At 46.0% G+C, this 285,857-nt stretch overlaps 8 protein-coding genes and 2 non-coding genes across 18 annotated transcripts in view; 7 read left to right on the top strand and 3 right to left on the bottom strand.

Annotated features, from left to right (window-relative positions):
* LOC122925570 (beta-1,3-galactosyltransferase 2-like) overlaps positions 1-3,034 on the top strand; it is a 4,177-nt gene extending 1,143 nt beyond the window's left edge. Inside the window, exon 3 of the mRNA XM_044276929.1 lies at positions 2,213-3,034. Coding sequence (XP_044132864.1) covers positions 2,213-3,034 — 822 coding nt within the window. The remainder of the gene's footprint in view (positions 1-2,212) is intronic.
* A 27,875-nt stretch (positions 3,035-30,909) lies between these two features.
* LOC122929300 lies at positions 30,910-33,522 on the bottom strand. Its single transcript, XM_044282821.1, has 7 exons — positions 33,404-33,522; positions 33,266-33,327; positions 33,111-33,188; positions 32,937-33,017; positions 32,240-32,459; positions 31,870-32,029; positions 30,910-31,726 (listed from the first exon to the last, which is right to left on the bottom strand). Exons 1-7 carry the CDS (start codon positions 33,408-33,410, stop codon positions 31,072-31,074), a joined length of 1,263 nt encoding a protein of 420 aa, XP_044138756.1. The 5' UTR covers positions 33,411-33,522; the 3' UTR covers positions 30,910-31,071.
* Positions 33,523-56,168: 22,646 nt separating this feature from the next.
* ILF3 (interleukin enhancer binding factor 3) lies at positions 56,169-76,651 on the bottom strand. Of its 3 annotated transcripts, none has more exons than XM_044278812.1 (20): positions 76,524-76,651; positions 71,104-71,167; positions 70,788-71,017; positions 70,519-70,705; positions 69,621-69,768; positions 68,328-68,419; positions 67,819-67,914; positions 66,429-66,540; positions 66,250-66,347; positions 65,970-66,081; positions 65,670-65,780; positions 64,941-65,140; positions 64,722-64,862; positions 64,505-64,642; positions 63,196-63,369; positions 62,979-63,117; positions 62,356-62,415; positions 57,076-57,483; positions 56,655-56,768; positions 56,169-56,543 (listed from the first exon to the last, which is right to left on the bottom strand). In XM_044278812.1, the coding sequence occupies exons 2-20, from the start codon at positions 71,104-71,106 to the stop codon at positions 56,410-56,412; spliced, it is 2,697 nt and encodes an 898-aa protein (XP_044134747.1). In that variant the 5' UTR covers positions 71,107-71,167; positions 76,524-76,651; the 3' UTR covers positions 56,169-56,409. The 3 variants fall into 3 exon arrangements, with proteins under 3 accessions (XP_044134747.1, XP_044134748.1, XP_044134749.1); XM_044278813.1 differs by having other exon boundaries at positions 64,505-64,630; XM_044278814.1 differs by lacking the exons at positions 56,169-56,543; positions 56,655-56,768; positions 57,076-57,483 and adding an exon at positions 60,172-60,637.
* Positions 76,652-130,965: 54,314 nt separating this feature from the next.
* Positions 130,966-172,971, top strand: SLC44A2 (solute carrier family 44 member 2). Of its 3 annotated transcripts, none has more exons than XM_044278811.1 (22): positions 130,966-131,154; positions 152,959-153,007; positions 155,438-155,511; positions 155,913-155,997; positions 156,650-156,734; positions 157,575-157,691; positions 158,406-158,466; positions 158,661-158,787; positions 158,876-158,959; positions 159,164-159,276; positions 159,365-159,496; positions 163,066-163,165; positions 163,638-163,730; positions 163,979-164,063; positions 167,018-167,280; positions 168,034-168,128; positions 168,595-168,698; positions 168,977-169,050; positions 169,257-169,327; positions 169,817-169,905; positions 169,997-170,081; positions 171,719-172,971. In XM_044278811.1, exons 1-22 carry the CDS (start codon positions 131,112-131,114, stop codon positions 171,823-171,825), a joined length of 2,136 nt encoding a protein of 711 aa, XP_044134746.1. In that variant the 5' UTR covers positions 130,966-131,111; the 3' UTR covers positions 171,826-172,971. The 3 variants fall into 3 exon arrangements, with proteins under 3 accessions (XP_044134746.1, XP_044134744.1, XP_044134745.1); XM_044278809.1 differs by lacking the exon at positions 171,719-172,971 and adding an exon at positions 171,251-171,710; XM_044278810.1 differs by lacking the exons at positions 130,966-131,154; positions 171,719-172,971 and adding exons at positions 140,168-140,297; positions 171,251-171,710.
* Positions 172,972-175,458: 2,487 nt separating this feature from the next.
* Positions 175,459-188,431, top strand: AP1M2 (adaptor related protein complex 1 subunit mu 2). 3 transcript variants are annotated; one of them, XM_044282819.1, is made up of 12 exons: positions 175,459-175,574; positions 176,651-176,807; positions 178,104-178,171; positions 178,546-178,676; positions 181,424-181,571; positions 181,749-181,875; positions 182,876-183,018; positions 184,057-184,128; positions 184,313-184,471; positions 184,757-184,882; positions 186,195-186,270; positions 187,831-188,431. In XM_044282819.1, exons 2-12 carry the CDS (start codon positions 176,687-176,689, stop codon positions 187,851-187,853), a joined length of 1,194 nt encoding a protein of 397 aa, XP_044138754.1. In that variant the 5' UTR covers positions 175,459-175,574; positions 176,651-176,686; the 3' UTR covers positions 187,854-188,431. The 3 variants fall into 3 exon arrangements, with proteins under 3 accessions (XP_044138754.1, XP_044138753.1, XP_044138755.1); XM_044282818.1 differs by lacking the exon at positions 175,459-175,574 and adding an exon at positions 175,593-176,143; XM_044282820.1 differs by lacking the exon at positions 175,459-175,574 and adding an exon at positions 176,349-176,475.
* Positions 188,432-197,841: 9,410 nt separating this feature from the next.
* Positions 197,842-203,368, top strand: CDKN2D (cyclin dependent kinase inhibitor 2D). The gene is made up of 3 exons (XM_044282816.1): positions 197,842-197,965; positions 201,316-201,487; positions 202,324-203,368. Exons 2-3 carry the CDS (start codon positions 201,347-201,349, stop codon positions 202,666-202,668), a joined length of 486 nt encoding a protein of 161 aa, XP_044138751.1. The 5' UTR covers positions 197,842-197,965; positions 201,316-201,346; the 3' UTR covers positions 202,669-203,368.
* Positions 203,369-209,169: 5,801 nt separating this feature from the next.
* On the top strand, positions 209,170-237,692 carry KRI1 (KRI1 homolog). The gene is made up of 19 exons (XM_044278805.1): positions 209,170-209,298; positions 209,865-209,941; positions 210,974-211,079; positions 211,507-211,597; positions 211,685-211,739; positions 212,004-212,053; positions 213,456-213,552; positions 213,816-213,893; positions 215,951-216,066; positions 216,857-216,983; positions 217,120-217,215; positions 222,571-222,741; positions 222,929-223,004; positions 225,588-225,697; positions 226,817-226,967; positions 227,414-227,544; positions 228,204-228,268; positions 236,654-236,749; positions 237,043-237,692. The coding sequence occupies exons 1-19, from the start codon at positions 209,223-209,225 to the stop codon at positions 237,581-237,583; spliced, it is 2,310 nt and encodes a 769-aa protein (XP_044134740.1). The 5' UTR covers positions 209,170-209,222; the 3' UTR covers positions 237,584-237,692.
* A 4-nt stretch (positions 237,693-237,696) lies between these two features.
* ATG4D (autophagy related 4D cysteine peptidase) lies at positions 237,697-256,042 on the bottom strand. Of its 3 annotated transcripts, none has more exons than XM_044278806.1 (11): positions 255,923-256,042; positions 253,242-253,462; positions 252,982-253,065; positions 250,315-250,488; positions 243,400-243,718; positions 242,224-242,288; positions 242,009-242,151; positions 241,752-241,830; positions 241,387-241,463; positions 240,403-240,522; positions 237,697-240,267 (listed from the first exon to the last, which is right to left on the bottom strand). In XM_044278806.1, exons 2-11 carry the CDS (start codon positions 253,423-253,425, stop codon positions 240,094-240,096), a joined length of 1,419 nt encoding a protein of 472 aa, XP_044134741.1. In that variant the 5' UTR covers positions 253,426-253,462; positions 255,923-256,042; the 3' UTR covers positions 237,697-240,093. The 3 variants fall into 3 exon arrangements, with proteins under 3 accessions (XP_044134741.1, XP_044134742.1, XP_044134743.1); XM_044278807.1 differs by having other exon boundaries at positions 255,835-255,964; XM_044278808.1 differs by having other exon boundaries at positions 255,840-255,944.
* Positions 256,043-256,393: 351 nt separating this feature from the next.
* LOC122929770 lies at positions 256,394-256,534 on the top strand. Its single transcript, XR_006387999.1, has one exon. It is a non-coding gene; the product is annotated as a U4 spliceosomal RNA (small nuclear RNA).
* An 11,324-nt stretch (positions 256,535-267,858) lies between these two features.
* Positions 267,859-267,999, top strand: LOC122929773. The gene has a single exon (XR_006388001.1). It is a non-coding gene; the product is annotated as a U4 spliceosomal RNA (small nuclear RNA).
* The last annotated feature ends 17,858 nt before the right edge of the window (positions 268,000-285,857 follow it).

Here is a 285,857-nt window from a genome sequence, read left to right as displayed (position 1 = left end):
CCTTCAATATGTAAATACCTCCATGCAAGATAAGTATAAGGGACTCACTCCATGACTCCAGTAAATATAAAGTTGGGGGAGATTTATCAAAACTGGTGCTAAGGAAAACTGACTTAGTTTAATGTAAATGTGGTCCTGGTCTACACATTCTATATACAGTTAATTGTTGGGGTGGTCTCGGTCTACACACTCTTTACACTGTTCAAGAGAAAGGCGTTCCCGGCGTGCACACTCCCTATCCAGTTCAATGACAGGGTCACACTCTATCCAGTTCAATGTTAAGGTGGTCCTGACCCACACACACTCTATACAGTTCCACGTAAAGATTGTCTTGACGACCGCAAGCTCCATACAGTTCAGTGTAAAGTTGGTCATGGCTGCCGCAACCTCCATACAGTTCCATATACAGGTGGTCCTGAATGGTGTAACCGCCATACATTTCAAGGTAGAGTTGGTCATGACCAGGACAATCTCCATACAGTTCAATTTTAACTTTGGTCAAGTTTGTGTATGAGCCGCTCCATTGAAGTCTATTGGAATTTCGAAAAAAGGTTCTTCCTTAAATCTCATAGACTTGAATGGAGAGGGCCAAGAGCATCCACCTCTTCATCAAACTTTATGAAGGATGTGGAGGTCAGTGATGTGGTGAATGAAGTTAAGGGCCCCCAGTTTTTCAAATAAGAGAAAGCTCAAAAGGTCAGACCTGCACCCAAATGGAATTTGTGGCATATCATGTGGATGTTCCTTTAATTACCTATCTACAAGACTGCTCTTTAGGATTAGCCATATATTGCAGTGTGAGTCATGATACAAGCATAGTTCAGTAAATGGTTCTTGGTCAACAATCCGAACACAGCCAGATAACACAATACAAAATAAGTCCTAAGACTCTGGATTTGGCCTTTGACTCCAATCGAGGGGCATGTATGACAACACAGCCCCATGCCCCCTCCTCAGATGTATAACATTCAGAATACACCTCGTTTCTCCTACTGAGCAGTCAAACAAGTATCACTACATGATGCTGCCACCTGCTGGCCACATAACTTATAGAAGCTTTCCAAGGACAGGGAGTCATAGTGTGGGCATCGGTAGGCTACCAGTTGTCCACCACTTGACCCCCTATGGTTCTCTATAGTCAGACAGCATACTGTGCACTAGATGGTTTCTGACCAATCAGTGCTGATTTTCCCAGGCAGGCTGCATGAGGCAGTAGCATTGATCTGGTACATCTCATTGTTTTAGAAATCAGTGGAGGCTCGAGTTTCTTTACACCTATCAATGCCCTTTTCGAACTGTCCCTCTGCATTATATGACCTGCACTCAGCTGTCAGGAGTGTGTTTTTCTCAAAAAGGTGGCTGTTTTCAGAATTGTGAATGCAGCTCTGAAGTAAAATATCATCTAATAGTATAAGTACAGGAAAAGTAAATTGGGCTTCCTCCTTTGGTGTATTAACGACATCAGTCTTTCGGGGATGATTTTATATTAGATGCTATATGTAGCTATGAGGAGTGACAAGAAGATTGACATCATCGATCACTAATGATGAGCGATTAGGTGTGACTTATAAGTACTTCAAGGGGGTTAAGGTCAATGTTCTGGGCATCCATGTCCAGTTCTTCTACAAGGAACTCAGAAAACCACTTTTTTACAACAGTATGTCATGCTGAAACAAGGAAAGGGCCATGACCAACTTTACTGGTGTGTAACATAAGTGGTCACTACTGAAGGGAACACCACTGCAGCCAAAGCTTGTGCTACAACCTGGAACTTTAGGAAAAGCATCTACATTCTCTAGTTTATTAATTCAGCAGTCTTATTTGTGCACTATATCGCACAATACAGCTGGTTGCCCTGGTCTACTCTAATGGGTGGTAATAACCTGTAGAAGACTTCCCTCTCCACAGCCACCAAACCATTATCCATCAAAAGAGTAGGGGGAGGGGGGGTCAACCAAGGAATCACAGAAAGGGAGTCAGAATTCTGATAGCAATTGTACACTGTCAATTTCTTGAAAGGAACTTGGAAGTGCAGCTAACCGATCTATTCATTATTCTCCACAGGAAGCCATCAAGTCATCCCTTTCTCATGAATTGTGGTGTCTGCTTGAATAAGACATTCATCTTATCTGTAATATTGGTTATAATCGTTCTTGGATATACTCATGACTGGTGGACTCAAGATGAACACATTTACTCCCGGGTTCCTCAGAGGACTATAACCCCCTTGTATCCGTACCTCCTAGAAGAAGATAGTAAATGTACAGGTGGTGCACCATTTATGCTGCTGCTCATCCCTTCAGCTCCTCAAGACTTACACATCAGAAATGTCTTGAGGAACACTTGGGCCAATGAGTCTTTGGTCAATGATGTCCATATTATTAGACTTTTCCTCTTGGGAAGGTCAAATAGTAATATAGAGAAGGTTATACAAGAAAGTGACCTGTTCCATGACATCATAATGCAAGATTTCATGGACTCTTACTATAACCTGACAATCAAGACTTTGATGGGGATGGAGTGGGTGAGTCGTTTGTGTCCAAATGTTAAGTACGTCATGAAAATCGACTCGGATATGTTCTTCAACCCTTGGTTTTTAGTAGAGGAAATCTTACAGCCTCAAAATCCAGCCCCAAAAAACTTTTTTACAGGGCTGACTGTGCACAACGCTTTACCACACAGAGACAAGGGAAGTAAATGGTACATGTCTATCAAAGCCTATTCTAAAAAGTTCTATCCACTCTACTGCTCCGGGACAGGTTACATTTTCTCTGGAGACTTGGCAAAAAAGATCTACCTGGCAGCAGCAGGTTTGCAGATATTCCCTTTTGAAGACGTTTTTGTAGGAATGTGCCTACAAAAGTTAGGAGTCAAAATCTTCGAACCTTCAGAAAAATGGTTTATTGGGGAAAAGGTTCCTTATGACAGGTGTAAGTTTACGAAGCTTGTCACTGTCCACCACTTTACCCCAAATGAACTGTCGAAGATATGGCCAGATTTTCTGGAGGCTATGGAAACCTGTAATAAGAACTAACTGAACCTCATGCACATGGCAAAGTCACATACATAGACCCGGTACAGTGCCACATGGAGTCCCTATTGTCCTGTAGGCATGCTGTGTGCAACTGAATGGTGCCTCCATACTATGATTCTAAAAAAGATTGCCACTTGTATGCCTCCCTGTAAAATATAAAGGGTCAGAACTTTCGCATGCCTGGAGAAGAACCTCTGCAGTCAAGAAGGAACCTTAAAAATCATGTTATGTTGCGACACATTTACTGCCAAATTTTCAAATTACTTGTATGTCTCAACAAAAAAGGGATCCAAAAGTAACCAATCTAAAGATGAAACTAATAAAAGCCCAAAAGTTTCCCCAGGTATATACATTTATTGGCAGTGCCATGCAATTTTGGGCGGATTTGCCAGGTATTGAATATGTCTATGGCCACTGTTAGGCCCTGATCCTCATTTTTGGTTAGACACCAATCACTTTAAAGGGGGTGCACTGCAATAACACAGACAACCCATGGACAGCAGCACTTCTGGAATAAAACAAGACCCTTTTTAACCCTAGACACCCCCTTTAAAGTTTTTGGTATATTTAAAAGTTTGTAGTTATTTCCCCAATTTTAGTATATGCTGGCTTACAGAGGTAGGAGCAGACTTACAAGGAATGAGTAATACGTATGCCCACCACTGCTGTGACCCCTTCAACCAATCATATGCGCTAGAAAGGGAGATCACTGCAAGTGATATATAGTGGCTGAGCTTGATATTGAATTCTCTAGCATGTGACCAATGAGGCCAGGAATTGTCCGCAGAGGTCATGGTAACTTGCCACCTCTGCTCCAGCAAGAGGAGTAGGCTAAGTTGCTCCTAGGCCGGACAACCCCGTTAAGACATAATGTAACTAGTGTTAGTCAAGCACCAGAGTGCTCGGGTGCTCGAGTAGAACACTTTGGGATGCTTGGGTGCTCTGCCGAGCACCAGAGCACAATAGAAGTCATTGGGAGAACCCGAGCATTAAACCAGGCACCCCCTGCTCTGAAGAGGGGAGGGTGTCTGGTTCATAGGAAAAGGTCAGAAATTTATGGAAACACCACCGAAATGGTTCGGGAACAGCATGGGGACAATGTCTCGATGCATCTTGGACTCCCAGGTCGCTGCTGGGAACGATGTTGACTGAGTAGTACGCCACTTTTACAGACTGACAATAATACGCACAAAACCAAAGATAAAAACAATTTTAGAGGAAAAATTGTTAGGAAACATTCTTTCCTGTATATTTACTTGTATATAAAGTGCAAGTGCTGCCAAAAATTACAGGGAAGAGACACTCCGATTCAACCTGTATATCACATAAAGGAGGACCTTATTCACATTGTAGTACAATTGTTCAGGCAGTGGGACTCCTACACTCATAAAGCCTATGCACTAAGGGAAAGGGCTGCTAAAAATGACAAGGAACCGGCACTCCAATATACCCTTTATTACACATAACGGAGGGCATCATACACACCCTTGAAAAATTATGATTGCTCTCCTGCTGGTGACCCTCTAAAACATTATGGGCGAGGGTTTGCTGCTGATCTGACCATCTAAAACATTAGGGTTAAGGGTCTGCTGCAGAGCTGACCATCTAAAAAAAATTGTGGGCAAGGGCCTGCTGCCGAGCTGACCATCTAAAAAAAATTGTGGGCAAGGGCCTGCTGCCGAGCTGACCATCTAAAAATTTAGGAGTGAGGGTCTGCTGCTGAGCTGACCCTCAAAACATTATTGGTGAGGGCCTGCTGGTGACCCTCTAAAACATTATGGGTGAAGGCCTGCTGGTGACCCTCTAAAACATTATGGGTGAGGGCCCGCTGCTGAGCTGACCCTCTAAAACATTAGGAGCCAGGGAGGCCAAATAAGCATGTTGGAGGAGGACGAGAAAAGGGAGATTGAACCATATACCCTTTTTAGTGGTGGAAGGGGTGCATGGGAATACAGTGTATTCAATACACCATAAGAGACACATTTAGAGTGCCTTTATGTTCAGCCGCTTTCCTCTGGTGGAGTAAAGAAGCTAGGGGCAATCCAGGCCTTGTTCATTTTTATAAGAGTCAACCGGTCAGCATTTTCAGTTGACAGGCGTATGTGCTTATCAGTTATTATGCCTCCAGCAGCACTAAATACATGCTCTGACAAAACACTGGCAGTGGGGCAGGCAAGCACCTCCAAGGCGTAGAGTGCAGTTCGTGCCACATGTCCAGCTTGGACACCCAATAGTTGTAAGGCACACAGGGATCAAACTGACATGGTCTGCTACATACTCCTTCACCATCTTCCAAAAATTTTCCCTCCTTGTGACACTAGGCCACACATCAGGTTGAGGGTGCTGGCTGGGTGTCATAAAACTGTCCCAGGCCTTAGAGAATGTTTCCCTGCCTCTGTTGGAACTGCTGTGTGTTCCCCTCATCTCCCCTCCTCGGTTGGCCAAGGAACTACGTACTATGCAGCCAGCGTTGTCAGCTGAAAATTTTGGGAAATGTATCCACAAGGACCTTCTTGTATTGCACCATTTTGCTCGTCCTCTCCACCACTGTAATGAGAAGTTTTCTTTGTAGCGGGGGGTCGAGAAGGGTGAACAACCAGTAATCGTGTTGGCCAAAAGGCGTACAATGCGAGGGTCACGGGAAAGGCAGCCTAACAATGATGATGTCTGACTGGTGCTGCAAGATGATAATTCAGAGGTGGAAGTGGAGGAGGAGGAGAAGGGGGGTTGCAGCCACTAACGTACAGTACAGACTAAAAGTTTGGACACACCTTCTCATTCAAAGAGTTTTCTTTATTTTCATGACTATGAAAATTGTAGATTCACACTGAAGGCATCAAAACTATGAATTAACACATGTGGAATTATATACATAACAAAAATGTGTGAAACAACTGAAAATATGTCATATTTTAGGTTCTTCAAAGTAGCCACCTTTTGCTTTAATAACTGCTTTGCACACTCTTGGCATTCTCTTGATGAGCTTCAAGAAGTAGTCACCTGAATGGTTTTCACTTCACCGTTACTTTAAGAAATTAAGGTCAGTCAGTCCGAAAAATTGGGAAAACTTTGAAAGTGTCCCCAACTGCAGTCACAAAAGCCATCAAGCGCTACAAAGAAACTGGCTCACATGCGGACCGCCCCAGGAAAGGAAGACCAAGAGTCACCTCTGCTGCGGAGGATAAGTTCATCCGAGTCACCAGCCTCAGAAATCGCAGGTTAACAGCAGCTCAGATTAAAGACCAGGTCAATGCCACACAGAGTTCTAGCAGCAGACACATCTCTAGAACAACTGTTAAGAGGAGACTGTGTGAATCAGGCCTTCATGGTAGAATATCTGCTAGGAAACCACTGCTAAGGACAGGCAACAAGCAGAAGAGACTTGTTTGGGCTAAAGAACACAAGGAATAGACATTAGACCAGTGGAAATCTGTGCTTTGGTGTGATGAGTCAAAATTTGAGATCTTTGGTTCCAACCACCGTGTCTTTGTGCAACGCAGAAAAGGTGAACGGATGGACTCTACATGCCTGGTTCCCACCGTGAAGCATGGAGGATGAGGTGTGATGGTGTGGGGGTGCTTTGCTGGTGACACTGTTGGGGATTTATTCAAAATTGAAGGCATACTGAACCAGCATGGCTACCACTGCATCTTGCAGCGGCATGCTATTCCATCCGGTTTGCGTTTAGATGGACCATCATTTATTTTTCAACAGGACAATGACCCCAAACACACCTCCAGGCTGTGTAAGGGCTAATTGACCATGAAGGAGAGTGATGGGGTGCTGCGCCAGATGATCTGGCCTCCACAGTCACCGGACCTGAACCCAATCGAGATGGTTTGGGGTGAGCTGGACCGCAGAGTGAAGGCAAAGGGGCCAACAAGTGCTAAGCATCTCTGGGAACTCCTTCAAGACTGTTGGAAGACCATTTCAGGTGACTACCTCTTGAAACTCATCAAGAGAATGCCAAGAGTGAGCAAAGCAGTAATCAAAGCAAAAGGTGGCTACTTTGAAGAACCTAGAATATGACATATTTTCAGTTGTTTCACACTTTTTTGTTATGGATATAATTCCACATGTGTTAATTCATAGTTTTGATGCCTTCAGTGTGAATCTACAATTTTCATAGTCATGAAAATAAAGAAAACTCTTTGAATGAGAAGGTGTGTCCAAACTTTTGGTAAGTACTGTATGTGGTGGCAGAAACACTGATGGAAGTAGGGCCCGTAATCCGTCGGTAGCACCTGTGCCATCCCAGGGAACGACTCGCTCCCGGCCTCCACAACGTTCACCCAGTGTGCTGTCAGGAAATTGTAGCTTCTCTGGCCAAAAGCACTTGTCCATGTGTCAGTCGTTAAGTGGACCTTCCCTGATGGTGCTTGCGAAGGTCCAGCTGCATGGTGGGAGCCATCTGGGCCTGTGTCTTGGACAGGGGATTGGCCAGCACATAACACAGGGGAAGAGGAGGCAGTGGTGTTACCCACAGACACTGATTGTGGACCCAGGCATTAAGCCTATTAGGGTGCTTTGATGTCATGTGGCGGATCATGCTGGTGGTGAGGATGCTAGTGTTCACGCCCCTGCTCATTTTGGTACAGCACAGGTTGCAAATGACAATTCTTTTATCGTCCGCACTTTCCTCAAAAAAGCGCCAGACTGCAGAATACCTGCCCCTTAGCAAGGGAGATTGCCGCAAAGGGGTGCTCCGGGGAACAGTTGCGGGCCTGTTTGGTGTGGCCCACCTTCTCCCTTTTGCCACCCCACTGCCTCTTCCAGCCTGTTGTGGTGCTACAGATCCCTCCCCTTCTGTACTGCTGTCCTCGCTCGGCTTGCCACCCTCCCAGGTTGGGTCAGTGACTTCATCGTCCAGCACCTCCTCTTCCACTTCCTTACTCTGGTCATCCTCCTGACTTGTTGACCTAACAACAACCTCAGTTATTGACAACTGTGTCTCATCCTCATCATGAACCTCTTGAGACACTAATTGCGGTTGACTTATTGGCAACTGTGTCTCATCAGCATCCACCTTGTGAAACACTAATTGCTATTCCCCACAGTCATCTTCTTCTGACAGTTGATTCTCCAGAGTTTGGGAATCAGGGCACAAGATCTCCTCATGTCCCTCTTCAAGCGGGCTTGACGAGATGCCCAAATTAAGGAATGGCGATAAAAACAGCTCCTCAGAAGATCTGAGTGTGGGATCACTTGTTTGTCAAAACTCTCCATGGTGGGTGGAAGGAGTATCAGGGTGAGGATTCTACTGACCAGACTCTTGGCTACTGAGACTGGACTTTGTGGAAGACAGGGTGGTGCTTAACCTACTGGAAGCATTATCCGATGCAATCCAAGCCACCACCCGCACTGGTCTGACTTCGAGAGTGGTGACCTGGACCGCCCTGCAAACTGGGACATGAAGCTAGGTATCATGGATGAGTGTGTTTCTTGTGCTCTGGCAGCCCATCAGCACGGCCACTTCCCCGTCCCTTACTGCTCGCCTTGTGCATATTAAATGTCACATGAATGTCACATGAATGTCAAATGCAGGAATGTCACATGTACAGTAGCGCAGGTTTTGTAAGTGCATGTGCAAATAAAGTACACAGAATGTCACAGGTATTTTTAGGATGCGCACACAGTAAACAGGAGGTATAGCGCAAGTAATGTCGCTGTCACCACCGCCTAATAAAAAATTACACTGAATGAATGTCACTGATATTTAGGGTGAGCAAATGTTATACAGGAGATGTAGCGCAGATAATGTCGCTGTCACCAGCAGTAATAAAATTTGACTGAATGCCACTGATATTTCGGATACGCAAATGTTATACAGGATATATAACGCACGTAACGTAACTGTCCGCAGCGGACACCGTCTACGGAAAAAGTACACTGGATGTCAAGGATATTTTTCGGCTGCGCACACGTTAGACAGGAGATGTAGCGAAGATAATGTCGCTGTCTGTAGCAGCCATACAATTGCAAGCTATTTAGCGCAGGTTGCACAAAAAATATATATTGCTGCCAGATACAACATAAGTCCTTAAAAGTACAAGTATAAAAACGAACATATTGCTATTTCAATCGCTCTACTATCTCTCCCTTCTGCTCTCAATGACTAATACTGAGCTGAACACGTGTCATCGGGTGCTATATAGCACCCGATGACGTGTTCCGGACCAGCCTATCATTGTAATGCCAGCAGCCAACATGGCTAAGGCATTACCGTGAATGGCAGTACTTACATGCACGTTTATTGGCTGCTACGCAGCCAACAAACATGTGGGGACGAGACTCGAGCATCGCGCCGAACACCGCGATGTGCCGATGCTCGAGCCGAAACTAGTGTTCAGCCGAGCATGCTTGCCCAACACTAAATGCAACCCACTTGTCAGAAAAGTTACGTTCAGTATCATAGGTATCACCACGACCATAAATGCCCGTAATTGCTAATTTGCAATTTTTTCATCTCTTCTCTTCCATCCAAAAAATGTAATAAAATGTGTTCAAAAAGTCACACGCACTCTAAAATGGCATCAATAAAAACAAATACAGGTTGTTCTGCAAAAAATAAGCCTCCACATGTGAGAGATTGCATTTATTTCTCTATATATATTGTGAACATTCAGTCGTACACATTTTTGTCCACTAGATGGCCGAAACCAGATGTATGAGCCATGTGTGCATTCTTTTTGTCTTATGGTCAATGGGGGAGGGGGAAGGGGGGGTTAGGTTGCAGTTTTCAAATCTACCTACGAACTCAGAGTTGAAGTTACTGAAACCGCTCCTATCAGGTTAAGGAGCCAATAGTCTCTTCTTAAGGAACACCCTTTTGTGATGTCATGTCTGCTATTTAAGTCAATGTAATTTGAATAAAGCTCTCTTCTACCATGGCTCAGGGGGGATGAGAAGTGGTTCTTATGAAACCAACTGTGTGTCTGGTCTCATTATGAAAGCAGTATGGTATACACATACTTATACTTTTAATTGATTTGGCACCACACAAAGTAGATGAGAATCGCATGAATTGCGATGACAATTTTGGCGTCTCTGGGTGGGCAGACAACTTGCATAATTTCCGATTCAAACGCACAAGAGGACTTGCGTAAAACCATCAGACGAGGTCACAAGCTGCAGCAAAAGGTAAGAAGTTTTATTCTTACAAAAACTTCTCTGAGTCTTTTGCCCAAGTCGATTCTCAAGAGTTAAATTGGTGTTATCGCGATAGAAAGAACCTGTTTAAATATTCCTTCTTTGTGTGATAGGACGTACTGAAACAAAGCGGAAACTGGTAGATAGCTGAGTCAGATATCCATGACATATAATTGGATCCCAGCCAAGCTCTGACAAGCGTTTGATGACTCATGAGTAGTGACCAGGGGTGTGTAGGATTAACACCAATTCGATTGTAAGTTATTAAGATTGGGTATCCCCACAGATACGAGTAGGATTAACACCAATTCGATTTTGAAGTTATTAAGATTGTGTATCCCCACGAAGGTGGATTGGACCAGGGGTCTTCACCAAAGGAATTGTGGGCTCGGTGGTAATTAGATATAGTGTGATCTTCGTGCAACTAACTGCTCTTAGCTAGCGGGTTCGATGGTGATTATATATAGTAATCAGACATTGTTTGATCTTTGTGCAACTGCTCTAAGCTAGCGAGTTCGGTAGTAATCAGATACCGTTTGATCTGTGTGTAACCAAAAAAAGGGGGCAATTCTAATGTTATAGGATATAGTGAGGAGATGTTAACAGCGGCTCAGCAAAGTTTCCGTTTCAGTTAAGAAAAAAAAAGTTGAAAGCATTTTGTCATACTGTGTAGCAGAGATATCCGGTATTATCCGGAAATACGTAGTATTGTGCAAGAGTTCCCCCTAGAGGCTGAATATTGAAACGAAAGTTTTAGTTATTAAGTTAAAATCGTTCATGTGAGCAATTGGTAGGCCAGAAACTAGTAGACTAAATAAAGGACTGTGGAAAGTGTATTGAAGGAAAAGAGAAGTTAGTTGAAGGATAATAATAGGCTGGTGAAAGCTGAGTCATGGTGGAAATTGTCTATGGAAGTGATTGAGAGAAGTTGAAGTAAGTTGGAGAAATGAAATGAGCAGCATTTCTGTTTGCAAGATGGAGGATTTGAATCCCATAGTGAACAAAGAAAAAAACCATGGCATTCCCATGGTGACTGGGACTCTTGTCGGGGAGGAGTACGCCAAAGTGGAACAACTGCACAGATTTTTTTTTTTTAAAAGATGAATATTCTAAAAAAAAACTAATATATAAGTTTTTTTTGAATATTCGTAATATTCAAAAACAAGAATATATAGCAATATAGCGAATATTCGGAAAAAACCAAATACAGGGCAATTTAGCTAATATACAGTCATGTGAAAAAATTAGGACACCCTTTGAAAGCATGTGGTTTTTTGTAACATTTTTAATAAAAGGTTATTTCATCTCCGTTTCAACAATACAGAGAGATTAAAGTAATCCAACTAAACAAAGAAAACTGAAGAAAAGTCTTTTCAAGATCTTCTGTAAATGTCATTCTACAAAAATGCCTATTCTAACTGAGGAAAAAGATAGGACACCCTCACATGTATTCCCTCTTAAATTGGCTCAGATCTCACACAGGTATATCACACCAGGTGCACATAATTAGTAGATCGTTACTCTGCATGTTGAATGAGGCTTGCCCTATTTAAACCTCAGACATTTAGTTTGGTGTGCTCCTGACTGTTGAAGTGAGAGTGAGCACCATGGTGAGAGCAAAAGAGCTGTCAGAGGACTTCAGAAAAAAGATTGTAGCAGCCTATGAGTCTGGGAAGGGATTTAAAAAGATCTCAAAAGATTTTGAAATCAGCCATTCCACTGTCCGGAAGATAGTCTACAAGTGGAGGGCTTTCAAAACAACTGCCAACATGCCCAGGACTGGTCGCCCCAGCAAGTTCACCCCAAGAGCAGACCGCAAGATGCTAAAAGAGGTCTCCAAAAACCCTAAAGTGTCATCTCGAGAACTACAGCAGGCTCTGGCTACTGTTGATGTAGAAGTACATGCCTCTACAATCAGAAAGAGACTGTACAAGTTTAACTTGCATGGGAGGTGTGCAAGGAGGAAACCTTTGCTTTCCAAGAGAAACATCGAGGCCAGACTGACATTTGCCAGAGATAAAGTTGACAAAGACCAGGACTTCTGGAATAATGTTCTTTGGACAGATGAGTCCAAAATTGAATTATTTGGACACAACAGCAGAGGACATGTTTGGCGTAAACCAAACACAGCATTCCAAGAAAAGAACCTCATACCAACTGTGAAGCATGGAGGTGGAAGTGTCATGGTTTGGGGCTGCTTTGCTGCAGCAGGACCTGGTCAGCTCACCATCATAGAATCCACGATGAATTCTACTGTGTATCAGAAGGTGCTTGAAGAACATGTGAGACCATCAGTTAGAAAATTAAAGCTGAAGCGGAACTGGACCATGCAACATGACAATGACCCAAAACATACTAGTAAATCAACCAAAGATTGGCTGAAAAAGAAGAAATGGAGAGTCCTGGAATGGCCAAGTCAAAGTCCAGATTTGAATCCCATTGAGATGCTGTGGGGTGACTTGAAAAGGGCTGTACGTGCAAGAAACCCCTCAAACATCTCACAGCTGAAAAAGTTCTGCATTGAGGAGTGGGGTAAAATTTCCTCAGACCGATGTCGAAGACTGGTAGATGGCTACAAGAACCGTCTCACTGCAGTTATTTCAGCCAAAGGAGGTAACACTCGCTATTAGGGGCAAGGGTGTCCTATCTTTTTCCTCAGTTAGAATAGGCATTTTTGTAGAATGACATTTACAGAAGATCTTGAAAAGACTTTTCTTCAGTTTTCTTTGTTTAGTTGGATTACTTTAATCTCTCTGTATTGTTGAAACGGAGATGAAATAACCTTTTATTAAAAATGTTACAAAAAACCACATGCTTTCAAAGGGTGTCCTAATTTTTTCACATGACTGTATGCTATAATCTTCTTTGTCTAATAGTTGTAATTTTTTTCTCATCTGAAGTTCAGATGGGAAAAAAATGACAACTATAAAAAAAAAAATAGCTGAAGTCATGATTCCTCCCTGCTTAACCACTTCAACCCCGCTAGCTGAAACCCCCTTAATGACCAGGCCACTTTTTACACTTCTGCACTACACTATTTTCACCGTTTATTGCTCGGTCATGCAACTTACCACCCAAATGAATTTTACCTCCTTTTCTTCTCACTAATAGAGCTTTCATTTGGTGGTATTTCATTGCTGCTGACATTTTTACTTTTTTGGTTATTAATCGAAATTTAACGATTTTTTTGCAAAAAAATGACATTTTTCACTTTCAGTTGTAAAATTTAGCAAAAAAAATGACATCCATATATAAATTTTTCGCAAAATTTATTGTTCTACATGTCTTTGATAAAAAAAAATGTTTGGGTCAAAAAAAAATGGTTTCGGTAAAAGTTATAGCGTTTACAAACTATGGTACAAAAATTTGAATTTCCGCTTTTTGAAGCAGCTCTGACTTTCTGAGCACCTGTCATGTTTCCTGAGGTTCTACAATGCCCAGACAGTAGAAAAACCCCACAAATGACCCCATTTCGGAAAGTAGACACCCTAAGGTATTCACTGATGGGCATAGTGAGTTCATAGAACTTTTTATTTTTTGTCACAAGTTAGCGGAAAATGATGGGTTTTTTTATTTTTATTTTTTTCTTACAAAGTCTCATATTCCACTAACTTGTGACAAAAAATAAAAACTTCCATGAACTCACTATGCCCATCACAAAATACCTTGGGGTATCTTATTTCCAAAATGGGGTCACTTGTGGGGTAGTTATACTGCCCTGGCATTCTAGGGGCCCAAATGCGTGAGAAGAAGTTTGCAATCAAAATCTGTAAAAAATGACCGGTGAAATCCGAAAGGTGCACTTTGGAATGTGTGCCCCTTTGCCCACCTAGGCTGCAAAAAAGTGTCACATATGTGGTATCGCCGTACTCAGGAGAAGTTGGGGAATGTGTTTTGGGGTGTCATTTTACATATACCCATGCTGGGTGAGAGAAATATCTTGGCAAAAGACAACTTTTCCCATTTTTTTATACAAAGTTGGCATTTGACCAAGATATTTATCTCACCCAGCATGGGTATATGTAAAATGACACCCCAAAACACATTCCCCAACTTCTCCTGAGTACGGCGATACCACATGTGTGACACTTTTTTGCAGCCTAGATGCGCAAAGGGGCCCAAATTCCTTTTAGGAGGGCATTTTTAGACATTTGGATCCCAGACTTCTTCTCACGCTTTAGGGCCCCTAAAATGCCAGGGCAGTATAAATACCCCACATGTGACCCCATTTTGGAAAGAAGACACCCCAAGGTATTCAATGAGGGGCATGGCGAGTTCATAGAAATTTTTTTTTGGGCACAAGTTAGCGGAAATTGATTTTATTTTATTTTTTCTCACAAAGTCTCCCTTTCCGCTAACTTGGGACAAAAATTTAAATCTTTCATGGACTCAATATGCCCCTCACGGAATACCTTGGGGTGTCTTCTTTCCGAAATGGGGTCACATGTGGGGTATTTATACTGCCCTGGCATTTTAGGGGCCCTAAAGCGTGAGAAGTCTGGAATATAAATGTCTAAAAAATGTTACGCATTTGGAGTCCGTGAGGGGTATGGTGAGTTCATGTGAGATTTTATTTTTTGACACACGTTAGTGGAATATGAGACTTTGTAATAAAAAAATAAAAAAAAAACAATTTCCGCAAACTTGGGCCCAAAAAATGTCTGAATGGAGCCTTACAGGGGGGGTGATCAATGACAGGGGGGTGATCACCCATACAGACTCCCTGATCACCCCCCTGTCATTGATCACCCCCCCTGTCATTGATCACCCCCTGTAAGGCTCCATTCAGACGTCCGTATGATTTTTACGGATCCACGGATACATGGATCGGATCCGCAAAACACATACGGACGTCTGAATGGAGCCTTACAGGGGGGTGATCAATGACAGGGGGGTGATCAATGACAGGGAAGTGATCAGGAAGTCTATATGCGTGATCACCCCCTTGTCATTGATCACCCCCCTGTCATTGATCACCCCCCTGTAAGGCTCCATTCAGACGTCCGCATGTGTTTTGCGGATCCGATCCATGTATCCATGGATCCGTAAAAATCATACGGACGGCTGAATGGAGCCTTACAGGGGGGTGATCAATGACAGGGGGGTGATCAATGACAGGGAAGGGATCAGGAAGTCTATATGCGTGATCACCCCCTTGTCATTGATCACCCCCCTGTAAGGCTCCATTCAGACGTCCGTATGTGTTTTGCGGATCCGATCCATGTATCAGTGGATCCGTAAAAATCATACGGACGTCTGAATGGAGCCTTACAGGGGGGTGATCAATGACAGGGAAGTGATCAGGAAGTCTATATGCATGATCACCCCCCTGTCATTGATCACCCCCCTGTAAGGCTCCATTCAGACATCCGTATGTGTTTTGTGGATCCAATCCATGTATCCGTGGATCCGTAAAAATCATACGGACCTCTGAATGGAGCCTTACAGGGGGGTGATCAATGACAGGGGGGTGATCAGGGAGTCTATATGGGGTGATCAGGGGTGATCAGTGGTTCATAAAGGGTTAATAAGTGACAGGGGGGGTGTAGTGTAGTGGTGTTTGGTGCTACTTTACAGAGCTGCCTGTGTCCTCTGGTGGTCGATCCAAACAAAAGAGACCACCAGAGGACCAGGTAGCAGGTATATCAGACGCTGTTATCAAAACAGCGTCTAATATACCTGTTAGGAGTTAAAAAAATGACAAATAACTTACGGAGGCACAGAGGTTGATTACTCGGGTTTGGTGGAATATTCGCAGTTTGGAGGAATATTTGAAATGCTCCATTGCCCCTAGGGGACTCAGAGTCCAGAAGTTTCCAGCATGGGAGGTTACTCCCGAATTTAAGTCCGATTGGGAGTTGGGCCTTTTACAATGCTCCAAAATTATGATGGGTCTAATTATTGACCATGATAAGGCCCTATTGAGTGAGGTCAGAAATAAAATCAGGAACTTAGAGGACAATCTTTCCAATATGGACGAGGATAAAGTCACAGCATTCAAGGCTAAATTACAGGTTAATTTAGAGAGTTATGAGAAGGAGGTCATGACTGGGAAGAAAAACAAATTCCAGAGAGACAAATCTGACTTTGAATGCAAACAGGCGTATAAATGGAAACATGCTGGCAACCCACGTAATATAAGTAGGGGTCGTGCGAATTACAACATCCCTAATTACCGTAGTGACAATATGGCATCTAGTTCTATTGGTATTAACAGCAATTCCAGAGATGGTTTTTTATCCGAGACAAGCGACGAAGGCGTACTAGGCGAGGATTACGTAAATCCAAGAAAGAGGACATTTGCACAGCAGAGGGGCAGCAACCATCACTATGCGACCCGCAAACGACGACCTCAGTATTAACGGATGCCTCCACTCCAAACACCCCGATGGAGGAGGACACTTTAAGGATCATCAATCTCTCAACATATTCACTTACACCAATGGAAAGATCAGTGCTGGTAAGAGGCCTCTCCTTCTCCCCTATGAATACGCTGGATAAATTTGAATTTATTAAGGATATCTATTTATTCTGTAGACAGTTGTGCTTTAGAGCGTTATATGCTCAACCTTCCCTTGTACAACAGCTACCGGAGGACAAAAGAGGTGTCTTCATGGATCTGATGGATCTATTGAAGGAAAGTGAGTGTGAGACAGGAAGGCGGCAATTCACACCACACAAACCTTCCATTATTACTCCCACACTCAACCTCTTTCCTAACATTCAGTTGTTTTTCCAGGTCATGATAGTGGAAATTAGGAAATTACAAGCGAACAAAATCCAGGACAAAAATCTGTCTAAAGCAGAATTACTGGCGATTAGGAACCTACAGAATAATGCGGCTTTTGTCATCAAGGAGGCGGACAAAGGAGGTAATGTAGTGTTGTGGGAGACAGGGTTATATACTGCAGAGGCAAGAAGACAACTGAGTAACCGTCATTTCTATACCCCATTACCCACAGATCCCACTGTAACGTTTATGAAGAAATTGGATAGACTCCTTACCTCTGCATGCCAATTTAACATCATCACCAAAAAAGAGAAGGGATTCTTGGAAGTCAATTGTCCTATAATCCCTACTTTCTACATGCTACCCAAGGTACATAAGGATTTGGCTGTGCCTCCGGGCCGCCCTATTGTGGCGGGGATAGGGGGTTTATGTGAACAAGCCTGTATTTACCTCGACTTTTATTTACAGCCTTTTGTCTTGGGTCTTCAATCGCACCTCAGGGACTCCATGCAGTTGGTACAACACCTACAGGAGATGCAATTTCCACCGGGGACATTGATACTCACGTGTGACGTTGATTCCCTTTATTCAAACATCTCGCACAGTGATGGTCTACAAGCCACCCAGTACTTCTTCCAAAAATCATCCTCTGGAGATCCGGCACACCACACATTTCTGGTGAGCCTCTTGGAGTTTGTTCTCCACCATAATTACTTTGTGTTTGATCGTGTTTTTTACAGACAAGTATCGGGGACTGCGATGGGGGCACGATGTGCGCCCTCCTATGCCAACCTATTTTTAGGTTGGTTGGTGGGAGGAGACACACGTGTACCCCACTGCAATGTATGGTGAACATGTACTTGCATGGTATCGCTATATTGATGATCTTTTGATTTTTTGGCAGGGCACAGTTGAACAGTGTACTGAGTTTGTTAACTTGTTGAATACCAACTCACTCAACATCTCACTCACCTATAAGATATCGGACACTACCGCTGACTTTCTGGACTTGCGACTGAAACTTGACGAACAGGGCATTCGCACATCACTTTTCCGCAAGGAAACTGCAACAAATAGTCTGTTACGTTTCGACAGCTTCCACCCGGCCTATCTGCGGAGAGGGATCCCCAAGGGCCAGTTTCTAAGACTACCCCGCAACTGCACCACCACCCCTGACTTCAGTGAGGCCTCTATTGATTTGACGAACAGATTCAGAGCACATGGCTACCCGAAGAAAGTAATATCAGGGGCCTTTGAAAGGGCGAAGACAACTGATCGCCTGGAATTATTGAAATCTAAACCTAAACTCCGGAGCACCCAGGTCCATCTTATCACCAAATACAATAACCAATGGCGTGATTTATACACAATACTAAATGCACATTGGCATCTCCTATTGGCGGATCCCAAGCTGATTGACCATGTAAATCCAACTCCGAAGATCATTGCACGGAGAGCCCCAAATCTACGGGACAAATTGGTACATAGCCATTTCCAGAGGCCCACACAGGGGTTGGGGAGGGGTGTCAGATTACGCGGGACATATCCATGCGGAAATTGTAATATCTGCCAATACATGATCTGTGCTGATTCCTTCTCCACCTGCAGGCTTCCGGCGGTGATATCCTTGGATAATTACATCAACTGTCGCACAAGAAATGTTATCTACGCACTCATTTGTGAATGTAGGAAGCTATATGTGGGTCAGACCGGCCAAGAAGTACGGAAACGTATTCAACAACATCTATCAAATATTGCTTTGGCCCGACGGGACAGGACCCAAGCAAAGAAACCGTTAACTTCAGTTGCTGCACATTTTCTGGATTGTCACCAGTGTATAACCTCCGGACTTAGGATTGCGGGACTTGACTCGGTACGCATGAATTTGAGGGGAGGATCGGCTACCTCTCAATTATTGCGTCTCGAGTCCAAATGGGTTTTCAATCTGGATACAGTTGCCCCGCATGGACTAAATGAGGAACTTACGTTCACTGGCTTCTACCATACCTGATATGGGGGGTGGCCTTTAAACCCCCATGGTTGGGGCCGTCTACTATTCCCTCATCTAGGTAGTCGGGGTTTATTAAACCAACCATGGTGGGAACACAGGAATAGCAGCGTTTATTCCTTGTGTCATTTGAGCACTAATAGTGGGGGTATATTAAGGGGTTCGTGCTTTATGTGGAGATAATGGTGCGCTATCCAGCCATTGCATTGAGGCGGGCAATAGCCATAAATTATGACATAGATTGGGCACTCAGCAACCATTGCCTCTACGAGGGCTTAATTTGGGGGCTTCCGTTAGGACAGAGATTATAGAAGGCTGGTGTTTACTATTATCAGTACCTTATCTAATTACTAAAGCTTTCATTTGCACTAACCCCTTTATGTCATTCTTTACAGGTTGTTTAACTTCCTCACTTTTATTCACTATTTCACACGCACGGTTCGGGCACTTTTGTATCCACCATTCTTTTCACTTCCCCATTCGTGGTCTTCTCACGCAGGTGTCACTATATCACATTTTTTTTTCCCTTCTTTTGCAGGTCCTTCCTGGATCTTGGATCTTATATTAGGGTCATCTATTATGCATGCACATTGCATAATATACATGTGTAGTATTCACTTTTATTAACGTTTATGTTTCTTGTAGAGATGTATATTGGCATCACTGACAGCACCATGAGTATAGGTGTTTGGTCAGGTATACTTGATATTTATATATGCCTCCATATGCACCATATCATATATAATTCTTGTCTATGTCCTCTTCATGCATTGTTTACATGAATTATGCATGTTTTTATATGTCCAATTTCCCATTAGTGTGCCCATTGCCATGTATTTGCTATATTATTATTTATTATTACTATTATTCATGCATATATTAGTGGCTGGGTATGTACTCACTATATCATTGGGGCACATTATGTTCTTATCTGATCATGTACAATATTGTCTGCCCCACATGAATGCAGAGACAGTGACATAGATCGAGCTCTGTCCTGCTTACTATCGTCACATCCCCCCCATCCCCCGTGTTTCTGCTCCCTCTGTCCCCTCCAGTATGATGCTGTGCCTCTGGGCGTGTGCTGGACGCATCGTGCGCTCCACTATTCACAGTGGAGCGCACTATGCGTTCCACCATGTGTTCCACAGCGGCACCTCACTTCCGGTCATGTGACTATTCACATCCGGTTTGGAAATTCCGTCTCAATTGCTCACCAGCTTGCCTGGCATTGTCTCTGTGGCTTCTAACAGCTGCATTCAATAATGTTTAGTACATACATTTGTCCCTTTCTTGTCCTTTCCTGTTTTGTGGCTGTGTTTTGGCTGGTGGAGCGCATATGCGTTCCACCAGCCGATCATGTGACTCACACTTCCGGTTTCCTGATTTGACTGGAGTTTGATATGCTCACACACTGGCCACAGTTCCTGCTGCACAGGTGAACATAATTATACTTTATCTAACACCCTATATTAATTGACGCCCCAGCACACAGTTCTTTACCCCTGAGGAAGCCGGATTGCTCCGGCGACACGCGTTGGGCGCTTGCTATGCTTCCAGGTCCACTGCACCAGCTGGCTATGTAGGTTTGGCTCTTGATATTTGACCCCATGTCGGTCTGTTTGTACCTTTAATTCTAGTGGTCTCACCTTACTGTACATTTGCTATATGTGATTTATTGTATTGCTTTATATGCTGGTTGATAATGTATACATTCATATGTGAGAATTCAGTGGACCTGTGTGTGTCGGTTACATATATTTTATTGCATACCGCACTTTGTTCTATATTGTATACAATTTTTTAATGCGTGTGTGTTGTTGTGTCTAATAAACTTTATATATATTTTTATATCCTTTCATGGTCGGATGTGCATTTATGGGGTGGCTCTTTTGACTCTCTCTTGGGTCAGATTATTTGTCATATGTAGTTACACCACCCTTTGCACTCCTTTGAGTATTTGGTGTGCCCCCTGTCTCTTTAAATTAATATAGGGGTTAAAAAAATCACATCTCCAGCCTGCCAGCGAGCGATCGCCGCTGGCAGGCTGGAGATCCACTCGCTTACCTTCCGTTCCTGTGCGCGCGTTCACAGGAAATCTCGGCTATCGCGAGATGGCGCACGGATGTGTCCAGGAGGAATGAATCAACCACCTTCCGGACGCATCCGTGCGTTAGGCAGTCGGGAGGTGGTTAAAGGGACACTGGGCGGCTTTTTTTTCTCCCGACAAGGTAAAATCCCACGCATGCCCAGTACTATCTTCTACTGGCGCTGGAGGGTGCAGGGGACCTTATCCGGCGCAGGCACGGAGCGACAAAATGAGTCTGATGCCAGGAAGATAGTACTGGGCATGCGCAGGATTTTACCGCGTCGGGAGAAAAAAAAGCCGCCCAGTGCAGTGAATACTAATGAGCTGGGCAGCACTAGGAGATGGCAGTTGGGGCGCGGCTGGGCAAGATAATTTGCATATTGATAAAAAACACTTTTTATAAGGAAAGGCAGCGAGGGGTGATAATGGTATAGTTTAATTAAGCATATTAAGACCAATAGAAGAATATATGTCACTTGATATGCTCTACCGGCCTGTCAGTGTCCCTTTAAGTAACTTAAGCAGAGAGGAATCAGGACTTCAGATGGAAATAAAAGACCAATATTCAAAAAAACTAATATATTCGATATAGTGCTATATATTAGTTTTTCGAATATTCGTAATATTTGAAAAAAACGAATGTAGAACAATTTAGCTTATATAGTGCTAGAATTTTTTTTATAGTTGTGATTTTTTTCCAATCTGCACTTCAGATAAGAAAAAAAATACAACTATTAGATGAAGATTATAGCACTATATTAGCTGAATTGCTCTCTATTCGTTTTTTTTTTTTTCGGATATTCGCTATATATTCTTGTTTTTGAATATTACGAATATATTCGTTTTCTAGAATATAAGTTTTTTTTTTTTTTTTTTTTTATCTGTACAGTTGTTCCACTTTGGCATACTCCTCCCCAACAAGCGCCACAGTCACTATGGGAACGCCTGGGGCTTAGAATATACCATTGGATCTGAGTTTTCACGATCTCATTGCTTCTTATCACAAAAATTCTCATTACGAAAATTCGCAATCAACATTACTCCTAACGGATATTCTACAAAATATTTGCGACATATCGCGAATTCGAATATGACCCCTGCCGCTCATCACTAATGATGAGTAGAATTCCTATTCCAGATAATTTACTTATGTTACTTTTTAAGAACATTAGTTAAAATATGGAGAGTTTTCTCATGTTATTGGTGAGATTCGGAAAATCTCTGTACAAATTATTTCCAATATTTTTCTCTGTACGGGTGATACAGCTATTTGGAGTAGAGCACCTGTTCCCTGTCACATAAGAGTGAGCTATTCCTATTACTTTTTTCTCAACAAGAGATTTGGAAAATGTAGTCCAATGTAGAGCTGGGGATTTAATGCATAGTCATTGAGTCTGGGAGGAAGCATTTAGGTGATTAGCCTGTCACATTGTCTGAATATGCATCAGGACAGAACAAAGAGTGTGGAGAAAGTTTTCACTAGAAAAGTTGGGTGGATTTGGGGTTTTGAGCTCACCTTAGATATGCATGAGAAAGGAACACTTTGTATGTACTTGCCCACTTCCTCGCCCATGGGAGGATCTACAAATGTTCAGCCCTTCAGGTGCAATGCCCATAGGGAATTAGAAATCCAGAATCAAATGCTGGATCCCTATTATCTATACAATCCTTAGGATCTAATTCCATTGCCTTATAGCAAACATGTTCCATGATCTCTCATGGCTAAGGGTTGCATCACATGTGTAGGAGTAGATAGTAATGCAATTGCTACTCCTCTCACCAATCAATCAAAATTAGATCTGACTACTCTGCTGCGTCTGCAGGGGGGAGGGAGTAGTAGTAGTAGTGCCTTCTGGGAGTAGTAGTGCTTTCCCACCTCTATAAATAAAAATTCTAATTCAAATAACTGCCTCCAATTATTAACCACATTTTTGAGTTTCTTGTAGATAATTTCAGGTTCTTGGAAGATGGATCATCTCGGACAGGATGTGCTGTTCCTACTTTATCTGATGTTGGCAAGAAAGAACCACTCCCTCCAGCAATGTTAGTGCAGGAGACAGAGCTGAAGACACTCGCTGAGGTTTGTAAGATGGCTGAGGGTAGGACTGCTACATCAATATTAATCCAGGTATGCCTTCGGTATCACTCATTATTATGGTCTAATCTGGTGAAGCAGAGATTTTGTTAGATCCATGGGTAAGGCCATCAATAATGAATGCTGAGTGTATGAAAGATGTTTGATGTCCTGATGCTGCCTGAGGAGGTAAAGGCTAAACTATTACCTGAAGTCTTCCTTAGGTCCCTTTCACACGAGCGCGATTTCCGTGCGGGTGCCATGCGTGGCGTGAACGCATAGCACCCGCACTGAATCCGGCACCATTCATTTCAATGGGGCTGTGTACATGAGCGTTTTTTTTCACGCATCACTTCTGCAATGCTTTGAAATCGCAGCATGTTCTATATTCTGCGTTTGTAACGCAGGACAGGCCCCATAGAAGTGAATGGGGCTTTAAGTGGAAGTCTGTGTGATACAGGATGGCTTAGGGCCAGTGGACTTCCAAAAAGTTTGTATTTTTCAGATACAGACTACAGAGGCTGAAAGGAAACATCAAAGGATAAAGTTAGAAGTGATGATTGAGAAAGGACTCTGGAGAGTTGGGGGAAAAAACTCTTCCTTCAGAAGGCACTCTACCTAAAGAGGATGGATTTAGAACATGGGCAAATCAAGAGAGAGAAGGTGTGATTGGGTTCTGTGGTGGATGGCTCCTGGGTTCAACAATGCGGCCACTAGGTTAGTTGAAGGTAAACGCTATAATGATGGGAGAACTATGGGAGTTCCAGCAAGGCATATGCCAAGGTCATCTTACCCATTTTAGAGACTGTGGATTGACTACATTTAGAACAAAGGTGGAACAGTGTGAATATGTCTGTGTCTGTATTGATCTCTTTCCAGGATATTCGGAGATTTGGCTTGTAGCAAAGGCTACAGCTAAAAGATGCCTGAGGTTGTTGTGCTTTTCCATAAGTGTAAACTGTTATATCTACTTATTCAAATTTTAATGGATATTCATTGCCTTTAAGAGCAATGTTGATTTATATTCACTATTTTGTATGGATTTTCATACAGGCCAAAGTAAGTCCATAGGAAAATTACTGCATCGTTCAAAGAGCTAGTGTTATTGTAAAAATCTATTATACATTTAGACATTTAGAAGATACAGAACACCTGCAGAAGTAGAGGCTTCATTATATTTCTTATCTGAACATGAATTCCAGTGTGAGAATTGTCTAGATGTTCCTCAAAGTATATATTCATGTATCAAAGTTTTTCCCTCAGCTCTGAGACAAGGCCTTCAGGTGTCAGAGGGGTGTAGTATGGAAAATGTCAGGCATGTACAAGTTAACCCTTAATGGTATGATTATTATAGCTTATACAACAGTGCCACCTAGGTATGAGTAGTTCATATTACACCAGTAGCATTCTGGGTAGTGTTATGATGTCACATTCCTTATCAATGCACACGCCTATCTAAAAACGATTGGAAAGTTCCAAACTAGGAAAGTGTGCTGATCTGATAAGTTTTGGGTTAAGAAACCAGATACACAAAGAGAGGGGGGGGAACAAAGAAAGAAGGGGAGATCCCGGGAGAAAGATTTGGATTATCAGAAAAACCTCTGGAGAGCTGACTTCCCCTAGACTCTGCCTATCACCTACATCCTTGGGTAATGTATACTTTTATTTATATGTAGTATTGATCTAGATCAGTGGTCGGCAAGCCGCAGCTCGCGAGCCACATGCGGCTCTTTACACACTTTAATGCGGCTCTTCTGTGTGCCGGGCGCCCGCTCCCCTCCCCTAGCCTCTGTCAGTGCGCGCCCTGTGTGCAGCCCCGGCGGCCGGCTGCACACAGCTCCAGTCAGGTCATGTGGTATAGGGGGGGCGTGACTTTCTGTGTAGCGCCGTGGCGGCGAGGCAGCATCCTCTCTCTGTCTGCCGCCCTAAGAAGAAGACTGTGCCTCCCAAATCAGCAGCGTGTCATCCGGTAGGTGTAGCAATGGCCTGGCCTGCCTGCCTCTGGGGACTCAATTTCTGTAACAGAAAAAGGAAGGGTTGGGGGGGAATGGAGGGGGGGAGGGGATGAATATGAACTATATGCCTCTGGAACTTGAAAATGAGAGATGTGGGCAGGGCCAGGGAGAGACAAATGAAAGGGGTGACTGATGGCCATCATGGAGGGGGGATGATTATGAATTATGTACTCATATGAGAGATGTGAACTGTGAACAGGGCAAAAAGAAAGGGGTGACTGATGGCCATCATGGGAGGGGGGGGTGGTGATTATGAATTAAGTGTGCCTAACTATGGAAATGAGAGATGTGAACAGGGCAGGGTAAAAAGAAAGGCGTGATGGCCATCATGGAGGGGGGGGAAATGTGACATGAGGGGGGAGAAATGTGACATGAGGGGGGAGAAATGTGACATGAGGGGGAGAAATGTGACATGAGGGGGAGAAATGTGACACGAGGGGGGAGAAATGCGACACGAGGGGGGAGAAATGCGACACGAGGGGGTGAAATGTGACACGAGGGGGTGAAATGTGACACGAGGGGGTGAAATGTGACATGATGGGCAGAAATGTGACACGATGGGCAGAAATGTGACATGAGGGGGTGAAATGTGACACGAGGGGCAGAAATGTGACACAAGGGGGTAAAATGTGACACGAGGGGCAGAAATGTGACACGAGGGGGTGAAATGTGACACGAGGGGGTGAAATGTGACACGAGGGGGTGAAATGTGACACGAGTGGGTGAAATGTGACACGAGGGGGTGAAATGTGACACGAGGGGCAGAAATGTGACATGGAGGGGCAGAAATGTGACATGAGGGGAGAAATGTGACATTGTGGGATTGACATAAAAAGGGTTGATGTGAAAAGGGGGGTGTGGACATAAAATTGCGGAATATCGTAATCTAGGAGCCAGCAAAATAAGTTAGTGGCCAGGTTCTGAGGTCAATATATAACAGTACCAGTGAGGACTATTTGAGTGTGTTTTCACATACTTTTATATGTACTTTTTTAGTTGTATCTTGATTTTTATTTCATTTTATGTTGTCATTTTTTACTTTTATTCAACTTGACTGCAGAGCCAGTGCAATGTGTGCATGCCTGTTTTATTACTTTTACTTCTTGCCTACTGCTTGGGTGTATCCATCAAGGTGGAGAACCCTGCTTAAAATATCCATGATGAGCCCCACTAATTTTATAATACTATTTACACACACATAAAATGCCATATATGCGTCATCCACAGATCCCCCATAACAGTGCGTCATCCACAGATAAATACCAGTGCGTCTTCCACAGATCCCCCATAACAGTGCGTCATCCACAGATAAATAACAGTGCGTCATCCAATATTGCTTCTTTTATGTGATTAAGGATGCCGGTTTGGTGTTGGTGGCTTTATTTTAAAATGAAACATTTTTATAGGTGCCCTGTTTGACATGGCTACAAAGAAAAAACAACGAAAAACGGAAGACGAAAACCGTGAATTTAAAGTGGAATGGACCGAGACTTTCGCGTTTCAGAACGTAAATGGCTTTCCGACCTGTCTTATTTGTAAAGAAAAATTGGCGCATAACAAAAAATCTAATTTGGAGAGACACTTTACAACAAAACACTTGTCCTTTAGTAATAAATATCCTGTTGGTGATGCAAGGAAGAAAGCAGTTGAGGAACTTCTGAAGAGTCAAGAAAAATCAAGTTCTGCGTTTAATCAGTGGGTGCAGTCTTCCAACTATGTTAATTTTGCAAGTTTTGCGGTTAGTCAAGAAATTGCTAAGAGAGGCAAACCATATACAGATGGCGAATACATAAAACGTTGTTTTATAAGTGCATTAGAAGAGTTATTCAAGGATTTTAAGAACAAAGAAGAAATTCTAAAAAAATTAAGAGTTGCCATTGTCTGCTAAAACAGTGAAGGATAGAACAGCCAAAATGTCTTCCAATATAACCAACCAACAAGTTGATGATCTTAAAGTGGTTTCAGCTTTATCAATAGCAGTTGACGAGTCTTGTGACTTAAATGATACAGCGCAAGTTTCACTTTTTGTAAGATTTATGTCAGCTACAGGTCCTAAAGAAGAACTTTTAGGATTATTGCCACTGAAAGGTCAAACACGTGGAGAGGATATAGCAAATGCTGTAATTGGTTGCATTGAAAAACATCATATTCCAATTGATAAAATCGTCTCAATTGCAACAGACGGGGCAAAAAGTATGACCGGCGTAAGAAATGGTTTTGTTGCTATTATGAAAGAAAAAATTAGTCACAAGATACTTACATACCATTGCATCATACATCAAGAAGCACTTTGTGCGCAGACATTTCCAGAAGAAATGTGCAAAGTTATGGAATTGGTGAATAAGATGATCAACTCCATTGTAGCTAAAGCTCTTCATCATCGCCAGTTTAAAGAATTTTTAGTTGAAATGGAGAGTGAGTACGCAGATCTTCTGCTGCATAACAAGGTACGTTGGTTATGAAGAGGAAACGTTTTGAAACGTTTTGCTTCCTTATTATCAGAAATCAAAGCATTTTTCCTCGAGAAGGGTGTTCACTATCCAGAATTAACAAACGATCAGTGGATCCAAAAACTGTATTTCATGGTGGATGTTACTTCCCATCTAAATCAGCTTAATCATAAACTACAGGGGAAAGGAAACACAATTTTCTCAATGTTAGAAGAAGTTATTTAGTTTAAGGCTACTTTCACACTTGCGGCAGAGTGATCCGGCAAGCAGTTCCGTATTTACCTGCTGGATCCGTCAAAATCAACATTAACGGATATTTTTCATGCAACGGATCCGTCGTTCCGGCAATAGTATTTTATGCCGGATCCGTCATTCCGTTGCATCCGACATACACTTTTCGACGGATCCGTCTGCCGGATCCGTCGTAATAGCGGATCCGTCTGTTCCGTTTCCTTCCGTTTGTAAACGGAAGGACGGATCCGTTATTCAAATTTCAGAGATAAAAAGATGCAATCTGTTAAGCAAATACTACAAGTGGCTATAAAAGAAAACCGAAGGTCACTTACCACTCAGAAGTTCCTTCTGCAGAGTGTAAAGATGATGCCAGACCATATTAGTTTTGGATTTCAGGCTCTAATTCTGGTTTCGCGCTGGAGAAGACGTCTTCGAGACAGACAGCGTAGAAAGCGTCGCTATTGGGTGCATCCAATAACATCTGCAAGAATAAGAAGGGGAGTTTTTGAAACTTTGTTTCCCGAATTGAGGAATTATCCAGACAAATTTGTTAATTACTTACGGATGACGGTAGAAAGTTTTGACGATCTCTTACAACGGGTGTCACCTCACATTCAAAGGCAAGACACCACTTTCCGCCGCTGTGTTTCCCCAGCAGAACGCCTGTTGTTGACCATAAGGTAAAGTAGATAAATATTATATATAGTACGAAGTCTAATTTTTTAAAGCTGCTCATTGGTAGTGTAAAAGTAAAATAATTTAAATTTTTATTTCCTGTGATCATTGTAGAAAGTGGATAGGCCACAAGTGATGATCAGCATTATTATTTTTAATTATGCTTAAATCAAAATAATGGTCAAACGATGTCAAATGAACTGTGATCAATATCGGTCACCATGGAGAAGAAACCTTTCTCCTTTTTTTTTACATTATTATTGTCTACATAAAAAATCTTGATTAAAAAAACGTCCCATAGAATTGTATCTTGAATGATATATATTATAATTTTTTCTAAAATAAAAATGTTTATTTTTTCATAGGTTTCTTGCAAGTGGAGAAAGTTTTAGCTCGCTCCATTTCCAATTTCGCCTTGGCATATTGACTGTTTCCATTATTGTGAAGGAGACATGCCGTGTTTTGTGGGATCAACTTCATGAGGAATTTATTCCACATCCAACTAGACAGCATTGGACCGAAATTGCTGAAAAATATTGGGATATTTGTCCGTTTCCCAACTGCATAGGTGCAGTAGACGGGAAACATATAAGAATAATCAAGCCCCAAGGATCCGGATCTGAGTTTTACAACTATAAGAAATATTTTTCAATAATTCTAATGGCTATCGCTGATGCAGAATACCGATTTGTTGCCGTCGACGTGGGGGCCTATGGACGCGCCAACGATTCCATGGTTTTTAAAAATTCTTATATGGGCAGGAGTCTATATAATAGAGAATTTGATTTCCCGCAGCCTCAACCACTGCCAGGTACTGATGCCCCACCCATGCCGTTTGTATTGGTTGGTGATGAGGCCTTCCAAATGTGTGGAAATCTTCTGAAACCTTATTCAAGCCGCGGATTAAATTTAACAAAACAGACATACAACTACCGCTTGACCAGGGCTCGAAGAATGGTTGAATGTACATTTGGAATTTTGGTTGCAAAATGGCGGATTTTTAACAAACCAATTCATATGAAGGTGGAATCGGTGGATGAGGTTGTAAAGTGTGCTGTTGTGTTACACAACTACCTCCTTAAAAAGGAACCACTGAATTTGGAACAGATACAGGAGGACAGCGAGATGCCAAGCATTGAAAGTTTTGGACCACGGTCAAGTGTTGCAGTATCACGGATGAGAGACTGTTTTGCAGATTATTTTTGCTCGGAGGCAGGAAGGGTGGACTGGCAGGACCGATTTGTTTAAACATTTTCAGTTTTTTTGAGATTTACAGTTAATTTCTGTTTATTTTAGTGGTTTACAGTTTTTTGTATTAGTTTTCAATTGGATTTGTGTTTCAATAAATATAGTTTTTCAAAGTATTTGAAGTTTTAATTATATATTATTTTTAGCACGATATAAGAGAAATACATTCGTGATTTGCTACACTGCAGATATATTATTGTGTTGATACTCAATTTCAATCTTCTATATCACTAGAGGAGCGACACATCTTTGTGTAGCTTCGCTGGCGCAGGTAGATTTCATCATTAATTAGTGTGTAGTAATCTGACCGATGCCAGAGGAGCGACACATACTTGTGTCGCTCCACTGGCGAAGGTAGATTTTATCAGGCCTGTTATGGTGTAGTATCTGACCGACGCCAGCGGAGCTACACATACTTGTGTCGCTCCACTGGCGAAGGTAGATTTTATCAGGCCTGTTATGGTGTAGTAATCTGACCGACGCCAGAGGAGCGACACATACTTGTGTCGCTCCACTGGCGAAGGTAGATTTTATCAGGCCTGTTATGGTGTAGTATCTGACCGACGCCAGAGGAGCGACACATACTTGTGTCGCTCCACTGGCGAAGGTAGATTTTATCAGGCCTGTTATGGTGTAGTAATCTGACCAACGCCAGCGGAGCGACACATACTTGTGTTGCTCCACTGGCGAAGGTAGATTTCATCAGTCCTGTTATGGTGTAGTATCTGACCGACGCCAGAGGAGCGACACATACTTGTGTCGCTCCACTGGCGAAGGTAGATTTTATCAGGCCTGTTATGGTGTAGTAATCTGACAGACGCCAGAGGAGCGACACATACTTGTGTCGCTCCACTGGCGAAGGTAGATTTTATCAGGCCTGTTATGGTGTAGTAATCTGACCAACGCCAGCGGAGCGACACATACTTGTGTCGCTTCGCTGGCGATCGTACAATTTTAAAGACCTTTCCTACATACACTAAAGTAATCTCCCATCGCTGTCGGAGCAAACCAAGTATAGTTCACTTCAAAAGCGATGTGAGATGTTCGCTTTTATTTACCAAAAAATTAAATAAATACAAAACAAATAAAATTTATAAACAATATCTATTTTATTTTAAAAATATAAATAACTTTTTAGAATAATAAAAAAATAAAAAAAAAGGCTACAAATGCCTGTAAGTAGGACCGGTGGGAGTGGAAGGTTGGGTGGTGGAGGTTTCAACACTGGTTGGTCCCCCTCGTTCCTGTGCCCCTGTGGACATAAAAGTGTGTGTTGTGGCAAGCACAACAGAGGGAGTATTCAATCTGGATGGGGGAGCGGGAGAAGGAGTTGACCGAGCCAGAGTAGAAGGAGTGTTGAAACTGCTAGTTGGAAAATATTGAGGAGGAGAAGGAGAAGGAGAAAAGTGGTGAGAAAAGTGCTCGGTGGAATGTGGAGGCTGGGATGGGGGGATGAGGAGGTAGGAAAGGTGGGTAGGTAGTTTGGGTAGGGGGTTGTTGAGGTTGTGATGGGGGATAGGGCATGGATGGGGGATAGGATGTGGGGCGGTGCTGAACTTGCCACAAGACACTATCCACCTGTCTTCGGGACTCAAACAACTGGTCGGGCGTAAATCGTTCCATCACGGGGAGCAACGAATACCAATAGTGATGCACAGGACCCAATTGCGACGTATGCACCGCCCCCTCCTGCAGACGTCGCACTTGTTCCTCCAAAGCGGCAATCCTATTGGTATATCCCATCAAGGACTCGTAAACGAGCCTTGTGAGATCCTCGTAGTCCGCCTGACGGCTCCTACCGGTCCTCTGGCGACGCATCAATGCCTCAAAAAGTGGTGCCATTGTGGCCATTGTTGCGCCGCCAGAGGGCACAGGTAGGGGAACATTGAGGTCCCGACCAGCTGTTGGAGTAGGATGTGAGGGACCCGCGGTGGGCGGCTCTTCGGGGACCGCCTCTTGAGCTCCGGACTCTGGAAGGACTTCACGAGGAGCTTGTGGCGCCCGAGTACTGCTAGATGTGCTGTAAAAGGAAAAAAAAAATTAATGGACAAATAGGGAACTATGTGTGAATGTCCCAGACAGAGTGTCAAATGACAGTCTGTCTAGGCCACACACATAGATTGGAGATTAGTATTCATAATTATTATAAACATTACAGCTTACCTTCGCAGCTGTAGGGTTCTCCTAAGAAAACCTAATGCGGCCGCATAACGGTACGGCCACTTTTGGCTTCCTCCTGAACCACTCGGGCACTTGACCTCCTCGTTGTAGTCCTTCTTATAGCGGTCCCTCATTGACCGCCACCGCACCAGGATTGTAGTCCCTGTCCGCAAGAAAAAATAAATAAAATAAATATTATAATAATTTATTTCAGACATCAGAAATGGTTTAGTATTTGTTTGAACCTGCTACAACAACAATAAAAAAATTATTGATGTTCACTATAGGTAGCATTGAGTGACCAACTTCAACCAGACACAAAACCAATTTATAATGAAAAGTACACATGTGCATTATACTACAGTATACTTACGGCACTCCTCCCGTTGACTCTCATTGAGGTCGTCCCAATTAGGCACTAAGACTTCGCATATCTCAAGCCAGAGGAGCCGGGTACCATGATGGTCAGCATGGCGGCGGTCCGTGTGGTCCCAGAGTGGTGGTCTATCCTCCACCATCTGGATGAGGAGTTCATTGTCAATTATACAACTACCAAATTCCTCCTCATCCGTTCTGGTGGAGCGTCGTGGACCCTAAAAAAAATAAAAATAAAAATAAAATTATAATCTCATGTTTAAAGCAGGTTTGGGTCTATAGAGATAGGACCTGCACGGCTAGATCGCCGCTAGCATGTTTTCAATATATGTGTCCAATAAAAGGCTGTGTGGTTTTAATTAAATAAGAGAAAGGATTTTATAGATATGTAAATGAGTGTTGAATGTGTCGCTCATGCGCTGTTCTCGGCATGAAGCTGATGTCAGGACAGGGAAGGAACAATATAAAGGCACTGCTCACAAGGAAGGTTAGTGCAGCCCTTGAACACTCATTTACATATCTATAAAAAAAAAATGAAATAAATTAAAACCACACAGCCCTATAGGACACATATGTTGCGAACATGCTAGCGGCGATCTAGCCGTGCAGGTCCGTATCTCTATAGGCCCAAACCTGTTGACAGAAATCCTTTTAACAGTTTTAAAATTAAAAATATTCCTCTAGGAAATACTCACACGAACACGACCGCCGCGGGCTCCCCGACTTCCTCTGGCTTTCGATTGACGACCTCTGTTGGATCCAACGGGAGGAGCGACCTGTAATAGAAATACCAATAACAAAAAAAAATTAAATATACAAATCATAATATTGTCTTTAAAAAAATAAAAAAATTAAAAATAAATATTTACCGCTTCATGTCCTCCACCACCAGCTTCCTCCTCTCCAGCGGTCTCTGGGCCGCGAGGCCTCTCCTCCGCAGATGATGACTGTGACTTATAAACAATAAAAAAATTAAGAAATGCGTTCATAATGTAAATGCAGAATGCTTTAAAAAAAAAATTACCGTATCATGTCTCCGCCTACGTCTTGGAGGAGAGGTCCCGGCATCAGTTGAAGATGTTGAGCCTGTAGAAAAAAAAATATTACTCTGATTATTATTATTAATAAATATTAACAACAAACCAAGACTAATAATACTTACTTGACATTCTCTAAAGTTCTATTCAAATTTCTTCTTTCTTTTTCCCAAAAAAATCGATTTCGGACTACATGGGAAAAAAATAAAATAATTTAACATTTTTTCGGACTACTACCCCTAGCATCCACTATGTACTTGCACCACATGCATTGCCTATGCAAAACTACATAGGCACTGCATGTGCTGGAAGTACATAGTGGATGCTAGGGGTGGTAGTCAACAGGACTACTACCCCTAGCATGATCTATTTACTACAGCTCCCATGTATAATTACATAGGACCTGCTTATATTGATTTTATACCCAAAAAATCGGAGACGAAAGAAAAAAAAAAAAGTTTCTACTCACCTACAATGGCGTCCTCCCTTCTCCCTCGCAGGCAGGATCGAAGAGTGACAGGAAGTTGACGGCGCCCACAGCTCCTCCTATTCGTTTGCGCAGGCGCAGAAAGAAGAACCGGATCCGTCGATCAGGCAAACAACTGAAACCTTTGTGACGGATCCGTCAAACAAACCTGACTTACTCAAACTATCCAAGGAAATGCAAGGCCAATGTTCACATTAGTGTTTGTGACTTTGTCACTCATTGTCAGGATGTAATTTTCTCTACATTGTAAGGCAAATTTTACGGAATTTAACGTTATCGATAAATAATATCGTTCTAAAGTTTTTGTTTTATTAGTTGTGTTATTTGTATCCTCCCGACCTATGTGGATACTTGCAAGCAGAATATTCTCAATAAAAACTAAAAACAGTGTATCATCCTATGTATTTTCGGTTTAAAAAATGTGGCTCTCAAAATAAATTTCAATCGTGGTTTTGGCGAGATTTGGCTCAGTTGAAAAAAAAGGTTGCCCACCACTGATCTAATACTAGATTAATTGGCTTGATATTTAGCCGGATACCCACTTATTTGCGGATGTATAGTGTTAGTACTACATCAGTATCAACGGCGTTCAGTGAAAATGCATATTACTGAATACAAGATCTGATATTGATAACATGAGAGCATCTCTGTTGGGAATCTTTATATTCCCTAGTTTGATATAAAGCCGATAATTTATAAGCTTTTTAAAATACTACCATTATCCAAGATTGGGCATAAGATTTGGCAGGGCAAGGGTTCGTATCTGTCATTTTCTTGATTGAATTTCTGTTAATAATCAATTGATTGATATATCTCTCCTAATTGAAAGCAGTATTGCATAATATTCTTGTGTTGGTTGAATAGTGTTTTGTTGGCACCATCTAGTGGCGAATTCTGGGTACTGCATATCATTGTATATTATTGAGATTTACGTTGATTACTTTTTGATTGTATTCTAAATTATTGTATAATAAATAATTTATATTTTGCATAGACGAATGTATCGTTTTTTTTTTACTGATTGCACAAAATAATTAGGTTCTCGATCGAACTTTTGGAGATGTTTATGTCCATCTCACGGATCAATATCATTTGAATAATTTATCTTTTGATCAATTAGTTTTTTTTTATATATATATATAAAGCATTTGGTCTTTATATAACCCGACAAGGTGAGAGTACCTACCCCTGGGGTTTTTCTCCACCCGGTACACATCTAACCGGAAGATAGGCCTAAGTCCCTATGAAGTACTCTTTGGGAATGCCCCTAGCTAAGGTCTCTATTTCCTCAACATCTCCAGGTGCAGCATAGTAGTTTTTCAAATTATGTTGTCTGTTGCACAAATTGATTGTCTAATGTGTATGTCACGGAATGTGTACAGGTAACAAGGCAAAACAACATGCATAAATGACTCGCTGGATCCAAAAGCTAAGGAACAAAAGGGAGACCCCTGTAGAAGACCTGGCACTTTCCCTGGCTGCTCAGCCTATGCATAGATCCGAATGGTGGAGGTATGCATATCCACGTACCTTGACTATATAACCCCTGAGCACCCTACAATAGTGAGGGGACACGACCACCGGCTCCCTACACCAGACACGGAGGGAGTCAGGGTCACCTGGGATCCAGCAAACAGAAAATAACAGATAACAGTTTAACACTTAACTTTGTAGAGGAGAGGAGAACCAGATGGGCATGCACACATACTCCAGGAAGAAATATAAGCCGCCCAGAAAAGCCTTCTGGGGAAGAATTTAAAGGGAAGCAATTAGTCCAACACATGACAGCTGAGAGAGACTAACGAGAGGAGGAGCTGAATACCACAACACAGAAACTCAAGGAGGAGGTTCTGAAAGGCCTCTGTCAGAGCTTCTCAGCTGTCTGGTTGTGACAGTGTATTTCCAAGTTTTAGTCGTTTTCTAGAATCCAGACTGTATAGAAGCAATTCATTCTTTACAATCAGGAGATTGGGTAGTGGTGAAACGAGAGAAGTGCGTAAAGTCCTAGCTACGGTTTGAAGATCTACATCAAGTCCTGATATCCGCCGCCACTGCTGTCGAATTGAAAGAAGAGCCTGATTGGATCTACGTGTCATATTGCAATCAAGTGCCAGGACTATAAGAGCCATAATGTTTGGTTTTATGTCATATTGTTTGTTTCATATTGTACAAGGGGGAAATCACAGTCAAATCAAATTCCAACAGTGTTTTATTATCAAGATGAGTCAGGAACAACAAAGTTGACTTTTGCAGTATACTGGACTGTAAGACAGATGACAGATAGGACTCTTGGTTTTGGTCTGATAAGTACATCTATGTGACTGGAACTGACCCAGTCTATGGCAATTGTGTTTAGATATGACCATAACAACTGTGAATATTGGAGAACACTAGTCTGAAGTGTTGGGAATATAAACCAGTAGAAACTACCTCTAGAGTCAGTAAAGTTGAAGGTTTGTCACAAAAGGATGACTGTCCTGAAGGGAACACCATCAAACAGTTGTAAACATATTGAGTGCAAACCTGTGTTCCTGTACATTAGAAATCCTATTCAACAGGATTTGGGAATATATGTTTTAGGGGCATGTGTAAGTGACAAAAATCCCCTAGGCAAATTTAGAATGTTAGTGAGGCAAAAACCTCAAAGTTCAGTTGCATTCTGTGGCTCCTACACCTATAATTGGCATTAAATATTTGACCAATTTAAAACAATATATAGATATATATTAAGACAAACTGGCCTTAGAGACAGGATTTTATGCAGGAAAGCCCTTTGGTGTTTTCCCTCCAGGATATTGTTCTTACTTAATTCAGCTGAATCAACCAAAATCTGGTCATTGTGTGGAGATTTAAAACTCTGACCCAGGATGCAGGTAGAATGAAGTGGGCAATGTACTCTGATTAAGTCCTGATCAAGTACTGATGCCATTTGTTCTATTCTCACCTCCTGAGTGGGATCAAATCAGAAAACAATGTCCGGTCACGACTAAGGAGGTCACTCCTACATCCTTTGACTCACATGTATGTCATAGGAGTCTGTAGAAGAGTTTCTGACTAATTAAAAACTAAAAGTCAGATAGCTGCAGGATTTGAGTACATTAGATTAACATCTCTATTGTCATCAACAGAGATTTGGGAATTACACCCGTGATGTTGCAAAGGGAATGGTGGAACTGAGCTCTTTTTCCGTGATGACTCTACAGAACCAACTGGTCTTTGACACCAGAAAATCGTTGGAAGTTCCCGCTGTATCTCCATTCTGGAAAACACTGCCCCTGATGGAAGGATCACCAAGGATCTGAAGAAACTGATGGACTTCATCAAATGAACTGACGGGCAAATTTATGAAATTAATCACATCATGGCCAGAATAATGTTTTAAGAACTGGTTCAGCGACTACAATGTTTTTAGCATTTGGTTTTAACAGGGTGTTATAAAAGTTCTCAGTTTTAGAAAAATTGTTTTTAGGAATGTTTAATACATCCATGCCCATACTATATACACTCACCTAAAGAATTATTAGGATCACCTGTTCTATTTCTCATTAATGCGATTATCTAGTCAACCAATCACATGGCAGTTGCTTCAATGCATGTAGGGTTGTGGTCCTGGTCAGGACAATCTCCTGAACTCCAAACTGAATGTCAGAATGGGAATGAAAGGTGGGCTACAACAGCAGAAGACCCCACCGGGTACCACTCATCTCCACTACAAATACGACAAAGAGGCTACAATTTGCACAAGCTCACCAAAATTGGACTGTTGAAGACTGGAAAAATGTTGCCTGGTCTGATGAGTCTCGATTTCTGTTAAATGGTAGAGTCCGAATTTGGCGTAAACAGAATGAGAACATGTATCCATCATGCCTTGTTACCACTGTGCAGGCTGGTGGTGGTGGTGTAATGGTGTAGGGGATGTTTTCTGGGCACACTTTAGGCCCCTTAGTGCCAATTGGCCATTGTTTAAATGCCACGGGCTACCTGAACATTGTTTCTGACCATGTCCATCCCTTCATGACCACCATGTACCCATCCTCTGATGGCTACTTCCAGCAGGATAATGCACCATGTCACAAAGCTTGGATCATTTCAAATTGGTTTCTTGAACATGACAATGAGTTCACTTTACTAAAATGGCCCCCACAGTCACCAGATCTCAACCCAATAGAGCATCTTTGGGATGTGGTGGAACGGGAGCTTCATGCCCTGGATGTGCATCCCTCAAATCTCCATCAACTGCAAGATGCTATCCTATCAATATGGGCCAACATTTCTAAAGAATGCTATCAGCACCTTGTTGAATCAATGCCACGTAGAATTAAGGCAGTTCTGAAGGCAAAAGGGGGTCCAACACCGTATTAGTATGGTGTTCCTAATAATTCTTTAGGTGAGTGTATATATGTACTGTGCCCCTGTCAAAGAAAAATTATTCCATCCTGAAGTAAATAAAACCTTGTTGATGGTTGCAGGGTAAATAGGACAAAGTGAAGGCAAACCCGAAAGGGAGTTGAGGGGACCTGGTGAAGCAATAAGGAAAGTCCAGCTCTTCACTGCTTAGGGCACTGGGAGAGTACCTCACTTTGCCTGTTGACCTTTGGTCTATTTCCCGCAAAAGGAGGGATTCGTGAGATAGGATTTTTCTATATATATTGTGAACATTCTGTCGTACACATTTTTGTCCACTAGATGGCCGAAACCAGATGTATGAGCCACGTGTGCATTCTTTTTGTCTTATGGTCAATAGGGGAGGGGGGAGGGGGAAGGGGGGGATTAGGTTGCAGTTTTCAAATCTACCTATGAACTCAGAGTTGAAGTTGCTGAAACCACTCCTATCAGGTTAAGGAGCCAATAGTCTCTTCTTAAGTAACACCCCTTTTGTGAAGTCATCTCTGCTATTTAAGTCAATATAACTTCAATATAGCTCTCTTCTACCATGGCTCAGGGGGGATGAGAAGATGCATTCATGAAACCAACTGTGTGTCTGGTCTCATTATGAAAGCAGTATGGTGTACACATACTTATACTTCTAATTGATTTGGCACCACACAAAGATGAGATTCGCATGAATTGCGATGACACACACAGCTCAGTAGACATATCTATAAAAAAAATTAAGGGGGTCAGAATATGGTGATATAAAAAAATAAAAAATTTCTCAACATTTACATTTATTTTTACACTATTTAGACATAAAAAACTATACATGTGGTATTGTTGTAATCATACTGATCCAGAGAATAAAGGGCACAGGTCAGTTTTGCCGCAAATGGAATGCCGTAAAAAAAGGTGGAGGATGTGCGTTTTTTTTCCAATTCCACCTTATTAGGAATTTTCCCCGCTTCCCACTACATTGTATGCCATATTAAATGGTAGCACTAAAAAGTGCAACTTGTCGTACAAAAAAAAAAGCCTTCTTTTTCCGTGAAAGAAAAAATTTAAAAGTTTTGGCTCAAGGAAGATAGGAAAGAAAAATGAAAATGCAAAAACTACAAAACTGCCAGTATCCTAAGGATTAAAATCTCTTTTGATTATTTTTTTATTTTTTACATGACTGCATATAGTGTTGACAATAATACAGCTATCAAACATTGAAGAATCTTAAAGGGGTTGTCCAAGAATACATAATTTTTAACAGGTTGAGCAGACTGCCTGCTTGACTGAAAGGACTTACCTCCTCCCCGCCACTATGTGGTCCTCCGCGCCTCCATCTTCCAGTTCTGGTCTTCATTTTCTTCCTCACTGGCAATGGGCACTGTCACCTGATTACCACTGGCTTCAGCATTGACCAATTTCTTGTGGACACATCACCGTTAAGGCAAGCGGTTGGCTGAAGAGGATCAGGTGACCATGCCGGGGAGGTGGAAAGGCCCCATACCAGAAGATGGGGACGTGGAATCCAGGGTGGAGGACAGGATCAGATAAGTATGATCCTTTTACTAAGGAAGGCAGACCACTAGCACATGTTAGAAATTATGTATTCCGGAAGATAAACATAGGCAAATTTCCCATCTCTCCCAAACCTTCACCATCCCTTGTGAATGTACTACTGATGGTTATCAGCAAAAGATGTAGTGTCTAGGTCGGGGATCTGCAACCTTTGGCATTCCAGCTGCTGTGAGACTACAACTCCCAGCATAAAAAAAACTCTTGGCTGTTCTTGTAACTCACATGGAAGTGAAAGGAAGATTCTAGGAGTTGTAGTTTCAAAACAGCTGGCATGCTGGAGGTTGCTGATACCTGGTCTAGGTAATAGAACATGTGTATACCCATGGAGAGTTTCTGAAAGATACCAAGTTCAAAGTTTTAGATAAAAGGAGTTTTCCCGACACTTTAACTGATAACCTATCCTTCCGCGAGGCTTCAGCGCTCACAGGAGCCTTCTCAAAAAGCTGATTGGCTAGAGTCCTGGGTGTTGGACCCCAACAGATCACATTCTGCTGACCTATACATGGTCATCGGTTAAAAAGTGTTGAAAAACCCCCTTCATCTCATCTTAACATCTTGCAAAAGAGTATCAATAAAAATAGGCCCCGTTTCAAAAACAAAAGTTTTGTTAAGTCTTTCTTTGTCTGTAAGAGGGTTCAGCTAGTTTGTTTAAAATAGAAACATTATCTTAGTTAAGATTAAGGAAAGATGTGGTAAAACCAGGTTAATTCAAAGATGTAAAACATTTTCCTCCAAGTTGCAGCTCAAATAAATAACATAGGGAAAACTGGGAGTTAGATAATATCTTAAAACCCACTTAGGGGGTTAACAGGAAAGAACAAAATTTTAAAATGGTTTACAAGTTAAAAAATAAAATCCCCAAGTTATTTACCGAAGTCCCTCGAGACTTCGGTGATAATGAATTTGCCTTGCCGGAGCCCATACATTCGAATCTCCATACAACATTAAAACAAAGTTTTGAGCAAAGCAACTTCGAATCTAGGATCCTACTACGGAGGAGAGTGTAAATTAAGGTGGACGTTACCTCCATAATGTTGTTTTCACCCCCTGATCCTCCTCTTCGCAGTCTATATTATCATGATGAAGGGCCTCATGATGTCACGCAGTCATGTGACCCCTTTTTTTCAGACTTCCAAAAACCAAAACAATTATTTGATTAAACTGAGGTTTAAACTCCTAATATAAAGGGACTTACAGAATAGTTAACATAGATCTAAACATTTTTTGTTTGTTTTATTTATCTGCTAAGTGTAACTCGTGACAATCTGGTCACATGACCATTTGATGTCGAAAGGTCCTTCCTTGAAGCTTCGTGATTTTAAGTGTTCTATGCTGAAGGTGTCGGCCCTATGCTGTTAAATATTTTTTTTCTCGAATGTATTCACTGAGGAAAATAAACTGTCAGATGAAGTGCTGAATGTAAAAATAAATTCCCCATTAAAAGTGTCCTGTCTGACCCAGGAAGAAGTACAACAGCGACTTAAAAAGATTAAAATAGACAAATCGCCAGGACCGGATGGCATACACCCCCGTATCCTAAGGAAATTAAGTAATGTCATATTCAGACCCTTATTTCTGATATTTGCAGACCCTATACTGACAGGGAATGTCCCACAGGTTTGGCGCATGGCAAATGTGGTGCCAATATTTAAAAAGGGTCCAAAAACAGAGCCTGGAAACTATAGGCCGCTAAGTTTAAAGAGGACCTTTCACTAGAATAAAAAATCTGAGCGAAAAAAAAGCCAGCGCTACAGCATGGGAGAAGGAGACACCGGCAGGTTCCACTGGGTGGAGCCTAACATATGAAGATACCGGAGCGGCGCCCAGGTATAACAGTTAGTGCAGGGAGATCCCTGGGCGCCGCTCTCCATGTCTGTATAGTTCGTTTAGATTTTTTATTCTAGTGAAAGGTCCTCTTTAACATCTGTTGTGGGTAAACTGTTTGAAGGTTTTCTGAGAGATGCTATCTTAGAGCATCTCAACGGAAATAAGCAAATAACGCCATATCAGCATGGCTTCATGAGGGATCGGTCATGCAAAACTAATTTAACCAGTTTCTATGAGGAGGTAAGTTCTAGACTTGACAGCGGAAAATCAATGGATGTCGTGTATCTGGACTTCTCCAAAAAGCAGCTAAAAATGCTAAAACTTAATATTATTAAGTTTTAGCATTTTTAGCTGCTTTTTAATCAATTTTACTATTTATTCACAATTTCTTATGGTATTAGTAATTGTATACATTTTTTAAAAGTTTTAATGGGGTATATCAATTGATTACAACTATTAGAATAAAAAACAAGCAAAAACGCACCTATAAGAAAAAAAACGCAACATAACCGCAAAATGGCGGAAAATTGCAGAGAACACTCCAATTCTGGACTATGGTAACCGGGATTTACAGAGGACCCTATGAACGTTTAAAAAGGAGGAGGTTAGGAGTGCAGGATATACCACTGAGGAAGGAATTGGAATATCCCGAAACGCGTCTAGGTTATCAGACACTCCGATCATACCTCCATAAAAAGGACTTATCGCATGGCCATGCTTTAAAGAGAAACTATTGAATTAAGAACTGTTGCTTTGTGACAATTAAATCGCCCTGACCACCTGAGCGAGTACAGAGACCGAACGGAAGTCCCACTTGTATCATCGCGAGATTGGGCTGTATTGTCAGAGCCTGCAAGCCGTGAAGACGGAGCGACGTCTCCAGCAGACTTCTTATAACGTTCCAAGGAAGTGATCTTTCAACATAGTACCTCAGGAGGTAAGACCGCTGACCGCTTCCTCCAGATAGAGGTAAGACTTCAGCTGCTACCATAAACTAAACTGTTTATATGAATGAAACATTAAACAGCGGAATACAGACAACGGACAAAGCGTTTGTTGCGGTCAAGTGCATACATTGACTCGGACGTTTTCATTTGCTACAGGAAGGAATACAAGCATATTAGTGTGCTTAATTGCGCAGGGCTCCAACAGGTGTCCTTTCTTGATTTGAATTTCTTTTCACAGGCATTCACTCTTCTTATCACGTTTTTGCATATTATGGACATGATTATCAATTTATTATCCTGATTTCAGGAATATTTATCATTACTTTTCATCACTGTTGTGTTTTCACTTATTTGTTGTATCACTTTTTCACCAGGACACCACTGGAGAACCTTTTATGCTTGAATAAGCCCCCCATATTCTATTGTGCCAATCTTATCAGTGCTATACATACGGTCGACCGTCTAATTATATTCACAGTGTTTTAACCATTGTATTTTATATTTTATTTGAAGTGTAATAATTGCCATTTTAATGATTAAATCTGAGTGTTGCCATAGAGTGAGTGCTCGCTTCCTTACTCTTTTCTCATACTCATCACATTGAGGTGGGGCGTCCTCAATTATCAGTTTGTAGCACCATACCACCCACTAACAGCAGTGAGCCACTCCATTTAATTATTCATTAGCCAATACAAGCCTGCCAGCCTTTCACTTATATCCTAACTGCCATACACGGTCACATGTCCCTTATCAGCCAATAGAAGCTCGCAGGTCCTATTCCAGGTTGCCATAACTGATCAGTTTTTAACAGTTCGCAGGTCCTGAAATATTCAGTCATATGACGGCCCAACTACACTGCTACATGCATGGGGGGCAGGGGTCACTGGCAAAGGGGCAGCCACTGTTAGTCACTGTTATTTAATATAAAATTGCAATAAATACCCGAGCAATGCCAGGTCATCAGCTAGCTTCTGTATAAAACTAAGCATCTAAAAATGTAAGTATATTAGTAAAGGAGGTTTAATATCTATTTGAAATGCAAGTCTGAAAATACCCATGGGAGTGGTTGTTTAATATTTCTCAGAGGTAATGACATCAAGAAGATCTTGAAAATTATGAATCTGAGAAAATAATCTATTTTAAACTGATGGTTAGGCAGTGCAGCTAACCGTATAGACAACCACAAAAAGCTGCAGTCAATGAAATGCTGGACTGATATTCTTTAAGGCTGTGAGCCAAAAACCTGACAAGATGGTGGTTAGAAACTTTGAGGGTGAAGTGCACCACAAGTGATTTTTCTTCAATACATTCTATAAAAATATCATGGGCCTTCAGGCAGCTGAGTTAATCTCAGTAGAAATCCTATAAATAACAGGTTGCCCTTGCCAGTTTCCACACCATGAGATGTAAGAAGGTCCAAAATGTATGGCAGACTTCAATAACTGCCCTTCAAGAGTGACTACAGAAATGTGAACCAAGGGAGAAAGCCTGACTTCTGTCTGCTTCTCCAGGACCTTCCGGAGGAGACTCTGCTACAATCTATTGGAATATAGATAAACCAGCTTCTTCTTTCCATAAATCGTCTGATGCTAGAACATGGCGAGAGCAATAGAAAGAGCAAAGTTTGATATCTTAGTTCTTCCTCTTTTTCCTCACTTTTTCGCTATCGGAGAGAAGATTGTAGAGTTGAGGCTCTACTCCTCTGAATAAAGCTCAGTGTAGCCTTGAAATAAACCATTTTATAGACTCGCTTGACTGTACAAGCATTTGATAGTTGTGAGGGAAAGGTTAGAAGCGAGCCAAGGCCAGTCTGACATCCCAGGATCTTTCAGGTCGGATGACAACCTACTCTTAGTCCACATTTTATGTACCGATAATCTGTCTACATGTGCAGCTGATTCGCAGGAGGAAGTCATTTGACTTCTGAGGCTGGGGAATCAGAAGTTTCCCATGTAGACGCTTGGATTTTAGCCACCACTTCAGCTCTTGGTGAGTTGACGGGTAGATCCGAAAAGCATCTAATCTAGGCTCTTGAGATGTTCCCAAGAGGATTTTTTATTTTTATTTTTGGAGCAGACATGGGATATGGCACTTCCAATACCTCTTTTTCACAACAAAACGCTGGAGGGGCTGAAGAACTAGATTCTTAATTGTGTTGGGATAAAGGCATTTGGAAGGATTTCTGTGAACCTGGGTGCAAGAAGCAGGTTACATAAATGAGTCTTGGATGGTACTGTACATCAGCAGTCAAGACCCTTACTGGGGGTACTTGTCTCCACAACCTAGAGGAAAAATAACTGGCTTCTTTCTGCTCAGCATTATTTTTTCCCCTTCAACATATTGTAGACCCAATGAACATCTGGCATTGGAGTAAAGGGTACTAACTTCCATAGTAATAAGTATTCGACATTCCAGTGGATGTTCTGCAGGTAGTGAAGATTACTCGTGTTTGAGCTGGTGTTAGCCACCATGCAACATCCAGTGGGGTTCTTTATATCCATGAGGACCTTCGGGAAGATTGTAAATATAGGAAATGGCTGGAAGAGGAACAAGCAAATAGTTTTGCTTCATTTATAATCTTTCAAAAATGCTTTGCGCCTCCAATCTTATTGATGGCGGGAAAACAGGTCATATCCACGAGAATGTTGATGAAAAAAAGTCATGTAAATCTTTCTCCATAATCGAAATAGGCTGGCAGACCCCAGATGCCCACTTCACCAATTCTCCACATCTTCCCATCTCTCTCAGGGACCCCCAGCCCTTAAGGTGTTGCAACTGAGCTGCTAAGAAATATATAAAGGAGTTAGGTAACGCCAGTAATGTCGTATCAGATTCTATTTTTATTTTTCCATAACAAGGATCAAAATATTCTCTGTAACTTATAATAATAATGCATGGGAATCCATACTGGTGAGTTATGCAGTATGTAGAGCAATTGCGGCATCCATATCTTAAGAAGATTACCTCTACCTATCATTGACAATGTAAGCTTATGCCAGGTGACCGCTTTCTGTTTAAATCTATCCATTATTGGTATTCGGTTATTCGCTATATAAGATCGGGGCTGTACTGAAATAGTGACTCCAAGATATTTAAAGGAGGAGACCACTTTCAGGTTAACATGATCAAAGCAAAGAGATTCCGGAAGAGGGGACAGCGGAAGAATAACTGACTTATTCCAATTGATTAATAAACCAGACTGTTTTCCAAAGTCTGAGATTAACGATATAATGGGATCTATTGAGGATGTCAGATCACCCACATATGATAACAAATGGTCCTCATATAGCAAGACTCTTTCCTCTACCGTCCCCCTCTCCAGACCTCGAATCAGTGGCGTAGAACGCAAAATACAAGCCAGGGGCTCAATAGCAATGGCAAACAGGAGGGGTGACAAAGGGCACCCCTGCCTGGTGCCTCTCTCCAGTGTCATCATTGGGGATAGCTTACCATTTATTCGCAGCCTAGCTCTCTGTTGACTATAGAGCAATTTTACCCAATTAATGTATCCAGGGCCAAATCCTAGTTTTGCCATAACCGCCCATAAGTATTCCCATTCAACACTATGAAAGACCTTTGCAGTGTCTAAAGAGACCACTGCAGGGCATCCCACATCCCATTCTGTTCCCCTCATCTGAATATTGAGGAACAGATGCACCTAAGGTTTAGTGACATGGATTTTCCTGGCATAAACCCGCACTGATCTTCATGTATAATGTGGGAGATAACATTCAGGAGCCTATTAGCAAGTACCTTGGCCAACACTTTTATATCTACTGTCAAGCGTGAAATGGGTCTATATGAATCTACCATTTAGGGAACACCACCAATGCTTCTCTCATAGAGCTAGGTAAAATACCTGTCCTATAAGATTCATTAAACACCTGTAGGAGATGCAGGAGCAAAACTTGATGGTTTTGTAGAATTCCCCAGGCAAACCATCTGCCCCAGGTGCTCTTCCGCTATGAAGCAACTGCACCGCCAATACCATCTCTTCCAATTGAATGTCCCCATCAAGTAATAACTTCTGGTCATCAGACAGGCTGGGCATCTGGATATTATGCAGGTATTGCTCTGTCACTACAGTCAATCCCTAGTCTGGACTTCTGCATAGTGCTCATGCAATATGTTCATTATGTTATCATCTCCCGATACCTGTACGCCCATTTTATTAGTGATTCCCAATATACAAGAGGGGCCTGATTGGGTTTTAATAATAGTAGCTAGCCCATACATTCATCTTCCATAAAATAATGTTAAGTCTTAAAAAATAGTTTGTCCCCAGCATTACTAATCAAATGTTCCTTCAGTAGATTTTGCGCCTCCGTCCAGTGCGAGGAATTTTCTAGGGAGGGGTCAGAGATGTATTTAGCTTCCGTAGTCTGAACTCTACCCGGCAGTTCTGTCATAAGTGCCCTGCTTTTAGTTTTATGGGAACTAATCCGTTTAATGTATATCCCTCTAATAGAAGCTTTGATTGTATCCCAGATAATGGAGTGACTAGCTGAACCTTCATTATTGGTAAAAAAAAAAAAAGTCAGTAGCAGATATCACAGTACTAGTATCAACTAACTGGATCCAAAAAGGGTTTAGTCGCAATGGTTGTCTCGGACCCAGTAGCTCTCTCCCTAAATCCAGTACTACCAATATCGGGTAGTGGTCAGAAATACTACGGGGTAAGTACCTAAAATCCTGGACCTTATCTAACACTCCCTTAGATCCCACAGCGAGATCTATCCTAGAAAGAACTATGTGATGACAAGTAGCAGGAGTATTGCATCACACCGGGATTTCTGGACCCCCACAAATCATACAAGTCTATTTCAGCAAGCGTCTTGGCTAATGAGGATAGAGAAGGGCCAGAGGCCCCACTATCAGATTGGAATTTATCTAGGGTATTTGTCCAAGAACATGTTAAAATCACCAATTATGAGAACTGGCAGATCTGAAAATATGGAAGTGAAGGATAATACTTTGAGAATTTCACAGGAATATGGGGGAGCTATATAAACGCCCACTAGTATCATTTGGTATTGAAACACAGAACAGTTAATACATATAAAGCAACCCTCCTGATCCAGATGGACCTCCCTCGATATAAAGGGAACATTTCTATGCACCAACACGCTCACCCCTCTCGATTGCGTGGAATAGGAGGAATGAAACTGATGTGTTCTCTCAGAAGTGAGATGAGTTTGAGAGGCACAGAATTGGCGGTTGATACGTTTGCAAGGCATAAAAAGGAGATTTTTGTGAAACTCACCTGTAAAATCTTTTTCTCGTCTTTTCCATTGGGGGACACAGACCATGGGTATAGCTTAGAGGTATTACTAGGAGGGACACTATGCAAAAACGAAGCTCCTCCTCCTCGAGCTATACCCCCAGAAACCTCCAGGAGGACTTCAGTCGTTGCAAAAGCAGTAGGAGAAGGAGAACTGAAAAAAACACAATGGAAACCAACACACCAACTAAACAAAAAAAGCGGACGGGAGCTGTGTCCCCCAATGGAAAAGACAAAAAAAAGATTTTACAGGTGAGTTTCACAAAAATCTCCTTTTCTCGTACATTCCATTGGGGGACACAGACCATGGGACGTCCAAAAGCAGTCCATGGGGTGGGAAAAACCAACACCGCCAGGAGAAAAAACGTCCAACCATTAAACGGGCACCACGGCCTGCAATACCCTGCGCCCGAGGACAGCATCAGCCGAAGCCAGCGAGTGCAACTGATAAAACTTTGTGAACGTATGCAAGGACGACCAAGTGGCAGCCTTACACAACTGGGAGGCGGAGGCGCGATTGCGTCTGGCCCAGGAAGCTCCCACTGCCCTTGTGGAGTGAGCGGTAATCCGCGACGGGGGAACCTGACCACGAGCGTGATAGGCCGCAGCAATAGCGGAACGGATCCACCGCGCCACAGTAACCTTGGAAGCCGCCAGACCCTTACGAGACCCCTCGGGAACCACAAAGAGGGAGTCCGAACGACGAAAGGAGGCGGTGGCCCCCAGATACACTTTCAGGGCCCTGACGACGTCCAGGGAGTGGAGAGCACGTTCCTTGGGGTTCGCCGGAGAAGGACAAAAAGAGGGCAGGACAAGATCCTCGTTAAGGTGGAATGGGGAAACCACCTTGGGCAAAAAAGAAGGAACCGGCCGTAGCACCACCTTATCCTGGTGGAAGACCAGAAAAGGCTCCTGACAGGAAAGCGCGGCCAGCTCCGAAACCCTCCTGATGGAGGTAATAGCCACCAGAAAAACCACCTTCCAGGTGAGGAAGACTAGGGAGACCTCCCTCAGAGGCTCAAAAGGCGCATCCTGAAGGGCGCGCAGGACCAGGTTAAGATCCCAGGGGGGTAAGGGAGGAACATACGGAGGAACCGAATGCGCCACCCCCTGCAGGAAGGTTCTCACAGGCCCCAAAAAGGCAATAGACCGTTGAAAAAAGACCGCCAAGGCCGAAACCTGACCCTTCAAAGAACTGAGCGACAGCCCCACCTCAACGCCGGACTGTAGAAAGGCCAGCACCACCGGAACAGAGAAACGAAGCGGCGGAAAACCCGACTTCTCACAAAAGGTTAGATAGGCCCTCCAGGTGCGATAATAGATCCGCGAAGAAGCCGGCTTTCGAGCTCTGATCATGGTTCTCACCACTGCATCAGAGAAGCCTCTCTTCCTCAGGATGTAGGTCTCAATAGCCACGCCGTTAAACGCAACTGACGTGAATTCTGGTGGAAGAGCTTTCCCTGAGATAGAAGATCCTCTCTGTCGGGAAGAGGCCACGGAACGTCCGCTAACATTCGGACGACGTTGGAGAACCAGGCGCGGCGAGGCCAATCCGGAGCGATAAGAATGGTTAGTATCCCCTCCGCCTCGATCTTGCGCAGCACCTTCGGCAACAGAGGAAGGGGAGGGAAGACATAGAGGAGGTCGAATCGCTGCCAAGGAGACACCAGCGCGTCCACTCCGCACGCCCTTGGGTCCCGAGCGCGGGCCAGGAACACCGGCACCTTGTTGTTTAGCCGGGACGCCATTAAATCCACGTCCGGACGGCCCCATCGGCGGCAGATGTCCTCGAACACCTCCGGATGTAGGGACCACTCTCCCGGATCCACCTTGGTGCGGCTCAGAAAATCTGCCGTCCAGTTGTCGACGCCCGGAATGTACACCGCCGACAACACTGGAACATGAGACTCCGCCCATAGGAGGATCCTCGCCACCTCCTGCATCACTGCCCGACTGCGCGTTCCGCCCTGATGATTGACGTAGGCCACAGCCGTGGCATTGTCCGACTGAACACGCACTGGCCGAGCCGCAAGGAAGTCCAGTGGGAGAGGGAGTTGAAGATCGCCCTTAGTTCCAAAACGTTTATCGGAAGACGGGATTCCTCCGTCGACCAGACCCCCTGAACTGTGAGGTTCCGGAGAACGCCTCCCCAACCGATGAGGCTGGCATCGGTGGTGACTATCATCCAGGAGAACGGAAGGAAGGACCTCCCTGATGAGAGATTCGGGGAGGCCTGCCACCAGGGGAGAGATAACCGAACGTGCCGGGACAGGCGGACGGGAGCGTCCAGACCACGAGAGGTCTTGTCCCATAGGGCAAGAATCCACTGTTGTAACGGTCGAGTGTGGAACTGGGCATACGGAATCGCCTCGAAGGAGGCGACCATAAGGCCCAGAACCCGCATGCACTCCCGAATGGTGGGACGAGGAGCTTGTAGAAGGAGCGACACCGCCCTCCGAATCTGAGAGGACTTGGAATCCGGAAGAAACACCCGAGAACTCGAGGTGTCCAAAATCATCCCCAGGAAGGAGAGTCTCTGGGAAGGGTGCAGAGAGGATTTTGGTAGATTGATCAGCCACCCGAACAGTTCTAGAGATTGAACGGTAATTCGGACGCTGTCCTCGGCCTGTGGAAGAGACGGGGCTTTTATCAAGATGTCGTCCAGGTAGGGCAACAACGAGATGCCCCTGGTGCGAAGAAGCGCCATGAGAGGCGCCAAAACCTTGGTGAAAACGAGAGGGGCGGTCGCCAACCCAAAAGGCAGGGCGACGAACTGGTAATGACGACCCCAGATGGCAAAAACGCTGAAAAAGATGGTGAGACTTCGCAATCGGGACATGTAAGTAAGCGTCTTGAATGTCCACAGACGCGAGAAATTCCCCCGGAAGCAGAGAAGCAATAACGGAGCGAAGGGACTCCATGCGAAACTTCCGCACCCTTAGAAACTTGTTCAGAAGCTTCAGATCCAGTATCGGGCGCACCGACCCCTCCTTCTTCGGAACGACGAACAGGTTTGAGTAAAAACCTGTTCCCTGTTCCTCCGGGGGAACGGGAAAAATGACACCCCGGTCCAGAAGAGAGGAGACCGCCAAAAGGAGGTCCGAGGCCCTGGCTGGATCCCCCGGAACGCGAGACGGGAAAAAGCGTTTCGGCGGGCTGGACGCGAACTCCAATTTGTAACCGGACGTCACAATCTCCAGAGCCCAGGCGTCCTGAACGTGAGCCCTCCAGACCTGCTGAAAGGAGAGCAAACGGCCCCCCACCACGAGGGGTGGGGGCACCCCTTCATGCGGAGGGCTGCTTGGGAGCAGGGGGACGGGTTGACTGTGCCCGTGGTCGCCAAGAGGGCTGGGGTTTGAAGAAAGGCTTCTTGTGGGATTCCTGGGATCCCCCAGCCGACGAGGACGAAGACGTCCTGGCTGTGGAGAAGCGACGAAAGGACTGACCCCGGAACCCTGAAGCCCGAGATCGAAAGGCCCGTTTGGATCTGGGTTGAGGCAGATGAGTACTCTTGCCCCCCGTTGCGGCAGAAATGAATTTGTCCAACTGGGCTCCAAAGAGTCTAGATCCTTCAAAGGGAAGGTTAGCGAGGGAACGCTTGGAAGAAGCATCAGCATCCCACACCTTCAACCAAACCTCTCTACGCTGAATGCCCGAGAGGGCCGAAATACGGGCAAATAGGGAACAGATATCCATTGAAGCCTCACAGAGATATTTAGAAGCCTGAGACATTTGGAGAATAAATTCCAAAGTGTCTGCAGGGGGGCCCTGTTCCGTCAGATCCTAGTGGTGGCGCCGCAACCACGCCGTAAGGGCTCTGGCAACCCAAGCCGACGCAAAAGCCGGTCGCAGGGAAGTGCCCGCCAGAGAGAAGATGGACTTGGAAAGTGAATCCAGGCGTCTGTCCACCGCATCCTGCAGGGAGGAACCGTCTAGGACAGGAAGGGCCGTGTTCTTGGCCAACCTGGCCACCGGAGGATCTACCTTAGGGGAAGAAGTCCACTTTTCCACCGAGTCAGAGGGGAAAGGGTAAAGCGTATCCATGCGCTTGGTGGCCGAAAATTTCTGATTGGGTCGGTCCCAAGCCTTTGATATGACCGCTGTGAATTCCTCATGAACGGGGAACACCGCGGATTCGGGCCTTTTGGGCGGAAAGAGGGAGAACTCCCGACTAGTGGAGGGAGTGGAATCTCCGTGGATATTAAGTGTCACGGACAGCCTCCACCAATTCGGATACCATGGTGGAAAGCTTAGGCAGGGGTTCCCGCTCCGTGGCCTCGTCCGATCCGGATAATTCCCCTTCGGATTTGCGCTCCCCACGAGAGGGAGAGTCAACCGGGCATGCCTCAAGGTGTGGGGGAGAAGCGGAGTCATCCGATGAGGAATGCTGCCGCTCACGCTGCCTCTTAGACGTCAGACGCCCCCTGTGAGAATCACTGAGAGGAGATGGAGCGGTGGACGCCACTGGAGTAGTAGCTGCCATACGCTCCATGAAGGACATGGCTGCCTTGGCAACTAGGGCCAGATCCGCTGCCGCACTAGACATGGCGGAAGCCCAGGCGGGTACCGCCGGTTCCGCAGGGGCAGAGGGAGGACTGGGCTGAGCAAGAGAAGGAGGCTGATCCTGTCCAGGAGCAGGGCACGAGTCACAGGTGCCAGAGGCAGAAAAAGGCAGAAGGCACACCTTGCATGACCCCAAAAGAGCCTGAGAGGAGGCCTTGGCAGATTTAAGTGCCCCAGGCTTTGGCATGATGGAACCCCACAGTAAAAGATCTCCTACCAGTTGCTGCAAAGATCAGGAGCAGAGCAAGCTGTTCTCCTACCACCCAGGCAACGCTAGCAGAAGTCTCCGGTGTAGAGAGATGAGGAGCTGCACGGCCGTGAGCAAACAGAGTCTCCGGTGTAAGGAGAGTCAGAGCGGCACTGCCAAGGCTTTATTGTTCTACATGTCTGATTAAAAAAAATAACTTGGGACAAAAATTTCAATCTTTCATGGACTCAATATAACCCTCATGGAAAACTTCTTTCCAAAATGGGGTCACTTGTGGGGTAGTTATACTGCCCTGGCATTTTAGGGGCCCAAATGCGTGCAAAGTAGTTTGAAATCAAAATCTGTAAAAAAAATGACCGGTGAAATCCGAAAGGTGCTCTTTGGAATGTGGGCCCCTTTGCCCACCTAGGCGGCAAAAAAGTGTTACACATCTGGTATCGCCGTACTCAGGAGCAGTTGGGGAATGTGTTTTGGGGTGTTATTTTACATATACCCATGCTCGGTGAGAAATATCTTTGCAAAAGACAACTTTTCCCATTTTTGTATACAAAGTTGGCATTTGACCAATATATTTATCTCACTCAGCATGGGTATATGTAAAATAACACCCCAAAACACATTCCCCAACTTCTCCTGAGTACGGCGATACCACGTGTGACACTTTTTTGCAACCTAGATGCGCAAAGGGGCCCAAATTCCTTTTAGGAGGGCATTTTTAGACATTTGGATCCCAGACTTCTTCTCACGCTTTAGGGCCCCTAAAATGCCAGGGCAGTATAAATACCCCACATGTGACCCCATTTTGGAAAGAAGACGCCCCCAAGGTATTCAATGAGGGGCATGGCGAGTTCATAGAATTTTTTTTGGGCACGTTAGCAGAAATTAATTTTTTTTTTATTTTCTCACAAAGTCTCTTTCCGCTAACTTGGGACAAAAATTTCAATCTTTCATGGACTCAATATGCCCCTCACGGAATACTTTGGGGTGTCTTTCCGAAATGGGGTCACATGTGGGGTATTTATACTGCCCTGGCATTTTAGAGGCCCTAAAGTGTGAGAAGTCTGGAATATAAATGTCTAAAAAATGTTACGCATTTGGATTGCGTGAGGGGTATGGTGAGTTCATGTGAGATTTTATTTTTTGACACAAGTTAATGGAATATGAGACTTTACAAGAAAAAAAAAAATTCCACTAACTTGGGCCAAAAAGAAATGTCTGAATGGAGCCCCCCTGTCACTTATTAACCCCTTATGAACCCCTGATCACACCACACCTACGGTGCCCAAGGGGTTTTATGTTAATCCAGGGTGCCCGCATGCACCCATCGCCGTCTGGTGCCCAGCGCCACCTTCCTCAATCCACCCGTCCCTCTGCCAGATCCTGCGCACTAGGCTCCGCGGACTCCTGGCAGCGGCTTTGTTGAGCTAAGTGCGCATGCACTGCCCGGAGTCCGCGGCGCATCAGTTGTTGACGAGCACAAGGCTGGAGATTATGTCTGGCTGATTGGGTTAAAATGGCAGACTTGACCTGTAAAAAGGAGGGTGATGCTTGAAATCATTGTTCTTCCATTGTTAACCATGGGGACCTGCAAAGAAACGCGTGCAGCCATCGTGTTGCATAAAAATGGCTTCACAGGCAAGGCTATTGTGGCTACTAAAATTACACCTCAATCAACAATTTATAGGATCATCAGAAACTTCAAAGAAAGAGGTTCAATTCTTGTTAAGGCGGCTTCAGGGCGTCCAAGAAAGTCCAGCAAGTGCCAGGATAGTCTCCTAAAGGGGATTCAGATGCAGGATCGGAGTGCCACTAGTGCAGAGCTTGCTCAGGAATGGCAGCAGGCAGGTGTGAGTGCATATGCACGCACAGTGATGTGAAGACTTTTGGAAGATTGCCTGGTGTCAAGAAGGGCAGCAAAGAAGCCACTTTTCTCCCAAAAAAAAAAAAATACAGGGACAGATTGGACTGCTGAGGACTGGGCCAAAGTCATATTCTCCGATGAAGCCTCTTTCCGATTGTTTGGGGCATCAGGAAAAAAGGCTTGTCGGGAGAAGAAAAAGGTGAGCGCTACCATCAGTCCTGTGTCATGTCAACAGTAAAGCATCCTGAGACCATTCCTGTGTGGGGTTGCTTCTCATCCAAGGGAGTGGGCTCACTCACAATTTTGTCCAAACACACAGCCATGAATAAAGAATGGTACCAAAACACCCTTCAACAGCAACTTCTTTTAACAATCCAACAGTTTGGTGAAGAACAAAGCATTTTCCAGCTCGATGGAGCACCATAAGGCTCAGGGATCAAAACATTAACATTTTGGGTCCATGGCCTGGAAACTCGCCAGATCTTAATCCCATTGAGAACTTGGTCAATCCGCAAGATGCGGGTGGACAAACAAAAACCCACTAATTCTGACAAACTCCAAGAAGTGATTATGAAAGAATGGGTTACCATTAGTCAGGAATTGGCCCAGAAGTTGATTAAGAGCATGCCCAGTCGAATTGCAGATGTCCTGAAAAAGGGCAAACACTGCAAATACTGACTTTGCATAAACGTCATGTAATTGTCAATAAGCCTTTGAAACGTGTGAAGTGCGTGTAATTATATTTCACTACATCACAGAAACAACTGAAAGACCTAAAAGCAGTTTAGCAGCAAACTTTGTGAAAACTAATTCGTGTGTCACTCAACATTTGGCCACAACTGTACATAATTAGAAGAAATCTACTGGGTGTCTGATCATTTGTTTGTCAACATATCCATTTGGTGCCAGTTTGCATATTAAACAATGAATTCACATTGATGTAAAGTATATGCTGACAAGTTAAACATTTTCACAGTATCTGCACCTGTTTTTGTTTAGTGTCCAATGCCGGAAACGGGCAGAATAGTAAGTGGGCTTCAGTGGGGAAAAGCAGCACCCGGGTAATGCCGAACTCCGGCAGGCAAGATGTTACCGCTAGTGTGAAGAACAAACTAAAGCTACTGTCACACTTGCGTTCGGGTGTCCGCTTGTGAGTTCCGTTTGAAGGCTCTCACAAGAGGCCCCGAACGGATCCGTCCAGCCCTAATGTATTCTGAGTGGATGCGGATCTGCTCAGAATGCATCAGTCTGGCACAGTTTGTCCTCGGCTCCGCTCAGCAGGCGGAGGCAAACTGATCCATCCAGACTTACAATGTAAGTCAATGGGGACGGATCTGTTTGAAGTTGACACAGTATGGCTCAACGGATCCGTCCCCCATTGACTTTTAATGTAAAGTCCAAACTGATCCGTTTGCACCATCATTGTTCATGGTAATGCAAACGGATCCGTTCTGAACGGATCTAAGCGTTTGCATTATAGGTGCGGATCCGTCTGTGCAGACAGACGGATCCGCTCCGAACGCAAGTGTGAAAGTAGCCCAAGTTGTCCAATTAAAAGTGGACAATTAAAGTTAGGTCTAAAAGATGCGATTTTCAATCTGTGCTAGTCAGTTGTGAAACTACAACTCCCAGCAGGCAGGTTACATTGAGCAGTAGTTTCAAAACTGGAGATGACAGGATGATGCTTATCACACCCCTCCTAGCAACAGACATGGAGGCAGCAATTTACAGTGTCCCTATGAAATACATAACAAAATCACATGAAACTAATTAAGTTTTTTATTTTTTTATTTTAATCATGTTTCGGCTCACTCCAGATAAACGCCTGAATGAAACGAGACATACCAAAAACCCTTTTTGACACGTCTTAAAATAAAATCTTCACTTATAAAACAGGAACAAAAAAAACAATATGCAACATGAAGTTGAAAACACTAACGCATTAAAATACATAAAGCATGTTGAGACTTCACAGAACAGGGGATAGGGGGGCAGCTTAGGGGGTGAGAGTCTATCTATACTGGTAATTCATGCTGTGATCTGCATTCCTGCCATAGTTTGCGGTGCCTGCTGGGGGTTGCTGGTAAGTACTGGGAGCGGTGTAGTTCTGTCCTGCACCTTGATTGTAAGTGGACTGCGCATATCCTTAAATGGAAAAAAAAATTATTAATTTAAAAAAATAAAAAAAATTTAGATCCCGTTATACACAGTTCAGTGAATCAGGAATTGTAAGCCAAAACAAAGTTGAGTCTTTACCTTGGTATGAGGTATTGTTGGCACCATAGCTTGCCCCTGCATTGTAGCCACCAGCACTTGGAGCTGTGTAGGAATTGCCACCTCTACCACCAGCACCATCGCCACCAGTATAACCTATGGACAAAGGGGTAAACATTAATACCAATAAATGCCCTTCTGCATTCACTCTACATTTAGAGACCTTAGTGCTTCCATCCCAATGCAAGGAGGGTATTTAAAGCATCCAAGGCACTAAAATTGTTAATATGGATATTCAGTGTAGAAACTTGAATTAAACAGGTCATTTAGACCAGGCATGCTCAAACTACAACTCCGAGCATGCCCGAACAGCCTACAGCAGGGCATTGTGGGAGTTAGTGCAACAGCTGGAGGGCTGCAGGTTGAGCATGCCTGATTTAGACAGATGCTCTGCAAGTCTTACCTGAGGCTGCTCCACCACTGTAAGAGTTTGAATAGGAGGAATAAGCGCCACCACCACCAGTTCCCTGAGCGGCTTGGTTATAACCTCCCTTCTGCTTCTGTGGTGGTCCATAGCTTCCATACTGGCTCTGGTTGTAGCTCTGCTGGGGCTGTGCCTGGTTTGCCTGATAGCCTTGGTTATAGGACTGCTTGGGCGGGGCAGCAGGCTGCTGCTGTACTGGGGGCTGCTGCACTGGGGCCTGCTGCTGTACTGGGGGCTGCTGCTGTTGGACTGGTGGTTTCTTCACAAAAGGTTTTGGAGCAGCTTGTGTGGAGTATCCGTCCCCTTGATAATATGAGCTGTAGCCACCAGAGCCAGCACCGCCACCACTGGAATTTCCAGAGCCACCTCCATTGCTGTAGAATTGGCCTGCAAACAGTACATTTGTCAAGTTAGAATTCCTGCAAATAGGTGACAATACAGATATGTAGCCAACACGTACAATACAAGTCAAACTTCTCCTGAGTCATTGCGTGCAAAGTAAATAAAAATACTTACAGATGATACATAGGCAATGATCCAACAAAAGCAGGCACCTCCCGAATGGTGCTGGTACAAGAATCAGGAGCTATAGCCCAAGGGCCGGAGGGCTCAAGGCAAAACCTGTCTTACTTGGGAGTGGGGTAATTGCCAAATGTGAACAGAGCTCCAAATCCCAGGACCCAGTAGTATCCGGCTTAATGTAATTGAGCTGACAGGTCTGCTGTGCATTTACTTCTTTACTCTCAGGACACCAGCTGAATAATAGAATTCAGCAGACTTCTATCATTTTGATTGGGGAATGGGAACATTTTATCCAGACACTTTTCCCAGCTAAGTTTGTTCCAATCATATCCAGCCTGCAAAACTGAGCCAGCTGGGAACTTGTCAGAAGGTGGCCAGGGTAGGTCATAATTACTGGATAACCTCTTTAAAGATGAAACCCATAATCTCAATTGGGCTCTAAGCCAACAGAAGTGAAACCCCAGTAAATTATGTTCCCACACAAGTTCTTCATACAGGCATGTGGAAAAAAAATTTTTTTACATTTCCCATGTAACAATTTGAGATTCTTATAGCTCTGTTGTTCCTGTTACTCCACCAGGGAATGTGTACATTTATAAGTGGATATCACCTGTGGGAGGTTCATACACAGGCTGACCCAACTGGGCTAACAAGCTGTTAGTTTTAGCAAACTTATAGGAGGAACAAACCACAGGAATAAGAAAAGATGCATCGGAATGGTAATTTCATGTGGAACACAGGCATTTACTAATTAAGGGTCAAAATGGTAACCATTATACCCCAACTCTTAGGTCAGTGACATGCCAAGTCACTGGTGTGGGCATCTGCCCCGATGCCAATGGATTCCTACCCCACACTGTCCTGAGGGACAAGGCATTGCTCCCCATTCATTTTAGCCAACGTGGGTAGTCTCCGCGATAAGAAATCTTTTGACTGCTGGGCTTTTTAAGTCTTACAGCAACTTTACAGAAAGCAACAGCATCTGGCGACAGTCATTTCTGCCTCCTCCACAGTACACTTTACCGCGCCTCCCTAGGGTACGGTTACTACAATGCAGATTCTCAGTGTATTGGCGTTACTATGAACACCACAGATTTTCTGCATGCAAAGTGAATGATCTTAAGTTATACAGATGCTACTTTAGGCAGACCATAGGACACAATGTAAAGTGCATTCAACTATTCCAAGGCCAGTTGATCCAAGTTGTGTATATGTATATAAATACAATTTTACATAGCACAAGTGCAGAATCTGTACATTCGTCACACCATGACCAGATTAGTATTCATGAACCGAGGGAACTCAGATTCTGCACTTTTGCAGTCTCAACGAGTTGTTGGATCAAAGCACTTTACATGGAGTCTTGTGGTCTGTGCTTAAAGAAATGGGCGTATCACATCTAAAAATCAGATATCTGACCTCTTGGGTGTTTTGTATGTTGGATCCAGGACATTATCTGCCCCAAAATCTGCACTGACGTAGTGTGTACTTGAGGCCATGTACACCTTTGAGGCATTTTTAGTGCATTGTACTCATTTTGCTAAAATTTCAGTTTTTCAGTTAGTCTTCCTTAAATGTGAAGTCTCTGTACAGGGCAGACTCTAGTAGCAGCCTGTGGACTATTTTCTGTCATCTGAGGAGCAGAGGGGCTCCTTATCTCTGCTCTGACCTCCTAAAGACTGCTAGCTCAGCTCTTATGTTACTGATAGGAATGGTTTAAATAAGTGTTTGACCCCTCAATAGTTTATTATAGCACAAAATGAAATTACTAGTTAACCCTTTGACAGAATTGAAAGCGATTTTTAGCCAAAAATGAGTAAATATGCAATCAAATTGCTTTAAAAAAAAAAAAAAAAGTGTACATAGCCTTGAATGCCTTTTTCACAGTGTTCAGTCAGTGATATTGAGCCAAAACCAGGTGCGGGTCTAGACACAACAGGTGCAGATCTTTCCCTTATACCTTATGTCTGTGGAGGCTCCAATTCTGGTTTTGGCTCACAATCACTGATGGAAAACAGACATGTGAATGAGGCTCAAGCCTGCAGATTCCAACCTTTGCAATACACAGAAAACCTGCAGACTCCATCTTCAGATATTGCTCCAAGACATTAGGACTCATCCGGTAGATGCTGTGCCCTGGACGGGGGTCCATAAACTTTTCATTCAAGAGACTACAGGGAGCAGTAATTCATAGCTTGCCAACAGATGCTGTGCACCAATGGTTTAACTTTATATCTTCAGTATATCGAGCACCCAGTGAGGAGGCTACAGCTGCAAACCCAGCCACTGACCCATACATGGTTCCTACTTTCAATCTTTCCCCTACAATACCCTAAATTTGTGATAACATTCACAACCCTGCACCGACGATTCCTTCCTCAAACCCTGCCAAGGGCAGATCTACAGCGACACTATAGAAGCACTTGACCAACGAGGTTGGACTGGCATTTTATTCTTCCCGATGGGACATTGTGTCAAGTGTGAGATCACTCAGCTTCACAGAAGGGTGTTAATGCACTTCCCATATTAAAATGACAAGTGTCAACTTTCACATTCATTTATACAAGATTTATTAAAACATTTTGAACACGCAAAATAAAAATTGCAAGTTCCAGACAATAAAAACCAAGTAAAAAAAAAATGCCTGGGGGGAGGGGGAAGTCTCCAGTAATTTGGGGGCAACACCATCCAATCGTGACGATACAGAGAAATGACTGGCCAAGTGACACTTCAACCGCCGACTTGAATAAAGCAAGTTCCGCTTGTGAAAGGAGTTCTCAAGTAAGGCGCAGAATTGCACAGTTTTACAATGCTGTAAGCTTGAAATGAACAGTCCCCAAAAAAATTAAAAAAAATGCATGTGGAAAAGAAAAATAAACCAGCAGAGCTTTCATCTGGTGGAGCTCAGTCAGGAATAAAGAGCTGGTTTGTGGGTTTTGAGAGGGTGGGTGCAATACGCTATAGATGGTCTAAGCAGATGCAAAATCATGATAACCGTAGCAGTCTGTGAAAAAGTCACCTACAAAAAGGGGGAGACAGCAGAGAGAAATAAAATTAGAATCCTCTGTAGATCGGCCATTGTGCCAGAGATAAATTTATGTACGAAAAATTTTAGATTTCTCTGCTCCTGTCTCCCCACAAGAACAGTCTTGTTGTGGGGGCTCCTCCAGGTGGTGACAGGGGATGGGAGGAAGTGTGTTTTTTCTATACTCAACTTAGTGTGAGGAGAGTTCTCACATTGTTAAACCAAAGCAGAGAAATGTAAAACGTTCTGACAGAATTAACGCACATTATTACCGAATAAACGTTTCTGAAGTATACCCTGCACCTACAGACCAGAGAAGCAGTCACAAGGGCTGTAACCATATCAAGTAGGATGCAGTCCACTTACACCAGGAACCAGCAAGATCACTGGGACAATCCAGTCCAAACTTGCCATTTCCGGCGAAATGAAACTGCATGCAGTCAGCCAAAAACTGAGAACCAGACTGCTTCTGCGATATGAAGGCAGGGGGCAGACTTAAAGCCAACCAACACATAAGCTGCTCCTGATCTTGTAGCATTTGAATACAGTGACAAAAGCTGCGTAGGTTGCAGTTTGTATCTACACCTGGGAACCACTGTGCACAAGAGGACACATCAGGTTCTTCAAAAGCAGATACCATTAAGACAGCAACCACAGGTAAGCTTCTGTCAAAGTCCAACAGTTAACAGCAAAAGCAGCTTATTTTAGCCAGTTTACCTTAAACCAGTTTACATTTGCACATGTGGTTGCACTAAAGCACACCCTGAATTTGCAAAGGGAAACCAAGGTTTAAATCATGTAACAATGAACATTTGATGTAATAAAGTGCAGTAACATGTCTAGTTTCTGGACAAAACCATAGCTTTGGTTCTAAGTGACATGACAGAAGTGGCCTTTCCAGAAGGATTCCTGCCCTCCAGCCTTTACTGAAGAGGGGGAGAGAAAAAACAAAAACATGGGAAGACAGTACACTGGTAGTCAAGTGGAAGAAGCTCCAGAGTGATGCATCCTTGTTCCAGCCAAGCCTAAAATTAGTAGTGTCTGTGGCCCCTCACAAATTGATGTTACCAGGAGGAAGGGCCGCTGACACCAAGATTTTCAATATAACAGCAGGGAGAAAAATCAAATCCACTGAAAGTTACCCAGAGGAAATTACAAAAAAGTATCGCTTTACTGAACATGGTTTACACTGAAGAGTCCAGATCTTCACAGGAAGGGAAATTCTGAAGCATAATTTTTCATTAGGATCAAGAGGGGTTTCTCCAGGCCTGTACCTAAAATGTTTTTTTCGGCTAACCTTGTATAGAGGAGACACTTTCAGAAGTACTTACCCTTCAATAGTACCGATTCTAGATTTTGGGAGGGATGTCACATGATTATTTACCTGCCTAAAGGTTCTGCCTCTAAAGTTTCAACAGGATGTGCTTTTTTTTTTAATCTTCACGTTCAGCTGCATGGGGTACATTCAGCCAAACGTGGGGCGGGACCCCACGACTACATCCAGTCAGGACATCAGGAGAAGTGCCCGTGACCGCAGCCAGGATATGCATTGCAAAAGCACGGCTGAATGTATTCTCTCCAGAGATCAGCTGAGAGCCATTTTAGGTATAAGCCTGAGAAGCCATAAATTAATGGTCCTGAAGTTCAGGTCCCACCAGATGTGGCAATTTCCTGGCTATACAGGTTTTGCATTTATAGTGTATGACACTTACTGTAGCCAGCTGTTGCAGATGTTTGATAGTTGTAGTTTCCGCCATAGCCGCCATAACCACCTACATAAAAAGAATTAAAAGGAAAAAAAAAAAAAAAATGTTAAAGGGAATCTGTCACCGGGGTCCTAACCGCTCCAGCACATGCCAATTCTCACCCATATTCATGAGCTCACAGCTCCACTTGCCCTCCTGCCTCTGAGTTTTCAGCCGAGCTTATGAATATGGTCAGCAAGCGCTGAAGCTGTTTAGCATAAGATTTTAGCAAAACAGCCGAGTCAATTAAATAAAGCGAGCCAGTATGTTACTAGTTGACCTTAGGACACCAAATGGCTTCCCTTTAAGGGAACAGTCACAGCTGTTTATGCACTGCATTTTGTCCCTTCTTGGTGCAGTGTGAACAAATGCCACTATGTTCCACAGGATGTCTGCTCTCAGCCCATCTCCATTCAATGGAGCCAAGCCACGAGTCATTCCACAGCATACAAAGAACTGCAGCAGAATAAGTCAAAATTCCCTGTGTGAACACACCCAAGAAGGCAACAGTACAGAGACAACTATTTTAATCTTCACTTGTAAGTGCAGACATTCTGATCACCAGGAATATCATAACCAATCAGCATTACCTGAATTCCCGTAACCATGATTGCCTCCAAATCCACGTCCCCTTCCTCTGCCCCGATTCATTCCTCCTCTGCCACGACCGCCTCGCATGCCTTGAGGAGGTGGAACTTCGCTGTACATCATCCCAAAGCCTTGGTTATGCTGTTGACAATTATGCATATTTAGAAAAGGAGAAAAAAAAAAAAAGCCTAAAAAGCTTCAATTAAGAACACATCTTACTTTTCCTCCTCTGGGGCCACCCCTGGGCATCATTGGGGGTCGCTTCTTCTTGGGAGCTTCTGTGTATGTTGTGTAATCAGGAAAAAGTTTATCTAAAGCAGCCAGAGCAGCATAGGCCTTTGCAACCTTCTTGTTCGAACCAGATCCTTGGAATTTCACATTATCTACTTCAACCTTTCAAAAACAAGAGAACAATTGTTAAACCAGATGCTGCAAAGTTTAAACAGACTGCACACACTGTTTGTGGGGGGATATACTGCATTAGACAGTGCTTTTAGAAGAGAATACCTCCACAGCATCTAAAAGCATGCACTCGTTACTGACACTGTGCCAATAGAGGTCCATCAGTGCCATTTAACACCTCTCTAATACAGCCATGTGGATGAGACTTAAAGGGGTTGTCTCACTTCAGCAAGTGGCATTTATGAAAGAAATACAAGCCACTTTTTTTCAGTGTACTTTTCAGAACATTAGATTTTTTTTAAAGCTTTATTAGAAGTGTAGTCCTTGTTCTTTTGAAGAACACAGTACTAAATAGTATAACAAATAGAGGCAGCTTACATATTGTGATTATATTGCTTCCTTGGCTGGATTCATTTTCCCCACATTATACACTGCTCATTTCCATGGTTACAACCACCCTGCAAGTGGCCGTGCTCGCACACTATAGGAAGTGATGATCTCTAGTGGCTGGGACCACGGAAGCGCACATAGGCTGCTGCTTTTTTCTATAGTGTGCAAGCTCCGATGCTGGATTGCAGGGTGGACACAACCATAAAAAAAACATAAGTGCCTTGTATTAACCCTCTAAAAAATAAATGCCATTTGCTGAAGTGACAGCCCGTTTAAAGGGTTTCTCACTAAATATTTTACGGTTTAAGCCAGCTTGTAGATCTGAATGCTAAAATAGATAGCCCTCCATCTCCAGGGAGCCATTCAATAAAATGTAACCATAGCGCCACCTGCTGTTCATTCTTATTTTGCCCCTCTCACTGAGCAGATTGAAGGTGCTAGGTTTAACTGCCATGAGCCACGTCTTCCTCTAGAAGCCGAGGCAGCAACATGGAGGAAGCTGCAGCAGAAAGGACACACCCCATGCACTGCCAAGCTGAAGATAATTTGCAGAGCAACTGGACATCTCTGGACCAGTGTGAGCTACAGGACTGGTTCTAGCTTTGTTAGAAAAAAATTGGGTTCTACATGTCTGATTATTTTTTACATTAACCATGGCATAACCCCTTTAAGTCTGATATGAGTGAGACCACCATTATCTGCAAAGCCCCTTATTACACACTGTGGGTATAGTTACCTCCATAACAAATCTCTTGTCGTGGCTGCCACCTGATTCAGATATAAGCTCATATTTCAGTCCACGCCTCTTCTCATTAAGCTCCATGACGGGATTCTTTCCATGCTTCGTAAGAATAGGTCCTTGCTGTTTAGCACCCTAAAAAGGGTGAAAATATTTATTACCCAAAATAAACAGCCGCGTTTTATATACTACTGCTACTAGTCTAGAAACTTACCTCCGTTTGGTCTGCTGAAGCATTATCCCCCGGAGCGGAGTCATTTTGAGCTTGAGTCTGGATTACTGGCTTCTGCTCAGCATCTTCAGTGCCTTCCTCTTTCTCCTCAATGCCCGTAGGAAGTCCCATGTCTTGCAAAACCTAAAGTTTACCAGGATCAGTTATTCTACCCATCCAGAACTGTAGAGACAACTGATGAATCGCATGCAGTACACAAACCTTGACTGCAACATGTAGCTTGGCAGTCTTCTTGGAAGGACCAGATGCCTCAAAGGTCTTCTCATCCACCTCCACAGACATTGTGAAGACGGGGGCGTGGACAGGTCCTGTCTGGGAGAGGAGTTTGTACTGGAGACCAGGTTTCAGCTGGTTTAGCCTCATCAGGGCATTCATTGCTTGAGGAGGTTCGCTCTTCTCATCTGCACAAAATTAAATGTTTATCTCAGCTTCTTACTGCAAAGCAATGACTTAAGGAATGTGACCAAAAAAAGCCATCATAAAACACTTCTACCAGGCTTCTCTACTCAGATCCAGAACTTCCAAAGCTCACAAATCAGTGCCAATAGGACAGTTGTCCTGTGCAAGCAGCAATTCTAGATAGTTTGCCAATGACGCTGAAGGGAATAATCTGCACGACTCACAGCAACAAACTTAACTAGATTTAAAAATAATGTCATGGATCATTAAGATGACAAGTCACTAGCTTTGAGGACTAATGCCCTTCACAGCCAATCCCATGCCATGTATGTAGGTTACCAAATCCTGCCGTCTTCAACTAAAATTGAAACGCTTAATAAATCTTATGCCAAGTTCCCCTCTAATGGGAAACTTCTAAGGAAGCATGTGAGGTGTGGACTCTAAAACTAATTTGGAAATGCCCACGGCAAGAAGCTTAGCCTTGAGAGGGATGATAGTTTAGTAGCACCCTGCCTAACACCCCTCAAATACCTTTCTTCTGAATCTTCTTTTTCTTCTTACTTGGCGATTTGTCATCTCCGTCCTCCTCCATTGGTCGTTTCAGGGCTGGTATAACATAGGTGGTGCTGGGAGGAATCTGGACTGTAAAATCAACAGAAAACAAGGTCATTACATAAAGCAGCTCTTAAAGATCAGGGAAAAGCTAGAGTATTACAATCTAAAGCCAAGAGTATACTGAAAAAGGCATGGAGGTATAAGACAAGGAGCTTTCCCTTTTTTTGGCTTAAGCTGAATTACATTAATCTAGTCTAAAAGAGAACAGTCACATACCTGTATAGTCAATGGAAGGCTCTGGCTTTGTCCTTTTAGCCAACTTATTGGGTAGACAGTCCATCCCCAGAACTTTGTGCAGTTGCCCAAAGGCTGCAAGCCTAAGAGCGTGCTGTAAGAGAAACAGCAGGTTAGAAGCCATAAGTAAATGCAACCCACACTAGATATTATCAACTTTCTCAATATTCCCATGAGATTTTTAGTAGAAAGCCTATCAGTCACCACTCCTATTAAAATAAGCACCATGCAGACTGGTCACTGAAAGCAGAGGGTCTCATACCTGAGCACTGTGGGTTATATCCTCACGTTGCTGTCTTTCTAGGTGTCCGAGAGCATCTGTAGCATCTTTTTCACAGGGATCATGTAAACCAGGACCATCTGTAGAAGACATTTTATATTTAATTTTTTTTTTTATAAAAACCAAAATCACCTAGAAACACCCAAAACAACCACACTAACCTGGCATTAAAATTCCAGAGCTAAGGCATTCAAGGACTCTCCTGAAGGCTTCCCCTGCTGCCATGGGTCGGTTGGCTGTTCCAATAGCCTTCTCGCAAAGCAATTCAAGAGGCTGGGGGGAAAAAAAAAAAAAAGTTTTACATCTGTTCAGTATGATACAAGGGCACAAGTTACAAGCCCTTTCAGACGAACATATCTGTTTTGCGGTCCACAAATTGTGGCTCTGAAAAACACAAATGCCTGCTAACACAACTGCATGACATTCTCAGTCTAAATCTACAATGAAAACTTAATAGCTCTTAAAAGGGGTATTCCCATCCACAGGATAGGGGATAGATTGGTGGGGTTCCTACCGCTGGGATCCCCACCGATCACAACAGAGCCTCCATACCTCCTGAAAATATGCGTGCAGCATTTGTTTTCTATGGGAATTCTGGAGATAACCAAGTACAGCTCTTTATCTCTGGAATTCCCATAGAGATTAAAGGAGCGGCCACACAAGCCCAACAGGCTGCTCTGTTCATTTCAAAGGGGGGTGGGGGTACGTTGCCCCCGTTTGTGATTGGTGGTGGTCCCTGTGGTAGGATAGGACAGTGTTTCCCAACCAATGTGCCTCCAGCTGTTGCAAAACTACAACTCCTAGCATGCCCAGCAGCATTAGTGTCCACCTCCAAAGCGGAATGGAGATGGAGACAAACTGCTGCATTCTGGACCGCTTCTGAGAGCCCTGAACGGATCTCAAACGGGAAGCCAAAACATTAGTGTGAAAGACTAAAGAAACAGAATGAATAAAACTGCAAGATTACACTACACAGAATGTGTTACCATGTAGACACTTTGTCTTGGATGTGATCTCCCACCAGATTATCTATTACAGCTTGGTAATAGAGAAGTCAAAGGTCTGCACAATTGTAGTGAAATATATATATATATATATATATATATATATATATATATATATATATATATATATATATATATATATATATATATATATATATATATATATATAACACACACGAAAAATGGCAGCACTGGAACACAAAGAAAAAAAGGGTGCACGTCTCCAGGGGAATAGGCTTCTTACCCCAATGTATAATCCAGAAAAGTAGGCGGCACTTTATATGAAAAGTGAACTTTATTCACCCAGGTGGTGCAACGTTGAAAAAGGTTCTAGTGCAGAACCGAAACGTTGCACCACCTGGGTGAATAAAGTTCACTTTTCATCTTTCTCGGAGTGCCGCCTACTTTTCTGGAAAATAAATAAATATACAGAAGCGGTCCAGAATGGATTCTGAATGGAAAAGGATCCGCTTGGTTCTTTCAGCACCACTTCTAATTCTAAAACAAGCTACACATCACACGATGCCAGCATACAGACAATACATACCCATCCTCTTAAAGGTTCCCAGGTCGGCACACGGGTGCACAAGTCTCTCAGCACACGGATAACAATAACGCAGGATTTAAGCCCATTTGCCCTAGCCTGGGACAAGGAGAAAGCCGGTTAGTAATTAAAGTTACACCAACACAAGCCAGAAAAAAGAAAAAAAAAAGTTGAGACATATAGTGCTACTTTGTCAAGGGTAAATGTAAGCTATGTTTAAGGATAAGCCTTATGTATGTTACATTAGCAATTACAGTGTACTTATGGCTGAATTACTCTTAGAACAAAGCAGCAGCTAATATCTAAGCATAATGTATCCCTGAGGTGTATTTCACTGTGCTTGTCAGCGGCTGCCTGTTAGGTGACAGGAGCCATTTCAGCACAGCTACTGTGTTTACTTAAAGTATTCTCTAAAAACATGTGAGCTGCTTTAAAATTAAAGTACAAAAAAAATAAAAAAAATTACAAATGGCAAGTTACTACTTTTAAGACAGAAATAATAAAATGCAAACCTGGAACCACTTGGCGTGTCGGAGTGACGCCAATGCAGCAAGGCATTTCTGCCTGTCCAGAACGTCCGGAGGATCGCTGATTGATAGCGTTTCTATTCATGGATAAGAAGACAAGGCACGGTTTGACCAAGGGGTTGTCTGTCAGGTGGACAGGGGATGAGGCAGCTTCCAGAGGGCAGTGGGGCTTCTCTCTGTACTACTGCTTACATAATAACCCTAGGAAACTGCACTAACAGAAGACATTGGGCATCCCCAGCCTCCCACTGCATTTGTACATCTACTCAAGACTAAAAAAAAATGACATGCCTAATGCAATAAAGCAGCAGTCTGCATAGGGAACCATCAAAGGCTGGAATGTAGTTGATTAAGAGCGATTTTGCTCAGATAATTTAAAATATTACATTTGACTTTATCAGGACACATAGCAGTTTATTTCTGTGCAGAAAATCAGAAACTAATGCCAGAATGCTGCTTTAAAGCAATAAGAGTGAAAGACCAAGAAAGAAAAGAGAAGGAAAGAATATAGATCAACTGATGGCTGACACTGCACTAAACCTTCCACCCAGCTCGACTGCCCTGGCCACAGCCCATGACAGAGAGAGTCCTGTTGGTCAAAGGTCCAGCGTCCCTAAAAATCGACAAACTAGAAGTCTTGATACATGATCAATGTCAGAACCATATAGCAATATATATATTATCAGAAGCACAACATATTGGAAGCAGTCTGTGCTGCAGCAAGAAGACCAGGGTTTTAGAAAAGGCTAGCCCATTTACTGGGAAAGTCTTTCTAGAGGATTGAGGCTTTTTTTTAAACTAGACACCAGCAGTTTAAGGAGGGCGTCTAACTTTATCCAAAACACAGTCACTTGCTGGAATAAAGCATGCTGAGGAGTCGCTTTCATAGAGACACCTTCAGATATTCTTGTTGCAACACATACAGCCCATTTTAAAAGAACATGCAAGAACTAGAAATGCATCCTCAACTACAACTGAACACAGCATCAACTGGGCCTACATGGGAGACATTAAAGCAGGCCCAGGTCACACTGTATGCAAGACTGTAATATCCACACAGGGCACCACTAAGTTACAAGACATTTGGCAGCAAGGCCCAGAAAGGGGAGTATTACAGTATATACACTGCCCAGCCAATGCTGTTACAGGTTATAAACTAGAGTGCTGGAAAACTGATTAGGTGGCAGAGTAAAACATTACATGGGACTGCAAGAGGGGGATGGGCTTAATAGTAAGAGGGGCGAGTGATGGTTGCAGCCATTTTGCTGCAAGCCGTACCTCCGGCGTTCAACTTCTCCACCTCCTCGCGGACCAGAGTCGATGTCAAGCGGATGTTAAGAGTCAGCTGTGGCTCCTTGGTGTTCTTGATGACTATTGAAGCTTCTCGGATATTGGGCAACACGTCGTACTTCTCCTCCGAAACAGACTACAAGTCAATAAGGCACATACTATGTTAGACCTGCAGCAGAGGTACATAGGTATTGGGTTGTGTCTCCAGCCAATGCAATTCATCATGTAGGGAAAGTTAATACAAGGCACTTACTAATTTATTGATTTCTCCATCACTTTGTTCATTGCTGATACGACCACCCAGTAATCTATCAGTGGTGGTCATAGACGGGAGCTTTTACCTAGTGTGCTAGTACGGCCACCGCAGCTGGATTACAGAGTGGTCATAGCCATGGAAACAAGCAGTGTATGATCTGATGGAAAAATGAACCCAGCCAAAGGAAGCAATATGGACAGTCACAACACATTAGTGTCTGGTATTAGCTTTCTCTACATGATAAATGCCATTTTCAGAAGTCAGACAAACCCTTTAAGAGGACCTGTGACCACAAAATGAAATACAATCTGAAAGTCTCATGTTATGGAGCAGGAGGAGCAGATTGATATAGTTTTAGGAAAAAAAAGATTCAGTAAAAACTATATATCTGTATCTTTTCTTTTTTGCAGCCAGAGACAACGTCACTTGTGACACATCACTGAACCACTAGATCTTTACAGGAAGTGAAAAAAGCAAAGATAAAAATTTTGAAAGCTACAGGCTTTACTGAATCGTTTCCCATACATCATATACAATCTTCTCAGCATCTCCTGCTCTATAACATGCTGCCTGCAGACCACACTGCATTTTGTCTTGGCCAGTCCTGTTGATAAAAAAAACTTGGCTTACAGCAAATTGAACAACAAGGTTGTCGGAGACTTTCTTCAGGAGAGAGATTGTGGGCTTGTCCTTGCACAAAAGAACCAGTTCCAGATCAAGATCCCCCTTCAAGAGAAGCCCTTTGGCAACAAGTCCAACCCTCATAACACCACGAAGAGTCCTTGTAGAGTTCTCGCCAGATTTGGAGTCAGCAGTGCTGTGGAAAGAAACATTGGGTTTATTAGGTGACATCTACAGCTAACCTCACAGCTATAGGTGGCACCGACGAGGATCTTTACCTTTCCTTGCCCTCTTCTGTAGTGTCATCTGCAATATCAGCTTCTGGCTGGACAGTTTCTCCAGTGTTAACCTTTTCTTGCTGGTCAATCCAGTCTGACACCGCCTTCAGTGCCCGCTCTGTGTGAGACACCATGTTCTGCACAGCCTCCAGCTCCTCTTGGGTTGGATACACCACAGAGTGCTTTGCCATGACATGGCGATCATCGTTCAGGAAGATGCGCATGGGACGCTGCAAGTTTAAGGTAAGAGATTAGGATCGGTCATGGCGCCACAGGTCCCTGCAATGTTGTCCCTGTCACACACAACTCTACTCACCATTGTCGCAGTCTGTATGGATGGGAAATACACAACAGGATCCTTTCCAGGAAGTAAAGCCGACCTGCAAAGATTAAAACACAACCTTTAACTATGAACATAGGATGATTCACAGAATCCCATTTGCATGGCTTTACAAGGGTATTCAATACCCATCACTTCATCCTCCAAAGTGAATGGAGTCATGCTAATGTTCCTTAGAGGGCAAAAGGCTGTAATGCAATGCTGTAGCAGTGCTCATCACCCCCCTCTAAGGGACATGCTGGTCATAGTTCAAACCCTCCTGACTTTAAAGGGATTCTGTCACCTCCCCTAAGGCAAAAAACGATTTAAAACCAGCCATGCAGCACAGCTTACCTGGATTAGGCTGTGCTGTTCAATCTTGAAATCCGTCCAGCAGTTAGTTCAAAAAACGAGTTTGATCAATGAGGAAATGCGTCCTGAAGGTGCCCAGAGGGGCGTTTTTTTCTTCTGAGAGAGCCCAGTCCCGCCCCTTTTTCAGTGCCCAGCCCGCCTTCCTTTTACTTCCTAACTGCCGCCTCCAGCCTGCCACAGCCTCCCCTTCCTCTCCTCCCCCTCCCTCTTGCCGAACGAAGTCTCGCACAGGCGCAGTACCCACTGAGGGCTGCGCCTGTGCGATCATCAGGAGACTGAGGGCGGCAGCTTCATCTTCGTCACTGGGCATGCGCCGAGCCCAGTGACGTCCGATGCTCGCTCTTCCCTCAGCAGGGAAGAGCGAGCATCGGACGTCACTGGGCTCGGCGCATGCCCAGTGACGAAGATGAAGCTGCCGCCCTCAGTCTCCTGATGATCGCACAGGCGCAGCCCTCAGTGGGTACTGCGCCTGTGCGAGACTTCGTTCGGCAAGAGGGAGGGGGAGGAGAGGAAGGGGAGGCTGTGGCAGGCTGGAGGCGGCAGTTAGGAAGTAAAAGGAAGGCGGGCTGGGCACTGAAAAAGGGGCGGGACTGGGCTCTCAGAAGAAAAAAACGCCCCTCTGGGCACCTTCAGGACGCATTTCCTCATTGATCAAACTCGTTTTTTGAACTAACTGCTGGACGGATTTCAAGATTGAACAGCACAGCCTAATCCAGGTAAGCTGTGCTGCATGGCTGGTTTTAAATCGTTTTTTGCCTTAGGGGAGGTGACAGAATCCCTTTAAAGAGATGACATTTGTGAGCTGTAATACCCCTTTAACAAAACAATTCCAGTCTGTACTACACTTTAGCCAAGTCTTTGTATTAAACAATGTCATAGATAGGCAGATTAGGGTTGTAGTGAGCACCACATTATTGCTACTATTGTACCAGCATCAATTTGATACCAGGATTTGACATTTACAGATACTAGGCTGCACTACCGAGCAGCCTAGTATCACAGAACATGGCGCACACTGCTGTCAGCACACAATGTTCTCAGCAGCACAGGGCAGAGTCTCTTCCCACCCCCTGTGCCGCCACCGCCAATAAGAGGGGCGGGGCTGTGGCCGGCAGCAGAATCACATTGCCGGCACCCGACCTCTATCACAGGGCGCTGCCACCTGAGGATATATAGGTGCAGCCACCTGAGGATTTAACTGTCGCTGATGGCAGCGCTGTCATAGAGGTCAGGTGCCAGCTATGTGATTCTGCTGCTGGCACCTGCCACCTATATTTCTATTGAGAGAGTCAGTGGTGGCACAGCACACCCCCTGTAACCACCCAGCATTAAAATCATTGGTGGCAGTGGGCACAGGGTCCCCTCAACCCCTCCTCATTGGTAGAAGCTTCTGATCAGAGCCCCAGCAGTGTAATCTCAGGGTTCCGATCTGTTACCATGGCAGCCAGGATGCTACTATAGCCTGGGTGCCATGGTAATCTCCCTGCTGCTGTGTGCACTATGCACAGGGTAGCAGGGAGTGTGAGGTCCTATTCACCCTGATCAAAAAAAAAAAAAAAGTTTGATTATGGCCCAGATGTTCCATGAAATGCAGAATGCATGGTGCAGTTATGCTCACGTGGCATCAAATGGTATCGAAATAGAATCAAAATGATGGTATTGTGAGAACCCTAAACCAGATTCATTTCTGCCAAGTGACTGAAAGCACGCAGCATTTCCAGTAATGAGCACAAGGACTCCGCCGTTCTGGCTACATGACATTACAAAGCTGCCGTGACCTTCAGAGCTGCACATCGATACCAACATGAATGCAAGCTGAAAATACCCTACAATGTAAGGTGATTACCATGAGCAGAAGTCTTATGTCTAGGACAATGAAGGTGAAGAAATTAATCTCCTAACCACAGCCACCAGAAAGTGCGAGACCAAGGCTGAGCTCATACAGGAAAATATATGCAGCTATACTAGTTTTTACCCACTGCCAGGCAAATGGAGACATCTAGCACCAAGCACTCTGCAGTACCAGGTCTAAACACCAGGGGCACTGCACTTGTGTACTTAGGACTATAAAGGATTCCATCTGACCTTACAACACATTGTAGAACAGAGTGTGAACACAGCCCAATCACTAGCTGAGAGGCCAATACACTGACCTGTAGGACACAATCTGCCGTTTGTTACTCAGTACAGGACATCAGGTTCAGACAATGAGAAGCAGAATATTCAGGAGATAGTCAAATTACAGAGATCTAGTACGGCATCTAGTAGAAGAACCTGCACATCACTGCCTCAGGACAGGAGTCTGACAGTGGGATGAACGGGCCAGGCCGCAGACACCCTATAATTCCCGTCTGTAAACCTCTGGGCCCACAACAATCCCCATCATATATTAGAGTGCATAAGATCCTCTGCGCCCAGCAGAAGCAGCTCCCTGCTGGACAAAGGCTGCTGACAGCTCAATAGAGGCAAACTGAAATATTATCTTAAGCCCATTGCAGCCACAAGATGCTCACAGCTCTTAGAGATTTGTAAATTGTCCCCGGGGCACAGCGCGTTTCATCTCACCCACATGGTCTTTGAAGTAAAAGCCAGGTGTGGATAACAAACGACACGTCCACAATCAACAGATCAGATGTGAATTCACATCACAAGACCAAGCCGTTGATTTCAGCCGTGGGTCTATAGAGCAAGTAAGTGCCAGGTGATCAGGGCACTGAACCACTGCTCGTCTCCCATATTCATGGGCCGCGCTTGCACAGAAGACACTATTTTCCCCCAGCTGGCCAATTATTGCAGGCCTGAACATGCATGCCCTGTATGCAGTGCCGTATGAGATGCGGAACTAAAGAAATAAGCTCTGTGCATGCTCAGGACAGCAATGAGCGACCGGCTGAGTTTAAATTTTTTTTTAAAAAGGTCTTCTGCACAAGTGCAGCTCAGATTCGGGAGAGAAGCAGTGGCCATAGGAGACATGAAGGAGCGTGATATCAGAAGAGGCGTGGCCAGCCCTCACTGCCTAAGCCCCGCCCCAGCAGCAGGAAACCAGGAAGTGAACAGCAGAGGCTGCAGAGCAAGATGGGAAAACCCCTAGAAAGCAGTAAGAAATGCAAAGTTATAAAAAATAAAACCACACATCTGTATGAACTGCAGTCAAAACTGCAAATATCAGTCCGTAGGGGACAATCAGCCATGTGATACTGCCTAAGGCCCCTTCACATGAGCGGCGGAGGCAGACCCTGCACCACCAGAACACCCATTGACTATAAAGGGGTCCAGCAGAGATATGGGTGCTACCTAGCCTGCCAAGATTTGGACAAATACCACTGCCAAAACGTGCTTAAAGGCCACATGGGGCAGAGCTTCTGCAGTGGATTTACCACAATGCACTACAAAGTATGAGATCTTCAGCTTAAAGGGGTTGTCTGGCTTCAGAGCTGAACCCGGCCATCCCCCATTTTCACCCCGGCAGCCCCCCTGACATGGGCATTGGAGCAGTTCATGCTCCGATGCTCTCCTTTGGGCTGCGATAAATCGAGCAGGACAAAGGCATTTTTCAGGAGCTCCGGTGACTTACTAAGTCTCCATGGGGCTACCAGGGAGTACAGTGATGTCTCTGGCTATGATGGGCGGGCTTTAGCGATGCCCTAGCAAGAAAAGCGGCTAGGGCAGCGCTAAAGCCCACCCATCAGAGCCGGAGACATCACTGAACACTGCCGGGCGGAGGCCTCCTCCCAGCAGTGTTAACAGAAGAGCCCTGCACGGTCCAGGAAGCGATAACAATGACCTAGTCTTGCAGATTGGTACCGTCGGCAGGAGTCCGAGAGGCATCAGGGGTCTGGTGGGCATAGCCAGCACCCTGCAGCTTACCATGCACAGCGCCATACACTGCATAGTGGCTGTGCTTGGTATTGCAGCTCAGCCCCATTCATTTGAATAGTAATAACCTCCTGGTAGGTCATGTGATGGATGAATCCGACATCACATGGCCTAGCAGCTAATCAATGGGATCCTCACCGATCTGATATTGATGACCGAGCCTAAGGATAGGTCAGTAATATAATTTAAGTGCACAATATGAGTATTTAAAGGGGTTGTGCCCAGTTTAGAAGGGGGGGGGAGGGGAGACTCCCACTGATCCTAAGAGAGCAGAAGGGATAAACATATGTGGGGAATGGGCCCCTGTTCTCAGGACCAGCAGGAGCCCCAGTAGTAATGAACAAATATTGTAATAGGGATCTCCATGCTGCAAACCTGTAGCATGTAAAAGTGGAGCGTGTGAACGCATGCTAACGATTACACAACTTCCTGACACGAGGGACAATGACTACCCCCCACCAGGTGCATTCAATATCAGGGCAGGCCAGAGGGGGGGTGGGGACAACCGAAACTCTACACCCATTGTAGGATATCACCCACTGCGCCTGCAAGCACTATTATTACATACAGCGTGGAATGGGTTAAAAAAGGGGTTACATTATGCAACATAAACCTCTCATGATACATACATAAAGTTATATTTACTATACAAATATATAAAGTCAATTCATGAAAGGAATAAAAAATAAAATAGGGTGCGTTCCCCTTTAAGGGCTCAGACGGCACACGTGTAACATGCGTGTTCAGTACATACATAGAAGATAACAAAGGAAGAGACCCAGTCGCTTCACAGCCCCGTGTATAACCCCCATCATCTGCGCCTCAGACAAAAGCCCCTGCAGCCGGCGGGGGAGACCCCGTACGGCTCTATTCCCCGGCAGCCATCTTACACACGCCACAGACAATAGGTAACTAGAACGGAAGACAATAAAAACCGCAAAAAGAATAAAAAATAGAAACGCAGTGGGAGACAATACCGGCGAGGTAAAACAAAATGGCGCCGGTCCCTCAGAAGAGAAAATGGCGGCTACTATTCTACAAGCGCCTTAATAGACTCCGAGCACACGAACGTCTCGCTAAAGTGAAAAACACGGTAACATTTACCTCAGCGACGACCGAATTACCGACCAACACTACCGAAAAAGGCGCTTCAGCGAGTCCAGACTTACCCCGGGGATGTGCGGCCTGACTGCGCAACTAAACGGTCGGCGGGAGGAGGAGCTGAAACGTGATTAGCTAATCCCGCACACGTGACTACAAGGACTGGCGCGAAACGATGGAAGCGCCTGGCAACTTGGGATAGAAAGAAATCGGCCGAGCGCAAGAGTTTATATAGTGGAGTTTATGTCCCGCCCCTCGACGATGACGTACCGCCGTCTCTATTGGTAGCTGGGAAATCACAGCCGAGGCTTGGAACGCACGGAGCTTGTGATTGGATGAGAGAATTGGTGATGCTGCTCGCAAGATGGCGGCGGAATCACGCTTGTAGCTAAGAGAACAATGAAGGCCCCATTGAGAAGCGGCGGTGGTGGAGCGTGTACTGAATTCTCGATAGAATTCCCTATATGTGATATATCAGCAAATACAATAAAACATTACACTGAAAGTGGCTTTGTCTAGGTGAATTGCATTAAGAAGACTATAGATACAATAGATTTACCAACGGTTGTTGCACTACGACTCCTATCGTGTTTTTTAACGAAATGCCATCAAAGTCTGATCAATGGGGAGCCAGTGGCTGAGTGACAAGGAAGGGACCACCACGAAAGGTGACCACGAGAAGCATGAGCTTCAGCGTTGTCACCCACCGTTCATGTTCTCCGTTGCTAAGCAACAGCTGGAACATGGACTGAAACTCATTGCGAAGGGGTATCCATTTTTCCTAAAGCTAGCATCTTTCTCCTCATTGTGACCACAAGCTATTGTTTCCCGGTATCAGTCTTTTCAGGCTGTATAGATTGCAACGATTGACCCCCAAAAATCCCTGTCCCCAGCTTGTGCGCCTTCTCAACCTGTGGATTTTGTTGCAGAAATTTCCACGACCAAAATTTCGTTCCATTCACCAGAATGGGGCTTGCAGAAATCCATACATCAAATGAATGCCACTGATGTTCAGTCACGGAGATTTCTGCAACAAAATCCGCAGTGTGTGGAGGCGCCTTTAGGCCTCATTCACATTTCCGTTTTTCAGTGACATGTGCTGTCCACGTTTTCCACAGACAGCACACGTACTCATTGATTTTTATGTGTTTGTTCACACATCAGTATTTTTTTACTGACCGATCACAGAGACATGCACTAATTTTGTCCGCGATGCAGACCAAACACGCCCATTATAGTCTATAGGTCCATGAGAAAACACGGCCACAACATGTATAGCCTCTGTGTTGCGTTCATGTTTGGTCCGTTTTTCACTGACCACCGTTAGCAGATGATTTTGAAATTAATTTTCGGGTGAGCAGTGTCCGTGGAATATGGATAACACACAGGGGGCAAAAACCAGACACAAGGCCCAAACACAGATTCCTCACGGAATAAAACACAGACGTTTTTTTGGTTTTTTTTCACAGACATTAAATGGACACGGAAATGTGAACAAGGCCTAACGTGTCTGTTCACACCAGTGTTTTTTACTACCATGGGTCATGCACTACTTTGGTCTGCGATGTTGACCAAACATCCATTATAGTCTATGGGTCCGTGATAAAGGATGGCATCCGTGTTGTGTCCTTGTTTGGTCCGTTTTTTCACTGACCACAGATAGAAGACGCTTTTTTCAGCTGTTGAGTGTCCGTGGAATACATGTGACACACGGAGGGTAAAACACAGACACACGGATCCTTTACAGATGCCTTTTTTCACCCCGTCATCAAATGGACACAGAAAGGTAAAGGAGGCCATAGGGCTCATGCACATGAACGTATTTCCTTTCCGTGCTTGTTCCGTTTTTTTTGCAGACCATATGCGGAACCATTCATTTTAACAGAAGTTACTGCGTGTGCATTCCATTTCTGTATGTCCGTTCTGCAAAAAAATAGAACATGCCCTGTCATTTTCTGCATTACGTTCTATTAGGGGCCAGCTGTTCCGTTCCCCAAAATACGGAATGCACACGGACGTCATCCGTATTGTTTGCGGATCCGTGTTTTGCAAACTGCAAAATACATATGGTTGTGTGCATGAGGCCTTAGGGTGTTATTTCTGAAAGACAGGAGAGGTAAGACACCACAAAGCATGGTATGGGTTAGGCCTCATGCACACGGCCATGCAGTCCGTAAATCTTGGATCAGCAAAATATGGATCCATATGCTGCCATTTTCTTTTGCATTTAAATAGAAATGTCCCATTCTTCTCTGTAAAGCGAACAGGAATAGGACATGTTCTATCTTTTTTGCGGGGCAGTGGAACGGACATACGGATGCGTACAGCACACGGAGTGCTGGCCACATCTTTTGCGGCCCCATTGAAATGAATGGATCCGCATCAGATTTACAAAAAATGCATATCGGACACAGACCAAACATATGCATGAGGCCTTAAAATGAAAGTCGTCAGATCCTTGATCTGAGCTGTCCTGACAATGGCAGCGCCCAGGCCCTGTTCAAGGTGGGGATGTGGCGATAAACGTGTGGTCTCTCTCCATTATAGGAGATACAGAGTGCGTGTGTGTCCCTGTAACAGCACCCCAGCTCTTAGACTGCGTTCACACCTGCGTCAGAGCATCCGTTAAGCACCTCCTTTACAGATTCAGGGTCTACGTATAGTCAACGTGGTCTGTTAGGCACCGTGTTGGTCACAGGTGATGCTCCATAAACAGAACAGTACAACAGAAATAAGAGCGCCAATGTGACCGCGGCCTTAGGATGGTGGGGGCCACAACCAGGAATGGCGCTCTGTCCATCCCAGCTTTGGACATATTTACCCAAATGACCATTGGCCCCTCAAGCCTGGCATCTAGCCTGGTTTGCCTGGTGCTGGGGGGGGGGGTTAAACCCAAAAGAGAGGATGAAGGTGAGGGGCAGGAAGAGGAACGGGAGGGGCGCATATAGCTGCACATGGGTCCAGCACTTTTTATTCATATGATAATACTGACTATTAGCACATTGGGGGAGGGGGGCTCTCCGCTTTAGCACCTGAATTGTAATGCATATGTGGACAAACCCACTGCCATCCCAATATCTCCAGTCAGAAACGGTGGAATTTAACTCCTTCACTTTTTCCCCCTCTTTCAGAGATAAGTGTCACAAGCCACTCATTCTAAAGTACACGACCATAGACACAAACTGTAACGGCTAATAGCTCAGTCTTAGGCCTTATTCAGACGTCCGTATGTATTTTGCGGACCGCACATGGCCACCACTCTCATAGAAAGTGCCTATCCTTGTGCGCAATTGCAGACAAGAATAGGACATGCTCTATATTTTTTGCAGGGCCGTGAAATGGAACAACGGATGCGGGCAGCACACAGTGTGCTGTCCACATCTTTTGCGGTCCCATCGAAATGAATGTGTCCGCACCCGTTCCTCAAAAAATACAGAACGGGTGAGGAACAAAACATACGGCCGTCTAATCATATTGGGAAAAGTTCTGCAACTTTTTAATATAGTTCGTCCATCAATACCATTTTTACGACTCTGCTTGCTGCCTGTGAATGGCACTACTATTTGGGGGTCATTTTTTGGCGGTCTTTTTTGTACCTTTTACGCTGGCATTCCTCCTGGAATATACACCTAATTTATAAAGCGTGTCATAAATTAGGCACATCTTTGATAGTCCTTGTGCCTGTCGGAATATCTTTTATAGTTTTTCAGCAGCTTTTATGCCTTTTTCCTGGCATAAAAAGAGTAAATTCGCCGGGACTGCTGCCACACCCTCAACACTCCTTCGTGTTGAACGTGGCGTGAAAGTGCCCATGCAACTTAAAAAGTCACAATAAAAAGGGGTCTTGCGACAGTTTTATGCTAAAAAGAGGAGTAAAACTTCAGAAATGACCCCCATTGTTTACTTTAGAGCTTGTCTCGATCATGTAAGTAGGAAGTAGGAAGATGTGATGATAACTTTAGTACACATTTGGTGCCAGCAAGCAGAGATTTTAAAAGAGCTGTCCATCTTTCAGCCTGAACCTACCACCCACCCATATTGCTGGACCGGTGAAGGGAGGTGACACTAACGTACTTCCCGACTCCTGCTCCTTTGGTCCCCCTGTCTCTAATGCTCTGTGGTCTGTCGTGTCAACACCTGGTGTCATGGGGTGAAGTATCCCCCATGCATCACATAAGTGGGTGACACATGGGGACAACTCACCACTGCAGCACCCGTGACCACCGTGAAAATGGGTGTAAAAACATGGGACTGCAACACGTCAGTGGCAGCAGGGGACCGAAGGAGCCAGAACCCAGTTTCGGGGAGTAGGTAAGTATTCTTTCCTCTGCAGGTCTGGAAACATGGGGCGGTCAGTCTGAAAGGCCCCTGAACGTAGACAACCCCTTTAAAGACTATGAGGAATTGAAACACAAAGTAAATGAAATCAGCCAATCAGAGCTCGGCTTTCATTCATTGAACTGCTCTGCCAAAATGAAAGCAGCACCGTCATTGGTTGCTATGGGCAACTCGGTTAGGCTTTCCATTAGACAAGGCCCATTATTGTGCAACATTTCTAATATACTTTCCGCAATGAGATATAACGTATGCTTGCTGTCAGTGAATGCAAACACTCTTGTTTACACTCTGAGGCTGAAACACACACCCTAGCATAGGCCTGCACACGGCTGGGAGTTGGTTACAATGTGTGCGGTCAGCCTGGACTCTGGGGCAGGAGATAGATTCATTCTGCTGCTCACAAGGGCATTGCTTTAGACTGACACACTGAAACAAAACCCTCCGCTGTGTGAGTAGGACCATCTTAGCATAGGTTGTTTTCAACTTTTAGATGTAAACAAACAAGAATGTTAGCGTTCACTCACAGCAAGCAGAGATTTTAATGAAGGGTGGAAACACAAAGTACAATAGAAGGTCGCAGACCTGTTCAGCTTCGTATGCGAAGGACTGGACATCCCCTTTAATAGTCAAAACACATGTAAAGGGAGGGATTCTGCAGTCGAGACATTGCCATAGCAACCAGGCAGAGACAAGAAATGTCATCTCTTACATAGGGCTGACTGCTGCAGGCAACACGTCTATTTTTTATATGGCACTCGTTTCCATAAAAAGGGCCATTGTCTGTTGATGTCGGGCGTGCCCCTGAGTATAGTACACCCAGAGCGCCCCAGGCCCTTTGTTTTACATCCAATAGGGCAGGATGTGTATTCATGTCTGTCGGCCATAGGGATCTATCGCCCCATGACCAGCGATCATCGGAGTGTGGCGATGTAGACAGAACCATTGTATAAAACCTGTAAAACGAGCACAAAATGAATACTACATGTACTGTATATATGGCTGCCACAAAAGGAGCCATCCTGTGGCCCCCTCAAGTGCCCTTGTGGGAGCAATTGTAGCTGTCAGTGTAAAGCCTCATTCACACGTCAGTGTTCCCCATTTATGTTAATGTGTGTATTCGCACATAAGTGTTTTAGCACAGTCCGTAGGTCAGTGTTTTTAGCACGGATGCATGCTCTATTTTGCATGTTTTCACGGATCCATCACGGAACAGCCTGCCGGATTCTTCTAACGCTAGTGTGAAAGTAACCTAAGGGTACATTCACACTGGACAGGTCTGATGCAGATTTTCCAGATCAGAAAATCCTCAGTGGCAAATACCAATTCATGTTGTGATTGCTGCGGGGTGGCGACAGGTCATCAGTATGAGATTGGCAGATGTCCGACCCCTGATGCACCTACCGATCAGCTGTCTGAGGAAGCTGCGGCGCTCACCGGAACTCTGGTGAGTGCCACGGCCTCCTAACAGAATACCAAGCACAGCGCCCTCCATGTGATAGTGGCTGTGCATGGTATTGCAGCCCAGGTCCATTCACTTGAATGGGACTAAACTGTGGCTAGATCATATGACCTATTTACGTGACGTCACTGGCATAGAAATAGGCTGCAGAGGTCACCGGAGTTGGACCCCACCAATCAGATACGATGACCTATCCTAAGGATAGGTTCTGCTGAGGCAGTATATTGTGCTGCACTGTGGTATATGGATCTGCTGGGGCAGTATATTGTGCTGTACTGTGGTATATGGATCTGCTGGGGCGGTATATTGTGCTGCACTGGGGTATATGGATCTGCTGGGGCAGTATATTGTGCTGCACTGTGGTATATGGATCTGCTGGGGCAGTATATTGTGCTGCACTGTGGTATTTGGTTCTGCTGGGGCAGTATATTATGCTGCACTGTGGTATTTGGTTCTGCTGGGGCAGTATATTATGCTGCACTGTGGTATATGGATCTGCTGGGGCAGTATATTGTGCTGTACTGTTGTATTTGGTTCTGCTGGGGCAGTATATTGTGCTGCACTGTGGTTTTTAGTTCTGCTGGGGCAGTATATTGTGCTGCACTGTGGTATATGGTTCTTCTGGGGCAGTATATTGTGCTGCCGTGTGGTATTTGGTTTCCACCGGGGCAGTATATTTTGCTGCACTGTGGTATTTGGTTCTGCTGGGGGCAGTATTATGTGCTGCACTGTGGTATTTGGTTCTGCTGGTGCATTATATTGTGCTGCACTGTGGTATATGGATCTGTTGGGGCATTATATTGTGCTGCACTGTGGTATATGGATCTGCTGGGGCAGTATATTGTGCTGCACTGTGGTATATGGATCTGCTGGGGCAGTATCTTGTGCTGCACTGGGGTATTTGGTTCTGCTGGGGCAGTATATTGTGCTGCACTGTGGTATATGGATCTGCTGGGGCATTATATTGTGCTGCACTGTGGTATATGGATCTGCTGGGGCATTATATTGTGCTGCACTGTGGTATATGGTTCTGCTGGGGCAGTATATTGTGCTGCACTGTGGTATATGGATCTACTGGGGCAGTATATTGTGCTGCACTGTGGTATTTGGTTCTGCTGGGGCAGTATATTGTGCTGCACTGTGGTATTTGGATCTGCTGGGGCAGTATATTGTGCTGCACTGTGGTATTTGGATCTGCTGGGGCAGTATATTGTGCTGCACTGTGATATATGGATCTGCTGGGGCATTATATTGTGCTGCACTGTGGTATATGGTTCTGCTGGGGCGGTATATTGTGCTGCACTGTGGTATTTGGTTCTGCTGGGGCAGTATATTGTGCTGCACTTTGGTTTATGGATTTGCTGGGGCAGTTTATTGTGCTGTACTGTTGTATTTGGTTCTACTGGGGCAGTATATTGTGCTGCACTGTGGTATATGGATTTGCTAGGGCAGTATATTGTGCTGTACTGTTGTATTTGGTTCTGCTGGGGCAGTATATTGTGCTGCACTGTGGTATTTGGTTCTGCTGGGGCAGTATATTGTGCTGCACTGTGGTATTTGGTTCTGCTGGGGCGATATTTTGTTATGCACTATGGTTCTGCTGGCCCAACCTACATCTATGGGTTCTGCCTACATCTGTTATCCTTCCTTCTGTCATTTTTGACCTACCTACTACAGTCGTGGCCAAAAGTTTTGAGAATGACACAAATATTAGTTTTCACAAAGTTTGCTGCTAAACTGCTTTTAGATCTTTGTTTCAGTTGTTTCTGTGATGTAGTGAAATATAATTACACGCACTTCATACGTTTCAAAGGCTTTTATCGACAATTACATGACATTTATGCAAAGAGTCAGTATTTGCAGTGTTGGCCCTTCTTTTTCAGGACCTCTGCAATTCGACTGGGCATGCTCTCAATCATCTTCTGGGCCAATTCCTGACTGATAGCAACCCATTCTTTCATAATCACTTCTTGGAGTTTGTCAGAATTAGTGGGTTTTGGTTTGTCCACCCGCCTCTTGAGGATTGACCACAAGTTCTCAATGGGATTAAGATCTGGGGAGTTTCCAGGCCATGGACCCAAAATGTCAACGTTTTGGTCCCCGATCCACTTAGTTATCACTTTTGCCTTATGGCACGGTGCTCCATCGTGCTGGAAAATGCATTGTTCTTCACCAAACTGTTGTTGGATTGTTGGAAGAAGTTGCTGTTGGAGGGTGTTTTGGTACCATTCTTGATTCATGGCTGTGTTTTTGGGCAAAATTGTGAGTGAGCCCACTCCCTTGGATGATAAGCAACCCCACACATGAATGGTCTCAGGATGCTTTACTGTTGGCATGACACAGGACTGCTGGTAGCGCTCACCTTTTCTTCTCCGGACAAGCCTTTTTTCCTGATTCCCCAAACAATCAGAAAGAGGCTTCGTCGGAGAATATGACTTTGCCCCAGTCCTCAGCAGTCCATTCACCATATTTTCTGCAGAAGCTCAATTTGTCCCTGATGTTTTTTTTGGAGAGAAGTGGCTTCTTTGCTGCCCTTCTTGACACCAGGCCATCTTCCAAAAGTCTTCGCCTCACTGTGCGTGCAGATGTGCTCACACCTGCCTGCTGCCATTCCTGAGCAAGCTCTGCACTGGTGGCACTCTGATCCCGCAGCTGAATCCTCTTTAGGAGACGATCCTGGCGCTTGCTGGACTTTCTTGGACACCCTGAAGCCTTCTTAACAAGAATTGAACCTCTTTCCTTGAAGTTCTTGATGATCCTATAAATTGTTGATTGAGGTGCAATCTTAGTAGCCACAATATCCTTGCCTGTGAAGCCATTTTTATGCAACGCAATGATGTCTGTACGTGTTTCTTTGCAGGTCACCATGGTTAACAATGGAATAACAATGATTTCAAGCATCACCCTCCTTTTAACGGGTCAGGTCATTTTAACCCAATCAGCCTGACATAATGATCTCCAGCCTTGTGCTCGTCAACATTCTCACCTGAGTTAACAAGACGATTACTGAAATGATCTCAGCAGGTCCTTTAATGACAGCAATGAAATGCAGTGGAAAGTTTTTTTGGGGATTAAGTGAATTTTCATGGCAAAGAAGGACTATGCAATTCATCTGATCACTCTTCATAACATTCTGGAGTATATGCAAATTGCTATTATAAAAACAAGCAGCAACTTTTCCAATTTCCAATATTTATGTAATTCTCAAAACTGTTTGGCCACGACTGTACATGGGGCCACTTTTAGGATTTTTTCCAGGGCCACTTTAAGTTTCCAGTCCGCATCTGGTACAGACAAAAGTAGACATTACAGAGTAAGGCTACTTTCACACTGGCGTTTTGGTTTCCGTTTGTGAGATCCGTTCAGGGATCTCACAAGCGGCCTAAAACGGATCAGTTTTGCCCTAATGTATTCTAAATGGATAAGGATCCGTTCAGAATGCATCAGTTTGCCTCCGATCCGTCTCTATTCCGCTGTGGAGGCGGACACCAAAGCGCTGCTTGCAGCGTTTTGGTGTCCGCCTGACGATGCGATTGCGTACCTACTACTGACTGCAATTGCGTACCTACTCGCGCGGGTTTGCCGCAATGCACGGGGACGCATCCGGACCTAATCCGGACACGTTCGTGTGAAAGAGGCCTAACAGATCAGATTATCAACTACAATGAGCTGCTCAATGAGAAACAATCTGACATAGAGCAGTGCACAATACCGTTCTGTTTTGCACACTGTATTGTGCGCTATACTGCAAATATTCACGTGCATGAGCCCGAAAAATGAACAAGTAATATTCTTTTTTGGTAGCTGTAGGGTGGGCCCCTAGAATAATTTCCACTAGTGGACTCTAGGAACCCCAGTCCGACACTGTTACCGTTATTCTGTGGGTCAGTACGATTACAGCAATAACACATTGCTATACTTATTCTTATACGGCCTCTAGCCTGGATATAAGAGGAGATACAGCCTCTAACCTTAATACAAGATGAGATACGGCCTCTAACCTTAATACAAGATGTGATGCGGCCTCTAACCTTGAAACAAGATGAGATACGACCTCTAGCCTATATACAAAATGTGATGCGGCCTCTAACCTTGATACAAGATGAGATACGGCCTCTAGCCTGGATACAAGATTAGATACGGCCTCTAGCCTGGATACAAGATTAGATACAGCCTCTAGCCTGGATACAAGATTAGATAGAGCCTCTAGCCTGGATATAAGATTAGATATGGCCTCTAGCCTGGATATAAGAGGAGATATGGCCTCTAGCCTGTTTACAAGATGAGATACCGCCTCTAGCCTGGATACAAGATTAGATACGCCCTCTAGCCTGGATACAAGATTAGATACGCCCTCTCGCCTGGATACAAGATTAGATACGGCCTCTAGCCTGGATACAAGATTAGATAGAGCCTCTAGCCTGGATATAAGATTAGATATGGCCTCTAGCCTGGATATAAGAGGAGATACAGCCTCTAGCCTGTTTACAAGATGAGATACCGCCTCTAGCCTGGATACAAGATTAGATACGGCCTCTAGCCTGGATACAAGATTAGATACAGCCTCTAGCCTGGATACAAGATTAGATAGAGCCTCTAGCCTGGATATAAGATTAGATATGGCCTCAAGCTTGGATATAAGAGGAGATACAGCCTCTAGCCTGGATATAAGAGGAGATACAGCCTCTAGCCTGTTTACAAGATGAGATACCGCCTCTAGCCTGGATACAAGATTAGATACGCCCTCTAGCCTGGATATAGGGTGATGAAATACGGCCTCTAGCCTGGATACAAGATGAGATATGGCCTCTAGCCTTAATACAAAATGAGATACGGCCTCTGGCCTGGATACAAGATAATGAGATACGGCCTGGATACAAGATAATGAGATACGGCCTCTAGCCTGGATACAAGGTAATGAGATACGGCCTCTAGCCTGGATATAAGGTTATGAGATATGGCCTCTAGCCTGGATACAAGGTGATGAGATATGGCCTCTAGCCTGGATACAAGGTGATGAGATACGACCTCTAGCCTGGATACAAGATGAGATAGGCCTCTAGCCTGGATACAAGATGAGATAGGCCTCTAGCCCAGATAGAAGATGAGATTCGACCTCTGGCCTGGTTGCAAGATGAGATACGGCCTCTAGTCTGAATACAAAATGAGACACGGCCTCTAGCCTGGATACAAGATAATGAGATACGGCCTGGATACAAGATAATGAAATACGGGCTCTAGCCTGGATATAAGGTTATGAGATATGGCCTCTATCCTGGATTCAAGATAAGATGCAGCCTCTAGCCTGGATACAAAATAAGATACATCCTCTAGCCTTGATACAAGATGAGATACGACCTCAAGACTGAATACAAAATGAGATACAGCCTCTAGCTGGTTTCATGATGAAATACGGCCTCTAGCCTGGATACAAGGTGATGAGATACGGCCTCTAGCCTGGATACAAGATGAGATACGGCCTCTAGCCTGTAGCTGGTTTCATGATGAAATATGGCCTCTAGCCTGGATACAAGGTGATGAGATACGGCCTCTAGCCTGGATACAAGATGAGATACGGCCTCTAGCCTGGATGCAAGGTGATGAAATACGGCCTCTAGCCTGGATACAAGGTGATGAGATATGGCCTCTACCCTGGATACAAGATGAGATACGGCCTCTGGCCTAGATACAAGATGAGATACGGCTTCTAGCCTGGGTACAAGATGAGACACGGCCTCTAGCCTGGATGCAAGATGAGATACGGCCTCTAGCCTGGATGCAAGATGAGATACAGCCTCTGGCCTGGATACAAGATGAGATATGGCCTCTAGCCTGGATACAAGATAATGAGATATGGCATGGATATAAGGTGATGAGATACGGCCTCTACCCTGGATACAAGATGAGATACGGCCTCTGGCCTGGATGTAAGATGAGATACGGCTTCTAGCACAGATAGAAGATGAGATTCAACCTCTCGCCTAGTTGCAAGATGAGATACAGCCTCTAGCCTGGATACAAGATGGGATACGTCCTCTAGCCTTGATACAAGATGAGACACAGCCTCTAGCCTGGATACAAGATGAGATACATCTTCTAACCCAGATACAAGATGCGATACGACCTCTGGCCTGGTTGCAAGATGAGATACGGCCTCTAGCCTGGGTACACGATGAGATAGGCCTCTAGCCCGGGTACACGATGAGATAGGCCTCTAGCCCGGGTACACGGTGAGATACGGTTGGGTATGAAGGCATACAGGTTCCTGGTTCCTGCAACACATTTTCCCACAGATGTTACAGCTCGGCCTGTAGATCCTGCAGACTCGTAGGTTGGTGAAGCCGGTGTCCCACCTGGCCCCATAAATGCTCGATTGGCAATAAATCTAGAGACCAGAAGGACAAGGAGGTGTTATAATCTGGAGGAGACGTTCCTGGGAAACCCTTGCTGTTTTTGGGTGAGCATAAGGCTACTTTCACACTAGCGTTCGGCTGTCCGCTCGTGAGCTCCGTTTGAAGGGGCTCACGAGCGGACCCGAACGCTTCCGTCCAGCCCTGATGCATTCTGAATGGATGCGGATCCGCTCAGACTGCATCAGTCTGGCGGCGTTCAGCCTCCGCTCCGCTCAGCAGGCGGACACCTGAACGCTGCTTGCAGCGTTCGGGTGTCCGCCTGGCCGTGCAGAGGCGTGCGGATCCGTCCAGACTTACAATGTAAGTCAATGGGGACGGATCCGTTTGAAGATGCCACAATATGGCTCAATCTTCAAGCGGATCCGTCCCCCATTGACTTTCAATGTAAAAGTCTGGACGGATCCGCTCAGGCTAATTTCACACTTATATAAGTGGTGAAGAAGATGCACAGGAGTGTTGATCCTCCAAAAAGGGTGCTCACAGTCCCACAGTGTCACCCCACTGTTGAATAGGACAAAAGAATATGAATAGGACTTCCGGTTCCGGCGCTGAGATGGCAGGCGAGGAGTGAGTGAGCTCCGTCCATCCCTCACCTATAGCAAGCTCCGGGCGCTTTATATCGGCAGGGGGAGAGTTGGGCTTGCTCCCCTGGCTTTCCTATCTTGCCCTGCAAGGGATCCATGGATAGATACCTGCTCCGGAGTGGTAAAAAGCAAGTTCGGAGCGGCGTCGCACAGGCCGACAGTGAGGCTACAGACAAGATGGCAGATCAAATTCCCGCGTCTCCGTCGAGCGCGGTTGAAAGTGTCATAGACGCCTTACCTGACTCGCCACTCCATGATGTATCGGAAGGGGCCAGAATAAATTACAAAGCACTGGCAATAGAAGTGGCCAGACACCTGGCACCAGACATTAAGGAGACGCTCTCTAAAACGTTGGCGGCGTCCCTACATCAGCTACATGAGACCGTGGGGCAGCACGAGGTGTGCCTAGTGGATTTAAGACAACGATGCGCTGCATTGGAAGAGGAGAACTCTAAGTCCATCCTGGCTATACAGGAGATACAGAACCATAACATCATTCTGAGAGATCGCCTGGAGGATTTAGAGAATCGTTCCCGGCGGAACAATCTGAGGCTCCTAGGCTTACCGGAAGGGGTGAAGACACAGGCCCTCAAAGAAATATGCGAACTTGACTTACCAAAGGCCCTGGGGCTGGATGGGAAGCACAAAGTTGAGCGTGCACACCGGATCGGAACGCTACCGGACCAAAGTAATTCACCAAGCCGGAGCAGCAATAATCCAACGCAGAGACCCCGTCCTGTGATCATGAGGTACCTGGATTACTGCGATAAAGAGGCGATTCTTAGAGCGTATAGAGCCAGGAGAGGCCCCTTGAGGATTAAGGGGCAGGTAATACTGTTGTTTGCGGACTATTCTGCTCAAGTAGCGAAGTTACGGAGGGAATTTAGCGGCCTTTGCTCTGCTCTGTATCGCTGTCAGATCAAATTCCAGTTGCAATATCCGGCTACGTTGAGAGTGGCCATGCCAGATGGGACCTCTGCCGTATTCAGTGACCCCTGTGTGGCGATGGAATCCTTGCAAGAATTACTTACCGCTGAAGATGCACGGGACTTAGCTGACCGGGGAAGGGGTAACTATAAGAGATGGGAGCGATCGAGGAGTCCGGAGGAGAGGCGTCTTCCTCAGAGAGACCGTGGTCGTAGAGGCGGAGAACAGCCACCTGGAAGAGGTCGAACACTACGAGCCAGTTAAGGACTAATGATAAGATTGAAGTAGTCGTCTACAACATGGTGTGGGCATAAGGGCTAGTGGGGTAATGATGTTAAATTATTTCCATTAGAACCAGGCCACTGTTTCTTTATGTGAATGTGAGGGTCACTAATGTCACATGGTAGATGCTGTATTATAATATAAAACCAGATATATGCAGAGTTGGTGGGGGGTGGGTATGCCTTGCAACTCAGAAAAAAGGAAGTTTAAAAGGAAAAATAAATAAAAGGTGATTGGGGTGCGAGGAGGAGCTGGTTAACCGTAGTTGTAGACGGGCATAGTTTGCGGTTCATTTTGAAAAGGGGGAGGGGTTCTTACTTTATCTGCTGGTGATCTGCTGTCCTAATTCCCAGGGAGATATAGTACTATAATAGGAGTTACAGATCTCATACCGGAGTGTCACTTAGGAGGCTAGGAATATGAAGATCATTTCCTGGAACGTTAAGGGCTTAAGATCACCCCAAAAGAGATGGATGGTGCTGCGTCACCTGAAAAAGGCCAACCCAGATATAGTACTACTTCAGGAAACGCACCTTGCGGCAAAAGATTTTACAAGGATGAACAAACTGTGGGTTGGGAGAGTATATGGCTCGGCCTCGGTTGATAGGAAAGCTGGAGTATTAATCCTAATTAATAGAAATTTGAACTGCCAGGTTCTAGGATCCTTCTCTGATGAAGGGGGCCGTATTATCCAAATACAGGTTGAGGTTCAGGGAACGCAATATAGTATCTATAATGTATATGGCCCCAACAAAAACAATGGGAAGTTTTTTAAAGAACTAGAAACCAATTTATTGGCTGATCCCTGCGAGAACAAAATAGTGGGGGGGGATTTCAATACAGTGGCGAGGGAGACGGAGGATAGGCAGCGTAGTGTCCCTTTGAAGGCAGTAATCAGCCACCATGATAGAGCACTGGGTAGACTGATGGAGGGGGCGGTTTTGGTTGATCCATGGCGCCAATTGCACCCGGATGAAAGATCTTATTCCTTTTATTCTCATTCGCAAGATTCGTGGTCGCGTATCGACTATGTACTGACCAGCCCTAACTTGGCGAGAAAGGTGGAAAAGGCTGCAATTGGCGACCTGGTGATATCAGATCACTCCCCAATTTGGATACAAGTGAGAGATACTTACCCCAAAGGCTCTGACTACTTATGGAGATTTCCTACTAACCTGATAACGAACGAGGATTTTACTAATAAACTGGTGGCATGGTGGGAGGAGTACATAGGTGACAACCAGGTTCATATAGATTCGCCTGAGTTATTGTGGAATGCCTCTAAAGCTGTTATGCGAGGGAAAATCATGAGTCATGTTTTTAGACTCCGGAAACAGTCTCAGGCTAAATTTGAGCAAACAAGTCTATTGGTGAGAGAATCCTACCAGGAATATAGGAGGGACTCCACAGTCATTAACAAACAAAAGTGGATAGATGCCAGGGGAGCATTTGAAGCTAATGAGAAAAATAGGGAGATACTAAATAATACTAGGCTGACGGCAACGCTGCACAAATATGGGAACAAATCTGGGCGTCTTATGGCTAACCTTGCTAAAGGTAGGAGGGCCCCTCAATTCATAACTGGTCTTAAGGGGCAAAAGGGACAAGTGGTTACTGACCCTTCTAGGATTAATTCAATGCTAGGTGAATATTACGGAGAATTATACCAGGATGCCACTAAACCTGATCTTAAAGATTCTCTTTTGGAAAAAGTCCAGATACCATGTCTTAACACAGAGCAGTTACAACTTCTTAATAGAGAGATAGGACTTGAGGAACTTCAATCTGTCATCAAGAAATTAGGCAATGCTAAAGCGCCAGGCCCAGACGGGTATCCTGGGGAATACTATAAAGTGTTATTAGGTCAGGTATCACCGATCTTATTACAATGGTATAATTTAGTATTACAGGGAAAAGCATCCCCAGATCAGGAAAATACCTCGCATATCAAGTTGCTTCCCAAGCCGGGTAAAGATCCTTTATTACCGGGGTCATACAGACCGATCTCGTTAATAAACGTGGATACCAAAATCCTATCAAAAATTGTAGCGGATCGACTGGCGGTCATATTGCCATCGCTCATTAATAAAGAACAGGTGGGATTTGTGCAGGGTCGCTCAGCGGTAACAAACCTTCGCACGGTATTAACGGTCCTTGACAGAGTTCGCCACCAACCGCGGCCCGGGGAAGCTCCAGCCATGCTCACCTTAGATGCTGAAAAGGCTTTTGACAATGTGAGATGGGCATGGCTGGAGGCAGTGCTGGATAGGATGGGGTTCTCGGGGGCGTTCAGGGTTTTTCTTACACAACTGTATAGTTTACCGAGGGCACGGATATCTACTCCAGGTTTCCTGTCCAAGCCCTTCTATCTCCAAAAAGGGACACGCCAGGGGTGCCCATTATCACCCCTTTTGTTCAACCTTTCCATTGAACCACTAGCTAGGTTCCTAAGTCAGTCGGATTTATATGAAGGAATACAGATTGGAAACCGGCCTCTGAAGGTTGCACTATTCGCGGACGACATAATGTTATTCATAGACAATCCTAGAAAACACATAGTTAACATCTTCCAGGCTCTGAACCATTTTGGCTCCTATTCGGGGTATAGATTGAATGCGTCCAAGTGCGAGATGTTGGCCTTATCTCGGAGTGATATAAGGCCGATGCACCGATGCACCTGAATATAACAAAGGCGCAAGGTAGTGTTAAGTACCTGGGCATTCGTGTTGGCAAGGAGCCGCATTCGATGTATAGCTTGAATTTTCCCCCTCTTATAACCAGGATAGTGCAAGAGTTGGATAGATGGCAGGGTCTGCCACTAAACTTGGTAGGTAGGAGCCATCTCATTAAAATGATGAGCATGTCTAAGCTTTTATACCCACTTCAAACTATCCCGCTTCTTATTCGTCACGCAGATATCCGATTGCTGGAAAGCAGATTCATCCGCTTTTTATGGCAGGGAAAAAGGCCTAGAATCTCACTGGATAAGCTAAAATTAAGGAAGGAGGAGGGAGGGTTGAACTTTCCTGACATCAGGGGCTATAACTTAACATGTTTAAGTAGACACATCTTAGATTGGGTAAATGAGACGAGTTATTATTCCAACTTGGCTTTGGAGCGGGACTTGGTGCGGCCCTGGAATCTGGTTGCTTTATTGCATGCTAAAAGGCCCAACTTACCAGGCCACATAAAACCTTCCCTTATAGTAAGGGACACGACAATAGCATGGAAAGCTCTTAGAACCCATTTTAATCTCCCATACCAGATATCTAAACACTTACCTTTACGGGGGAATCCGTCGTTTCGCTCTGGCAGTGAAAGTGCACTTTTCAAAGAATGGACCCTTAAGGGGCTGAATAAAATAGGGGATCTGTTTCATGAGTCAGAGGAGAGATGGGCAACGCTACAGGAATTAGGGAATAAATTGGCATTAGGACGTTCCTCATTTCTGCAGTACTCTCAAATCAAGAGTTTTTGCAGGACTCTATCTAAGGACTTGTCAAGGGAATGGAGTCCCAATAATTTCGATGCATTTATTAGTGTCAAACTGAAAAGGTCACTGTCGATGTTGCATCATGTGCTGAGAGATAGATGGAGAACCAAGGATCCCAAGGGAATTTTCAAGAAATGGGCCAAAGAGTTAGAGGTGGCGGAGATCCATGAAACAGTCTGGTCAGGGATATCAGCAATGCGCAAGGCCATAATAAACGAAACATGGAGGGAAACACATGTAAAAATCCTACATCATGCTATTTACGGATTTGATATCCCAAGTTCCCCGTCTAGTCCAGGGAGGATTACAGCTTGCCCTAAATGCGGCACCCCCAAGACAAATTTATTTCATGGTTTGTGGAAATGCCCAAAGTTGAGTAGGTACTGGGAAGCAATAGGCCAGATGTTGGGGAAAATTAGCAAAGTACGTGCTGTTGTCTCGCCATCAGCAGCAATACTACATTGTGAAGCTAAGTCTCCTGAAGGTGCTCAAACCTTAGGGGAAAAGGAAGGCGATCTTTCTAACATACCATTAGTGGGCCACAAGCTATTCATGGTCGCTAAAAGGTGCTTGCTCCAGTTTTGGCTGTCAACTGAGGTCCCCGCTATTACAATGGTGGAGGACCAAATGAGGAATTTATTTCATTTGGAATGGCTGGAGGCGTTGAACTGTAAAGAGGTGCTTGGACAGCGCTTGTTTCGGACATGGAAACTGTACATTCTGTCATATGTCCCAAATACAGAGTTCATGAAAACTATGAGCCCATTCAAACTGACGGCGTGGTATTTGAAAGAAGAATTAAGGGGAGGTCTAGGCCCATTGCATGTGACCGGATGAGTTTCTACTATCAGAGCTTGCTAGGGTTCTTTTAAGGACAACAGATCTTCAGCAGATGGGGGGGGGGGGGGGGGGGAGATCAGGGGTTGTACCAGCGTTTTGATGGAGGGGGGGGGGGGAGAAAATTGAAAATGAGATTCCAAATGTACTGTTTTATTTGCTTTTTACAACATTTAAATTGATGTAATGCAATGATGTGAGAAGGATACTATTATGCCTTCAAATTGCTTGATATTTGTACCTTGCTTGTCATTATATGGAATCTCTTGAACTTAATAAAAAGATATTATAAAAAAAAAAAAAAAAGAATATGAATAAAAAGACTGGGCACACCCAGGCCTGCAGTTTGCAAACGAGCTGCGCTGCAAACACTATACCTCCCGAACTGAAAAGGGGGAACCTGAGCAAGCCTCTCCTGGACAGAAGAAACCACCCGCACATAAGATCGAAGTTCCACCATACCGGTAAGACTGTTTATATTTGCAAAACCGGTACAGGAGCTCAACCAAAGTCGGTTTAGTAGCTCAGTCTAAACCCTGACCGCTAGCGGGACGCCGCTAGGTCAGGTACACAGTGTGTATTTGCTGTTCGGCAGCTCGTTTGCAAACTGCAAAAAACTATTGATCACCAACTGCATAGTGTACGGGCTATCCATACCTAACGGATATCCGATTGAAGGATCATATTGGCGGCACTTTAAATCCCCTCTCTCTCGGTACATTCGAGGGTTAAGTCAGGACTGTGCATGTAACAAACTGTTTCATTTTATTCTCCACAGGTGGATACATAAATACTGTGCATGCCATTAAGCAATATAGTCTCTATTTCTTAGGTGGACACACCAATACTGCAGAAGTAGTATATATTTATCATCATTTTTTACAGATGGTCATACCATTACTGCCTCCATTGTAACTAATGCACTTTGTCCTTCCTTCATATTGCTGCTAATTGGACACCTCTCGTTCATATTACTGATGTTTATTGCCCCCGACTAATACAGATTTATAGTTTCCACCTTATTGTAATTTTATGTGTCTAATACTTTGTTTTTATTAATAATTAAAATTAAAGCAATTGATCCCATATCCTAGGTGTGCCCAGTCTTTTTATTCATAATTTCACACTTAGCTTTTTTTTGCTAATATAATGCAGACTGATCCGTTCTGAACGGAGCCTCCGTCTGCATTATTATGATCGGATCCGTTCAGAACGGATCCGATCGAACGCTAGTGTGAAAGTAGCCTTATCCTGCTGAAAGACGCCAGTTGGAAGCCCTGCCATGAGAGGAGCACATGTGGCGGCAGGATGTCCTGCACAGATCACTGGGTGTCCCTCGTATCACCACTAGGGGTGACCGACTGTCGTATGTGATGGCTCCACAGATCATCATACAGCAGCTGGGGCAATGTGTCACTCCACAGCAATGGCAGAACTGAAGTACTTACCACATTCTCAAACCTGTGTGTGTGCCCTTATGTAATCACTGCTCCCAGCAAACCCCAAGATCTAGTCAGAACATCCAAGATGGTGGGCAATTCGTCAAAACGACCATCCTGCTTCTCTCAGGGTACTTTCACACTTGCGGCAGGACGGATCCGACAGGCTATAATGGGGACGGGGCAGAGCAGTAAGTCGCAGTGAGAGGCCGCCGGACTAAAAAGTCAGACATGCGGGACTTTTAGTCCGGCTGCCTTTTGCCGTGCTGTGCTGGAGCTCCGCCCCCATCCCCATTATAGTCAATGGTGACAGAGCGGTGGTCCAGCAGCACGGCGAAATAGCGGAAGGACGGATCCGTCAGGGTGAACAGCCTGTCCTATCCGTCCTGCCGCAAGTGTGAAAGTAGCCTTAGTCCAATTATGCACTCCCTCTCAAAGTCTATCAACTGGGCAAAATGTCTTCATGGGCATTGTAGAGGCAAGTCTAGCAGTCCACAATCTCGCTCTAAGAGGTACACAACCCAAAAGTAGCCTCTGAGAGCCTTTAGTTTTTTTTATAGGGGAAGCATTTTTACACTGTCTTGTGGCAAGACCAAGTATCTAATCACACCACACATGGAATCATTTACCGTATTTTTTACTTTATAAGACGCAGTTTCTTCCCACAAATGGTAGTGCATCTTATAGAGCAAATACTAATAAGTGCTTCCATTATGATGGAGGCGCCGTCCAGAGCAGGAGAGGTAAGTTCATTGATTTATTTTGTCTGATATAAAGTCTGATGAGGATTGGGGGGTCTGACCTCAGATCTAAAAAAGAAGATTGGGGGGGGGTCTGATCTAAGGTCTGATAAAGCTTGGGGGTCTGATTTCGGGGTATGATGAAGATTGGGGGTCTGATTTCGGGGTATGATGAAGATTGGGGGTCTGATTTCGGGGTATGATGAAGATTGGGGGTCTGATTTCGGGGTATGATGAAGATTGGGGGTCTGATTTCGGGGTATGATGAAGATTGGGGGTCTGATTTCGGGGTATGATGAAGATTGGGGGTCTGATTTGAGGCCTGAGACATAATTTCACGCTGAGTATTGCAGGAATCTATCTTGGTGCATTATTTATTTATTTATTTTCAATGAGTGTATTACAAAATTGGCTGCCTGCAGCCACCACTAGGTGGAGCTCAGTGCAAAAGAATTTCTATAGTTACTATTGACAGCAGTGCAAGCTGTAATAATCTCCCCCTAGTGGCGATTGCATTGAAATTTAGTATTTTCATGTCATAAGCAGAAGAGTGAGTCAGCCCTGGGCCTCCTATAAAAGGGGGTATTATATGAAATGTATGTAGACAATCCAGTTATCCTTATTTTTCACTCCCAAAGGTCCTTCAGAATGTTTTTCCTGAACCCATAGTAGCAGGGATTGGGTCCTTAGCTAAACAATTGGGAGAATGGGAAGAAGATTTTTATTTGCATGCCCCGCAGAGCCTCCATCAAGGGATTCCATCACATAAGAGGGGAAGAACGAGAAGTTCTTTTAGATTTTTTTTTTTTTTTCTTGCACCTGGGGCAATGAGTATCAATGTTCCTGTATGATTTTTAATGTTTTGTAGATTTTCAGGTCTCCTTATTATTGCATTTATGTGGGATCACAGGACATTAGGTGGGATTACAGGGGCGTGAGTGATCTATGATTAAGGCAAAGTGCTGGAACGCATAAGATGTTTATGCCTTGTACTATGTTGGATTTTATAAGTTTGGATTGGATAAAGGTTATATTTTACACCATCCTGTTTGCTTCTTGATGGATCCATTTGTTGACCCACGCCCCAATATTTTTTTTCTTCACACAAGTAATGGATTTAAATGTTGGAAAGGTGAATTGATCACACACTTGCTGCAAAACCAGAGGGGACAAAAATGTGCATTGCTATTACTGTTTCAAAGACAATGCCAGTAATGGCCACAAGATGTCACCAGAGCCTCTGAAAAGTTTCCATTGTTTAATTTTAAAGTGACACTGCAAATCCCAGCATGCTCCCAGGGCTAATGAGATGTGGTAAATGGCTAAATGTGCAATAGAATCAATGGGCTCTATAAGCTTCAACCCTTCCCAAAAATCTCAAAAGGAGAATCCTTCCAGCTCTGCTCAATGAACCTGTTGAAATTAATGGGGATCAAGAGGTTGTCATGAAATTATCTCCCCCACAGGTACCAGGGGCTGGGTACTGGGTACAACTGCACCCCCCTATAGCTGTAAGGTGTGGGAGCATAGCCACCTTAATGCAGGGGCGGCTACCCAAACTATGGAGCTCTGGAAGAGAATAGAGAAGAATTCAGTCAAAGATATGGTGCAGACCAGACCCAGAATATGAGGTCGCAGAACCAGAATGAGAAGACACCGACCAAGCCCAGAATGAGAGGTCACAGACCAGTTCTAAAGAGTGGTCAGCCATTGAGACAGCTGCAGATAAAACAAGCAGTAAGGGTTTATGCCACTGGGACGAAGAAGAGCCAACACTCTGGTCCATGTGCAGTGACCCACTGGTTTACTGCTAAAGGGTTAATACTGTAATGCAATGGTTTACTGTTAAAGTTGTTACAATGTTTACTGAAAGGGTTAAAGAGGTTGTCTCACTTCAGCAAAGGTATTTATCACCTAGTCACCACTCCTATCCTCTACAACTCACGCCTCCATTGTGGGCCAGCGCATTGAATATGCATCAGCCCCTGGGAGCACTGGAGCAAAAAAGGAGTAATGCCTGGGGCAAGTGTAACAGCTGCAGATAGGCCCTTTGTGGCCTAGTGAGGTTTAGGACAATGCCGCTGGATCATGGAGGACACCCTTGGGACTACATATGAACTGTAGTCAGGGCCGGCGCCGGAACCGTGCGGTTTGAAAAAAAAAAAACGCAGGTTAAGTGGCGGCCGGCCGGCGGCGCCCCTCAGGCTGCGCCGCCTGAGCGGCTGAGTGCTCTAGTAAGAATCCCTCAGGTGGCACAGCACTGAACCAGCGGTCGGAGATGATGTACAGACAGTCCAGAGCCTCAATGAAGCCGTGGGGGCGCAGCAGACCAGAGAGACTGAAGAGAGGTATTCTCTTCCGGGTGTAGGGCTGACGTCATCGGCGCAGGCGCACTGAGGAAGGAGCGGCCATCCTTCTCTCAGAGCGCCTGCGCCGAATGACGACCGGTACGGCGCAGGCGCAGGATTTGAGGCTGCAGGCAGGGCCAGCGAGAGGAGGAGAGCGCTCACTGGCCCTGTCAATAAAGTGGAGGAGGGGGCGTTTTTTCAAACAGGGGATGCGGCGGCTACCAGCAAGTCCGCCCAACTTGCTGGTAGTGAAGAAATTTACATATAATAAAAGTATGTTTTTTACTGTAATTACTGCACAGCCTGAGGTAAGAGGGGCATATATGGAATCTGCTTGCATTAACAAATATAATAAGTCAAACACTGAAAATTGGGGGTTGGGGGGGGTGACAGAAGCCCTTTAAAACCCCTTCAGCCACTTACCTTTCTCCAGCGCCGGCACTGGGAACTCTTCTCCCCGATTCTCCTCTCAGCTGTGAATGCGCATGCGCACGCATTCAAAACTATGTTCTGCGTCTTCCCACTGTAATTTTCACAGTGAGAATCGTGGACGCACCACTAGCGGCTGTCAGGGAGACGGCTACAAGAAGCTGGATTAACCCTAAGGGAAACATAGCAGTTCTTTTAATTTAAATGCTGAGAAAGGGGTGGAACATATGTGATGTCATGATATAGGCAGATCATCTGATAAAGGGGGGGGGGGGGGCGGCAATTTTTATCTTGCCTAGGGCGGCAAAATCCTTGCACCGGCCCTGACTGTAGTTTCAAGGACTGTGCCTCTAAGGAGTGCCAATTATTGTGACTCTGGACGGTACATGTGTAACCGCCAAGAGTATGTGCCCTCACTTGACACACTGTAACCATTAAGCGTACTGTGCCTTTAAGTGTCCTGTACAGTACATCACACAGTAAAGGTTTTGTGTGCCACAGCAGACCTCTTGTGCTTCCGTTCTACCTTCCAATGATCCGGCGTGCTGTCCACCCATCCTACATAGCTTCATCCTGGTTGCTTGCAGTGGTTGATGAAGGATTATGGATAGGAAATGAGATTGATCCTGGGGCAGTGTTGGCAGGAGAAGCCGTCAATGACGCTGGCAAGAGATTCATTACCACTGCTGGATGTACTGTCGGTACTTGGCAGGACCTGCTTAGTACAAAGGAAGTGGCTCCTTCTAATGATTAACTCCTTCTTGGCCAACAGAAGCTAGGTGATTTTCTATTTCATTTGCTGTCTGGGATGATGCAAATTTATATGACCACATGGATGACACATGGGTAGCATGCCATGCCAAGGCCACTGTCTACACCAGGGATGCCAGCGGTGAATGCACTACTCCTGCAGCCCTGCTCCATGTATAACAAAATACTTCAGATTAGGACTGTCTGAGTAACCATTAACTGGGTAATGCCCGAGGAACCCGGCAGAGACAATGGTCCACAGGCCCCAACCTGCTTCTACCAATAGGGGGTAGCAATGGACCAACATCTGAAGATGTCAGTGGAGTGGAGGCTTTCTATATGAGCCAGTGTTTGGAGTGACATCATCACAACTAACTGGTGACATCACTAGTTGTTCTCTATTGCCAACAGAATGCCAACTGTGCAGTGGCGGTAGCTGAAGAGCCTTATACCCAGTCACAATGACGCCAGGGTATCTAAGGGTATGGTCAACACTGGCATCATGGTCAAGAATATAGATGGGAAACCAGATTTGACTTTGACATAACTGCACTGTATTCAGACATTGATAGTTGCGGCGTTCGAAGAAATGCAGCGGTTTCCTCACAATACAGATGTTCTTCGTAGTGTGCTTACCTGGGGTCACCCGATTCGGTCCCTAGTTGGTGTATACTTATTACCTGGTTATATACTGTATTATATGATGGCTCTCTTTCAGCTCCAGACACCACTGCACTGGGTCCTGATGCTATGCAGCATTAGTATAGTTGCCAGTGGTCCCAGGAAACGGACAGGATGGAGGCAGGACTGACAACAGTTGGAGGAAAGACGCCAAGGGCAAGTGGGAGGTGTGTGATCATTTCCTGGGGCGCTATAGATAAACAAGTAGAATAAGTATATAGTCTGGTCTGGGGTCTGAAATCAATATAGAGGTTCTGAATATACTTAGGGGCGTATGTTCTTGGGACTAATAATAATATAAGGGTCTGACTATATATGGGGTCTAGTCTGCAGTCTTGTATTAGTATAGGGTGTCTGAATACTGTATATTTAGGAGGTCTGGTGTTGGATATTAATATAGGGGTTCTGACTATATATCTGCATCTAACCTAGGGTCTGATATTAATATAAAGGGTCTGGTCTGGGGTCTTAAAATAATATACGGAATCTGACTCTGTATTTGTGGTATGGTCTGGGGTCTGATATTAGTATAGGGTGTCTGAATATCTTTGGGGTGTCTGGTCTGGGGTCTGAAATTAAAATAGGCGTCTGAATATACTTCAGGGGTCTGGAGTCTGATATTAATATAGGGAGTCTGAATATTTTTCGGTGTCTGGGGTCTGAAATTTATATAGGGTTTGAATATACTTTGGATTCTAGTATAGAGTCTGTTATTAATATAGGGGTCTGATCTGGGGACTGAAATTAATATGGGGAATCTGAATATATATGGGAGTATGGTCTGGGATCTGATATTAGTATAGGGGGTCTGAATATCTTTAAGGTATCTGGTCTGCAGTCTGAATTTACTTCAGGGGTCTGGGTTCTGATATTAATATGGGGAGTCTGAATATTTTTCAGTGTGTGGTCTGGGGTCTGAAATTAATACAGGGGTCAGAATATACTTAGGGGGTCTGGGGTCTGAAATTAATATGGGAAATCTGACTATACATGGGGGTATGGTCTGGAGTCTGATATTAGTATAGGTAGTCTGAATATTTTTCGGGGTGTGGTTTGAACTTAAAGGGAACCTGTCACCAGGATTTTGGGTATAGAGCTGAGGACATGGGTTGCTAGATGGCCGCTAGCACATCCGCAATACCCAGTCCCCATAGCTCTGTGTGCTTTTATTGTGGGGGAAAAAAACAATTTGATACATATGCAAATTAACCTGAGATGAGTCCTGTTCATAAGATGAGTCAGGGACAGGACTCATCTCAGGGTAATTTGACTATGCATCAAATCGTTTTTTTACACAATAAAAGCACACAGAGCTATGGGGACTGGGTATTGCGGATGTGCTAGCGGCCATCTAGCAACCCATGTCCTCAGCTCTATACACAAAATCCCAGTGACAGGTTCCCTTTAATACAGGGGCCTGAGTATACTTTGGGGGTCTGATATTGATATAGGGGTAAGAATATACTTAGGGGGTCTAGTCTGGGGCCTGAAATTTATATGGGGAATCTGACTATATATAGGAGTATGACCTGGTGTCTGAGATTACTATAGGGGGTCTGAAAATATTTAGGGAGTCTGGTCTGGGGACTGAAATTAATGTAGGGGTCTGAAAGTACTTCAGGGGTTTAGTCTTGGGAGTGATATTAATATAGGGAGTCAATATTTTTCAGAGTCTGGTCTGGGGTCTGACATTAGGGGTTCTGAATATATTTAGCCATACCCTTTTATATGACCCACACCCCTAAAAAGGTTGCTCCCATTTTGTTCCATTACTCACTGCTCCACTATCACCCTGTGAGAAGCTCTCCTTGGTTGACAGTAAATGTGGGCCATTGTGTGCACACACACTGATATAGTGTTGTACTTTCCCCCATCACCAGAGGGCAGCACCTACAAAGAAAACAAACAGGAATAGACAGGAGACAGCAATGAGACATGGAGCCTGAGCCTCCTACTAGAGGGTGACATGGATGCCAACAGCCCCTGGAAAAAGACAGGAAGGTGGGGTAGGGGTGGGGTTTGTGAAAATGTACCCCCACAGTGGGAGGTTATGTGACTAAATGCCTACAAAGAAGTTGGCAACTATGAGACAGGATAGAGGAGCGCTGTGATCTGGCATCTGCCCCTCCCTATTAGTGACCTTCTAATCTATACAGACTTACCAGGGCTGCAGGCATGGTATGCCACTGAGCACCAGCACCCACGATGACCCATGTAGACATGGGCGTAGGGATCACCATAGCAGCCATAGCAATGGCTATGGGGCCCTACGCCACTGGGGGCCCGGGCTGCCGGCTGAGGATTATATATATTTTTTTAATTCATGTGGCGTAGCTACAGGGGTCGCAGGCCCCTCCAGGACAGACAGAGAAAGCGCTATCTGCAGGGCCTGCAGGCTGTGGGCGGTGCGATAGGGCGTGGCCGGAGGCAGAGAGGCGTACCTGCAATGAGGAGATGGAGTGGTCCCGCTCCCAGTCTGGGCGGCAGTCAAACTGGCCGAAAGTGGAGGATGCGGAGCGTACAGCGAAGCTGCGTGCTGTTGGGCCTGGCAGCACTGCTGGAGTGTGGGTGCACAGACGTTCAAGTGGCTGTGAGGTGAGGGCTGGCTGACTCTGGGACTGGTAAAACCATTATATCTGGGGAGGAGGGGGGAGCAGCACCCTGGAGGTCTGGACCAGTACATTTAAGGAGAAGGGGGGAGCAGGGCTCTGGAGGTCTGGACCAGTACATTTAAGGAGAAGGGTATAGCAGGACCATGGAGGTCTGGTCTGGACCATTATATAGGGGGGAACAGGACACTGGAGGTCTGGACCATTATATTTAAGGAGAAGGGAGGAGCAGGATCCTGGAGGTCTGGACCATTATATAGGGGGGAACAGGACACTGGAGGTCTGGACCATTCTATTTAGGGGGAGCAGGACCCTGGAGGTCTGGACCATTATATAGGGAGGAGCAGGACCTTGGAAGTCTGGACCATTATATATTGGGAGTAGGGGGAAGCAGGATCCTGGAGGTCTGGAACATTATATATGGGGAGTAGGGGAAAGCATGAACCTGGAGGTCTGTCTAGACCATTATATAGGCAGGAGGGGGGAGCAGGACACTTGATTTTTGGACCATTATATCTGGGGACTGGCGGTGGGGATAGGAGGTCTAGGAGGGATGTGGGGATGTTGGGGTGGGAGGTCCTGGAAGGGTGTTTGGGTGGGAGCTCTGGAAGGGGTGGGGGTCTGAGAGGTATGTGGGGGTGGGGGGGGCCCATAAAAAAAATGTCGCTATGGGGCCCAGTCATTTCTAGCTACGCCCCTGCATGTAGAGGGACTTTCAGGAGGTCATCTGTTCAGCGAAACGTAAAAAAGTGACTGTATACATAACTGAGGCATCTTCAAGTGTTTGCTTTGGGATAGGTGACCAAGAAAGGAGGAAGACACGCCCATGTAACAGACACTAGGCAATTAGGAGTCAATGGTGGAGAAATTTCAAGTTGGAGAGAACATTTGTGATATGTCTGGAGAGATTCTCATGGAAAGGTTCTCACTGCTGGAGGTCAGGGCACTGAGATACCTTTAGCTAGTACTGAGCACTATGGAGCTCTGCGGCCATTGGAGAGGTCAAGTAGATCCATAGATTTGTATTATGCGCTATCTTGATTCTTTTTCAGAGGACCAAAGGACCCACCACCTTGAAGGCACCCATCGCTAGGCTCCCAACAAGTATGGATATTTTTTTAAGATGCCGATACACAGAAGAAGCATTCATCGATGGTGCAGTTCTGAGGATAAGTGGCCACTAGACACAGTTGGCAACACTGATCTTGCGTGAGACAATAAGACTGAACATGTTGAAATCTGACCATATCGATCCCAGGTGGCAGAGGGACGGGGCCGATATACTGGTCACCAGAGTCATGTTGCAGTGCCTGATACAACGCTAGGTACTACAGACACCATCGAGGTGTCACCACATTTTGCTTATCTCTGGAAGGAATGTAAAGGTGTGGTGTACCCCAATGGGAAATAAGTCCAGAGAGTCAGGGTCTGCAGTAAACCAGTGTGCATCTTTACTGGGAAAACTCAAGTGCAAAACAATACAGGCAAGGCACTGGGCTGGCTTTTCCAGAAGAAGGATCCGTGCTGAGGAAAGGCCTGAGCTAGCTGTCCCACGTTCTGTTAGAAGGCTGGTACCCTGGCCAAAGGATGGTGGCCCTGGGTCTGTGGCTCAGTCATCCGGCTGGCTCCCTGGTCAACGGGTTGGTAACCCAGGGTCTGTGGCTCAGCCTCCCAATCTCAGTATTTTCTTCTGGTCACGCATGCAGTCTGGCAGAGTCTCTCCTAATAAGTATTGGTCCCTATCTGCAGACCACTTGGGGCTATCCTTGTAGAATGTTTCTAGTACTTTCACACTAGCGTTTTTGCTGGATCCGGCAGGGGTCAGCAAAAGGGCTTCCATTACTGATAATACAACCATCTGCATCCGTTATGAACGGATCCGGTTGTATTATCTTTAACATACCCAAGACAGATTCGTCATGAACACCATTTAAAGTCAATGGGGATGGATCAGTTTTCTATTGTGTCAGAGGAAACGGATCCGTCCCCATTGACTTGCATTGTGTGTCATGACGGATCCTTCTTGCTCCAATTCCCAGGACGGAAGATATATTACAATAAACATACAAATGCAGTTCAACAATACGAAATGGTCTATGTGCACACAAAAGCATAAATCACAGTGCAAGTTAACCCTTCAAAGTACAATAAAGTGTCCCAGTCAGAGTCCTGACCTCAACCCGATTGAGATGCTGTGGCATGACCTCAAGAAAGCGATTCACACCAGATATCCCAGGAATATTGCTGAACTGAAACAGTTCTGTAAAGAGGAATGGTCAAGAATTACTCCTGACCGTTGTGCACGTCTGATCTGCAACTACAGGAAACGTTTGGCTGAAGTTATTGCTGCCAAAGGAGGTTCAACCAGTTATTAAATCCAAGGGTTCACATACTTTTTCCACCTTCACTGTAAATGTTTACATGGTGTGTTCAATAAAAACATGGTAACATTTAACTCTTTGTGTGTTATTAGATTAAGCAGACTGTGATTGTCTATTGTTGTGACTTAGATGAAGATCAGATCACATTTTATGACCAATCTGTGCAGAAATCCATATCATTCCAAAGGGTTCACATACTTTTTCTTGCAACTGTATCTCTAGCTTTAGATGCTGTGGGCACAAGTGAGAGCAGAAGCTGCGGAGCTGAGTGAGTCTCAGTCATTTACAGGCGTAGACATGACCGAAATAGAAAATATGTGACAGGAAGTGCGAGATAACTGGGGGCTGTGAGCGGAGAGCGATCACAACCTCTGCGTCTTCTATGGAGATGTGTTGTGTAGCTTCCTCTACTAAAAATGAAGTTGTCGAGGATGAAGCGATTCACCGGCCGGGGGACATCGAGCACACACAGCGTTGGTGTACTATAGAGTCCGGGTTTCCCCTTCCTCAGTGTTCATTTATACATAAAGACACAAACACAAAGCCAATCATATGTTTATGGTCTAGGACACTGACCAATCAGATTATAGATAACAGGGCACGATAGCCTCATGTCAGGATAGAGCAGGTTATGGTGGAATGTGTGGACAGGGTCTGCCTAGTCTTGGCAACCTAAACAAGTCTTGTAGCCCACCCAACCCCCTCCCACACCTTAGATTGTAATGTCCTTAACCCTTTCGCTACCAGCGGAGTACATGTACAGCGCTGGAGCGATTTGCGAACATGGCGCCTGCTCGCCATGGCCGGCAGGTCTCTGCTGTTTCAAACAGCAGAGACCTGCAGCTAATTACCGTGACTGGCAATAATGCCGATCGCGGTAATTAAAGGCTTTAGATGCTGTGATCAAGTGAGATCACAGCATTTAAATGGGCAAAAACCGAGCTTCCTACCGACACCCCCTGCGGCCAATGGGGCTGTCGGTAGTTGCTCTGAATACTATGAGCCTTGCTGACTACAACTCCCAGAATTTCCTCCACATGCTCCCTGTGACTGGCACTCTAACATGCTGCGGCACTCCGCTGCTGTCCATCCCGCAGTCTCCCCATCTCACCAGACCTCGGTCACTGCACAGCATTAGAATCCTGCTGCCACACACATTGGACGTTCAGTGTGGGTGGAGCTAACATAGCCCCGCCCTATCCATTGCCTGCAACTTGCTCCAGGCTGCAAGGCCCAAACATCAGACTGGGATGACTGGGCCTTCTGCTGGCTCTGACCTCAGCTGCTGGACTGTCTTGTGAAAGCACCTGGTAAATCCATCCAAGCAGCAGTGTCTGTGGAGGAGGGTGCATGGCTGCTGGTGGTCACTCTCATTGTAGCAGCCCTGCACTGCCCTCAAGTATTGATGGTCACTGATCTGTGAGCGCCCTGTGTGTGCGCTCCTTGTGACATCTGTGTTCACTCCCAGTGTGAGTTGTGTGTGCTCCCTGTGCCTCCTCTGATCCCGGTGTGTGCCCCCTCTGTGAGCTGTGTGTGAGCCCCGTGTGTCCGGTGTGCTCCATGTGACTCCAGTGTGAGCTAGGTCTGCAGCACTTTTAGGACACCACCAAACAGCGTGCTTGTGATGTGGCCGTTCTGCGTTCAATTACTGCATGGCTGTCTGGGCCATAGAGGGCTCTAAATTATTGAAGACGGTACTGTTTAGGTGGTCTGCATTGTTAATTGGGGGGCATTGGGGTATAGATCTGAGGTCCAAATTAGCATTTTTTTCCAGTAATTGGGGGGAGCAGACCAGGGCTGCTAATAAAGGAATCTGTACAGCTATGTATGTCACACATTATAACTGTGTCATCCACAGATCCCCAATAACAGTGTCATCCACAGATCCCCCATAACAGTGTCATCCACAGATCCCCCATAATAGTGCGTCATCCACAGATCCCCCATAACAGTGCGTCATCCACAGATCCCCCATAACAGTGCGCAATCCACAGATCCCCCATAACAGTGCGTCATCCACAGATCCCCCATAACAGTGTGTCATCCACAGATCCCCCATAACAGTGCGCCATCCACAGATCCCCCATAACAGTGCGCCATCCACAGATCCCCCATAACAGTAAGTCATCCACAGATCCCCCATAACAGTAAGTCATCCACAGATCCCCCATAACAGTGTCATCCACAGATCCCCCATAACAGGGCGTCATCCACAGATCCCCCATAACAGTGTCATCCACAGATCCCCCATAACAGTGCATCCTCCACAGATCTCTCATAACAGTGTGTCATCCACAGATCCCCCATAAAAGTGCGTCATCCACAGATCCCTCATAACAGTGTCATCCATAGACCCCCATAACAGTGTCATCCACAGATCCCCCATAACAGTGCATTATCCACAGATCTCTCATAACAGTGCGTCATTCACAGATCCCCCATAAAAGTGCGCCAGCCACAGATCCCCATAACAGTGCCTCATCCACAGATCCCCCATAACAGTGCGTCTTCCACAGATCCCCCATAAGTGTCATCCACAGATCCCCATAACAGTGTCATCCGCAGATCCCCCATAACAGTGTGTCATCCGCAGATCCCCCATAACAGTGTGTCATCCGCAGATCCCCCATAACAGTGTGTCATCCGCAGATCCCCCATAACAGTGCGTCATCCGCAGACCCCCCATAACAGTGTGTCATCCGCAGATCCCCCATAACAGTGCGTCATCCGCAGACCCCCCCCATAACAGTGTCATGCACAGATCCTCCATAACAGTGTCTTCCACAGATCCTCCATAACAGTGTCTTCCACAGATCCCCCATAACATTGTGTCATCCACAGATCCCCCATAACATTATGTAATTTACAGATCCCCCATAACATTATGTCATCCACAGATCCCCCATAACAGTATGTCATCCACAGATCCCCCATAACAGTGTCATCCACAGATCCCCCATTACAGTGCGTCATCCACAGATCCCCCATAACAGTGTCATCCACAGATCCCCCATTACAGTGCATCATCCACAGATCCCCCATAACATTGTCATCCACAGATCCCCCATAACAGTGTCATCCACAGATCCCCCCATGAGTGTCATCCATACATCCTGTCATGTTACACACGCATGGTTTGCCTTTTTATTCTGTGTGTCCCTTCTCTCTTCCCCTCCTGCTGTGCTCTCTGTATATTCTTCTCCCCTCTCTCCCTTGCATTCTGGCTTCACTCTTCATCTCAGCCACATGTATCCTGTTAGCTGCTCGCACCATGATTTTCTGACCTATCCATTTGTTCATCGGTGTATGAGCTGCACAGTTTGGAATAAACTTCTTCACGATCTACAAGGTGTCGTTTGGATCGAGTCACTGTCAGCCAATTCAACTTAGATTGATGGTTACCGCTATCTCATCACAACTGTAAGTTACAGAGATCACACTTTCAATGCTTAGATTGGAGAGGCAGAACAGTAAAAAAAATGTCTAGTGAGATGTACAGGGTCCTTGCTAGCTATGCATGTCTAGTGAGATGTACAGGGTCCTTGCTAGCTATGCATGTCTAGTGAGATGTACAGGGTCCTTGCTAGCTATGCATGTCTAGTGAGATGTACAGGGTCCTTGCTAGCTATGCATGTCTAGTGAGATGTACAGGGTCCTTGCTAGCTATGCATGTCTAGTGAGATGTACAGGGTCCTTGCTAGCTATGCATGTCTAGTGAGATGTACAGGGTCCTTGCTAGCTATGCATGTCTAGTGAGATGTACAGGGTCCTTGCTAGCTATGCATGTCTAGTGAGATGTACAGGGTCCTTGCTAGCTATGCATGTCTAGTGAGATGTACAGGGTCCTTGCTAGCTATGCATGCCTAGTGAGATGTACAGGATCCTTGCTAGCTATGCATGTCTAGTGAGATGTACAGGATCCTTGCTAGCTATGCATGTCTAGTGAGATGTACAGGATCCTTGCTAGCTATGCATGCCAACATCTTCTACTCTCATCCAACAACTCATCAAAGCCTGTGCTGATGCAGAAGCTTCTAAAATCCAGGCAGCCTTCGCCCAAGAGAAAGCAGAGATGGAAGCTAAAGCTGCACGGATGGAAGCTTAAGCTGCACGGAAGAAAGCAGAGATGGAAGCTGAGGCTGCACGGATGGAAGCTGAAGCTGCACGGAAGAAAGCAGAGACAGAAGCTAAAGCTGCAAGGTAGAAAGCAGAGACGGAAGCTGAAGCTGCACGGATGGAAGCTGAAGCTGCAAGGAAGAAAGCAGAGATGGAAGCTGCACGGAATAAAGCAGAGATGGAAGCTGAAGCTTCACGGAGGAAAGCAGAGACGGAAGCTGAAGCTGCAAGGAAGAAAGCACAGATGGAAGTTTTGGAAAAACAATGTGAGCATGCCAAAGACATGGCAAGACTAAGAGGCTTAGAGCAGGCTGCAAGTGATAAAGAAAGAAGTATCGGTAGCAGTCACTCTGTTATATCTTATACATCAGATTCATCAGATTCAGCACTTAACCAAGGTGTTTTCTCTGCACCTACTGCACTTTCTCAAGCGGCGGAAACTGGTACGGATAGAAAAGACTACCTTACTATGGCACTAACCAGCTACCTCCTAACAAACCCACTACTATACAGCTACAAACCAACACACCCTTGGAATGTACGCCAGATCCAGTGTTGAACACCTTAGCACCATCCTATGTGCCCAAGTCACTCAACATCAGTGTACCAGCCCCTGCAACTAACTCTGTCCCACCTGTAACTGTATACCCAAAGTCTGAAAACACAGACATGTCACAGTTTGCTAAAAACATGCTTCGCAGAGAACTCACTAGGACGGTCCTCACCACATTTGATGACAAACCTGAGAATTACAGAGGCTGGAAATTCACCTTTAAAGCCACAATCAGCGAGCTAGACATCACTGCTGCAGAAGAACTGGACCTACTCATCAGGTGGATAGGTCCCCAGTCTGCAGAACATATCAAGAGACTCAAAACAGTTTACACTTCCAATCCTGCTGCAGGTCTCGACGCTGCTCGGGACAGACTTGAATGTAGCTTTGGCAGCTCTGAGGCCATCGAAGATGCCTTATTCAAAAGGTTGCAAGGCTTCCCAAGGATTACAGCTAAAGACAATCTTAAGCTTCAAGAACTCAGTGATCTTCTACTAGAGCTTCAACTAGCTAAGGCTGACACCCTACTACCTGGACTTAGTTACCTCGACACCCCTCGTGGCATCAACCCTATTGTCCTTAAGCTACCATATGGCATTCAAGAAAAATGGGTAAATCAGGGATCAACTTACAAGAAAAAATACGGAGTTGCCTTTCCTCCTTTTTCCTACTTTTGTGACTTCATAAGGGTAATTGTGGACTCAAAGAATGACCCAATTTTCTTCCATGGTGACTGTAACCCTCTCAGTCCACCTCCTCCAGGACTTGCAAACACACGTATAACGCCCAGAGACCGCAAGGGCCCAGTATCAGTGAAGAGAACTGTTGTTCAACCTGCACCCGCTACGGTTCTTCAAAGGACTGGGTAAAACAAGAAATTTGAGGATCCAAATCGCCAATGTCCCATACATAACAAGCCACATCCACTTAAGAAAGCTCTACTCCATCCACAGACATCCCTCCCGAGGCAAAGCATGACTGGGAGCACACTGAACAAACAGCTGCCTCCACCCCAGTATTCTCTACATCAGGGGTAGGGAACCTCCGTCACTCCAGCTGTTGTGAAACTACAACTCCCAGCATGCATACTTGTTATGCTCTTCTAAGAACTCTCATAGAAATGAATATAGCATGCTGGAAATTGTAGTTTCACAACATCTGGAGTGCCGAAGGTTGCTGATCCCTACTCTACATGCACTGAAGTCTGTGGGGAAGGACTTTGTGAGAAATCCTGTGCAAAGATATGCTTGGTTCGTGTATACACAAAGGGCCAGTCAAAAAGGGCCATAAGACTGTATACCATTCTTGACGATCAGAGTAACGATCTCTTGCAAGTACAAGGTTCTTTGATCTGTTAGGCATAGCAAGAGATGCTCTACCTTATATCCTAGGTACTTGTGCAGGCATTACAGAAGTATTGGGTAGAAGAGCCAGTGGCCTTGTAGTTGCTCCTCTCAATAGCAACATGGAAATACCCTTTACTACTATCATCGAGTGTAATCAGATCCCAACTAACAAGGATGAGATCCCCACTCCTGAAGCTGCCTTGCACCATTCTCACTTGAAGGACATAGCAAACCAAATACCAGCCTTTGATGAAAATGCTAATATCCTGCTGTTTTCGGGAGAGACATTTTAAGGGTGCACAAGGTTCGCCATCAAATCAACGGCCCACATGATGCACCTTACGCCCAGCGTCTGGATCTAGGCTGGGTCATCATAGGCAATGTCTGCCTTATCAACGCCTAAAACACACGTTCTGCCAAATGTACGCACTACTTGTTTTCCATGACGACAACATCACTACAGTGTGAAAGAAAAGCTGTGTCAAAAAGGTACGCAAGAACGTATCATACTAGATGATAGGAAAGCATTTATCTTCTGGGATGACAACATTGGTAACATAGTGTTTGAGGTAACCACAAGAGACAACAAGTTAGCAGCCACGATGGAAGACAAATAATTTTTGAGAACCATGAGTAAAGAGTTCTACCAAGATGATTCCAACACCGCCATTTCACACCCCAAGAAGGAGAATTCCAAATAATAGAGAATTCCAAATAATAGACAACATGGAGATTTACGCAACCTGAACCGGAAACCGGAGATGAAGAATCATTTTGTCGACTTTATACAGAAGGTGTTTAAGAGAGATCATGCTGAGCCTGCACCCCCTCTTGCACAAGGAGAAGAATGCTGGTACCTTCCGTGTTTTGGTGTCTACCATCCTCGCAAGCCTGACCTGATTAGGGTGGTCTTCGACTCAAGTGCTCAACATGCAGGCGTTTCTCTCAATGACAATGTTCTCACTGGGCCTAACCTGAAAAACCTCCTACGAGTCTTACTCCGCTTTAGACAAGAACCAATTGCCATTATGGCCGACATCCAACAAATGTTTTTATTGTTTCATCGTCCGTGAAGATACCGCAATAATAATGTCAACGACGAGGTTATAGACTATCGGATAAAAGTACACGTTTTCGGTAATTGTCCTTCCCCCCACAGTTGCCATTTACGGACTGAGAAAAACGGCCCAAGAAGGTGAACAAGAGTTCGGGTCTGATGCACATCAGCTTGTTGAAAAGAACTTCTACATAGACGACGATCTCAAGTCTCTACCTACGGAAGAAGAAGCCATTGACCTTCTCACCAGAACTCAGAACATGCTCGCTAATGCCAACCTCAGACTACACAAAATCATCTCCAACAGCAATGAGGTAATGAGAGCATTTCCTTCGGATGATCATGCTGCCAGTGCTAAGGAATTCCAACTAGGGTCTGACCTTTCCCTCACTCAATGCAGCCTTGGATTGCTGTGGGATGTTAAACAAGACACGTTCACATTTCAAACATCAGTCTGTGACAAGCCCTTCACAAAACTAGGAGTACTGTCTGCAGTAAACAGTATATATGATCCCTTGGGATTTATAGCACCATTTACTATTCAGGGCAAGATATTACTCAGACAACTTACTTCAGAGAACACTGACTGGGATACCCCTTTACCCAAAGAGAAACAACAAAGTCGTTAATTCTGGAAGCAGTCTCTCCAGGCATTGGAACAGTTTAAGATACCACGATCTTACACTCTTGCATCCTTAAAGAATGCCACCAGACTAGAGATCCATGTCTTTTCTGATGCATCCATGGAAGCCAGAGCTGCGGTAGCCTATCTCCGGGTTGTACACCCCAACGGTGAAATAGGTGTAGAATTCATCATGGGCAAGGCCAAGCTAACTCTAAAGCCTGCACATACTATGCCAAGGCCCGAACTCTGTGCAGCCATGTTAGCTGTTAACATTTCTGAGCTTATAAAGCATGAAACAGACTTCAACATTGACTCCTTTAACTTTTACCCAGACAGCAAACTCGTGTAGGATACATACACAATCAATCAAGACAGTTCCATGTGTATGTCGGCAATCGAGTGGAACGCATTAGGAAATTCTCCTTTCCCGAGCAATGGTACTATGTACTCACTGATCTTAACCCTGCCGACCTAGGCAGTCGTACAGTACCTGCTGCTGCTTTTCTGGATACATCATGGATATCTCCACCAGTAATCTTGAATGACGAATTCTTCTCAAGCCCAGTAGAGTCTACCTTTGAACTTATCCATCCGGAGTCCGATAAGGAAATCAAGGCCATTGTAGTTACACTTAATACCTATGTGGAGGCAAAGGTGAAACTGAAATCTCACCGTTTTGAACGTTTTTCCAAGTAGTCTTCTGCTGTACGAGCAACTGCACATCTTATTCATACTACTCATCACTTTGCAAACAGCGGTGACACTAATCAAGAGTGTTGTAAGTGGCACATCTGTAAAGGACCCCCCACAATTGCAGAGGTTGCTCCAGTGGAAAGGCTCATCATCCAATGTGTCCAACATGAAGTATATTCGCAAGAGATTCACAATATGTCAAAGGGACTCAACCTATCTAAAGATATCCATCTATACCAGTTGAATCCAATAATTGATCAGAACAAACTACTTTGAGTTGGTGGTCGCATAGCTAGGTCTAATGTTATGAGTGAAAAGCAAAATCCCCTCATCATCCCAGGACGCCAGCACATTACTGCTCTGCTGGTCAGACATTACCATGAGCAAGTGCAACACCAAGGCCGTCACTTCACAGAGGGAGCAGTAAGGTCTGCAGGTTTCTGGATAGTCGGGATGAAAAGATATATATCCTCCATACTCCATAAATGCATTAAGTGCCAAAGACTGCGAGGAAAACATCTAAATCAACAGATGGCAGAGATTCCAACAGACAGATTAAGCACTGAACAACCCTTTATCATTGTCGGCATAGACATTTTCGGCCCCTGGACCGTTGTTACACGTAAGACTCGTGGCGGAATCGTTAACTACAAGCGTTGGGCCGTGCTATTCACTTGTTTGAGCATTTATGCATATCGAAGTTATGGAATCAATGGACTCTTCTTGCTTCACTAACGCCTTCAGAAGATTTGTAAAGTTACCTGCAAAGTTACTTAGATCCGACTGCGGGCTAAATTTTTACAGGAGCAGAGAAGATAGAGAACTTCTTCAATGCCAAAAAGTGTAAATGGGAATTCAACCCACCACATTCCTCACATATGGGAGGCTCTTGGGAATGCATGGTTAGGATTTTGAGAAAAATCCTGGACTCTATGCTGCTGGACCACAAATTTTCCCAGCTCACACATGTCTGCCATAATCAATGTGAGACCACTCGTTCCTGTTTCCCCAGACCAAGAGTATCCAGTATTGCTAACTCCAGCCACCCTTCTAACTCAAAAGATCGGAATAGCCACTTTTCCTCCTCAGGACTTTGTTCAAATGTTTACAACCAATGGAAACGGGTCCAACTTCTTGCTAATGAGTTTTGGAGCCGTTGGAAGATAGAGTACCTTTGCAACCTTCAAAGTCGTAGAAAATGGCAAGTCAGCAAACCCGACCTGCAAGCCGAGGACATAGTTCTCCTAAAGGAAAGGGATGCTCATTGTAACAATTGGCCTATGGGTCTTATTACAAAGACTATTCCAAGTAGCAACGGCAAGGTGCGGAAAGCAGAAGTTAAGGTAATAAAAGAAGGTTCTGCAAGACACTACTTCAGACCCATAAACGAGCTGGTACTGCTTCTGCCTAAACAGGAAGATGAACTCCTCCCACCGACCTGATGCAAAGAGAGGTAAGAAGGACTGGTGCATGTTACTGCCTTCCCCTCTGAAGATGGACTCACGGATCTATCTTCCTCCTAATGCTGTTAACACTTTAAAGAGCACGTCTATAAGTATTGTAGTAATGTTTTCCTTGTTGAATTTCTGTTGTTCCTTTTTGTTTTGCTGATTTTCCAGAAGAAACATCTATTATTCATGAACCTATCTAAAGTTTATTATTGTTATTAGAAATCATAGATTTCGACGGGGAATGACATGTTACACATGCATGGTTTGCCTTTTTATTCTGTGTGTCCCTTCTCCCTTCCCCTCCTGCTGTGCTCTCTGTATAGTCTTCTCCCCTCTCTCCCTTGCATTCTGGCTTCACTCTTCATCTCAGCCACATGTATTCTGTTAGCTGCTCGCACCATGATTTTGTGACCTATCCATTTGTTCATCGGTTTATGAGCTGCACAGTTTGGAATAAACTTCTTCACGATCTACAAGGTGTCGTTTGGATCGAGTCACTGTCAGCCAATTCAACTAAGATTGATGGTTACCGCTATCTTATCACAACTGTAAGTTACAGAGATCACACTTTCAATGCTTAGATTGAAGAGGCAGAACAGATCCCCCATAAAATTGTCATCCATAGATCCCCCATAACAGTGTCATCCATAGATCCCCATAACAGTGTCATCCACAGGTCCCCCATAACAGTGCGTCATCCACAGGTCCCCCATAACAGTGTGTCATCCACAGATCCCCATAACAGTGTCATCCATAGATCCTCCATAACAGTGTCATCCACAGGTCCCCGATAACAGTGCGTCATCCACAGATCCCCCATAACATTGTCATCCACATATCCCCATAACATTGTCATCCACATATCCCCATAACAGTGTCATCCACATATCCCCATAACAGTGTCATCCACAGATCCACCATAACAGTGTCATCCACAGATCCCCCATAACAGTGTCATCCACAGATCCCCCATAACAGTGTCATCCACAGATCCCCCATAACAGTGTCATCCACAGATCCCCCATAACAGTGTGTCATCCACAGATCCCCCATAACAGTGTGTCATCCACAGATCCCCCATAACAGTGTGTCATCCACAGATCCCCCATAACAGTGTCATCCACAGATCCACCATAACAGTGTCATCCACAGATCCCCATAACAGTGTGTCATCCACAGATCCCCCATAACAGTGTGTCATCCACAGATCCCCCATAACAGTGTGTCATCCACAGATCCCCCATAACAGTGTGTCATCCACAGATCCCCCATAACAGTGTGTCATCCACAGATCCCCCATAACAGTGTGTCATCCACAGATCCCCCATAACAGTGTGTCATTCACAGATCCCCCATAACAGTGTGTCATCCACAGATCCCCCATAACAGTGTGTCATCCACAGATCCCCCATAACAGTGTGTCATCCACAGATCCCCCAAAACAGTGTGTCATCCACAGATCCCCCATAACAGTGTGTCATCCACAGATCCCCCATAACAGTGTGTCATCCACAGATCCCCCATAACAGTGTGTCATCCACAGATCCCCCAAAACAGTGTGTCATCCACAGATCCCCCAAAACAGTGTGTCATCCACAGATCCCCCAAAACAGTGTGTCATCCACAGATCCCCATAACAATGTCATCCACAGAACACCCATAAGTGTGTCATCCACTGATCCCCCATAACAGTGTGCATGTGCAGCATTATCTCCATTCACTGCTATGATATTTTGAAAAATAGCAGAGTCAGTGATCTTCTATTGGATCACCATGCTCTCCCTTCACTTCAGGAGCCCGGATGGGACAACCCCTTTTTTTCTTCCTAAACTGCACCATAAAAAAAAATGAAGTGCCCTGGCCATTCTTCATGCGGGTTCCATGTCCAGAATTCCCTTTGAAAATGGGCATTAATGAAAATCCACAGCAAAACTGCATCAAAAAGTGTTATAAAATGCATCAGAAAAAAACATCCTAAAAAACCTCATGCGGATTCTGCATTAGGTTTTTTTAAGCACAGAAAATACTCTGCGTGAACATATCCAAAGAGGTTTAGCATCTTACAGTGGAAAAGCTAAAGAGAGATAATCTGGCATTCTGCAATCAGCTGCTGTGGTTGTAACCGCTGTTGGTGCCTGCAAAGTTCTGCCAGACTTCTGGTCCAATATTTCAGGATTTGGGGCCCCACTTTCAATTTTGCCCAGGGCCACACTTTGTCTAAAACCGGCCCTGTATATACACTGAACAAAAATATAAACGCAACACTTTCGGTTTTGTTCCCATTTTGCATGAGCTGAACTCAAAGATCTGAAACATTTTCTACATACACAAAATACCATTACTCTCAAATATTGTTCACAAATCTGTGTTAGTGAGCACTTCTCCATTGCCGAGATAATCCATCCCACCTCACAGGTGTTGCATATTAAGGTGCTGATTAGACAGCATGAATATTGCATTGAGTTCCCACAATAAAAGGTCACTCTGAAATGTGCAGTTTGCTCACACAGCACAATGCCACAGATGTCGCAACGTTTGAGGGAGCGTGCAATTGGCATGCTGACTGCAGGAATGTCTACCAGAGCTGTTGCCCGTGCAATGAATGTTCATTTCTCTACCATAAGCCGTCTCCAAAGGCGTTTCAGAGAATTTGGCAGTACATCCAACCGGCCTCACAACCCGCAGACCACGTGTAACCACACCAGCCCAGGACCTCCACATCCAGCATGTTCACCTCCTTGATCGTCTGAGACCAGCCACCCGGACAGCTGCAGAAACAACCAGTTTGCATAACCAAGAATTTCTGCACAAACTGTCAGAAACCGTCTCAGGGAAGCTCATCTGCATGCTCCTCGTCCTCATCAGGGTCTGGACCTGACTGCAGTTCGTCGTCGTAACCAACTTGAGTGGGCAAATGCTCACATTCGATGGCGTCTGGCACGTTGGAGAGGCGTTCTGTTCACGGATGAGTCCCGTTTTTCACTGTTCAGGGCAGATGGCAGACAGCGTGTGTGGCGTCGTGTGGGTGAGCGGTTTGCTGACATCAACGTTGTGGATGAAGTGTCCCATGGTGGCGGTGGGTTATGGTATGGGCAGGAGTATGGTATGAACAAAGAACACAGGTGCATTTTATTGATGGCATTTTGAATGCACAGAGATACCGTGACGAGATCCTGAGGCCCATTGTTGTGCCATTCATCCACGACCATCACCTCATGTTGCAGCATGATAATGCACGGCCCCCTATTGCAACGATCTGTACACAATTCCTGGAAGCTGAAAACATCCCAGTTCTTGCATGGCCAACATACTCACCGAACATGTCACCCATTGAGCATGTTTGGGATGCTCTGGATCGACGTATACGACAGCGTGTTTCAGTTCCTGCCCATATTCTGCAACTTCTCGCAGCTATTGAAGAGGAGTAGACCAACATTCCACAGGCCACAATCAACAACCTGATCAACTCTATGCAACGGAGATGTGTTGCACTGCGTGAGGCAAATGGTGGCCACAAAATATACTGACTGGTTTTCTGACCACCCCCCAGTAAGGCAAAACTGTGCACATTTCAGAGTGTCCTATTATTGTGGGCAGTCTAAGGCACACCTGTGCAATAGTCATGCTGTCTAATCAGCACCTTGATATGCCACACCTGTGAGGTGGGATGGATTATCTCGGCAAAGGAGAAGTGCTCACTAACACAGATTTAGACAGATTTGTGAACAATATTTGAGAGTAATGGTATTTTGTGTATGTAGAAAATGTTTCAGATCTTTGAGTTCAGCTCATGCAAAATGGGAGCAAAACCAAAAGTGTTGCGTTTATATTTTTATTCAGTGCATTAATCAATTTCCGTTGCAGGGCCCCCGCATATGAGGTGAGATCAGAAAGTAACATTTGCATCGACAGTGGAAAATACCATCTAGCCATGCTTTCACCTTCTTCTTCACTTCTTTCTTTTTCTATCCATTTCCTTTCTTTCTACTGTGACCCTCACAATTTATCCAAACACCCGGTCTTGGGCATTTTTCGCCTTGCAACAGTACCCTTTTTTTTATGATCCTTGAGCACAGACACAACAGAGTCCCCAGCGCCTAGAGAGTCCCGAGATGAGGTCAACCACACCGCCACCCTCAGCCCACCATGAATATTCACAAAAATGTATTGCTGTCCCACACAGCCACCGATTGATCAGATATGCATAGATCTATCCTGATTGCCTGTTTAACATAGTAATCCCAGGGTTTATCTATCTCAGGGCATATGCATTTTTAAACGAGAAGCGGATAGTGGCTCTCCCAATTAACTGCCCTGGATTGGTGCTCTTTCTATAGTGGCTCACCCGGCCACTGATGTGCAAAAAAATCGAATAAATAAATATAAGGCAGGCACTCAATATCTGGTTAAAAATAGTGTTTATTAATCAATAAAATTACATTTATTTAATAATGTTTTTAAAAGTCTTGGATTGGGCTAAAAGGTGTTAAAAGGATTGGTAGGATGGAGAATAGATAGGGTATAAGATTATGATGGGTAGTAGTAGTTCATAAATTGATGTGTCTTTTAATAGGTTGGTGGTCGCAGGTAAGTATCCAAGGGAGTAGAGGCAATAAATTAATAAAAACTAATGGTAGTGAAAAAATTGTAGTGAAAAATGAAAAAGATGAGTGAATGCTAAAATAAAATAAAAAATAAAAACAACAATAATGAAGAAAAATTGAGGATAAAATAATCAATGATAATGATAAGTGATGCATTTTTATATGAGCATTATGGGTGCCTTATCACTCGATCACATACTCCATGGCAGACACAGGGTTCCGAGTTCACTCCATATGCACCATCTTTCACAGCAGTCTCACACTCCCTTGAATCCTGTCTATCTCTCGCTCCTGGCTGTTTGCGCCTCACTGGGTCACAAAACAGTCTCGCAGCAGCGCTATCCCGACTCGTGGGCGTGGGTGGATACCCCTCACAACTGCTGATCTGATTCCAGTGGACCCAGGGATCAGGGGCCGGAGGGAACACCTCGGACATGCCACTTTGTTGTTATCTCGATCTTTATTCTGGGTCCACATATTGGAATCACAACAGAAGTGCTCCTGTCATGGAGTCACATTACACCCACAAAACTTAACCTAAAATATCTACCGTAATTAATAAATGAAGTCCCAGACACCTTTATGATGGAAGCAATGGCCGCAATGCTTTATTATGCGTTACCCAATAAATTAATAGTTTAACTAATTAATCAATAATCCAGAATAAATAAATATTTAACCATTAAAACCCAATCTCATTAACTAATAAAAAACCACAATCCACTCAGCAATAGCTGAGTGATAAATTCCACTAATAAAGCATGCAACAAAAAATAATAAACATTATTAGGGAGGGCGGGCGGGCGAGATTAGGTCTTCTTCAAACTGGCACCCAGTTCAGCCAAGTGGAGACATATAAAGGGCTCAGATTCCCGCCGTTCGCAGCATCAACAAATCAGCTGCTTGGATTTCTCCCCCAGCAACAGAAGGTGACCAATCAGCACAGACCTCGACTCTCCAGCTGATACAGCTTCAAACAGGATTAGGCTACATTCACACGTCAGTATTTTTCTATAATCCGAATTTCGGTCCGTTTTTTTGCGGATCCGTTGTTCCTGAAAATGTTTCCGTATGTCATCCGTTTTTTGCGGATCCGCAAAAAACGGAAACATGTATACATTTCAATAATCAAATAAAGTTGTTTGGATTTCTTTGAAAAAAAAAGAAAAAAAAAATTTGCTATGTGTTTCCAGGAACGGATTCCGCAAAAAACGGAAGACATATGGAATGACATCCGAATGTCTTCCGTTTTTTGCGGAACCATTGACTTTGCATTGTACCAGGATCTGATTTTTCAGGAACATAATAGGACATGTTTTATATTTAAACGGACATGCGGAACAGAACAACGGAAACGGACAGCACACATTGTGCTGTCCGATTTTTTTCCAGGACTCATTGAAAATGAATGGGTCCTGATCTGGTCCTGATCTGTTCCGCAAAAAACGGAACAGATCAGGAAAGAAAAAAACGGACTTGTGAATGGACCCTTAACCTGGACATCTTCTCTCAGGTAATTCTCCTGAGGTAATTTTACCAGTCAAATACAAGATTAATAGGGGGGGGGGGGGGGACAACCAAAGCCTACAAAACGCTATACCCTATCCTAAAGGTGTATGTGCCCCCAAGCTAAACGCTCCATTCACTCTCCTTTCACACACATAGACTAGTGTATTGACAGGGACAAACACCACAAACAACGTGAGGAGATTCCCCGTTTCCCACCCGGACTGAATAGAGAACTCACCTAGAGAAGGAAGGAGAGAGATCAGTAAGACAAGCGCTTACTCACCGCAGTTTTTATGTCTCTCTTTTTCTCTTGGGCGCTCCTTTCTTGCTTCAATCAAGGCAGGCACGATGGGGATCCCGGACGAGCCCCCAATTACTGTTAGAGTAGCTTCCTCTAATAAAAATGAAGTTGTTGAGGATCAAGCGATTCACCGGCCGGGGGACATCGAGCACACACAGCGTTGGTGTACAACGCTCCAGATTATAGAGAACAGGGCATGATAGCCTCATGTCAGGACAGAGTAGGTTATGGTGGAATGCATTATATAAAAAGAGACCGCACAGCTTACAAATCTTCAACGGGAAACTGTTCAGTCAGATTCTGAAGCAGAGAGTATCCATCACATGTATTTATATTTAATCACTAGGCTTGCAATCCAACTCCAATCTCAGTCATTCACTCTATTTCCTTCCATACATAAAGTACCTCTGCATCAGGGGCGTTGCTAGGGTCTGAAGACATCCGGGGCATAAGCCCACGTGAAGCCATAACCAACCCTTGAAGCCACGCCCTCATCACCACCGGGGACGACGACGACGACTTCACAGTAGTTATTAACCCCTTTTAGCATTCCCCCCATCAGTGAATAGGGGACTTCTGAATGGGGTTAATAACTACAGTGAAGGGCCTAGCCGTCTGGGCAACCCCACAGATCATCCATAACAGTGCCATCCACAGATCCCCCTCCCCGCCGCTCACAGTAGTATACATTTATAAACTGTAATCCGCATCCTGCAGTAACTTTAAATCAGCGCTCATCTCTTTACTACCTTACACTCAGCTCCAGACAGTAACAGGCAGTGCGGGCAGCAGAGCGCTGTGACTTCTATTGCGGCCAGAGCGGCACCCCGCCGGCCTTGCATTCGGGGCACTGGACAAAACATCCGGGGCTCCAGCCCCGAATGTTTTGACCTAACGACGCCCCAGCTCTGCATTCTCCACCAGCACAGTCCTACATGGAGCCTGTGCCCTGCCCAGCCTTTGTACCCCCCCCCCCCATCCCGCCACACCTTATATTAGAATGTCCTTAAAGGGGTTGTCTCACATCAATAAATGGCATTTATCATGTAGAGAAAGTTGATACAAGCCACTTCCTAATATATTGTTATTATCCACTTTGCTTCCTTTGCTGGCTGGATTCTTTTTTTCCTCACTGCTCATTTCCATTGTTACAGTCACCCTGCAATCCATCAACTCTGGACATGCTTGAACACTATAGGAAAAACGACCGGCCTATTTGGTGGCTGGGACTGTGGGAGCACACATAAGCTACTGCTTTTTCCCATAGTGTGCAAGCACGGCCACAACTGATGGACTGCAGGGTGGTCATAACCATGGAAATTAGCAGTGTATAATGTGATGGGAAAATGAATCCAGCCAGCAAAGGAGGCAATATGGACAATCACAATACATTAGGAAGTGCCTTGTATTAACTTTCTCTACATGATAAATACCATTTGCTAAAGTGAGACAACCCCTTTAATGCAGTTTGGAAAAGTTTGTCGGTGTTCTATAATATAAATGGCTTAATATATATATACAGTGTATATATATATATATATATATATATATACCTGTCTTAATCTTTTATAATATCTATCCCAACTGCAAATACGTATTGTGGAAAATAAAAAGCAATAAGAACTGCTTAAAATATTGTGTATACATAAGAAATATCATTAAACCGTGTAGGAAGGCGCAAGGGACCGCCAGTGACGGAAGGTATATATCACCGAGGTTCCTGGCCTCGGTGGAGTAAGAGCCAGTTTTCATGTGTCAGCAAGAGTTGCTGTTTGACACCTTGCTATTCAGTATAGCTGTAATAGCTGATCCGGGACGGCTCTTACTGGGAGTAGTCAAAGTACTGGGTGGGTGACTACTCCCCACGTTCCAGGCCGGGTCTTGAATGGCCTATATAAAAAAAAAACAGCCAGCAGTGTCAGCTGGTGGTAATTACCTCTCTCTCTGACAGAGGAGCTATGGCAATTGCTGGATTGGGATCTGAACCGTGTGCTAGGCTGGAGGCCTGAGTTTGGGAGGTCTGCTCTGTCCTGAGCAATGCCGATCAGGTGTGAACTAACACCTAGGATAACAGGTGACTCTTTTGCTGTATGAACTGTCTATTTTTGAGTTAGAAACTGGTCTTTGCCTATATACTGTGTCCGCTTATCCTGTCTACCAGAGCAAATCCTCACAATTGGTGGAAGATGCGGGCAAGAGCAGTGAGGCTGGCGTGAACGCCAAAGTATTTTTTGGTTTGCATTTTTGGGCACGGTTGTATGTCATACATCAAACCAGCGGTATTACAACCCGTGTCCCATGACAAAATGGAGGCTGTTATGAAGGCCCTCATGTAGGCTAGTCTGCAGCAGCGAGAGACAAACCTGCAGCAACGGGAGGCTAACAAGCAGCAGCAAGAGACCAACCAGTTGCTGCTACAACACATGATGGCTTTGCAGACAGCAGGAGCAACCCCGAGCGTCCACGATGCCCGGAAGGCAGCCCGTGCGGTGATTCATAAGATGACACCCACAGACGACATCGAAACCTACCTGGCGATGTACAAGAAATTGGCAACAAGGGAGAAGCTACCCCAAGACCAGTGGGCTGAGGTCGTCGTTTCGTTTCTGGCATCTGATTCCCAGTGGGTGTATTTCGACTTGCCGGATGATCAAGCGGCCAACTACCACAAAGTAAAGGGTGAAATTTTGGCAAGACTAGGGGTGAATGTGTTGGTACGGGCCAAGCGGGTACATCAGTGGGGGTTTAAGCCGGCTGAGCCCGCGAAACCCCAGTATTATGACTTACTCCACCTTTGCAAAAGTTGCTACAGCCTGAAGTGCTGAGTCCCATGGCTATGCCAGACAGAATATTGGCTGATATGTTCTGGAGGGCTTTGCCACCCCCTCTCCAGCAATGGATACCCGGAATCTATGAGGCTACCCGGAATCTACAGGGGGGTTATTTTGGGAGGGAGGCAGTCAAATCCCGTAAATCTCCACCCCAGACCCGGCGACTTGTGCCAACCAAACCTGCCTGGGATGTACCCCCTGTGGACCCGGCTCCGATAGTCTGCTGGCGGTGTCGGGAGCCTGGCCATGTACGAGCTGACTGTCCACATCAGGTGGAACCCATGGACACGAGCTATGGCTTCCGTCAGACGTTATATGCCAAGAAGCTGTGTGCAGCGGGTACCCCAGAAACTCTAAATCACTTGTGCCAGGTGGAAGTGGGAGACACTCCAGCGGAGGCCCTGCTGGACTCAGGGAGTCTGGTGTCCCAAGTAAGAGCTCCCCTGGTACGGTCCGCTGAGTATACTGGCCGGAAAGTCAGGGTCATGTGAATTCATGGGGACTTAAAAGATTATCCCACCGCCCTGGTGTCTCTAACCACGGGGGCCGGCAGGTGGACTCACAAAGTGGCAGTCACCACAAACTTACATTACGAACTTATAATCGGGAGCGACTGCCCGGGTTTCCCGGCACTGTGGCCTGCTACGAAAGTGACTGATACCCATGAGACAGCAGAGTGGCCTTGCTCTGGGGGAAGGCCAGAACCATGGGAACCTGAGGCCAAAGGACCAACGGTAGTGGTGACCACCACTTCGGTGGAAGCGGGGGAGACAACCCCACTGAGTGTAATAGTGGGAGACGTGGAGGACTTGCAGCCTGAGCTGGCATACCTCAATGTCTCTGGGGATAATTTTGGTACTGCACAACACCGGGACCCAACCCTATCCCGAGCCTGGGAAAATGAATTAATAGTAAATGGTGAACCACTACAAACTGGGGCAGAGTCGGTGTTCCCCAGTTTTGTGGTTCATCAGGATATGTTGTATCGGGTAAACCAGCTGTGGAGTGAACCCATTGAACAGTTGGTGGTGCCCCAGGCTTATCGCCAACTCGTGTTAGCGTTAGCCCACCAACATGTTCTCAGGGGGCATCTGGGAATGCAGAAAACACAGGACCGGATACTACAACTGTTTTACTGGCCCAGTGTGTTTAGGGAGGTGGACGAATTCTGTAAGTCCTGCCTGACCTGCCAGGCAACTAGCCCCTAGCACCTTTTCCGCAGTCCCTTGGTACCCTTTCCCGATCATCGAGGTACCGTTTGAGCGAATCGCCATGGACCTCATAGGCCCAGTACCGAAGTCCGCTAAAGAAACCAACACCTCTTCGTCATCTTAGACAACGCCATTCGGTACCCGGAGGCGGTGCCACTACGACATACATCGGCTAAAATTATAGCTAAGGAGCTAATGGAGATGTTCTCCCAAGGGGGGCTACCTAAAGAGGTTCTGACTGACCAGGGGACCCCTTTTATGTCCAAGGTCATGAGGGAACTCTGTAAGTTGCTGCATATCAAACAGTTATGGACGTCTGTGTACCATCCGTGAACGGACGGTCTGTTTGAAAGGTTTAACAAAACATTAAAAAATCATGTTAAAAAGGGTTGTGTCTAAAGATGGGAAGAACTGGGACCTTCTTCTGCCTTATCTCATGGTCGCTGTACGAGAGGTGCCACAGGCCTCTTCTCGGTTCTCGCCCTTCGTATTGCTATATGGCAGACATCCTCGTGGTTTGTTGGACGTAGCCAAAGAGGCGTAGGAGCAACAACCCACTCCGCATAAAAGTGTCCTTGAGTATGTTACCAAGATGCAACAGCGGATGGAGACCGTTTTGCCTCTTGTCAGGGAGCATATGGAGGCCGCTCGGCGATCCCAAAGTCGGATCTATAATCTTCAGGCTCTGGTCCGGATCTTTAACTCGGGTGATCGGGTTTTGGTTCTGGTGCCGACCGTGGACAGTAAGTTCCTGGCGAGGTGGCAGGGGCCCTACGAGGTACTTAAAAAAAATTGGAGAGGTAAATTACAAGGTACACCAACCAGGGAGGCGAAAGCCAGACCAGGTGTACCATGTGAATCTACTCAAACCGTGGAAAGATAGGGAAACCTGTACTAAAGACGGCCGGCGGCCAGGTTTTCTAGGGGAAGCGGTTTCGGCCCCTCTGTCTGAAGCAAGGAAAGCAGCTGCCACAGTAAGAATTGCTGACAGCCTCTCCTCTAAGCAGGCTCAGGAGGCCAGGGAGTTTATTAGCCGGAACATGGATGTGTATTCGGATCTTCCTGGACGCATTTCCACAGTTCGCCATGACATTGTCACTGAGCCTCAGGCCAAAGTCCGGCTAAAACCATACCGGGTACCTGAGGATTGTTGACAAGCCATCTCAGAGGAAGTGCAGATGATGCTGAGGCTAGACGTCATTGAGGAGTCTAAAAGTGAGTGGGCTAGTCCTATAGTGCTAATACCCAAGCCGGGCGGGACACTCCGGCTTTGTAACGATTTCCGAAAACTAAACGAGATCTCTAAGTTTGATGCATATCCCATGCCTCGGGTGGATGAGCTTATTGAGAGGTTAGGCCAAGCCCGGTATTTTTCTGTTTTGAACCTCACCAAACGGTACTGGCAGGAACCCTTGACGGAGGCTGCCAAAGAGAAAACTGCCTTCATCAGACCAGAGGGGATGTACCAATATAAGGTGTTACCCTTTGGTCTGCATGGCGCCCCTGCGACTTTTCAACGGCTCATGGACATTGTGCTGCGTCTACATCGTTGGTACGCTTCGGCTTACCTGGACGATATTGTCATCCACAGTACCGACTGGGAAAGTCATCTACCTAAAGTGCAGGCTGTAGTGGACTCCCTTAGGAAGGCTGGACTGACCGCTAACCCAAAGAAATGTGCGATAGGGTTAGAGAAGACTAAGTACCTGGGGTACGTCATTGGATGTGGTTATAAAACCCCAAGTTAATAAAATAGAGGCGATACAGAATTGGCCCTGACCTGTCACCACGAGGCAAGTAAAGTTGTTTCTGGGAATGGTGGGCTATTATATGAGGTTCGTTCCCCATTTTGCCACTTTAGCAGCTCCGTTGACAGGGCTCTTGAAGGGATGGAAGTCCATGATGGTCCGCTGGAATGACCAGGCGGAAGAGGCTTTTTCCGCATTGAAGTCGTTCCTGTGTGGGTCACCGGTTTTGGCCTCGGAGCTGTACTCTCTCAGGAAATCAATGGGGAGGAACATCCCGTTGTTTTCCTGAGCCACAAACTCACCACAGCCGAGACCAGGTACAGTAAAGTGGAGAGAGAGAGAAAGTGCCTGGCCATCAAGTGGGCAGTCGAATCTCTCATCTTTTATCTGTTGGGGAGAAAGTTCCGTCTGGTGACCGACCACTCCCCTCCCAAGTGGATGAGCCAGGCCAAAGAGAGGAATGCTCGGGTCACCAAATGGTTCTTGGCATTACAGAACTTCAAATTCTCAGTGGAACACAGGGCAGGTCGCTTGCAGAGAAACACGGATGCCCTGTCCCGCGTACACTGTCTGGCAAGTGTTCATCCCCTCAGGGCATGTTTGGTACCCAGACGTCTTCACAGAAGTTTGTGTTTAGGTTCAGTATTCTGTACATTTTATTATTTTCCCTTATAACATGGTTATAAGGGAAACTAATAGCATTCTTTAATACAGAATGCTTAGTAGAAGGTCAATTGAGGGTTAAAAAATCAAATCAAAATTAACTCACCTCCTCCAATTGATCGCGTAGCTGCCGGTCTCCTGTTCTTTCTTCAGGACTTGTCAAAGGACCTGTGGTGACGTCACTGAGCTCATCATATGGTCCATCACCATGGTGATGGATCATTTGATGTATCATGTGATGAGCTCAGTGACGTCACCACAGGTCCTTTGACAGAAAGAACAGGAGACCGGCAGCTACGCGATCAATTGGAGGAGGTGAGTTAATTTATTTATTTATTTTTTTAACCCCTGAATTGACCTTCTACTAAGCATTCTGTATTAACGAATGCTATTGTTTTCCCTTATAACCATGTTATAAGGGAAAATAATACAGTGAATAGACTTTCATCCTAGCAACCGTGCGTGAAAATCGCACCGCATCCGCACTTGCTTGCGATTATCACGCAGCCCCATTAACTTCTATAGGGCCTGCGTTGCGTGAAAAACGCACAATATAGAGCATGCTGCCATTTTCACGCAACGCACAAGTGATGTGTGAAAATCACAGCTCATGTGCACAGCCCCATAGAAATGAATGGGTCCGGATTCAGTGGGGGTGCAATGCGTTCACCTCACGCATCGCACCCGCGCGGAAAACTCGCCCGTGTGAAAGAGGCCTAAGTGTGATTACAAACTGGTCTTTGCCTCTATTCTGCGTCTGCTTGTCCTGTCTACCAGAGCGAATCCCCACACCCGCCTTACATTAACCCTGCCACCAGGGGCAGTACTTACAAATAAACAAAACAGGTTGCGACATGGCGTCTGCCCCTCCCACCACAGGGTGACACAGACAGGAGGGAGGAGCTATGTGACATGGCATCTGCCCCTCCCACCACAGGGTGACACAGACAGGAGGGAGGAGCTATGTGACATGGCATCTGCCCCTCCCACCACAGGGTGACACAGACAGGAGGGAGGAGCTATGTGACATGGAGTCTGCCCCTCCCACCACAGGGTGACAACAGACAGGAGGGAGGAGCTATGTGACATGCAGTCTGCTCCCCCCACCACAGGGTGACACAGACAGGAGGGAGAAGCTATGTGACATGGAGTCTGCTCCTCCCACCACAGGGTGACAGGAGGGAGGAGCTAATAGTGGCATTCATGCTGTACTATTGCACACCTACTGATCTTGATGGGTGCTGTCTCTTGGTTAGGAGGGTAAATGGTGGGATCCATCACAATGTCTAATACTGGACTGCACCACAGGCGTCTCCTCTTTGGGTGCAGATGGGGACCTCTGATACGGGCCTGTGTGTACTCCAAATCACCCACACACAGATTTATGAAAACTGGTGTAAAGGAAAGCTGGCCTAGTTGCCCATAGCAACCAATTAGATTCCACCTTTTATTTTCCAAAGGAGCTCTGAAAAATGAAAGGTGGAATCTGATTGGTTGCTATGGGCAACTAAGCCCGTTCTACTTTACACCAGTTTGATAAATCGGAGTAATTCCCCTTTAAATGTCACACTGTCGTCACACACCCTGGGATGATCTCATCGCCTCAGATATCCAGCATGAATTATACATGCAGACATGACATATAAAACCGCCTAGTATGTAACAGTAAACCCAGCCTCCCCGTATAATGCCGCACATTCAGGGGCATTGATAAGCACACAGAGCACAATGATGAGAGACATGCGGTATGGTGACCAGATAGTAGTGCCACCTGCTGGCCAAGTTATACTGCCATATTCTGCACAAATAAGGGATTGTCCGAGTGTTTAATACTGATGGCCTAGGGTCTTGTCACACTGGGGTTAACTCTTGGTGTCGAGGTTTGCCTAGGTTCACACCTGGGCACATCTTCCTCAGCGACTGCTGCTTCTTATAAGACGCGGTCTATACTGGAAGAAGGTAGCGGCGTGCTTTGTATCAGAGGAGACTCACCAAGGGCACTCCCCTTCATTCCTATTGGTGGAAGGCCTATAGGGTGTGGTGTCATTATGAAGATTATGGGCGTGACCAGGCTGCTGCAGAAGTGACATCTGGAGAGGGGCTGAGGAATTCATCAGAGCAGGGAGGAGGGGGCTGCACAGCTCCTGTATGGAGGCAGGGGGGCTCTACACAGACCGCAGGCTCTGATATAGGAGGAGAGACCCCGGCTGGGAGTACACAGCACACCAGTATACAGACATGGAGGATGACACAGAGAAGACACCTCCTGATGGAGCGTATGGTAAGAGCAGTATAATGTCATTGCCAACTACAGGACGGGACATAGTATAGTGAGAATGATGAGCATTATACTCCATATATCTCCTCCTATTACTCCATATATCCTCTCCTATATCTCATCCTATTACTCCATATATCCTCTCCTATATCTCATCCTATTACTCCATATATCCTCTCCTATATCTCCTCCTATTACTCCATATAACCTCTCCTATATCTCCTCCTATTACTCCATATATCCTCTCCTATATCTCCTCCTATTACTTTATATAACCTCTCCTATATCTCCTCCTATTACTCCATATAACCTCTCCTATATCTCCTCCTATTACTCCATATAACCTCTCCTATATCTCCTCCTATTACTCCATATAACCTCTCCTATATCTCCTCCTATTACTCCATATAACCTCTCCTATATCTCCTCCTATTACTCCATATAACCTCTCCTATATCTCCTCCTATTACTCCATATAACCTCTCCTATATCTCCTCCTATTACTTTATATAACCTCTCCTATATCTCCTCCTATTACTCCATATAACCTCTCCTATATCTCCTCCTATTACTCCATATAACCTCTCCTATATCTCCTCCTATTACTCCATATAGCCTCTCCTATATCTCCTCCTATTACTCCATATAACCTCTCCTGTATCTCCTCCTATTACTCCATATAACCTCTCCTGTATCTCCTCCTATTACTCCATATAACCTCTCCTATATCTCCTCCTATTACTCCATATATCCTCTCCTATATCTCCTCTTATTACTCCATATATCCTCTCCTATATCTCCTCCTATTACTCCATATACCCTCTCCTATATCTCCTCCTATTACTCCATATAACATCTCCTATATCACCTCCTATTACTCCATATACCCTCTCCTATATCTCCTCCTATTACTCCATATACCCTCTCCTATATCTCCTCCTATTACTCTATAAAACCTCTCCTATATCTCCTCCTATTACTCCATATAACCTCTCCAATATCTCATCCTATTACTCCATATAACCTCTCCTATACTCTCCTCCTATTACTCCATATAACCTCTCCTATATCTCCTCCTATTACTCCATATAACCTCTCCTATATCTCCTCCTATTACTCCATATATCCTTTCCTATATCTCCTTCTATTACTCCATATAACCTCTCCTATATCTCCTCCTATTACTCCATATATCCTCTCCTATATCTCCTCCTATTACTCCATATATCCTTTCATATATCTCCTTCTATTACTCCATATAACCTCTCCTATATCTCCTTGTATTACTTCATATATCCTCTCCTATATCTCCTCCTATTACTCCATATATCCTCTCCTATATCTCCTCCTATTACTCCATATATCCTCTACTATATCTCCTTCTATTACTCCATATTACCTCTCCCATATCTCCTCCTATTACTCCATATAACCTCTCCTATATCTCCTCCTATTACTCCATATAACCTCTCCTATATCTCCTGCTATTACTCTATATAACCTCTCCTATATCTCCTCCTATTACTCCATATAACCTCTCCTATATCTCCTCCTATTACTCCATATAACCTCTCCTATATCTCCTTCTATTACTCTATATAACCTCTCCTATATCTCCTCCTATTACTCCATATACCCTCTCCTATATCTCCTCCTATTACTCCATATAACCTCTCCTATATCTCCTCCTATTACTCCATATAACCTCTCCTATAGCTCCTGCTATTACTTTATATAACCTCTCCTATATCTCCTCCTATTACTCCATATATCCTCTCCTATATCTCCTCCTATTACTCCATATAACCTCTCCTATATCTCCTCCTTTTACTCCATATAACCTCTCCTATATCTCCTCCTATTACTCCATATAACCTCTCCTATATCTCCTCCTATTACTCCATATAACCTCTCCTATATCTCCTCCTATTACTCCATATAACCTCTCCTATATCTCCTCCTATTACTCCATATAACCTCTCCTATATCTCCTCCTATTGCTCAAAATAACCTATCCTATATCTCCTCCTATTACTCCATATAACCTCTGGTATTTCTCCATTTTAGCTGATACTGGTCATATATCCATGGTGTTTCTTCACATTGTTGTGTTTTGTGTTGGGTCTTCAGGTTTCCTTATTATTGTTGAGGGTTTCCTTCCGTTTCTCTTTCCATCTCCTCCTCCTCTTTTCACTTCCTCTCTTTGCTCATTTGTACCTAAAGGTCTAGTTTCATTACAGATTTTCTTATTTTTGCTCCCATTAATTCTCAAAGGGAATTACTCAGAAGTTCAGTGGCACCAATAGTTCTTTCTGCCCTTACTCTTGGTCAGGAGATGCCATGGCCTGGGCAATGTTCTCAGGGTCCTTTCATACAGGGCTCTTTCAGCCTTGAACATTCGCCGATCACAAATACGCAATTTAATCATCGCCCATTTAAGGGGTCACTGACATGGCTCATTGCAAACTGAAAGGGGAGCAAATGATTGTTTTTACGATTGTTCACCCCCCATACAGTTTGCATTTTGTCAACAACACATCATCTGTTTACTTGGGGCGATATGTTACTGACAAACGCCGATATTCATTTCCGCGTAAAAAAAAAAATCAGATCACTCACCTGTTGAGTGATTGGTGGAATATTTACACAGAGCAAAGATCGGGAGCAAGTATTTTTCATTTCTGATCCTCAGCCCGCATCAATGGTCTCATAGGCATAGAGGACTCCATAAGAGAGTCAAAGTACAGTGCTTCTCATGGTGCTGGCCCATGCCCACACATGTGCGGCCCTCCCAGGTGCATCGGCCTACAATAGTACTTTAGCATCTGTATGGTTCTAGCAGCCATGGATGTCCATTGTATGAGGGTTTGCTACGTGTGCCCCAACATCTACTCCCCATGAAGTCCATCATGGAAGTTTTCCTAGCACTGGTTATAGAATTCAACAATACTCAAGTACTACAAGATGTAGATGCAGACTGACCATGAGAAAGGAGAACTTTAAAAGGATGACACACGGTTCAATGTATACGTGAGAATCATGTGCTTTTACCCAGTGATCATCTCTCATGACACGTCATCACCATAAGTAAAACCACAAGCATTTCTGCTGAAATATACAGGGTCCACACCCCATAGGTGTCAGTCCAAATGAAATATGGAACCTAAAACCTGTTGATCCCACAACCAAAATGACTTGTCATCTGTGGGAACCTACAAGTAGGATATAGGTAGATCTAATAATACAATATCTCAAGGGTGTGTTGAACTCATTCTATTATACACCAAGCCCAGGACCTATGGACCACCTTCTGTGGTATCCAGAACCTAGAGGAACATCTAAAAAGTAATCTGTGGGAACCTACAAGTATGTTATAGATAGATCTAATAATATGATATCTCAGGGGTGTGCGGAACTCTACCTTTCTATTATACACCAAGCCTGGGAACTATAGACCACCTTTTGAGGTATCCAGAACCTAGAGGAACATCAATATGTAGGACATCTACTCCCATATCTGGATGTTTTTGAATACCGTAAGGACCTCGTGGATCTCCAGCTGTTGCAAAACTACAATTTCCATCACGCCCATACAGACTACAGCTATCAGAGCATGCTGGGAATTGTAGTTTTGCAATAGCTGGAGGGCCACGAGTCTGACATCCTTGCGGCGTAAGCTATGCTGCTCGTTAAGTCCATATACCCCTGGTTTCTGTGCTCCAGTAGATGTTGGTTTGATAAACCCTAGTTGTCCATCCTATAAAACGGGGAAAATGGTTTGGAAAAGGCTGGGGGCTCTTCACTACCACTTGTTTGTTATTTAGTATGCTATTCTGCAGAACGCAGCGGTGGCAGCATGTGGGTTACATGGATGATGTCATCTTTGCGATGATAGCTGTAGGCCGGTATGATTATACTGTCGCCTAGTGGACACTGTGGTTACTGCTCTGCAGGGTGGGACAGCTGTTGTGATCTTATCTTCCTATACAAATAAGCGTAGTCCTCTGTATAATAGTGATACGCCTGGCTGGATATTTTACGAAGACGCATGTGGTCAGCTTAGGTAAACTAAGTGCAGTATGTTGACTACAAACCTGCTTGCTCCGTGATAATGAATCCTGCCTGGTTCTGCCTGTTCTCCGATACCAACTTTGACATCTGATTAAGGCCCCATGCACACAACTGTATTTTTTGCCCGCATTTTTTCAGATTGGATGTTAGCCCATTCGTTTCATTGGGCCACAAAAATTCTCTGTGTACTGTCCGCCTCCGTATCTCCGGTCTACTGTCCTTCAAAAAAAAGCTTGAACATGTCCTATTCTTGTCCGTTTTCCTGACAAGAATAGTCATTTTTAACCTTGGGTGGGACGTGCGGAACAGGAAAATGGCGTAGTTCAAAATGACAAAAATATGGAAGCTTTCTGCCAAAATCAGCCGCACTCTTGTCTATGGTCTGGGTACTCGTCTTCCATTGCCTTAAAGGGTTAACATGAGTCTTAACGATTGATGTATATATTAAGGCGAAAGTGGGTGGACGACCTTTCCTGTTTCCCTTCAGGATAAAACTGTTCAGTGTGAACCTTACAAATTTTGAGACTGGTCACATTAACTCTGTAGGAAACAGATGTTTGAAGATTAAGTTCTAGAATAAAAAAAAAGAAAAACATTTCCTGTGTGGGCGGAATTTTGGGTTGTCTGAGACGGCTTCAGATCATCCACCTGGTCACAGATCTCAGCCACCAGAGACAGGGCCGGTGCAAGGATTTTTGCCAACACAAGCAAAGCTACGTTTTGGCAGCCCCCCCTCGCAGCTTACCCGGCCCTGGTCCCGCCTGCAGCAGCTGGCTTCTCCTCTGTGTGGTCCTGGTATCTTCTCTCTATTTTTCGCCCTCTAAGACGCACCGGCCCATAAGACCAGCTTTATAACCAGCTTTTCACAATTCCAAGACACTTCGAAAATGGTTCGCTTAAAACGTTTTGCCTACAGCTCTAGTGCAGACCTGTGTGTCTCCATGGTAACAGACTACAAATAAACAATGCGTAGTCCGATCCTGCCCTCTCTTAACTGCCTTCTGTTTTTGCTAATACACATTTAGGGCTGATTCAAATTGGCAGGAGTTTTTGGCAAAAGAACAGCCTGACGGAGTTCATCGGATCCGGCATAGCCGGACATGACAATGCGCCGCCGGCTGTGATCAGGCCACATGCTCCGATGCTCTCCCTTGCCTCGTGCTGTATTGCGCAGGGCAAGGTCTGTTTGTTTATATCATTACACTGCTAGGTGGAGGCTTCCGCCCAGCAGTGTGTTCGGTGATGTCACTGGCTCTGATGGGTGGGCTTTAGCGCTACCATAGCCGTTTTACAAGCTAGGGCAGCGCTAAAGCCCGCCCATTACTGCTGGTGACATCACCGGGCTCACTGCTGGGCGGAAGCCTCCACCTAGCAGTGTAATGATATAAACAAACAGACCTTGCCCTGCGCAATACACCACAAGGCAAGGGAGAGCATCGGAGCATGTGGCCTGATCACAGCCGGATCTGGCGGCGCATGGTCATGTCCGGCTAGCCCGGTACGTCACTGGATCTCCTGCACCACTCAGCGCAGGGCAAAGGAAAGCATCGGAACATAAAATGCTCCAATGCTCATATCAGGGGGGCCGGAGGGGTGAAGATGGGTATATGTCCAGGTTCAGCTCTGAACCCGTACAACCCCTTTAAATTGTGGTCCAAGATATACTTTACCAATATCAAATACATGTCAAATCATTTAGACTGGATTCCCACTTTTATGTGTTGCGCCACATTGTCAACTTGACTTCTATTGGCTGTCAAAGTTGTAGTCAGGCGCAACATTTCACAGTATTCTGAGGCTTCAGACGGAAAATCCTACAAACCGCCGAAGATTGTATGAAACTCTATATGAATGTGCCTTCCGCTGTAAGGTCGGCACTGTACGGCATTCCCAGTAACCTATTACCTACTAATCTGCTGGCATTTACTGGCAGCCGCCCCATGCACAGCTTTGACACACACAGAGGCTCATTCGTCTTGCAGCGCCACCACTGGAGAAAGTAAGCATTACCACTGTCCTCTGAGCTGTCTGTGTAATGTTAAAAAGTGCTGGGTCCTCCAGATTGCGCTGGTTGGTTTTACTATCATCAGTGACTCCAGACCATTGTTGTCTGTGTCAGTCCAAAATCCACTTCCTGTCACATGTTTCTTCCCATGCTTTACACTGCAGCTCTCCTTAGCTCTGTATACGTGAGGTGTGAACGCAGCATGCTTCAGGTGAAGCATAGCTACCACACAGGGATCAGTGAAAGACATAGCCTGGGGGGGGGGGGCACGGCTGGGAATAAAGAGAGGGAGGGGCCAAAGGAGTGACAACTTGTTGAGAGCGAGGGGTGGTAAATATCTCAGCGTCCACGTGTGTACAGTAAATGGCGGCATCTAAAACCGGACACAACAGCCAGCAGTCCCTCTAATTATCATGTCCTGTTATATAGGGCTGGAAATGGTTAATATTAGATGCTGTGTATTCTATCATGTCTGTCTCCTGAGCTGTGTATCTAAGCTTACCATGTGTGATACTGTCTCCTGAGCTGTGTATCCAAGTCTATCATGTGTGATACTGTCTGCCGAACTGTGTATCTAAGCTCATCATGTGTGATACTGTCCTTTGAACTGTGTATCTAAACCTATCGTGTAATACTGTCTCCCGAGCTGTGTATCTAAGCTTACCATGTGTGATACTGTCTCCCTAGTTGTGTATATATGCTTACGATGCGTGACACTGTCCATTGAGCTGTGTATCTAAGCCCATCATGCATGATACTATCCGTTGAGCTGTATATCTAAGCCCAATATGTGTGATACTGTCTCCTGAGCTGTGTATCTAAGCCAATCATGTGTGATGCTGTCTCCTGAGCTGTGTATCTAAGCCAATCGTGTGATGCTGTCTCCTGAGCTGTGTATCTAAGCCTATCATGTGTGATGCTGTGTATCTAAGCCTGTCATGTGTGATACTGTCTCCCGAGCTGTGTATCTAAGCCTAACATGTGCGATACTTTTTCTCTAGTTGTGTATCTATGCTTACCATGCGTGATACTGTCCATTGAGCTGTGTATCTAAGCCCATCATGCATGATACTGTCCGTTAAGCTGTATATTTAAGCCCATCATGTGTGATACTGTCTCCTGAGCTATGTATCTAAGCCTATCATGTGTGATACTGACTCCTGAGCTGTGTATCTAAGCCCATCACGTGTGACACTGTCTCCTGAGCTGTGTATCTAAGCCCATCATGTGTGATACTGACTCCTGAGCTGTGTATCTAAACCCATCATGTGTGATACTGTCTCCTGAGCTATGTATCTAATCCCATCATGTGTGATATTGACTCCCGAGCTGTGTATTTAAGCCCATCATGTGTAATACTGTATGCCAAACTGTGTATCTAAGCTCATCATGTGTGAGCAGGAGACTGGCTTTGGCAGAGCAGTGTGAAAAAAAGCAGGAGCCTGGAGTTGGCAGAGGAGTCTGAAAAAAAGCAGGAGCCTGGCTTTTTTGTAATCTGTATGTAGTGAGCTCCCTCTAGTGGTGGCTGTATAATCTGTATGTAGTGAGCTCCCTCTAGTGGTGGCTGGATAATCTGTATGTAGTGAGCTCCATATAGTGGTGGTTGTATAATCTGTATGTAGTGAGCTCCCTCTAGTAGTGACTGTATGATCTGTATGTAGTGAGCTCCCTCTAGTGGTGGCTGTATAATCTGTATGTAGTGAGCTCCCTCTAGTGGTGGCTGTATAATCTGTATGTAGTGAGCTCCCTCTAGTGGTGGCTGTATAATCTGTATGTAGTGAGCTCCCTCTAGTGGTGGGTGTATAATCTGTATGTAGTGAGCTCCCTCTAGTGGTGGCTGTATAATCTGTATGTAGTGATCTCCCTATAGTGGTGGTTGTATAATCTGTATGTAGTGAGCTCCCTCTAGTAGTGACTGTATGATCTGTATGTAGTGAGCTCCCTCTAGTGGTGGCTGTATAATCTGTATGTAGTGAGCTCCCTCTAGTGGTGGCTGTATAATCTGTATGTAGTGAGCTCCCTCTAGTGGTGGCTGTATAATCTGTATGTAGTGAGCTCCCTCTAGTGGTGGCTGTATAATCTGTATGTAGTGAGCTCCCTCTAGTGGTGGCTGTATAATCTGTATGTAGTGAGCTCCCTCTAGTGGTGGCTTGTATAATCTGTATGTAGTGAGCTCCCTCTAGTGGTGGCTGTATAATCTGTATGTAGTGAGCTCCCTCTAGTGGTGGCTGTATAATCTGTATGTAGTGAGCTCCCTCTAGTGGTGGCTGTATAATCTGTATGTAGTGAGCTCCCTCTAGTGGTGGCTGTATAATCTGTATGTAGTGAGCTGTATAATCTGTATGTAGTGAGCTCCCTCTAGTGGTGGCTGTATAATCTGTATGTAGTGAGCTCCCTCTAGTGGTGGCAGAGGAGTCTGAAAAAAAGCAGGAGCCTGGCGTTGGAAGAGGAGTCTATGGTTGGCACAAGAGTCTGGAAAAGGCAAAGGAATCCAGAGGGGGCAAAGGGGTCCAGCACTGGCAGAGGAGTCTGGAGTTGGGGGGGTGGCAGAGGAGTCTGGTATCCGCTTATTCCTGTCTCCATATTGAGAACACGTTGAGCCGAGCATGCATGTGTGCAGGTGGGGGGTCAGAGGGAACAGCCGTATAAAGTGTGCAGTGAGCTTGAGCTGCTGTCTACAATATGGCGGGGCTACATAAATTATGGCGGCACCCCGCGCTGTCAGTGCCCCTGCCTGACACCACACAGCAGCTGCACGCTCCTGTTTCTGCCTTTTCCCACTTAGGGGGTCTCTATCAGCACCACCTCTACCTCTGCTTTGGGTTCCCAGCCTGCCTTGATCAGCCCTCCCCCTCCGCCTCTGTGAACCTGACACCAGTCAGACCAGTTTGGAAGGGATTGAGAGGTGTAATTGGGTGACTGGGACCAGCTGACATGGGTGGGGGAGAGAGGCTGAGAAAATAGAGCTCTGAAAAAAAGGCAGGCGGGGGAGGTAAGAGGGGAGCGGGCAGCAGCAGCAGGAGAGACCCAGGCAGCATGGGGGATCAAGAGAATTACTATGGGAAGCATGGTAAGTCATGGCGGCGGACGGTGGGTACTTATGTGGGTGATGGGACTGGTGTAAACAAGGCACTGGGGGTGTCTGGTGCCCACATTCATGGCGTAGAAATACCAGCACTGCCCCATCAGCTACATGCTGCAGATCATCCCGGGATGTGTTGTATTCTGCTACTAACCAGTGTATACAGATGTAGCAGAGCTCAAGGTGGTGTTGTGTTTGAGGTTTTGCATGGGACTGCCTTCTCTTAATGCCATGATACATGGTGAAGCACAAGTGATGTATCCCCAAATAAGTCAACGGCAAATACCACCCTGCAAAATCTGATAACCCGGAGCCATATCACTTCCCAGCAGTCGGGGTGTAACCACATTAACTAGATGTGTGTGATATCCTGGGCTGACATAACTCCTACAGTGTGATAACCAGGTCAGGTAACCAGTACAGTGTGATAACCAGGTCAGGTAACCAGTACAGTGTGATATCCTGGGTTGACATAACTAGTACAATGTGATAACCTGGTCATGTAACCAGTACAATGTGATGACCTGGGCTGACATAACTAGTGCAATGTGATAACCAGGTCAGGTAACCAGTACAATGTGATGACCTGGGCTGACATAACTAGTGCAATGTGATAACCAGGTCAGGTAACCAGTACAATGTGATAACCTGGGCTGACATAACTAGTGCAATGTGATAACCAGGTCAGGTAACCAGTACAATGTGATAACCTGGGCTGACATAACTAGTGCAATGTGATAACCAGGTCAGGTAACCAGTACAATGTGATAACCAGGTCAGGTAACCAGTACAATGTGATAACCAGGTCAGGTAACCAGTACAATGTGATATCCTGGGCTGACATAACTCCTACAGTGTGATAACCAGGTCAGGTAACCAGTACAGTGTGATATCCTGGGCTGACATAACTTGTACAATGTGATAACCTGGTCAGATAACTAGTGCAATGTGATGACCTGGGCTGACATAACTAGTGCAATGTGATGACCTGGGCTGACATGACTAGTGCAATGTGATGACCTGGGCTGACATGACTAGTGCAATGTGATGACCTGGGCTGACATGACTAGTGCAATGTGATGACCTGGGCTGACATGACTAGTGCAATGTGATGACCTGGGCTGACATGACTAGTGCAATGTGATGACCTGGGCTGACATGACTAGTGCAATGTGATGACCTGGGCTGACATGACTAGTGCAATGTGATGACCTGGGCTGACATGACTAGTGCAATGTGATGACCTGGGCTGACATGACTAGTGCAATGTGATGACCTGGGCTGACATAACTAGTGCAATGTGATGACCTGGGCTGACATAACTAGTCAGATGTGATGACCTGGGCTGACATAACTAGTCAGATGTGATGACCTGGGCTGACGTTACTAGTGCAATGTGATAACTAGATCAGATAACCAGTACAATGTGATGACCTGGGCTTACATAACTAGTGCAATGTGATGACCTGGGCTGACGTTACTAGTGCAATGTGATAACCTGGGCTGACATAACTCATACAGTGTGATAACTAGATCAGATAACCAGTACAATGTGATAACCTCGGCTGTCATAACTAGTGCAATGTGATAACCTGTGTTGATGTAACTAGTGCAATGTGATAACCTGGGCCACTAGCAGTGACTGATAACCTGGTCCGATAACCAGTACAATTTGCCATGTGCCAGGCTGGTAGCATTTTGTGGAGGTCCCATGGCTACCTTGTTGTAGGAAGGAGAGGGTTAGGTTCTCCACTATGTGGTTTTAGTTGTGGGGGTGAAGAACACAAGTCGTCTTCCTTCCTATAATCCTCTCACTTGCCACAACCTGCCACATCCATCTTGTCCTCACACAGAAGACCAGCCTGCTTCTCCACGCTTTTATCACGTCCCACCCTAGACTGTGACAATACATTTTTACTGGGGTCTACCAAGGAGCAGACTGACACCGATTCAATCCATTATAACATCTGCTGCCTGTCTTATCTATCGCGTTCCTCAGATGCCAGACCTATGTCTCAGTCTATCCACTGACTGCCCGTTACACCATGAATACTACTCCTAACCTACTGGGCCCTGACCAACTCCCTATAATTCATCAGTAATCTCATAGAACCTACAAGCAATCTTTAATCCAGCAAGGCCTCCTTGGAATAGCACCTGTCATGCAGCTCTCTCCATACCAGGGCCACCTCCAGGTGAAAGTGCCCCTTAGGGCTGTCACCCTGGTCTTAATGGATCACAGTAGATCTCCCAAGCCCAGTGGACTCAGGCATCTTCCCACCTTGGTCTCCCCCAATATAAATAACATGCCTGTTTGGTCAAGCCAAATATAGTTGTCAGCTGACAACCATCTCCTGTCTCTGGCCAGCCTTATTCAGTAGGCCTGTGCTTCTAGGCTAAAGCTGAAATTGGATGTGAGATGGTTGTCAACAGAAATTTACTAGTTTGCTTTTTGGCCTTGGGCCCTTCCTTCAGCAGGGGGTCATTTATGCCTTTGATGCTTTGGATGACCATCTTCTGCTGGATGCCAAGGCCACGTAGTAATGAAAGGCGTTCTTCATCCTTGGTAAACAAGACAGACCTAACCGTGGCCGCCCAGTCCAATATAAACTGTGCTGGAATTCAGGACCAGAGAACAGATGTCAGAGACTGCAGCTTGTGGAGGAAGGTACTGTTGTCCACTGGTATATAGAAGTTACTCTACGGACAGGATTCATCAATATCTATGGACATGTCCTATGTATAAAACATGGTACTTCCCATACAGCTCCATCAGCAGATCTTCAGGCAGGGGCATAGCTATAAGGGGTGCAGAGGTAGCAGTCGCTACCGGGCCGAGGAGCCTGAGGCGGCCCATAGACCCTTGTGCCAAATATGAAGACACCAGTATTATAGAGAGTGCATGCAGGTTAAGTTGCACCTCTGGCTGGAGGGAAGGGGGTAAGGTCAAGAATCTGGCATGCGGTGGTGCCATTGCAAATGTTTGCCTCAGGCAGCACGAAGGCTATGTGCTTCCCTGGCCACAAAGTACTGAGGGAAGGGGGGCCCAAGCTGAACTCTTGCACCAGGGCCTATGAACCTTTAGCTACGCCCCTGTCTTCAGGTGTCCAAACTTCCCATTTAAAGGAATTGTCCACATAGCTTATAAGGGTAAATGAAAATCACACAGAGAAAAGAGTTCTCTGCCTAGGCCCCCCTTCTAGTATCCAGAGTGGAGCTCTGCTGTAAAGTGCATCTCTTGTACAGTCAGAGACCATGGGATACGTGGTTGCTTATTGACTTCAATGTGAGTGCACCTGTAGTTCACCCCTTTGATTAGTGGGGTTCTGGCAGCCGGACCCCAATGACCAGCTCACTGCAAAGGGTCCCTGTGTCAAGAAAGGTGAAACTCCTAGTATGCATCCTTGTTTTGGATGAATAGACATGTATTTCTATGGAGTTGTTACAGCCGTGCTGCTCTGAACTCCTCTCCCAGCAGCGCAGACCCTCCTCACGTTGTCCCCTGCTTCGCAGTGTGCTTGGCTGCCAGGCTAGCTCTGACCCTACATTCGGGCTGTGGCCCGCTGGCCGGCAAGGCCTGTTCTCCTCTGCCCAATAGGCACACAAGCATGCTCTCTCTAGCTCTTAAAGGGCCAGCTGGCATGCACCCTATTCTTCATCAGCCAATGGCTGGGGTACTTAAGGTGCTTTCACCTGTGGGAAGGTGCCTGAACAATAGGTTCCTAGCTTACTAGTCCCTGCAATGGTGTGCTATATTCATTTATTTACCTGTGTACCGTCTTTTGCCTGTTTCCTGGATTTTGGCCCTTCAAACCCTCGGTATTGACTCTTCGCGGTCTGCCCTGACCTCAGACTGTTTATTGGATTACTTGTACTCTGCCTGCCCCAAACTTGGCCTGTCCCTACTGCAGGAGGTAGCAGCCTGGTGGTTCCCCTGCAGAAAAGTTCAGGTCCTTGTACAGGGCTTAAAGGGTGAAAACCAGGAAACTGCCAGGGTAATGCCTTTAGGAGTAGCTCCAAGTAGAATCTGTTGGTTGACACTGGTTCCACACCCACTACCATAACATGAGGGACAAAAGTGGCCACAAGAAAGCTATGGCGGCGCTTATTTTGGAGAGTACAAAATGCTAGTTGAGGGATCAGATACACATTAGATTATCAGTGGACTGTTAGGATTTGGATGTTGGATAATTATTCGTTCAGCTACAGTGATGGTCCTCAATCTGTGGCTCTGATACTACAACTCTCAACATGTCTGATAGTGATACCTAGAGGTAGATTATCTTTAACTAATCCACAACCCAGTGCTGTCTCATAACCCTGAACTCAGAAGCTTTTTCCGGTATTATAACTCAGGCCGTTGCCATCGTAAGAAGATTACTTCTGACGTAGATTCTTTCGGCAAAGGGAAATGTATTTTTAAAGGGGTTGTCTACTTTTTACAGTCCTGTTTTTGAAAGAATGATCCACTAAATAAGGGATGATCGCATATTGTCCCATTGCTGGGACCCCTCTAATCTGCAAGAGAACTTGTCAGCAAGTGTTCAATTTTCCTGCAGTGCCCCCGCAGGTAAAATGAAGCATTACATGATGACTAATCAAAACAATATGTTGGTTTTGTAATTCACTGACATGCCAGGTCCTCCAGAATAAAAGATGCTCCTTGTAACCACTCTGGCTAATAGCTGACAATCCTGAATGGAGGTCCCTCTATTGGAAATAAGTATTCTTAGCCAGACAACCCCTTTGATGGAACATTTCTAGTCTCCAATTGCTCAGAAACAAATGGAAAATATAAGCCGCTGTGTGATAGTGAGCACAACATCCTAGCGCTTGTCTGTTGGCATCTGATAAAAGAGAAGAGGCATGGAGCTCGGGGATCTGTCACTACTGAGTGTTTCCAGATGTTTTATGGGAAGACTCCTGTGCACAGAAAGTACGGTATGAAACGCGTTCATGGTCAATGCTGGAAGGTCTGACATTTTAAAGACCAGTGGCACCCAAGTCATTTCTCTAACCAAGAACTTTGAGACTTGATGGTCGTGCTGGAGATGCTGCCTAAGTAAACACCGTCGCACAAATGAGCCTCTGAGGGTGCTTGTCCTTCACCCTTGTGGGGCTCTTCAGTTCAAGGAGTTAGGAAATGGTTGAGGGCTCTTCACAGTTCTTTTGATACATATGGTACACTTTCATACTTTGGGGCAGATTTGTGAACTTGGTTGCGCATGCCCGTGGTTGTGCTGTGACCTACAAGTTACTGTGACAGGACAGTCTCCCTAAATCCTAAATTGCTGGATATCTTTCAACTGTTATATCGTGCTCTTGGCAAATTGTGGGTCACAGTGCAACCCCATTCACTTTCATTAGTTGTGAAGCCGATCGTGCCACACTGCGATCTTTGGCCGTGCAGAGTCCAGCCAAAGTCGCCGTGTAAACCTAGCCTTACTGAAAGCCAGATCATGGATATAACAAAGGGGAGGACTTATGGAAATGTCCAAAAGAAGAGCGGTCTTTGTTGCTCATGGCAACCAATCGCATCACAGCTTTCATTTTGTGTTCTGCTCTAAACAAATGAAAGCTGTGCTGTGATTGGTTGCTGTAGGCACCAATGACAGGTCTTCTTTTAGACCATTACATAATTTTGCCATTTGTTTTTTGCATGTTTGGTCTTTCACTAGAGAGCCGGGTTACCCATGTCTTCCTGTCTTCTGTACATGTACTGAAGTGGTCACAGGAAGTTCTTTTCGCTCTGTAGTCCTCCTGAGGTCTTCAAACTTGAAACCCAAAGTGTACAGTGGTTATGCCGTAAGTCCTTTGTGAAACATCTGTGAGTTGTGACTCGGGTGCGATGACTCAGAATCTGAAAATGTCATTTAGTCACTAAGACAGCTTGAAGCTGGGCACTATGTGATTTGCAAATCTACACCGACCCTAAACAGGCTGTAGCCTGTTGCATCTGGTGACCTATCATGGAGATGGCAACCCATAAAGGTTAATTCTTCTTAAAATCTCAAAACTATTCACATCTGACTAATAAATCCAATATCCCACTCCACCGGATGTCTCACCCAGAGTGGTCCAGAAAACAAAGCTATATGGATATGTCTCATGGGGCCCTGACACTGAAGAACTGATCTCCGAACCAGGTCAAGTTTTGGCTTTACCTGTCATGTGTTGGTGTTCCACGAAGCTTGAGGATGAAACTTCTCAGAAGCTGGAGCTCCATCTTCCTGCCACAATGTACTGTTGGTGCCCACAACCTGGTTCTGTGTTTGGCACCATGTTTCTCTGACACCTAAAATGCTGTCAGAAGCAAAGCTGGAAGACTGCTTACTGTGTAGCCTTTATGCTCATGGGTGGTTTTGGTCCTTGCTGGAGGTACTCCTGGAAGAATAATTTGGCATCTACTTGGCAAACAAGAAAATCGCCTGATGTCAATAACCTATGTTGATGGTGTCAATGTTGGGCTAGAGCTATGTGATGAATTGGTGGGGACACACAAACCAACTGACTAGCTGTTCCAGCCAAGTGCTACATTTATGATCTGACTGGGTTGAAGGCTCCTGTAATTGTCATCTAGTTTCAACTCTAGGACGTGGACACAAGAGACTTAATTCTTCCCAGTTCTTGGCCTTCAGCCGAGCCCAAAGTTAGCATTTTCCATCGTGACTCACGACAAATAACTTGCATTGTTCTGTAACATTCCCTATAGCCACATGAAAAACTGAAGAATTTCCTCTGCACTGGAGTAGACATCTGAAGGCCCAAATACCCTCCAATGATGAATGTGATGGGGAGGAGATGTGTAAAGGAAATCCATTTATTATGTGATTTGGGAACTTAGGGTTAGGATGTTTTATAGGAACCATAGATTTTGAAGATGCCCTTCTCCGGACATCTGTTAGGGTGTCATTCATCTGCTGTCCGGTTCAAAAAGCTCCTGATTTAGGTTCTCCTCAAGAAAGTGAATGAAGGAGAAAGGCATATTACTGAAGCATGCAGCTTTAAGTTACTTTATGTATACTTCTCAGCCACTGACTCCTAGGTAAATATTGGTTTAATTACTTTCTCTTGCAGCTTGTTTGCTTCAAACAGGTCATTGGAGAAGCATCATGGCCCCCAGATAATCTCCCGTAGTCCCATCATGAGGAAAATGGCATTGAATAGGCTGGGCTTTTACTGGTCTGAACCTTTTTTATTGAAGATAAGCAGCACAAAATATTACTTTGTTGCTACTTATCCTCATCTACAGCAGTGGTCCCCAACCTTTTTTGCACCAAGGACCAGTTTCATACCAAGACAATTTTGGGGGCGGGGGTTAGGGGGTGCTAGTCGGCACTGACTGATTCACACGCATAACAAAACACAAGGTACATATTAAAATATATAACTGACTAGGGTCTCTGCTGCACCTGGTCTCTGCGGCACTGGTCTCTGCTGCACTGTACCGTATTTTTCGCCCTATAAGACGCACCTAGGTTTTAGAGTAGAACAATAAAATAAAAAAAATTTCATTACACCATAGGTCAGACCAGCAATCGGACCCCCAATGTTAATCAGACCTCAGATCAGACCCCCAATGCCTCAGATCAACCCCCCAACCTTTAGCCATCCATGTCAGCCCCCAGGGCAAATTAAAAAAACACTTACCTCTCCTGGTCACCATCGCAATCCTCTTCATCCTGCTGTCGGCTGTGTATCGCGGTGCACAGTGTGAGGTCACAGAGCGACCTCGCGCTGTGCGCAGCCCTGCACAGCCGATAGCCGAGCCTAGGACCAGGAAGGGGTGAGATCCTTCACCGCTTCCTGTTCCTCCTGTACTAATGAAGCGCTTCATTAGTACCGCGTTAAAGACGGCCCTGATCGCTGCGGCCCAACAAACAATCATCCAGGGCCCGGCGGTTGGGGACCGCTGATCTATAGAAAGATGGGAAAAGCTGGGTGACCATCCTTGACTCCTGAATGGCTGAATCTGCCTAGGTACTTGCAGTAAAGCCTCCATCCATTCCTCTGCCTTTCTCCTGGAATGTTGGGTAACTAATACTGGCTGAGTTGGTGGCTTATATTTCCCAGGGGTTCTGTGTTCATATTGGAGGGATAGGACTGGAGCATATAACCATGGCAGATCTGAGACAATGCCATTAATAGGAAGAAGATGCGGGAACTAGTCGGACCACTCGGCCTCAGGTTTCTATGGGCTTTGTACTGTTCTTATGAAACTGAGCCAATGAAACTGAGACGGTAAAGGAGAAGTATTCAAGTCTGAAAAAACTCAGATACTGGAGGGGGTTTGTTTTATTGGAACCTAGGTGCTGGTGCCTGACTGTGCTGATATGTCCCTCTGCCACATAAGACACTTTATATTGTAACTGACGTATGGTATGTGGGGAAGGGGGGGGGTGGGCGGGGGGCAGGAGCCTATATGGTAAAGTAATTTCACAAGAATATAACTACTATAATACTGCCTCCTATGTATAAGAATATAACTACTATAGGATTGTTTTAGTGAGGCCCGTTGCCTCGCTGTTCACCATCAGGTCGTGAAGACCCCGTAAGCTAAGTGACATATGCATGTGCACTTTACTGCAAGGGTAGGGTATGTCCTCACAATGATTCCAAGTGCCTATATATGTGTATGTTGCGGCGCATTATCCTTGCTTTACACTGTGATTCTAGCTTTTGACTTTCCGCAATTACTGTCCACACTTTTTTACATGTCTGTGGGGATGTGCCTATCCTCCTTGATGATGCCCTGATTTGTACTTTTACGACTATGTAATGTGTATGTAAGGTCACTTTTGTACGTGTTGTCTGCTTCTTTTCAATAAAAAGAAAATTGACAAAGAATATAACTACTATAATACTGCCTCCTATGTACAAGAATATAACTACTATAATACTGCTCCTATGTGCAAGAATATAACTACTATAATACTGCCTCCTATGTACAGGAATATAACTGCTATAATACTGCTCCTGTGTACAAGAATAGAATTCCTACAATACTGTGTTCTTTCCCTCCAGCCATGATGATAAGGCGTCGTCTTTGAGCTTTGTCTTGTATTAGTCATTACTGGTGAAATTCTATAGATGTCCTTTGTCAGGACTCGTAGTGATTTTGCCCTAGGCGGTGGCGGTTTTATACTGTTCCCCCAGTAAATACAGTATTGTAATGCGATGTCTCTGGGCCGCTCAGGCTGCGGTCTGTTGACAGGACAGTGCTTTCTCCTCCCTGTAATTAGAGTCTTGTATACACCACAGTGGCTGTAGTAGAACAAGATCATAGTACAGTCATCTAGGGGCGTAGCTATAGGTAGCAGTCGCCCAGGAGCCTGAGGGGGCCCAAAGACCCTTGTCCTGCATAAGAAAATACCAGTTTCATAGGGATTAGGTTAAGAATTTGTCATGGAGGGGTAGGGTTGGACGATATCAAAAATATTCCCACGATAACGATATTAAGAAATTTATCGCGATAACGATATATATCGTGATAAATGCCCATTTAGAAGAAAAAAACACTTGGGGCCACAAGGAGACGTTACACTGTATGGGGCAGCCACAAGGAGACGTTAATTTTTATTCTTTTATATGTCATTTTCCACCATTTCGGGTATCTGTAACTAGCCAATTGACTTCTAGTAACAACAAAAACATTACAGGGTTAATTCTGTACCAGAACGAGTGGTTTATAGTCGGGAGGTCCCGATACCATTTTTTTTTTTTTAGACAGAGTACGAGTACTGATACTCTTATTTAAGTACTCACCGATACCAATTATAACAAGTAAATAAATAACACATTTATTTTGTGACCACTAACCAACCAAAATTCCAAAAAACAGCCCCCAGCCTCTGATCAGCCCCCCAGCCTCTGATCAGCCTCTTATCAGCCCCCTCTGGTAACTCAACCCCCCCCCCCCTAGTATTAATCATTTGTGGCCGGGGCTACAGGGTCTCTCCCCCCCCCCCCCCATCATTGGGGGCAGTGGGCAGTTCCGATCGGTTACCATGGCAGCCAGGACGCTACTGAAGTCCTGGCTGCCATGGTATGTTAGTGAGCAGCATTATACTCGCGTGCGCCGTGGCCGCCGGGCGCTCCTTCTTCTGTCTGTGCGGCGCATTGCTAATGCTTATAGCATTAGCAATGCGCCGCACAGTTACCTATGAGAAGGAGCGCCCGGCGGCCACGGCGTACGTGAGTATAATGCTGCTCACTAACATACCATGGCAGCCAGGACTTCAGTAGCGTCCTGGCTGCCATGGTAACCGATCGGAGCCCCAGCATTACACTGCTGGGACTCCGATCAGAACTGCCCACTGCCACCAATGATGGGGGGACGACCCTGTGGCCTCCAATGATTAATGCTGGGGAGGGAGGGGGGGCGCACTGCCCACTGCCACCAATGCAGAGACTGAAGAACATTCCCGGCACCCGACCTATGAGACGACGCTGTGATCTGCCCAATTAACCCCTCAGGTGCCACACCTGAGGGGTTAATTGCGCGGATCACAGTGTCCTCTCAGAGGTAGGGTGTCGGGAATGCGAGTAACAATTCCTTCCCTCACGCCGGTCGTATTGCTAAGAGCGCCGCCGCAAGCGGCCAGCAGGTATCGGGGACATTTGCACGAGTACAAGTACTCTGCAAATGTCCAGTATCGGTTCATGCTGGGGCGGGCAGCCGCAAACACAGATTTAGAAGCGGTCAGCGCACATGACCGCTTCTATGACATCACGAAATACTGCGATATTTAGGAAACGGCGATATCGCCATATCGCAGTTTTTTTATATAATACCACGGTATATCGTGACACCGGTATATCGCCAAACCCTATGGAGGGGTGTCGTTTCAATTTTTTGACTCAGGCAGCACGACGGCACTGTGCTTCCCTGGCCACAAAGCACTGAGGGAAGGGGGGCCCAAGCTGAACTCCTGCACCAGGGCCCATGAGCCTTTAGCTAGGCCCCTGCTGCCATCTAGTACTTTACACCGCTGGTTTATATATAGATGGCGCCAGTTTACATGTTGGGTACAGTCACAGGGAGATTCAGTACCATTAACGAGCAATGCACTTGGTAAAACCTATGGAAACCAGACTTGTACTCTAGGCCAGAGGCGGCACTCAGAGCCCTCTCTGTGGGCACCCGCACCCTGGAAAAGTCTATGGCAGGGATGGCCAACCTGAGCCTCTCCAGCTGTTGCAAAACTACAACTCCCAGCATGCCCAGACTGCCTACAGGTATCAGCCTACAGCAAAGCATGGTGGGAGTTGTAGTTTTACAACAGCTGGAGAGCCACAGGTTGGCCAGCCCTGGTCTATGGTGTAACAATATGCCTTAGACTTTTCCTGCCATTCATCAGCGCAGGGCGCACTATGAACAGCGCTGGCAGCGCACTGAATGTAGGCAGGCTATTATAGCTAAATGATAAAGGACATGGAGAATATACTATAATGGTATTCAGGTTACATTGCCGTGTTGGCACTTTGCAATAAATAAGTGGGTTTTGGGTTGCAGTTTGGGCACTCGGCCTCTAAAAGGTTCACCATCTCTGGTCTAGGGGATTGCCAATGCAGCCAGATACTGTATATTGTGCAGGACTCTCCTGGCAACTACCACTAGGGGGAGCTAGCTGCAATAGTTTTTTTGCTGTATAAAGATTTGTGTAACTAGCACCACCTTGTGGTGGCTGCAGGCATCAGTAATGTTACTATTTCATGCTAAGACTGTAAAATGAAGCACTCTGATGGTGTTGATTGTGGTGGGCAATGGCGGCGTGATCTGGACTTTCAGGTTTAACATTGCTACTGACCTCTGATTTCTATCCTCTCTGCTTATATAAAGTCTAATGATGTGACGCTGTGTTAATGGGGGTGTTTAAAGGGACATGCACCCTGGGGAGGCATTTAAAGGGACATGCACCCTGGGGAGGCATTTAAAGGGACATGCACCCTGGGGAGGCATTTAAAGGGGCACTCTGCGTATGTCTAGTACAGGAAGCCTTGCATGTCTCTCTGCACTGGGCTGTCTCGCTGTGCAGTGTATAATTTTATCGCTGCCAAATAGCGGGCTATTCCTGATGTGCCCCCTCCCAGCTACGTTAGTGACTCTCTGTAATTTTGGCTAAATGTTCTAAGCTGCACAAAGGGGAAAATTCTTGGTCTGGGATATTGCACTGCAGTTATGTAGCGGCAGGGAGGGGCGGGAAACACGCTGTCTCCGCCAACACTAAATTTAATACTGTACATTTAAAGGGCTATGCACCCTAAACTGGAAAAGGTCAGGTATTTCTAAACGTTGTCACCCATCTTTCCTTTGCTCCTGAATGGCCGTTATGTAGTGATATGTATTTCTATAGGGAGATTTGCTGTTCTGTCATTTAGGAAAGGTGAGTGACGACTCCTACGTAGCGCTGCTGGGGGTCACCCGGCTCTCGGAGCAAATGACAAACAAGCCGCCCCCGCCAACCGTATACCAATAGAAAAGCAGCATCACACCAGTCACCATGCACATGGGTAGTGACTCAGCAGGATGGCAGGTAGAAGGCGCCAATCTCTCCGCTTGTCTTGACTTCATAGAGCTGGCAGGGGGCGCACTTCTTTCTACTAAAAATATTAATCTTTTCTCTTTTTTTTTTTTTTTTTTTTTCAGGTGAACCACGGAAATATGATCCGAGTTTTAAGGGCCCGATACACAACAGGTAATATATTAGTACGGATTGTACTGGTCAGCGACCCATCCCAGTATGTCTACTATTAGGAGGAAGAGGGAGGGAGGCGGACGGCGGCGGAAGAGGGAGGGAGGCGGACGGCGGCGGAAGAGGGAGGGAGGCGGATGGCGGCGGAAGAGGGAGGGAGGGGAGGGAGGCGGAAGAGGGAGGGTGGCGGACGGCGGCGGAAGAGGGAGGGAGGGAGGGTGGCGGACGGCGGCGGAAGAGGGAGGGAGGGAGGTGGACGGCGGCGGCGGAAGAGGGAGGGAGTCGGATGGACGGCGGCGGAAGAGGGAGGGAGGCGGACGGGCGGCGGCGGAAGAGGGAGGGAGGCGGATGGCGGCGGAGGGAGGGAGGGAGGCGGACGGCGGCGGCGGAAGAGGGAGGGAGGCGGACGGACGGCGGCGGAAGAGGGAGGGAGGCGGACGGCGGCGGAAGAGGGAGGGAGGGAGGCGGACGGCGGCGGAAGAGGGAGGGAGGGAGGCGGACGGCGGCGGAAGAGGGAGGGAGGGAGGTGGACGACGGCGGCGGAAGAGGGAGGTAGGGAGGCGGACGACGGCGGCGGAAGAGGGAGGTAGGGAGGCGGACGGCGGCGGCGGAAGAGGGAGGTAGGGAGGCGGACGGCGGCGGTGGAAGAGGGAGGTAGGGAGGCGGACGGCGGCGGCGGAAGAGGGAGGTAGGGAGGCGGACGGCGGCGGCGGAAGAGGGAGGTAGGGAGGCGGACGGCGGCGGCGGAAGAGGGAGGTAGGGAGGCGGACGGCGGCGGCGGAAGAGGGAGGGAGGCGGACGGCGGCGGAAGAGGGAGGGAGGGAGGCGGACGGCGGCGGAAGAGGGAGGGAGGGAGGGAAGCGGACGGCGGCGGAAGATGGAGGGAGAGAGGGAGGCTGACGGCGGCGGAAGAGGGAGGGAGAGAGGGAGGCTGACGGCGGCGGAAGAGGGAGGGAGAGAGGGAGGCTGACGGCGGCGGAAGAGGGAGGGAGAGAGGGAGGCTGACGGCGGCGGAAGAGGGAGGGAGAGAGGGAGGCTGACGGCGGCGGAAGAGGGAGGGAGAGAGGGAGGCTGACGGCGGCGGAAGAGGGAGGGAGAGAGGGAGGCTGACGGCGGCGGAAGAGGGAGGGAGAGAGGGAGGCTGACGGCGGCGGAAGAGGGAGGGAGAGAGGGAGGCTGACGGCGGCGGAAGAGGGAGGGAGAGAGGGAGGCTGACGGCGGCGGAAGAGGGAGGGAGAGAGGGAGGCTGACGGCGGCGGAAGAGGGAGGGAGAGAGGGAGGCTGACGGCGGCGGAAGAGGGAGGGAGAGAGGGAGGCTGACGGCGGCGGCGGAAGAGGGAGGGAGAGAGGGAGGCTGACGGCGGCGGCGGAAGAGGGAGGGAGAGAGGGAGGCTGACGGCGGCGGCGGAAGAGGGAGAGAGGGAGGCGGAATAGGGAGTGAGAGGGTGGATGATGGCTGACTGATGAAGACAGAGGTAGATGATGGAGGTGGACATTCGATTTGCATGAGGGACGCAGATCTTGGTGAAGGCAGATGAAGGAGGGAAGGTGTAGCTGAGGGAGAAGGATGGAGAGAGGAGGTAGATGATGATGGAGGAAAGTTATGTATGAGGAAGGTTGATGGGGATGATAATGGCATCATCCTTATTCACTGATGATGATAGTGAGAAGTGATTGGTGTTCAGCCTGTGAAACAACATGGCCGCTTCCCACCGCTGCTAATGAGAAGAAATCCTCTTCCAGACTCTGCCACATAAAGAGACTTTAATGTGAAAATCCATAATGAGTTTCCTGCTGTGACCGTCCATTTCTTGCGGTCGGCTGTCTCACGGCGTCTTAAGTACCTAATAAATATCTCTCAGACCAGACGCCTGACAGAGGATCGGTGTGACAGATAACTTCCTTCATGTCTTTATATCCCCCTCTCATCCTTTTCCGCCTAATCGTGACAATTGTTCCTAGGAAAGCTGGGTGACAGCCAATATGGCTTCCGTTACATGTATCATTCAGGACAGACTAAGAGGGCGGATAGTCAGCCGCATGATTGGCACGATATGGCGGGACACTTTAACCTTCTGCACAATATTTATTCAAAGAGAGGCTGAGATTTACTATTTTCTTCTCCATTCACATTCAAAGCTGCTCCCGAAAACCACCTCCTTTTACGTTGGAGCAGTGCATTGTGGGAGATCGCATGACCATTGTATAGTTAGAGCTCGGTCACATTGTAACAGTATAAAAGGAAACTATGACAATTTCTGCTGTTGCTTTGGATGTGAACAGAGTAGACAAAATTTCTTGTTCTTTATATAGTTTTAAACAGTGCGATATTATACGGAGTTTCCCTTTAGGTGGTATATTCCCCATACTGTGTGTCAGGTGATGATCAGTGTCCTTTGCTATGCTCTGACGCCGCTTCTCTCTGTGTTGCAGAGGCTGTACGGACATCCTGTGCTGTATACTCATAGTGCTCGCCGTTATTGCATACGTGGCTGTGGGGATTGTCGGTGAGTAGACGCAGTCTTGGATATTGAGATAGATGGTACATTCCTAGTCATTATTCTACGATGACATCAAGATCTCTGCTTGCTGTCAGTAAATGGAACGCAAACCTAAACCGTCTCATACTTCTCGCAGCTCCAGTCTGGATAATCCTCTGCGCTGATACATTGTAACAAACAGAGATTTGTGCTGCTGATGTAGTAAGGTCACAGAGGGTTGTCTAGATTATAGTGAACTCTCAGAATTTGGGTTTGTATAGGGGTGAGCAGTGGTTCCATTCAGTGCCAACAATCAGAGATGAGAGGATGCTGGAACTGGGACAAAGTCCTTGTACAGATGTGGGGGTGTGAATACTTTTGCAGTTTAATATCCTTTATGTATGTATGTCCTTATGTTACACCCACAGCCTGGACATATGGAGATCCACGAAAAGTCATCTACCCGACGGACAGTAAGGGCCAGTTCTGCGGACAAGCCGGGACCCCCAACGAGTAAGATCTGAAATGTGTCTTCTTAAAGGAGCGGTTTAATAAAGAGAACCCCTGTCCATGACCTATTGGGGCACAATGACATCATGGGGAAGAGGGTCTCTGCTCCGGACCCCCACCCTGAACCAAGCTCGTGAGTTGCGGGGGAACTGTAAAGTCGGATGCAGCTTCTGCTGGGGCTTTATTGTGAGACAACCCCTTTAATGGTTATCATTGACCACTACAGCAACTGGACAGAAATGTGCTCACAGTAGTTGTCGGTGCCCTTGCTTTACGCAGAATTAAGTTTGCACAACTGGCTGAAAGCTTTGTAGGATCATGGATCTTCATTTTCTTTAACACCTTCCCTATCTATTAAGGGGCTTTAAAGGGGTTGTCCGAGATTGATATTAATGACCTATCCTGAAGATAGACCTTTAATGTCAAAATGTTGGACAGCTCCTTTAAGTTATGTGCTCTTAGGTCTCCTACTAATAAGCTGATCAGAATGGATAAAATTGTAGCTGCCTTCACTGGCCACTAGAGGGAGCTTAGTGAACGTGGGTTTACCATTCAGGGAGCTGTTTATCTCTGTCTTTGGAGAGCTCCCCCTAGGGGTGGCTGCAGGTAGTCATTTATCTCAGGACTCATTTTTTTACCTTTTTACTGTCTTCAGGAAGAAGCCATTCTTGTTTTACTTCAACATCATGAAATGCGCCAGCCCCCTCGTCCTGCTGGAATTCCAGTGCCCAACTACTCAGGTGAGGCGAACATCCTAGTTTCATACCCATGTTTACTTCCTTCTGTTGGGGGCATCAGGTGTTTCATCATGAGCTGTGTATGGCCTGATTGTCTTCTCTCCATACTGGGTGGGTTGGCTGACTCTTCCTAGTGTTGTGTTTTAAGCTCTGACAAACCTGATGTCTCCCCCTAGTGGTACTCCTCCCCTTTACACTGTTACAGTGAAGCCCTTAGTAAAAAGCTGCAGCCACATCCCCCTCCTATCCTCTCCTTCCTGTCTTCTAGTTACTTTAACACTAGATGGCTCTTCAGATCACCAAGGAGGTTTCTGTCCATGTGGGAGGCTTTATAACCTTTCTTTTGTGTGTATTTTCAATACCTTGGTGGCAGTTGATATACACTACAGGCCATTACTGGTTAGTTGCTTCCATTCAAGTTGTACCTTAACCAACTTTGACTAGTTTTAATATTGAGGGCCACCAAAATGCTTGGCCAACCTATTGAATGCTGTTATACCTCCCAAGGTCTTCTCCTGTTTCTTTCATTAACCATTGGATCATTTTCCTTCTAATCTGGCAGCGGGACTTATTCTGGATTAGTAGAACCTCCAGATCATCAGATTCTAGGGGTATTTTTCCCCATCTTAAAGGGCTCCTTCACTATAGTCTACTCCTAGACACCACTGGATGAAACCCGTGCAGGCTCATCCATAGCAGATAGTACTGGTGGACCTGTCTAGGATATAGCTGCTAGTAGGTGGCAGTACTGCACCCACCTCTTCTAAATACGCCCACCTGCATAGGCTAACATGAGGACATTTGTAGGTGACACCTCGATGCTAATTGTCTCTTCTCTGACAGATCTGTGTGGAGAAATGTCCGGACAGATTCCTCACGTATCTCAGCGTGACCACCGCCCAGGATAACTTTGACTACTACAAGCAGTTCTGCAGGGAAGGCTTCAACGACTTCACCAAGGTAACAAGATGTCTGGTTATTCCTGGTATTGGCCACTGTGGGCCCCATGAAACTAGGCTCCCCATTATGTTGCCATCCAAGACAGAAGGGCCTGATGCTTGTTTCTTCCTTTGCCGCCTTTCTATTATGAAGTTCCATAATGAAGTTTCTCTGGAGAGGGGAGCTGTAAGCCATTCTTCACCGCCTAGTGAAAAATGGCGTGTGACTAACCAAGGCTGGACCCTCTCTCGCTCAAAGGGCCACATGGTCTGCCTCTATGGTACTTGTGGTGTTGACCACATAGGGATCTTCTGATGTACCATGGAGACTTATCTATGGCAGTCCAGGTACTTGCACCCCAAGTGATCAGACTCCATGGCCTCCGGAATAGTAGAAGTATATTATATATAATATATGCTCACAAAAATCTATTGATGCCTGATACTATGGTCCTACCACATAAGGTGGAGATCCTTTGGACCTTCTCATTCTAGAGATCCAAGGTTGAGCCACACCATTTTAATATCCGGACCCCATTTAAAGGAGTCATCCATTCCTTTTTTTTTGACGGCCTATCGTCAGGACAGTCCAACAGTATCTGATCGATGGTGATCCAACACCTCACACCCGCCCATCTGCTCTTTGGAAGTAGCACTAGATGAGACATTATGGCAGCAGTAGTAACCTGTAGGATGAGTTGTAATAGTTCTAATCACTGCTCTGTTTTATTCCCAGAGTGGAGTGGAAGTACTGAGAGACCGGGACTGTCCGGCCATGATCACACCAAGCAAACCATGTGAGTACTGACTCCAAACTGCCCCCTTGTGGCAGAAGGTGGTAGAGCAGCATATGGGATGAAAAACTGGAATCTCATGGATTCCTCCTGGCTGTATCACCCCGTGGTGGGAGGGGCAGACTCCATGTCACATATCTCCTCCTCCTGTCTGTGTCCCACTATTATGTCCTTCTCATTTCACCATACTTTTCCAGTCACCAGAAGATGCTTCCCAGCTATTAACATCAAAAAAGGTGTGGTCATGGTTGGAAACTCAACAACCTTCGATGATGGAAGAGACCAAAGACAACGTAATGTGACTGACCTGGTGGAGGGAGCTAAGTGAGTACGGCACATAGCACATGCCCCGGGCACCTGGCAGGTGTCTATCGGAGGACTTTTCAAGTGCCGGCTATTTCTCTCCATATAGGAAAGCCAACGTGGTGCTGGAGGCTCGGCAGGTGGCCATGAAGATATTCGAGGACTATACTGTGTCGTGGTACTGGATAATCCTGTAAGTTCCTTCAGTGTTGCTTCACATTTATGTACAAAACCTCTAGGTAGTGCTGGAGAGACGTTTTTCTTCCTTCTGGAGGAGAGCTAATTTGCATATTTTTTTCCCAGGGAGCATTGCCTGTAAGACTCCCTGCACCATCTGGATCTCCACATGGAGAACCAGTACCTTCCAGGAACTAACCTGTATACCAATCATTCGCAGCGGTCTTGTCATCGCCATGTTGATCAGCCTCCTTTTCGTGGTCTTGCTGAGGTTTCTGGCGGGGATTATGGTCTGGGTGATGATTGTGTTGCTGATCGCAGTGATGGGATACGGTGAGTAATTTCTTACATCTTTTTGTTAAATTTCTTGCTTTTTCCCCATGACCAACCTCACAACCTACTTACCTGTCGGCACCTACAGGAATCTTCCATTGTTACATGGAATATGCCCGCCTGAAGGGAACATCGGGGTCTGATGTCAAATTGACGGACATTGGGTTTCAGAGCGATTTACGGGTGTACCTGCACCTGCGGCAGACTTGGCTGGCGTTCAGTAAGTGGCATTTCAAAAAAATATATATTTTTTTTTTTCCTCCCAAAAATGTGGATTTTATACGAAAGCCTAGATTCACTGGTTCCTGGTGCTGGGTGGCTGGTTTACACTGGTTGAGGTTCCTAATGCTGTAAGTCCAGGTTATACTGGGAGATGGGTACTGCTGCTGAGTGACCAGGTTTCTTGCAAGGTATGCTGATGTGCAGATTTATCAATGGAAAATCTGCCGCTGAATACAGTACCAGCAAAGTAGATGAGATTTTAATCATTTGCATCTACACAATGTGGAAGTTGACCTGTGGTGTGAATTTTAAAGTCGGCAACATGTTGTGGATTTTCCCTACTTTCAATGTGAAGGGTAAAATCTGCTGAAAATCCACAACAAAATCTGCGATATTCATGGAGTGTTCTGCAGAACCGGGTGAAAAATCCACCCCATGGGCACTTACTAGATGGCGGATTTGTTATGTATTTTCCATGCCAAAAAACACTTAAACTGGTTGTTTCATCTAAGACATTGGTGGCATATCGCTAGGCACATGCGTGGTGCGCTCTACTTCACTTTTGGGGGCCCATTTTAGAGCTAGGTACAAGTCCAACCTCTGAGACCCACACCTATCTGACTGGCAAATCCTAATGAAAGGGGTTCTCCAGCCCAAGATCAGTTTTTAATACCCAACCGCCCCCCTCACCCTGCAGGAGGTGTCTAGTGAAGCATGGTTACCTGCTGCGTGATGCTTGGGTCTGACTCCTAGAGTCCACCGCTGTCCTCTTCTAGCACTATAGATGGTGGTCGCATGCGCTGCTGCTGCAGCTCAAGACTCGCCCCAGCAATGACATGTACCCAAGCAGCATGCGGCCCAGTGACGTGCCACTTGGACAGCACAGCACCTCTGTGGCTAGTCATTGGGATGTTTGCCTGCGGTGCTGGAAGTCTGTAGAAGACGGCAGTGGACCCTAAAAAACTCCAGTTTTATCGGTTTTGCTTTTACAGTGTTCCTTGTTGTGGTACAACCGTCTTGTTCCCTTCATTCCCTGAGTCGGTACGATTACAGCAATACCACATTTATATAGTTTTTACTGTGTTTTAATACTGAAATATTTTTATTTTTTTATGTGGGGCGATCTGTAGTTTTTATAAATGCCATGTGTGGGGTATAACTTTTTTTTATAATGTTTTATTCTATTCATGGGGGGGGGGGGGGGTAAAGCAATGAAAAAAACTGCAAAATGGTTTTGATTTTTGGGATAAATTTTTTTATATTTTAATAGTTTGGGCATTTTGGGACATGGTGATGCCTACAGTCCTGATCAAAAGTTTAAGACCACTTGAAAAATGGCAGAAAATCCTATTTAGCATGGCTGGATCTTAACAAGGTTCCAAGTAGATCTTCAAAATGCAGCAAGAAGAAATGGGAGTGAGACAAAACATTTTTTGAGCATTCAATTTAATGAAAACCACAAATAAACTGAAACAGGATGTTTTTCAGCTGATCAAAAGTTTAGGAGATCACCTCCCAATCCCCCCCCCCCCCCCCCCCCCCCAAACAGAAATCCAACTTCCAAGCATGAACTCAGTAATGAGTAGCTTCTCCGTTATTGTTTATCACTTCAAAAATTTGTTTCGGCATGCTTGATGCAAGCGTTTCCATGAGGTGAGAGGGAACATTTCTCCAAGTGGTGAAGATGGCCGCACGAAGGACATCTACTGTCTGGAACTGTTGTCCATTTTTGTAAACTTCCCTTGCCATCCATCCCCAAAGGTTCTCAATTGGATTTAGATCAGGGGAACACGCAGGATGGGCCAAAAGAGTGATGTTATTCTCCTGGAAGAAATCCCTTGTCCTGTAGGCATTGTGCACTGTAGCGTTGTCCTGTTGAAAAACCCAGTCGTTACCACACAGACGAGGGCCCTCAGTCATGAGGAATGCTCTCTGCAACATCTGGACATAGCCAGCGGCCGTTTGACGCCCCTGCACTTCCTGAAGCTCCATTGTTCTACTGAAGGAAAAAGCACCCCAGACCATTATGGCGCCCCCTCCACTGTGGCACGTAGAAAACATCTCAGGTGGGATCTGCTTGTCATGCCAGTAACGTTGGAAACCATCAGGACCATCAAGGTTACATTTTTCTCATCAGAGAATAAAACTTTCTTCCACCTTTGAATCTCCCATGTTTGGTGTTCTCTTGCAAAGTCCAAACGAGCAGTTCTGTGGCGTTCAAGGAGACGAGGTCTTTGAAGACTTTTTTTGTTTTTGAAGCCCTTCAGTCTCAGATGCCGTCTGATGGTTATGGGGCTGCAGTCAGCACCAGTAAGGGCCTTAATTTGGGTCGAGGATCGTCCAGTGTCTTGACGGACAGCCAATTGGATCCTACGGCTCAGTGCTGGTAAAAAAAATGTGGGTCTTCCACTTGACTTTTTTGTTCCATAACCCTCAGGATCATTTAAGAAATTCCAAATTTATGTCCTACTGCCTCCCACCTCAGCAGCGATGGCGTGCTGTGAGAGACCCTGCTTATGCAGTTCAACAACCCAACCACGTGCAAAAATGGAGAGTTTCTTTGCCTTTGCCATCACAACGTGTGACTACCTGACAGAAAGTGACAATGAATCCACATCTTTGCACAGATTTGGCCTTTTAAAGGCATGTGGTCCTAAAATTTGGATCAGCTGAAAAACAGCCTGTTTCAGTTTATTCGTTGTTTTCATTAAATTGAATGCTCAAAAAATGTTTTGTCTCACTCCCATTTCTTCTTGTTGCATGTTGAAGCTCCACTTGGAACCTTGTTAAGATCCAACAATGTAAAATACGATTTTTTTTGCCATTTTTCAAGTGGTCTTAAATTTTTGATCAGGACTGTATGATGATTATTTTGATTTAAAAAAATATATATATTCTGGAGAAAGGGGGTGATTTGATTTTTTAAATTTTTTTTATTTTTTATATATATATATATATTTTTTTTTTTTTTAAGGCACCCAAGGGCCTAACATGATATTAGATTGCCATTTCTACTAAGCAATGGCATTTAATGTATTGCTGCATATAAATTCAGTATATTCCAATGCAGTGCTGCCGCCTGCAGGCCTACATTTGGATTATACCTGTGAGAAGCATCGGAGCCTCTAGCAGGCTCTGGCCTATCATTACCAAGGAACAGCTTCCCTGATCTCGGCGAGGGGAAGCTGTTGTGGGCGTGCAGCACTCCTGGATTTTTACCACTCGGATGCCATCACAATTTACTTCAGCATCTGATGGGTTAAATATCAGAGATCGGCGTCCTCACTGATAACCCAGCTGCTATGGCGCTTGCAAGCGGGTGCCATATTTAAAGTTGGATTCCTGCCGCAGCTTCCACGACACGACGTGTATTTCTGTCTTGTGAATATACCCTCAGGGTCTGTTCCCACAAAATGCACAAGTTACATCAGGGGTTTTGCCCCAGTTCCACCCATAATGTCCACGTAACAGGGTTTTAGTAGGGGGGGTATAGTGGTACCATGCGACCAGTGTGCGGGGATACTGTTCTGCTGTGCCCCATTTGACAACTAAGTCTTGTCTCTCCAGTGATCATTCTGTGTATTATGGAAGTCATCATCATCCTGCTGCTGATATTCCTGCGGAAAAGGATCCTGATCGCCATTGCTCTCATCAAAGAATCCAGCAGGTGAGGACCAGATTGCTGGGTGTGGCACATAATCCGCAGGCTGCATATTGTAGGCTATCGACGGGGGACAATACTGTGCCAATCTGTGCTCATTAGTCCCCTTATAGGAATCTGAGCTCCGTTTTTCTCAAACAATGCTCCAAATTCCCTGCGTAGAATTAAAATTCTAGCTACTTGTTGCTGCCACTAGAGGGCGCTTACTGCATACAGTTTATACCCCAAGTATAAAGTGGTGAATGCAGGTAGTAAGGGATTTGAGCCTGACCATTAAAAAAGATTAATCCTCAAAAAATTTCAGATATTGGCAGATTTAGGTCAAAGTACCACTTGTAATTATTAAGATGTTCTTTGTGGATTTACATAGGACTGCAGGTACACCTCCTGCATCAAAGTGTTTCATAACCAATTCAGTTCTGCTACATCTGTGGGATGCTACTAGCAGGTTAATGATTGCGTGTCTCTCTCTTCTCAGGGCGGTCGGACATGTCATGTGCTCCTTGGTGTTCCCCCTCTTTACGTTCTTTCTGGTGTGTCTCTGTATCGCCTATTGGGCCATCACAGCAGTGTATCCTTTTTTTATGTTCTTGGACGCATCCTAATACTGTTATATTGACCTTTCATCAGAGGGTTTACCTTTTAAGACATCAACTCCCCCCCCCCCCCATCTTAAAACTAAGCTTTATACTGCAGCACTGCTCGTTCAGATTGGCTCCTGTGTAGAAGCATGAGTTCACCAGGAAGTCCATGCATGTGGACAGCTGAGGACTGACGTCACTTCAGACCCGTATTATCTGTCCTTGACCCTCTCCACAGATTCCTCTCTACCTCTAATGATGCAGTCTATAAAGTGTTCAATGAGACGCAGTGTGACTATGCTGGAAAAACCTGTGACCCTGAGGTAAGTCCTTCCACCCATTTATACTGTACGGTCAGTGGTAAGGATGAGCAAAATAATGGAAAATTCGATTCGGCTGCTTCGCCAATTTTTTTTTTTTTTAAATCACTTTTTGTCACAAAGCGCATTTCTTTGTAAGTAGTGGCTACAATTACAGGGAACGGTGAATGTGCCGCCCCCCATCATTGTGCAACGGCCTATAGCCAGGCGTCTGGGGTATCCCTTGCCCCTTAGGAGGTTTCTACAAAATATGTCCCTCTTATAGAGCAAGTAATCGTGACGCCAGTTGCAATTAAGTAACGAGGACATGGAGTCCCCTTTGTAGATGGTAATGTGTCTCTCTGAAGGTGTTGTGTGCACTAGTCACGGTGCTCCTACCTGGATATCCTTGGATCCCAGACGTAGTGGTCCGAAGCAAATGCAAAAATGGGTTGTTGAACTTGGGTGATGAATAAGTAGAATAAATGGAGTCCAGACTTTGTAGTAACGTTGAACACAGCTTTACTTGGCATAAACGATAATTCATTTTCCAAACTGTATCTTGGTCATCAGCAGGTATTGGCTAAACTCTGGCAGGTAAACATATCTGTATCTTTCTCAACTCTGCTATACTAGCTGGGTTAAATAGAAACTTTTCCTCTTCTGCTGGAACTTGGCTTAGTGGTCTGTAGTCTCTCTTACTTTAATCCTAGGAACTTCTTCCTGGCTTCAAGCATACTTAGCTTGGGTATAGGCAATGCAAGCCCATGAGGGGACAAGCAACCATGTAGACTTCAGAGGCAGGGCCTCTGGGCCTAGCAGAGCAGACAGTGCTCTGCTAGCCAGCACACAGCCTTTCCCCAGGAGGGGGTAGGCTAGACTGTTTAACACTAACTTACTCCTCCCTCTCTAGAGAGGGCTGGGATGGCACTAGAGGGTTCCTCTCCAGGGACACTAGCTCTGCACAGACTGCCGCCATCTGCTGGTGACCCAGGCACATTACATGTTAATATTACTTTTGCAAGGAAATACATACACCTATTGCAGTAAATGGCAATAAATACATATATGGTGACCCTTGCTACACTAACCAAGATAGTGGAGGTAGAAAAGAGGTGGTAATGCCACTCTGGGTCATTACAATTGTACCTCTCATGTATGAACGTGGCATCTGATTATTAATAGCGGAGTGTAAAATTTTAAAAACAAAAACACCTGATCCATTTGCTCGGGACGGCCACCACCATCTTGCTTGAAGATCTGGCACGAAATCTCACGCAGCCCAAGATAACTTCATCACGCAGGCCGGAGTGCTGGCATCATACGTCACAGCGCACAGGATTTTGTGCAAGATCTTCAAGCAAGATTGCAGAGGCCGGCCCGTCACGAGCAAATGGATCAGTTAAGTGTGTTTTGTTTTTTGCATTTTACACTATTTCAGGTTAAATCGATTTTTGGTACCACGAAGCCCAAGGAAATTCAACTTCGCGGCAAATAGACTTTATCCTTAAATTCGGATCAATGTCCACTTTGTGGACCTACTTAGCTCTCCTCCAATAGGAAGGGAAGCTGTCTCTCTAGGGCCACAGCCTGAAGACGGCCGTGAGTGAACAGCCTATGACCTGGCAGGAATGTGCTACCGGTGCTCATTAACACTGCCCGGGTACCACGTTCCTACCTGTGCATAGGCTGTTCACCCACATCAGGATCTCTCTGAGTATGTCACTGCTAGGATCTCATTGGGCCTGGGACACGTTAGGTCAGATCCCTACTCGGGTGACGAGCCTATGGAACATCCTCAAGGTGCACAGGCCAAGTACAATGTCATAGGTTGTGCCCCCAAAAACGCTTTGGGATCTTGGAGTATGCAGGTGAAAAATCTATAAATTGAAATTGATACCCTTCATGAGATCCTGAAACCCGCTGTGAGTGGACAGCCTAAGTAGTGGGAAAGACATGTCCATGAAATCTTGAGATACAGATCTGTTCCTGCTAGAAACGAAGATCTTCCTGAGCAAGTGGATGAACAGCCAGTGTATCTGCAGGAACATCTGTATCTCCGGATTTCAGGTTACCCCAGGTGAAATCTACCACATGCTCAGGCACAATCCTGTATCTCCGGATTTCCTGGACATGCCTCTGCCACCATCTAGGCTGTGCACCCAAAAATGTAATTCCCAAGTACTCCTTGCACATGTTCCTGCCAGTAAATAGGCTGTTCACCCACAATGTGCCTCTTGCTGGGCATGTGGGATTTCATGAATGGGTGTCTGTCACTACATAGGCCATTCACAGTGTCTTAGGCTGTCACTGAATGTGTTCCTACCAAGGCATAAGCTGATCATCCACAAGATGAGCATTTTGCTGCCTATACAGAAGCTGGTGAGCATTTTCTTGCCAGTTTTATATAGGCTGTTCACCCGGACTCTCTGTGCCGGTGTAAAGGCTGTTCACCCGAACGCTCTGTGCCGATGTATAGGCTGTTCACCCGGACTCTCTGTGCCGGTGTATAGGCTGTTCACCCGGACTCTCTGTGCCGGTGTATAGGCTGTTCACCCGGACTCTCTGTGCCGGTGTAAAGGCTGTTCACCCGAACGCTCTGTGCCGATGTATAGGCTGTTCACCCGAACGCTCTGTGCCGATGTATAGGCTGTTCACCCGGACTCTCTGTGCCGGTGTATAGGCTGTTCACCCGGACTCTCTGTGCCGGTGTATAGGCTGTTCACCCGGACTCTCTGTGCCGGTGTATAGGCTGTTCACCCGGACTCTCTGTGCCGGTGTATAGGCTGCTCACCCGGACTCTCTGTGCCGGTGTATAGGCTGCTCACCCGGACTCTCTGTGCCGGTGTATAGGCTGCTCACCCGGACTCTCTGTGCCGGTGTATAGGCTGCTCACCCGGACTCTCTGTGCCGGTGTATAGGCTGCTCACCCGGACTCTCTGTGCCGGTGTAAAGACATTTTCCTTTCTTTCTTGCAGACTTTTAACACCACCAACACTTCCCGCATTTGCCCGGATGCCACCTGCCAGTTTGCCTTCTACGGCGGAGAGACCTACTACCACAAGTACCTGATCATCTTCCAGATCTATAATGCCTTCATGTTCCTCTGGCTGGCAAACTTCGTCATCGCCCTGGGTCAGGTGACCCTCGCCGGGGCTTTTGCCTCTTATTACTGGGCCTTCAAGAAACCAGACGACATGCCGGCCTTCCCCATCTTCTCCTCCTTGGGCCGGGCTCTCAGGTGAGACGTTATACGACTGCTCCAATATTGGCTTGACGCATTGGTCAACTGATGGTCTCCAGCCTGTGGTTCTCTAGCAGTTACAGAACAACAACTCCCAGCAGCCTGCTTTGCGCCTCTGGGACCCGCACCTATCTCCAGAACGGCCCCCATCCACTATAGGAGTTACGAGTGCATTAAGCTGTTCTCAGTAGTCCCACGGCGTTGAATGCGGAGCGCAGCCACCACGCCATTCACTGCTATGGGACTGCTCGGCTACTTTTGGGATACCCATAGCGGTGAATGGAGGATGGCTGCGCATGCCCAGCTGCTCAGTTTACTTCGAGGGGCCCCGTTCAGGAGATAGGTGTGGAGCCCAGAGCTGACATTGATGGTATATCCTGCCGATGTGCCATCAATGTCTGAGATGAGAATACCCCTCTAATACTTAGTATTTAAATTCCTCATTGTTTTCAAGATTTCTGCTGGCTGTCAGTGAGCGTAAGCATTCTAGTTTACACAAAATGGAAAAATCTGGACTACTTCTTGTTTCCGGGGTGCCACTCCTGTCCGTGGGCAGAGCCTGGTATTTTACCTCAGCTCCATTCACTTTAGTGAGACTCCCCTGCAATACCAAGCACAACCTATGGACAAGGGTGGCGCTGTTCCTGGGACACATTACGTTTTAGTGTGAAGATCCGTGACTGCAGAGCCTCCTATAGCTGCAGAAGCCATGGTGCCCTCTTCTCACTGGTACCCCTCTGTTCCCTTCAGATACCACACAGGGTCCCTGGCGTTCGGGTCTCTTATCCTTGCGATTGTGCAGCTGATCAGGATCATGCTGGAATATCTGGACCACAAACTAAAAGGTGAGTTATAGAGTTGCCCTTTTTTCCCTATTCTGGGTGCTCATGGAGTCGGTGTTACTTGTGGTGCAACCTCAGTTCTTCTTCAGCGCCACCACAGGGCAAAAGAAGCATTACATGGTGACCACGGATGGGCTGTCTATGTAATGCATGCACCAGGTCCTCCAAAGTTCAACACTCGCCACTCTGGCTTTATAATGGTGGGCCTGAAGGTGGGGGGGGGGGGGGAGTGCATGACGCAGGTATTCAAAGGGACCCCTGCCTCTTTCATGCACCACCCCGCTCAGCATATCTGTGTCCAGTCAGAATTAAAGATTTCATACATAAAGACCTGCCTGCTGACTGTTTCCAAGCATAAAAACGGGAAAAGCAGTCCAAAGATGGCGGTATACCTAATGACAACCTTATTATTATTATTATTATTATTATTATTATTATATATATTTTTTATTTATTTTTTTCTTGCCAGGGGCTGATAATAAGTGTGCCCGTTTCCTCCTGTGTTGTCTCAAGTGCTGTTTCTGGTGTCTCGAAAAATTCATCAAGTTCCTCAATCGAAATGCCTACATCATGGTAAGAAGAGAGCTACGGTGAAGCACCTCCCCTGTGATGTTATGTGGCACAAAGAGGCACAAATCTGTAAACTGCCTTATCCCTTGTGCACTCATAGGCAAATTTCCTAATCTAGTGGTGGCCACTAGTGGTCATCAGTGGTAGTACACTTTATATATTTTTTGCATCCCTTGCACAATCGTTGGACATGGAGTTAAAGATGCCTGATGGAGAATACTGCTGGTTGCAAACTACAACTCTCATCATGCCGTGATATTAACATGCCTCTCTTTTGCCAGATTGCCATTTACGGGACCAACTTCTGCACATCGGCCCGGAACGCCTTCTTCTTGCTTATGAGAAACATAGTTCGGTCAGTGAATTCCATGTGTGGCCTCTAGCTGCATGTAATACAACATAGTGCTCATATACCAACCGCTATATACATGCAGTATACATATCCTCATCACTGTGTGATATGCCTGATCTGTTTGACCTCTATTTCTAGCTAACTGAAATGTGCTTTTACAATACTGCCCTCTGGTGGTGCGATTGTGTAATGCCCTTCTGTTCTTGCAGTGTTGCAGTCCTTGATAAAGTCACTGACTTCCTGCTGTTCCTAGGAAAGCTTCTGGTTGTGGGCTGTGTGGGTAAGTGTATGATTACAGCCAGAAGTGGGCTGTAAGTGGCCTCCCCACTAGGGGCACTGTGAACTTTCCCAAAGTGAAAAATGGGAATCCTATGCATGGGGAAAGGGCATGATTGGCCTTTTTGCCTCCCCTTTTTTTTTTTTTTTTATAGGTGCCCCCAGACAGTACCAGAGTACAAAGTGAAGATGTTTATGGCACCCTGAATTTGTGATGTGCTGACTGCTTCCAGCATTAAATTGTACTCCAGAGCTGCATTCACAATTCTGCAGCTGAAATTGTTTCTGTGCATTCTGTAATGTCTTTACACTAGGCACTGTAAAAAAAACTAATTACATAAGCGACAAGCTTGCTGATGGTTTCCAGTGACAGTCAAATACTGGATGAAACTCAAGATAACATTCTATGTGACGGTGCAGTCAAATGATGACCCGAAAATTACCGAATCCAGGATTCTCTATGAAAAACGTTATTTTTCATGTAATTTTGCAGGAATCCTGGCATTCTTCTTTTTCACTCGTCGCATCCAGATCATTCAGGACACGGCGCCAACTCTCAATTACTACTGGGTGCCGATTCTGGTGAGTGCCCCCTATTACATGTATTTCAATGGCAGGGCAGCCTTACAGGACCCGCTCCTGACCTGATGACTCCCCCCTTCTCTCCGCACAGACGGTGGTGATCGGCTCCTACCTTATCGCCCACGGCTTCTTCAGCGTGTACGGGATGTGCGTGGACACCCTCTTCCTGTGTTTCTGTAAGTATCGCTGGTTGGTTACACTTCTAGTGCTGGACTGAAAAGCTTGCACTCTTCTGTCTCTGCCGTTCTTCATGGGGGTCCTTCAGCACAGGCCTCCCTGTCTTTTCTTGGGGCCACTATCGTACAGCTGCACAGTGACTGACGCAGGGGGAGAGCTGGAGGATTAACCCTTTACTAGCGATGCACTGGACGAGGCAGCTGATTGGATGGCACCTGTCTGACCAGACGATGCCAGGCATTGCCATCCGCCACCCGTCAAAGTCCTGATAGCTCTCCACTCTGCAGCCACCACTGTGCTACATTAGGGCTCTAATTAAAGAAGGGGGGCTCTCTGATGTACCCCCATATCTCCTCTAATGGTATGGTGACCTATCCTATACTAATCCTGGTTTTTCTTTTTCCATTTTTCCCCACTTCTATCTAATTCTCCAACCTGTCTCTGTTCCTCATCCTTGCCCCCTTTTTTGTGTTTCTAAATAATGCTTGTACTCCTTCTGCACCCTGCCCTCCATCTCTTCCTGTCGACCCTCTCTTATCTGCATGTCCGCCTCACCCTTCCCCTCTCTTCTCTTCCTTATGACCCTTCCCTCCATTCTCTGCTCCTCCTCACATCCATTTCCTCCCTTCTCTGCTCTTTCTTGCGCCACTTCCCTCCATTTTCTGCTCCTCCTCACATCTATTCCCTCTCTTTCCTGCTCCTTCTTGCGCCCCTTCCCTCCTTCTTCTCGTGCCACTTCCCTTGCTTTTCTGCTCCTTCTCACCCCCTTTCTCTGCTCCTCCTCACATCTGTTCCCTCCCTTCTCTGCTCCTCTTCGTCCCCCTTCCCTCCCTTCTCTGCTCCTCTTCGTCCCCCTTCCCTCCCTTCTCTGCTCCTTCTTGCGCCACTTCCCTGCCTTTTCTGCTTTTCCTCATGCCACTCCCCTCCCTGCTCTTCCTTGCACCTTCTTTGTCTGCTCCTCCTTAAATCCCTCGCTTTTCTGCTTCTTCTTGCATCCCTCCCTTCCCTGCTCCTCCTCGCGCCCCTTCCCTGCTCCTCCTCGCGCCCCTTCCCTGCTCCTCCTCGCGCCCCTTCCCTCCCCCTCCTTGCGTCCCTTCTCTGCTCCTCTCACCCCCTTTCTTTGTCTTTCATTCTATCTGCCTCTGTGACTGGGCTGATGCTTAACAAGGTGAAGATCTGGAGAGGAATGATGGCTCCTTGGAGCGGCCATATTACATGTCTCCGGAACTCAGCCGGATTCTGCTGAAAAAAGACGCCGAGCTCCTAAAATCCAGTGAAAGCCAAAGCTGAAGGTGCCGGCGGTGCTGAGCGTACCTCGCCTCTCTCTACTACTAGCCCTCCTCCTTCTGTACCTCATGCCCGGAGAGAGACCGCCGCACTTGGCAGCGTCGGGCGGGCTATAGATTTAATGGATCTGGGGTTAGGCTGGAGGCCTGGGATAACGAAGGGTTAACCTGTCAGTACCTTTCTTCACGTGTGTACAAAACACATCATGTATGTAACTCGCCAACACCCAGTGCCTTGTTTTACCTATTGCATGACCTGAGCTCACACAAACATGTGCCTCTTTATACGTCAGCGCCCCCCATGTACCCTACATACCCCCGTCTTCACATCTCCATTCCCTCCTGCACAGTGGAAGATCTGGAAAGGAACGACGGCTCCACAGAGAGACCTTACTACATGTCCGCCAACTTACAGAAACTGCTGAACAAAAAGAACAAAGACGAGGACGGGAAGTGACTGCTGTGACGTCACCACTGCATGTAATGACCTCACGGGCCGGACACGAGGGCGCCATACTACGGTGTCCAGCCACGAAGATACGGGATGTATATACATAATGTCGTGTCGGAAAATGCTTAAAGGGGTTGTACAAGAGTAGAGAAACATGGCTGCTTTCTTTAACAAACAGCGCCACCCCTGCCCAAAAGGATATGTGTGGTATTGTGGCTCTGCTGCATTGTAGGGAGCTGAACTGAGCCACACGCAACCTGTGGACAGGCGTGGTGCTGCTTCTAGAGGCAGGCAGACATGTGTCTCCAATCCTGTACACCCCTCTGCCAGCTTTACGGCTAATCATATCAATTTTTATGTCTAACATTCTGTAGCGCCATCTTTTTTCTTTTTCTTTTTTTTCTTTCTGATAAAGCGCACCAAATCCGCTGCATAAGCCATAAAATTACTAATAAAATTCTGTCTACCTGCAGTCACCACTAGAGGGAGCTCACTGCGCATGCTTTTATTATGGAGTATAAACATTTGTGCAGGGAGCTCCCTCTAGTGGTGATTGCAGGTAGACAGAATTTAATCATGTCAATGCAGGGAACTGGGAGCTCTATATCATGGGGAAAAAAATGAGCTCCGACTTGGATATCTGCTTCTGGGAAAGCTGGGTTGGGACTGTTCACAGCTTTCCTAGACTCCTGAGTCGGGCTGGTTACGAACAAATATCTGTCGTCCCAGATCCCGACATGACTAGCCAGACTTGCCATTCAGAAGTCTAGGAAAGATGGGTGGACTACTGTAAGAACTATTAGTTGTCACCCAGCTTTCCCAGATATTTACTCTAAGGGGCGCTGCTCTTGAAGGCAGAATCTTCTTTTACACCACCCTGCCCACCCTCGTGGTCACATGCCGACGCCATATTTTTACCTAAAGTTAACTGGACTGTCCATTGCTTTTTTTTTTTTTTTTTTTTTTTTTATAGTTTTTATATATATATTTGCATGGAGAGTGTTTTATGTATTTGTATGTATATATATATATATACTTCTGTCCGCCATGTTTACGATACCAAATGTCATTGCTCCCTGCGGTTTGTATGAACCTGCGCCTTAAAAACGTCTTCAGGAATGAACTCCTCTGATAATAAAGGTTTTGTACAGATCCTCCTCTCTTATTTTGTGGTTTTAGTTTATGCTTGGCCCAGGGTTACGTCTGTGGTGCCGTACCAGTCGGTTGTGGGGTTATATGATACTTCTGTAATTAGGGTGGGTTGTCTTCTGCTGGACTTTTGGGTCCATTACTGGACAGTGTCTGGGGCCACCGGAGGGTGTTCTGTCACCCTTCAACCACTTGTGAATCACTATGGCGGGTATTCCACATCCAAGTCCAAGTGCAATCCATCTAACTCATGTTCCATTGTTTTCAATGGGAATCTGCGCGGCGTGAAAAAAAAAAAAATTGAATAAATAAATAAAACCTGACCTGCTGATTCTCGTCTCTGCCTGTGGATTCACAGCAGAAATCGGCTTCTAATTTCGCTGTAGATTTTTCCGTAACATAACCGCCATGTGAACGTGCCCGTTACACTTCCTTCACATTTTTAATTTATAATATTTTTTTCTAAAAAAAATTATCGTAAAAAGCAGATTTCAACAATTTTTTTTTTTTGTGATTTATGTATTTTTTGTTTATGAACTTTTGACTTAAAGGGAACCTGTCACTGGGATTTTGGGTATAGAGCTGAGGACATGGGTTGCTAGATGGCCGCTAGCACATCCGCAATACCCAGTCCCCATAGCTCTGTGTGCTTTTATTGTGTCAAAAAAACTATTTAATACATATGCAAATTAACCTGAGATGAGTCCTGTACGTGAGATGAGTCAGGGACAGGACTCATCTCAGGTTAATTTGCATATGTATCAAATGGGGTTTTTGACACAATAAAAGCACACAGAGCTATGGGGACTGGATATTGCGGATGTGCTAGCGGCCATTTAGCAACCCATGTCCTCAGCTCTATACCCAAAATCCCGATGACAGGTTCCCTTTAATTTTTTTTTTTTATATATAAAGGAGTTTCAAGCACAACAAAAAAAGCCCAAAAAAAGCCCAGTTTGTAGCACATCTCATAAGGGCTCATGTACACGACTGTAACGCAGACGCAAAACAATAATCCGGAAAAAAAAGGGATGACAAGGAAGGATAGGGTTTTTTTTTGTTTTGTTTTGTTTTTTTGCAGAACAGACTTTGTTGCCACATTGAAATGGATGGTTCTGCATACAGGCAGCACACAAAAAAAAAACTGAACGGACATGGACAAAAAATACCTTCGTGCACCAAGAAAAACCCCCAATGGTCTGTTTTTATTAATGCGTCTAAACCTAGAATTTACGTTAAGTAGGGCAATTGTGGAGCAATTTGGCACAAATGGAGTTTCTACATTATCTTTCGACTTGCTCCCAATAGGGGTGGGGCTGTATAGGAAGGGAGCGGACCTAAGATGTGGCATTTTGTGCCCAAATTGCGCCACATTTCTGTCATCAGACCATCATCCTGTGCAATGGAGCGCTATAGCAGTGCCCATACAGGCCGCTAACCGCCATACTGGATTCTCCAAATCACTTGGGTGTGGGCTGGGCCCTCACTGTACCATTCATAGCACAGAGAGGTCCCGGGTGTGACTGCCCCCCTATAGCTACCCCCCCTCCCCTCCCTGTACCATTCATAGCACAGAGGGGTCCCGGGTGTGACTGCCCCCCTATAGCTACCCCCCCCCCCCTCCCCTCCCTGTACCATTCAAAGCACAGAGGGGTCCCGGCTGTGACTGCTCCCTCTGCCCCCCTATAGCTACCTCCTCCCCCCCGCCCCTGTTGCATAGGCACAATACATTAGGGGAGATATATCACATCTAGTGCAGGGGGTGACATCGAAGAGACTGGACCACTCGTACATCCCTCCGCTAACCAGAGTGATGTGCTCAGCACTACCTAAAGCAATGGAGCCTGTTCAAGGGCCATTTATGATAAGGCCCCTCCTTGATTCTGTGGTGCTGCTGATGTCCAATAGGGGGCAGTGCGCCACTCTGGGCATAACACCCTAAGCAGGGGTGAAGCTCAGGGGGTACAGAGGTAGCAATCGCACCTGAGGGGGCCCTAATTCCACATAAGACACTGGTATTATGGATGACATATGGTAGTGGGGGCCCTGTTACAGATTTAAGGGGCCCCAGGGCTTCAAGCTACTCCTCTGCCCCACCATATACCATAGAGGCCGTGTCCGATCCGTTTTTTTGTTTTTTTTTTGCCGTATAGGATGCGGACCCAATAATTTCAATGGCTCCGCATCAGTATGTCCGTCCCGTTGCTCCGCAAAAAAAATAGTGCATGTCCTTTTTTTTTCTAGTTTGCGGACAAGGATAGGCATCATTACAATGGATCCGCAAAAAAAAAAAAAAGGATGCCATACGGAACGGACCGCAAAACACATACAGTCGTGTGCACGTAGCCTTATGTGGCTTAGGGCACCACACGTGTGGCAATTTTTGAAGGTTACATGTACTCTTCCCCTTTAATTGACACCTTTTAAGCGTGGCGCTCAGGAGGTCACACCCCCTGCCCCTTCCTTCCACCACTGTAATCTGCAGCTGATGGGGTCTTGTGACGCCCACGACTTCCGCAAACTGTGACGCCGAGAATAATGGCGAAACACATCCTGTCTGCAGATCGCCCTGAAATAGACGCTTCCTTCCAAAGCAACGTCGTGAGGTGACGAAACAACTCCTAAAGTCAGCCATGACAGCGCCCACAGGCTATGCCACTGTTCTTCCCTTCTAGTGTCAGTCTTTACTGCCCTTCTGGAATTCTCTTTACCCACAATCCCCCAAACAGATAAGGAAGTGCAATGGCTCGTGGGAAAACACTATAAAAGCCAAGTCTGGATGGAAATGAGATGAGCAGACCGCGACTACGCTTTTTTTTTTTTTTTTTTTTTGCTGTTGCGGTTTGCTCTGCAACCTGTGGTACTACAGCGCTCATCGGGGCCATGCTGGGAGTTGTAGCTGAAGGTTGAAAAACCTGAAAAGTGATGTGCCTGGCTTCCTTAAGGTGACCGCACCCGCCTGCAGGGGGGAGGCTCCTTTAAGAAGCACACCTGGCCTGTACCTGAGCCGGTGACGTAGGACAGGTGCACACACAGGAAGAGGAAGGTGGCAGCCATTAGGGAGCTGACACAGTGGCAGTCACTTCCTAGCAGCTCGGTCCCCTTCCTCCGTATTACACGCACAAGTGTCACCATGTCTGCCTCTGCCGTCTTCGTCCTGGACCTGAAGGGAAAGGTAAGTGTCCCTGCCACGTCGCGTGCAGAGCTGGAGCGTCCCGTCCACCCTGGCTGTGACGGGACTACATTTCCCATGATGCCCTCCGCGGTCTCCAATGGGAGGGGACGCCGGGAAATGTAGTTCCGTAAAGCCATTAACGTTATAGAAAAGAGGAAACTTTTATTTTTTTTATCGTGACAGGAACGACATAGACGCCTTTCTCTATTATACGAGGAGCTTATAATGTGCACTGGACTGTAATAGGCCACGTTACAGGGAAGCTCTGTTTTATGGGCTTGCTGGGACCTGTAGTGCCACAGCACCCCACCAGTGTAACTTAGGGGAGACAAGTAGGGCACCTTTCTTAATACCTGTGGTCACTGCATTGAAATGTATGGTAGTCGCTATGGCAACCAATAAATGTGAACACTATGGATTTAAAGGGGAAGACCATAAAGTTTTTCTACAGGCCGGTAAGTACCTACCTCACCTTGTAACCGTGTCTATTTACCTGTCTTTGTGCAGCCGCTCATCTGCCGCAATTACAAGGGGGACATCAACATGGCGGAGATCGATCATTTTATGCCGCTGATCGTCCAAAGGGAGGAAGAAGGCAACCTGACGCCGCTTCTCATCCACGGGAAAGTCCACTTCTTGTGGATCAAGCACAGCAACCTGTACCGTATCCTTCCTGACGTCGCACAGCGACCGCCATACCCAGCGCGTGGTGTATCTGTGTCGGCGCAGGGGCCCGGACCCTAGCAGTTGAGAAACTTCTGCTCCCAGCATGCCCCTAGGTCATGCATTAGAAACCGCTTGGCCACCTCCAGCGGTTGGTAAACTACAACCCCCAGCATGCTCCATTCACTTCTGTGGTTGTTTTGAGAACAGCCCAGCAAGAATGCCTACTGGGAGCCCTCCAGCTGCTGCAGAACTACAACTCCCAGCATGCCATAATAGCTGTAGGCTATGCTGGGAGTTGTAGCTTTGCAACAGCTTGAACGGCGCAGGTTGGGCATGCCTGCTCTAGAGGAACCTTGCAGCTGGTCGTTTTCGTGGCACCTGGCCTTTGAAAAAGTGGACAGCCCCATTAAGATGGTCACGTGGCAGACTGACACAACAGCCAAAATGATGCTCCTGGCAAAAACTGGAGGTACCCTACATGCCAAGCGCGGGCAAGGGTTGTCACGGCCTGACCAGGAACATGTATAAGAAATAATCCACTGTTCTAATTCTGGGAGAGAATGATGCACCCTGGAGCCTCCTTTATTTAAAAGGGGGGTTCTGCCTAAAATCCTCCTCTGCCATGGAAATCTCTGAAGAGTACAGATTCAGGTTCTGTTTTTTGTAAATGAGGGGGAGCTAAGCTGTTGTGCCCCACCAAAATCATCCATTCAATAGAAAAATTATTTTAAGTGGAGTTCCCCTTTAAGGAAAAATGTTCCAAAAAAAGTATTGGAATGGGAATGCTTATGGTAGCCAATCAGGTTGCGGCTTTCGTTTTCCAAGGACCTTTGAAAAAAATTTGAGCTATCGCAGCTGCTCCTGTTTCCGTGACACCCGCTTTACTGTCTGGTAGCAGGGGCGTGGCTGTGACAACCTGTCTTTTACATAAAAGTGATTGTCACCCTTAGTAATTAAAGGTTCTTCATCTAATATTGGGCACTGAGCAAAATCTTATATAATAACCCAACAGAATCAGTAGGTCTTGTACCCTGGGTTGTTAGAAAAACATGACTGCGTTCATCTAGAAACTGCTCCACACCAGTCTGTGGGACACGTCTGGTATTGTAGCCCAGCTGCATGCAAGTGTTTGGGGAGGGGGGGGGGGCTGCAGTACCAGACACAACCTGAGGACAGGTGGGGCGCTATATATATATATATATTCTTTTTTTTTGTAAATGAAAGCAGCCATGTTTTTTAAAGACGCTTAATCTTATGACATCTGTAGGGTTGTAGTCCTTAACGTTCTCTTCAGTGGTTGCATTAACCAATAAGAACGCGAATGCAGCTCTGGTCTACTCCTTCCTGTATAGAGTTGTAGAGGTAAGTGATCGTGAATTAGCCCACACCAGGGTTCAGCAGCTCTGAAACTACAATTCCCAGCATACATACCGGCTTGGCTGCTCTAGTAACTCCCTTAGAAATGAATGAAGGATTCTGGGAGTTGTAGTTTCATAATGGCTGGAGTGCCAGAGGTTGCTGATTCCCTTGCCTAGACCTAGATCAGACGACCACCCATCCTGGATGATAAGATTTTTGTTCCCCTTGACTTAAGAGAATGCAACTGAGAGTAGTTACCCTAGACTGAAGCCTATCACACCCCAGGACTAGCGCCATCCATCAGGGGATTGTCCATGTGTGCAGCTAGGATTGAGGTCAATGGGTTATACATGTCCATCCTTTCTTCCCGAACGTAGGTTTTTACTGAGTACTTTAAGGAGTTGGAAGAAGAAAGCATCCGTGACAACTTCGTCATTGTCTATGAGCTGCTGGATGAGGTGATGGATTTTGGGTTTCCTCAGACCACAGAAAGCAAAATTCTGCAAGAGTAAGTTATTAACCTTTCCAAGAAAATATTCTTAGACTGTTACACTCCTTACTCCATTGCTGGACTTCTCTAAATCCAGACAACTGGACTGGTGTAGATTTGAAAATACACTTGCCCATTCCACAGGAGACCTCTTTTGTAGAGCTATGGACTAGACTAGTATACTAAAATATGGCCAACATGTGGTGTTGGGTTGTTCCCACACTTGCCCATATCTGAGGAGACTTCTTGTAGAGCTATGGACTAGACTAGTCCACCAGAACGTGGTCAATGTGTAGTGGTGGGTTGTTCCCACACTTGCCCATATTTCAGACCTCCTTTGTAGAGCTGTGGACTAGATTAGTCCACCAGGACATGACCATCATGTGGTGGATGGTCGTTCCCATTCTACATGGTGCTATTTTGAAGGAACACAACCTTCTTGTTACGGTCCAATTATGTGCCATATTGTAATAGAACATCACCAAAACTCTTATCCCCTTTGTAGACATGGATATATTAGTATAGATTATACATATATGGCCAAATGTATGTGGACACCGCACCTAATTATTGAGTTCTAATGTTTTAGTCACGCCCATTGCTAAATGGTACATAAATCAAGCTCTCATGTACTCTCCATAGACAAATACTTGCAGTAATATGGGTCGTGGCGAAGAGCTTAGTGACTTTAAACCTGGAACTTTTGCCACAAGTTTGTGACTCCCTGGATCTACCTTATTATTATCTACCTTATTATTGTGAAGTGGAAGTGTCTAGGAATAACAATAGGTCTGCCATGAGATGAGGTCAGAAGTCAGTAGAGTGAGGTCACCCAGAACTGAAATGCTTTAGAATTCCCTATCTGCTGTTGCATCACTTGGTTCACTGGTCGATACCGTTTCTGGAGGTGACATCAGGACAAGAACTGTGAGTCGGGAGCTCCATAATTGAGTTTTCATGGAAGAACATCTGCCAACAAACCCAAGATCACCATGCACAATGCCAGTCGTTGGCTGAACTCGTGTAAAGCCTGTCGTGACGACTCTGGAGCAGTGATAATATGTAACCTGGAGTGATAAATCGCCTCCCACTATCTGGCAGTCAAATGGATGAATCTGTGTATGGTGGATACCTGCCAGAATAAATAGTGCCTACTTAAAAATGTGGTGGAGCCGGGATAATGGTGTAAGGCTGTTTTTCAGAGTTTGATCCCTTATCTCCAGCAAAAATGAAAGTTAGCGCTACAGCATACAAAGACATTTTACAGAATTGTCATCTCCAGTTTTGTGGTAACCTGTCCTGTTCTGGCATAACTGTGACCCTGTGTACAAGGGTGCTCCATAAACACATGGCGTGATGGGTTTGCGGTGGACGGCAGGTGTATTGTGAGCCAGACCTTTTCATCCAATATCAGTGACTGACCTCACAAATGATCTTTTGGCTGAATTGACACACTCCAAAAAACTGTTGGCTGCCTTCCCAGAAGAGCGAAGGCTATTCCAGCCCCCAAAGGGACCCAACTTTATCTTTACACTCATGGTTTTGGAATGAGACATCCAACAAACCCATACAGGTGTGATGTCCATATAATTTTAAACGTAAAGTATAGTTTAGAATAGTGATGCCCAACCTGCGGCCTGGGATACTCCCTGGAAAAGGTCTAAGGTGTACCAATATGCCTTAGACTTTTCCCCCACATTCATCGACTCAGTGAGCACTTTGAACGGCACAGGCAGCGCAGCGATGCTGCCTGTGCCTTTACCCATAGCAAAGCTCCTTACAGCAAGGAGCTTTGTTATTGGTTGGTATAGGCGCACGCCGGAGCTATACAGGTCTTGCATCTGGGGAAGCTGGAAGGAGGAGGGGCCAGCTCCCGGGATGGCTGTTGTAATGAGAGCGGGGCACGCTGCCCGAGGACCTTGGGAAACATGACAGGGCCACTGGATAGGTAACGAGCCGTGGACTCGTGTGACTGGTCCCTGGTGACCCTGCTCCTCCTTCCTCCTATCAACTCACTAGTGACCCTGCTCCCCCCCCCCCCTTCTTCTGTCACCCCACTAGTGACCCTGCTTCCCTCTCCTCCTGTCACCCCACAGGGAAGAAGCTGAACAGACTCCACCGACTATGATGGGATCCGTTCAGTATCCTGTCTTTTTACCGGACACAAAAGTGCTGCATACAAAGCTTTTTTTGTCTGGTCTTTCTACAGAATCTGCAACAGAGACTCCAAATGCAGCTTCCAATGCAGATTTGAAGGCCTACATATTATGTATTTTAGTAATGCTCACACGTGCCCCCTTACAGTGTTTGCATTTCTTTCTGGCAAAGCTACCTGGTTCTGGCCCACGAAATTTATACCATGTCTAGTGTGGCCCTCAGACGAAAAATGGTTGGGCACCACTGGTTTAGAAAAAAAAAAGAGAAGTTTCTTTTAGCCATGTAGATGGAATCAGCTGAATATGAAGACCAATAGAGAAGCTACTTTTGACCATGTAGGTGTCAAGCTCATTTTTTGTTTTGCCCACCCTCCGATCCAGAAAAATCATTTTGCCAATATCTAAACTCGCACTCTGAACCTGGTTGGAAATAGTATACATGTAATTAACTTCTCTGAGACCTTAGCAAGTATGGATATACGCTCTACATCCTTCAAGTTACAAGAGTGATTCATGTGGGGCCCATAAGGGTTTTGTGTGAAGGTCATCACGTGGTTGTCCGTACAGTCAGTCTTCTTCATCGCTCATCTACCTTTTCTTCTGGTCTAGATACATCACACAACAAGGCAATAAACTGGAAACTGCCAAGTCTCGAGTTCCCACCACTGTGACAAATGCAGTGTCCTGGAGGTCTGAGGGACTCAAGTACAAGAAGAACGAGGTCTTCATAGATGTAATTGAGTCTGTCAACTTGCTGGTGAGTATTTTTTATTTTTTTTATTGGAGTCTTCGTTTTGGAGAAATGAGAATGTCATGTGTTGTGGTAATTTCTCGATATCAAGACTTGCCTACCAAGTACCAACCCTGTTTGTTTGTGATGCTGGTAAATTGCATTCTAGTACTGTGCTTTATGGGCCAAATGGTTGTATTTCAGGTGAACACTAATGGCAGTGTTCTACTGAGCGAGATAGTGGGAAGCGTGAAACTCAAAGTCTTCCTATCGGGGATGCCGGAGCTGAGGCTTGGATTGAACGATAGGGTCCTCTTCGAGCTAACAGGACGTAAGTATTAGTCAAGGGAAATGACTGGAATGAGGTTGTTTGGCCCAACATATAACTTATGGGGGCTTCTGCTGTCTCCAAACACGTGTCTCCACCTCTGCCCGTTAGATATTGATGGCCTATCCTGAGGATAGGTCATCCATATAAATATCCTGGACAGCCCCTTTAAGTCAACTAGGCATAGTAAAATAGATCCGTTGACTGACTAGGTATGAGGAGATGAGATGGATGGTGTAAATGCATTATTGCTTATATAAGTAGACCAAGGCACCCACATTTGCTGTAGCTTTCCCTCTTGAGAGGCACCCCTTGACCTCTGAGAAGCATTGAGTTTCCAAGGGGTCTATATGTTGAAAAAATAGAAGTCTACTCGGATCCATCAGGCCTGAGATAGAGCTGTGAAATATGGAGCATGTCCACCAGAATCAAACATCACCACAAAAAAAATTGAGGGGTAACCATTGAGCATTCTGGAACTACATGTCACAGGTGGGTACCATCTAACCAAAACCCTAATCTCTAACATCATGAGTATTAAGCATAAAGGTGGAGGCCCAAAGAAAGAGTGCCTGCTAGGGCATCCACAGAAGTCTGCCTCATAGCTGCATTGGTTTTGAAGGAGATAGTGGCTTGGTAGCCATGATATTCCAATTAATGTAGGTGGAAAACTTCTTTAAAGGATCATCTTAGCAAATGTCAAAGCTGGGGCTTCGGTGGTGATGGCATTGACACTGAGATCTTTCTAGAACGATGGGATTACCCAAATTCATTTTTTCTTGCCCACAAAAGTTGTTGGAATTTGTGGCATTTTGCCACTGCCAATGACCGCCATAATGCCCGAAGAACTGAGCTGTTAATGCGAGCTTGTGTAAACTCCAACCCTTAGAAGTCTGATCCTCGGACAAAAAAATGAGACTTTTGGCAAGTATACTTGTGTTTTATTGAAGGTGAAATCACAGCACAATAGTGACGTTGAGATTTACCCACATTCGATGTCTAGGTAATAAGAATAAGACCGTGGAGCTTGAAGATGTGAAATTCCACCAGTGCGTCCGTCTTTCCCGTTTTGAGAATGATCGCACCATCTCGTTTATACCTCCAGATGGCGATTTTGAGCTGATGTCTTACCGTCTGAATACGCAGGTACCAGTTTGAGTAACTGTATGCAGTCAGTCCTCTCTGCTGCTGTTGGTTGCGTATTTCTGCATATCTAGTCTCCTGTAGCTGATCTAGATTAACAAATTTGTTCTGAGTGGCTTTAGAGGTGGCCACAATAGATTTTTCATTCAGTTCTCGGACCTCTAGTGATAATTGGAGGAGCCTTCTAGTAACATCCAGTTAGCACAGCTGAAAAGTGAGATGTATGAAAAAGGAAATCTAAAACAAAAAAACTTTTTAAAGGCAGCGAAGAAGGGTCACTGAGTACAATTGGACTCATTTTTGGACTTCCATTTCGTAGATTCCCATCTGATGCATCTGCATTATGGCAGTGGGTGTGGAACCACTGTGTCAACTGAACATATTTGACTTTGGGCTACCCCTAAGAGCGTTATCCTGGCAGTCCTCTGGTTTTCACCCTTTAACCCTTAGACAGGGCTCTTAACTTTGCTGCAGGGGAACCACCAGGCCGATTGGAGTAGTCTCTGTTTGGTTGACATCTGACCCATGGAGATTTGAGACACCGGTGCAGAACACTGAGGCGTCAGGCAGAATAATAGTCAAGGACAGGCCGAGGTCAGAGGAGGCAGAGTTCATGAAATCCAGGAAACAGTCTGACGTCACGGCAGACAGCAAAGGGTCAGTACGATGATCAGGCACGGGTCAGATCAGGCAGTGAATGGTCAGAATCCAGGAAACAGGCAGAGGTCGGTACTGGGACAGACAAATATAGCACACTTTAGCAGGAACTAATAAACTAGGATCCTTATTGCTCAGACACCCTCCCACAGGGGAAGCTACACTAAGTACCCCGAGGTGGCCAGCCATAGGCTGGTGAAGATTAGGGTGTGCCCACCCTAAGGGTACAGAGCGGCAGACAGGTCCATGCCGCTAGGACCTGGAGCACTGAAGCAGATGAGCAAGACGGGGGTGCACCCGGGCCAGCGTTGCAACAATCTTGTAATTCCGTCATACACTGTGGTGATTATGTAGTTATGTTCCATTGTCTTTTAATCTGTGCAGGTCAAACCTCTGATTTGGATCGAATCCGTCATAGAGAAATTCAGCCACAGTCGACTGGAAATCATGGTGAAGGTAAGAAGGCCCCATAAAATTGTGGAGAAATTACGGAATGGTTTCTTACCGCCACAGACGGGGAGGATGCGCGATGTGATGTGTGGTCTGATACTGGGGGTTTGACGATGCGTCTCACAGCCCGTTCACGTAACACACTGCATGAAGCCTCCTGGTCTCATTTCTCTGGTTTCTCTTCTACCAGGCAAAGGGTCAGTTTAAGAAACAATCTGTGGCAAACAACGTGGAGATTTCAGTTCCTGTTCCAAGTGATGCAGATTCTCCAAAATTTAAGACCAGCGTGGGCAATGCTAAATATGTTCCTGAGAGGAATGTGGTCGTGTGGACCATCAAGTCATTTCCGGTGAGCAGGACTTGGAGATTTTATTCATTATCGTTTCATTCATATCAGTTGGATCATGAAGAGTGATGGCATCTACTGTACGTGGCTAGCTTTTGTCACAACTCTGTGTATTTGTATCACTTGATGCTCTTCAAGTAGATGTCATGTATGTTAGTAGTTGAGCCCAGTGGACCAACAGGGATGTCTCTGGACCACCAGGAATGTCTGGGATGTCACTGGACCACCAGGAATGTCTCGGAGCTCACTGTGAATTAATGTTTTCTAACACTAGTCGTCATTATACAGGGAGGGAAGGAGTACCTGATGAGGGCGCACTTTGGACTACCCAGCGTGGAGACAGAAGATCTTGAAGGAAAACCTCCAATCAGCGTCAAGTTCGAAATTCCTTATTTCACAGTCTCTGGAATCCAAGTAAGTGGTGCCTGATAACATGCTGTGACAATATATAGGGTATGTGTTCAGGGATTCATCCCCCCCCCCCCCTCCCTCCCACATCTTATCTGATGAACGTTCCCTGATGAAGAGTACCGCCCGTACTCGAAACGCGTAGGAAGTTTGACTCCCACTACTACCCGTAGCTCAGTGTGCGGTGACGTCACTTGCTCAGACGTGAGCATTAACCCACAGGTAACGGGAATATTTTTGCCACCGGCCGGGGCTATATTCCCAATACCTATTGTAATATAACTATAATACTAGCCTATGCTGGCCATCCTCTCCCCTTGGACCCGCTTCCCCTTCTGCGCTATTACAGAGAAATACAAGAAGAGGATCGCTGCAGAACATTGCACCTCCACACGTACACGTGCGTTTAAGGTAGGACTTGGACACTTTGTAGCGCGCCTGTGTTATTACATGTCTGAGCGGTAAATGACTCTGCAGATTGCCAGCTATTCATTTTAACTATATTTCTGTACATTCTAATACATTTAACTGATCTATCGATAGCGCGCAGTGTTACATTTATACTTTTGTATGTAGAACCGTTCCCAAGATATCTGAATTTTTTGTAATATGAAAATGAGCTGTTTCGAGCCACAAGGGTCTGGCCGTAGCCCTCGGAGCACTGCCTTTGTAACGTCCCTCTGATCTTGGCACTCCCTCCTTCCCCTTAATTAACAGGGCTAGACAATAAAGCAAGGGGAGGGGGTGCTGCCCAGAGCAGAGGTGTTACTAAAGCAGTGCTCCAAGGTCTGCGGTGCTCCAAGGGCTCCGACCAGGCCCTTCATGCTCAAACCAGCTCATTTGCATATCACTGGATATCTCTGCAATGGTTCTACCTATAGACATAACATAGTTATTATTTTAATTTACATGATTACCCTACCAGGCAGCACACCTGGTTTACTAGGGTTGATCATGCTGACAGATGCTCCTTAATGTGCAGTGCCCTAATATTTAACCATACAGCAGCCAGGTATTCCTGGCGGCCTGCTTAGTGGAGGGGTTAATACCAGTATTCCTTGCGGTCTAGGACAGTGAGGGAGTTTGTGTAAGGATCCACCTAAGTGGACTAGGGCAGTGATGGCATTCACGTCAGTATACTGAGTGGTCTGGGGCAGTGAAGGGGGTAATGTCAGAATCCCCGGTGGTCTAGCACAGTGAGAGGGTTATTTCCAGTATCCATAGTGGTTTTGGGTAGTAAAGGGGTTAATACGTTACATTATTACATTATGTTACAACTAAAATAATTGTATTAATTGCTATCTTTATTGTCTCCAAGGTTCGTTACATGAAGATAATTGAAAAAAGTGGATACCAAGCGCTTCCATGGGTCAGATACATAACCCAAAGTGGAGGTACGTGACCCGTATGGATTAGAAAGGTTCAGAATTACAGCCTCTTGTAGAGACCCGATCCAACTCGAAGGCCTCCTATACGCCGGTCACCCATGTGATACCATCATAAAGCTTCCCCAAACCTCCCAATATATGGTTGGTCTGACCAGAGGTCCCTACTGGTCACCAACACAGAACTTACATTAAAGCTGAAAAAAAAAAGATGAATAGCGTATGTACCGTACTGTGGATATGGGATGGTCTTTCCTGACCATTTTTACAGGGTCAGCTTAAAGGGGTTGTGCCACCAAAAATATTCTACATTTTTCACACCAGCCCCTGGGTCTGAATATTTTTGGAATTGATTATAATTAAAAAATGTAGTATAACCACTGAGTTATTCAATAATATGCATCTGTATAGCTCCACCTGCTGTTTATTTTCCTTAGTTCTTGTCCACCTCGCTGAGGTGGTCGCACACGCTCAGTTAAAATCTTCAACTGACACCAGCCATATGTTCTGTTAGAAGCTGTGGCAGTTACAGGGGAAGAGCTGCAGCAGAAAGGCCCCCCCTTCCCGAGCTGTGATAGGGAGAAAGGACATGACCCCCGAGCTGCAATAGGGAGAGAGCTGCAGCAGGAAGGACACCACCCTGAGCTGTGATAGAGAGAGAGCTCCAGCAAGAAAGACACTCCCCCTGAGCTGCAATAGCGAGAGAGCTGCAGCAGGAAGGACACCACCCTGAGCTGTGATAGAGAGAGAGCTCCAGCAAGAAAGACACTCCCCCTGAGCTGTCATAGAGAGAGAGCTGCAGCAGGAAGGACACCACCCTGAGCTGTGATAGGGGGAGAGCTCCAGCAAGAAAGACACTCCCCCTGAGCTGCAATAGGGAGAGAGCTGCAGCAGGAAGGATGCCACCCTGAGCTGTGATAGGGGGAGAGCTCCAGCAAGAAAGGCACTCCCCCTGAGCTGTCATAGAGAGAGAGCTGCAGCAGGAAGGACACCACCCTGAGCTGTGATAGGGGGAGAGCTCCAGCAAGAAAGACACTCCCCCTGAGCTGCAATAGGGAGAGAGCTGCAGCAGGAAGGATGCCACCCTGAGCTGTGATAGGGGGAGAGCTCCAGCAAGAAAGACACTCCCCCTGAGCTGTCATAGGGAAATGCACCCTCTTAGCTGTGATAGGGAGAGTGTGGCAGCACAAAGGACACTCCCCCTGAGCTGCCAGCCTGATATAAATTTAGCAGAGCAATGCATGGGGAGATCTCTGGATCCATGTGAGGTACAGGGCTGGTTCTAGCTTTGTTAGAAAGGTATGATCATGTGCTATATGATGTCTGATTCTCATTTTTTACAAAGGGGAATAACCCCTTTAAGATAAACAGACCCCCATATCTGATCTCGGCAAAATAAAAAGAGGTTGGATTTTATTCTGCCTGATCCTTTGGATCCCACCACCAATCCATAAAATTCTGAACACCACGCTCTCAAATTATGTCTGGCTCATTAGTATAATGCACTTTGCATATGTTTTAAAAAAATATATTTTTTTCACATATTTTTTTTTTTCTTTCCTCCTGCAGATTACCAGCTCCGCACAAACTGAATGCAGCCGAGAATCCATCCGTGTGTGTGTGTGTGTGGAGCTCCTGTCCTACGTTTTCATGTGGAGAAAGAAGAATCCTATTTTTGCTTCCCATACAGTGTAGAAAACGAGCGCTGAACACTAGATTGCTACCCGGGCGGCTCTTCTATTTTATCGAGTGGCTATCATCCTGCAGTAACCGATCGAGTCCCGATCGCTCCACCTGTCACCGGGAGGGGTCTGCTCCTTGCTGTGGGCACTTATGATGTACATTTTAGATGAATGGTGCCCTCTTCAGGTCACAGTCTGGAAACACAGCCCTTTCCTAAATTAAAAAATAAATAAAAATAATAATAAAAATCTCTGAGCCAATGGTCTCCAATCAGCAGTGAGACTATAGGCCGGAGATCACTGCAATAAGGAAGATGGATTTTGTTGAAATTCTTATTCCTTTATTAAAAATTGAATATTAGATTTTTATTTTTTTTGTCTTAAAATAATTCTACAAAAACCTAATTAAGTAATATTTGCCTTTTTAAACTTGGAATGATATAATTATGTTATTACTTTTAATAAATCTTAAAATTTTGGTAAAGTGATAAGAAAGTAGTTTAAATATGTCATGTTCTGTTTGGGGAGGAAAAGTCTGTGGTTTTCTTGAAGGCAGCTATTTATTTTTTAACTCTTTAGTGATCGACCTGTTTTGTGCCTTTTTAAAGGGGTTGGACCATGAAAAATATTCTACATTTTTCCAAGCCAGCCCTTGGATCTGAACTCTTCTGTAATCACATGTAATTAAGAATGTATTATAGCCCCTGAGTTATTCACTTAAATCTATCTGTATAGCGCCACCTTCTGTTTGCCCTTCTTATTTCTCTGTCCTGCTCACTGAGATGGACGCACATGCTCAGTTATATCCTTCAACTGCTGTTAGCTGCAGCAGAAAGGACACCGTTCCTGAGAAAGGACACACCCCTGAGCAGCCAGCTTCAAATCAATCGAGCAGAGCAATGGGGAGTGGGGAGATCATTGGATCCATGGGAGGTACAGGTTAGAAAGAGGCGCATTTTTGGGGTAGACATAACATACTGATTAATTTTTATTAGCTCTCTTTCGAGTGTCTGTTATAAATTTAGTGACGTTTTATTTTTTGGCATAAAGGACATAACTGTATTTTCTGGGTCAGCATGATTACTGCAATACCAACTTTTTATGTTTTACAACTTTTGCACAATCTCTATTATTTTTTTAAGAAAATGTTTTGCATCGCCATATCCCAAGACCAGTGTTCCCTCTAAGACTTGGCAGCTGCTGAACGGGGTTGGCTCAGAGCTGGGCACAGCGCCATCAAAGGTGGGCGATAGGAAAACCTAAGATAATTGTCATATTAAAGAGCAAACAGTGTAACTGCTGAGCCATCCCTTACAATACAGTACAATCCCTGCACAGTGCCGTGTAATATACAGTATAATCCATACACCGTGTAATATACAGTATAATCCCTGCACCATGCTGTGTAATATACAGTATATTCCATACACCATGCCGTACAATATACACAATAACCCCACAGTGCAGGTGTTATACTGTATATTGTACGACATGGTGTATGAACTATACTGTATACTGTGGGGCACAGTGTAGCGGTATACTGTATACTGTGGGGCACAGTGTAGCGGTATACTGTATATTGTGTGGCACAGTGTAGCGGTATACTTTATATTGTGTGGCACAGTGTAGCGGTATACTGTATATTGTGTGGCACAGTGTAGAGGTATACTGTATATTGTGGGGCACAGTGTAGCGGTATATTGTGGGGCACAGTGTAGCGGTATACTGTATATTGTGTGGCACAGTGTAGAGGTATACTGTATATTGTGGGGCACAGTGTAGCGGTATACTGTATATTGTGGGGCACAGTGTAGCGGTATACTGTATATTGTGTGGCACAGTGTAGCGGTATACTGTGGGGCACAGTGTAGCGGTATACTGTATATTGTGGGGCACAGTGTAGCGGTATACTGTATATTGTGTGGCACAGTGTAGCGGTATACTGTGGGGCACAGTGTAGCGGTATAATGTATATTGTGGGGCACAGTGTAGCGGTATACTGTATATTGTGGGGCACAGTGTAGCGGTATACTGTATATTGTGGGGCACAGTGTAGCGGTATACTGTATATTGTGGGGCACAGTGTAGCGGTATACTGTATATTGTGTGGCACAGTGTAGAGGTATACTGTATATTGTGTGGCACAGTGTAGCGGTATACTGTATATTGTGGGGCACAGTGTAGAGGTATACTGTATATTGTGTGGCACAGTGTAGCGGTATACTGTATATTGTGGGGCACAGTGTAGAGGTATACTGTATATTGTGTGGCACAGTGTAGCGGTATACTGTATATTGTGGGGCACAGTGTAGAGGTATACTGTATATTGTGGGGCACAGTGTAGCGGTATACTGTATATTGTGGGGCACAGTGTAGGCTAGATGTGTATAACAAACATATTCCACATGAACACTTACAATTACTCGGCTTAGCCCTTGGGGATCTCGGACGCCACTTCCACACATTGGCCGGGGGCTCTGTCTAAGAAACAAATACACCACTGGTCAAAAGACCAAAGAAAGCCCCTATAGGGGTCTACTAATTTGGAAAATAAAAGCCAAATACTTTATTTAGTTCATTTAAAAAGGGGAGTTAATACCCCACAAAAACCACACATTTTAAAACTATCAGGTGGCAATGCAAATTTGTGTAAGGATTTGCTTCTCTCTCATTAAATTTGAGAAAATATATGTGCAGGTGGGTGGTTGGTGACAGTTTACCACACTTGGATATACCCTATTGCTTGGTGTCCTGGGACCTGGGCCCAAGTTCCGGACACCGCTACGCTGGTTGTCTCTACACTGGTACCAAACAGCACCACACTGATTCAACACACACAGAACTGTAGCCCTACTGATACGTGGGGTTTACACATTTGCTGCCAACTGAACTAAAACAAGCGCCTAACACTAGTCCCCACCCGACATGTTTCGCCGCGATGCGGCTTCGTCAGGGGTTCGGGGTATTAGCGTCGGCGCGCTGAACAGACAAGGGTTTTATGCCTTAGGTAACGCCCCAGTTTGTATGTTGCAGGGGACCCATTGGTCATATCCGCAAAGGGGGGCGTGTCTCCGGTAAACTGTCACCAACCACCCACCTGCACATATATTTTCTCAAATTAAATGAGAGAGAAGCAAATCCTTACACAAATTTGCATTGCCACCTGATAGTTTTAAAATGTGTGGTTTTTGTGGGGTATTAACTCCCCTTTTTAAATGAACTAAATAAAGTATTTGGCTTTTATTTTCCAAATTAGTAGACCCCTATAGGGACTTTATTTGGTCTTTTGACCAGTGGTGTATTTGAGGGTTAAATCCCGAGGGTCTTACTAGGGCCTATTTTCGTGTATCCTCTGTCTAAGAAGACGCCACCCCCTCCTCTTTTCCCCTCTTTTGTTCTCCTCTTCCAGTAGCCGCGGCGCCTGACACTGGATAACGGGCACTGTGGGCAGTATGGTGGGTACCTGTCCTGAGTTCTAGGGCCACCCACTACAGCAATGCACACAGTGAGAGTACGGAACAGGCATACACCATTACATGAAGTCCGGGCTGCGGCGGACTAAGTGTACCATGGGCCCGGGGCTGTTCACATAGCTATAGTGTGTGGGTATATATATGTATACACACACTTACTGGTGTTATCTTCTGCCATGAAGCCTGGTTCGGTGAAGGGGCCATTACCTCGCTGCCCCGTGGCAGGAGGACAGAGCTGCTTTGTTTTCTTTCATGTTTTTTTATACAGGGAGAACTTCTGGGGGGAGCAGGAGCCCGGACTCTCCCTGATTTGCTCTCCAACACAGGTGGCCATGTTTAGTTACATCCGACAGACTCTCGGCTTCACATTGCGGGGAATAGAATGTAAAAACGCCCCCGAGGTCAGAACGTGACCTGACCTTCCTCCTTCACCCCTCCCCCTCCCTCCAGTATGAAGACTGGCAATACACTGCAGGCTTTTAAGAGAGTGGGTGTTTTAGATTGACAGCCAGAGGCCCCTTGGAAACGTGGGGCCCGGAGCTGCCGACCCAAAATAGCCCCTATTCTCATAATCCGCCATTCGTCAGCGGTCCTGAGCGGAGGCATAAAGGAAGCTGCCCGCCCGCGCAGCTTACAGGGAACACTGCCCGAGACCCAAAACCTTTTCTTTTTCATTCTGCGGAACTGTGTTAGGGCTTGATTTTTGCTGGAAGACTTGCAGTTTTCATTGGTATCAGTTTGGGGTACATAACGCTTTTAAATCTGTTTTTGGAGGAAAATGAGAGAAAAACTGCAATTCTGGATTATTATTTTTTTTTTTTTTTTTTTTTTTTTTAAGGCCATTCAACATCCAGACGTTCACCGTACAGGGATAAATTACATGATAACGGCATAGTGCGGGTCGTCACAGACGCAGCGATACCAAAAATGTGCAGATTTTAATTTTGCTGGGTTTTTTTATGTAAAAAAACTCTATTTTTATTTTTTTAACCATTTAACAGTCCCCAAAAGGGACTTTATTAGGCAATCTTTTGATCACTTCTATCATTCTCCTGTACTGCTTACGCAGCACAAGAAAATTACCGTCCACTGTCAGTGCGGTACTGACGGTCACCAGCAGGCTGCACCAGAGAGGCTCGGCCTGCACCGATATCTGCTGGCATTAGAGGCAGAGCGGGCTAACAGCTCATTTGCATCCCTTTCTTCCCAGAATTCCAGAGGAGCGTCGCCTGGCCTATAAGACCCCTCACGCTGTTTAGGTGCTGTCCATAAGGAGACATAGTTTCCCAGAATACACTGCAGCCAGGCCTAGGCTGGCAATACTGGAAGAGAATAGTGCAGTTACCAGCGCTGACCAGTGTATGGTGGGAAAAAGCTGAGAGAAATCCACGGCGCTACTGCATGCCTCCCCAAACAGCTGAGTGGCAGGGGTCCTGGGCGCAAACCCCACCAATCAGATACTGATGACCTATATGGAAGGAAAAAAAAACTTGCAGTACCACTTCTCACCATTGCAAGACCTTACATTTCTCATAGACATTAATGCAACAGCGCCCCCAGCTCCACACTACGTTCCACTTTACAGTATATATTTGTAAGTTTCTAGAATGGTTTTTATTGCCCATCTGAATCATTGGTGGGGGGCAAACATGGGGGTCCAGGCAGCTCTAGAAAAATCGTCTATGAGGGAGGATGACTGTAGTCCTCGGGTCCGCAGTAACATGAGCACAGTCCGGTATACCCACCAGCTGTTGCTTAGACATAGGAGACCTTCCCCAGACTTGAGACCATCAGAGGAGCATCTGTGAGCGATGATGATCTCCATGGTCCAGGGTGCCCCCATATTGGTGCCGGTACTGTGCCACGGGTCTGTACCACCATCCTCTTTGCTTTGTTTTTTGCAGGACAAGTTGTACTTTCTAATGGCATCATTTAATATTCTATACAATGTAGTGGAAAGCTGGAAAAAGATTCCAAATTTGGTGGATTTGAAAAAACTAATTTCACCACAATGTTATGGGTTTCGCTTTAACAGGTTCTGTATGCAATAAAACGGACCTGTTCACGTCAGTCTCTGGGTCAGTACAATTACAGCGATACCAAATTTGTTTTATTTTTATTTTTATGTTTTAGTACTTAAAAAAAAAATGTGGGAAAAATAATTATTTTTTTTCTTTTCATTGCCATATTCTGACCCCCAGAAGTTTTTTATTTTTACGTTTACGTTACCATTTTGGGTGCGTAAGAATTTTTGATCACTTTTTATACAATTTCATTGGGTAGATGAAGTGATGGAAAAAAACCCGGCAAATCGGCCATTTAGATATTTTTTTTTTTCGTTATGCTATTCGGGATATGCAAGAAATATTTTAAGATTTTAATAGTACGGGCATTTCCGGACGCAAAGTTTATTTTTTTATTTTTGGGGAAAGAGGGGTTATTTCAATTTTTTTTTAAATGTTATTTTTATATTTTTTTTAAAAAGTAAAGTTTTTACAAATAAAAAATATAAACGTTCAAATCAATCACCCCCCTTTCCCCAAAATGAGAATTGAAAATAAAAATCAATACACATCATTCATGAGTATCACCGCGTGCGTAAACGTCCATACTATCAAAATATAAAAGTATTATTCCCATACAGAAAAAGGCTAAACAAAAAAAGGGTCAAAATGGTCGATTTGACGATTTTGGTCGTTTCTCCTCCCACAAAAAAAATAAATAAAAAGTGATCAAAAAGTTGTACACACCCCAGAATAGTATCAATAAAATGTACAGATCGCCCCGCAAAAAAATGAGCCCTCATACAGCTCCGCAAACCTAACTGCTAAAAAGTTATAGGGGTTAGAAAATGACAGCAAAAAAAATCTTTTCCAGGTTTTTTTGTGTTTTTTTTTTCCAAGGAAAACTATACATATGTGGTATTCGTACTGAACTGGAGAATGAATATCACAAGTCAATTTTACTGCATGATGAATGTGGGAAAATGGCTTTTTATTTTTCAATTCCACCAATTTTTTTCCCACTTCCCACTACATTCTATGCAATATTAAATGGTGGCGTTGGAAAGTACAACTTGTCCCGCTAAAGATAAACCCTCATACAGCTATGTGAACGGAGAAATAAACCTGTTATGGCTTTGGGAAGACGGAGAGCGAAAAAAGAAAACGCAAAGTAAAAAAAAACTCCGGGGTAGAAGGGGTTAAACATGCATGTGGTGTAGATCGCCTGAGCGGTACAAGCTACCCCGCAAGTATCACTATACATATTACCGTCATAATGTAACTGATCAAAACCCACTTTACCAAGACCAACATAACACTTTACAAGGGGCAAGTAATTCTGCCAGACCATGACCGCATAGTACCACCACATAGTTACGGAATACCACCATACAGTGACCCAACAGCGGTATAAACTGGTGCTACAAGGCGCTCTGCATACAGTATAAGAGAGTACAGTACAGTTACAGCCTGTGTTCTCTAAATTATAGTTTTCACTTTCCCTTTTCTTCTCCACCCGGCCAAGGCTGCCATGATGGCTTCTCCAGACCGTGACTTGTTTCTGCAGCATTTCACACACAGACATCTTTATGGCTCCTCCATTTGTCACCCTTTCCTTAGTGCCCTAGATGGTAGTAATGCCACCCTCCATGCCACCTGTAAGCTCTACTTTAAAGAAATTGTCCAATAGCAACAGAGAACTGGTAAGTACATACGTGGCAGACTCTGCACCACTGCTCCAGATCAACACATGACCTCTGCAGTCAATCACTGGCCTCAGTGGTGCACCCCACACATTAATAGTGCTCCCATGGTCCACCTAGTGCCCAAAACTGTAATAGCGCCCCCTCTCAGTAATAATGGGGCGTAGCTAAAGGCTCATGGGCCCTGGTGCAATAGTTTAGCTTGCCCCCCTCCCCTTCACACTCAGCGCTGGTGCACCTAGCTTTTCTGCTGCCAAAGGCAAATATTGTTTTTACTACTGGTCATCAATATCAGATCGGCAGGGTCCCCCAGCACCCCCGCCGACCAGCTGTTTGAAGAGAGGGCAGCGCTTATATGAGAGCTGCTTTCTCTGCTCTGTTCACCTGCTCGCCGTAGCATTTGCAGTGATGAGCAGGTAAACAGAGCAGCGAAAGCAGCGCTCATACAAAAAAAAGAGGACAACCCCTTTAATGACATACTTGGAAAACATTACATACAGCGCTACAGAACATACAGGGCAATACAGCCCCACATACCTCTTCCATCCAGTGACTTCTCTTCTCTGATGTAGATATTCTCTTTCCTCTTCTTCTCCTTCAGACCAGACCGCCATGATGACTTCTTTCAGCCGTGCCTCGTCTCTGCAGTTTAACAAACAGACATCTTACTTTCTTACTTTTCCATCATCCTCCTCACCTTCTCCACACCCCATCAATACTAGATCCGCTGTGCCCCTAATGTTATCCTGCAGAACCAGTCCCCCTGAAAACACTGGTACCACACAGAGCGTCACTACAAAAACACCCCTTTATATTGTGCGCTAGTAATAAAAAAAAAACACCTTCCTTTCAGATCAGACCCCTATATAAAACCCTAAATGAGATCCCCCCGTCTCAGACCAAACCCCCTTTAGACCTCTATGTAAGACCCCATATAAAACCCCAGTTTTAGACCTCAGATCAGACCCCCCATTAGACCTCCATGTAAGACCCCGACCCAATATCAGACCTCAGATAAGACCCCCATTAGACCTCCAGACCCCCATATCAGACCTCTAGACCCCATTAGACCTCCAGACTCCTGCTAGACCTCCAGACCCCCATTAGACCTCCAGACCGCCCCATTATTCCACTTCAGACCCCCAGTGAGACCTCTCCAGAGCCCCCATTAGACCTCAGATCAGGCTGTAACTTACCTCTCCTGCCGCCAAGCTCCCTGTCCTGGCTGTCTTCTCTTCTCAGGGCCTGCGTTGCAGTCACCTGACCTCCTGCAGCGTCAGATCAGAGTGCGGTCTGTACGTCTTGACGCTGCAGGCAGCCGGGACACAGCAGCGCCGGCCCCGGGAAGAGCGAGTAGGAGGAGAGGTAAGTACTGTACAGCGCTCCCAGCGCTTCTCTCCCCCTCCTCCTGCAGACTAGTGAGCGCATCCAGTATGGAAGCGCTCACTAGTATTCCCTGTATAACATGCAGTGCATCTTACAAAGGGAAAAGTGCAGTACCACTGGGGCCCCTATAGTTACGCCAGTGATCCCAATTCAATAATAATTCCCCCGTTCACGCCTCAGCACCGCTCCGGCCTCCTATTATGCCCCCTCTCAGCAATAATGCCCCCTGTTTATGCCCCCACTCAGCAGTGGCGTCAATTAAAGGGGTTGACAAACGGCTACTTTCTTCCAAAAACAGCACCACCCCTGTCCACAGGCTAACCCACTCCTATCTACAAAATGGGGCCCCCAAAGTGAACAGAGGGCACACCTCCACTATGGGAGCGTGCCCACTCAGCTGTTTTCGGAACTCCCACAGCAGCGAACAGAGAGCACGCCGTGCATGCGTCCTCTTCTTCAGTCCTGGTGATCTGCCATCCACGCTTGAGATGGGAATACCCCTTTAGATAAATTCTTAAAGGGGCTGTCCAGGATTAGAACAACGTGGCTGCTTTCTTCCAGAAACATCGCCACGCCCGTCCACGGATCGGGGACTACAGCAGTTGCCATATTGCACCCAACCTGCCAACAGGTGTGGCGCTATTTTTGGAAGGGCGCAGCCTTGTTTTTCTAACCCTGGACAACCCCTTTAAGGAGTGGTCATATGCTTTAATCACATGACCACTCTGATTTGGAGGGGGGGTGTGCGCCTCTGATTTGGTCATCCGCTCCCATGCATCACAGCCCAAAGCAGTCAGATGCCAAATACAATTCTGCCTTGTGGAAAATGTTCATTATTCTAGTGACAAATGTTGTAGTTCTGCCCCATGGACTACATGTCTCAGCATGCCCAGACCAATGCCCAGCAGGCAGCCATCAGACAGGGGGCTGGCTCCTTCATTTTAAACGTAAACACCCGCAGCCGAGGTGACGGGGAGGTGAGGCCGCGCCGCTGACACCAGCCTGACCCCTCGCCTCAGGGACACCGAGCACTAACGCAGCCCCCGCCCTCTCAGCGTTTAAAAAAAACACCGCAAGCCCCGCCCACGTGCGGCTTTGCCCTCTGATTGGCTTCCTCGCTAGCCAATGACCTCCGGTCTCGCCGCCCTTCCCTAGGTTACCTCGTAGCAACGGCGAGCCCTCTCTCCTCGCTTGTCCTCATTGGCCGAGCGTGTGCCGGCGGTGGGCGTGGCTGGAGGTGACAAGCGACGGCCTCGGCTTTGAGACTCGCGGATACACAGTTGCATTTTTAAAAAAAACACACCCGTACCACGTGGGGCGGTGACGTCAGAGACACACACAGAAGAGAACGAAACAGAGCCGGTGGGTGAGAGCTCGGCAGCCGCTCCGTCCGTTGGTCGCCTCCTCTCTGACGGCTCACCCGGTGCTCGGGGCGGGAACGCAGGACTACAAAGGAGGTGAGGGGGCCCCGCTGCGGGTGAAGGTGCGGGGTGGACCCGGGGGAGCTGTCACTGGGCGCAGCTCCTGTCACAGAGCCTTATCTTCACCTGTGGATACGTCCTTAAAGGGCCTCTCCATTCAGGGTGTATGACTGCGGTGACGTAGGTAGCATCCGAGGGGCCCCCCAACCCTCATATGCCCATGTAGAAGGGGCCCCTGAAGACAAGCCGCAGGTGCGGAGCCTATCGGTCCGTGTGAATGGGGGCGGGGGAGTCAGACTATACAGGGCTGTTACCATGGTGACACAAAAAGTTGCTGCAATTTTTTTTAAAATAAATAATAACGCATCAGAGCAGTAAGGACTAGGGGTGCAGTATTTACTGAACCGCGTTATGGATTCCGCTACCAGGCTCCGTTACTCATTCCGTCATAATAGAAGTCTATGGGCTGCAAAACGGATCCATCCCGTCATAGAATTGCGTTCTGGTCCGTGGTAACGGAATCCATAACGCAATTCAGTAAATACCACAACTCGAACAGGTGCAAAAGTATTCACCCCCTATGGACAAAGACTGGGGTGTGGATGAGCCTTTGCTTTACCGTCTTATTTAGTCTAGGGGTACATTGGGGCGGTGTATACGGGTATATGCACATGTAGTATGAGGGCGGCGTATACGGGTATATGCACATGTAATATGAGGGCGGTGTATACGGGTATATGCACATGTAGTATGAGGGCGGCGTATACGGGTATATGTACATGTAGTATTAGGGCGGCGTATACGGGTATATGTACATGTAGTATTAGGGCGGCGTATACGGGTATATGTACATGTAGTATTAGGGCGGCGTATACGGGTATATGCACATGTAATATGAGGGCGGCGTATACGGGCATATGCACATGTAGTATGAGGGTGGCGTATACGGGTATATGCACATGTAGTATGAGGGCGGCGTATACGGGTATATGTACATGTAGTATTAGGGCGGCGTATACGGGCATATGTACATGTAGTATGAGGGCGGCGTATACGGGCATATGCACATGTAGTATGAGGGCGGCGTATACGGGCATATGCACATGTAGTATGAGGGCGGCGTATACGGGTATATGCACATGTAGTATGAGGGCGGCGTATACGGGTATATGCACATGTATTATGAGGGCGGCGTATACGGGTATATGCACATGTAGTATGATGGCGGCGTATACGGGTATATGCACATGTAGTATGAGGGCGGCGTATACGGGTATATGCACATGTAGTATGAGGGCGGCGTATACGGGTATATGTACATGTAGTATGAGGGCGGCGTATATGTACATGTAGTATGAGGGCGGCGTATACGGGCATATGCACATGTAGTATGAGGGCGGCGTATACGGGTATATGCACATGTAGTATGAGGGCGGCGTATACGGGTATATGCACATGTAGTATGAGGGCGGCGTATACGGGTATATGCACATGTAGTATGAGGGCGGCGTATACGGGTATATGCACATGTAGTATGAGGGCGGCGTATACGGGTATATGCACATGTAGTATGAGGGTGGCGTATACGGGTATATGCACATGTAGTATGTGGGCGGCGTATACGGGTATATGCACATGTAGTGTAGTATGTGGGTGGCACAGTATGTGTGTGTGTGTGTGTGTATATATATATATTTATTAGCTCTGCAGGTTTATCCATTGAATCACTGATTTACATCTCCTAAAGAGGTTCTGCAGCAGCAGAGGCTATAGGAGGGGTTCCTTGCAGCCTTAGTGCCTCTGTAGGTTGCTGGTATGACCTCCAGTGCCCTTATACTGTACAGGACGGGATGTATAGGAGCAGTGCTGGGCAGTGCAGGCTCCTCCTGGATCGGCCCCCGGACAGCTGGGCGCTATTCTTACCACATGCCAGGTGCAGGCTCAGCACTGGACGGCCGCATTCTTGTCCCGGGCACACTGCCGTATGTTAAGGCTAATGTTTAAGGAGTCAGAAGACTCCTGTGGACATACTCCCACATAAAACAGCCGAGTCTCCACCCCCCCCCCCCTTCCTATGAGCGGCATCAGCCGAGTGCCCCCCCTTCCTATGAGCGGCGTCAGCCGAGTGCCCCCCCCTTCCTATGAGCGGCGTCAGCCGAGTGCCCCCCCTTCCTATGAGCGGCGTCAGCCCAGTGCCCCCCCCCTTCCTATGAGCGGCGTCAGCCCAGTGCCCCCCCCCTTCCTATGAGCGGCGTCAGCCCAGTGCCCCCCCCCCTTCCTATGAGCGGCGTCAGCCCAGTGCCCCCCCCCCTTCCTATGAGCGGCGTCAGCCCAGTGCCCCCCCCCTTCCTATGAGCGGCGTCAGCCGAGTGCCCCCCCCTTCCTATGAGCGGCGTCAGCCGAGTGCCCCCCCCCTTCCTATGAGCGGCGTCAGCCGAGTGCCCCCCCCCCTTCCTATGAGCGGCGTCAGCCGAGTCTCCCCCCCCCCCCTTCCTATGAGCGGCGTCAGCCGAGTGCCCCCGCCTTCCTATGAGCGGCGTCAGCCGAGTGCCCCCGCCTTCCTATGAGCGGCGTCAGCCGAGTGCCCCCCCTTCCTATGAGCGGCGTCAGCCGAGTGCCATGCCCCCCTCCTATGAGCGGCGTCAGCCGAGTGCCCCCCCCTTCCTATGAGCGGCGTCAGCCGAGTGCCATGCCCCCCTCCTATGAGCGGCGTCAGCCGAGTGCCCCCCCCCTTCCTATGAGCGGCGTCAGCCGAGTGCCATGCCCCCCTCCTATGAGCGGCGTCAGCCGAGTGCCATGCCCCCCTCTTATGAGCGGCGTCAGCCGAGTGCCATGCCCCCCTCCTATGAGCGGCGTCAGCCGAGTGCCATGCCCCCCTCCTATGAGCGGCGTCAGCCGAGTGCCATGCCCCCCTCCTATGAGCGGCGTCAGCCGAGTGCCATGCCCCCCTCCTATGAGCGGCGTCAGCCGAGTGCCATGCCCCCCTCCTATGAGCGGCGTCAGCCGAGTGCCATGCCCCCCTCCTATGAGCGGCGTCAGCCGAGTGCCATGCCCCCCTCCTATGAGCGGCGTCAGCCGAGTGTCCCCCCCATGAGCGGCGTCAGCCGAGTGCCCCCCCTATGAGCGGCGTCAGCATAGTGCCCCTAACTTCATTAACAGCGTCAGCAGAGTGCCCCTCCATACACCGTCATAAGTGACATCAATAGAGTGGCCCGATATAAGTAGCAGCAGCAGGGTCCCCCTCATAAGCGGCGTCAGCAGGGGGCTGCTCCCCCTCTCAAGTGAATTGGGTGGGGTGCAGTACCAGACAGGACCAGCTGTAGATTGTGTGTGACATATGATGATCCCTCATGACTGATGACCTGACTTGTTCTCTGTCCTCTCAGATCAGAACTACTACCCCCATCATTGCTCCTCATGTTGCTGCACGAGACCAGTGCCGGAGACCTCCTGACACGAGCCGCAGCTCAAGGAGACTTGGCTGAGGTGAAGAGACTTCTCTACCAGGAACGCATCCATCCCGACTGTCTGAACCACTTTGGGAGGACCGCCCTGCAGGTAGGTGCCTCTTATCTGAGGCTTGTTGCCCTGCTTTCCAGGACTTCCACCAGACGTACATCGATGCCCTAGTGCCTCCGACTACAACTCCCAGCATGCATACTTGCTCTTCTAAGAACTCTCATAGAAATGAATGGAGCATGCTGGAGTGCCGGAGATTGCCGACCCCTGCTCTAGTGCATACTTGTCTTCTCCATCCCGAAATAGAGGAGATCTCCTAGGCCAGTGATGGCGAACCTATGGCACCTATGGCCAGAGGCGGCACTCAGAGCCCTCTCTGTGGGCACCCGCGCCTTGGAAAAAGTCTATGGTGTACCAATATGCTTTAGACTTTTCCTGCCATTCATCAGCACAGGACACACTATGAACAGCACAGGCGGCTCACTGAATGTAGGCTATTAAGCTATTATAGCTAAATGATAAATGACATGGAAGATATCCTATATTGGTATTCAGGTTACATTGCCGTGTTGGCACTTTGCGATAAATAAGTGGGTATTTGTTTGCAGTTTGGGCACTCGGTCTCTAAAAGGTTCACCATCTCTGTCCTAGGCTCTAGATAGATCAGTGCTAACAGCGGCCACTGTAGGGAGCGAGCGGGTTATGTAGCGTTCCTATTGACATCAATAGGAGCTGTATGAATATGGATGGATAGAGCTCCCCCTAGTGGAATGTTTCCTCATGCATTGTATGACTGTGTGAAGGTAGGTGTCCTGCAGGCAGTAATGTTTATGGGGGCACTCTGTAGCACCTTCTACATGTGGGTGTGGAGCGATAAGGAATAGATTGTGTGGTGAGGACCCTTAATTTCACAACCTTCCCCTTTGTCCCCTCAGGTGATGATGTTTGGCAGTACACCGGTGGCATCCGAGCTGCTGAAACAGGGGGCCAGCCCAAATATTCAGGACTCGTACGGCATCTCCCCAGCTCACGACGCCGCCCGGATGGGTTTCCTGGACACCCTGCAAGTCTTGGTCCAATACGGAGCTGATGTCAACACTCCTGATGCCTCGGGCTGTCTCCCCGTCCACCTGGCTCTCCGAGAGGGTCATATTCCCGTCATCGCCTACCTCGCCTCACGTTCCAACTTACAGCACCAGGACCGAGAGGGCAGGACCCCCCCGCAGCTCGCCTCCATGTTGGATCCTAACCTGGCGGCCGTTTTAGAACTGCATAGGTAGAAAAGTATAATGTATGGGACGGACAAGTGGCGCAGCGCCACTCATTACACTATGCGGTATCAGACGCCTCGTGCCTCGCCGTATGATGTCACGTATGTGAGCAGCCAGTACCACTCACCGGGCACCGGGACAGCGGCCATTTTTACTGATTTAATAACAGTGTCACTTCCTAGTAGCCAGTAAAGCAGATATAACTGGCACCCAGTGATCTGATTGGTCATTGGTCCTAATATGACGCCTGACTCGCAGTGCGCCCAACCGTGTCCTATAGCTATACAAACCGTACCTAGGTGTGCACCCTAAACCTCGGGGGGCAGGACTACATCTCCCCTCACAGAAGTCTAAATGCTATGTGTATGTGGCCGGTTATGTGCAGTTTTTTTCTTAATTCTCAGGTAAAAATAACATTTTTTTTTTTTTTTTTATCTTTTTTTTTTATTTTTTTTTTTATTTTACTTAGTTTTAGATTTTTTTTATTTTGTTTCTTAGTTTACAATTTTTTTATTTTACATTGTTTTATTTTTTATTTACATTGTTTTGTTATTTTACATTGGTTTATTTTTTATTTTTTTCTGCGTTATGTTTCCCTATGCAAGTGCACTAAAGGGGTTGTGCAGCAAAATATTATTGTGACCTTTCCTCAGGATAGGTCATCAATATCAGATCAGCGGTGGTCCCGCCAATTATTATTATTTTTTTTTATGCACTTATATGGCGCTACTATATTCCGCAGCGCTTTACAGCCCCAATGGGGCTCACAATCTAAGGTCCCTCAGTATGTCTTTGGAGTGTGGGAGGAAACCGGACAAACACGGGGAGAACATACAAACTCCATGCAGATGTTGCCCTTGGTTCGAACCTAGGACCCCAGCGCTGCAAGGCACCTGTGCCAACCACTGAGCCACCGTGCTGCCCACTCAGCTGTTTGAGGCGGCAGCGGTGCTCATGCGAGAAGGCTGCTTCCATTTTAGAATTACCTGTGCTTTTTCTTGCTTGTAGAGGTAGAGAGCTGATGGGTGGGGGTCCCGGGAGTTAGACCCCCCCCCACCGATATTGATATTGATATCCCGAGGACAGGCCACCAATAGTATTTCGCTGCACAACCCCTTTAGTTGAAGGGACAGTCGCCTGTACGTCACTCAATCGATTTCTTTGTATTGTATGACTGTATATAGGGTTTATCCACCGTGCTGTGTCCATATAGTACTATAGGTGGATAGTGCCACCGTGCTGCGTCCGTATAGTACTATATGTGGATAGTGTCACCGTGCTGCGTCTGTATAGTACTATAGGTGGATAGTGCCACCGTGCTGCGTCCGTATAGTACTATATGTGGATAGTGCCACCGTGCTGCGTCCGTATAGTACTATATGTGGATAGTGTCACCGTGCTGCGTCTGTATAGTACTATAGGTGGATAGTGCCACCGTGCTGCGTCCGTATAGTACTATTGGTTGATAGTATCACCGTGCTGCGTCCGTATAGTACTATATGTGACTAGTGCCACCGTGCTGCGTCCGTATAGTACTATAGGTGGACAGTGTCACCGTGCTGCGTCCGTATAGTACTATAGGTGGATAGTGTCACCGTGCTGCGTCCGTATAGTACTATACGTGGATAGTGCCACCGTGCTGCGTCCGTATAGTACTATAGGTGGATAGTGTCACCGTGCTGCGTCCGTATAGTACTATAGGTGACTAGTGCCACCGTGCTGCGTCCGTATAGTACTATAGGTGGACAGTGTCACCGTGCTGCGTCCGTATAGTACTATATGTGGGTAGTGTCACCGTGCTGCGTCCGTATAGTACTATAGGTGGACAGTGTCACCGTGCTGCGTCAGTATAGTACTATAGGTGGATAGAGTCACCGTGCTGCGTCCGTATAGTACTATAGGTGGACAGTGTCACCGTGCTGCGTCAGTATAGTACTATAGGTGGATAGTGCCACCGTGCTGCGTCCGTATAGTACTATAGGTGGATAGTGCCACCGTGCTGCGTCAGTATAGTACTATAGGTGGACAGTGTCACTGTGCTGCGTCCGTATAGTACTATAGGTGGATAGCGTCACCGTGCTGCGTCCGTATAGTACTATATGTGGACAGTGTCACTGTGCTGTGTCCGTATAGTACTATGTGGATAGTGCCACCGTGCTGCGTCAGTATAGTACTATAGGTGGACAGTGTCACTGTGCTGCGTCCGTATAGTACTATATGTGGATAGTGCCACCGTGCTGCGTCCGTATAGTACTATAGGTGGACAGTGTCACCGTGCTGCGTCCGTATAGTACTATAGGTGACTAGTGCCACCGTGCTGCGTCCGTATAGTACTATAGGTGGATAGTGCCACCGTGCTGCGTCCGTATAGTACTATATGTGGATAGTGCCACCGTGCTGCGTCCGTATAGTACTATAGGTGGACAGTGTCACCGTGCTGCGTCCGTATAGTACTATAGGTGGACAGTGTCACCGTGCTGCGTCCGTATAGTACTATATGTGGACAGTGTCACCGTGCTGCGTCCGTATAGTACTATAGGTGGACAGTGTCACCGTGCTGCGTCCGTATAGTACTATAGGTGGACAATGTCACCGTGCTGCGTCCGTATAGTACTATAGGTGGATAGTGCCACCGTGCTGCGTCCGTATAGTACTATAGGTGGACAGTGTCACTGTGCTGCGTCCGTATAGTACTATAGGTGGACAGTGTCACCGTGCTGCGTCCGTATAGTACTATAGGTGGACAGTGTCACCGTGCTGCGTCCGTATAGTACTATAGGTGGATAGTGCCACCGTGCTGCGTCCGTATAGTACTATAAGTGGATAGTGCCACCGTGCTGCGTCCGTATAGTACTATAGGTGGACAGTGTCACCGTGCTGCGTCCGTATAGTACTATATGTGGATAGTGCCACCGTGCTGCGTCCGTATAGTACTATAGGTGGATAGTGCCACCGTGCTGCGTCCGTATAGTACTATACGTGGATAGTGCCACCGTGCTGCGTCCGTATAGTACTATAGGTGGATAGTGCCACCGTGCTGCGTCCGTATAGTACTATAGGTGGATAGTGCCACCGTGCTGCGTCCGTATAGTACTATAGGTGGCTAGTGCCGCCACTTTGTTGCCGTGGTGCATTCAGAAGATTAGAATTTGAGGTAGGCGGACGTGAACAGAAGGATTTTTATTTTTCCTCGTAATCCTCCCACTAAATGGCATTCTGAGATTTTGTTCCACAGATGAATGACTGAGGGCCCGGCGTGGGAGAGCAGCAGACAGGGCGACAGGAATTCAGGGAGCCATGGCGGAAAGCGTGTAACCCCTTGTGTGCCCGGGAAAAGGCAGCCACGTCTACGTCCTTATTCTCTGTTATCCGCCAGGTGGGGCTGGAATATCGTACTGTAACTGGACTCTTAGGCCCCATGCACACGGCCGTGTGCGGGCCGTGGAACCGCGGCCTGGATCCCTCCTGAGAGCAGGAGCGCACGGCGTCACTGGTTGCTATGACGCCGTGCGCTCCCTGCTGCCGGCACAGTACAGTAATACACTGGTATAGATCATACCAGTGTATTACTGTACTGTGCCGGCAGCAGGGAGCGCACGGCGTCATAGCAACCAGTGACGCCGTGCGCTCCTGCTCTCAGGAGGGATCCAGGCCGCGGTTCCATGGCCCGCACACGGCCGTGAAACACGGCCGTGTGCATGGGGCCTTATACTGATAAATTCTTATAATTGGACAATCCCTTGAAATGGGTTCTCTGGGACCTTTATATTAATGGCCATTCCTTGGTATAGGTCATCAATATCAGATTGGCGGGGGTCCGACTCCCAGCACCCTTCCTGATCAGGTGGAAACAGGCGACACAGCGCCATCCATTGTGTAGTGGCCAGGCCTGGTTACCGCAGCGCCTGAAGTAGTTCCAGTGAATGGCAACATAACCCCTCTCCTAACATGTGTTTTACTAAATATGTCTCCCCTATGAAATAAAGATTCCAGAGCATCTTTTCTCACAATACTGTGTTGTGCTGTTCCTCTCTTATTCCTCCCGGAAATTGTTGAATAAATTGGGGACATGTCCCTATATCATCTGATACTGTCGGTCAGCTCTGGCGGTGTCCGACACGGCAGGGACACGCCCCTTTTGACAAGGGGAATGAATGGTAATACCCAGAGGAATAACAAAGGGTCGACACTTTTCAGAACTATAAAGAAAGATGCTCCAGAATGGTTATTACATGGGGAATGCAATGCTTTATTAATAATGACATGTCAGGGGAAGTGACGGGTCCTCCTTTTGGGGAATAACTAGTGGGGAAAAAAATAAAATATATATATTATAATTTTTTTAAATTATTTTTTAGCCTTTTACATTTTTGCATCTTCAGAACTGTGCCCCCCCCACTCTGTTATCCGCAATCAGAAAGAAGGCATGAACAATTTTACTTTATTTTTAAATGCAAAATAATTAGTTTTTTATTACATATTATAAAAATAAAATATGGGTTTATTTTATCGCATGGTGCAATATATGGCCGTCTGCTGAAGCTCCAGCCGCAGTGTATTCTGTTTTTGGGAAGTAAATTTATTTTATGTGTGATTATTTTATTTTTATTTTTTTCTTCTATGTGGAATGAATATATTAATTTATTTACCTCATATGTTCTGTGGCTTGAGATTGAAGTTTGTTTTTTGACTGTAAGAAAAAAAGTAAAAAAAACAACTGCTGAGTATTTTTAAGTGTGGGTGCACGGCAGCGCTCTGGTTACAAACTGTATTTAACGTCTTTTTACGGCTTTTTTGTATTAATTTAATAAAACAATATGAATTTTCCGCCTTTCGCATGTCGAGTTGTATAAAATATGAATTTCTGTATTTATTACGTCCTGGAAGGAACTGTTCCCGGGGCAATTTTATGTTTTTAACTATTAAATTAATATTTGTGGACTTGAATTTTTCTTTCTTTTTTTTTTTTTGTATCTTTGTTACATTTGAATGTTTTTAACGTGACTGTGAAATTCTGGTGTTGTTGTCGTTCTCAGCGTCGCTCGCTGTTTGAGATCTGAATAAAAGAAATAGAAGATGGCCTGGTCTCCCTGACTCTTATTTTCTTGCAGGATGATGTGGATTGTAGTAGGTCTGGACCAGTGCTGAGGACCACATAGTGGAAGAGATGTAGAAAAGTGAGGACTCCCAGAGGCAGGGTATCCAATATGGCTGTGTTTTGGCACCGCCATGGAGCCACTTAATCCTTCTTGCCCCATCGCCTCCTGAGTCTCTCCAGATAAATTATTCCTCAGACACCCCACGGTACACAGGGAGCCATTTATGTTTTGACTCCGGAGCCCCAGCATGCCGCCAGTGCGCCCCATTAGGTCCCATTATGGATGAGCAAAGCAAACTTCGTATCCTAGAGCTGAAGTCGCTTCACTCAAAAGTTAGGATTAATGCTGTACAGAGATGAGTCTCAAACAGACCCCAGACCCCCTAGACCAGGCATCCTCAAACTGCGGCCCTCCAGCTGTTGTAAAACTACAACTCCCACAATGCCCTGCTGTAGGCTGTTCGAGCATGCTGGGAGTTGTAGTTTTGCAACAGCTGGAGGGCCGCAGTTTGAGGATGCCTGCCCTAGAAAAATAGAGACACCAGACCTCCTAAACAAAACACAGTCCCCAGACCCTCTAAACAAAGAGACCCCAGACCAGACCCCCACAGTCAAAAAAAGAGACCATACCCCTAAACAAATACAGACCCCCAACAGATACGGAGCCATAAATAAATACATATTTTTCCTAGACCTCCTAAACCAAGAGAGCCAGACCCCCTCTGTTTACAGTCACCAGGGCCCGTTAGGACTCTTACACCCTTATCAGTGGCCTATATAAAGGTCTGGTCTGGTGTCTGTATACAGAGAGGGGAACCTACTGGACCTCAGACCAATCGCCTCTCCACATCTCTCCTCTTCTGCCTCCGGCAGCATCCTCCTGTTACCCATGTGCAGAAATAGGGCGAGGTGAGTTTATGGGGTGTCCGAGAGATTCAGCCCTTTTTCCAGGTGTCTCATGGACATTCCACTAAGGTTCAGCTACCAGCATATAAATCCCATTTCTAATCTGTATCAGTTCTAGGAGACAAGTGATTTTTTTTGTACCTGTAGCCGCCACTAGAGGGAGCTGGTATACAGCCAGCACCGAGATCAATGGGAGCTGTGTTAACTAGTCTGCGCTGTCCTCCCCCTAGTGGTCGCGCCGTAAATGTCACAACTTGTCACCGGTCTATAGGCAGACAAAGAGAATATCATTGAAACCGCATTACAAGTAAGGAGCCCTAAAGCAGAAGCAGCGCCCCTAAACCATAACGGGAGGAATTCACGCTAACAGGATGCAGACCCTAGTTTAAACAAATAAAATACAATTCTGCATTTCGCCACGCCCCCCGCAAATACGATTGGCTTTTGGGGTTGGAACGCAAGAAGCGATCTCCGGATTCGCCAGTGTCTCTAGTGGAACGCATGACGTGAGTGAGTGGGCGTGTCCTGTAAGGTAACGTGGTTTCTGGTCGAGGACAGCATGGCCGAACTCAGGATAAATCGCAAGTTCGCCGAGCGCTATGACCGCTACCGGGAGAAGGAGGAGCTGCAGCGCCGTAAGTGTCCTCCCCCCCCCTGGGGCTGCACGCCGTGCTATAGCCGTTACCGGAAATGCTTGCCCCTTCCTTCACTACTGCCCCCTCCTCTGGCAAAGGCCTGCGAGAAGTGCAACTCCCAGCGTGTAATAAATCTCTAGAGGGACGATGGGACTTGTACTACTGCATCACAAGGATATTATAGCCTGATGTATTCTGGGACTTGTAGTTCTCACCAGCCTGTGCCAGTCACAGAAGCCCCCCATTGCACACTGTGGCAGCAACAGTGCCCTCCATTACAGCCCCAGGCGCCCCCCGTCGCGGCGCGCGCCAGCCACAGGCGCCCCCCGTCGCGGCGCGCGCCAGCCACAGGCGCCCCCCGTCGCGGCGCGCGCCAGCCACAGGCGCCCCCCGTCGCGGCGCGCGCCAGCCACAGGCGCCCCCCGTCGTGGCGCGCGCCAGCCACAGGCGCCCCCCGTCGCGGCGCACGCCAGCCCCAGGCATCCTTTGCAACTGAACAGGCAACAGATATACGCCAAGAATTGGCGTATATCTGATAATAAATGACCCCCTTTGTGTCTGTGCAGTGAAGGATCGATATGGAGACAAGGAAGATGACGGCAGCGGATCCTCCAGCTCTGAGTCAGAAAGTGAAGATGACCTGGTGGGTACCGAGCAGTATGGCTGCGGCGGGTGATGGGGCAGTCCGATGTTACCCCACCCATCACCTCGTGGGTGTAATGGCACTGCTGTGGTGCTCTGAGTCTTTTTCTTGTCCTTTTCGTTACTGGTGCCACATGGAAACCATCAGCAGGCAGATGAGCTGTCGGTGACTGATCTGGTTTTCTTATGTGTCCTTACATAACAACGACCTGATTGGTTCATTATCATCCTAATAGGTTTCGGTTCTAACTAACTGATGGGGCATCCAGCTGCCGGCCGCTCCCCAATAATCTCATCGCTGGGGTCCTGCTTTAAGAACACTATTTGAATGTTCATTTGCTACTATTCAAGTGTTAAAGGGGATAGCCCATCTGGCTAGGATATGCCTCCAATGTCCGATAGGTGCAGGTCTCGCCTCTGGGACCTGTTCCCATCTCTCGACTGGGGCTCCCGAAGTGAACGAGAGTGCACCGTGCGAACGCAGCCGCCCTCTATTGACTTCTATGAGAGTGCCAAAAATAGCTGAGCAGGCGCTTTGGCCCCGTTGTAGTGATAGGTGGCATATCCTAACGATGTGGGCCAACTCCTTGACTGATCCAAGCTCTCCTTGGTGTTTACACATTATCAGAATTATTTAGAAAATAGGATCCGTCAATGGCAACTTTTTGATGGGTCACATGACAATGATGCCGGCTGTACAGTTTGTGTTACTGAAGTGTTGTGCTCACTTTTACACTTGGGGCTGATTCCTTCTGGGCATAAGAAATGGTCCCCAGAAGGGCCAGTCCGGGGGCCAGAAGAAGCGAGCCCCGCCTCCAGGACTCCCAGACACCTCCGGTTTTGTAGGAGTCAGGGCTGCAGAAGTCGTGTGTCCTGTGACCCTTCTGAGCCATGGATAAACCTGGTCCTATTGGCTCCCCCTGAGATAAGCGGCATCAGACGCTTATCTCCGTGCACTTGGTTTGCCTATGTCTGTGGGTGACTAGGATGTTTACTGTCTGTAGCAGAAGATACTGACCCCCCTGTTCTGCAGGAGATCGACCCCCAGCTGGACAAGGACTTCTATCGGACTCTGTCCCTCCTCAAAAAGAAAGATCCGGTCATCTACAAGGAGGATGTCACTTTCTACCAGGAAAGCGGTAAGAAGATCAGCTCAGCCCCCGCTAAGTAGATACCCGCCGTCCGTATTACTCAACGGGGTCTGGTGTGGATCAGCCCATGGGATGCTGGACCCTAAATGACCTGGTGCCCATTGAAGCCAGTGTAATGGACATCCTGGTACTACAGATTAAAGAGCAGGGGGGTGTAAGAGGTTAAAGGGGTTTTTCGAGGACTGTATTACTGGTATCCCTAGGGTAGGTCATCGATATCAGATTGGTAGGGGGTCCGACTCCCGATACCCCCATCCATCAGCTGTTTGAACGGCTGCTGCCCTCCAGAACAGCACCATAAATTTGGTAGTGGCCAAGAACGGTACTGCAGCTGTTTCCGTTCACTTAAAGGGATATTCTCGTTAGAACACGTTATTCCCCATCTGTAACATATCATTGATATTCTGCTCCTCAGATCTACCTGCCCCCAGCCAGAGCAAAACGTCCAAGGAGAAGCCCATGTACCTGAAGGACTATGAAAGAAAAGTCATCCTGGAGAAGGAAGGGTGAGGACGTCACAGGGCATTGGTCACCCTCTGGGCAGGTGCTTGGGTTTTGGGGTCACTCATGTTAGTTTTCTTCTTTTCCTGTAGTAAATATGAGGATGAGGACAGCTCGGATGGAGAGGACCAGCTAATGCAGGATCAGGTAATGTGGGGACCAACCTAGTCAACAACTCCCCCAAGTAGCGGGCAGAGCCATGGGGGGGGGGGGGGTCTACCGCTCACTAAGGACCAGCATCGCTTGTGTCTTAGATTGCGGCTTGGTTTTATTGAGCTGGGTGAGGCTGAGCTGTAATACCGCACACAACCTGTGGACAGGGGTGGCGCTGTTTACTCCACCAAAAAGCACCATGTTTTTCTAATACTTTGTATTTTGTAAACTAATGTAAACTAATTTCCTGTTTTTCAGAGAGCTCGATCCCCAACGTATATAGAGGAACAGCGGCAGATCCGAGACGGGTGAGGAGCTAGGTGACAGTCTGCCCCTCCCACCACAGACAGGAGGGAGGAGCTAGGTGACAGTCTGCTCCTCCCACCACAGACAGGAGGGAGGAGCTATGTGACATGGGGTCTGCCCCTCCCACCACAGACAGGCGGGAGGAGCTATGTGACCTGGAGTCTGCTCCTCCCACCACAGGGTGACACAGACAGGAGGGAGGAGCTATGTGACATGGAGTCTGCTCCTCCCATCACAGGGTGACACAGACAGAAGGGAGGAGCTATGTGACATGGAGTCTGCTCCTCCCACCACAGGGTGACAGACAGAAGGGAGGAGCTATGTGACATGGAGTCTGCTCCTCCCACCACAGGGTGACACAGACAGGAGGGAGGAGCTATGTGACGTGGAGTCTGCTCCTCCCACCACAGGGTGACACAGACGGGAGGGAGGAGCTATGTGATGTGGAGTCTGCTCCTCCCACCACAGACGGGAGGGAGGAGCTATGTGATGTGGAGTGCTCCTCCCACCACAGACAGGTGGGAGGAGCTATGTGACGTGGAGTCTGCTCCTCCCACCACAGACAGGTGGGAGGAGCTATGTGACGTGTAGTCTGCTCCTCCCACCACAGACAGGTGGGAGGAGCTATGTGACGTGGAGTCTGCTCCTCCCACCACAGACAGGAGGGAGGAGCTATGTGACGTGGGGTCTGCTCCTCCCACCACAGACAGGAGGGAGGAGGTATGTGACGTGGGGTCTGCCCCTCCCACCACAGACAGGAGGGAGGAGCTATGTGACATGCATTTAACCCTTTCAAACTCCATGACATATTTTATTGGTGGGAGGGCTTTAGTGCAAATTGCTGTACTTGTAGCAACGGGGAGAATAGAAGCGGAGGTGCTGCAACCCCAGGGGTTTGGGGCCATGAGCATGAAGGTTCCCTTCATGTACAATAAATAAATTGGACGACCCCTTTAAAAATATAAAAAGAAAAAAAAACACAAAAAAACGTATTTCTAATTATAATGCTTTATTTATATAAATATAAAAAATACATAATTGGAATCATTGCATTCGTATCGACCCGTATATTGCATAGTGTGTAATATACTGAATGGGAAACGCCATAAGAAATAAAACAAAATTCAAGAATTGCTTTTTTTTTTTTTTTTTTTTTGTTCATCCTCTCCAAAAATGGAATAATATGTGATAAAAGTTCATGTCTCCTCCCCTTAAAAGTTACAAATAGTGGCCGTGAAATCACCAACTCATCCTGCAAAAAGTTATGGGTTTCTGGATGCGAAGATGGAAAAAAAGATGTGTCCTTAAGGGGTTAATTGAGAAGTGCACTAAATACAGTAAAAATGAAAAAGTTCAGGTTTGGCACCGGGCCCTCGGTTGACTTGTTTTTCTCTGAATTTGAAGTTTCCGGAAGTTCGTTGAGGACAGTGACGACGACGATGAAGAGGAGGAGACCACAGCAAATCTGCTAACAAAACGCCTAAAAACCAAGAAAGAGCAAGTAAGTGTGTCCAAGGCAAACCCACCCCTACATGTAATCGCCTGAAGTCTTGTAGTATTCACTCTTGGCCACTAGAGGGCTCTAGTAAGACCTTTCTACAGGATGTAACTGACTTTTTTTAGATCTGAAATCACAAACCTGTGGCTCCCCAGCACTACAACTCCCATCTTGCTAGGGACTGTAGTCTTGTCGCAGTTGGAGACCACCAACTCAGACAGAGGTGGTCTTGCACAACCCTAACATTTTCCTTGATGGTCTCGCAGGAGCAGGAGGAGGAAGAACACATTGCTTGGCTCAAGGGACAGAAGGACATAGAAAATAAAGATGAAGTGAAGGAAATGGTGAGTAATAAATCTCCCCGAGCTGTGGTGGAGGCAGAAGCATCTCTGTAGCTCTTTGTGAAACCACAAAGTGTCCACGTGTTCCAAGGACTTACCTCCTTAAAGGGGACTGGAGTTTACATATGGCCTGTGATGCGCATGCTGCTGCACAGGGCGCAGTCCACAGCCTCGCGGTGTCATGGGTCTTGGCGGTCCCTCTCATGACTGAGAATTTACCATTTCTCTGTCACTTCCAGTTCCAAGACTTGTGGCTCTTGAATGGAGAGCATTTTTTCCACACACTACTGTCAGTTTTAAAGGGAATCTGTCATCAGCCACCTCCCTAATGAACTGCTGTGGGTCACCTGATTAAAACGCTGGTTTTGTTTTGTAGATCCGAGGCTCCGTTCCCGAGTTCCTTTTTCTTAATATGCAAATTAGGCCTTTGGTGCAATGAGGGCACCACATTTGCTCTTGTTGCACCCAAGCTTTGCCCCTTTCTGTGCAAAGCAGTGAGGGAGGTGGCAAGGACCAGAACTTGGGTACAACAAGAGCAAGGGTGACGTCCTCATTGCACAATAGGCCTAAAATGAAAACAGCGTTTTCATCAGATGGACTACAGCCATGTGGCTATTCAAACAGCTGGATAGGGAGGTCACTGGTGACAGATTTCCTTTATAGGGGTTCTCCGACTCTGGATAGGTGATCGGTGGGGGTCCGACATCAGGGTGAATTGTTCTGAGCTGCACCTAGGCCACGTGACGGATGGTCATGATGTCACTGGCCTAGGTTTAGCAACAAGAAGGTCACAGGGGTGGTGTTCTCAAACAGCTGATCTGTGGGGGTCCCGGTTGTTGGATCTCCACCGATCAGATACAAAGAGTTGGATAATCCCTTTCAGTTTTTTAAATAGGCTGGACAACTCCTTTAAAGAGAACCTGTCATCAACTTTATGGTGACCTCACCGAGGGCAGCATAAAATAGTGACAGAAATGCTGATGTCAGCGGTGCGTCACTCATGAGCTAAAGGTAAGTGGTTGCCGAGAACCAGCATCATAATCATTGCAGCCCAGGCCTGGAGAAGAGTCAGATCTACCCGAGAAGAGTCCTGGTTATCCATAATCTCCTGCTCTCCCGTCCATCTGCTGATGATTGGCAGTTATCTCCTAGAGAGAAAGGGAGAAAACTAGGTAGAAGCCGGTCAGTCATCAGCAGGTGGGCAGGAGAGCAGGACTTCATGAATAACCAGGACTCTTCTCAGGTGGCCGGGACTCTTTTCCAGGCCCAGTCTGCAATGATTGTGATGTTGGTTCTCGGCAACCATTTACTGCTAACTTATAAATGACAGACCGCTGAAATCATCTCACCTGTCTGTGTATTCTGCCGTTAGTATGGGCAGCATAACGTTGATGACAGGTTCCCTTTAAGGAAACTGCTTGTCTTTGGCATCACCTAGGTAGTTGTAGCTCCAACGTTATGTAGATAATTCGCAGCAGGATACTCGGCAGCCCTAGATACAGCGCACAGGAGAGGCTGCTGACTGCACCTAGTACAGCCTCAGGCACATCATGGCAAGGTGGAAACTCCAATCCATTGCACCGAGAGGCAGGGGCTGCAATAGTTGTCGCTACGGAAAAAGGAAATGGCCTTTAGGAGATTAGGTAACACAGGGCCAAGAAGATTTGTGCCGGGCGGCGATCTTGGCAGAATCTGGTGATACGTTATTACACATGAGACTGCAGGGAAATCAGATAGCATTCACATGGAAATCTATGGCAGAGGTCAGCAACCATGTGAAACTATAACTCCCAGCATGCACCCTTACTCAGCTGTTCTCGTAACTCCTGTAGAAGTGGAAGGAGGTTGCTGATCCCTGTTCTATGCTATGGTTCTCTGGAATCAGCCATTTCCCGCATTCTTCAGTGAGAGAGCAAGGTTTCTTAGTTCTAGGAGTTCCTATGAAAGCTGGGTGGCCATTACGGCTCCCACCCAGCCATGCTCATCAGGAGTCTGGAAAAGCTGGGTGACATCGGAAGCCATATTACCCATCGTGCAATCTGTGTGTCTTGTCTGTGCAGGATTATCTGAAGCAGTACTGGAATGATCCTTCACTGGACGAAGGAGAGAAATTCCTGAGAGATTATATTCTGAATAAGGAGTACAAGGAAGACGATGAGGAAGAGGATGACGAATGGTGATCTTACAGGGGCTGTCCGAGTGTCACCAGATATACATATCCATTGTAAACCCCACTAATCACAAGGATCCCGTGACCTTCATTCTACACATCCGAGCGAGGGAGTGAAATGGAGAGTCTGCCCCCCGTTTTTGAGTACTTCCCATTATAGTCTATGAGAGATGTAGAATCGGCCCAGAGAGGGTGCTGTTTATATGTGGTATTATAGAGCTGACGATCAGAGTTAACCGTTAGGGCTAGGGATAAACTAATCGACTTCGGATGAAACATCCGAAGTCGATTCGCATAAAATGTAGTTCTAATACTGTACGGAGCAGGAGCCGTACAGTATTAGAATGTATTGGCTCCGATGAGCCAAAGTTATTGCTTCGCGAAGTCGCGAGACTTTGCGCAATAGCGTCATAAATTAATTTGTACTGTAAAAAAGCTTTTCCCGAACTCTGGTTCGGTTCCAAGGTACCAGTGGGTGGTCGGACCCACTGATTAGGTACTGATTGCCACATGTTGCTACAAGTGTGGAAACCATAGTGTAACCGTTCAGGTAGTTTAGAGATAAGACTATGCAGTGGTAAAACTTGGCTTAGTAAATAGGAGACCCTTTTCACCCTGATTTTTGAAGGCCCAGAACTCAGAATGGCCACATAATGAAGAGCCAGCAATGTCATTGGCTTGATGATCAAGGATACCCCCCCCCCCTTATTATTACACTTATGTTGGGCGATAATTAGTATAATCTTGCAAAGAGAAGTTAGTAAGATGTTGATTGTGTTCTTATGGCTCCTTTCAGCCCTCCAGCGTTGGAGGAGGCTGCTCATGTCTCGGACTCGGAAGACGAGGGGGAGATTTTCTTAAAGAAACAGGAAGATTTTGAGAGAAAATACAATTTTAGATTTGAGGAGCCCGAATCTGATTTGGTAAGTGGAGACCGTGGATGAGATGTGTCGTCATGAATGGAAATGGGCCAGCTCTCATTCACTTTCAGGAGAGTGTATTACAATCATTGTGTCTTTATTACTTAATGATTGATTGTCTTATCCATTGTGTATCCAGATTAAGACTTTCCCTAGAGCTATCGCACAGTCAGTGAGGAGGAAAGACGACCGGAGGAAGAGGAAACGAGAAGAGATAAGGGAGAGAAAGCAGAAGGTGAGTCCTGGAAAAAATAGGTAAGGCTACTTTCACACCAGCGCTTCGGTGTCCGCCTGTGAGATCCGTTTCAAGGATCTCACAAGCGGCCCCAAACGGATCAGTTTAGCCCCAATGCATTCTGAATGGATGCGGATCACTTTGGCTCCGTTCCGCCTCCATTCCGCTCTGGAGGCGGACACCAAAACTCTGCTTGCAGCGTTTTGGTGTCCACCTGGCCGTGCGGAGCCAAACGGATCCGTCCTGACTTACAGTGTAAGTCAATGGGGACGGATCTGTTTGACGTTGACACAATATGGTGCAATTGCAAACGGATCCGTCCCCCATTGACTTTCAATGTAAAGTCAGGACGGATCTTTTTTTTACATAGAATGCCGACGGATCCGTTCTGAACGGATCCCATTGTTTGCATTTATAGGTGCGGATCCGTCTGTGCAGACACCAGACGGATCCGCACCTAACGCAGGTGTGAAAGTAGCCTTAAGTGACTTCTTGTGAGGCAGAGCCTGAAAAAATTCTGTAATACTACCCCTTATACAAGTATACAAGCATATAGTATAACTGCTATAATACTGCTCCTATGTACAAGAATATAACTACTATAATACTGCTCCTATGTACAAGAATATAACTGCTATAATACTGCCTCCTATGTATAAGAATATAACTACTATAATACTGCCTCCTATGTACAATAATATAACTGCTATAATACTGCTCCTATGTACAAGAATATAACTACTATAATACTGCTTCCTATGTACAAGAATATAACTACTATAATACTGCCTCCTATGTACAAGAATATAACTACTATAATACTGCCTCCTATGTACAAGAATATAACTACTATAATACTGCTCCTATGTACAAGAATATAACTACTATAATACTGCTCCTATGTACAAGAATATAACTACTATAATACTGCTCCTATGTACAAGAATATAACTACTATAATACTGCCTCCTATGTACAAGAATATAACTACTATAATACTGCTCCTATGTACAAGAATATAACTACTATAATACTGCCTCCTATGTACAAGAATATAACTACTATATACCTTACACAAAACGTCAGACATAGCCATTGAGTTCCAAAAATTCTATAAGGACCTATATGGCCTTCCAGAGGAAGTAGGTGGATCTGTGGAGGGTAGAGGTTCCCTTATAGATAAGTTTCTTAATCATATACAACTACCCACCTTGACTGCAGATGAGTGCCAAGCGTTACTGTCTCCCGTTACTGAGGACGAGGTTGCTAAATAGTTAGGTTCCATGCCACAAGGGAAGAGCCCGGGTCCAGACGGCTTCCCGGTGGGATATTATAAAAATTCTCAAACATACTGACTCCCCATTTAGCTGCCTGGTGCAATGAGCTTCTGACGGGCTCTCGGTTACACAAACAATCTCTGGAAGCCACAGTTACTATCCTTCCCAAACCGGGGAAAGACCCCAAACAATGTGGCAGCTATAGGCCAATCTCATTGCTGAACGTCGACATTAAGGTCTGGGCGAAACTTCTAGCAACTAGGATTAGTGTTCTTCTACCCAAACTCATAAATCCTGAGCAAACAGGTTTTGTCCCCGGTAGGGAGGGCAGTCACAACTCATGTAGAATCCTGTCCATCATGCAGTTAGCTATTAAAAAGAAAATCCTCCTGGTTATGTTGGGCGTGGACGCGGAGAAGTCCTTCGACCGGGTTAATTGGTCCTATATGATGGGTACTCTACAAAAGTTTGGTTTTCCTCAGCAGTTTAGAAATGCTATCATGTCTCTGTATGGGGACCCAAGCGCCCGGATCAGAGTTAATGGCACTCTATCGCCTCCTTTTCCTATAAGAAATGGGACGAGGCAGGGTTGCCCGTTATCGCCTGCTTTGTACATTCTTGTAATGGAAACTTTGCTACAAGCCATTAGGGAACATCCCGATATTAAAGGCGTTAAATTAGAGAATGGCTCCATTGAACACCTTACTGCGGCATATGCTGACGACCTTCTGGTCATGGTATCTAACCCGGTCGAGGCCTTCCCACGTCTACTGGCTATGTTCGAGCAATACGGTCAAGTGTCCAACTTCAAAGTAAATCACACAAAGTCGGAGGCTATGAATGTATCCGCTCCAGCCAACCAGATTAACTTGCTCAAATCCTCTACCCCTTTTATATGGCAAACGTCTCACCTGTCCTACCTGGGTATCAAGCTTCCCCTATAGATTGGATAAATTATTCCAACTAAACTACGCGACATTGATAAGGGACTTTCAACAACAGTTGCACACCCTGCGGATCCCATATGTATCATGGATGGGCCGGAAGAATATGCTTAAGGCATTTATTATGCCTAGGCTGTTATATGTGATGCAGATGTTGCCTGTCTTTCTCCCCTCTTCCTTCTTTACGCAAATCAGACGACTCTTTAGCACGTTTCTTTGGAGGGGGAGGGGAGCGAGGCTGGCACACCGCGTGTTGGTATTGAGGAGGACACAGGGAGGCATGGCTCTGCCTGATGCTCACGTATACTATAATGCCATACACCTGAAGAGGTGGTTACAACTTCACGCCCCGTGGTCCAACATTTTGGGTAGAGAACTAGAAATTGCACAACTAGATAAGAAGCAGAGAGCCGGTCTGTGGGACTTGAATTCCTTGTCACTACACTCCCATGTGCTGCTCAAAGGCACAGCAGCTGTAATTAGACAACTGAACAAAGATAAAAGTTTACTACCTGCCCCGTCATCATTGATGCCAGCTGACCTTGCCCCGTACCTAACTAGACCTAAGGCAGATATTGTATCACCAGCGTGGAACAAAATGCACCCTTACACAATAGCAGAATTCCTAGAAGGGGCATCAGGTGCTCTTTGCGATCAACACCCCATGAATAATGTCTTGTCATCCTGTAACTTTTTGGACGCCATTGAATTTAATTCGGTTAGTAAGCCCCTACTAAAAGACAGACAAGGCAAGTCAGAAACCACATGGTTTGAGAAGCTGATGCACTCGGAGTCGCCTCCTAAAAAACTAATCTCTAAGTTGTATTTGGCACTCAACGCACAAAACCCGGTAGGGATCCCCCACTATCTAAGAACGTGGGCTGCAGAACTAAACTTAGAACTTTCAGAAACAGATATCTTACGTATACATGCGCACTCACACGGGTTCTCCAGGTGCGTGAGAGTGCAGGAGCACTCATACAAGTTATTGACCCAGTGGTATCACACCCCGAAACAATTATTCACTAAAGGCCTCAGCAACTCTGACCTGTGCTGGAGGTGCGGTGAGGGGAGCGGATCACAAACGCACATATTCTGGTCTTGTTCGAAATTACGTGAGTACTGGGAGGGAGTATCTGCGGTGATAGATAAAATTATGAATAGACATATTCAATTATCCCCGGAATTGGTACTTCTCTGGCTACCCACCCCTGGCCTGTCTCCATCCAAATCTAACTTACCTACGCACCTAATCCAAGCTGCGAGACTCCTAATCCCACAGAAATGGCTTAGCAAGGAACCACCTACACTGCCACATTGGGAAGCAAAGGTGGACCAGTTATGCAGAATGGAGGAGCTGGCTGGTTGGGAGGTCAGACGACATGACAAATACCTAAAACTCTGGACCCCATGGCTGACCTATAGGAGACAGGGGACGGACTCTCAGACCCATAGGATGCGGGAATAGCAATTTAGTCAGTAGCCTAAACTTCTGTTTACTACTACAGATTGTGCAAGGCCTGGTAGAGTGTATATGTTCGGAGCTGATAGGAAAGCATATGGAATACGTGTGTGCAGGAGGGCCTCTCCAGGGAGACCTCATCACCCCAACCCCCTTATACCCCAAGTTGATGGGCTATTGCCCGTCTATCCCCCTGCCCCCAGGTTTACCCCTTCTTCTGGTTCATTTCTGGAATTTTCCTGTTATCTGACATCAAACTATCTGTTAAATATTTGCATATTGCCTATCTATGCAGGACATAGGCACATGGTACGTGCAGGACAACTCGCCAGTGGAGGGCAGAGCGTAAAAGCCTCTGCAGCTAGTCAACACCGAGTATCTATAGATGTTATGACCTCATGTATACCTTGTATCTATGCTTGTACCCCATTTCACTGTATAAGTCGATTGTGTAATGCCCTGTCTTGCATGGCAGAATGGTTGCTTCACGGCTGTGATGCCATCTTATTGCTTATTTTTCAAATAAAAAGAAATTTGACAAAGAATATAACTACTATAATACTGCCCCCTACGTACAAGTATATAACTACTATAATACTGCTCCTATGTACAAGAATATAACTACTATAATACTGCCTCCTATGTACAAGAATATAACTACTATAATACTGCCTCCTATGTACAAGAATATAACTACTATAATACTGCCTCCTATGTACAGGAATATAACTACTATAATACTGCTCCTATGTACAGGAATATAACTACTATAATACTGCCTCCTATGTACAAGAATATAACTACTATAATACTGCTCCTATGCACAAGAATATAACTACTATAATACCGCTCCTATGTACAAGAATATAACTACTATAATACTGCTCCTATGTACAAGAATATAACTACTATAATACTGCCTCCTATGTACAAGAATATAACTACTATAATACTGCCTCCTATGTACAAGAATATAACTACTATAATACTGCCTCCTATGTACAAGAATATAACTACTATAATACTGCTCCTATGTACAAGAATATAACTACTATAATACTGCTCCTATGTACAAGAATATAACTACTATAATACTGCCTCCTATGTATAAGAATATAACTACTATAATACTGCCTCCCATGTACAAGAATATAACTACTATAATACTGCCTCCCATGTATAAGAATATAACTACTATAATACTGCATCTATGTACTGGAATATAACTACTATAATACTGCTCCTATGTACAAGAATATAACTACTATAATACTGCCTCCTATGTACAAGAATATAACTACTATAATACTGCTCCTATGTACAAGAATATAACTACTATAATACTGCCTCCTATGTACAAGAATATAGCTACTATAATACTGCCTCCTATGTACAAGAATATAACTACTATAATACTGCTCCTATGTACAAGAATATAACTACTATAATACTGCCTCCCATGTATAAGAATATAACTACTATAATACTGCTCCTATGTACAAGAATATAACTACTATAATACTGCATCTATGTACTGGAATATAACTACTATAATACTGCTCCTATGTACAGACTGGAGTTGACAGCTAGACAACCCCTTTCATAAACAGCTAGACATTTCTAATCTGTCTGCCATTCTAGAATTAACCATTATGGTTTTTTCCTATTACAGGAAAAGGAGAAGAAACAAGAGGAGCTGAAGCAGCTGAAAAACCTGAAGCGGAAAGAGCTGCAGGAGAAGCTGCAGAGGCTAAGCGAGTTGACAGGGGAGCAGAATTTGGGAGTGACAGAGGAGGATTTGATGGAAGATTTTGACCCTGCAAAATATGATGAGATAATGCAGGTAAATGATTTGTCCTGTTCGGGATATTCTCCTCTGTGTATATAGCATGGATAGCAGAGGAACTCGCAATCTAATTTGCCACCCACAAACTTAGATAGCCACTAGGACTGAGGTTTCAAAGTCAAAGCCATAACTCCTCCTGACACAGTTGCTGTTGACTGATCTCTCTCACCTCTTCTCTCGGCAGAAATGCTTTGGTGATGATTACTATGGTATAGAGGAGGAGCAGAAGCCGCAGTTTGAGGACGATGATGCACTGGAAGGTGAATATTTATTTTCAATCCATTTCCACCTAATAATCTCTAGTTAATATGTAGTACATTTTGTTCTTTACAGGTTGTACTACAATATATTACTTTTTACATCCTGTATTATACTCCAGAGCTGCACTCACTATTCTGCTGGTGGAGTCACTGTGTACATACATTACTTATCCTGTACTGATCCTGAGTTACATCCTGTATTATACTCCAGAGCTGCACTCACTATTCTGCTGGTGGGGTCACTGTGTACCTACATTACTTATCCTGTACTGATCCTCAGTTACATCCTGTATTATACTGCAGAGCTGCACTCACTATTCTGCTGGTGCAGTCACTGTGTACATACATTACTTATCCTGTACTGATCCTGAGTTACATCCTGCATTATACTCCAGAGCTGCACTCACTATTCTGCTGGTGGGGTCACTGTGTACATACATTACTTATCCTGTGCTGATCCTGTAGTACAGGTGATGATGGAGGAATAATAATGACACATACTGTATATAGACAGGCATGGTATAATTCTGTATGCATATCCAAAGTCATAATCTACCTCTTCTATGTCAGACCTCACCAGGTCTCCTGAGTAACGTCCTCAGAATCAGAATTAGCTTTATTCGCCAAACACGACACAGTCGATCGTGCTCGGAATTGGGTTAGGCACAGGAACAGGCATAGTAACTAGGGGGTGGAAGGGGGGGGGGGGTTAGCAATGGGCACATTAGGGGCGAGGGAGGGATTATGGGCGGGAGATGGGGCGTGATGAGTTCAGCAGTCTGACGGCCGTTAGGAAGAAAGTGTTCAGCCTCCTCGATGTCCTTGCAGGGATGGCCTGATACCTGCGGCCGGACTTTAGACGTCTGAAGAGATGATGGCCCGGATGGGAGTGGTCATTGAATATTTTCAGAGCCCTGGAGCGCAGTCTGTTGGAGAAGATAGTCAAGGGGTGGTAGTGGCAGTCGAGTAGTTCTCTCCGCCGAGCTGATGACCCTTTTGTAGTTTGCGCTTGTCACTGGCTGATGAGCCGGCATACCACACCAGAAGGGACGAGCACAATACCGACTCGATGGTACAGGAGTAGAAGGACTTCAGTAGGTCCTGAGCCATGCCGAACTTCCTCAGTTGTTGAAGGAAATAGAGCCGCTGGTGAGCCTTCTTATTGATGGACGAGATGTTGGGACGCCAGGATAGGTCTTCAGAGATTGTCGTGCCTAGGAGGTGGGCACTGGGTACCCTAGCGACTTCATATCCGTCTATATGGGTCGGGGGAGGGACTACCCTTCCCTTCCTGAAGTCGACGACCAGCTCGACCGTCTTTGTGGCGTTTAGGACCAGGTTGTGCGCGCCGCACCAGTTGCTGATCCTGTCAATTTCCTTACGGTAGGCCTGCTCATCGCTGTCGCTAATCAGGCCCACAAGTGTGGTGTCATCAGCGAACTTGATGACTTTAACTGAGGCTTCCTCCGATCTGCACTCGTTCGTGTACAGAGAGAACAGGAACGGCGATAGTACACATCCCTGAGGGGCACCAGTGTTCCTCCTGGCTAGTCCTGCACTGCTGCCCAGAGGTCTTCCTTTTGCACTTACCCTGCCCCAGAACCTGCCCCGACATGAGATCTCCCAGGGCATGAGAAGCAGATCATGACTATAATCCCAGGACTGGGCTGAGGCTAACATGGACCCTGTCTGTACGAAGGCTGTAAGTCCTGCATCGGTCTACAGTGATCGGACATTTAATGCTTAGGTATGGTAACAAAATTGTGTAATGCAGGCACAGTACCAGAACTAAGCTTACTGCATAGCTATGGTACCAGAACCAAACTACAATACAATATCAAAACTGAACTTAATACTGGAATCATACTTACTACATGGATGTAATACTGGAATCATACTTACTACATGGATGTAATACTGGAATCATACTTACTACATGAATGTAATACTAAAATCATACTTGCTACATGGGTGTGATACTAGAATCATACTTACTACATGGGTATGATACTAGAATAATACTACATGGGTGTAATACTGGAATCATACTTACTACATGGGTGTGATCCTAGAATCATACTACATGGATGTAATACTAAAATCATACTTACTCCATGGGTGTGATACTAGAATCATACAATCTACATGGGTATGTTACTAGAATAATACTACATGGGTGTGATACCGGAGTCATACTTTCTACATGGATGTAATACTAGAATCATACTTTCTAAATGGATGCAATACCGGAATCAGAATTTCCACTGGGATGCATGTAGTAAGTACAGTATTAGTTTATAGAATTACATTGTGGGAAGTATATAGTGCCGGGTATAAAAACTAGTCCCAGAATGCAGAATGAGCCATGCATTATGGATCAGCAGAAGTGTGAATACAGCTCTGGAGTACAGTCATGGTTTTTGAATGCACTAATCTGTACTCACGAGAAACCACAGCTATTCACAGTAAACCCGGGAATAGCCGTACAGATAAAGCGTCAGGTTGTGGCATGTGTTACCAGAACCCTAATCCAGCCTGTAAATCGGATCAGTACAAACAGTGCCATTAATGTCTCCTCCGCAGAGGACGACTGGAACTGGGATAACTGGACCGGGGAGGAACAAGAGGATAATGAGAATATGGAGTTTGAAGAGGAGGATTCTGCACCTCACTGGGACGACCCCAACTTTGTGGTAAGGCTTCTGTTGCCAAACGTATGTAGCAGGGCAACCCTATTGGCACTACTACATACAAGGTTGAGTCCCGTTATTATGACCACTTCCTACTTTTGATGTCGGCAGGTCCGAGCTCAGGAAGGAAGTCCGGTTTGGTGGGTATGTGAGGGGTGTCATAGGCTGTCTGCACACATATCCCTGGTTGATGTCATGGGTAACAGAGGAGAGTTATCAGAGTTGTAAAAAGGGACAATTATTGGCTTTTGGGCACAAGGTGGCGGTATTTCTGACTGCGCTGTGTGAACTGTTTGTTGCTGTGTATCAAATGGCACCATCGTGATTAAGTCATGTGGAAACTGTGGAGCACCACGTGCCAGTGATGTGAGCGGTGAACGTGGGCCGCGAGGGTGGACTGACACCCTACAGGGGAGCAGCTCACCCCCAGAGTGAACCAGGGGCTTCCAGACGTGTGTCTAACAGAACAGTTCAGAGAACCCTACTGTGTATGGGGCTCCATAGTAGACGGATGGTCACTGCACCTCTGCTAACGAAGCTGTATCAGCAGAAAAGGTTGTTTTCATGGCGGTGTCTGAATTGGACCTCCGTTGATTAGTAGAGGGTTGTCTTCTCCGATGAGCCATGTTTTCTGCTTCATCGAACTGATGGACGTAGAACCTACCATTGCTGGAAGAATACGAGCTGGTGGTGATCTTCCAGCAAGACAATGCGGCATGTCACATGGCTACTAGAAATGTCGGACATTGGTTGGAGGAGCATGACCAAGACTTCCAAGTACGACCCTGGCCCCTTATTCCCCAGACTGAGCATCTGTGGGACCACCTCAATGTTGAGCATCTGTGGGACCACCTCAATGGTTGTGTTCGCTCTATGGATTCTCCCCTTACGCCCCCTCCAGTAGCTGTGGGAGGAACTGCAGTCAGCATAGCGCCACATACCTGTGACCACCTACCAGGACCTTACTGAGTCACTCCCAGCCCGTCTCGCTGCTGTCCGTGCGGCACACGGCGGTTACTCTGCATATTAGCTGGTGGTCATAAGCATGGGACTCGACCTTGTGTTATTGTCATTGACAGTTACTAGATCTGGGTCTAACTACACATCTCTGCTTGCTTTCAGATGGATGCAGACTATGACCCCCAGGCAGCTCCTGCCCCATCTCGTAAAGTAAAGAAGAAAATGAGACTTGAGCAAGAGAAGAACGCCAAGAATAGGAGAAAGTCTAAGTTTGCAGAAGCTGTGAGCCGACAGAAGCCCGTGTTCAACCCAGGTTAGTGCTCAGCACTCCGTGTCCTTGTCATCAGCAGTTTCAGGTGTAGCATTCATCACAGGCGCTCATGGTCTGCAGTAACCAGAACCTCAGATTGTCACCAATTTAATCTTTTGATTGCGGTGGTCAAGAGTGACCACCGCATAATCTAGAGGATTTCCATCAGGTTGCCATGCTTACCAATGATAAGGTGACCAGGAGAACCCATCTCTGACAACAGAAGAACACACAGCATCTGTTGTCACCCAAACAACCTCTTTTGGCATACTGGAGATGCTGGCGAAGTTTCCCTTTAAGCCAAGCCTTTGCATTTCATGTTGCGGTATATAAGGTTGCGGAGTTACTGTAATATTAAGGGTCACATGTCTTGGTTCGATAAAATCAAAGCAAAACCGCAGTAGTTCAGCTAAGTGTGAGCCGACTCCGAATGCTTGTGTAATCTACAGATGATAAAAGCTTCCAGGAGTACGTGGAGGAGTATTACAAGTTAGACTGCGAGGATATAGTGGATGATCTTCCGTGTCGATTCAAGTACCGGCAGGTGCTTCCCTGTGACTTTGGACTCACGACAGATGAGGTAAGGTTCTGCCATTCTGACTGTTTAGATACAAGCTGTGGTGTCGGAGGGACAGCGCTGAACTCCTCCTCCTGTTCCCAACATGAAAAGACTGCATCTTCATACATCCATTGCAGTCAATTGTAACTGTATGAATTCCAATGAAATGAGCTCCCCCTAGTGGTGGCTTCAGGCAGATCTGTGTGTAAATAAAAATGTCTGAAATCTGGAGCATTGCGTTCCGCATTACCTGGGAGAGTCTGACGCACAGATACTGGGAAATCTGGTAGGGCAGGAGGGCCCCGTGAGCTCAGTGTATGCCCTTGCTCCCAGTAGCCTACAGATCCTGTGTTCCCCAGTGGAACAAACTGGAAAGTTATGGCAATTGGAATGCAGCAATGCAAGAACAGCTGTGTCCTCCAGGGGTTAATCCGAGGACTGGCAGCTGGTAGAGGATTTAACTTTCCAGAGCACAAAGTAGTTCTGGCACCACAATGTACTATCTGCCCTTATAGGGCATTTATTATTTGGGGTTCAGGGAGGTCAGATTGCCGGATGTCCGTCTCCTCCAGAGCAGCTGTACAGCCGTCTGGTCCGATGGATTTCTTATGTAGGTGGTGCTTGTATATGAATATCTGCAATGGCTTCTGCGCTCTGTTTATAGCTGTTTCCTCCTGCAGATCCTGGCTACAGATGACAAGGACTTGAACAGATGGTGTTCTTTAAGAAAAACCTGCATGTACAGGTGAGTGTCAGGACCAGCGCGTCAGTGATAACGATCTAGAGTCTGGGGTATCCGCCCTAAATGTCTCTTATAGAAATGGCATTGGTTGGGCTCCTATAGGTTGCGCACAGTCAACATTTTTAATACCTAGTTTGTAATATATTTGCTGTTCTTAAAGCGTACCTAACCTTTCAGCAAACTCTGCGTCAATCAATAGTACAGTGTGTGCACGTGAGGAATAACACTATTTCTGGCCGTTTTCCTTTGTGCATGCTGTAACTCTAGTTTGCAGCTCTTTGGGATGGTGAGTGGAGGCCAGCTGCCATCCACTGCACAAAGTAGAGGAGAATCTCCTTCCGAATGGTCTCACAGTCACCCAAAATAATGGAGGACATTACAGAGAAGTACTGACCTGTCATTTTGTGAATCACTTGTGCTGAGTTATATCTTTCCTATCTAACGGTGCAGCCTCTCACTGTCTGTCTTGCTGTGCTCCTGCTCAGGGGAGGGGGGGGGGGGGAGAGGTAGACAGCTGATAACATGAGAACTAGACATTTCTCACTGATAAGATATATTACAAAGTTTCTTGTGGTCGCTTGTACACAGACTATTAAAGCTGCCGACATTCCTGGTTTTGTGTCATGGGTCGCATGAAGCCTGCCATGGTCCCAAGGTTAGCCTCTTGCATTGTACACCCCCGATGCAGGATGTCATTAGTGATATAACAATCAGGGGGCAGAAATTTCTAGTGGCCACAAGAAGTACGTACGGCTTAAGAACTCTGCTCATAGGCAGAGGACCCAGGAGGCTTGTAGCTGCATGCATGGATCAGTCACAATCACAGAAGTATTATAGTAAGCTGCAGGCGCAGTGCGTTCCAATGGGCACGATCAGTAAAGTGATTTGAGACGGCAGCGGTGCTGGCAGGAGCCGCGGCCTTCTCCCCATTTCCAGAAGGCCCAGTGACATCACGACTAGTATCAGCCCAGGCCAGTGATACTACTCGTAACGTCACTGGGCCTGAAGTAAACGGCGAGAAGGCCGCGGCTACTGCCAGCACCGCTGCCGTCTCAAACAGCTGATCAGCGGGGGTCCCTGGCGTTGGACTCCGCTGATCAGAGGCTGGTGATCTACCCATGGTATAGATCATAAGTAAAGGAAAAAGCTGCAGAACCCCTTTAAGACTTATGTACATGTATCAAAGTTCTGCAGCATCCTTTAGATCCTCACTATTTTCTAGATCTCATCCATGACAGATGAGATACGGATGCTGTGTTTAGTTTTCTCACACCAATACACAGTAGCAAACCCTCAGCTTTGGCAGTTGGACTGGGTAAAGACTTTTAGCCCTTGAATGTGTACACATTGTATTTCTCCATTCCATTGGAGAAATCAAGACATGCTATGTAAGGCCGAATGCACACATCCGTGTTCCGCCAGCGAGAGCGGTCCGTGGTATGCCGGGCTGGATTCCTGTTCAGAGCAGGAGCGCACGGCGTCATTGGTTGCTATGACGCCGTGCGCTTTATGCTGCTGTACAGTAATACACTCGTATAGTGTATTACTGTACAGCAGCGGCGACATGAAGCGCACGGCATCATGGCAACCAATGACGCCGTGCGCTTCATGCTGCCGCTGCTGTACAGTAATACACTCGTATAGTACAATATCACATTTGTCCTCATGGTTCTGCACTCAGTACCCCATAATGAGACGGTGAAAACAAAATGTTGGAAATCTTGCACTGACATGAGTATTCAGACCCTTTACTCAGGCCTAAGGCTACCTTCACACCTGCGTTAGGTGCGGATCCGTCTGGTATCTGCACAGACGGATCCGCACCTATAATGCAAACGATGGTATCCGTTCAGTACGGATCTGTCTGCATACACTTAGTCCAAAAAAAGTTTAAGTGAAGTCAAACGGATCCGTCCTGACTTTACATTGAAAGTGAATAGGGGGCGGATCCGTTTACAATTGCACCATATTTGTGTCAATGTGAACGGATCCGTCCCCATTGACTTTCATTGTAAGTCAGGACGGATCCGTTTGGCTCCGCGCCGCAGAATGCGGAGCCAAACTGATGCATTCTGAATGGATCCGCATCCATTCAGAATGCATTGGGGCCAAACTGATCCGTTTGGGGCCGCTTGTGAGAGCCTTGAAACGGATCTCGCAGGCGGACCCTGAAACGGCAGTGTGAAAGTAGCCTTAGTTGATGCCCCTTTGGCAGTGATTGCAGCCTCCAGTCTTCTTGGGGATGATGCCACAAGGTTTGCACCTGGATTTGGGAATTTTCTGTCATTCTTCTCTACAGATCCTCTCAAGATCTGCCAGGATGGATGGGGACCGTCTGTGGACAGCCATTTCCAGTGCTCTCCAGAGACTGGGTTTAAGTCAGGGCTCTGACTGGGCCACTCAAAGACATTCACAGAGTTGTCCCTAAGCCACTCCTGTGTTGTCTTGGCTGTGTGCTTAGGGTCATTGTCTTGTTGGAAAGTAGCCCTTCAGCCCAGTCTGAGGGCCAGAGAATTTTGGATCAGGCTTTTATTAAGAATATCTCTGTACTTTGCTCCCTTCAGCTTTCCCTCCCCCCTGACCAGTCTCCATGTCCCAGACACGGTCTTCACTTTCTTATTATGGGGTATTGAGTGCAGAATGATGGGAGAAACTTGACTTTTCTCGTGCTTTTTTCCATTGGGGGACACAGACCATGGGTATAGCTTAGAGGTATTAGTAGGAGGGACACTATGCAAATGAAAGAGCTCCTCCTCCTCGGGCTATACCCCCAGACTCCACCAGGAGGAACTCAGTCTTTGCTTAGTGTCTGGTGAAGGAGGTTGACACTCTCTGATTCTACTCCTTTTTGTTATTTTTATTCTAGATGGGGACACAGGTCGGCATGGCGCCTTCCTGGTCCCCCGTGGAGTGCCCGCCGCCGTCTTTGGGACGTTGCCTGGCTGCCTCCATTTCCCCCCAAGAAGATAAGTGGATCCGGGCTCGACCTGTTAGCTCCGGCATCCCACCAGCTGCTGGGACGCCTGCTGCCTACCCTCCTCCAGAGCACTGTTCTCCTGGATTGGAGTCAGAAGTCTGAAGAGGCGCATCCCTGCTGGTCTGGACATCGAGGGAGCATGCTGAGCAGATAAGTGTTGCCCAATCCCTCCCCCTCCCTCTGTGTCTGTTTGTCTGTGGCTACCTGGGTGAGCTTGAAGAAGGATCCTGATGGGGCACTTTCTTCATTTTGGCACTGGAGAACTGGCATCTCTTCCCCTTAAACTGTGGGCTTCAGCGCTTCTCTCGTCGGGCCTTGGCTGCTGCGCTCCCTCAGCGCCCGCCGGCAGGCCGCTCCTCCACGTGGTGCGCTTATTTTCGCGCATATTTTCGCGCTCGCGCAGATTTTCGCGCGCGCGCTTATTTTTCGTGCGCGCGCTTATTTTCGCGCGCTTTTTTCGCGCCATAATGACGCGTTAGGGGAGGCGGGGCCTCGGCATGCCGCTCTGACTCTCCTTACACCGGAGACTCTGTTTGCTCATGGCCGTGCAGCTCCTCATCACTCTACTCCGTTTTGTGCCAGGCAAGCCGGTAGCTCAGTGGTACTGCTGCTGTTGCCCCATGTCCAGGCTTTCTGAGTTCAAAGCCCCTTTCAGCCTTCAAAAATTGTTTATATTATTCTAGATGGGGACACAGGTCGGCATGGCGCCTTCCTGGTCCCCCGTGGAATGCCCGCTGCCGTCCTTGGACGCTGCCTGGCTGCCTCCATTGCCCCCCAAAGAAGACAAGTGGATCCGTGCTCGACCTGCAGCTCCGGTATCCCACCAGCTACTGGGTCTCCTGCTGCCACCCTCCACCAGAACACTGCACTCCTGGACAAGGAGTCAGACGCCTGAAGAGGTGCATCCCTGCTGGTCCTGGAGTCGAGGGAGAAGTTCTGCAGGAGAAGATAAGTATTACCTGCATCCCTGCCTTACCCCCCTCCTCCACCCCTCCTCCACGTCCCTGGGGGCCTGCGGTCCCCGCTTGGGCATCTGCCATGTCCAGCGCGGCCGCTAAATTGGTCTTAGTCACCAAGGCAACCATGTCCTTTAATCCTGTGGCGCTAACGACTCCATCTCTCTCAGTGGTCCCCACAGTGGGTGACTGACTACGAAGAGGCAGCGTGAGCGGCAGCATCCCACCTCGGATGTCTCTGTCTCTCCACCCCCCTCACCTCGCCGGTGGCGCTTGCGGACTGCTCTTCCCCCTCCCTAGGGAGAGTACTCCGAAGGAGAATTATCCGGCTCGGACGAGCCACGTCCTTTTTGGACTATAGGGCATTTTCAAATCCTGTGACGCCAACCACCTCTCTAAGTGGTTTTCCACAGAAGACGCCCGAATACTAACAGGGAGCGTGAGCAGCAGCATCCCTCCTCCCCCCCCCCCCCTCGTCTAGAGGCGCGTTCGGGCGACTCTCCCCTCCCTTAGGGAGCGCAAGTCTGAAGGAGAATTTCCGGCTCTGATTAGGTCATGGAGCGGGACCCCTCGCCTAAGCTCTCCACCAGGGTGGCTGACTTAGTGGTGACTGTCCGAGACACCTTTATTCTCCAAGGGGATTCTCCTCCTTCCACTGGTCAGGAGTTCCCCCTTTTTCCGTCCAGGCAGTCGGAGACTACCATGTTCCCGGTCCATGAGGGATTTTTCCGCGGTCATGTCCAGGGCCTGGGGTGGTCTTAATAAGGTTCTCGACCACCCAGCGCATGAATATACTTTCCTTTCCCTGCTGACGGCGAGGAGAGGTGTCTCCTCCCCCTAAGGTGGATCCTCCGGTGGCCGGATTAGCCAATTATGTGGCCCTTCCTGTCTTAGTCAGTTCCTCTTTCCAGGATGCTGTAGACAGACGCATAGACTCTCTTCCAGGTCCTTTTTTCGCTGGCAGCGCGTCCCTGTGACCTACCTTTCACTCAGCAGGGGTAGCCAGTGCTCTCTCGGTGTGGTTACAACACCACCACCAGGAACTGGCGGTACGAGATGCGGCTACTAACACACTGGAGTTGGTTCTCCAGATGTCTCAGGCTTCTAACATTCTTTGCGAAGCTTCTAGGGACATTGTTTCCCTCTTTGCCCGCAGGTTGGCCATCTCTGTCACTCAGCGCGAAGAGATCTGATTGAAGGTGTGGGACGCTGACGCCTCCACCAAGCGTTCCCTTGCTAATCTCCCCTTTGGGGTTTCCAGGCCTTGTGGGGATCAGCTGGACGAGTTCGTCTCTGCATGCCTTTTGCCGTTTCTCATCTGGTAGGCCGTCGCCTGCTTCCTCCGCCGGGGGTCTCAGGTCGCCCGCAAAGAGGCCTTCCTTTGCACCAGCCTTCCCGGCACTAGAGGGCCCAGTCAGCCCGCCCTGCTGCTCCTAGGCCTATCACATGTCCCGATTGCGGAATCCCACCATCGATTCCTGCGCTTCGCCATTATGGGTCGACACTGTCAGTTTGTCGCCCTTCCTTCGGGTTGGCGACCACCCCGCGGGTCCTTGCCACGGTCCTGGACCGCTCATGGCGCTTCTTCGTACCAGGGGCATTCCTTTGCTGCCCTGTCGAGACGATATCCGGATAGAGGCCCCCCTCTCTACCGCAGACCACGGACAGCGTCCGGATCACTGTTCAGACCCTGGAACGGTTCGGCTGCCTGGTAACTTTCCCAAACTCCTGCCTCTTCCCGTCCCAGAGGCTCTCCTTCCGGAGGGTGATTTTGGACACCTCGGCTGCCAAAGTATTCTACCAGCCTTCAAGTCCTCCCAGGTCCAGGGGGCAGTGTCGCATCTGCTGCGCTCCCCGTGCCTCTCCATTCGGGAATACTTGCAGGTCCTGGGTCTTATGGTAGCCTCTTTCGAGGCCTTTCCATATGCCCAGTTTCACACTCGCCTGGCGCAACAGGAGATCCTTTACCTTTCAGCGGGTTCGGGCAGTTCTCCCTTGGTGGCTGTTCCCAAAGAACCTGAGGTCGGGGAGTTCCTTTCTCGCATTCTCCTGGGCGATCGCCGCCACCGATGCCAGCATCCTGGGTTGGGGGGGCGTTTTCCAGTCTCGCACGGTTCAAGGAATTTGGCCGGCGGCAGAGTCTCGCCTTCCAATCAACTTTCTGGAATTGAGGGCGATTTTTTCCGCTCTCTCTCTCCTATTGGACCTCTCTCCTTGCGGGCCTCCCAGTGCGGGTTCAAACGGGCAATGCCGCGGCCGTGGCCTATATCGACCATCAGGACGGGACCCGCAGCCGGATGGTGATGCAGGAGGTGAAGTGAATTCTGACGTGGGCGGAGACTCACGTTCCGGTGTTGTCAGCAGTTTGCATTCCAGGAATGGACAACTGGACAGCGGACTTTCTAAGCCACAACACGGTGGATCCAAGCGAGTGGTCTCTGCATCCAGAAGGGTTCGAAGAAATCTGCCACAGATGGGACCGTCCGGATGTGGACTTAATGGCGTCCGGGTTCAACAACAAGATCCCAGTGGTCCTGGCTCGCGCCCGAGATCCGGAGGCGTACGGATGGATGCGCAGGTGTCTCCGTGGCAGGACTTCAGCCTCCTCTGTTTTCCTCTCCTACCAAAGGGTCTACGCCAGTTCGAGGCGGAAGGGACTCCGACCGTTCTCATCACCCCAGAGTGGCCTCGCCGCGCGTGGTTTTTCGGAAGTGGCTCGGTTGCTGGCGGACGCCCCATGGCCTCTTCCCGACGGACAGGACTTACTGTCTCAGGGCCCGTTCTTCCACCGGAATTTGCGGTCTCTTCGTTTACCGGCGTGACTGTTGAAACCGCCATCCTGATAAAGATGGGGTTCTCGGATTCAGTGGTTAGGACCATGATCAGTCCGGGGAAGTCTTCTTCCTCCCGGATTTACTATCGTACCTGGATGGCCTTCCTATCCTTTTTTGAGGGTTCGGGGTTCCCTCCCCTTCGGTTTTCCATCTTGATGGTACTGTCTTTTCTTCAGTCTGGGCTTGTGCAGGGACTGTCGCTTAGTTCCCTGTAAGGTCAGGTTTCGGCGCGGGCCGTCAGAGGTCCCTTGCTCTTAAGGGTCCGGTGGTGACCTTTCTTCGGGGGTGGCGCATTCGGTTCCCCGTATGTTCCCCCTTTGTCTCCTTGGGATCTCAATTTGGTTCTGCGCGCTCTGCAGTCGGCTCCCTTCGAGCCTTTGAGGAGGGTCTCTCTGACTGTTCTCATCTGGACTTCCTTGTGACCATAGCTTCTGATACAGCTACATAGCGTAGTGATTAAAGTTCTGGGCTATTATGCAGTGGCTGTGAGTTCACGTCCCATCACGAGCTTTTAGGTCAGACTGGTGTCGAAGCTGGCCGCTCTTTCCTGTCAGGAGCCTTAATGGTTTTCCTCCAGGATTAAGTTGTGCTCCGTCCAGTCCCCTTCCTTTTGCCCAGGGTGGTCTCTCCCTTCCGCCTTGATGAGGATCTTGTCCTGCCTTCCTTTTGTCCTTCTCCGGCTAACCCCAAGGAACGCACTCTGCATTCCCTGGATGTTGTACGGGTCCTGAAGGTGTGTCTCGCGGCTACTGCTTCCGTCCGCCGTTCTTGGCGCTCTGGATCTGCTTGGCTATTTCCGCGGCTTGTCACGCTTGTGGTGGAGTTCCCCCGGCTAGAATTGCCGCTCACTCCATTGGGGCGGAGGGGGCTTTCTGGGCAAGACGCAGTCGTGCCTCTGCGTCTCAGCTGCGTACGGCGGCCACCTGGTCGTCCTTGCAAACCTTTGCAAATTTTTGTCAGTTGCATTCACTGGCTTCGGCTGATGCGGCTTTGGCCGCAGGGTTTTGCAGGCTGTGGTTCCTGTTTGACCGTTGGGGCGTTCCTCCTGGCGGTGCTGATATTTTTTCCCACCCCATGGACTGCTTTTGGACGTCCCATGGTCTGTGTCCCCCAATGGAAAAAAGCACGAGAAAAGGAGATTTTTGTGAAACTCACCTGTAAAATCTTTTTCTCGTCTTTTCCATTGGGGGACACAGCTCCCACCCATTATTCCTGTTGCAGGAGGGGTCTTTAGTTCAGTTTTTCTGTTTCTGGTTGGACCTTATGGCTTGGTCCGATGGTTTCCATGATTTTTTCTTGCTCCTTCTCCTACTGCTTGTGCAACGCCTGAGTTCCTCCTGGTGGAGTCTGGGGGTATAGCCCGAGGAGGAGGAGCTCTTTCATTTGCATAGTGTCCCTCCTACTAATACCTCTAAGCTATACCCATGGTCTGTGTCCCCCAATGGAAAAGACGAGAAAAAGATTTTACAGGTGAGTTTCACAAAAATCTCCTTTTTTAGCACAAAAGATACAACATGACAAAATTTGAAAAACGTGAATGGTCTGAAGACTTTCCAAATGCATTGTATGGAGCTGAGGTGGCCAATGTCAAATCATGTAAAGAAGACCATCTTTGTTACAGATCTGATAAGGAGGATGTTTACGATCAAAGTGTCTACAGCCAAAAGGGGCAAAACACCTGGAAGAAGCAGCAAATCTTGAAGTCTTTGTCTCAGAGGTAAGCTCCTTTCTCAGTTCCTCATCCTAAAGGGGTTCTTTTCTTTGAACAATCCCAATTTGGTCTATCAGTGATCAGCTGTAATCCCTGGGAGGACCTGGCAGTAAGTGTTTAGTTTCCCTGCAGCGCCACCACTGGAGAAGTAAAGCATTACAGTGTCCATTCAAATCAATGTGTTGTCTATGTAATACAGGAGAGGTTCTGGTTGTAACTGCTCTACGCTAAGGATACTGAGCATAGGGTTTACTGAACTGGACAACACCTTTAATGTCCTTCTTCTCTTCTCCCCTCAGTAATGATGAGGATTCGGAAGCTCCAAGTACTTCCAAACTTAAACTAGGAAAGAAACGGCGAGACAGGTTAAAGAACCAGGCCGAGGAAAAGAACCCGACACCAGCTGCAGCTTCTTCACCGACAAAGGTAGAAACTGGTCACCAGAAGCCATCTCCAACGCCTAAACCAGCACCCAAGATGGCAGCAACCAGTGAGGAGAAACCGACAGGTGTGACTCCACAATCAGAGAAGAGTAAGGACAAGCCGATCCTGCCAAAGCAGAAAACAGACTCCTCTTCCGTAATCTCCACTGTTAAGACCAAGACGTCAGAATCCAAGGCAGCCGAATTGTTCTTGAAAGAAAAACAGAAGAAAATAAAAAGAAAGGGTGGGCGTCTGCTGGGTAACAAAGTGAGTCTGGGTGGGCGAGAGTTCAGTGGGCAGAGGCTGCGGGCATACGGTTTGAACCCCAAGAGGCTGAAGTACAGACAGCTTGGCCGAGAGCGGCGAAAACTGAAGGAGAAGCAAGAGAAGAAGAAAAGCGCCAGCAAAGCAGAGTGAACGTGGGCGCGCAGAGACTGTGGGTGTCAGGAGCACAAGAAAAGGGACTTTCAGTAAAAACAAGAAAAGCTTTTATTTCCCCAGACAATAAAGTGATTTCCACAATATACAGATTTCAGGTTTGATTCCAGTTTATTCAGGACCTGTCACCAGAAACATCTCTTTATATCAGGACACTTAAAGGGCATCTGCATTGCTGAGGAAAAATAGCATTTTTATATATGCAAATGAGCCTCTAGGAGCAACGGGGGCGTTACCGTTACACCTAGAGGCTCTGCTCTCTCTGCAACTGCTGTGCCCTCTGATTGGCAAGGCCAGGGGTGATGATGATTACACTGCCTGAACCTGTCAAAGAGGAAAAGGCGCAGCAGCTGCAGAGAGAGCAGAGCCTCTAGGTGCAATGGCAACGCCCCCGTTGTTCCTTAAGTCGCATTTGCATATTTTATAAAATGTAATTTTTTTTTTCCTCAGCAATGCGGGCACATATAAACATGGGACCAACACAGATGCCTTCAGCTGCCACGTGCACATGTAACAGGTCAGCCATTGTCATAGGGACAAATCTCCTGACAGATGGCCATTAAATTGTACACTACTTAAAGGGGTTGTTTGGTTTCCTCTTGGCCTGGCTCTATTTACCTGGCTGCAAAAGTGATATCATGTGAACACCACATGACTTGCTGCAGCCAATCACGTGTTGTCGACATGACCTCACAGCTTCAGGCAGGGAAGAAGTGGAGCGACGGCCTGGGATAAGGTAACCGCTTACCAATTCTGTATTTCAGGCCGATGCTGGGGTCTGTTGCAGGGTCAGGTGAATCTCTCCAATCAATCCGTGGAGAGAGGAGTACTGTTTTGCATACAGCCCATCTCCTTCATCGCACCCAGTAGTCAATTGTGAAAAAAGATGACCTCTCCCCTCTGTTATTCCTCTTAGAAATGTCTGAATAAGTGAGCCTCCCTGCTGTTAATGGGGCATGTTCCTGCGCACCGTGTAGGAACACCCAAGTAACAAGGGGAATGCGAACACATGTCCAGGAAGAATAACCGAGGAATGACACCACAGTTCAGGGGAGCTGGCAGGTCCTCTTTAAAGGGGTGGTGGCACCACTCCATTACCTTCTCTGAAACTGCCAGTCAGCGCTCAGCTATTTTCTTCTTCACTCCAATTGAAATGGAGGGTGGCTGCACATGCCCACTGCTCTCATTCTCGTTCCAGAGGTAGGACCTGCACCTCTCTGACGTTGGTGGCATATCAATGTTCAAGGTGCGACAACCCCATTAAGCTGACCCTTATATAAAGTCATCTGTCTGATGACACATCCTCTCTGACAAATAATGGCTGACGTACATGTACAGCACGTTTCCAGTAAGCCATCCACAGCAGGTCAGTACCAACAACACACACACACACCTATCTATCAATGAGCGGGGCACAAGCCCATAGATTAGGGAACTGTCTACTATACTTACATTAGCTGGAGCTGATCTCGAGGCAGCTACTGGGAGGACATATTCCCTGTGGTCACCCCCTGAAGAAACTATAAAGCAGCAGTGATGGCGGTCTGTGGTTTGCCTACGGAGTGCAGGCTGTCACAAATCATCTAGTCTGTAGCAGGAGTGATTCAGCCAATGCATATGGCATGGAGTCTACACCTTCTCACCACTGACCCCGTGAGATCATCCACCTGATCTTATGGGGTGGCCCAGTTTGCATTCTGGAGCCATTTGGGCACACTGGTCCAGCAGTGGACACCTCATCTACTAGAGGTGGGGTGCCCTTGTCCATACTTAGGTCCCCCATTTTATTGAGGTTTGCTAGCTGCCTGGTCCCTCTCCACAGTGATTTTTTTTCTTTGACTTTGTCTATATGGATCAGTTTAAGGGGTACAGCAGAATCCTCATCTTCAGGGGTCCTAAAATGAATCCCATGCCCCCTTACAACTGCGTAAGCATGTCATCCTTCTAGGCAAGGGTACCTGAGGTTAGACCCCTAAGAGTGTATATAAAAAAATTTCGAACAGAAACCCCCTTTAAATTTAAAGGGGTTCTACGAGATAAGAAAACCATGGCTGCTTTATTGCAGAAACAGCGCCACTCCTGGACTGTGTGCGGTATTGCACGCTATAATGGGGGTCGAGCTGCAATACCACTTGCAACCTATGGTCATGAGTGGTGGTGTTAGCGTAATAAATCAGCCATGGTTTTGTCTAGTCTTCCACACAGCTGCTGGTTGTCAGTGAATGGAGGAGTTGACAGATATTGGCTAGAGCTAGAAATGGACTTCCTTCACGGTCAATGCACCCCGACTAGGGTCACATGACATTCCCTAGCCAGTCATATCACAGCAGAGGTCTTTACCTAGGATGAGCTAGCGTCTGGACAGTGATTGACGCACGTACTGACAAGATGATCAGTGTAGCAGCAGGTTGCAGGAATCGGGGCTCACTCCTGACGTGAAGTGCCACCCCGTACAGCAGGTCTTTATAAAGTCCCTGATGGACCGGAGGTTATAAAAACTCAAACTCATCTGAACTGGGTCGCTTCGCCATCGTCACCCTCTTCCGATGAGCAAGGGTGTAAGAGGCGAGAGGCAGCACCTCGGGCACATGGAATTCCTGAGCTTGGCCTTCTGAGATACTGAACACTGGATATTTCTCCTCTGCTGATGATGAACTTAACACCTAGAGGAAGGGAGAACAGGGAGGATGGTGGTCACCCAGATACAGCAGCAGAGTAGTGTACAACCAGACTACAGATCTGGTGGATACACAGGGGCAAGCAATGCCGGACCGCCAGCAATAGATCTATTTGTGTACCTTTGTCAGATGATCACAGAGTGCTCCAAAATCTGCCCGATTTCTGGCATAAAAAGCCATCGTGCAACTGGGATCCATCTTGACAATAGACATCTTACGTGGGGAATTACAGTGAAAAGTCTACGAAGAAGAAAACATGCAATCCACCTGTAACCAACATTTATAATCTCCATAAAAATAATGCAAATACCTGATATTACTGTGCCAATGTGCATTATACTCCAGAGCTGCACTCACTTTTCTGCTGGTGGAGTCACTGTGTACATACATTACTTATCCTGTACTGATCCCGAGTTACATCCTGTATTATACTCCAGAGCTGCACTCACTATTCTGCTGGTGGAGTCACTGTGTACATACATTACTTATCCTGTACTGATCCCGAGTTACATCCTGTATTATACTCCAGAGCTGCACTCACTATTCTGCTGGTGGAGTCACTGTGTACATACATTACTTATCCTGTACTGATCCCGAGTTACATCCTGTATTATACTCCAGAGCTGCACTCACTATTCTGCTGGTGCAGTTACTGTGTACATACATTACTTATCCTCAGTTACATCCTGCATTATACTCCAGAGCCGCACTCACTATTCTGCTGGTGAAGTCACAGTGTACATACATTACTTATCCTGTACGGATCCTGAGTTATATCCTGTATTATACTCCAGAGCTGTACTCACTATTCTGCTGGTGCAGTCACTGTGTACATACATTACTTATCCTGAGTTATATCCTGTATTATACTCCACAGCTGCACTCACTGTTCTGCTTGTTTGTGCCGCAATTCTGACATAAAACTCTCTCTCAAAGTAATCCAACCAAAAGTTGGTATAGAGAAGAGCGTCTCTCCCTGCAGCACACTCATCATCCAGCCTGAGCCCTGCGATAGGTCCGATGCAGGTCCGAGCTTATGGCATCTCCGGGATTAGTAAATCTGCCCAGTGACTCCACTCTGCTGTATATGTAGCTGATACTCACATCCAGAGGAAAGTCTTCAACGCTGGTGTCTACGTACGCCTGGCAGTAATGTGGATCCAGGTATAACAGATGGTTATCTAACAAAGCAGGAATGTTGTATTATGCACAGTACAATGATATAAAGCCGCCAGACCAGAACCATGTGGTCCAGATCTGCTGAGGATCATGACATGATGGAGGGGCTGAAGCGTCCTCTTTATAGTTATTCCCTGCACGGTGTGTGGACGAAATTACTGATAAGCAGGGGAAAACCCAAAAGTCCTCAAGGGTCTCTCAGCCCCCCACCCATAATGCTGCGGAGGACTATACATAACATTACCAACATACGGTACATGATTTTAAAAGAGGGGGGCAGATGTACAAACCTTGATAACCAATGAAATACAGCGAATGTTTCGGTTTCCCTCCTATAATGCCCAGACATGACGGCATCTGCAGGAACTCCTGAAAACGAACGAAAGATCATCACGACTACTAGAAATACCCCCCTATAATAAGACCCCACTGATTATAGAGGGATGTCACACCCGGAGCTGCATTCAGAATTCTGCCAGCATCCTGGTCGCTCTCAGGCTGTATCGTCTAACTGCCCCCCCTGCTGGTTCCGCAAGAGCTCTGTTACCTTAATGCACTGCTTGTATACTGGGTTGAAGTTCTCTCCGCCAAGGCGCACGGGTATGAGAATGATGACAGCTTTTCCTGTGCTTCTGGTACCTGTGACAGGATCACCTGTATCTAGCAGCTGCTCCACATCCGCCCTGTACACTGAGCAGATACAAAGGGGTCAATGATGGTGCCGGTCACACCTCTAGGTCCCTACTACAGGGTACCTCATACCTGTACAGTCCTGAGACACATACACAGACAGCTCAGGGACTTGAGGTGATCTTTCTAGAGCTTTCCTGAGGGGCACAAACACAAGGGTCAAGCATAATCTGTAACAGGAACCCGCAGATGAATTTCAGGTGGCCAGAAGAGAATACAACAGGGGGCTGTGAGGCAGGACCCCCAAACATTCTCCATATGAAGGAGTAACATTCAATTGCCATTAAAACCCATGGTGTCTGGTCACAAAAACTGTGCAGTGCAGGAGGAATATGCTGGCAGTGGGTGTCTGCTCTGACTACTGGGGAACTTGGGGATGAGTGGCCTGCTTTGACTACTGGGGAACTTGAGGAGAGGTATCCCTGCTTAGACTACTGGGTAACTTCAGGAGCAGAATCCTGCCGAGACTACATGGGAACTTCAGGAGTATCCTGCTGAGACTACTGGGGATGAGTGGCCTGCTTTGACTACTGGGGATGAGTGGCCTGCTTTGACTACTGGGGAACTTGAGGAAGGGTATCCTGCTGAGACTACTGGGGAGACTGGGAATGAGTGGCCTGCTTTGACTACTGGGGAACTTGAGGAGAGGTATCCCTGCTTAGACTACTGGGTAACTTCAGGAGCAGAATCCTGCCAAGACTACAGGGGAACTTCAGCAGTATCCTGCTGAGACCACTGGGGAACTCGAGGAGGGGTATCCTGCTGTGACTACTGGGGAACTTGAGAAGGGGCATCCTGCTAAGGCTGCTGGAGAACTTGGGGATGAGTAGCCTGCTTTGACTACTGGGGAACTTGAGGGGGGGTATCCTTCTGTGACTACTGGGGAACTTGAGCGGATATCTTGCTAAGACTACTAGGGAAGTTGGGAAGGGCTGGACTGCTTTGACTATTGAGAACTTGAGGAAGGGGGTCCTGCTAAGACTACTGGTAAATTTGGGGAGAGGTGGCACACCAGCTGTGATAACTGGGAAAATGGAGGTAGTTGTGTCTACTGATGATGTGGGGGCCATCTAATTATCGGCAGTTTTTGGGGACAAAAACTAAAACTGTGTTTCGAAGCAGTAAGCCGTTTTTACCCCTCACATCCTAAGCAGAGGGTGATACTGAGTACAGAAGACACGACCGGAGGGACACTTATTAGGATGCAAATGTTCTTTACAATTTCTCTCAATAGAATATTTTCCTTACCTTAAAATGTGAGCCACAATACTAGGGCCATACCAGTCTCCTGCTTTCTTGCCAAGGCTTCCCCCTAGTTTCACCATGTGATGGAGACCAAAGGGAGCATCTGGGTGGTCTGAGAGCCACCGTAGGATGTCCCTATGGATATGCTCTTGGTGGGGATTTTGTATATGAGGTCTAGGACAGGATGCTGCACGAGAATGCAGATAACTTGAATGGGGGGCAGAAGATACAGAAGAGAATGAATTGTGGGGGGGCGAGGAGGACGACTGATCGGGCTCCATCTCAACAAAGAGGGTGTTCAGTGCCTCTGGCCAGGACCAATCTGAGCGAGAGAGAGAGAATCACATCAGTATGCAATGTACACCGCCAGACAGTGTGAAATAGTGAACGTTTTATTATAGTCCTGTCTATAGGAGGCAGTATTATAGTAGTTATATTCTTGTACATAGGAGGCAGTATTATAGTAGCTATATTCTTGTACATAGGAGGCAGTATTATAGTAGTTATATTCTTGTACATAGGAGGCAGTATTATAGTAGTTATATTCTTGTACATAGAAGCAGTATTATAGTAGTTATATTCTTGTACATAGGAGCAGTATTATAGTAGTTATATTCTTGTACATAGGAGCAGTATTATAGTAGTTATATTCTTGTACATAGGAGGCAGTATTATAGTAGCTATATTCTTGTACATAGGAGGCAGTATTATAGTAGTTATATTCTTGTACATAGGAGGCAGTATTATAGTAGCTATATTCTTGTACATAGGAGGCAGTATTATAGTAGTTATATTCTTGTACATAGGAGCAGTATTATAGTAGTTATATTCTTGTACATAGGAGGCAGTATTATAGTAACATAGAAACATAGAATGTGTCGGCAGATAAGAACCATTTGGCCCATCTAGTTTGCCCAATATACTGAGTACTATGGAAAGCCCCTGGCCCTATCTTATATGAAGGATTGCCTTATGCCTATCCCATGCATGCTTAAACTCCTTCACTGTATTTGCAGCTGCCACTTCTGCAGGAAGGCTATTCCATGCATCCACTACTCTCTCAGTAAAGTAATACTTCCTGATATTACTTTTAAACCTTTGCCCCTCTAATTTAAAACTATGTCCTCTTGTGGTAGTTTTTCTTCTTTTAAATATGCTCTCCTCCGTTACCTTGTTGATTCCCTTTATGTGTTTAGCAGTTTCTATCATATCCCCTCTGTCTCGTCTTTCTTCCAAGCTATACATGTTAAGGTCCTTTAATCTTTCCTGGTAAGTTTTATCCTGCAATCCATGGACCAGTTTAGTAGCTCTTCTCTGAACTCTCTCTAGAGTATCTATATCCTTCTGGAGATATGGTCTCCAGTACTGCGCACAATACTCCAAATGAGGTCTCACTAGTGCTCTGTAGAGCGGCATGAGCGCCTCCCTCTTTCTACTGGTAATTCCTCTCCCTATACACCCAAGCATTCTGCTGGCATTTCGTGCTGCTCTATTACATTGTCTTCCCACCTTTAAGTCTTCTGAAATAATTACTCCTAAATCCCTTTCCTCAGATACTGAGGTCAGGACTGTGTCGAATATTCTATATTCTGCCCTTGGGTTTTTACGCCCCAGGTGCATTATCTTGCACTTATCCACATTAAATTTCAGTTGCCAGAGTTCTGACCATTCTTCTAGTTTTCCTAAATCCTTTTCCATTTGGCGTTTCCCTCCAGGAACATCAACCCTGTTACAAATCTGTGTGTCATCAGCAAAAAGACAAACCTTACCATCGAGGCCTTCTGCAATATCACTTATGAAGATATTAAACAAAATTGGTCCCAGTACAGATCCCTGAGGAATCCCACTGGTAACATGACCTTGTTTTGAATGTTCTCCAGTAGTTATATTCTTAACCAATTCTCTTTTTATTGGTCATATCATGTGCAAACAGAAATATACTGATACAAGATCCCTTTGACATCAATACACATACAGGGAGCTTCAATAACGGCAGAAGTAAAATACATCTTTTCAGGCACTTTCAGCAATCTGCTCAAAGCAGAGATGAACAAAGACCTCTTCAAAAAGTGAGCACATGGACCGTAATCCAAATATCACAATAGATATAAGTCAAAATAAATGAAAGTGAAAAGGACTGGAAGACAAACAAGAGGAAAGAGGGGGAAAGGGGTGGGGTGGGGTGGGTGGGTGTTATGCTCTAACCGGCAGGATGTTTAAATTTTTCCCAGGGGCTCCATGTTTTCAGAAACTTGGCACGGGTATGTGATTCCCAATGGGCCAACTCCTCGAACCTATATAGCTGATCTATTTTTCCCATCCACCTCATAACAGTAGGAGGCTCGGTTTGTCGCCATAGAAGGGGGATTAAGAGCTTGGCTGCTGTAATAAGTATAGTAGGTAAATCTGACTTAGTTGGGGTGAACGACGTGTTTGGGCACCAGAGTAAGATCAACTTGTGATCCAAGACAATGGAGGTAGAACAAATCTTGTTCAATTCTTTTTCTATCTGTCTCCAATAGGGGCGAATATTGGGGCAGCTCCACCAAATGTGCGAGAGAGAGCCGATGCCCGCTCCACACCTCCAGCAGACCTCAGGAATCTCCGGGTTAAGTCTATGAAGGAACTCAGGTGTTTTATACCAGCGGGTCAGCAACTTATACGAGTTCTCCTGAATTTTAATGCAACGGCTAAAGCCGTGTGAGTGGGTCAGTATAAAGGCTTTCTCTGGGTCAGACAGTGTGAGGGATAATTCTTTTTCCCAGGAGCCTATAAAGTGGGGCTCAGAATACGCAGAGGATAGTAATTCTTTATACATCACTGAGAAGGGTCTGCTGGAGGGTCGAGCGGACCTCAGCCTCTGCTCCAGCCAGGTGGGTGAAGTAAGGTGAGAGGTCTGCAGCTTCAAAAGCTTAATATCTCTCTTAAAGCTATGAAGATGAAGAAATGCTATTGATTTAACCCTAGGCAATCCAAGTATCCCCTCCCAATCCAGCCCTCCCCCTGTGGACAGCACCTCCTGTAAGGTGTGATTTCTGAGCAAAGCCCATACTCCCGTAGCATTCGATACCGTAGGATTGATAAAGGACTGCAGGAGATGTAGCGGAAGGTCGGGGCTGGGGAAGTTAAGTGTCTTGGAGCCATACAACATGGACCAGGTGAGTAGCACCCCTCTCCACAATAATGGCAATTTAGAGGCTGTGGGGGGACATGAACGAACACCCCACAGTATTACCCTTTCACGGTCTCTAAGTAAAGCTTGTTCCAAGCATGAACAAATATTTCCAGAGCGGTCTGAAAGGAGGCCCAAACCTCTGCACATAAGATTTGCTTTGTAGTACCCATGAACATCAGGTAGTCCAAATCCCCCAAACCTCCTCTCCCTAGTCAGAATGGTATAGGCTATTCTAGGGGACCGACCTCTCCAAAGAAAGAGGGACAACATCCGGCGAACTTCTATGAAGTAGGACTGCGGAATCCATATAGGTAATGTCTGTATGAGGTACAGAAATCTAGGAATTATATACGTTTTCAAGTAATTTTTCCTTCCTATCCAGGAGATAAATGGCATGTTTAAGGATTGTAATTGCGTCCTGACAGACTTCAGTAAATGCAGGTAATTAGACGGGAACAGCTCTTTGGGATCCGCTGTAACACGGATGCCAAGAAATGGTATTTCTTTCGGGGCCCACTTGAAGGGAGTGGAGTTTTTCAGGTGTTGCACCACACCAGCAGGGCAGGAAATATTGAGGGCCATGGATTTGGAGTAATTAATCTTAAAATTGGAAACAAAACCAAACTCTTCAAAAATAGCAAGCAATTTGGGGAAAGACGTCTTAGGGTTTGAGGTCATCACCAGTAGATCGTCCGCAAAGGCAGCAGTCAGGTGTCTCTGAGATCCTATGGTGATTCCCTCAATCCCAGATGATTGGCGAATTTTGTTTAAAAGTGTCTCCATCACCATTACAAATAGTGCTGGAGAGAGTGGGCAGTAGTTATATTCTTGTACATAGGAGCAGTATTATAGTAGTTATATTCTTGTACATAGGAGCAGTATTATAGTAGTTATATTCCTGTACATAGGAGGCAGTATTATAGTAGTTATATTCTTGTACATAGGAGCAGTATTATAGTAGTTATATTCTTGTACATAGGAGCAGTATTATAGTAGTTATATTCTTGTACATAGGAGCAGTATTATAGTAGTTATATTCTTGTACATAGGGGGCAGTATTATAGTAGTTATATTCTTGTACATAGGAGGCAGTATTATAGTAGGTATATTCTTATACATACAGTCATGGCTGTAAATGTTGGCACCCCTGAAATTTTTCAAGAAAATGAAGTATTTCTCACAGAAAAGTAATGCAGTAACACATGTTTTGCTATACACATGTTTATTCCCTTTGTGTGTATTGGAACAAAACCAAAAAAGGGAGGAAAAAAAGCAAATTGGACATAATGTCACACCAAACTCCATAAATGGGCTGGACAAAATTATTGGCACCCTTAACTTAATATTTGATTGCACATCCTTTGGAAAAAATAACTGAAACCAGTCGCTTCCTATAACCATCAATAAGCTTCTGACACCTCTCAACCGGAATTTTGGACCACTCTTCGTTAGAAAACTGCTCCAGGTCTCTTATTGGGAGGCCGCCTTTTCCCAACAGCAATTTTAAGATCTCTCTACAGGTGTTCAATGGGATTTAGATCTGGACCCATTGCTGGCCACTTCAGAACTCTCCAGTGATTTGTTGCCATCCATTTCTGGGTGCTTTTTGATGTATGTTTGGGGTAATTGTCCTGCTGGAAGACCCAAGATCTTCGACGCAAACCCAGCTTTTTGACACTGGGCTCTACAGTGCGACCCAAAATCCGTTGGCAATCCTCAGATTTCATAATGCCTTTCACACATTCAAGGCACCCAGTGCCAGAGGCAGCAAAACAACCCCAAAACATCAATGACCCTCCACCATATTTCACTGTAGGTACTGTGTTCTTTTCTTTGTAGGTCTCATTATGTTTTCGGTAAACAGTAGAATGATGTGCTTTACCAAAAAGCTCTATCTTGGTCTCATCTGTTCACAAGACGTTTTCACAGAAGGATTTTGGCTTACTCAAGTTCATTTTTGCAAAATGTAGTCTTGCTTTTTTATGTCTCTGTGTCAGCAGTGGGGTCCTCCTGGGTCTCCTGCCATAGCATTTCATTTAAATGTCGACGGATAGTTCGCGCTGACACTGATGCTCCCTGAGCCTGCTGGACAGCTTGAATATCTTTGGAACTTGTTTGGGGCTGCTTATCCACCATCCGGACTATCCTGCGTTGACACCTTTCATAAATTTTTCTCTTCCGTCCACTCCCAGGGAGATTAGCTACAGTGCCATGGGTTGCAAACTTCTTGATAATGTTGCGCACTGTGGACAAAGGCAAATCTAGATCTCTGGAGATGGACTTGTAACCTTGAGATTGTTGATATTTTTCTACAATTTTGGTTCTCAAGTCCTCAGACAGTTCTCTTCTCCTCTTTCGGTTGTCCATGCTTAGTGTGGCGCACACAGACACACAATGCAAAGACTAAGTGAACTTCTCTCCTTTTTATCTGCTTTCATGTGTGATTTTTATATTGCCCACACCTGTTACTTTCCCCAGGTGAGTTTAAATGAGCATCACATGCTTGAAACAATCTTATTTATCCACAATTTTGAAAGGGTGCCAATAATTTTGTCCAGCCCATTTTTGGAGTTTGGTGTGACATTATGTCCAATTAGCTTTTTTCCCTACATTTTTTGGTTTTGTTCCAATACACACAAAGGGAATAAACATGGGTATAGCAAAACATGTGTTACTGCAATACTTTTCTGTGAGAAATACTTCATTTTCTTGCAAAATGTCATGGGTGCCAACATTTACGGCCATGACTGTAGGAGGCAGTATTACAGTAATTATATTCTTGTACATAGGAGCAGTATTATAGTAGTTATATTCTTGTACATAGGAGGCAGTATTATAGTAGGTATATTCTTATACATAGGAGGCAGTATTATAGTAGTTATATTCTTGTACATAGGGGCAGTATTATAGTAGTTATATTCTTGTAGATAGGGGCAGTATTATAGTAGTTATATTCTTGTACATAGGAGCAGTATTATAGTAGTTATATTCTTGTACATAGGAGCAGTATTATAGTAGTTATATTCTTGTACATAGGAGGCAGTATTATAGTAGTTATATTATTGTACATAGGAGGCAGTATTATAGTAGTTATACTCTTGTACATAGGAGCAGTATTATAGTAGTTATACTCTTGTACATAGGAGCAGTATTATAGTAGTTATATTCTTGTACATAGGAGGCAGTATTATAGCAGTTATATTCTTGTACATAGGAGCAGTATTATAGTAGTTATATTCCTGTACATAGGAGCAGTATTATAGTAGTTATATTCTTGTACATAGGAACAGTATTATAGTAGTTATATTCTTGTGCATAGGAGGCAGTATTATAGTAGTTATATTCTTGTACATAGGAGGCAGTATTATAGTAGTTATATTCTTGTACATAGGAAGCAGTATTATAGTAGTTATATTCTTGTACATAGGGAGCAGTATTATAGTAGTTATATTCTTGTACATAGGGGCAGTATAATAGTAGCTGTATTCTTATCCACAATGTAGTATTTACGGTATTTATTGCCTGATGCATTCAAGGACATTATTAGTGTCGAGCGCCTAAATAAATGTTTTAAACTCCTCCTTTGCCAACAGAAAGACAATGTCTTGTGACTCACAGAACAGGACCATGCATGGTACATTGTGTATCGCTTCTTGTCTTTCAGTACTCTCCATGACCGATTGTAAATATACGGCCATAGGATGCAATGTTTGTCCCACAATATGTGAAGAGTCAATGCTGACCTCTGCAGAGAAGATGCATCAGAAGAGCCTGGGCCAGCAGCATCTGAGCGCTCCTGATCATACAGCTCCATCCACAGTCTGTAGTGAGCTGTGTCCCTTCCAGGGCAGGGAAATCCCGTCGGTAAGTCATCCACACCCTGGAGACGAAATCCTGCTGAAATCGTTCTATGTCATCTGTGAGCAGAGGAAAAGGCGACAATCAATAACAGTGATGGAGGAGGACTCCTGCCAAAAAGTCTGGTGCAAAGAGAAACTGGCTTAGTTGCCCATAGCAACCAATTAGATTCCTCCTTTCATTTTTCCAAAGGGGCTCTAAAAAATGAAAGGTGGAATCTGATTGGATTAAGCCCGTTTTGATAAATCTCCCCTGGGTGGTGGTGATGGGGCCAGGTTCCTCTGATCAATTCTTAATGATTGGACAGAGGGCTCACAGTCGTCCCTGCTGCCAAGCCATCAGACTACCAAGATTAACCCCTCATAGTCAAGACCACTAGAAATGAAAGGGATTTTCCAGGTTCTTTAAAATTGATGACCAATCCTCAGGATTATCATCAATATCCGATCGGCAGGGGCGCCGGGTGTTGAACACCAGCCGATCTGATAAGTAAAAAGCCCGGAGAACCCCTTTAATTCCCTCATCAAGCATAGACCACCAAGGATAACATATTAACCCCTCTTCTACCCTACACTGATAGATATTAACTGTTCCTTCAAACCTAGGCCACCAGGGATATTAACCGCTCCTATATCCTAGACCACTAGATATTAGAGGGGTTGTCCATGTTCAGAGCTGAACCCGGACATAATCCTTTCTTCATCTGAGTATTTCATCGCACAGGAAGTTGTGTGTACATTATAACACTGTATAAGAACAAAAAGGGATTTCAGCTCACCCACCGTCCTCCTTCGCCGTGTACAGATCCTGGACCAGTAATCAATCAAAACAGTAGAAAAAAATCCAGCCGCAGGCCGGGGATAAAATCCAGCCGCAGGCCGGGGATAAAATCCAGCCGCAGGCCGGGGATAAAATCCAGCCGCAGGCCGGGGATAAAATCCAGCAGCAGGCCGGGGATAAAATCCAGCAGCAGGCCGGGGATAAAATCCAGCAGCAGGCCGGGGATAAAATCCAGCAGCAGGCCGGGGATAAAATCCAGCAGCAGGCCGGGGATAAAATCCAGCAGCAGGCCGGGGATAAAATCCAGCAGCAGGCCGGGGATAAAATCCAGCAGCAGGCCGGGGATAAAATCCAGCAGCAGGCCGGGGATAAAATCCAGCAGCAGGCCGGGGATAAAATCCAGCAGCAGGCCGGGGATAAAATCCAGCAGCAGGCCGGGGATAAAATCCAGCAGCAGGCCGGGGATAAAATCCAGCAGCAGGCCGGGATAAAATCCAGTTTCTTTATTTCTTCATTATAAAATCCATAGGCTGACCAGACGGGCAAGGTCTACGCGTTTCGACTGTATGTCTTAATCATGATCCACTTGCCTAGCAGTGATCCCAGTGACATCACAGGCTACAGCAGCGCTAAAGCCCACCCATTAGTGCCGATGACGTCACTGGGTTCACTGTTCGGTGGAAACCTCCATCTAGTACACCAATAAGAAGACCGCTATGTCATCGGTTCTGAAGAAAAAGCTCTTGCCCTGCGATATACAGCACAAGGCAAGGGGGAGCATTGGAGTAAGAAAGCTCCGATGCGATGATCCACTCTTAGGGCTCTTTCACACGAGCGTATATTGTGCGGGTAATCTGCTGCGTGAAAGAGAGCCAAGCTCCGTTCCGGACAGTAGAGACACAGAGCATTAATATGATTAATAATGCTCCGTGCCCACGGTGACAACTTTATCTTACTGTCATTTTGTAGTTAAAAGATCAGCGAGAGGCACGGAGCATTATCAGTCATGTTACTGCTCCGTGTCTCTGCTGTCCGGAACGGGGCTTGGCTCTCTTTCACGCAGCAGATTACCCGCACGGGATACGCTCGTTTGAAAGAGCCCTTAGGGGGCTCAGTGGGTGAAGAAGGTGTTATGTCCGGGTTCAGCTCTGAACCTGGACAACCCCTTTAACTGCTTCTTCAACCCCAGACCACCAAGTATAAATGATTAACCCCTTCTATATCCTAGACCACTAGATATCAACTACTAGGGACTATAGAAGATGTCCTTGTCCCACCGCCAAGTAAGGATAGGAGAATTCTCACACTACAGAGGATTTTCTAACGGCAAACAAAATAGGGGAGAGGGACCTCTACGTCAATGGCCAGTTTAAGGGGGGGGGGGGGGTTTCCAAGATTTTTTTAATACTGATGGCCTAATCTCAGGATGGGCCAATAAATATCTGATCTGCGGGGGTTCTACTCCCTTCATCCCTGAGTAGCTACAGCACCAGAACTACACAGCACTTAAGTGGAAGGAGCGCTGCAGTTACCAGCTACGTCCACTACAGGATGGATGGCGCTGTGTGGTGGTACAGCTGCTCGGGAACTACACCAAAGACTCAAGATAAATTCTAGCAGCAGAGCCAGAGGTCTGAATGCCTGTCTGTAACAGCCAGGGGCTTCACTAGAGAAGAAGTTAGGAAGGCCAGAGGCTGCTTCAAAATGGTGTCATCCTCTGTACACCGTAAACCTGCCGCTATCATACGAAGACTAGGCCGCGCTGCTCTCACCTTCGTACCGGAAGTGGTAGTGTCTGCCCAGCAAATATAAGGGTGAGGAGCGGCTGAAATGCGTCTTCATCTTCACCGTCCAACCTAGCCGACAAAATCAGGGGTGAAAAACCTCAGCAAGCCAAAAAGGAAACCATCAGGAATTACAGGTCGCGGTAGAAATTCTACATCTGGGAAAGCTGGGTGACAACCAACATGGCCGCCATTATAGCCGCCCAGCTTTTCCGGGTACAGATACATATTTCTTACACATCTCTTACCGTATTTGAGACTGTTCCATGCGGTCAGCAGTTTGCTCTTTATTTTATCCACCTCGTCCGTTGCTCCGTCTCGCCCCGTATCTTGGTACCCCATCTGGGGCGGGTCATGGCGGCTGCCCAGGTTCCTGCGCCGCCGACTCTCCGGGCTGCCATACTGGGCGGCTGCTGGTGACACGGAATTCATTTATTCGGAGGGGGGGAAGGGCATGACTGGAGCCGCTCTAGAAAAGAGATGGGGGTTACAGGGTCAATTACCCCCAAATAATAATGAGGCCCACAGCTTGACCCTACTCTCATTTAAAGGGGCGTTTCCTTCTTGGAATGTTATGGGCCAATAGTCTAATCAGTGTGGTGGTCGGACCCTTGGGACCTCCCCCTGCTAATCCTCTGTGGACCGCCTTCATTCGTGGGGGTCTCAGCAGTCAGTAAGTCATCACATGATACAGAACTCCTCTTCGTAGGACACAGACGTCACGATCATCGGTCACGTGGCCTAGATGCAGCTCAGTCCCATTCAAGTTAGTGGGCCTGGTCGCGATACCAAGCACAGCCACTATACAATGGTGGCGCTGTTCTTGGTAAGCTGTCAGGAGGCTGCAGAGCTCACCGGACTCTTCAGACAGCTGATCAGTGGAGATGTAGGGAGTCAGACCTCTGCACGAGGATAGGTCATCAATATTCTACTAATGTTTGCATTTTTCAACTAACTGGGACATCCAAAGGCGCCCCAGCTACAGGGGAACACTACCCCCTGTTGGAGCACTGTACGCGTGTAGAGCTGATCTGGGTCTGCTAAGACCCAGCAACTCTGCCTGAGATCACCCAGCAACCACGTGATCACTTGGTCCAATAGACTGAGCGCTGTGCACCAAGGAAAGGAGGCAGCGGGCGCCACAGCCACCGGGTTTGAAACAGCAGAGACCAGCCGCATCCTCCCGCTCCCGTAACAGCAGTTCCTGGCCGAGATTGGGGAACCTGTTAAGCTGACCTAATAGCACAAAGCCTCAAGCAGTCTTTTGCGGCTATTAGTGGAATATACCAATACACATACACACACAAAAATATGCACAAAAAAGTAAAAAAAAAAAAAAAAGTTCAAATCACCCCCCTTTCCCCCAAATCCTTAAACAGTTAAAAAAAAATATATAAATACACATCATGGGCATCGCCGTGTGTGAAAACTCTCTTACTATTAAAGTATAACAATATTAATCCCATACGGCAAATGGCATAATGGAGATTAAAAAAATAAAATAAAAACTGCCAATTTTTTTGTCACTTCCCTTCCCCAAAATATTTTGTGAAAGAAATTGATAAAAAAAAAAAAATCACACACACACACACTTCAAAATGATGTCACTGAAAAGTACAGATCGGCCCCAAAAAATTACACAGCTCCGTACACATAACTAAAATGAAGTTATACGGGTCAGGATATGGTGATGAAAAAAAAATAATAATTTCTTCATGGTTTTTAATTTTTTTCAGCATTAAAACGCAAGAAAAACTACACATATGTGGCATCGTTGTAATCATACTGACCGGGAGAATGACGGTAACAGCTCAATTTTACCACATAGTGAGCGCTGTAATACAATTGTGGCAAAATAGTTTTTTTTTCCAATTCTACCCCATTTGGAGTTTTTTTTCCTGCTTCCTACTACATTTTATGCAACCGTGAATGGTGCCATCAGAAAGTACAACTTGTCCCGCAAAAAAAAAAAAAACGTGAACAGAAAAATAAAAAAAAGTTATGGTTCTGGAAAGACGGAGCGTGAAAAATAAAAAATAAACTGAAAATCATCCAGTCCTCTAAGGGTTAAAGGGGTTTTCTGGTTATAATGATTTTTCGGCAGGTGCCCGCAGCCTGCCCCCCCGAAACATAGGGTTCTTACTTACCCCTCTCCGGTGCCGCCATCTTCCGGTCCCTGCGTGTCACTGCTGAAGCCAGTTATTGGCTGGAGCGGAGCATGTGACCACGTCCATAGCCAGTGCGGCACCGGAGAGGGTAAGTAAGAACCCTATGTTTCGGGGGACAGGCTGCGGGCACTTGCTTAAAAATCATTATAACAGGAAAACCGCTTTAATGCGGTGCCATCCGCGTAGGACGCCTGGTCGCTCTCAGGTATGGCGTTCCCATCTGGCGAGGATACGCCATCCCTTTATGATCGGTGAGGTGTGACCCCCACTAGGCCCGGTGCTGCGTTCCCTTGTCATTACTCCCTCCACAGCGGCGCTCCCGGCCACCCAGCCCTCCTGCAGCTCCCTTGGTCCCCCCACCAATCATAGACCATGTGACCTTTTCCTGCCATCAGTCTTCTATGGTGGGGGTCCGACCTACGGGACCATGACTGGTACAGACCGACTGGTCCAACACTTCCCTGGAGAACCCCGATTTACACCCTCAGAGATGCCCCTCTAACACATCGTGCTCCACCAGTTTACTGGGGCGAGGCCTGTGTGGTGCTAGAGGTCCCCTAGGGCATTATAAAGGGAGGGGGGCAATTAAATACTGCCCCTTTAAGGGCTGCACCATTGTAAAAAGACTATCGCTTTGTGACCAGAGACAACTGCGGACGTTATGTAAACCAAACTTACAGCTGCAGCCCTGCACACCGGTAAGCAATGGGGTACGGGTCATGTGACCTGTGGACCCCCTCCTCCCCCACAGCCGTTCATACCTTCACCTCATCTCATCCCAGAGGAAGTCCGCCGGAAATCACCTGCCCCCCTATCAGCCGGTATCGCTTCCGCCCTTCCGTCCGACCCCACCCAGGAGACACTTCCTAGTTACCAATGACGTCACTCAAGCGCTAATCACAGACGTCGCTACGTCCTACAGAAGACGCGTTGCGTTTTTTTTTTATGTTTGTTGAATAACTTTATTGACAAAAAGAATAACAGGAGGGGCGTGAGAAGGAAAACTCCCATGATGCATTTGCTCATTTGCATACCAGTTGTGTCAGCAGTTGCACGTTAGGCTGCCATCTCCTCGGTAAAAGAGCCGACTGCTTGGTCTTCGGAAAAATGGACGTCAGTTAATGGGGCCAGAGGAGGATGTGGGCCGTCCTGCACGCCGTACAATTGTGTGTCGCCCTAAGCTGGCTAAGCAGTGCTGGGTGTGCGGCTGCAGCTGGGACGGTATACAGGTTAGCTTTGCGCAGTGGCAGTATCATAGCCAATGAGGTCTAACCGAGGCGTGATTATTGCTTATTGAAAACTTTTCCCAATACCCCGCCATGATGACTTGAAATATAGTCAGCATCGGCAATTTTTGACAGTCTCTGAGGAGACTGAGCTGTGTGGTTAAAGTAGATGGATTGTACCGAGTGGTTATCTTTGAGAGGGGTGTCTGATATTAAGCTGTGCTGTTGTGTGTTGCAGTTCACATTGCTATTATAGCTTCTAGTTTGTGAGATGCGTTCAGAGCTCCCCCTAGCGGTGTTTTGTTTCTACTCAAGTGAATGGAGCTTAGCAGTTCCTAGGCAAGGTTGTGGAGTCACTGGGCCAGCAGCCACTGTCTTCTCAACCAGGTCCTGGGTGACCAAAACTGTACAGTTCAGGTTTGTAGTGAATGTTAGGACTTTTCAGAAAAAGTTTGTGTTCGGCCAGTTAATAGCGTTTTTTAAAATGCCGCAGGGCAGCCAATCAACAAGCGTTTATCTCGTGTGCCCTAAGGGCTCTTTCACACTTGCGTTCTTTCTCTGGCATAGAGTTCCGTTGTCGGGGCTCTATGCCCGAAGAATCCTGATCAGTTTTATCCTAATGCATTCTGAATGGAGAGAAATCCGTTCAGGATGTCTTCAGTTCAGGACCGGAACGTTTTTTGGCTGGAGAAAATACCGCAGCATGCTGCGCTTTTTGCTCCGGCCAAAAATCCTGAAGACTTGCCGCAAGGCCGGATCCGGAATTAATGCCCATTGAAAGGCATTGATCCGGATCCAGCCTTAAGCTAAACGTCATTTCGGCGCATTGCCGGATACGACGTTTAGCTTTTTCTGAATGGTTACCATGGCTGCCGGGACGCTAAAGTCCTGGCAGCCATGGTAAAGTGTAGTGGGGAGCGGTATACTTACCGTCCGTGCGGCTCCCGGGGCGCTTCAGAGTGACGTCAGGGCGCCCCAGGCGCATGGATCACGTGATCGCATGGCATGTCATCCATGCGCATGGGGCGCTCTGACATCATTCTGGAGCGCCCCGGGAGCCGCACGGATGGTAAGTATGCTGCTCCCCGCTACTACTATGGCAACCAGGACTTTAATAGCGTCCTGGCTGCCATAGTAACTCTGAACGCATTTTGAAGATGGATCCGTCTTCAAATGCTTTCAGTACACTTGCGTTTTTCCGGATCCGGCGTGTAATTCCGGCAAGTGGAGTACACGCCGGATCCGGACAACGCACGTGTGAAAGAGGCCTTAGAAGCCATCACAGTCATGCCTACTATTGGCATGGCTGTGATTGGCCAGCGCAGCATGTGACCAGCCTCTATATAAGCTGTGGTCACGTAGCGCCGCCCGTCACTCTGCTGTTACTAGTGTAGGGAGAGGATAGGAAAGAATACAGCAATTTGGTTGTGTGGGTGCAGCGCACAATATGTTAACCCTGCCCTGAGCTCAGTGACAGAGAAAAATAACTTTTATCCGTCTGTTAGGTGGGCGGCAGAAGCCATTTTGTGCAAGTTCAGTGCACCAGCATCTGTGCATTTGTCATAGTCAAATACAAACTTTAAATACTGCTGTTATATTCTGGGTTTAAAAAAAACACCCATTTTATGAAAGACCCTACATCTGGGGCCTTTGCTGCATTTGTCACAGTCAGTACTGCAGTTACATTGTTGGTTGACAAATTAAAACATTTTGTGACTGTGCAGTAATTGTATAAACGTCGCCTGTCGCTGTTGTGTGATCTCAAGAAATGTTTCCTCTTTATGACCCCGGCGCTGCCTTACTCTCAGTGAGCCTAATTGTTGACTATTGGCAGTTACATTGTCGCCTGACATAAACCATCTGTTAGTTTGGTGGGTGAAAGCAAAGAATGAGGAGAGCGTCAAATAAGGGACGTGGCCCCGGTCGTGGTGCTGCTGGTGGAGCTCCTGTTGCAGGGAGAGGACGTGGTCGATCTGTGCCAGCTACACGCCCAAGTGAAACACCTTCCTCAGGTGCGAGTAGGCGACAGAACCTTCAGCGGTATTTGGTCGGGCTGAATGAGGCTCTACGAATGGTGAGACCAGAACAAGTACAGGCGATAGTAGATTGGGTTGCTGACAGTGCATCCAGTTCCTTCACATTGTCTCCCACCCAGTCTCCTGCTAAAAGACCACAGTTGGCACCTGCAGCCGATGTCCATCAGTCTTTCACCTCACCCCCTTGCAAATCAGCCAAGCAGTCTGAGCCCGAGGTCATGCAGCAGTCTCTTCTGCTTTTTGATGACCCTGTTAGCAGGGTTTCCCAGGGCCATCCACCTAGCCCTGCCCCAGAAGTGGAAGAGATTGAGTGCACCGATGCCCAACCACCATCGCAGCACGTCCTGGATGATGACGAAACACAGGTGCCAACTTCTGTGGCTTTCTACAGTGGGCAGACCGACAAGCAGAGCAGGGGTGAAGACTGGGTGGAAGATGATCTGGAGGATGATGAGGTCCTCGACCCCACATGGAATCAAGGTCATGCGAGTGACCTGTGTAGTTCGGAGGAATAGGCGGTGGTCGCACAGAGCCACCAACACAGCAGAAGAGGAAGCAGGGTGCAAAAGCGGAGCGAGTGGTTTGCATGCTGTGCAATCAGAGTCTGAAGCGAGGCATAAACGTTCTCAACCTGAGCACAACCTGCATGACCAGTCGTCTAAGTGCAAAGCGCGAGCTGCAGTGGAGTAGACACCTTAAAAACCAAGAAAGGTCTCTGGCTCCTCCTGCTCCCTCTTCTGCTGCAGTCTCTGCCTCTTCATCCACCTCTGGAGTGACAGTGCCACCTGCCACCCCGAAAACAGAGGATCTGCCAGCAACACCACCACCTGGGTCACCAACCATCTCCACAATGTCCCACGGAAGCATTCAGCTGTCTATCTCCCAAACACTAGAGCGGAAGTACCCCCCCCCCACCCTACCCACCCACGATCCCTAGCCCTCAATGCCAGCATTTTAAAATTACTGGCCTTTGAAATGCTGTCATTCCATCTGGTTGAGATGAAGAGTTTTAAATGCCTTATGGCGGTGGCTGTCCCACAGTAAGTCTTGCCCAGCCGCCACTACTTTTCCAGGCGAGCCATCCCTTCCCTGCACAACCAAGTGTGAAATAAAATCAGGTGTGCACTGCGTAACGCCATCTGTGGCAAGGTGCACCTGACTACGGATACGTGGACCAGTAAGCACGGTCACGGACGTTATATCTCCCTAACAGCACACTGGGTAAATGCAGTGGCGGCTGGGCCTGAGGCGGGTAGCAGTTTGCTGCATGTCCCTCCACCACCGAGGATTGTAGGGCGCTTCAGTTTGCCGCCTGTTGCTTCCTCCTCCTACTCCGCTTCCTCATCCTCTACCAGCTCCTCATCTGGTCAGCGTAACACCTTCACCACCAACTTCAGCACAGCCAGGGGTAAACAACAGTTTTAAAACTTGTCTGGGGGACAAACCCCACACCGCACAGGAGCCGTGGATGGGCCTTGAACAACAAACCGATGAGTGGTTGGTGCCAGTGAGCCTCAAGCCCGGCCTGGTGGTGTGCGATAATGGGCAAAATCTCGTAGCAGCTCTGGGACTAGCCGATTTGACGCACATCCCTTGCCTGGCGCATGTGCTGAGGTTGGTGGTGCAGAGGTTCCTTAAAAATTACCCCGATATGTCAGAGCTGCTGCATAAAGTGCGGGCCGTCTGTGCGCGCTTTCAGCGTTCTCACCCTGCTGCTGCTCGCCTGTCAGCGCTACAGCGTAACTTCGGCCTTCCCGCTCACCGCCTCATATGTGACGTGCCTACAAGGTGGAACTCCACCTTGCACATGCTGGCCAGACTGTGCGAGCAGCAGCAGGCCATAGTGGAGTTTCAGCTGCAGCACGCACGGGTCAGTCGCTCTGCAGAACAGCACCACTTCACCACCAATGACTGGGCTTCCATGCGAGACCTGTGTTCCTTGCTGTGCTGTTTCGAGTACTCCACCAACATGGCCACTGCCAATAACGCCGTTCTCAGGGTTACTATCCCACTTCTATGCCTCCTTGAAAAAACGCTTCTTGCGATGATGGAAGAGGATGTGGCACAGGAGGGGGAGGAGGAAGAGGGGTCATTTCCATGGGTTTCAGGCCAGTCATTCGCAAGTGGCTCCGAGGGTGGGTTCCTGCACCCACAAACACCAGGTACACAATTGTCCAGCCAGGGCAAAGTTCTGGAGGATGATGAGGTGGAGGATGAGGAGGAGGAGATGGAGGAACCGTGTTCACAGCAGGCTGGCACCCAGACCAGCTCATGGCCATCACTGGTGCGTGGCTGTGTAGTGTCCCACTAGGTAGGAGTGGGCACTACACAAGGGTCAATTGGGTCACGTGTTACACCTGCTCACAAGGGACAGTGACATTATATTTATCTATGCATTTAATGTATTTTTCTGTGTGTTTTTACATTTGTTGGTTCCCCTGTTATATGCTCAGCAGGCCTATTTGGGTGTAGTCAGACATCCTATACACTAGAGGGAGATAGGGAGCCCCTAGTATAAATGTCCAGGCCCAGACAGGGAGGGGTTAGTAGTCAGGAGTCTGTGGAGACAGAAGTGAGAAGGCACCAGCCCAGGATATGCTGAGGGCCTCCTCCTGACATGCAGCTGGATAGTCCAGGCTTCTAGTTTACCACCAGGAGGCTAGTGAAGGAGTACAGCCTGCCTGGAGACCAGCAATCCAACAAGCACAGAAGAAGTGACCCCAGTAGTAGGAATGGACCTCCTGGGAGCAACCTGCAGCCACCTATAAACCCAGCAGAGCCAGTACAACCAGCTCAGATAAGTAAGCTGATGGGCAGAGGTACTATAAAATAGGAGCAAGGGTCAATACTGGAGGAAGATTTATTACCAAGGATTAAAGCCAGCATTTAGGCATCCGGGCCTTGGGATCCAGCCAGCCAGAATAGCTGAGGGGATAGTGCAGCCTGGTCTGTGAAGCATTAACTGTTTACCCTCCAAGTATCTTGCAAGATTATTACCTGGCAGTATTGAGTTAAGCCTTCTTGTGGAACATTGTTATAAAGGGACTGCATCATCATTATCAACTGTATGTACAAAGTTGGACTGTTACCAAGTAAAGCAACGTTTGGTTTACCATCTGTGTACCTCAATTACTACTCCTATAAACCGGTGTGCCACCGTTACAGGCACTGGCGTCACAATCCTTAAAGGGACCTTGCCTCAGGCACTCAAAATACCTGCAACAACCAGGGCACCTCATACACCATCAGGTCTGGTCCATACATCCAGAGTGTGCCCCAGAGGAACTAGTGTCTACCTCTCCTTCACTGCCGCATGCCTGCCCAGGGTCCTCCTCCAAACAGTGAGTAACCCTCGATTGCCCATAACCGTGACCTCACTATCGCAATACCCTGCAGGTCTGGCATGCTGTAACTGGGGGGATACAGAGGACACAGATGATACATCTTCCACAGAGGACAGCTTTTCGTTGCCTCTGGGCAGCCTGGCACACATGAGCGATTACATGCTGCAGTGTCTCCGCAACGACCGCCGAGTTGCCCACATTCTAACTTGTGCTGATTACTGGGTGGCCACCCTGCTGGATCCCCGTTACAAGGACAATGTACCGTCCTTAATTCCATGACTGGAGCGTGATCGTAAGATGCGCGAGTACAAGCGCACGCTGGTAGACGCGCTGCTGGTGGCATTCCCAACTGACAGCGGGAGCACAGTAGAAGCACAAGGCGAAGGCAGAGGAAGAGGTCGCCAATGCAGCTGGGGCACCACCAGCACCTCAGAAGGTAGGGTTAGCATGGCCGAAATGTGGAAAAGCTTTGTCAGCACGGCACAACAAACAGCACCACCAGCTGATATGGAACGTCTTAGCAGGAGGCAGCATTTCACCAACATGGTGGAGCAGTATGTGTGCACACGCCTACACGTACTGACTGATGGGTCTGCCCCCTTCAACCTCTGGGTCTCCAAATTAGGCACATGGCCTGAGCTTGCCCTTTACGCCTTGGAGGTGCTGACCTGCCCTGCAGCCAGTGTATTGTCTGAATGTGTGTTTAGCATGGCAGGGGGTGTCATCACAGCCAATGTGGACAAGCTCACGTTCATTAAAATGAACCAGGCATGGATCCCACAGGACTTGTCTGTACCTTGTGCAGAATAGACATGTATACCGGCCTTAACCAGTCATTCTTATACTGCAGCGCAATTGCTCATTGTTGTATTTTTGATATTTCCCACTCTTTTGGGGTGCACCCTAATTTAAACAAAATAAAAATGTAAACCAAAAACCAATGTTGGCTACTTTGTCCTGCTCCACCACCGCTTCCACCTACACCGCTACGTCCACCGCCTCCTCAACCTCCTACTCCATGTGGACCTCCACCTCATAGATCAAGATTATTATTTTTAATTTTTACGTATTTTATTTTAAGTCATTTCACTAATTTGTCTGATACATTGTTGGGTGAAATTCACCAATTTTTGGCTGTGATATACCCCTGCGCTACATAGTGGACAGGGAAATACATTTCACTAAATCGTCTGTTACATTGTTGGGTGACAAATGCTCATCTTTTGCGCTAGAAAGTACATTTGCGGCCTACACTGCATTTAGGACAGTACGAATGGTGAGGCCAGGTGAGAGAGAGAGAGAGAGAAAGAGATGAGCCCCTACTTAGGACAATAGGCTAAAAAAGTAAATTAGTGTAAAACCTAAATACATTTAAAAAAGTAGACATATTAGGTATTGCCGCGTCCGTACGAATCTGCTCTTGAAAAATAACATATGACCTAACCACTCAAATGAACACAGTAAAAAAAAAAAACGGTGCTAAAACAGCTATTTTTTGTCAAATTTTCTATTTTACTTCATTTTTTCCGTTAACAAAGCAAGGGTTAACAGTCAAACAAAACTCTATATTTATTGCCCTGATTCTGTAGTTTACAGAAACACCCCATATGTGGTCATAAACTGCTGTACGGGCACACGGCAGGGCGCAGAAGGAAAGGAATGCCGTATGGTTTTTGGAAGGCAAATTTTGCTGGACTGTTTTTTTGACACCATGTCCCATTTGAAGCCCCCCTGATGCACCCCTAGAGTAGAAACTCCATAAAAGTGACCCCATCTAAGAAATTACACCCCTCAGGTATTCAAAACTAATTTTACAAACTTTGTTAACCCTTTAGGTGTTCCACAAGAGTTATTGGCAAATGGAGATTTCAGAATTAAACATTTTTGTAATCTTGCCTCACAAAAATGTAATATAGAGCAACCAAAAATCATATGTACCCAACTAAACAGCCACCTTATCCCGTAGTTTCCAAAATGGGGTCACTTTTTTGGAGTTTCTACTCTTGGGGTGCATCAGGGGGGCTTCAAATGGGACATGGTGTAAATAAACCAGTCCAGAAAAATCTGCCTTCCAGGAACCATATGGCATTTCTTTCCTTCTGCGCCCTGCCGTGCGCCCGTACAGCAGTTTACGACCACATATAAGGTGTTTCTATAAACTACAGAATCAGGGCAATAAATATTGAGTTTTGTTTGGCTGTTAACCCTTGCTTTGTTACTGGAAAAAATGGATTAAAAAGGAAAATTTTCCCAAAAATTTAAATTCTGAAATTTCATCTCCATTTGCCAATAACTCTTGTGGAACACCTAAAGGGTTTGCAAAGTTTATAAAATCAGTTTTGAATACCTTGAGGGGTGTAGTTTCTAAAATGGGGTCACTTTTGAGGATTTTCTACTCTAGGGGTGCATCAGGGGGGCTTCAAATGGGACATGGTGTAAATAAACCAGATGCTTGCGATTTTCAAGCAGCCCCATTCACATGTATGGGGCCTGCGTTGCGTAAAAAACCGCACAAAATAGAGCATGCTGAGATTTTCACGCAACGCACAAGTGATGCGTGAAAATCACCGCTCATGTGCACAGCCCCATAGAAGTGAATGGGTCCGGATTCAGTGCAGGTGCAATGCGTTCAACTCAAGCATTCTCGCCCGTGTGAAATAGGCCATAATGTTTTTATTTTTCCGTTCCCATAGCCATCTGAAGGCTTGATTTTTGTGAAACTTGTACTTTGTAATGGCGCTATTTAATAAAAACACAATTCTGCCATTCCACGGTATTCCCTACGTGGTAAAATTGACCTGTTATGTTCATTCTCCAGGTCAGTAAGATTACAGCGATACCACGTATGAATAATTTTTATTGCGTTTAAATACGGGGGGAAAAAAATAACTACAAAAATGTTTCTTTTCAGCGCCATATTCTGACCCCACAACTTTTTGATAGTTATATCTACAGAGATGTGGGAGGGCTTATTTTTTGCGGGTTGACCTGTAGTTTTTGTTATTACCATTTTGGGGTGTGTATGACTTTTTGATCACTTTTATACCATTTTTGGGGGTAGATAAAGTGATGAAAAGACACCAAATTGGTCTTTTTTTCCCCATTACGCCATTCACCGTATGGGATACGTTGTTTTAGGCTACTTTCACACTCGTGTTTTGGCTTTCCGTTTGTGGGATCCGTCATGGGCTCTCACAAGCCGTCCAAAACAGATCAGTTTTGCCCTAATGCATTCTAAATGGAAAGGTATCCGTCAGAATGCCTCAGTTTGCCTCTGTTCAGTCACCATTCCGCTCTGGAGGCGGACACCATAAAGTTGCCTGCAGCGGTTTTGGGATGTGGAGCAAGACGGATCGTCCTGACACACAATGTAAGTCAATGTGGACGGATCCGTTTTCTCTGACACAATAGAAAACTGATCCGTCCCCCATTCACTTTCAATAGAGTTCATGACGGATCTGTCTTGGCTATATAAGACATAATACAACAGGATCCGCTCATGACGGGTGCGTGCGGTTGTATTATTGTAACGGAAGCGTCTTTGCAGATCCATGACGGATCTGCAAAAAACGCTAGTGTGAAAGTAGCCTTATATGTGTTAATAGTACGGGGGGTTTTCACATGCAGCAATGCCTATGATCCCTTTTTTCTTTTCTTTTCTTTTTTTAGGGTGGTGATCTGAATTTATATATTTATTTAATATTTTTAAAAACTTTTTCTTAACTTTTTTAAGGTGCCCAAGTGGACCCCAACATGCAATCATCAGATTGCAGTTTGTATAGGGTATTGGAATCTTCTCCATTATTCTATTCATAGATTACTACCCTATAAAATCCAATTCAGTGCTGCCACCTGCTGGCCCAAAAGCCATTCCAGCAAAATCTGCCTTACAAAATCCATACATCGCTCCTTTCATCTGTGCCCTGCCGTGTGCCTGTACAGCAGTTTATGACCACATATAGGGTGTTTCTGTAAACTACAGAATCAGGGTAAGGGTCCATTCACACGTCCGCAGAATGGGTGCCACGTCCCATTCATTCTCTATGGGGCAGGAATGGATGCGGACAGCACACAGTGTGCTGTCCGCATCCACATTTGCGCAGCGCGCCGCTGATCTTCCGGTCCGCGGCTCCGGATTTTTTTTTTAACATGTCCTATTCTTGTCCGCAATTGCGTACAAGAATAGGCATTTCTATAGGGGTGCCGGCCGGGTGTATTGCGGATCCGCAATGCACTACGAACGTGTGAAGGGACCCTAATAAATATTGAGGTTTGTTTGGCTGTTAAACCATTCTGCTTCCAGGAAAAAACTGCTTTAAATGTAAGATCTGGGGGGGAAAAAGTAAAATTTCGGCTCAATTTTCCTTTAAATCTTGTGAAATATATAAAGGTGTAAGCACGTTTGTAAAATAACTTTTGAATAACTTGAGGGGTGTAGTTTCTAAAATGGGGTCATTTATGGGTAAGCCCCACAGTTACGTAAGCCCCACAAAGTCACTTCAAAACTCAATTAGTCCATAAAAAAGTGGATTTTGGAAATTTCCTTAAAAATGTAAAAATTTCCTTCTAACGTCCTAAAAATAATAATAATGACATTCATAAAATGCCACAAACATAAAGCAGACATATGGGGAATGATAATTAATAGCTACTTTATGAGGTATCAGTATCCGTCTTAAAAGCAGAACAATTCAAATTAAGAAATTTGTGATTTTTTCCCCCCCAAATTTTCGGTAAATTTGGGATTTTTTGTTTATAAGAATGGCTTGGATAAGTAAAGGCGTTCCAAAGTTATTACCACATAAAGTGACACATGTCAAAATCTGCAAAAATAGGCTTTGTCAGGAAGTTGAAAAATCACTGTCTTCAGAAGGGGTTAAAACGTGTAGAACATCCCCTTTAAGGCCACTTCTAAGGAAACTGTCAGTTATTAGAATGTATTGGCTCCGATGAGCCGAAGTTATTGCTTCACGAAGTCTCGCGAGACTTCGGGCAATAACTTTTAATAAATTAATTTGTACTGTAAAAACCATTTCCCAAATTCGGGAAAACAATAACTTCAGCTCATCGGAGCCAATACATTCTAAGGGCTCATGCACACGACAGTATTTTGCGTTCAGTATACTGGACGTTTTTTGAGCTCAGTATACGGAACATATACTGAACCATTCATTTCAATGGTTCAGCAAAAAATACTGAAGTGTCTCAGTGTGCATTCCGTTTCAGTATTTCAGTATTTCCGTGCCGTGAAAAGATAGAACATGTCCTATACTTGTCCGCAAATCACGGTGCTTGGCTCCATTCAAGTCAATGGGTCCGCAAAAAAAACGGAACACATACGGAAATGCATCCGTATGTCTTCCGTTTCCGTTCCGTTTTTTCCTGAACCATCTATTGAAAATGTTATGCCCAGCCCAATTTTTTCTATGTAATTACTGTATACTGTATATGGCATACGGAAAAACGGAACGGAAAAACGGAAAGGAAACGGAAACACAACGGAAACAAAAAACGGAACAACGGATCCGTAAAAAACGGACCGCAAAACACTGAAAAAGCAATACTGTCGTGTGCATGAGGCCTAATACTGTACAGAGCGATTCACTCAGCCCTAGAAGCAACCTTACAGCTGCAGCCCTGCACACCCCCCTTGAGAATGGACCAGTCCACCAGTAAGCAGACCCTCATGAATAAGATACGGGTCATGTGACTGCTAAACAACCCATGTTTAATAACTTTATTGAAAAACGCTCATAACAAAAACAGAATCCCCCTGGTGAAGGAGCGTGAGAAGAAAAACTCCCATGATGCATTTTCTCATTTGCATACCAGTTGTATCAGCAGTTGCATGTTAGGCTTCCATCTCCTTCCATCTCCTCAGTAGAAGTGCTGAATGCTTGGTCTTCGGTAAAATGGACGTCAGTGCGGCCAGAGGAGGACGTGGGATGGACGGAAGACTAGAGCGGCCGATGCAGTCATTAGTATAATGTCTCCCGTCCTCAGTGCCTGTCCCGCACGCCGTACAGTGTGTCGCCCTAAGCTGGCTGAGTAGTGTCCGGTGTGCTGCTGCAGCTGGGACGGTATACAGGTTAGCTTTGCGCAGTGGCAGTATCATAGCCAATGAGGTCTAACCGAGGCGTGATTATTGCTTATTGAAAACTTTACCCAATACCCCGCCATGATGACTTGAAATATAGTCAGCAATGGCAATTTTTGACAGTCTCTGAGGAGACTGAGCTGTGTGGTTAAAATAGATGAGTTATACCAAGCGGGTGTCTGCTATGGAGCAGTGCTGTTCTGTTTTGTTTTTCCACAGCCTTAACTTAATTTTTTTTTAAACCATAATGTTTTTGTTTTTTTTCATTTGTTTAAAAGCTTCATTTTAGTGAAACTAATTGTACTTTGTAATGGCCCAATTTAACCACTTCAACCCCGCTAGCTGAAACCCCCTTCATGACCAGGCCACTTTTTACACTTCGGCACTACACTACTTTCACCGTTTATCGCTCGTTCATGCAACTTACCACCCAAATGAATTTTCCTTCCTTTTCTTCTCACTAATAGAGCTTTCATTTGGTGGTATTTCATTGCTGCTGACATTTTTACTTTTTTTATTAATCGAAATTTAACGATTTTTTTGCAAAAAAATGATATTTTTCACTTTCAGTTGTAAAATTTAGCAAAAAAAACATCCATATATACATTTTTCGCTACATTTATTGTTCTACATGTCTTTGATAAAAAAAAAAATGGTTTGGGTAAAAGTTATAGCGTTTACAAACTATGGTACAAAAATGTGAATTTCCGCTTTTTGAAGCAGCTCGGACTTTCTGAGCACCTGTCATGTTTCCTGAGGTTCTACAATGCCCAGACAGTACAAACACCCCACAAATGACCCCATTTCAGAAAGTAGACACCCCAAGGTATTCACTGATGGGCATAGTGAGTTCATAGAACTTTTTATTTTTTGTCACAAGTTAGCGGAATATGATGATTTCTTTTTTTCTTTTTTTTTCTTACAAAGTCTCATATTCCACTAACTTCTGAAAAAAAATAAAAACTTCCATGAACTCACTATGCCCATCACGAAATACCTTGGGGTGTCTTCTTTCCAAAATGGGGTCACTTGTGGGGTAGTTATACTGCCCTGGCATTTTAGGGGCCCTAATGTGTGAGAAGTAGTTTGAAATCAAAATCTGTGAAAAATGCCCTGTGAAATCCAAAAGGTGCTCTTTGGAATGTGGGCCCCTTTGCCCACCTAGGCGGCAAAAAAGTGTCACACATCTGGTATCACCGTACTCAGGAGAAGTTGGGGAATGTGTTTTGGGGTGTCATTTTACATATACCCATGCTGAGTGAGAGAAATATCTTGGCAAAAGACAACTTTTCCAATTTTTTTATACAAAGTTGGCATTTGACCAAGATATTTATCTCACCCAGCATGGGTATATGTAAAATGACACCCCAAAACACATTGCCCAACTTCTCCTGAGTACGGCGATACCACATGTGTGACACTTTTTTGCAGCCTAGATGCGCAAAGCGGCCCAAATTCCTTTTAGAAGGGCATTTTTAGACATTTGGATCCCAGACTTCTTCTCACGCTTTTGGGCCCCTAAAATGCCAGGGCAGTATAAATACCCCACATGTGACCCCATTTTGGAAAGAAGACACCCCAAGGTATTTAATGAGGGGCATGGCGAGTTCATAGAATTTTTTTTTTTTTTGGCACAAGTTAGCGGAAATTTTTTTTCATATATTTTCTCACAAAGTCTCCCTTTCCGCTAACGTGGGACAAAAATTTCAATCTTTCATGGACTCAATATGCCCATCACGGAATATCTTGGGGTGTCTTCTTTCCGAAATGGGGTCACATGTGGGGTATTTATACTGCCCTGGCATTTTAAGGGCCCTAAAGCGTGAGAAGAAGTCTGGAATATAAATGTCTAAAAAATGTTGCGCATTTGGATTCCGTGAGGGGTATGGTGAGTTCATGTGAGATTTTATTTTTTTGACACAAGTTAGTGGAATATGAGACTTTGTAAGAAAAAAATAAAATAAAAATTTCCGCTAACTTGGGCCAAAAAAATGTCTGAATGACAGAGGGGTGATCAATGACAGGGGGGTGATCACCCATATAGACTCCCTGATCACCCCCCTGTTATTGATCAACCCCCTGTCATTGATCACCCCCCTGTAAGGCTCCATTCAGACGTACGTATGATTTTTACGGATCCATGGATACATGGATCGGATACGCAAAACACATACGGACGTCTGAATGGAGCCTTACAGGGGGGTGATCAATGACAGGGGGGTGATCAGGGAGTCTATATGGGTGATCACCCCCCTGTCATTGATCACCCCCCTGTAAGGTTCCATTCAGACGTCCGTATGTGATTTGCGGATCCCATCCATGTATCCGTGGATCCGTAAAAATCATTCGGACGTCTGAATGGAGTTTTACAGGGGGTGATCAATGACAGGGGGGTGATCAATGACAGGGGGTGATCAGGGAGTGTATATGAGGTAATCACCCCCCTGTCATTGATCACCCCCCTGTAAGGCTCCATTCAGACGTCCGTATGTGTTTTGCGGATCCGATCCATGTATCCGTAAAAATCATACGGACGTCAGAATGGAGCCTTACAGGGGGGTGATCAATGACAGGGGGTGATCAGGGAGTGTATATGAGGTGATCACCCCCCTGTCATTGATCACCCCCCTGTAAGGCTCCATTCAGACGTCCGTGTGTGTTTTGCGGATCCGATCCATGTATCTGTGGATCCGTAAAAATCATACAGACGTCTGAATGGAGCCTTACAGGGGGGTGATCAATGACAGGGGGGTGATCAGGGAGTCTATATGGGGTGATCAGGGGTTCATAAGGGGTTAATAAGTGACAGGGGGGTGTAGTGTAGTGTAGTGGTGTTTGGTGCTACTTTACACAGCTACCTGTGTCCTCTGGTGGTCGATCCAAACAAAAGGGACCACCAGAGGACCAGGTAGCAGGTATATTAGACACTGTTATCAAAACACCGTCTAATATACCCGTTAAGGGTTAAAAAAAAATCGCATCTCCAGCCTGCCAGCGAACAATCGCCGCTGGCAGGCTGGAGATCCACTCGCTTACCTTCCGATCCTGTGAACGCGCGCCTGCGTTCACAGGAAATCTCGCGTCTCGAGATGACGCGGATATGCGTGACTGTGCGCAGCGCTGCCGCCTCCGGAACGCGATCCTGCGTTAGACGGTCCGGAGGCGGTTAATATAAACACCATTCTGCCATTCCACGGTATTCCCTATGTGGTAAAATTTACCTGTTATGTTCATTCTCCAGGTCAGTAAGATTACAGGGATACCACGTATGAATAATTTTTATTGTGTTTAACCTCTTACGGACACAGGGCATTACAGGTACACCCTGATATCCGAGTCCTTAAAAGGGTTGTCCGAGTTATGAAAATAATATATATAACACTGAAAATCTGATGGCCAGCAATATATAACTAAGCTAAGCAAGTTTTATGCAAAAAAAATAAATCTATTTCCTAATTTCCCTGGTTCTTTTCTGGCCCTTTGTTTACATGCAATAAAAACAATCTCTGCCCCTCCCCTTGCACACCTGTGTGAAGTTGGCACCCCATGTTCTTAAATTTCAAAAAGAAATACACCATTCGTTTGTGCAGCGTTTGTGCTGGTTTGTGCTGCAAAAATGAACGTTTGCGCCGCTTTGGTTTCCTAGATATTGCACGGTTGATTTGCTGAAACCCCGCCCACTTTCCACCCCATGTTCTTAAATGTCAAAAAGAAATACACCATTCGTTTGTGCTGCGTTTGTGCCATAAAAATGAACGTTTGCGCCGCTTTGGTTTTCGAGATATTGCGCGCTTGATTTGCTGAAACCCCGCCCACTTTCCACCCCATGTTCTTAAATTTCAAAAAGAAATACACCATTTGTTTGTGCTGCGTTTGTGCTGGTTTGTGTTGCAAAAATGAACGTTTGTGCCGCTTTGGTTTCCGAGATATTGCGCACTTGATTTGCTAAAACCCCGCCCACTTTCCACCCCATGTTCTTAAATATCAAAAAGAAATACACCATTCGTTTGTGCTGCGTTTGTGCTGGTTTGTGCTGCAAAAATGAACGTTTGCGCCACTTTGGTTTCCGAGATATTGCGCGCTTGAATTGCTAAAACCCCGCCCACTTTCGACCCCATGTTCTTAAATTTAAAAAAGAAATGCACCATTCGTTTGTGCTGGTTTGTGCTGCAAAAATGAATGTTTGCGATGCTTTGGTTTCCGAGATATTGCGCGCTTGATTTGCTGAAACCCCGCCCACTTTCCACCCCATGTTCTTAAATTTCAAAAATAAATACACCATTCCTTTGTGCTGCATTTGTGCTGGTTTGTGCCGCAAAAATGAACGTTTGCGGCGCTTTGGTTTCCGAGATATTGCGCGCTTGATTTGCTGAAACCCCGCCCACTTTCCACCCCATGTTCTTAAATTTCAAAAATAAATTCACCATTCGTTTGTGCTGCATTTGTGCCGCAAAAATGAACGTTTGCGCCGCTTTGGTTTCCTAGATATTGCGCGCTTGATTTGCTGAAACACCGCCCACTTTCCACCTCATGTTCTTAAATTTCAAAAATAATTACACCATTCGTTTGTGCTGCATTTGTGCTGGTTTGTGCCGCAAAAATGAATGTTTGTGACGGTTCGGTTTCTGAGATATTGCGCGCTTGATTTGCTGAAACCCCGCCCACTTTCCACCCCATGTTCTTAAATGTCAAAAAGAAATACGCCATTCGTTTGTGCAGCGTTTGTGCTGGTTTGTGCCATAAAAATGAACGTTTGCGCTGCATTGGTTTCCGAGATATTGCGCGCTTGATTTGCTGAAACCCCCCTTTTTTTCCACCCCATGTTTTTAAATTTCAAAAAGAAATACACAATTTGTTTTGTGCTGGTTTGTGCCGCAAAAATGAACGTTTGTGACGGTTCGGTTTCTGAGATATTGCGCGCTTGATTTGCTGAAACCCCGCCCACTTTCCATGTTCTTAAATGTCAAAAAGAAATACACCATTCGTTTGTGCTGCGTTTGTGCTGGTTTGTGCCGCAAAAATGAAAGTTTGCGCCGCTTTGGCTTCCGAGATATTGTGCGCTTGATTTGCTGAAACCCCGCCCACTTTCCACCCCATGTTCTTAAATTTCAAAAATAAATACACCATTCGTTTGTGCTGCATTTCTGCTGGTTTGTGCCGCAAAAATGAACGTTTGCACCGCTTTGGTTTCTGAGATATTGTGCGCTTGATTTGCTGAAACCCCGCCCACTTTCCATCCCATGTTCTTAAATTTAAAAAAGAAATACACCATTCGTTTGTTCTGCGTTTGTGCTGCAAAAATTAACGTTTGCGCCGCTTTGGTTTCCGAGATATTGCGCGCTTGATTTGCTGAAACCCCGCCCACTTTCCACCCCATGTTGTTAAATTTAAAAAAGAAATACACCATTCGTTTGTGCTGCATTTGTGCTGGTTTGTGCCGCAAAAATGAACGTTTGCGCCGCTTTGGTTTCCTAGATATTGTGCGCTTGATTTGCTGAAACCCCGCCCACTTTCCACCTCATGTTTTTAAATTTCAAAAAGAAATACACCATTCAATTGTTCTGCGTTTGTGCTGGTTTGTGCCGCAAAAATGAACGTTTGCGCCGCTTTGGTTTCCTAGATATTGTGCGCTCTATTTGCTGAAACCCCGCCCATTCTCCACCCCATGTTTTTAAATTTCAAAAAGAAATACACCATTCGATTTGTGCTGGTTTGTGCCGCAAAAATGAACGTATGCGCCGCTTTAGTTTCCCAGATATTGCGCGCTTGATTTGCTGAAACCCCGCCCACTTTCCACCCCATGTTCTTAAATTTCAAAAAGAAATACACCATTCGTTTGTGCTGCGTTTGTGCTGGCTTGTGCCGCAAAAATAAACGTTTGTGCTGGTTCGATTCCTGAGATATTGCGCGCTTGATTTGCTGAAACCCCGCCCACTTTCCACTCCATGTTCTTAAATTTCAAAAAGAAATACACCATTCGTTTGTGCTGCGTTTGTGCTGGTTTGTGCCGAAAAAATGAACGTTTGCGCCGCTTTGGTTTCCGAGATATTGCGCGCTTGATTTGCTGAAAGCCCGCCCATTTTCCACCCCATGTTTTTAAATTTCAAAAATAAATACACCATTCGTTTGTGCTGGTTTGTGCCGCAAAAATGAACATATGCGCCGCTTTGGTTTCTGAGATATTGCGCGCTTGATTTGCTGAAACCCCGCCTACTTTCCACCCCATGTTCTTAAATTTCAAAAAGAAATGCACCATTTGTTTGTGCTGCGTTTGTGCTGGTTTGTGCCGCAAAAATGAACGTTTGTGCCGGTTCGGTTCCGAAGATATTGCGCGCTTGATTTGCTGAAACCCCGCCCACTTTCCACCCCTTTTCTTAAATGTCAAAAAGAAATACATTATTCGTTTGTGCTGGTTTGTGTCGCAAAAATGAACGTTTGCGCCGCTTTAGTTTCCGAGATATTGCGCGCTTGATTTGCTGAAACCCCGCCAATTTTCCACCCCATGTTTTAAAATTTAAAAAAGAAATACACCATTCGATTTGTGCTGGTTTGTGCCGCAAAAATGAACGTATGCGCCGCTTTAGTTTCCCAGATATTGCGCGCTTGATTTGCTGAAACCCCGCCCACTTTCCACCCCATGTTCTTAAATTTCAAAAAGAAATACACCATTCGTTTGTGCTGCGTTTGTGCTGCGTTTGTGCTGGCTTGTGCCGCAAAAATAAACGTTTGTGCTGGTTCGATTCCTGAGATATTGCGCGCTTGATTTGCTGAAACCCCGCCCACTTTCCACTCCATGTTCTTAAATTTCAAAAAAAAATACACCATTCGTTTGTGCTGCGTTTGTGCTGGTTTGTGCCGAAAAAATGAACGTTTGCGCCGCTTTGGTTTCCGAGATATTGCGCGCTTGATTTGCTGAAAGCCCGCCCATTTTCCACCCCATGTTTTTAAATTTCAAAAATAAATACACCATTCGTTTGTGCAGCGTTTGTGCTGGTTTGTGCCATAAAAATGAACGTTTGCGCTGCATTGGTTTCCGAGATATTGCGCGCTTGATTTGCTGAAACCCCCCTTTTTTTCCACCCCATGTTTTTAAATTTCAAAAAGAAATACACAATTTGTTTTGTGCTGGTTTGTGCCGCAAAAATGAACGTCTGTGACGGTTCGGTTTCTGAGATATTGCGCGCTTGATTTGCTGAAACCCCGCCCACTTTCCATGTTCTTAAATGTCAAAAAGAAATACACAATTCGTTTGTGCTGCGTTTGTGCTGGTTTGTGCCGCAAAAATGAACGTTTGCGCTGCTTTGGGTTCCGAGATATTGCGCGCTTGATTTGCTGAAACCCCGCCTATTTTCCACCCCATGTTTTTAAATTTCAAAAAGAAATACACAATTCGTTTTGTGCTGCGTTTGTGCTGGTTTGTGCCGCAAAAATGAATGTTTGTGACGGTTCGGTTTCTGAGATATTGCGCGCTTGATTTGCTGAAACCCCGCCCACTTTCCATTCCATGATCTTAAATGTCAAAAAGAAAAAAACCATTCGTTTGTGCTGCGTTTGTGCCATAAAAATGAACGTTTGCGCCGCTTTGGTTTCCGAGATATTGCGCACTTGATTTGCTGAAACCCCGCCCATTTTCCACCCCATGTTCTTAAATTTAAAAAAAAAATACACCATTCGTTTTGTGCTGGTTTGTGCCACAAAAATGAACGTACGCTCCGCTTTGGTTTCCGAGATATTGCGCGCTTGATTTGCTGAAACCCCGCCCACTTTCCATTCCATGATCTTAAATGTCAAAAAGAAAAAAACCATTCGTTTGTGCTGCGTTTGTGCCATAAAAATGAACGTTTGCGCCGCTTTGGTTTCCGAGATATTGCGCACTTGATTTGCTGAAACCCCGCCCATTTTCCACCCCATGTTCTTAAATTTCAAAAAAAAATACACCATTCGTTTTGTGCTGGTTTGTGCCACAAAAATGAACGTACGCTCCGCTTTGGTTTCCGAGATATTGCGCGCTTGATTTGCTGAAACCCCGCCCACTTTCCACCCCTTTTCTTAAATGTCAAATAGAAATACACCATTCGTTTGTGCTGCGTTTGTGCTGCAAAAATGAACGTTTGCGCCGCTTTGGCTTCCGAGATATTGCGCGCTTCATTTGCTGAAACCCCGCCCACTTCTGACCCCATGTTCTTAAATTTCAAAAAGAAATACACCATTCGTTTGTGCTGCGTTTGTGCTGGTTTGTGCCGCAAAAATTAACGTTTGTGCCGGTTCGGTTCCTGAGATATTGCGCGCTTGATTTGCTGAAACCCCGCCCACTTTCCACCCCATGTTCTTAAATGTCAAAAAGAAATACACCATTCGTTTGTGCTGCGTTTGTGCTGGTTTGTGCTGCATAAATGAACGATTGCGCTGCTTTGGCTTCCGAGATATTGCGCGCTTGATTTGCTGAAACCCCGCCTATTTTCCACCCCATGTTTTTAAATTTCAAAAAGAAATACACCATTCGTTTTGTGCTGGTTTGTGCTGCAAAAATGAACGTTTGCGCCACTTTGGTTTCCGAGATATTGCGCGCTTGATTTGCTAAAACCCCGCCCACTTTCCACCCCATGTTCTTAAATTTCAAAAATAAATACACCATTCGTTTGTGCTGGTTTGTGCTGCAAAAATGAACGTTTGCGCCGCTTTGGTTTCCTAGATATTGCGCGCTTGATTTGCTAAAACCCCGCCCACTTTCCACCTCATGTTCCTAAATTTCAAAAATAATTACACCATTCGTTTGTGCTGCGTTTGTGCTGGTTTGTGCCGCAAAAATGAACGTTTGCGCCGCTTTGGTTTCCTAGATATTGCGCGCTTGATTTGCTGAAACCCCGCCCACTTTCCACCCCATGTTCTTAAATTTCAAAAATAATTACACAATTCGTTTGTGCTTCATTTGTGCTGGTTTGTGCCGCAAAAATGAACGTTTGTGATGGTTCGGTTTCTGAGATATTGCGCGCTTGATTTGCTGAAACCCCGCCCACTTTCCACCCCATGTTCTTAAATGTCAAAAATAAATACACCATTCGTTTGTGCTGCGTTTGTGCCATAAAAATGAACGTTTGCGCCGCTTTGGTTTTCGAGATATTGCGTGCTTGATTTGCTGAAACCCCGCCCACTTTCCACCCCATGTTCTTAAATTTCAAAAAGAAATACACCATTCGTTTGTGCTGCGTTTGTGCTGGTTTGTGTTGCAAAAATGAACGTTTGTGCCGCTTTGGTTTCCGAGATATTGCGCACTTGATTTGCTAAAACCCCGCCCACTTTCCACCCCATGTTCTTAAATTTCAAAAAGAAATACACCATTCGTTTGTGCTGGTTTGTGCTGCAAAAATGAACGTTTGCGCCACTTTGGTTTCCGAGATATTGCGCGCTTGATTTGCTAAAACCCCGCCCACTTTCGACCCCATGTTCTTAAATTTAAAAAAGAAATGCACCATTCGTTTGTGCTGCAAAAATTAATGTTTGCGATGCTTTGGTTTCCGAGATATTGCGCGCTTGATTTGCTGAAACCCCGCCCACTTTCCACCCCATGTTCTTAAATTTCAAAAATAAATACACCATTCGTCTGTGCTGCATTTGTGCTGGTTTGTGCCGCAAAAATGAACGTTTGCGGCGCTTTGGTTTCCGAGATATTGCGCGCTTGATTTGCTGAAACCCCGCCCACTTTCCACCTCATGTTCTTAAATTTCAAAAATAAATACACCATTCGTCTGTGCTGCATTTGTGCTGGTTTGTGCCGCAAAAATGAACGTTTGCGCCGCTTTGGTTTCCGAGATATTGCGCGCTTGATTTGCTGAAACCCCGCCCACTTTCCACCCCATGTTCTTAAATTTCAAAAATAAATTCACCATTCGTTTGTGCTGCATTTGTGCTAGTTTGTGCTGCAAAAATGAACGTTTGCGCCGCTTTGGTTTCCTAGATATTGCGCGCTTGATTTGCTGAAACACCGCCCACTTTCCACCTCATGTTCTTAAATTTCAAAAATAATTACACAATTCGTTTGTGCTTCATTTGTGCTGGTTTGTGCCGCAAAAATGAATGTTTGTGACGGTTCGGTTTCTGAGATATTGCGCGCTTGATTTGCTGAAACCCCGCCCACTTTCCACCCCATGTTCTTAAATGTCAAAAAGAAATACGCCATTCGTTTGTGCTGGTTTGTGCCATAAAAATGAACGTTTGCGCTGCTTTGGTTTCCGAGATATTGCGCGCTTGATTTGCTGAAACCCCCCCTTTTTTCCACCCCATGTTTTTAAATTTCAAAAAGAAATACACAATTTGTTTTGTGCTGGTTTGTGCCGCAAAAATGAACGTTTGTGACGGTTCGGTTTCTGAGATATTGCGCGCTTGATTTGCTGAAACCCCGCCCACTTTCCATGTTCTTAAATGTCAAAAAGAAATACACCATTCCTTTGTGCTGTATTTGTGCTGGTTTGTGCCGCAAAAATGAACGTTTGCGGCGCTTTGGTTTCCGAGATATTGTGCGCTTGATTTGCTGAAACCCCGCCCACTTTCCACCTCATGTTTTTAAATTTCAAAAAGAAATACACCATTCGTTTGTGCTGGTTTGTGCCGCAAAAATGAACGTATGCGCCGCTTTAGTTTCCCAGATATTGCGCGCTTGATTTGCTGAAACCCCGCCCACTTTCCACCCCATGTTCTTAAATTTCAAAAAGAAATACACCATTCGTTTGTGCTGCATTTGTGCTGGCTTGTGCCGCAAAAATAAACGTTTGTGCTGGTTAGATTCCTGAGATATTGCGCGCTTGATTAGCTGAAACCCCGCCTACTTTCCACCCCATGTTCTTAAATTTCAAAAAGAAATGCACCATTTGTTTGTGCTGCGTTTGTGCTGGTTTGTGCCGCAAAAATGAACGTTTGTGCCGGTTCGGTTCCGAAGATATTGCGCGCTTGATTTGCTGAAACCCCGCCCACTTTCCACCCCTTTTCTTAAATGTCAAAAAGAAATACATTATTCGTTTGTGCTGGTTTGTGTCGCAAAAATGAACGTTTGCGCCGCTTTAGTTTCCGAGATATTGCGCGCTTGATTTGCTGAAACCCCGCCCATTTTCCACCCCATGTTTTAAAATTTCAAAAATAAATACACCATTCGTTTGTGCTGCGTTTGTGCTGGTTTGTGCCACTAAAATGAACGTTTGCGCCGCTTTGGTTTCCTAGATATTGCACGCTTGATTTGCTGAAACCCCGCCTACTTTCCACTTCATGTTCTTAAATTTTAAAAAGAAATACACCATTCGTTTGTGCTTCGTATGTGCTGGTTTGTGCCGCAAAAATGAACGTTTGTGACGGTTTGGTTTCTGAGATATTGCGCGCTTGATTTGTTGAAACCCCGCCCACTTTCCACCCAATGTTCTTAAATTTCAAAAAGAAATACACCATTCGTTTGTCCTGCGTTTGTGCTGGTTTGTGCTGCAAAAATGAACGTTTGCGCCACTTTGGTTTCCGAGATATTGCGCGCTTGATTTGCTAAAACCCCGCCCACTTTCGAACCCATGTTCTTAAATTTCAAAAATAAATACACCATTCGTTTGTGCTGCGTTTGTGCTGGTTTGTGCCATAAAAATGAACGTTTGCGCTGCTTTGGTTTCAGAGATATTGCGCGTTTGATTTGCTGAAACCCCGCCCATTTTCCACCCCATGTTCTTAAATTGAAAAAAGAAATACACCATTCGTTTGTTCTGCGTTTGTGCTGGTTTGTGCTGCAAAAATGAACGTTTGTGCCGGTTCGGTTCCTGAGATATTGCGCGCTTGATTTGCTGAAACCACGCCCACTTTCCACCCCATGTTCTTAAATGTCAAAAAGAAATACACCATTCGTTTGTGCAGCGTTTGTGCTGGTTTGTGCCATAAAAATGAACGTTTGCGCTGCTTTGGTTTCCGAGATATTGCGCGCTTGATTTGCTGAAACCCCGCCTATTTTCCACCCCATGTTTTTAAATTTCAAAAAGAAATACACAATTCGTTTTGTGCTGCGTTTGTGCCGCAAAAATGAATGTTTGTGACGGTTCGGTTTCTGAGATATTGCGCGCTTGATTTGCTGAAACCCCGCCCACTTTCCATTCCATGATCTTAAATGTCAAAAAGAAAAAAACCATTCGTTTGTGCTGCGTTTGTGCCATAAAAATGAACGTTTGCGCCGCTTTGGCTTCCGAGATATTGCGCGCTTGATTTGCTGAAACCCCGCCCACTTTCCACCCCATGTTCTTAAATTTCAAAAATAAATACACCATTTGTTTGTGCTGCATTTGTGCTGGTTTGTGCCGCAAAAATGAACGTTTGCGACGCTTTGGCTTCCGAGATATTGCGCGCTTGATTTGCTGAAACCCCGCCCACTTTCCACCTCATGTTTTTAAATTTCAAAAAGAAATACACCATTCGTTTGTGCTGCATTTGTGCTGGTTTGTGCCGCTTTGGTTTCCGAGATATTGCGCGCTTGATTTGCTGAAACCCCGCCCACTTTCCACCTCATGTTCTTAAATTTCAAAAAGAAATACATCATTCGTTTGTGCTGGTTTGTGCCGCAAAAATGAACGTTTGCGCCGCTTTGGTTTCCGAGATATTGCGCGCTTGATTTTCTGAAACTTTGCCCACTTTCCACCCCATGTTTTTACCCCTGACCCTAGACCCCCCAGGTGTGCTGCAGCTTGCCTCTCCCCCCCCCCCCCCACAACCGTTTTTTTGGGGCCCAAGCATATTCTTCTTCTTTTTGTGCGTACGCTGACTGTGGCCGGGACTCTTAGCGTCCGTCCACTGTTAGCACATTGCGGGAACATTCGGGCTTGGGATCGGTGTATTATATGGGAAAATAATAGCATTCTGAATACAGAATGTATAGTACAATAGCGCTGGGGGGGTTAAAAAAAAATAAAAAATAATTTAACTCACCTTAATCCACTTGATTCGGCTTCTCTTCTGTCTTCTTTTTTTTTTTTGCTGTGTGCAGGAAAAGGACCTGTGGTCGGGCGAGTATTCTGCGCGTATGCGATGCGTGAGTTGAACGCATTGCATCCGCACTGAATACCGACCCATTCATTTCTATGGGGCTGTTCACATGAGCTGTGATTTTCACGCAGCACTTATGCGTTGCGTGAAAATCGCAGCATGCTCTATTTTGTGCGTTTTTCACGTAAAGTAGACCCCATAGAAATGAATGGGGTTGCGTGAAAATCGCAAGCATCCGCAAGCAAGTTTTCACGCACGTTTGCCTGGAGACAATCGGGATGGGGACCCGATCATTATTATTTTCCCTTATAACATGGTTATGAGGGAAAATAATAGCATTCTGAATACAGAATGCATAGTAAAATAGCGCTGGAGGGGTTAAAATAAATAAATAAACATATTTAATTTACCTTAATCCACTTGTTTGCGTAGCCGGCATCTCCTTCTGTCTCCTTTGCTGAACAGGACCTGGGGTGAGCATTAAATACAGGTAAAGGACCTTTGGTGGCGTCACTCTGGTCATCACATGATCTTTTACCATGGTGATGGATCATGTGATGACCGGAGTGACGTCACCAAAGGTCCTTTACCTGTAATTAATACTCACCACAGGTCCTGTTCAGCAAAGGAGACAGAAGGAGATGCTGGGCCGCGATCAAGTGGACTAAGGTGAGTTAATTTATTTATTTATTTTTAACCCCTCCAGCGCTATTTTACTATGCATTCTGTATTCAGAATGCTATTATTTTCCCTTATAACCATGTTATAAGGGAAAATAATACAATATACAGAACACCGATCCCAAGCCCGAACTTCTGTAAGGAAGTTCGGGTTTGGGTACCAAACATGCGTGATTTTTTTCACGCGAGTGCAAAACGCATTACAATGTTTTGCACTCGCGCAGAAAAATCGCGGGTGTTCCCGTAACGCACCCGCACATTTTCCCGCAACGCCCGTGTGAAAGGGGCCTAATAGTGAAAGGAAATGGAATAAGGTATTGGGTGGCACGGTTAGGGATTGGGCAAGGGTATATAAAAACATCCAAGGAGTCTCGGTGTCAAATCAACATTGGTTGATTCAATTTAAGATTGTGGATAGGCTCTATTATACCCCTACTCTTCTGTCTAGAATATATCAAGGTAACGGGAGAGTTTTCTCCTGTAGGAAGTCTGGAAGTGAAGAGGCCGGGTTTTTGCATCTTTTATGGAGAAATGCCCCAGTGTTCAGAGATACTGGGAACCCATTTTTGAAAATTTGGGAATTGTGGGTAAATTTAGCCCAGATCCGTCGTTTGAGTTTCCTATTTTTGGATTAGGTTTAACTGATATAAAAGGTAAAATACCGTACACCATATTACAACTATGGATGAAGGGTTTAATGATTGCTAAAATATTGATTATTCAGAAATCGGGAGCTGAAAACACCCCGACCTTCACCGAATGGAAAAACTACATGAGTAGGATAAAGTATTATGAACTTTTTGGCTGTAGGCGTAAAAGAGAGTCGGTATGGGCCAACTGGGATGAACCCTACTAACCTGGACCACCGGAGGATTTCCCTCTGGTTTTTGAAGGGGGAGTGTCGGCGGCTCCCATCGCGGACAGTCGGGGTGGGGTATTTAAAAAAAATATATTTTGTATTTTAATAATGAGAGAGAGGAGGGTAGATATGAGCTTATTAGGGATGCGATTTGGGATCTACTATATAATTTTGTCCAAATGTGTACGTATCCTCATCTCGATGGGACTTTTTGCTCTTTTTAGCGCCTCTATATGTTTGTAATTTTGTATTTTTTGTAAAATTTAAAATAATTTTTTATTTATTTATTAAATGGACCTGTTATGTTCATTCTCCAGGTCAGTAAGATTACAGCGATACCACGTATGAATAAGTTTTATTGTGTTTAACCCTTTCATGACCAAGGCTCATTGATGCCCCCAGTGTCCAGGTCAAAATGTACAAATCGGACGTGCGTCCCTTTATGTGGTAATAGCTTTGGAACACTTTTACCTATCCCCACGCCATTCTGAGATTGCTTTCTCGTGACGCATTGCACTTCATGACAGTCATAAATTTGAGTCAATATATTTCACCTTTATTTATGAAAAAATTCCAAATGTAAAAAAAGAAAAATGGAAAAATTAGCAATTTTCAAGAAGAGATGTCTCCTAATTGATATATAAGGTGGAAAAGGTAAAAGTTTAAGTTTTATAATAAAAGCCATTTATGTGTGTCAATTCTTAAATGTCTGAAATTGTTATGTGGTACAACAGTGCCATCTGGAGGTAGACGGATAATAGTATGTCATTTTCACCAGTATTTCAAGGGTTAAAATGACATCATTGTTATCTGCATACGAATACACCCACCTTGTCTGATTGGAAGTCCCTAATCTAGAAGGGGATGGGTTCTTAGATAACATGGGGTATAAAGTAGGCATGTGAGAGGTTAGGGATAGACAACTACAAAAAACTACAACACAAGAAAAAAATAAAAACTTGCTACAAAGAAACATTGGCCCAGAGAAAACTGTCAATAAAGAAAGATTTGCCTCAAAGAAACTTGGGTTAATTTTTGTCTACTGGAAAAGTTTTTGAGAACTGAAACTCTGTTCATCCTTGACCCGGTAACGTATATTCCATAGTCTGATTGCCGAGTGGGGTATAATATCATATATATTTTTGATTGGTCATAAGGAGACAGTGGATCAGTTATTCTAATCCGTGTTTATCCTTTTTATCTTCTATTTTTATGATATATATTTCATTGGCTTTCTGTGCTGACGAGAAAGCAATACTGGGTTACACCACCATCTGGTGGTGGTTTGTTGGTAGTGCGTCCATTTGTCTATCCATTCATCTTATGTCTTTTTTGTATTGGATTTTACTCATTTATAAATACAATTATTACATATATTTTTACATAAATATTTGTCCCTTGTTTCACTAATTGCACAAAACAAATTAAGATTTCTTATCAAAGAACTTAGAGGTGATATGTCAGCCTAGAGGATCCGATCATTTTATATTTTATTTTTCTAGGATCCTCCTCTTTCATATGAAGATTAATTTTATATAGAAGATAATTCGACACTGTAGGGACGTATAGGTGTTGGGGAGTCACAAGAACCCGAATATTTCTAGCTCTGCATTCAGTCCCTTGGGGTTTAGGGTCTCGAATTCGTAAATCCTTCTGGATTCCAGTCTAGACATTGCTGCTATGTGATTGCCCCCTCTCTAGGAATTCTGTGAATTTGAGTGATGAAGGGTCTTGATTATGGGTCGCTATGTAATGTTTGGAGAGGGAATGTTGGTCGAAGCCTTTTCCGATATTGTTGATGTGCTCAGATGTGCGCACTTTTTTTGAGAGTGCGTTTGGTGCGGTCAATATACTGTTAGTTGCATGCGCATTGTAACAGGTATCTCACAGCGGTTGCATCGCATGTGAGGTGATCCTTTATTTCTAAGTTAAATGGGTTATTGGTAGATTGTACGTTAGTAGTTTTTTTGGGTGGTAGCGTGCCTGTCCCACTCCATTCATTTATGAGGTATCGGTATCCGTCTTAAAAGCAGAGTAATTCAAATTTGGAAATGAGTGATTTTTTTTTCAAAATTTTCAGTAAATTTGGGATTTTTGGTTTATAAGAATGGCTTGGATAAGTAAAGGCGTTCCAAAGTTATTACCACATAAAGTGACACATGTCAAAATCGGCAAAAATAGGCTTTGTCAGGAAGGTGAAAAATCGCTGTCTTCAGAAAGGGTTAAAAGTGTGGGACATCCCCTTTAAGGCCACTTTTAAGGCAACTGTCAGTTATTAGAATGTATTGGCTCCGATGAGCCAAAGTTATTGCTTCACGAAGTCTCGCGAGACTTCAATTAATTTGTACTGTAGAAACCATTTCCCAAACTCTGAAAAACAATAACTTCGGCTCATCGGAGCCAATACATTCTAATACTGTACAGAGCGATTCGCTCAGCCCTAGAACCAACCTTACAGCTGCAGCCCTGCACCTCCCCCCCCCCCCCCCCCCCCCCGAGAATGGACCAGTCCACCGGTAAGCAGACCCTCATGAATCAGTTCCAGGTCATGTGACTGCTGAACAACCCATTTTCAGTGGCGTACCTACCATATAGGCAGACCACGCAGCTGCTATGCTAATTACTTCTGTCTATCTTTCTAAAGCTAATGGACCTTTGATGATGTCATCACAGGTCCTGTAAGGGAACTGCACAGTGTAAAGTGTAGTTCCCAGGTTAGAACAGTGCATCTGCCAGGACCTGTGATGACCTCATCTTCAACATCACAGGTCCTGCAGGATGTAGCAAAGAAACTGCACCAAAAATTGTGTAGTTCCTAGTTTTGAAAGGTACATCTGCCAGGACCTATGATGACATCATCACAGGTCCTTCAACCCCTAACAGCAAGTATTAGAAGTTCACAATCAGCTCTGCATTGATCCATACAGACTGGACTGGAATGGTAAGAGAGGCCTCCACTTCTCATCATTTACCCCCCCCCCCCCCTCCATGCCCTGTTTTTACTCATTGCTCATTCATGTATAATACTTCAGACAGATACAGTGACCACTACCTCATGTACCTCACACACAGTGACCATAATGAAACAAATCATCTACAGTATTATACCTTGTATGTCTCACATCAATACACTGCTCTGTGTGTGTGTGTGTGTGTGTGTGTGTGTATATATATATATATAGTATATCCAGCAGTGTACTGTTATGTGAGGTATGAGGTATAATATATGCAGTGTGTACAGGTATATAGTATATACGGTGGTGTAATATGTGAGGTACGAGGTATAATAGATGCAGGTATAGAGTAAATACAGCAGTGTATTGAAGTGAGGTTTGAGGTATAAATTACAGGTCATACCTCATATATCAGTCCACTGCTGTATATACTATATATCTGTGCACAATGCATATATTATACCTCGTACCTCACACATCAGTACACTGCTGTATATACTATAT

This window comes from Bufo gargarizans, chromosome 2 (assembly GCF_014858855.1).
Source record: "Bufo gargarizans isolate SCDJY-AF-19 chromosome 2, ASM1485885v1, whole genome shotgun sequence".
NCBI lineage: Eukaryota > Metazoa > Chordata > Amphibia > Anura > Bufonidae > Bufo > Bufo gargarizans.
This window is presented reverse-complemented; position numbering and strand designations above follow the sequence as displayed.

Bases quoted from the DNA above. Each gene is read 5' to 3' on its own strand.
- LOC122929300 (XM_044282821.1), bottom strand. The intron at 33,189-33,265 runs GTAATTTTTTTT...TATAAGTCACAG, and splicing joins GTAGGCGGAGACATGATACG to TCATCATCTGCGGAGGAGAG. The intron at 32,460-32,936 runs GTGAGTATTTCC...TATTTTTTTTAG, and splicing joins CCCGCGGCGGTCGTGTTCGT to GGTCCACGACGCTCCACCAG.
- ILF3 (XM_044278812.1), bottom strand. The intron at 66,541-67,818 runs GTATGTATTGTC...TTTTCCCCCCAG, and splicing joins GGGAACCTTTAAGAGGATGG to CCTCTTGAATTGCTTTGCGA. The intron at 63,370-64,504 runs GTAACTATACCC...TGTTTTTGAAAG, and splicing joins ACAAGAGATTTGTTATGGAG to GTTGAAGTAGATAATGTGAA.
- KRI1 (XM_044278805.1), top strand. From the start codon at position 209,223: ATGGCCGAACTCAGGATAAATCGCAAGTTCGCCGAGCGCTATGACCGC. The intron at 213,894-215,950 runs GTGAGTAATAAA...TTGTCTGTGCAG, and splicing joins AAGATGAAGTGAAGGAAATG to GATTATCTGAAGCAGTACTG. The intron at 227,545-228,203 runs GTAAGGTTCTGC...TTCCTCCTGCAG, and splicing joins TTGGACTCACGACAGATGAG to ATCCTGGCTACAGATGACAA.
- CDKN2D (XM_044282816.1), top strand. From the start codon at position 201,347: ATGTTGCTGCACGAGACCAGTGCCGGAGACCTCCTGACACGAGCCGCA. The intron at 201,488-202,323 runs GTAGGTGCCTCT...TTGTCCCCTCAG, and splicing joins TTGGGAGGACCGCCCTGCAG to GTGATGATGTTTGGCAGTAC.
- ATG4D (XM_044278806.1), bottom strand. From the start codon at position 253,425: ATGAATTCCGTGTCACCAGCAGCCGCCCAGTATGGCAGCCCGGAGAGT. The intron at 242,289-243,399 runs GTAAGGAAAATA...TGTGCCCCTCAG, and splicing joins ATTGTGGCTCACATTTTAAG to GAAAGCTCTAGAAAGATCAC. The intron at 241,831-242,008 runs GTAACAGAGCTC...GTTCGTTTTCAG, and splicing joins TATACAAGCAGTGCATTAAG to GAGTTCCTGCAGATGCCGTC.
- AP1M2 (XM_044282818.1), top strand. From the start codon at position 176,102: ATGTCTGCCTCTGCCGTCTTCGTCCTGGACCTGAAGGGAAAG. The intron at 176,808-178,103 runs GTATCCTTCCTG...CGTTCTCTTCAG, and splicing joins CAAGCACAGCAACCTGTACC to TGGTTGCATTAACCAATAAG. The intron at 181,572-181,748 runs GTGAGTATTTTT...GTTGTATTTCAG, and splicing joins TTGAGTCTGTCAACTTGCTG to GTGAACACTAATGGCAGTGT.
- SLC44A2 (XM_044278809.1), top strand. From the start codon at position 131,112: ATGGAGGATGACACAGAGAAGACACCTCCTGATGGAGCGTATG. The intron at 156,735-157,574 runs GTGAGGCGAACA...CTTCTCTGACAG, and splicing joins TCCAGTGCCCAACTACTCAG to ATCTGTGTGGAGAAATGTCC. The intron at 167,281-168,033 runs GTGAGACGTTAT...TGTTCCCTTCAG, and splicing joins TCCTTGGGCCGGGCTCTCAG to ATACCACACAGGGTCCCTGG.